The sequence below is a fragment of the Leucopleurus acutus genome, assembly GCF_964270905.1.
Source record: "Leucopleurus acutus genome assembly, chromosome: 9".
NCBI classification, from domain to species: Eukaryota; Metazoa; Chordata; class Mammalia; order Artiodactyla; family Delphinidae; genus Leucopleurus; species Leucopleurus acutus.
The window spans coordinates 26,301,864-26,536,976 of record NC_139144.1 but is presented as its reverse complement, the minus strand read 5'-3'; the positions used below and the strand labels follow the sequence as shown (position 1 = coordinate 26,536,976).

General features: G+C 36.8%; 2 protein-coding genes across 5 annotated transcripts; one reads left to right on the top strand and one right to left on the bottom strand.

Annotated features, from left to right (window-relative positions):
• Positions 1-15,032: 15,032 nt before the first annotated feature.
• On the bottom strand, positions 15,033-163,732 carry LOC309966451 (platelet glycoprotein 4). 4 transcript variants are annotated; one of them, XM_082846511.1, is made up of 15 exons: positions 163,676-163,732; positions 46,943-47,031; positions 46,250-46,458; positions 35,383-35,543; positions 31,123-31,270; positions 30,178-30,357; positions 28,645-28,736; positions 26,507-26,553; positions 23,291-23,360; positions 22,235-22,422; positions 21,090-21,208; positions 20,097-20,170; positions 19,469-19,523; positions 18,489-18,653; positions 15,033-15,952 (listed from the first exon to the last, which is right to left on the bottom strand). In XM_082846511.1, the coding sequence occupies exons 3-14, from the start codon at positions 46,367-46,369 to the stop codon at positions 18,489-18,491; spliced, it is 1,419 nt and encodes a 472-aa protein (XP_082702637.1). In that variant the 5' UTR covers positions 46,370-46,458; positions 46,943-47,031; positions 163,676-163,732; the 3' UTR covers positions 15,033-15,952. The 4 variants fall into 4 exon arrangements, with proteins under 4 accessions (XP_082702637.1, XP_082702636.1, XP_082702635.1 ...); XM_082846510.1 differs by lacking the exon at positions 163,676-163,732 and adding an exon at positions 68,510-68,751; XM_082846509.1 differs by lacking the exon at positions 163,676-163,732 and having other exon boundaries at positions 46,943-47,040.
• A 23,468-nt stretch (positions 163,733-187,200) lies between these two features.
• Positions 187,201-234,296, top strand: GNAT3 (G protein subunit alpha transducin 3; the record flags this gene model as incomplete). The annotated part of the gene is given in 12 exon segments (XM_082846254.1): positions 187,201-187,318; positions 200,706-200,738; positions 201,410-201,441; positions 217,521-217,678; positions 221,858-221,966; positions 221,968-221,987; positions 231,860-231,906; positions 231,909-231,925; positions 231,929-231,985; positions 232,180-232,333; positions 234,113-234,259; positions 234,262-234,296. Coding segments are annotated over 12 exon segments (927 nt in total).
• Positions 234,297-235,113: the final 817 nt, after the last annotated feature.

Here is a 235,113-nt window from a genome sequence, read left to right as displayed (position 1 = left end):
ATCCCACATGTAAGAGCAAGAGAAGAATTTCAGAAAGTTACAGCAGGGAATTAAAGGAATGTTTAGCATTCACTTAAAAATGGTAGCTGTGTAGTCCAGGAATGTGTTATATGGTACAAAAAGTTAATAAAACAATGCAGTTACTACCATGATCAGATGATTAAGGTTAGCATGCCAGTGAAAGCCACAGGAGAGGGAGGGCAACTATTTCAAATACTGAGCACTTTATATGTACCTCTTTCTGCCCTAGGTGCTTTATATTCCTGCACAGATTAAGGGTATTATAGTGATTTTTCTTAAACGACCAGGAAGTAAATTGTGTGAAGCAAGCAACATAGCAACGTCCAGCAGTACTTTTGAAAATGCACTTTGTAGTTGTAAGTAATTATTCTTAAGTGAAAGGAATCCATGGTCATAAAAGTTTGGGAAACAGTGTACAGTAAATTTTACCTCCTGGAATCTGAAAAATAATATATGTGTATAACTGAATCACTTTGCTATACACATGAAACTAACACAACACTATAAGTCAACCATAAGTCAATTAAAAAGAACTTAAAAAATTTTTTTTCCTCTTGGAGATTTACAGCACATTAATCACTCTGAAAAGCCTCCCCAGAAGAAGTTAGTTTAATGTTATTAAACCCAAGTTTACCAAATTTTTTTATCATAGAGCTAAAAAGAGTAAAGAAAAATTAACCTATCACACACTGCTGGGCCTGGTGTAGAACTGAAAGAAGTAGTAGCCACGGGGCTTCTTGTTTTCCTACGTGTCTTGCTGGGTGTGCCAAGAAGGAAAGGCGCTAACTGCTCGTTACATGAGCCTTTACTTGGGCTTATGTTTGCAGTGGTGAACCTGGAGGAATGATGTAATGTCTCACTCCTGCCCCCAAACCATAAGAGGCCTTGCTTACTGCTTGCTCTCAAAGTGGTGGATCCCTGAAACTCAGTCTTCCTGAGCTGCAGTACAATCTCACGATGTGCACAGCATCCCTTTGACCTTGTTGCATCTCCCCCGGGAGACTTGAGGTCCAGGGGAACTGACGCGTGCTTTTTACTGAACTGTAATAAAGTCTTTTGCCAACATCCATGAACAATTTAGGCTAATTTATTAGCTTGTAAGTAGGGTAACTTCAAATCCAGGATGTAACAGTACAAAGTGGTAATAATAAACTTTCAGCTCTTTCCATAAATTGATTAATTTGAATAATCTTTCCAGGGCTACTAATTTTGACAGAGGAGAAGTATGAGTTACGAGATAATCAACTCACAGATGCTATGATCTACCACAGTTACAAGGTCTTAATTAACATTTGAGTGCTTACTCTTTTATTCACTGTGGAAAGAACTTTATATGCATTAACTTGTTTAATCCTCTAAGCCACTGTATGATGGAGGTATCAGTACCTTCATTTTACAGATGAGGAAACTAAGACACAGAGGGCTTAATTATTTCATAAGGTCACACAGTAAGTTGTGGGCCTGGAATTCAAACCCCAGGCACCAGAACCAAATTTCTATCCATCACATTTAGAGAGAGGAGATATAGGAATTTTAAATTTATTCACAATAGAAACAAAGAACAATTGTCACAAAAAATAATAAAAACCCAATTAAAGAAGGATTTTTTTAAATATTAAAAACCTGAGTTTGCAAATGTCTACCCATAAAAAAAGCAAATCAAGATTTTATTGTCCAACAAGTGTGAAGAACACATGCGAAGAGAGCAAGTGAGTTTTGAGCTAGAAGGGAGGGCCTCACAAGTCAAGATACGGTTAATACTCCTTATTTAATCATTCAGATCGTATCAAGCAGAACAGCCCCATTCAGATGGTAACATGGGCCTCTAATCTCCAAAGTCCAGAGTTCATTGTTGGTGTGGCAAAGCAGTTCAGTCAGTTGAAGAATATCTATTTTGTGTAGCTCCAATTTTGCATAACATATACTTTACATGGCTGTGATAGGTTAGTATAATTGTAGTGTTATAGGAAACTCTCAGGTTAACCAAGCCACTCAAAATGATTACTCATGATACCAAGATTAAGCACCTTCAGCTACAGGGATCAACAAACTGTGGCACGTGGGCCAACTGTAGTCCACCCTCTGTTTTGTAAATTGATGTTCCTTGGAACACAGTCATACCCATTTGTTGGGTACCGTCTACGACTGCTTTGTGCTGCAACGACAGAGCTGAGTAGGGGCAACTGCTACAGAGGCCCTGTGAGCTGCAAAGCCTGCAGTATTTCCTATCTGGTCCTTTACAGAAAAAGTTTGCTGATTTCTGTTTTAGTACCTTAAGCACATTTTCATCAGTGGTAAATATCTTTGTTTTGTTTTTAATTTTTATTGGAGTATAGTTGATTTACCATGTTGTGTTAGTTTCAGGTGTACAGCATAGTGAATCAGTTATACACATACCACATATATCCACTCTTTTTTAGATTCTTTTCCCAAATAGGCCAGTACAGAGAATTGAGTAGAGTTCCCTGTGCTATACAGTAGGTCGTTATTAGTTATCTATTTTATATATAGCAGTGTTTATATGTTAATCCCAACCTCCTAATTTATCTCTCCCCACCCCTCTTAACTCCTGGTAACCGTAAGTTTGTTTTCTTCATCTGTAACTCTATTTCTGTTTTGTAGATAAGTTCATTTGTACCCTTCTTTTTAGATTCCACATATTAGCAATATCATATGATATTTAAATACCTTATTCAGCATGTATATCAAAGTGAGTGAAACATGGAGCTTTAATGTTTCGAAATGAACCCTACTATCAATATACTCTGAACTTTGAGTGTTTTTGTTTGTATTTCTACAATGTGACAGTGAATTAAACTAGTTGACCATAAATGTTTATTCCATTTAACAATGTCAGTGGTTAAAGCCAGACATCAAGTTGCCCATTTCATAGTTACCTTTAGGGATATTTTCCTTCCCCTAGGGATCCATGAATTTTCTCACTTAACTTTTCTCATAATAGACCTTACTAACTGTTCATGGCCTTTGGTCTACACAGATCTGGGCTGTTTAACTTTCTCAACCAGTTTCAGTCTTTCTCCACCAAATGATTTCAGGTAACTACTATCAAATAGATGTTGAAAGAAACTTATTTGCCATCTGTGCCTTATACTGCATACACTATTTGTAACTTTTTGTTTATTTAGCAAGCCTGTTGAACATTTTCTTCACATTTTGCATGCTAAATTATTCCAAATAAACAGACACTTGTTTTTGATCCCCACGTAAGAACTATAGAGTTGTGTAGAAAATTACCTTGAGGCAATAGTGTCCTCCAAGTACAAAAGAGTCCCGGCACTCTCCCAGAGGTCTTAGAACAAAAAATCTCAGAGAACTTTAGATGCTCGAATACTATAATTTTAAAATCAATTTAAAATACACAGTGAGAAGTTAGGAGAGAGAGGTGGGGTAGGTTTACAAATGTAGGACAGGTTGCAAGCAGGGTGAAAGCCTCACTGTACCTGAATCCTGAGGTACATGATTCAGGAGCAAGGGAGTCCAAAATACAGAAGATGCTTGGTGTCAAATGCTACCCTTGTTGTATTGGAGAGACACAAGGACAAGTATAGCCACAGCTCTAGACAATTAGTGACCTGATGGACAGCATAGTTTTTGTTTCTGTTTTTTACTTGCTACTGACAGGGGACAAATGGGATATCTTTATGCCTCCTATAAATGTAATGTCTTACACATTGACTGACTCATGTATATTTGGTGTTTCCACGCTTCTGTTTTCAGCAAATGCTCTACTTTATATCTAATGAGTCACACTAGCTTTTACACTTAGTTTCATCTGTCCTTGTTATTTGCTCTCTGAGTAGCAGAGCTGAGTACACTTTTTAAAAAATTGTATAATTGACACACAGTCATCTCTCCATATCCAGGGGTTCCCCATCCACAGATTCAACCAAACTTGGAGTTTAGTCTGTGGTTGGTTGAATCTGGGAATGTGGATGGTTGACATGGAGGACCGATGGCCCTATGCCACTTTATATAAGGGACTTGAGCATCCCTGGATGTTGGTATCTGAGGAGGTCCTGGACCAATCCCCTGCAGATACCTAGGGATGACTGTATAACATTACCTTAGTTTCAGGTGTACAACATAATGATTCGATGTTTTTAAACACTGTGAACTGATCACCACAATAAGTCTAGTGAACAACTATCACTGTAAATAGTTACAATTTATTTCTTGTTATAAAGACTCTTGAGATGCTTTCAAATGTGCAATAGAGTGTTACTAACTAGAGTCATCATGCTGTACAATACATGCCCAAGACTTACTTATTTTATAACTGGAGGTTTGTACTTTTTGATTCCCCTACTGACTTCACCTACCTCCACCCCTTGCCGCTGGCAACACCAATCTATTTTCTGTATTTATGACCTTGATTTTTCTTTTTTCTTTTGGATTCTATATATAAATGAGATCATACTGTGTTTGTATTTCTCTGTTTGACTTATTTCACTTAGCATAATGCCCTCAAGATTCGTTCATGTTGTCACAAATGGCAAGATTTCACTTTTCATGGTTGAATAATATTCCATTGTATGTCTGCTTGTCTATCTATCACAATTTCTCTATCCATCCATTTCTTAATCAACACTTAGGTTGTTTCGAGATCTTGGCTATTGTCAGTAATGCTGCAGCAATATGGGGAATGTATATATCTTTCAAAATTAGTGTTTTTGTTTTCTTCAAAAAATGCCCAGAAGTGTAATTGCTGGATCTTATGGCATTTTTATTTTTAATTTTTTGAGGAACCTCCAGCTGTTTTTCCATGGTGGATGTTCCAATTTACATTTCCAACAACAGTGCACAATGGTTTCCTTTTCTCCATATCCTAGCCAAAACTTGTTATTTCTTGTCATTTTGATAACAGCCATTCTAACAGGTGTGGTAAGATCTCAATGTGGTTTTGATTTGCATTTTCCTGATGATTAGTGATGTTGAGCATCTCTGAATGTACCTATTAGGCCATTTGTATCTCTTCTTTTGAAAAATATCTATTCAGATCTTCTGCCACTTTTGTAACAAGATTGGTTTTTTTTTCTTTTTTTTTTTTTTGCTATTCAATGTTATGAGTTTTTTATTCTTTACGTATTTCACATATTAACCCATTAGCACATATATGATTTGCAAATATTTTCTCTTATTCCATAATTTGCCTTTTTATTTTATTGGTTTCCTTTGCTGTGCAGAAACTTTTGAGTTTGATGTAGTTCTATTTGCTCATTTTTACTTTTGTTGTAAAATTTGAAAAATTATCACCAAGATTGATGTCAAAGAGTTTACTGCATATCTTTTCTTCCAAGAGTTTTATGGTTTCAGGCCTAACATTCAAGTCTTTAATGCATGTTGAGTTAATTTTTGTGTATGGTGTAAGATAGTGGTCTAGTTTCATTCATTTGCATGTGGCTGTCCAGTTTTTGCAGCAACATTTGTTGTAGAGACTGTTCTTTCCCAATTGTATATTCTGAGCTACTTTCTTGTAAATTAATTGATCATATATGCATAGGTTTATTGCTGCACTCTCTTATTCTGTTCCATTAATATGTGTCTGTTTTATGCTAATAACATCCTGTTTTGCTTTATATTACTTTGTAATATAGTTTGAAATCAGGGTGCATGATGCCTCCAGCTTGGCTCTTATTTCTCAAAATTGCTTTCGGTATTCAGGGTCTTTTATGGTTCAATAGAAATTTTAGGACGATTTGCTCTATTTCTGTGAAAAATACCATTGGAAGAATCTGTAATTTGCTTGGGGTAGTTTGGACATTTTTACAATATTAATTCTTCCAACTCATGAGCATGGAAGTTCTTTTTTTGTGACGTCTTCAATTTATTTCATCAGTGTCTCATATTTTTCAGTGTACAGGTCTTTCACCTCCTTGGTTAAATTATTCCTAGGTATTTGGTTCATCTTGATGGAATTGCATATAGGATTGTTTTCTTAATTTCTCTTTCTGAGAGTTCATTATTAGCATGCAGAAACACAACATTTTTGTATTTTGATTTTGTATCATGCCACTTTACTGAATTTATTTATTAGTTCCAACAGCTTTTTTAATAAAAGTCTTTAGGGTTTTTATACATAATATCATGTCATCTACAAGCTTGTCACTACAAGCAGTGACAGTTTTACTGCTTCATTTCCAACTTAGATATCTTTCATTTCTTTTTCTTTTATGACTGCTATGGCCAGTGCTTCCAATACTATGTTGAATAAAAGTGGAGAGAGTAGACACTCTTTATCTTGGAGGAAATGCATTCAGCTTTTCACCATTGAGTATGATGATAGCTGTGGGTTTGTCATAAATGGCCTTTATTATATTGAGATACATTCCCTCTAACTTTGTTGAGAGTTTTTATCATAAATGGATGTTGAATTTTAAAATACTTTTTCTGTATCTATTGAGATGATCACATGATTTTTTAATCTTTCATTTTGTTAATTTGCTGTCTAACATGGATTGATTTGCACATGTTGAACCATCCTTGTGTCCTTGGAATAAATTCCACTTGATCCTGGTGTATGATCCTTTTAAAGTGTTGTTGAATTTCGTTTGCTAATATTTTGTTGAGATTTTTGTGTCTATGTTCACCAGGGATATTGACCTGTAATTTTTTTTCCTGTGACTTCCTTGTCTACTGTTGGTATCATGGTTTTACAGGCCTCATAAAGTGAGTTTGAAGTGTTTCCTCCTCTTCTGTTTTTTGAAAGAGTTCGAGAAGCATTGGTTTCAATCTCTTTGAATGTTTAGTGGAAAACAACAATGAAGTTGTCAGGTCCTGAACTTTTCTTTGGTGAGAGGTTTTAGATTACTGATTCAATCTCTTTACAAGTAATTGATTTATTCAGTTTTTCTGTTTCTTCATGATTCAGTCTTGGTAGGTTGTATGTTTCCAGGAATTTATCCTTTTCTTCTAGGTTGTCAAATTTGTTGATGTGTATTTGTCAATAGTAGTCTCTTATGAACCTTAAACCTTTGTACTTCTGTGGTATCAGTTCTAATGTTTTCTCTTTCTCTTGTGATTTTATTTATTTGAGTCCTCTTTTTTCTTGGTGCATGTAGCTAGAAGTTTGTCAATTTTATTTCTCTTTTCAAAGAATCAGCGCTTAGTTTCGCTGATCTTTTCTACTGTCTTCTAGCCTCCATTTATTTCTGCTCTGTTTTTATTTCCTTCCTTCTGCTAACTTTAGACCTCATTTTTTTTTTCTAGTTCCTTGAAGTGTGAAGGTAGGTTGTTTGCGATTTTTCTTGTTTCTTGAGGTGAAATTTATCATTATGAACTCCCTCTTAAAACTGCTTTTGCTGCATCCAATAAGTTTTGGTATTTTGTATTTCCATTCTCATTTGTCTCAAGATGTCTTTTGATTTCTCTTTTGTTTTACTTTCTGACCCATTGGCTGTTCAGTAGCACAGTAGCATGTTGTGGAATTGGCACATATTTGTGAATTTTCCAGTTTTCTTCTTGAAATTGACCTCTAGATTCAGAGCATTGTGGTTGTAAAAGTTGCTTGATATGATTTTAGTCTTTGTAAAGCTATTAAAACTTGTTATTTGGTTTAACATATAATCTATTCTGGAGATCCATGTGCACTTCAAAAGAATGTGAATTCTGTTGCTTTGGGATGGAATGGTGTATATATATCTGTTAAGTCCATCTGGCCTAATTTATCATTTAAGGCCAAAGTTTCCCTATTGATTTTCTGTCTGGATGATATATCCATTGATATAACTGGGGCATTAAAGTCTTCTTGTAGTATTGTATTCCTATTTCTCCCTTTAGGTCTGTTAATATTTGCTTTATATATTTTGTGCTCCTGTGTTGGGTACATAAATATGTACAAATGTTACATCCTTTTATTAGATTGACTCTTACCATTTTGCAATGCTCTCCTCTTTCTCTTATTACAGTCTTTGTTTAAAGTCTTTTTGTCTGATGTAAGTATAGCTACCCCAGCTTTCTTTTGGTTTCCATTTCCATGAAATATAATTTTCTATCCCTTAACTTTCAGTGTGTATGCGTTCTTACATCTGAAATGAGTCTTTTGTTGGCAGCAGATAGATGCATCTTTAAAAAAAAGTCCATTCAGCCAATCTTAGTCTTTTGATTGGAGAATTTAATCCATTTACATTTAATGTAGTTATTGACATATATGTTCTTATTACCATTTTGTTAATTGTTATTTGTCTGTTTTATAGTTTCTCTCTGTTCCTTTCTTGTTCTCTTCCTTTTTGGTTTCATAACATTTTTTGTGGTGTGCTTAGATTCCTTTCTCTCTATCTTTTGTGCATCTATTACAGGTTTCTGCTTTGTGGTTCTCATGAATCTTATATATAATAACATTATAACATGCACATAAAGGCTTACATATAAAAACGCATTTATAACAGTCTATTAGTTCATAACTACTTAAGTTTGAATACATTTTAAAGCTCTACATTTTTACTCTCTCACATGTTTTATGTTTTTGATGTCAAATTTACATGTTTTTATGTTGTAAATCCCTTAAGTAATTATTGTAGTTAGTTGTTTTTACTACATTTTTTTTTTTTTTTTTTTTTGCAGTACGCAGGCTTCTCACTGTTGTGGCCTCTCCCATTGTGGAGCACAGGCTCCGGACACGCAGGCTCAGCGGCCATGGCTCACGGGCCTAGCTGCTCCATGGCATGCGGGATCCTTCTGGACCGGGGCACGAACCCATGTCCCCTGCATTGGCAGGCGGACTCTCAACCACTGCACCACCAGGGAAGCCCCTGTTTTTACTACTTTTGACTTTTAACCTTCATACTACCTTTAGTATATTTCGTTTTACCAGTGAGATTTATATTTTCATATGTTTTTTTGTTACTAATTAGAACCCTTTTTTCATTTTATAAAAAAACCCTTTAACATTTCTTGTAAGGCTGGTTTAGTGGTAATTTATTCTTTTAGCTTTTTTAGCATCTATTTTCTTTTTTTCTGATTTTTACTTATTTTTTTTATTGAAGTATAGTTGTTTTACAATGTTTCAGGTGTACAGCAAAGTGATTTAATTATACACACACACATATATTATTTTTCAGATGCTTTGCCATTATAGGTTATTACAAGATATTGAACATAGTTCCCTGTGCTATAAACTAGGACCTTGTTGTTTATGTTATATATAGTAGTGTGTATCTGTTAATCCCAAATTCCCAGTTATTCCTCCGCCCTTTCCCCTTTGGTAATCATAACTTTGTTTTCTATGTCTGTGAGTCTATTTCTCTTTTGTAAATAAGTTCATTTGTATCTTTTTTTTAGATTCCCCATATAAGTAATATTGTATGACATTTGTTTTTGTCTGACTTACTTCTCTTAGTATGATAATCTCTAGGTCCATCCATTTTCCTTCAAATAGAATTATTTCATTCTTTTTGTATGGCTGAGTAATAGTCCATTATAAATATATATATATATATATATATATATATATTTCTGTAACATCTTACAGAAAAGTCAAAATGAACTTTTTGGCCAACACAATACATATATATATATATACACACACACCACATCTTCTTTATCCATTCATCTGGCAATGGACATTTAGGTTGCTTCCATGCCTTGGCTATAGTAAATAGTACTGCTATGAACACTGGGGTGCATATATCTTTTCTTATTAGAGTTTTCATCTTTTCTTGATATATGTCCAAGAGTGGGAATGGTAACTCTAGTTTTAGTTTTAAAAGCAACCTCCAGACAGCTTTTCCATAGTGGCTGCACCAATTTACATTCCTACCAACAGTGTAGGATGGTTCCCTTTTCTCCACACCCTCTCCAATATTTCTTATTTGTAGACTTTTTGATGATGGCCATTCTACCTGGTGTGAGGTGGTGCCTCATTGTAGTTTTGATTTGCATTTCTCCAATAATTAATGATGTTGAACATCTTTTCATGTGGCTGTTGGTCACCTGTATGTCTTCTTTGGAGGAATGTCTATTTAGATCTCCCGCCCATTTTTAATTGGGTTATTTGTCTTTTAGATGTTAAACTGTATAAGTTATTTGTATAATTTGGAAATTAAGAGCTTGTCGGTTGCATCATTTGCATATTTTCTCCCAGTTCCTAGGTTTTTTCTTTTTATTTATGGTTTCTTTTGCTGTGCAAAAGCTTTTAAGTTTAATTAGGTCCCATTTGTTTATTTTTGCTTTTGTTTCTACTACTCTAGGAGACAGATCCAAAAACATATTGCTGCAATTTATGTGAAAGCATGTTGTGCCTATGTTTTCCTCTAGGCGCTTTATATTTTCCAGTCTTACATTTAGGTCTTTAATCCATTTTGAGTTTATTTTTGTATATGGTGTTAGAGAATGATGTAATTTCATTCTTTTACATGTAGCTGTTCAGTTTTCCTAGCACCACTTATTGAAGAGACTGTCTTTTCTCCATTGCATATTCTTTCCTCTGTTGTTGTAGATTATTTGACCATTTGGGGGTGGGTTTATTTCTGGGCTTCCTATCCTGTTCCATTGAGCTATGTGTCTGTTTTTGTGCCAGCACTATACTCTTTTGATTACTGTAGCTTCATATTACAGTGTAAAGTCAGGGCATGTGATTCCCCAGCTCCATTCTTCTTAAGATTGTTTTGACTATTTGGGGTCTTTGGTTTTTCCATACAAATTTCAAAATTTTTGTTCCACTTCTGTGAAAAAGGCCACTGGTAATTTGATAGGGATTGCAATGAACCTGTAGATTGCCTTGGGCAGTATGATCATTTTAACAATACTGATTCTTCGAATCAAAAAACATGATATATCTTTGCATCTGTTTGTGTGGTATTCAGTTTCTTTCATCAGTGTTTATATTTTCCGAGTGCAGCTCTTTTGCCTCATTACGAAGTTTTATTCGTAGGTAGGTCACTCTTTTTGATGTGATGGTAAATGGGATTGTTTCTTTAATTTTTCTTTCTGATATTTCATTGTTAGTGTACAGAAATGCAACAGATTCCTATATATTAATTTTTATCCTGAAACTTTACTGAATTCATTGATGAGCTCTAGTAGTTTTCTGGTTGCATCGTTAGGATTTTCAATGATGACTTTTCCAGGTAGAATATTGGTTGAAAGTATTTTGTTTTCATTTCTGTTTTTGTTTTTTTCCAGCATTTTGAATGTATCATGCCTCCCCCTTCAGGCCTGCAAAATTTCTGCTGCAAATTCTGCTGATAGTCATATGGAGTTTCTTTGTATAGACCAAGTTATTTCTCTCTTGCTGCTTTTAAGATTCTGTCCTCTTTTACTTTTGATTTTTTAATTATAATATTTCTTGATGTGGAAATCTTTGGGTTCATCTTATTTTGCACTCTCTGTACTCCTGGAGCTGGATGTCTGTGTGCTTCCCCAAGTTAGGGAAGTTTTCAGCCATTATTCCTTTGAATAAGTTCTCTTTTCCTTCCTTTCTCTCTTCTCCTTCTAGGACCACTGTAATGAGAATGTTACTCCACTTGATGTTGTCTCATAATTCCGTTAAATTATCTTCACTTTTTCTCATTCTTTTTGATGTTCTGATTGGGTGAGTTCTACTGCCCTGTCTTTGAGTTCATTGACTTTTTCTTTTGCTTCATCTGCTCTGATGTTAAACCCCTCTTAGTGTATTTTTCAGTTCAATTATTGTATTCTTCAGCTCTGTGACTTTTTTTCTACAAAGTATTTAATTTATTTTTTGGGAAGGGGCCTTCATTTTATTTTATTTCTAACACCTTTATTGGGGTATAATTGCTTTACAATGGTGTGTTAGTTTCTGCTTTATAACAAAGTTAATCAGCTAAACATATATCCCCATATCTCCACCCTCTTGCGTCTCCCTCCCAACCTCCCTATCCCACCCCTCTAGGTGGTCACAAAGCACCGAGCTGATCTCCCTGTGCTATGCAGCTGCTTCCCACTAGCTATCTATTTTACATTTGGTAGTATATATAAGTCCATGCCAATCTCTCACTTTGTCCCAGCTTACCCTTCCCAGTCCCCGTGTCCTCAAGTGCATTCTCTGCATCTGCATCTTTATTCCTGTCCTGCCCCTAGGTTCTTCATAACCAACTTTTTTCTTCAGATTCCGTAAATATATATGTGTGTTAGCATATGGTATTTGTTTTCTTCTTTCTGACTTACTTCACTCTTTATGACAGACTCTGGGTCCATCCACCTCACTACAAATAACTCAATTTTGCTTCTATGTATGGCTGAGTAATATTCCATTATATATATGTGCCACATCTTCTTTATCCATTCATCTGTAGATGGACACTTAGGTTGCTTCCATGTCCCGGCTATTGTTAATAGTGCTGAAATGAACATTATGGTACATGACTCTTTTTAAATTACGGTTTTCTCAGGGTATATGCCCAGTAGTGGGATTGCTGGGTCGTGTGGTAGTTCTATTTTTAGTTTTTTAAGGAACCTCCATACTGTTCTCCATAGTGGCTGTATCAATTTACATTCCCACGAACAGTGCAAGAGGGTTCCCTTTTCTCCACACCCTCTCCAGCATTTATTGTTTCTAGATTTTTTGATGATGGCCATTCTGACTGGTGTGAGGTGATACATCACTGTAGTTTTGATTTGCATTTCTCTAATGATTGGTGATGTTGAGCGTCCTTTCATGTGTTTGTTGGCAATCTGTATATCTTCTTTGAAGAAATGTCTATTTAGGTCTTCTGCCCATTTTTGGATTGGGTTGTTTGTTTCTTTAATATTGAGCTGCATGAGCTGCTTGTAAATTTTGGAGATTAATCCTTTGTCAGTTGCTTCATTTGCAAATATTTTCTCCCATTCTGAGGGTTGTCTTTTGGTCTTGTTTATGGTTTCCTTTGTTGTGCAAAGAGTTTCATTAGGTTCCATTTGTTTATTTTTGTTTTTATTTCCATTTTTCTAGGTGGTGGGTCCAAAAGGATCTTGCTGTGATTGATGACATAGCGTGTTCGGCCTATGTTTTCCTCTAACAGTTTTACAGTGTCTGGCCTTACATTTAGGTCTTTAATCCATTTTGAGGTTTTTTTGTGTATGGTGTTAGGGAGTGTTCTAATTTCATTCTTTTACATGTAGCTGTCCAGTTTTCCCAGCATCAATTATTGAAGAGGCTGTCTTTTCTCCATTGTATATTCTTGCCTCCTTTATCAAAAATAAGGTGACCATATATACCCGGGTTTATCTCTGAGCTTTCTGTCCTGTTCCATTGATCTATATTTCTGTTTTTGTGCCAGTACCATACTGTCTTGATTACTGTAGCTTTGTAGTATAGTCTGAAGTCCAGTGATTCTTTAAGTGGAGTTGTAGATGGGCCAGAAAAGGCAGATGAAGAGAGAGCAGCCACCGTGACTCTAATACATAGAACTTCAACCAGAAACACTGAAGTAAGAGGTGGAACACACCTGCAACAAATTCCAGCTCCAAAGATAATTATTGTGTAGCTCAGACATTGATAATGGGTTAAGATTGACAGATTATTGCATATGTAAAAATCTAATGTAGCTAGGTTTTTTTTTTCCTGAAATGATACCCCCTTTACCTCTTTCTGAGAACTAAAAGCTTTATAGATTGTTCTCTTTCTTCATGTACTTGTCAGCAACAATAAGCCTCAACCCATTTTAAGATGCTGTAGACGCTCTAATTTATGTTAACCCGTTTGTAGATGCTATACATTTTCAAACTTAAGTTTTGAACACCAATAGTTTTGTGGTGATTAAACAATTTTGAATGAAAATATGCCTGTCTAAAATATGGGGTAGTTTTTCTACAAAACAAATTCATCCTTGTGTACAATTACACTTTCTCTGGGGCAATCAGCAGGTCAACGTTTAATGCATTCCCAAAAAGTGCTCCACTCCCACCTCAGCATGTGCACATGGGCACGCACACACATATCCAAACCCATTTTTCACATAAATAAATCTATCTCCCATTTTTTTAAAGCAACTATTATACTTTCTACTGGGCATTTTTAATGTGTTTCACTTATCTCTGTGTATGGATTTTTTTCCTCTGCATAATTTATAGAATTCAGGGAAAATACGGTGAGGAATGATAATGATTAGAATATACATGTATTTAGTTGAACGGTACTAAAGACATATAAGTCAAAACTTTTTTACTGATACCCAAATACTATGGAGGTGCATTCCTTTATGAAGAGTTAAAATCTGAGTCACTGATTGGTTATGCAATTCTACCATGAGGTGGATATGTAATTTCTCAACCAATTCTTTTGAACAGTTTCTACTTTACATCGTTCAGCCCTACTTAGTTTAAGATTTAAAGAAGTATCCTTTATATTCCTCCTTGATCAACATGTCCACAAATATCCTAATGCAGCAAAAGTAGTCTCAAGTATCAGAAGAGGATGTTTAGGATCTCATCTGTCTATATCTTAGGGGGATACTTTTTTCTGTTGCCAATAAATGAGAGGACATTATTACATCAGTATGTTTTGAGTAGCTTCAGATTTTCAAAAGATCCTTCTGAACTGGTGGTATCTTGGTTTGGGGTTTTCAGTATTTACCCTGGCAGCTAACATGAGGAGATTAATTATTCTTGATTTTAGTATCTCAACAAACCAGTTACTAATAATTTATCCTAGAAACCTCTGTGTATAAAACACAAACAGAATGTGGTCCACCTTTCCTTTCTATGGGGAGCCTTTTTAGGGGGCCTAGTGCTCTCTGCCATAAGTGAACCCCTGCTAACGAAAGGGGTTACGTAACAATATATCTTCTAATAAAAAGGAAAGATCCTTCATAGTCTAGACTTTAAGTACTACAACTCTAAAGCATGACCAAGTATCTTTTTATTTCCTTTTCCCCCAACTAGCTCAAAAAATTACCTAAGGAAAAAGTAGTCAAGGTTGAATTTAGAAATGTTTCAGAAGGAAATGTAGATGCATAAAGAATTAAAAATTCAGATAGAATGCATCAGTCAGAAAACTAGAGTAAATATTTTGTGACACAACAGGAACTAGGCAAAGCACAGGAATTTAAGGAAGAACATCTTTTAATGTTTGAAACCAGTCTTTCTGTGGTGACTATAAAAGCAAGAAATACTACAACAAATAACTATGAATGGACATTCTACTCTTTGTAATCTCCCACACAATAATTTCTGTATTATCATTTACATCTCTTAATACTAGCACAGCATTCTGAAGTTGCCAAGCATAAGTTGTATACAACTGAGTGAAAAGATCAAAATCTACTCAAATTTCCAAAAGAACTGCAGAACATGGAAAATGACAGTCCCAAAAATGTCCATTTGTATGATCATTGATAAAAATATACGCCCATATTGTTATAAACAGCACGGTTATAGTGCCTACTGCTGCTGTACAAAGGATTCCATAGAGAAAGAAACTTAAGTAATGTATAATAAATGGTTCATAGGCCAGTCATTTAGTTTCCATTTTTAAACGTCTTTCAAAATGGCTCATGGTCATGAAATGCAGTGTCCTGACAGTCCTGGGGTCTGTGTATTGCAGGGACACTGATGAGGGTAGTGATGTTTTTCCCTTTGATGAGGACGACAAGAGTTCAGGGTCCAGGATTTGTTTAGAACATCCACCCCTTTTCTGAATTTAGCAAAAGGGAACCAATCAGTGAATCAGTACCAAATAAAAATAACTGGATCATGCTGAAGCCACATCTGTAGAAACTGAAATCCATTCCATTGTGAACATGTTGAATTTTAAAAGGTGCTGTGTTTTTGTTCAAAGTGTGGATTTTAATGACATCTTAATAATCCTTTAGAAACGTGCTGCTGCTCAGTGCAGAGAACCAAAGTGCCGCCAGTTCTTCAACTGTAAGATAAGGTGTGTTTTGCAAACATAAAGCATATTAAATCTTCATTTTGTAGGTCGATATTAAGAAAGGTCCTCATGTAGCTGGTGCATAAATGTCGGCTCATTTGCTTCCTGGAAAGCAGAAGAAAGGTAAGTACTTATCAGAAAGTCGTGGAAAAATAAAACAGGTAATATTCAAATTCTAAATACTGAGGATGTCATGTTTTCTAGTAATTAGCCCAATTTCTCAAGCTGCAGAGAAAAATTCTCTGATGAACTTCATGGATAAGGCAATTATTTTCCCATTCCAGGATACATGGAAGGCTGCTTCCCAGCTCTCAAGAGCTGCGCGTGGCCAGATAAGGAGGGGTAGCTCGTTAAATCTGCTCTGGATGAGCATTTCCACTCTTTGCTGTCCCTTCAGACCATCCTCCATTTAGCGGTTGTATATACTGCTACTTTCGAAAGGACTATTGGCTTACTCTCTTTGTGATCCATTGAGCAACATCACACCTTAGCTCCACCATCTTTGCTTTACTCCCTCTTGTACATCCATCTCCTTATTTTTCAATTGTTTATAAATCTTCCCAGAGGCATAATTATTATAATATTCGAAACTGAAGCTTGTTTAAGGAAATCTATATCTGTGATTCTTCTAAACCTAGTAAATCAGGTAATCTACAGAGAACAGTGTTCTTCTCTATTTGTATAGAAAAGAAAACAGACATATCATTGTGGAAAGAGCAGTAACTTTTCCTTGCAACAGTCAAATGTTTAAGCCAAGTCAATATACTTGTTGATAAAGACACTCTAGAAAGTTTTCAATCTTTCACCTTAATTTAGCCACATAGAGACCCAAGATATTGGACATTCAGGCCTCATTAAGCACTGATGAAATAGATCATATAATTTTAATAATAGAGAATAGTATCAGAAAATTTTTACAACTACTATATACTTCATTTTGAAAAGCATATTCTCCCACTACAACAAGGTTTTGTTGTAAATTGGCTTTTCAGTGAATGATCTCTTCTATCTATTATATAAATGGTCATACGAAGTACTTTGTTTAATCATAACTCATTTGTTACTGGACTGATGACAGGTCTTAATGGTGATGCCGTATTTCCTTTATTTATTATAATGTGAATGTATTAAGTCAGCATTTTGAATACATTCTGTCCAAAATGATTGTAGGCAGAATTGTTCAGTCTTCTTTTCAGGGAATAAATATAGGCTGAAAACATCAGAACAAAAGATAGAGTTGCCTTCCTAGGCCCAAGCTTTCAACCTCACACACAAAAAATATTGGTCCCAAAATACCACTTCATTTTTTTTAATGTTCAATTTGACTGATTCACATTTTGAAAATGGATACTTTTGCAGTTAAAATTTACAATTTTCTGGAACGTCTCCAAAAGACAGAAGGATGAAGATGGATCCAGGGCTATTGGAAACTCATAAAATTTTATTAGGGATTAGTTGTGATAATTCATGTAAAATATTTAGCATGATTTTGGCACAGTAAGAAGGTCAATAATTATCAGTGGCAGCTCCAGAATTTCTACATAAGACAGCTTACGGTCAACAACCTGATTGAAAGTAGAGTAAGAAGACTTGTTTTGAAATTGTAATTTTTCGTAGCAAGTATATTGCTTTTATTTAGATTCCACATTTTTTTTGATGTTCCCGGAAAGGAAGGGTGGATAGAAGCTATGGGTAAGTGGAAAATCACACCCCCCCCCCCACCCCGCTCAGGCCATACCAACGCCACGTATGATCATTAAAGAAAGGCTTCCATTTAGGAAAGATAGGGTCAGACATTCATTCCTCTATGTACAAGGGGACACAGGCACTAATGTCTAAAACACAGAGGCCTGAACCGTCTCTTCAGTTTTGCTAAAACTCCTATCTGTCCACATTTACCTGATTTTTCCTGTAAACTCTGAGTAATTTGGTTTTACTATGTTGAACATTTTTTGTCTCTATTTTCTTGTACTGTTGTATTCAGTTCTAGCTCCCGAATTGTAAGCTCCCAAATTGTAATCATTCATCAGGGCTTCCACATCATGGTTTTGGACAGCATATCTATATGCAGCAACTCTGTTTTAATAAGCTATCTTCATTTTAAAACAGCATATTTTTATCTTATCTATATCATTTATTGAGTTTTTAATTCTCATTAATTTTTAGCTTAGCTAATCTAAATTTTCCTTTTTATTTTCTTTTCCTTTGTAAATTTCAGTCTCCCCTAATGAATTCAGTTTCACATACCCTTTCCTTGTCAGAGCTATATTTAATTATTTGTGATTTTTTAAAATAACTAGCTAGAAATAGTCAAGAAATAAAATTTAGTACATGTATAGCTTTTGTGCAACATTCTAACTTTTCAAAGGTGACAATTTCATAATTTAGCCCAGTCCTCCCAGAATAAAGATGAAATGTAGTGATCTGCTTAATATTAATAGGCCTTATTACTCATTCAGGCTTTGTTTATAATTTACATTAAGCATCTCAAAACTTCAAGGATGTGCTAAAAATGCTAGATGACTAGACATATCCAGAAATATTTGAAGCCTAGTTTATAACCTCTTTTTGATAAAATGAAAACAAGTAATATATAAACTAATGTTATTAAAGCCGTATATAATTTTTGTTATATACTTACTTAATTTACTCTCTTTGATCTGCATGCACAGTATGAAATCATAAAAAAAATAAACATCACCACACCAACACTGAGTAAGGTAATTTCTACCAGGCCAAGGAGGTTTATTTTTCCAGTCACTTGATTTCTGAACATTTCTGCCTTCTCATCACCAATGGTACCAGTCTGTAATCAAGTTAATAAATAACGTTATTTGGTTAGATTTGGGAACAAAATACTCAACTCTCCACTTAAGGGTATCACTTTTTTTTTGAAACACCGCATAGATGTTAGTCATCTTTATCTGTAAGACAAGCCAATGGAATTCCCTTTGCATGCATGTCAAAGAAGGCAATAAATGCCAAGGTAGAATATTTAGAGAGAGAAATATAATCTTCCTCCCTTGAAACATGTCAGCTAGCATTCTTCAATATACTGATTTCATTGATAAATACAATGGTTTTACTGGAGTATTCTCCAGTTTTCTGAAGGTTGTTTCCTAGTGGCAGAGGAAAATGCCAAGGGTCAACAGTTTTCTTCCTCTAAAGGCTTATACAGTTCATTTCCTAATCCTGTGGCTAATCAGTTCCCTGATTTGTACTAAAATATCTTGCCAGGCACTGGATAGACTGCCTACATCTACTCTAACCTGGTTTTTATAAGTTTGGTTGGCTTTTATTAGCACTACAACATTCACATGGAGTTATCTGGAGTTACACGTTTACATGACTCTTTCCTAACATATGCATTATGACAGGAAAAATTGTTTAATAAACATTATGAAAATAACACTGAAATCTAACATAAGCGTGATACTTCTGTGTGATTTGGTACTCTCAAAATAATTATTATATAATTAATAATATATAAATCTCCCATATATGCAATGGAAACACAAGTTCAAATACTATATATGTGTATTCAGTTTTCAAACAGCAAAAGCTTTTTCTATCTACCAAGAAGTTTACTGTTTTTAGTGACTAAGAAATAAAAATACTAACCTCATTAAGCCAAAGAATAGGCACAAAATAGTTCTGCTTCAGACCCTTTAATGCTCTGTAATAAACATTGAAAATAATTATGAATATATATAATAATATACTACCCATATATGACAGAAATGTTAATAATTATTAGTGGAAATAAATTTTCAGAAATTAGCTGCTCTTGAAACTTGGTTAAGTACCTTGATGTTTGTTCCCTGTAGTGAATCATTTAAATTTTAATATGGCTGTTTCTCAGGCATCTTTCACTCTTATAAATCTCTCTAATACACATTTCTAATTAGACTGACTTTTTCTAAGCACATGTTTTGTCTTTTCAAAAAATTATATGCAGGAAACTAAAATATGAATGCTAGAAACTATTCTCTTGAAAATATTTGGACAGCTAGCAAAATGAGCAGTGCCACAAATACTCATTCCAAAATATGTGTAAATACCATTACAATACACACTAGATATAATTCTAAATTACAAATGAAAGTTATAAGCATTTAGTAATCACTTAATGACATAAAGCCAAATAGAAGGTGAAAGTTTTATTATTTCCACTTCCTGTCATAGATACACCCACATTCTTACAAGGAGGTAGTAAAAATCATAATGAAACTTTTTCCAAGGGACTCACTCAATTTTTCTTGCTGGCTTGACCAATATGTTGATCTGCAGCCGTTTTGCAAATCGTAAGGTAAATCCAGTTATCTAAAAAGAGAACAAACTAAAAAATTACCAACTTATTTTAAAAACATTCTTTTATAATATCCAAAACGTATTTTTACTGTTATATAGAACCTAAGGTGAAACTGTTGTACTTAAAACTTGTGAAATTTATTAAATAATTAATTGGACTTATTAAATATTACATACAAAACTGTCCATAATTACATTTTATGTGTATATGCCTGTATGTATACAGATGTATACACACATGCATATATATGTGCACGCGCGCACAATTTTTTGCCCAAACTACTGTCAAGGTTTTAGTTAGATTTTTGATTTTTATCTGAACTGGTTTTGGCGAATCAACAACAACAGTAGTGAAACGTAGAACTCATGTAGTCAGTTTAAATCCTGAACTATATATTGTCAAATATATATTCAGTCAGAATCCATGTATCATCCGTACAATTATAATGCTACTTCTGTCATTATTTAAACTGAAACATGACTACTAAAATCCTGGCATTTCATTTAACTGTTGACAAGGGAATATTAAAATAAAAGTTAAAACTGTTACACTATAGGAAATTTAGTAGATTTTTTTTACACTAAGTATATCATAGATCTTGCCTCAAATGCACATATACCCATAAAACTTTTTAAATCCCTCATAGTCTACAGTGTCCCTTCATGTAAGCAATACTTGCAGATAAGTATAAAAGAAGCATACTGATTAGAATCATTTCCATCATTGCTATTCCTGACCTTTGCTGAAAAACTAAAATTGAATTACCTTGACATTTCATAAGCAACAATAGGAAGAAATCAACATAATTTCCATTGAAATAAAAGTAATTTATCAAGATTGTGATACAATAAATGTGACTGACAAAAGGAGAGAATTTAATTTTTCCTTCATTTTAAAAAAACAAATGAGATAAATAATGCATTTGCTTACAGGTTCAACATCTAAGTACGTGCTGTGTTCTTCTTCATTTGGACTTAAGCCTTCAATAGGTTGTGAAATATCAGGACTTGCATATAGAAAATGAGGAAGTGAAATATACACAGGTTTTCCTGAAAACAAGGTTTGAGAGACAATTGGGATAAATTGTTTTCCTCATTTCATATACCACTTAGGAAAGACTTCCTTGAAAATAAAGCTTTTTAAGTTAGTTAGAAAGAGAAATGCATAAAGTTGGCTTTGAATACTAACTGGGGGATGAGGGTGAGGGAAAATTATTATATCTGATTGCTTTTTGATCAAAAATAAAATATAAATTTCTGCATCATCCTACTAACCATTCAGTTGATGTCTGTCGTTTATCCCTTAGGTGTTTATTTTCAATATGTAATGCTTAGCTGCTGAACGCAAAGTTACAACCATATACCTTCATGTTTCAGGCAGTAGTATGTCTATGGACTGAGAATTTATTTAAGAGGCTTTTGTTTCTTTATTCTCACCCATTCCAATATGAAGAAGGTGAGCAAAATAAGATAGACTCCAAATTTCATGTTTGAATCAATTCTTGTCTCAGACACCCTGAAATATACTTATTTTAATTTACCATTTTCTAGGATAGAAAAGGTTAGAAAAACGTCAGATGGGTAAGTTAGGATGCTCAGAATATTCTGGGAACTATTTTCATTTTACCCTAAATCTATAAGGAGCAACAGGGATTCTGCACAGCAAAGAAAACCATCAAAAAATGAAAAGGGTATCTATGGGATGGGAAAAAAATATTTGAAAAATGCATATCCCGTAAGTGATTAACATCCAAAATATATAAAAAATTCACACCACTCAAAAAAATAAATAACCCAATTGAAAAATGAGCAAAGGACCTGAAGAGACATTTTCCAAAGTAGCACTCGGAAATATCAGTAGGGCTTTACCTAATAATAACTAAGTTTTGCAACACTGAAACGATTGGGACCTTGACAGCGGTACAAAAATCAAAACAAAAATATCCTACCACCACCTTTACTTTCTGCCCTTCTTGCTTTCACACTTTAAATTTTTGGTGGAAAGGATTCCTGGGTGAAGTTTAAAGAAAACTACAAATTATGGCATGGATTGTGCCGTTGAGAACTTTTACTCACCGTCTTTGCATTTGCCAATATCTAGCACACCATATGAAGTACAATTTTTGGAGATAATTTTTTCTGTGCAGAAACAGTGATTGTCTGGATTTAGAACTGGAGATGCGAAAGCCAAGGATGGAAGACTAAATCTATACACAGGTATTCCTTTCAGATTAATTTCGGCTCCAAACACAGCATAGATTGACCTAAACACAGATAAAGATCTTCATTTATACTGAGGACATTTCTCAGAGTTTCCTTTATAGATTAAATATTTATATGACTCCCTCAAGTCCTCTATTTGTGCCCAATTTAAATTAAAGAAAAATAAAATTTCAATCTTCTACAACTTAATCCTGGAGAGAAAGGCTGCTCACATGCTGGGGTGTGTGCATATGGGTTTTGATATATGTCTCCTACACTCCTGCATTTACCAAGTGTCCACCATAACCCCGGCAACATACCGGGACTCAATACATGTTTTCTAATCCCCTGTTAATTCTAGTTGAAGAAATGCTGCTCTTTTCAGTTTTACAGATAAGGAAAAATTCAGAGATATTAAATGCTTACCCACACCACAAGCGTTTAGAAACAGGGCTAGGATTCAAGGATATCCGTGTGCGTGTGCCAATGCTTTTGTAATAGGCCTGCTAGGCCCCATCAATTTGAAAAGATGCTATACTGTCTGTAGAGCACATTAACATAGCCCTGTGACTGTGGTATCATCCTCTTTGGACATCTTTACAAAGACTGAACATGCCTTTCTAGAGTTGACTGTTACTACACATACTTAGTAAAAGAATGAAAATATAGTTCTCGCTTAGAAATAACAAAGAAGAAAATGATTTGCATTATGCAAAATATCCTCCTACATCTTTCAATTTTTTAAAGACTTATGAACACATTATGAATTCCATATTATATTTCTTCTTAATACATCAAGAAAAGACTTCCCTAAATGTACTTTATTTTTCTCAAATAACATGATTATTAAGTATGAGCTTCTTGGTCTGTGTTTTATCTCTTAGGTAAAGAACTGTGACTTCGAGAAATACATCAATGTCTTTGTCTTACCTGCAAATGTCAGAGGAGAAGAACTGCAATACCTGGGTCTTCTCAATGAAAGGTGGAAATGATGCTGCGTCTGTTTAAAAACCAAGCCAGTGGCAAGGGATTAGGTGTAATGTGTGTCCTAGACAAATCTAGAAATCTCGATTCCAGCAGGGTTAAGAGAAATAAAATGCAAACTGTATATATAATATTAAAATTCTCCGGTAGCCACATTTTAAAAATGACAAAAGTATCTGGTATATTTTATTTAACCCAATATATCCAAAATACCATTTTAAATACAATCAATATAAAAATTAACAAAAATCTCAAAATCCAGTGTGTGCTGTACACTTACAGCACATTTCAGTTTGTACTAGCTGCATTTCAAGTGCTGAATTGTGGCATGTGCTAGCAGCTACCACATTGAACCAGTCTGTACACCGTACACAATCACTGGTATTCAATTTCATACTAAATTTTCCCACTCCTTAAAAATTAATGAAGGTTAAAAAACAATGGCAAAATTGCACGTTGTTAAAAATGTGATTGTGTGTTTTGAAATCCTCCATCTATCAGTAGAGTAGCACTTTTCTTACCTTGAGGTTCCTTTAGAACTCATTTTGGTAAATGTTGTTCTTACTTTTAGTAACGATTCATTCACCTACCCTAACGTCTGATTAATATTTTTTAAGTCACTTATTGAAGTTCTCTCACTAAACAGAATTTCATGCAAATGGTTGGAAAATGTACACATCAAAATAAAAAGGGCATTTGTTGAGTTTATTGAACCTCTCCTATGGTTATGACCCATGGCACACCCTGGATATAAGCAGAAAAAATGAGATTATTCCTCCATTTGCTCCACAAATGAATATCACCAAAATGAGCCACCACTGAATGTGTCTGTTCAAAACAGTAAGACCTATCCTTCAACTATGAATACCACGCTCTTCTTCTGGTAACTGCACTAACCTTGTGATCTTATTACATTTCATTTATATTTTTGTGATAAGTGAAATGTAACAGAAGATCTCAATGAACTTGATACTGCCATTGAGAGAATGTTGGGACAACTGCTGTCCCAATATCGTAGCCATAAAAGGAAAAGAATACCTTGAAAAGCTTTAAAACTGATCTGAAATAACATCGAAAATTGTGTCATAATGACACCAGCAATTACCATGGGCCATGATCATAAGATAGCTGATATTAGCAGGGCTCTTTTTTGTAATACATTCAACTGTAAATCAATATTTTCATTTTCCGTCTCTTTACACTTACTGAAGAAGGTAGAAGAGGTACATCTAAATCATGATTAAAAACACCTTGGAACACTTTCCATTTCATTAGTCTCTTTTCCCTAGTGCCATAACTAAGAATCTCTCTCACAGGGATTCCATCAGAGTCCTCTGGCCTGTTCAGTCTACCTTTGCTCCTAGTTTGTTTCACTGCTTTTTTATTCTTAGATGATACTTCTAGCTTCATGCCCGATACACATGTATTTATATTATAGTCATTAACGAACCCTCTAATTCCTCTTTTTTTTTTTTTTTTTTTTTTTTTGGCGGTACACGGGCCTCTCACTCTTGTGGCCTCTCCCGTTGCGGAGCACAAGCTCCGGACGCACAGGCTCAGCAGCCATGGCTCACGGGCCCAGCCGCTCTGCGGCATGTGGGATCTTCCCGGACCAGGGCACGAACCCGTGTCCCCTGCCTCGGTAGGCGGACTCTCAACCACTGCGCCACCAGGGAAGCCCTCTAATTCCTCTTTTAAAACTTCTCTACTTCTCTGTTTTGGGCAAAATTTTTAAATATATTTTTAAGCCCATAAACAGTAGTTTACTAGAAGACGCACAGTATATTTTTCTCTGTGTCTAAGGACTGAAGTTTATGCTTACAAAATTACTAGAGTTAGTGGTATTGGGACACTTGACTATTTGCAGAAATGAACTGCTGAGAAAGGACCTCCTTACCGATCCCCATGACTCAAAGCACTACAAAGCAAACTCAACGTTTGGTTTTGCTCTTTTCTTCTAGAAGAGTGTTAACAAAATTCAATAAACATGCAAAACGCAGCAATACGTTTGTGAAAATGAATATTCTGTTTCCTTTTTATTCCCTGCCTTTTACATAACTTTGTATTTAACATTTTTCATCTTCACTATATTACCGTCCTATAAAGCACTGTCTCACTGGCTTTGTAAACATTATACTCTGCTTCTGCTTCTTAGCAGCTGAAAGTTCACCTCTGATTTTAATTACCTCATGGGATTCGATTCCCATTGCTTTTTACAATCAATTCTTTTTTTATGCTATTTTTACTTTATTATTTTTTATTTATTTTTTTTGCGGTACGCAGGCCTCTCACTGTTGTGGCCTCTCCCGTTGCGGAGCACAGGCTCCGGACGCGCAGGCTCAGTGGCCATGGCTCACGGGCCCAGCCACTCCATGGCATGTGGGATCTTCCCCCACCAGGGCACGAACCTGCGTCCCCTACATTGGCAGGCGGATTCCCAACCACTGCGCCACCAGGGAAGCCCTACAATCTTAATTCTTAAAATAATAGGCATATGTGTACTTTGCTTTTTTTTAAGGAGAATAATAAGCTGGATCTACCACACACTAAATCTAAATTCGTAGTACCTTCTTTCTTCACAACTCTAATTCAGAATGTGCATTTCTGCATACATTTTTCATGGTTAGTACACTTATAACCTTGTTTTGTTGCTGTTTTCTCTCTCACTTCTGATCACCTCATTCAAAAATCCGTGGCTCTGTCTTAACAGCTTCACTGATTCTACCTCATATTGAAACCTCAATTTGGATGCATGTTTTACTTTTGTACTTATCTTGATTTTTTAATTCTTTCAGTTTTAAACCATTATGTACACAGTACTTAGGAAAGATGCAGACAGTGACGACTACTCTAAAACTTTCTAACCCCTGACTTCTGTGGCCAGGGAGGGAGTTCAATTAAGTAAAGCTTTTATGAAGCAAACATTTCCCCAGGAATGCAGTAAAGGCTCATCTTCAATGGTTGATCTTCAGAAATCCCATCCCATTAGACAGACATTTACTAAGCCTACATAAGAACAGAGACTCTGAATTACGTTGCAGGGATACAAAGATAGGCAAACGCATACCCTCAAACTCCAGAACACTGTAGGTACCCTGGTGGATTTGTGGGAGAAAGGAGTTGGTTTCACTGTGATTATTACCACAAAACAAATGCCCTTACCTGTACCATTAATCATGTCACAATAACTTGGCCAATAGGAGAGATTCCTTAGGAATAAAAAAAAAAAAAAAGAAAGAAAATGATCAGTCTCATTTCAAAAGCACGTTTTCACATTACATTGTCTATTATGAGTCAGTACTCCTGCAAAAATAATGTTGATTAGACTAGATGTGTCAAATGCTAGGTTTAAGAAATGTTCTAAGTCATTTGGTCTATGTTTTGTTTGAAGTTTGCATCTTGTTGAGATAAGTGAAGTGCCTGATGCCATTAAGTGGCCAGATTATACAATAAAAGCTGCCAGAAGTTGGTAGTTAGAAACAACTTGGAACAGAGTTCTGCAAAAAGGAAATTGAGAAGCACTTATCAGAAATTTAGCTCTCTACTTAGGGGAAAGTTTTTTTTGTTTAGTGTGTTCAGCTGAATAGGAGGAAAATATTAACCAGATAACTGGTATAAACTCAGTATGAGGGAAGAGGGAAGTGTGGAGGAGGACAGAAAGAAGCAGATGTTTGATCAGTAGAGATTAGAAACATGTAGATAATCAATTTAAACTTTTCCTCTCTTTTACCTCTTACCTGAGTGGGCATTAAAGTAGGATGGAGTTTATTAATTTGTACTCTGGTATCTACATAAGATATATGTATCAACATATATATCTGGAAACAATAAAAACAACAGTAGTGATAGTTTCTCTGCACACTCAGCCACTTTTTGGTGATGGAAAGTGGGTTTTTCACACTCCCAACATACCATCCAATAAGATGTCAAGGCAAGCTGTTGAGTCTTTGTTGTTGTTGTTGTTTTTAATTTAATTAATTTTTATACAGCAGGTTCTTATTAGTTATCTGTTTTATACATATTAGTGTATATATGTCAATCCCAATCTCCCAATTCATCCAACCACCATCACCTCCACTGCTCCTGCTTTTTTAAACAGAGTAAACTTAATCATGCTCAGTCTTGCCATGGTCAGTTAAATTAACCTTGTCATAATCTTAAACTCATGGGAAATTCTTACTCCAATTTGGAGCATTTAGTAACACTCCTCAAAAACTCTCTGTAATATTGAAATAGAGGAGATGCTCACTTGCCTCAATATATAGTGATTTCCCCTAAAATGAGCATTTAGATGTGTTCATTTTCCTCCATTAGAATTTTCAACAAAAATACGTGACTATGAACTCTGTAGAAGAAAAAGGACTACACGAGTGTTTAACTGTTTTAAGCAACTTTTAGATAGGAACGCAGTGTGAGGTAATGTTTACTTAATAAAAATATTTCACCTCTTTTGATTTTGACTATTCTTTGTCAGAAAATCACTGACTTAAAAGTCATTTTAACTTCGAGGAGAAAAGGCTTTTCCCTTGATATTTATTGGGGTTCGTCCTATTTTAGACATATGATGAATAAATTAGGTGTACTCCAGATAAACAGGCACAAGCTAGGGGAAAGTAGGAAATCATGGCTATATGAACATATCTCATTCTACTACTGCTTCCCAGGAGGCATGCTCCTTATTTTCAAGTTTAATATGTCAGTTTTAGCACTTGAAATACTACTTCCCTTATTGCATTGATAAAGTTTTTAAAAGCTAAGTTACCAATATAGAAAATATTTCAAGAAAATTTTGAAGGGGAAAGTCATGAAAGTGTTGGCATGGATTCATTAAGCTTCCACCTTTACAGGCACATTTAGTCATGTCCTTGGAATGAACAATTTTTATTTGACATGCTCGGTTAAAATAAAAAAAGCAGAAAGATATATTTTCCTACTTACTAGATGAGTTAATGTATTGATTTTCTTCCTTTTCATTTGTGGTTATGTAATTGTATGAGTGCACGATAACGCTGGTTATGCAGCAGAGATGGAAGTAGTTTCTTTAGATTTCTTTATGTAAGAGAACCTATGTATAAAGGTCAACCCTCAGTGGGTCTGACACTCAGCACCTATGCACTAGTGTGACCAGTCGTCACAACTAAAGGGTTAACGCCTGGCAGAACAGGAATTTCTAGGGCTGAGATACAGGCAGGTCTGTTCCACAGGTTGGTGTCTATGCATTACCAGTTGTTAAATAAGTTTCTTGCCTGCCTTAGAGTATCCTAGTGACACACACACACACACTTTGTGTGAATACTTACTTTTTGCCTTTATATGTGTCGATTATGGCAACTTTGCTTATGTCGTCCTTTCCGCTGAAAACTTTATAAACTCCATCTGCAGTATTGTTGTACTGAAAAGATACGTACAAGAAAAAATTACTTCTACCACAAGCCACATTTTCTAAGTTATAAAATATGTAGTTAACTTACACAGTTCTCAGTGGTTGTTCATAATTTTTTAATATGATTTGAAATATACATATGCAATAAAGTTTTTAAATTTTTGGTCTTTAACATTTTAAAAAGATATAATATAAAAGGTGCCTAGAAATAAGTGCTAGATCCTCAGACAGAAGGAAACAAATAGCAAAGCTGACATCCAACTCTAGCACACTTTTCATAATTAAGCCAGAAAGGCCATCTTAATCACTACTCCTATTTTATTGAGGTGACGGGATAATGAACAAAACCTATGAGAACTGTGACAGATTTCTAGAAGTATTCTCAATGTTATGATCTTTAATAAGATAATAAGTGCTTACAAAATTTAAAGCAGAATTAGCCAAGGAAAGAATTAAGAATATTTGTGTTAAATAATAGTAACTGAATTTATTATCCCTTAAGGCTTTCTATATTCATATTTGATTGATCTATGAACTTGCAATCCTAAAAACCATCTAAAGTAAAATAACAACCACGAACTGGAGAATATAACTAATACGTCATATAGTGCCAAATGAAATCACCGTCATATTTTCAATGCAATAGTCACCTTGTCCTATTTATAATTCAAAACATTATGCTATAACTAAGTACATAACCAAGTTCACATTTTTCTTTATCTCCAAACTGCCATTTCATGACATTTGTAGATTCCTAGAAGTTCTTATCAACTAATTCTGTGAAAATATGACATTGCTGACTTATCAATCTGCTGTGCAATTTCTGGTGACTTTTAAATTTACATTGAAATAAATCTGTAACAGGTCTAGAGAAGGAAGAATGATATGATGAATACAATTAACAAAAATAAAAATATGGTATTAAACTTGATTTTTTTTTTTTCGGTACGCGGGCCTCACTGTTGTGGCCTCTCCCGTTGCGGAGCACAGGCTCCGGACACGCAGGCTCAGTGGCCATGGCTCACGGGCCTAGCCGCTCTGCGGCATGTGGGATCTTCCCGGACCGGGGCATGAACCTGTGTCCCCTGCATCAGCAGGCGGACTCTCAACCTACTGCACCACCAGGGAAGCCCCTAAACTTGATTTATCAGACAGGAAATCAAAACCAAAAACAATGCTCAAAGTCTTACCAGCTTATAACCTTATTTTTGACAATTGTATATTTATCTAAGAGTGGAAACTTGATTAAATGTGCTAAATTCAGATAAGTAAATTCTCCCAACTAGGAAAACTAAATCCATGTAGGTAGAGACTTTTTAAAAACTTAGAACATTTATTCCCATATCAGAAATAGGGTTAACACACTAAATGATAAAATTATGAATTGTCAGTGCCAGTATATTTATCCAATTAAAGTCTAACAGTATCAACATTCATACTTCGTACTCACAGGATAAAACACACCAACTGTAGTGGGAATAGGGTATGGAACCAAACTCAAGAATGGATCCTTATAGCCCCACAATAGTTCTTTCAAAGTTCTCTTTTGAAACATAGAAGATTTTGACTTTTTGATAAGTGAATTGAGTACTCCTTGAATAAATACGTTTGGGTAGAGGTGGGGTGCAGCCTGCAAAAAAAAAATCACCGTTTAAGACACCAATTGTAGTATCAGATTTTAAACAAATAAATGGAAAATACTAGAATTAAGCTTGATAAAAGTTTTCAACTGTATCTTTAAAATGACTGCCAAATCTCGCCAAGACTAAAAGTGTATTTTTTCTTCATCTCTGAATGATTACATTTCTCTGCCTCAGTGTGAGCCACAGGAAGAAGAGTGTCAAAGTTAAATCCTACTTTTTAAGAAATAAAATTTTATTTATTTATTTATTTTTGGCTGTGTTGGGTCTTTTTTGCCGCACGTGGGCTTTCTCTAGTTGCAGAGAGCGGGGGCTAGTCTTCTTTGCTGTGTGCGGGCTTCTCATTGTGGTGGCTTCTCTTGTTGTGGAGTACGGGCTCTAGGCGCATGGGCTTCAGTAGTTGTGGCTCACGGGCTCAGTAGTTGTGGCATACAGGCTTAGTTGCTCCGTAGCATGTGGGATCTTCTCTGACCAGGACTCGAACCCGTGTCCCCTGCATTAGCAGGTGGATTATTAACTACTGCGCCACCAGGGAAGTCCTAAATAATACACTTTAAATAGTTTTCTAATTCAGTTGATTATTCTATAATCTTGTTATCTTTCCAAATGAGTGTAATTCAAAATAATGCCGTAAGAACACATTTTCATAAAAATAACAAAATAAATGATATCTAATAGTAGTTCTAATCATGAGATTAATTACAGAGGATTCTAGAGTATGTCAAAACCAGTAATTTCGCTGTTTGTCTACTCACTGCTACAGCCAGATTGAGAACAGTGAAAGTGTCATTCTCGGTTCCAACTGATAGTGAGGGTTCAAAGATGGCACCGTTGGGCTGTAGGAAAGAGACCGTGTGGGTCTCAGAGTCATGGGTTATATTTTCCTTGGCTAGATAACGAACTCTGAAAAAATAAAAGTAAATAAAATTCAAAATAATTGTTGCAAGTGAACATTAAGTCTCAAATGCCGTTCATTCATGCAACAAATAATTTTTGAGTGCACACACTATGTCAGAAATTAGGCTAAACAGGTGGGTTAAAATGATATATAAGCAAATGCTGAGTTTCTAGCAAATCAGAGAAGGTGGGGAGGGGTGGGTGGGGAGGTGTCTTAGAGGTGCAGAGCAGGGGAGAAGGAGTACGCGTTATTATAGGAGTTTACACAGAGTCTGTGGGAAAACACAGAACAGGTACAAACCCAGGCTTGGGATGGTTATGGGGGGATAATGGACAAGATACAATTCCACACAAGTGGTCTGAATGGCAAGGAGAAGTTTAGTTAGGTAAAATAGGGTAGAAAATAGCATGTAGAACATTAAGGAGTAAGAACATGGTGTAATTTTAGATACGCAAACTTTTCACTATGGTTGGTTTACAGAGTTAGAGTAAGGAGAGTGGTGGAAATAAAGCCACTAAAATAAACAAGATCTCAAACATAAAAGGGTTGTGTCCTGTACTCAGATATTTAGCTTTTTATCCTGAGGGTCGGGAGGAGACAGCAGAGAGGCTGAAGGAAAGGAACAGTAAAAGCACATTTCCGTACATTAGAAAGAATGTTCAAAGTACACAGCCTTTCCAGTACTGGCGTTTTCATAATTTCTGGTATTTTAATCAGAATTAAAATAACTAATGGAATATAATTTCCACTTTAGAGACCATTCCCCTCCATCTCTGCCCCATATATTGTATACTTACGAGTTCTAAGCTCCTGGCTCTAAAATCTCTAGGCAAAGTACCAACTACTTTTTAGGAATGTGGTGAAGGGTTATATATGGAAAAAAATCTTTTGCAAGTATAAGATATTTACTGAGATGCAATAAGGTAGACATTATTCATTGCTCTATCATATATCTGAATGTCTATTATGTGAGGTTCTAATAGTTATCTGTTGTTATCTAACTAAAGACTGAAAAAGCATGGGACTGAAATGGAAAAAATAAAATAAACCAAAAACACCTGACCTGATTTCAATCAGGTATAATAAAAATGTAAATTGCTATAACATAGGTAGTATGTGTGTTTTGTATCCCCAAGCAGTGTCTGGTACATGGTAAGTTCTTTGTAAATATTTTTGAATGAATAAATTTATTGTTCACATTCTTTAAAAAGAGAATTCACAAAAAATTGAAATAGATTTTATTTCTAATGTAATTTCATCAAGCTTTATTATTTATTCTTCTTGGAGCACTGTAGACATGCAAAGAATATAAAAATCTGGAACATCTCCCTGGAGAGTCTATTACTAGTCAATTACTCTTTTCTATTAGGTAACTGTATATTAAAATTAGATTACATATTAACTTTTAAAATTAAAATACTTTAATTTTCAGGATTATATATATATATACGTATATATATATATATAAAATAATTGAAATAGAAAAATAATTGTGACCCAAATTCTAGTTTACTTAGTTGTACTTATATTGTACCAGTAGATGGCACTGACTAACAGAAAAATCCTTTAAACTGAGGCCTGTGTTTAGAACGTACTTTTAAAAAGAGAACATGAATCACTGAAGTTTTTGTTTAAAAATTAGAATGTATACAGGTTTCAGAAACTGTTGGTTAATAAGGCCAAAGGGAGGAATTTGCCTCAGATTTTGCTATGTACTCCTGCCAAAACAAAGTAATTAAAAAAAAAAAAAAAGATTGGATCTGAGAATATTCTGAAGGAGTTACCAGGTCTTCATAGAGACGGTGTAGGTTGGAACATATATAATTCAGATCTCTATCCAGGCAATTTTATGCTTTGACCCATGTCACATCTTGTCAAAGTTTCATCAAGCTCACTTTAGCAGCCGAAAGCCAAATAAGCCTGTGGTTTGAGGAGAGACATCCTCCTCCACTTAGAATTTCAACTGAGTTCAGGGTGTAATTGATGGGGAGGCAGGATCACCTCAACACATGGAAGACTCTCAAACTATTAACTTTTTCGGAAAGGTAAACGTCATTTTCCCATCATTTAAGGCATCCAAGCAGACACTAAGGACCGTTTTTTGACATCATGAGACAAGATGACTTGTAGTTAATCACAAATTCGTTTAACATTGTTATATAAATAGGAGTTTATTGTTTATGTACTTTAGCTGCAAATCCAACTTCTCTTCTCCAGGTAAATCAATTATATCTAACCCACCCCCTTTCATCCCTTCAAGAGCAAGATTTAAGCCTCTAAGAATAAAATATGTAGTAACTGTCAACTATCAGAGCAGGACTAAGGCAGGATTCAATATTATGTTTATGTTTTCCACACCCCAATTAATATCTTTAAAAGTAAAAACATAACCCCTCCAAACAAACAAAAAATTTAAAACTGTGATGAGTTCCCAAATTCTAAGTATTCTCTTTTATCACATGTATTCGGTTCTCTCAGGGTATGATTTTTAATCAGTTATGCATAGATTCTTACTAGGTCATATGTGAATTCTACATTTTATAGGTACACATCACAGCTAACAACAGTTTTTGGGCAAAGGTATTCATACAGGCTTTTCATAACAACATAAGAACTATAAGACCATGAAAAAATAAAAATAAATTCCAAGGTGAGGTGTTGTTTTGTTTTGTTTTGTTTTCTGGGTTTTTTTTTTTTTTGTAACAATGAAAACCATGTCTTCTTTGACAGAGCTGTGAATAGTCACAGACCTGTGCCGGGAGACAGGAGACGTGGGGATAATTATTAGGACAGAATAGGTACCAAGGCTCTTGGCAGCTTACGTATCATGTGCTGCGGCAGCAGGCATCACCCTCCCAACTACTGTTATTTCATTATATTTGCGTGTGAGCTGTCAATCTAGAAATATATTAATGCACGGAAAGGAAAGAAATTATATAATCATAGACTATCTGAAACAGATAAGAAAGTAAAACTATGAATTAGAAGAAATCATTACAAATACGAAATTTTGTAATAATACTTGATCATGGCATATGAGTAGTTGTATTATTCTTGAGGAAAAACCGCTCATGTGTATAACAAATGATACAGCAGGATTAGTTATGTTCACATATGGGCACCATAAATATATTCCTAATACCTGGATAGGGTTAGTGTTTTTAGCACCTCAATCTCCCCTTTTCCTACTTTGATAGTTAGAAAATACACATAGTCTATAACTTACATAGGAGAAAATGTACACAAATATCTAAGAGTTACCTGTTCCTAGGTTTGTGTGAACATGGACAAATCACTTCACTTACCCTGGTATCAGTTTGTTTTTAAATTTACAAAATGAAAAGTTCTGGCTAATTATTTCCCCCTACTTCCAATAGGCTATGATTCTATTCCAAAGTATGTTAAGGCATGTAGATAAAGGTATAGCTTATTCAGTCTCAGTACTGAAGAAAACATAAGAATGAAGCTACTGAATAAATACAAACACCCACATGACCTGGAAATTAGTTTGAATAGAAGTCCTTAGCAGGTATTGTAGTTAGGTAGAAACAGTTTAATGCTGCGGTTCTCAGAATTGAGTGTGTATTGCAATCCCCCAGAGTACTTGTAAAACTCATTACTGGGGTCTAAACCAAGAGTCTCTGATTCATTTGGTCTAAGGTGGGGCCTGAGAATTCACATTTCTACTTAGTTCCCAGGAGATGCTGATGTGGCTGGTTCAGGAGCCACCCTTGGAGAACCACTCATATAACCTACACTTTCAATTTTAGGATTTCAAAGTGCTCTGGTTTTAAAATTGTGATAGATGGTTTTTTTATTTAGCATGCATATTTTAGACTTGTTGAAAATATATGCCACAAGTGTAAAACTCCTGTAACTTCCTAAATGTAGGGCAGTTAATTGGTGCTGGTAAATTCATAATAAAATATATATTTCTTATCATCATTAAATCCTTAGATTAGGGTTTTATATAGGCAGAAACAGAATATTTCAATGTATGTCAATGGCAAGAAAATAATAAGTACATTTCAATACAATGGCAGTTGTCAAGTGGAAGCTTTTTCAGAAACACATATGGTCAAGGAAAGAGTGCCACTTTTTATGGGGACTCGCTCACCTGTACGTGTAAGGACCTCTTTGCTTAACTTTAATTTTGCTGCTGTTAACTGCCACCTCCTCTGGATTCTGCACATCAAAGATCCAAAACTGTCTGTAAACTGTTGTGCCTGTTTTAACCCAATTTTTAAAAGCAATTGTACCTTCTTCAAGGACAGTTTCCTACGAAAAAGAAAACAAGTTTGGGTTATTTCTTTGTAGTAAATATGGGCACTTGTGGGAGTTTAAAACCATTAATGAGTTAGTGAAAGAACCAAGCTCAAGTATCTTTTTTGTGAGAACCTCTGCAACCTGCCACAGGTTGCGGCAGAAATGTTTTCAACACAGTTGATAGCAATCTCTTTTCGTCAACCTTTTACAAAGAGAATCAGTGTCTAATATTGCAGACCATGTCTGTTGATTGTAAGGCCAACCATTAGCAAGCTTTAGAGTGACCTTATGGCAACATTGCAACAGTTTATAACACAATTTATTAAGCTAATTTAAAGCTTTTCCAAAAATTTATTATCAGGTTGAATATTAACTTCTCTTCTGCCCTCAGTGAGATGGATTGAAGAGGCAAAACAGAAAAACTGAGAGAAAATTCTAGTGGTATTGGAAGCTTTTTCACTTTCTTCAAAAGTTGGATACTTCAGGGGAACATCACTTAATATCTTTTAAATTAAGAAAAACACAAATTTGACTTCTCCCCTTCAAAACCCTGCTAAATGAGGCTTTCCCAACTCTCAGTACATTTGCAGAAACCTACTAGTACATGTTTCCAAAAATTACAAGTTTAATTCATTATTATTAGGTTAATACTTTTTTTAAAAAAAGGATGAAATAAGTAAGTTTTCATGTTATCCTTTTGTGAAATCCATTGAAAATCTTTGATGATCCTTGTAATAAAGATAGACAGATAGGAAAAATACCAATGACAGAATCAGAAAACCCTACATTAGAAATCTCTCTTGTGCTTCAGGAGTTGGGACTGAGTAGAAAGTCACCAAACCCCTTGGGTCAATTTCAGTATCTGTAAAACGAGGGAATTATCATAGATGCTCTCCTGGATTCCTCCCAAGGCTTTCACTCTCTGGGCAGGAAGCCTATGAAGCTCTAGTAGCTAATGCAGACAAAGGTGACTTTGTAGCAGGCAGTGTTTCCAAGTAAGCACCTTGGGAGGAATGCCCAGGTGTCAGGTTCCAACTTACCTTGCTGCCAGAGGAAGAGGAAGGAAAGTATTTCACACAAAATGAGCCTAACAAGACCCATGATTACAGGGACAGTCTGACCTGTTTGTTTCCTTCACCTGCTTTCATAGAATGATGGATCAGGAAAGGACATTGGACATTAGCACATTTTCTAGGAGAGCATGCTGAGGCTCTGAGAAACCAGGTGTCTGGCTCAAGGGTAACTGAGGCAAATACCTAGAAGTAGAATCATGACGAGGAGCCTAGTCTCTGACCCTTAGGCTGGTCCTCTTTTACACCGTGATTTACTATTTTTTGTTCCTGTCACCTCTGCACTTAGTTGGTAGAAGTCAAGTTAAGTTTCATATCTTCAGGAAACTTTACTTATTACTTAGTGAAGAGAATAAGGGAATTCCTTAGAGAAGAACAGGACATCAGCTAAAATGCCTTTACAAAACCCTGTGCTGTTGCAATCATTGCTGTTGCAATGCAATTGGAGCTGCTAAAGCGATGTTAGATCTTCTTACTTTTTACAAGCAATTGTCCTTGAAAATCTTTTTATTTGCTCCTAAAAAGTCTATTTCCATAGCAAGCTCAAAATTAAGACAAAATTGTGTACAGATAAAGTATTAATGCTATTCTTTTAAATGTAAAGGTGTTTACCCTAAATGATGGGGCTTTTGAAGCTGAAATCTATACGGAAGCTGAAAGCTATGTTAATTTACCCATTTCAAGAGACTTTAGGAGGGGAAAACACACACGAACATACACACATACACATAATTACTTTCACCCTATAGAATGTTAAGGACTAATATATATAGTATCAGTTGTTTATCATGTACCTCTCAAGGCACATATTTTATTTCAGTTCTTAATGAAAGGAACTCAGTAATGTACTTGGCAGGACAGAAAACTCCCTAACTCTGATGCTTGTGCATTTCATATCAAAAGACACTGTAACTGTATCATGCCTTTCTTCTAACGCCATGAATTACTGTGTCTTATTTGTTGACCTAGAGATTTTTTTTAATGGGAAAATTGAAACACAAAGAGTTGAAATGAATGCATTGAATTACTAGCTTTAGAATTAGGGTCATCTAACCCCATCCAGTTTTTAGAAATAGAAGTGGGTCCTAGAGAAGCAGATGTCTGATTCAATGTTGTATGACAATTTAGTAGTAGATAGTGGAGAATCTGGCGTTTCACTCCAATCTTGTGTGGTTTCCGTAACACCATGGTTTGTTCAGAGACACAGAGAAAAATATTGAAGCAGTCACAATAGGAATGAACTTCTTCTGATCCTAACATTATCAAATGTACTAAAAAATTGTAGAGGCCTCTTTGACTACCAAGGCTAAATATATCATAAGTTCCTGTAAAAGGAGCAAAAGTTTTTATGTTCTTTGTGAATTTAGGAGGCCTTGATTTTAAGTTGACTTTGGACTCTCTACCCCATTTTGCAGATCTTTTACTAAATTTGAAGTACAAAGGTGATAATTATGTGTACAGAAAAAGTAATATAATTTAACATCCTCTCACTTGGCTAATATGTACATCAGTATCTGTCCCTGACTTTAAGTGTTCAGACTATCCAGTCCTAGTAATGAGTGGATACCAGCCTGATGACTGCCACATGACAGGGTCTCCAGCTGGGTTTAAAGCCACTTACCTTGAAACTTCTATTTTGCTACATTAATTTAAAGGTAGATATATGGGACTGTAATGCCCTCTATGTAGTCACCTGGTCACTTGATTATTGCTGTTACGGGAAAATAGTACTCATCAACTTTAGTGTAACTATTAAAATGTCCTTGATATCTTCCTATGCCTGAAGTATATAGAATACATATGTAGAAAATATATTGTCCCATTTCTCAGGGCTCTTACAGAGTACCAAGAGACGGAATCGTATATAGCAGATCTTTTTTTTTTTTTTTTGGCCACGTCACGTAGATTCCCAGTTCCCTGACCCGGAATCAAACCTGCGCCCCCTGCAGTGGAAGCGCGCGGAGTCCTAACCACTGGACCACTGGGGAAGTCCAAGAGATTTTAATCTATGAGTAGATTTCCTTAGCCTACTCCCAGCCTGACCAAGTATATTGGCTTCTTCACTCAAAGCCTAGAGTGAAGTGGTTAACAATGAAATAGATGCTATGAGTTTGATTCCTAGTTTGGTCACATGCTAACCAGTTAAACCTGGGCAGGTTATTTAATTTCTTTGTACCTCAGTTTCCTTATCTGTAAAATAGGGATACTAATAATAACATTAGATTGAACTATATGAAATTAGTATTTTTGAAAGTCAAAATAAGTGGAAGATGGTGTAATTAAATATTTATCCTCATAGGTTATTGTAAGAATGAATAAATGTGAGCACTCAGAACAGTGTTAGCACATTCAGTAAACATTGACTATTATTATTATACAAATATTCTCCACCCCTTAGAGGGAGAACTCTCATCTCACTTACTTTCCAGATTGCTTTAACTACTTCATTCATAGGATTCCTGTCTAAACCAGTCATCTGGCAAGAACTCATGTAAAATCCTGTGACACTACTTCTTCTATTTAATCACTCTTCTATTTATTCTCCATCCAGTGAAATCAAAACTTCCCTAGAAAGCAGAAACATACTGAAAAGAGTCTTTATCCTCTCCACTCACTATTACAATTCGTTCTGATTAGGACCAGTTACAAGCAGTCTTCCCGTTTCAAAAAATATTCTCCTATGTGTGTACATGATGCATATGTGTGTGTGTGCGTGCTGAGAGAGAGAATGAATTAGAATATTAGTACCAGTTGTGTTGAGAGTCAAAAAGTGGTTTTAGTCTCAGGTTATCAAGTCAACAGTTAAACCACAGAATAATATTTGGTGAAATGGATCAGACTTAATGTGTTTCTGAAACTCAGAAATCAGCTGTCAAGAGTTTATGGAAGAACCTAAAATGGGAGATTTTGTATTTGGCATGAAAAGTAAACTATGTTGATATTAAGTTGGGCTAGAGGAAGAAAATTACACATGCTGATCTGCTTTTTCTTAAAACATTTTAAAGTGATTTTATTATTGGAGCTAATATGCAAATATATGTGTTTAAACCATGTTATTCTGCTCTTTAAATTTATAATTTGTTTTAGATTATTTCATGTTCTCATATATTATCATTAAATTTAAAACAAATGCTACCATTTTTAACAACCTATACTTCTGGCACTTTTTTTTAGCTTTTTAGATACTATAATAACGTAAAAACTATTTTATCATATCTGGAAATGCTCTAAGCATATATTATGAAATTAATATAAATATAAATTAATTTTACTATTAAATATGTACTGTTGATTTGAAATTCTAGTCGTTTTAATGAACATAAATAATTGTTATTTCAATTTATTTTATCTGGAAGCATTTTTTGGCTACTGAAGGATCATTCTTTTCAAGAATGAGGGAAGGAAATGATGGTATAATTGAATGATGGTATAATTGAACATTAGTTTTTAATTGGAAATAAAGGTATCTTTAATTTCCTTCTTGGTGTTCTACAGTTAATATCATAGGGAAATTAAATTAAAATTATTTTAAATTGCCTGTTATATAATATTCACCAAACATATATCAAGTAACATTAACAGTGTCAAGTGATAAGTTAATCTTTGTAAATGGTGGCAGAACTTTGACCTTTTTCTGAAGTCCTCTGGTAATTTCTACTTTCCACATTCATGGCAGCTCATGCCATTGACTTTTAGTGTGTCTAGCAAGAGTGCATAAACCTGCTGGGCCCACACAAATCTATTAGGAATCAAAGTCTAAAATACTGGTAAAAAAAGTTTCCAGTTATAATGCATAAAAAGCACAAAGTCCCTAAAAAATATCCCTTGGTAATAACGAGTAAAGAAATACATATATATATACATATACACACACACACATATACACATGAAGTAAAATGTATGGACTAGTTTAGGCCATTTCAAAGGCTGGTGTCCGGTGCCATCTTTTAGAACTGGAAGGCATCATAGAGTCCCAATTCTATATTTAAAACTTAGGTAACAACAGGATATGATTTTCTGATCTTTTTAAATTAAGCACTTCTTTTTCTTTATGGTGCTTGTATACAGGTAATAACTTTGCCAAGTTGCTACTAGTCCGTTAAATACAGCAAGTAATCTGCAATGAGTTTCAATTGCAGACAAAACTGACCAGTAGTAAAACTTGTATATATTTGTAAAATAACAGAATTAACCTAAGTGCTCTGAGTCAGTGGTAAGATACTTGGCTCTCTGGGATTACACATAATTCAAAGATTTGACTTATATTGCATGCCGAACAAATACATATGCCAATCTCATTTAAAAAATAATTTTTTAGGGCTTCCCTGGTGGCGCAGTGGTTGAGAGTCCGCCTGCCAATGCGGGGGACACGGGTTCGTGCCCCGGTCTGGGAAGATCCCACATGCCGCGGAGCGGCTGGGCCCGTGAGCCATGGCCGCTGAGCCTGCGGGTCCAGAGCCTGTGCTCCGCAATGGGAGAGGCCACAGCGGTGAGAGGCCCGTGTACCGCAAAAAAAAAAAAAAAAATTAATAATAATAATAATTTTTTAAACTAAATAAAAAAGAAACAGTTTTATTTAAATAAAGAAAAAGTCCCAGCATCTTTACGTGATTCAAATGGGCAAGATCATCATGGATATATGAACATCTGAGAGCAAACTCAGGCTTAGTCTTAAATGTACCCACAGCCCCTAACCATTGAAGGTATTCTGATGATGTCTTAGTCTGTGGATATTGAGCTGGGTTACAATGTAAATCAAAGATTGCAGATAACCCTCATTTCAAAAACAAGAAGGGAAAACACTCTATTTATTTATTTTATCCCTGCTTTGTTACCCTGCCCTAGTGAAATTATACTTTCAAAGTCATTACTGACGATGTTCTAACCATTATTTCCTTAATTTTCATCTACCTGAGATCATTTTATTCTTTCCCTGAAAACTGGCTTCCTATTAACTTCCCAAAAAATGCACTCTATTGTTTTCATTGCTCCATATAAAATAATTTTACCCTTTTCTGTTTTTGTCTTCCTACCTACCTCAGAATGCACATATCCTATAGTAATTTCTCTGCCCTTTTGTCTCTATATTCAAATTCTCCTTAAGCAAATCTACTGTTTAGTTTTATCTGTATTCTCTATAATAATGATCAAATCTCTTGCGCTCTGACCTCTGAAATATACACTGATGTTCATATCAAATCGCTTATAAAATGTCTGTTTTTATTCTCCTAAGGTATACAGTTCTATCAATAACAACTGGACATCTTGCAGTTTGTTCTTTTTACTCCTCTCTCTCCCTGTTTAGTCCCTCTATCCCATTGCATCCCATCACCCATCAGTTCTAGGTACTCCACCACACTAAACCAGAGTGCCTTTTGTTATGTGCAGACTGTGCAAAGATCTTTCTAAAGGGAGTCTTAAATTCTCCTTGAAAGTGGTCATGTCCTACATAGCGCTTCCTGTTTTTGGTCTCCTCACTTTCCAGTACATTCTATTGTAGAATTATAGAGTACAAAACTGTGTAAATCATCTAGTCTCTCCCTTTAGATTGCCTAGGTATGGAAACTAACTCGTCCTCCTTTTGGCTAGGTGAGTTGGCAAGTTGATTTAGGGTCTTGTGACTGTAAAATGGGTAAAATAGTAGTACCTCCTCATAGATATTTCTGAAGATTAAATGAATTAGTATATATGCAGCTCTTAGTAGGACTAAATAAATGCTTTATTAGTATATAGTATGGTATATTAGTATGTATGGTATATAGCATATTAGTATATAGTATATTTGATATCAATCTCTGAATGCAGATTTTGTTATATCTAACACCTACCAGAAAACATAAACCTTTTATCTACTATTGCCTATCATTTCATTAATTAGTCTTCTAACTGATGTTCAAAGCTTCCTAAATCTTACCCCATGTTATTATTTTTCTAATTGTCTCTCCTGTTAATCCTATATTTTTGGCACATTTTTTAATATTCCTCCTTCCCTCGTCACAACATTTACTTGCATTTCCACAACTTTTCCCATAGTATTAAACAGTCCTTTGACACTTTTATTGGAGCCTTCTTTGGACTTTCAAAATTTTGTACTTCAAAATCCAATTCAAATCTCACCTTCTTCCTGAAGTTATTGAATACTCTGAGAAAGTTCTCTTTCTAAATAATATTTATTTTCTACAGTATATGCTTTAGAATTCAATTATAGAGTTTCACAGGTCTCTGTAGTTTTTACAATATGCTTTCCCCAGTTAAAACTTATATTTCTTGAGATAAATATTTATTTTATTCTCTCTTAGCATCTATATAAAAGCCAATTTTTGATGACTCAAAACACTTATTTCCTCAGGATTAGCCATTGTGAACTTAGAGATAAACAGTAAACAATTAAAATAGATGCTGGCACCCCTCATGCCATCTAACAGGGTCTAAATGAATAATATTGTTGAATAATAAGAAAGAACAGATGACCACTATTCAGTTACAGATGATCAATTATGTATCAAAAAAGTCTTAGTCTAAAATGCTGTGCACTGGAAGATTATTGTCACTTTTCTATTCTGAAGATTTTTCCACAAAATAAGTTATAGTCTCTGTGTTAGAACTGATCCTGTTCTCTCGCCCCAGAATATACAGAAGAGAAGCAAGTTTATAGAGCAGAAAGGGTGTTGAACAATGGCAGTTCCCTCTCGCACTATTAGATTCTCCCCACCTCACCATCACCTGTCTGTCTCTATTGAACTGTATTAAAAATAGGGCTTCCCTGGTGGCACAGTGGTTAAGAATCCACCTGCCCATGTAGGGGACATGGGTTCGAGCTCTGGTCTGGGAAGATCCCACGTGCCGCAGAGCAACTAAACCCGTGCGCCACAACTACTGAGCCTGCGCTCTAGAGCCCGCGGGCCACAACTACCAAAGCCCGCGCGCCTAGAGCCTGTGCTCCACAACAAGAGAAGCCACCGCAATGAGAAGCCCGTGCACCGCAACGAAGCGTAGCCGCTGCTCACCACAGCTAGAGAAAGCCCACGTGCAGCAACAAAGACCCAATACAGCCAAAAATAAATAAATATATAAAATATAATAATAATAATATCAAGAAAACTGGAAATTCCAAGGAAGGAGATGGAATTTAATGTATATTTTCAGTTAAATGCATGAGGTTGAAATTTTTGCAGTCTGTTAGCAAGAGAAAGGATAGAAATGACTATACTGTTATTAAGCAAATATAGCATGCAAGTATAGAAACTGTACCTAAAAATGTCCTATTTTTTAAAAATCTGTTATACTAAGACAAGAGCTATAATGGTACAGTGAGAAAAGTTTTTAAATTTAAAGACTAAGCATTTTAGCTAAACCAAAAAAACACTGGAAAATAGTAACTTCTTGTCCTGGGTAACTAGATTTGAAATTAAATCTTCATATTTATTTGTCAATTAGGTCAGTGCTTTAGTGAAATATAATTGTATATGTTTATACTCCTAGTAAGAGTAAGATGTTAAACATGGATGAATGGATGAGACAGATCAAGGTCTTAGCAGGAACAGAAACTTCAGTATGAGTTGGTAGTCTAGCCCATTTTCAGATTCAGTCCTTGTTGTTCTCCATGTGCACTGTGCTTACTAACGTCTAGACCGCTGACATCTGAATCAGGCTGAGAGCTGAGGCCAGCATTCAGATATGTTTTATTTGGCTAGCACTGTATTTATTTATTTATTTATTTTTAGTGAATGAAAGAATACTTTATAATTTTGATTAAGAGGTAAAGGAATAGAGAACAATTGAATTTGAGATATTCGAGAGAATAATTTGGAAATTAATCTTTCAGTGTTTACTTTCCATGTTCATACAATGAACTAGGCTTCTATTCAGCCTCACTATACATGATATGATGCATCACATAACTTTGTGTAAGTTGCCACAAATACAGGATACCTAATATACAATGAATGAAAGAAATTTTGTCAGCAAGACTGCCCTCATAGCTCCATTTCACTTTATATTTGTTTTTCAGTTTTCTTAGATTTTCAGTGTATTTATACACAAACTCATTTTGTCTATAGCATTGAAATAATAAAAAAAACAAAAAAAACAAACCAAAAGAATCAAACTTTTTTTTTTTTTTTTTTTTTTTGCAGTACACGGGCCTCTCACTGTTGTGGCCTCTCCCGTTGTGGAGCACGGGCTCCGGACGCGCAGGCTCAGCGGCCATGGCTCACGGGCCCAGCCGCTCCGCGGCATGTGGGATCTTCCCGGACTGGGGCACGAACCCGTGTCCCCTGCATTGGCAGGCGGACTCTCAACCACTGCGCCACCAGGGAAGCCCCAAACCTTTTAATAAGAATATCAAAATTTCATCTTTTTTTTTTCTTTCACATATGTACTTCATTTTTCATCAATGGTAAAAAAAAAAGCCTAACCTGCTTCACCTTGTAAGATTTTACAAAAAGGGTATATACTTCCAAACATATGTACAACAGATTTTTTTTTACACAATCAGAGGAACCAACAAAATATCCACATATGTTGCATGCTAACTGCTCATCAACTAGCTCCACACACTTTTTCATGGTTTTGCTTCACTGTCTCCATCTTCTCTTTGTGTAAAAGCAGTGTAGCATTGTATTTTAAAAATGAACATACATGCCTTTGGGCAGAGCACACACTTTTAAATTCACAATAGTCCTTGTCTTGTTTTTACCTTGTTCTTGGTAGTTCCCCATTTTTTTTTTTGTTTGTTTTTTTTTAAACCTTGTCTCCAAACCCCTGAAGCCATTTGAATTTGCCATCCCTGATTTAGGACTTCGGCAGATCTACTTTCCTTTATTCTAGTCTTCCTTCTCTTTATCAATTAAAGTTGGTGAGTATGAAACTGAATTAGAAGGAACTAGGGTGGGAGATAAATTCTAGTTTGTTGTACAAAGCCTACATATTAAGTCACTTTATTTTTAGTGACTTAACACATAGGTGACTAAATATATTTTAGTCACTTTTATTTTTAGTTTTGTTAAAACTATAGTCAACTTGTTACATATATACTAGGATATGTTCTAAATTACATTTCTGGAAGTATCTTCTAAAAGTCAATTATCAAACTTCATCAATAAGAAATGTTCATAAGACAATCATATATTATTACACATATCATATAGAGCAGTTCACCAAACAGAAATAATTTTTACCAGTTTTACCAAATATTCCTACATCAATATTAAACACAATTTTGTTTAAGTTATATATATATTAAATATGATTTTACTTTTCTCAACATTAATCAAACTGCACCTATTTTATAAATGTACCCTCACAAAATAACACTCATTTCTCATTCAAAAGCTTATCAGCATACTCTATTGACATAATTAAATGTAAGTATTTCTACTTACCTGCATACCTATAATAGTTTTTTATCAGAAATTAAATATTTAGACCTAAGATGACAGTGCATTCATACAGAATATGAATGGTAGAATATACATCATACTGTGACCACTTCTCTATCATGTAGTTTCAGTAGTTCACAATCATGTTTGTGTTGGAGACACATTATTGCCAGTTACAATGAAATATCAAACAGCCACCCTAAGCCAAAAAGGGATGGAAGATAGAACGAATCAGGACAGCAAGAAATATTCTTGAAATTACTTGTACCTTTTTAATTGTCTTCTCAATAAGCATGTCTCCAACTGGCATTAGAATACCTCCAAACACAGCCAGGGCTGCACCAATGACAGCACCAGCGATGAGCCCACAGTTTCGATCGCAGCCCATTTTTCTTGTTCTGGGAAAAAACTAAGGTTCAGCACCTGCTTCCTTCAAACTCCCAGGTCTGATGTACGTGGTTTCCAAGAGGTCTGGTTCTATCATTAGAAGGAGATCATAAAACAGAAGCATTAAGTATCATACAAAAAGATCAAAGTACAAGGAAAACACGCAACTGAAATTGATCATTCTGCCAGTTATAAACAGATGCTTTTTTTAAAAAAAAATAAAACTTTCTAGGTCTTGTCCTTTCTTGATTTGACCTACCTACCAGTGGTAGAAGTAATAAATAATGTCACATAGAGCAGTTCTTCAAACTTCTCCTCTTTAAAATTTTCTTTCTATGGATGATTAACATTCTGAAATCTTATCTAAGGAGAAAATGCTTACTGTACTCTCGCCCTCTGCTTACCTTGCATCAGCCTGGGACACTTACGGGCATCTTCACCGTCTATCTGGCTTCTCCACCCCAACACAACCATCTGCACCCTAACTGGAGTTCTCCTGCAAACTGAATGTGGGTGGACTGATGTCTATCACATCTAAATGCTAAGCAAGTTTGGTGACAGATGTTTTCTTTACCTTTTTCACAAATAGAGAGATACGGATTTTACAGGAAATGATCTGATGAGTCTCAGAGGAATCAATTCTTGTAATCAATTGTCAGCTATCTGTTAAAACAAAAAAGCATGAGTAAATTGGGAAAATACATTGCCAGAAAATTAGCACTAGACTACTCCCTAATAACATCAAAATTATAGTCATTATTAAAAGAAAATTCCACTTTCATCAATATTGAGTTCATGCCTGCATTCTTTCTTATACACGGTGTTGAAAACATTGAAATATTTTAAAGAAGAGTACTTCTTTTTTTTTTAACATCTTTATTGGAACATAATTGCTTTACAGTGGTGTGTTAGTTTCTGCTTTATAACAAAGTGAATCAGTTATACATATACACGTTCCCATATCTCTTCCCTCCTGCATCTTCCTCCCTCCCACCCTCCCTATCCCACCCCTCTAGGTGGTCACAAAGCACCGAGCTGATCTCCCTGTGCTATGCGGCTGCTTCCCACTAGCTATCCACTTTACGCTTGGTAGTGTATATATGTCCATGCCACTCTCTCACCTCGTCACAACCTCCCCCTCCCCCTCCCCATATCCTCAAGGAAGTCCATGCTCTAGTAGGTCTGTGTCTTTATTCCCGTCTTGCCCCTAGGTTCTTCATGACCTTTTTTTTTTTTCTTAGATTCCATATGTATGTCCATCGACAGATGAATGGATAAAGAAGATGTGGCACATATATACAATGGAATATTACTCAGCCATAAAAAGAAACAAAATTTAGTCAATTTCTTTTTTTAATAACTGATTTTTAGGTAGTCTAAAGGTGAAAAGACTTTAAAGAAAATATGTAGAGGATGTCTAGTTTCTGTGATAGTCATTGCTTTCTTGCTGGTCTCACATATATATTTTTTAACATATTCAAGGGCAATATTGTTCATTTTGTCATGGGCAACTGACTCATGCCAGTTCTGTTAAAAGCAACTAGATTGTGTCAATATGTATTTCACTTAGTCAGTCTTATCTTTGGAAGAAAACTCTTAGTGGAATAAGTAGATCCTATTGTAACAAAGTTAATAAGACTTTATTATTCAAATATTGAAAACATACTCATTTGAGCTATTTTGGTTGCAATCGCATTTTTTATAATGGGGTTGACCTGACATCAATAAACAGAATGTGCTTTGTAGCTTATAAACAAATATTCCCTACTTCAAAATGCCCCTGGCCAAGGAAAACAAAAATGCCAACAGAATGGAGGCTACAGACAAAAAAGAGGCACACGCAATATTTTTCTCAACCTTGTAAGAAGAATAATAATTATATTTTGTTATGGTCTCAGATTTTCCCTCCATAGCTTTGTTGTGGTTGAAGTACCACTCTGATGATTTTATTAGTAGTTCTTTCCACTTGAGGAAACATTTAGTTTTTTTAAAATATTAATTGCATAGCTAAGAAAATAGTGTTAAGACTAATGTTAAGAAAATAAGACTTTTCCCCAAAATGGAAAAAGATGTTATAAAATTTTTTCATGGCAATTTATTTATTTTTCACCCTTTAGGATTTCCCTTTACCAATGCCTTATAGCTAGGATACTTCCACTGTAAATCAGGATGAGCAAACTGATTCACACTGAGGTCCTCATGGCTAAGAAGCTTGAATAGTCATGAGTGTCACATGTTTTTTTCCAATGTAAACAAAACACACAAGCCTAAACAAGTGATTTATTTTTCCTGCGGAATTTTATGTGTCCCTGAGCAAGTAGAGTCGGCTTTTTATTAATTGCTTGGGGGTGGAGGGGGAAGAATATACGCTACCTCCTATGGCTTTGGCCAGGATTGTCATAATGCAATGGAACAAATTATTTAAACCTGATAATAATGACTAGATATTCACAAGTAGAATCTCCTTTGCAAAGCATAATTGTATAGCACCTTAAAATTTTTGTGAAGCATCATCCTTTTTGTTTTTGTTTTTTTCTGTTTTTTTATTTTTGCAGTACGCGGGCCTCTCACTGTTGTGGCCTCTCCCGCCGCGGAGCACAGGCTCCAGATGCGCAGGCTCAGCGGCCATGGCTCACAGACCCAGCCGCTCCGCGGCATGTGGGATCTTCCCGGGCCGGGGCACGAACCCGTGTTCCCTGCATCGGCAGGCAGACTCTCAACCACTGCGCCACCAGGGAAGCCCTGAAACATCATCTTTTAAACGATCATTGTAATTGCTGAGTAGAGAATGTCACCCAGGTGTTCTGTACTGTATACAAGTGATCATATTCAGGGGAGCTTATCAAGTAATATTTTACTGAATGCCTATTTCATAGACCATTCCCCAGTTCAAAATCTGCAAGTTATACTTAAGGTAGTCATCAAAATACAGGGATCGAGCCTGCTGTAACTGAGAGACTGGAGAATAAACTGAAGCGTGATGGGCTACTCTCTTGCCAGCTGACCTTGGGCAAGTCACTTAATAGCTCTATTCCTCAGTTTCCTCATGTGTAAAATAAGATGCTAAGATGAGATCCCCAGTTTTTAATTTAGGCAGCTGGACTGGTTCTTCACTCAAATTCTTACATGGAAGACCAGGCAGAGTGACTTTGATTACAGCAGTGGCAGCAGTGGTGGGAACCCCAAGACCCTGATTCCTAACTTGGTCTCCCCACTCCCAACTAACATTATCCTATCCCATGTTTAGGAAACTTGAGGAGAATCTCTGTAGAAACAAATGGACTGCAATTCGTTAAAAAATTGGGACACGAAATCCCGAGGGTCAAATTCTAGTTCTGTTTCTATAACATCATGAATCTATTAAAAAATATAACTCAAAGATAAAATCATCTCTTTCCGAAAGATATTGTATTTTCTATATAAACACCGCTAAAAATTATTCAATATTAATGTTATTTGCAATTCTGACAGATGGAATATAAAATGAGTTAAACATTACAATTCTATGGTTTCTGAGATGGATAGAGGTGTGTATTATTTGCCCCTTTCCAGATCTATGCCATCACCTAGTTAAGAATCTACCTGACCTTTCCCAGAATCATTCTCCTTTATTCCAGCAGCCCCACGGACTACAGGAAAGAGTTTCTGCAAGGGGCAAAGAGTCCCAAGAAAGTCCACTGGATGACCCAGGGGGCAACAGGTTATTCAATGCCTCTCTAAACCTGAAAACTCATTATTATGACTTCCAAGGACCCTGAGCCCAGAGATGTGAAGTCATGGGCAGACCTGGGTACTGCCTAGGCTCTGTCTGCTTTGAATTTAAAACTGAAGTGAGATAGTATACACAGCCCACTGCTGTTGAGTCAAGTTCATCAGAAAACAAAAGTGTCAATAATTTTTTGGGTTGAATTGCATGGTTAAGACAGTTCCTAGTCTGACACTGTCTGGATGATGCATAAGCAAAGATACAAGAGTTACTCTAACATTCCTGCATATGTGTACTGATATTTTCAACAGAAAAAGACTGAGTTTATCTAATTTTTCACATTTTCTATTGGCCGACATACTTTTGTTACCTTGATGTAAGTTTCCTTTTTTTTTTCCCTAAGAATAGGCAAGATATTTCACATGTGTAGTGTAGTCCTCCTTTATCAATGGCTTTGCTTTCCACAGTTTCACTTACCCATGGTCAGAAGTGGTCAGGTGAAGGTAACTGAACCTGTAGAAAGCAAAATCTTGGCTACAGGGGGACTACTTAGGGTTTGGTGCTATCTCTGGGTTCAGGCACCCAATGAGGGTCTTAGAAGGTATCCTCCACACCCGTGAATATGGGGGAACTACTTACTTGCTTTCATTTATTATGCTTCAGTGCCCTGTCACCATAAGTTAAGTATTGCTATTATAATTATACTTTAACCTTATGCTTCATACTACAAAATTACAAATACAAGTTGACCCTTGAACAACACAGAGGAGTTATGGACCCTGCGGGCAGTGGAAAATCCACATATAACTATACAGTCAGCCCTCATCTGTAGTTCTGCATCTGCGGATCCAACCAACTACACATTGTGGATCAGGTAGTACTGTAGTATCTACTGAAAAAATTCTGTGTCATAGTGGACCCACAAAGTTCAAACCTGTTCTGTTCAAGGGTCAACTGTAGTTTTATTCACCTGAAGCAAAGGAGGGACTAACAAATTAAGTAGGACATGAATTGAATACATAAAAGTTCAGGTTATTCAGGACATTCTATTCAAGAGCTTCATAAAAAAAGTGTAGTTATTCCCCACTCTCCTCTCACATGTAGCCATTTAGAGCACATAAAATTTGTGTTTTGCACACATGGTTTTCTCAGTAGTACAGCTTCTTACATAATAAACTTTATTTTACTTGCTAATATTAGATTAAGTTTTATTCTTTACTGTTATTTCTTCTTCATAATAAGACATTGAGGAGAGGACTGGCGGTGTGAACACAGCCTGCAGGGGGTTAGTGCACCACGGCTAGCCGGGAGGGAGTCCGGGAAAAGGTCTGGAGCTGCCGAAGAGAAGAGGCAAGAGACTTTTCCTTCCCTCTTTGTTTCCTGGTGCGCGAGGAGAGGGGATTAAGAGCGCTGCTTAAAGGAGCTCCAGAGACGGGCGCGAGCCGCGGCTAAAAACCCGGACGCCAGAGACGGGCATGAGACGCTAAGGCTGCTGCTGCCGCCACCAAGAAGCCTGTGTGCGAGCACAGGTCACTATCCACACCCCCCTTCCGGGGAGCCTGTGCAGCCCGCCACTGCCAGGGTCCCGGGATCCAGGGACAACTTCCCCGGGAGAACGCACGGCGCGCCTCAGGCTGGTGCAACGTCACACCGGCCTCTGCCACCACAGGCCCGCCCCGCACTCCGTGCACCTCCCTCCCCCCTGGCCTGAGTGAGCCAGAGCCCCCGAATCAGCGGCTCCTTTAACCCCGTCCTGTCTGAGCGAAGAACACACGCCCTCCGGCAACCTACATGCAGAGGCGGGTCCAGATCCAAAGCTGAGCCCCGGGAGCTGTGAGAACAAAGAAGAGAAAGGGAAATCTCTCCCAGCAGCCTCAGGAGCAGCGGATTAAATCTCCACAATCAACTTGACGTACCCTGCATCTGTGGAATACATGAATAGACAACCAATCATCCCAAATTGAGGAGGTGGACTTTGAGAGCAAGATTTATGATTTTTTCCCCTTTTCCTCTTTTTGTGAGTGTGTATGTGTGTGTATGCTTCTGTGTGAGATTTTGTCTGTACAGCATTGCTTTCACCTTTTGTCCTAGCGTTCTGTCCGTCCCTCTTTTTTAACTTAAAAAAATTTTTTTTTCTTAATAATTATTTTTTATTTTTATAACTTTATTTTATTTTATCTTACATTATTTTATTTTCTCTTCTTTCTTTCTTTTTCTTTCTTTCTATTTTTTCTCCCTTTTATTCTGAGCCATGTGGATGAAAGGTTCTTGGTGCTGCAGCCAGGAGTCAGTGCTGTGCCTCTGAGGTGGGAGAGCCAACTTCAGGACACTGGTCCACAAGAGACCCCCCAGCTCCACATAATATCAAACGGCGAAAATTTCCCAGAGATCTCCATCTCAACACCAACACCCAGCTACACTTAATGACCAGCAAGCTACAGTGCTGGAAACCCTATTCCAAACAACTAGCAAAACAGGAATACAACCCCACCCATTAGCAGAGAGGCTGCCTAAAATCATAATAAGGCCACAGACACCCCCAAAACACACCACCAGACGTGGACCTGCCCACCAGAAAGACAAGATCCAGCCTCATCCACCAGAACACAGGCACTAGTCCCCTCCACCAGGAAGCCTACACAACCCACTGAACCAACTTTAGCCACTGGGGACAGACACCAAAAACAATGGGAACTACGAACCTGCAGCCTGCGAAAAGGAGACCCCAAACACAGTAAGAGAAGCAAAATGAGAAGACAGAAAAACACACAGCAGATGAAGGAGCAAGACAAAAACCCACCAGACCTAACAAATGAAGAGGAAATAGGCAGTCTACCTGGAAAATAATTCAGAATAATGATAGTAAAGATGATCCAAAATCTTGGAAATAGAATAGAGAAAATGCAAGAAACATTTAGCAAGGAACTAGAAGAACTAAAGAGGAAACAAGCAACGATGAACAACACAAAAAATGAAATTAAAAATACTCTAGATGAGATCAATAGCAGAATAACTGAGGCAGAAGAACGGATAGGTGACCTGGAAGAATGAACAGTGGAAATAACTACTGCAGATCAGAATAAAGAAAAAAGAATGAAAAGAACTGAGGACAGTCTCAGAGACCTCTGGGACAACATTAAATGCACCAACATTCGAAGTATAGGGGTCCCAGAAGAAGAAGAGAAAAAGAAAGGGACTGAGAAAATATTTGAAGAGATTATAGTTGAAAACGTACCTAATATGGGAAAGGAAATAGTTAATCAAGTCCAGGAAGCACAGAGAGTCCCATACAGGATAAATCCAAGGAGAAACATGGCAAGACACGTATTAATCAAACTGTCAAAAATTAAACATAAAGAAAAGATATTAAAAGCAGCAAGGGAAAAACAACAAATAACACACAAGGGAATCCCCATAAGGTTAACATCTGATCTTTCAGCAGAAACTCTGCAAGCCAGAAGGGACTGGCAGGACATATTTAAAGTGATGAAGGAGAAAAAGCTGCAACCAAGATTACTCTACCCAGCAAGGATCTCATTCAGATTTGATGGAGAAATTAAAACCTTTACAGACAAGCTAAAGCTGAGAGAGTTCAGCACCACCAAACCAGCTTTACAACAAATGCTAAAGGAACTTCTCTAGGCAAAAAACACAAGAGAAGGAAAAGACCTACAATAACGAACCCAAAACAATTAAGAAAATGGGAATAGGAACATACATATCGATAATTACCTTAAATGTAAATGGACTAAATGCTCCCACCAAATGACACAGATTGGCTGAATGGATACAAAAACAAGACACATATATAGGCTGTCTACAAGAGACCCACTTCAGACCTAGGGACACATACAGACTGAAAGTGAGGGGATGGAAAAAGATATTCCATGCAAATGGAAACCAAAAGAAAGCTAGAGTAGCAATTCTCGTATCAGACACAATAGACTTTAAAATATAGACTATTACAAGAGACAAAGAAGGACACTACATATGATCAAGGGATCGATCCAAGAAGAAAATATAACAATAGTAAATATTTATTCACCCAACATAGGAGCACCTCAATACATAAAGCAAATACTAACAACCATAAAAGGGGAAATCGACAGTAACACATTCCTAGTAGGGGACTTTAACACCCCACTTTCACCAATGGACAGATCATCCAAAATGAAAATAAATAAGGAAACACAAGCTTTAAATGATACATTAAAGAAGATGGACTTAATTGATATTTATAGGACATTCCATCCAAAAACAACAGAATACACATTTTTCTCAGGTGCTCATGGAACATTCTCCAGGATAGATCATATCGTGGGTCACAAATCAAGCCCTGGTAAATTTAAGAAAATTGAAATTGTATCAAGTATCTTTTCCGACCACAACGCTATGAGACTAGATATCAATTACAGGAAAAGATCTGTAAAAAATACAAACACATGGAGGCTAAACTATAGACTACTTAATAACCAAGAGATCACTGAAGAAATCAAAGAGGAAATCAAAAAGTACCTAGAAACAAATGACAATGGAGACACGACCACCCAAAACCTATGGGATGCAGCAAAAGCAGTTCTAAGAGGGAAGTTTATAGCAATAAAATCCTACCTTAAGAAACAGGAAACATCTCGAATAAACAACCTAACCTTCCACCTGGAGGCAATTAGAGAAAGAAGAACAAAAAAACCCCAAAGTTAGCAGAAGGAAAGAAATCATAACGATCAGATCAGAAGTAAATGAATAAGAAATGAAGAAATGACAGCAAAGAACTATAAAAGTAAAAGCTGGTTCCTGGAGAAGATAAACAAAATTGATAAACCATTAGCCAGACTCATCAAGAAAAAAAGGGAGAAGACTCAAATCAATAGAATTAGAAATGAAAAAGAAGTAACAACTGACGCTGCAGAAATACAAAAGATCATGAGAGATTACTACAGGCAACTCTATGCCAATAAAATGGACAACCTGGAAGAAATGAACAAATTCTTAGAAATGCACAATCTGCCAAGACTGAATCAGGAAGAAATAGAAAATATGAACAGACCAATCACAAGCACTGAAATTGAGACTGTGATTGAAAATTTTACAACAAACAAAAGCCCAGGACCAGATGGCTTCACAGGTGAATTCTATCAAACATTTAGAGAAGAGCTAACACCTATCCTTCTCAAACTCTTCCAAAATATAACAGAGGGAGGAACATTCCCAAACTCATTCTACGAGGCCACAGTCACCCTGATACCAAAACCAGACAAGGATGTCACAAAGAAAGAAAACTACAGGCCACTATCACTGATGAACATAGATGCAAAAATCCTCAACAAAATACTAGCAAACAGAATCCAACAGCACATTAAAAGGATCATACACTATGATCAAGTTGGGTTTATTCCAGGAATGCAAGGATTCTTCAATATATGCAAACTGAACAACGTGATACACCATATTAACAAACTGAAGGAGAAAAACCATATGATCATCTCAACAGATGCAGAGAAAGCTTTCGACAAAATTCAACACCCATTTATGATAAAAACCCTGCAGAAAGTAGGCATAGAGGGAACTTTCCTTAACATAATAAAGGCCATATATGACAAACCTACAGCCAACATCGTCCTCAATGGTGAAAAACTGAAAGAATTTCCACTAACATCAGGAACAAAACAAGGTTGCCCAGTCTCACCACTCTTATTCAACATAGTTTTGGAAGTTTTAGCCACAGCAATCAGAGAAGAAAAGGAAAAAAAAAAGGAATCCAAATCAGAAAAGAAGAAGTAAAGCTGTCACTCTTTGCAGATGACATGATACTATACATAGAGAATCCTAAAGATGCTACCAGAAAACTACTAGAGCTAATCAATGAATTTGGTAAAGTAGCAGGATACAAAATTAATGCACAGAAATCTCTGGCATTCCTATACACTAATGATGAAAAATCTAAAAGTGAAACCAAGAAAACACTCCCATTTACCACTGCAACAAAAAGAATAAAATATCTAGGAATAAACCTACCTAAGGAGACCAAAGACCTATATGCAGAAAATTATAAGACACTGATGAAAGAAATTAAAGATGATACAAATAGATGGAGAGATATACCATGTTCTTGGATAGGAAGAATTAACATTGTGAAAATGACTCTACTACCCAAAGCAATCTACAGATTCAATGCAATCCCTATCAAACTACCACTGGCATTTTTCACAGAAGTAGAACAAAAAATTTCACAATCTGTATGGAAACACAAAAGACCCCGAATAGCCAAAGCAATCTTGAGAACGAAAAACGGAGCTGGAGGTATCAGGCTCCCTGACTTCAGACTGTACTGCAAAGCTACTGCAATCAAGATAGTATGGTACGGGCACAAAAACAGAAATATAGATCAATGGAGAAGGATAGAAAGCCCAATGATAAACCCACACACATATGGTCACCTTATCTTTGATAAAGGAGGCAGGAATGTACAGTGGAGAAAGGACAGCCTCTCCAATAAGTGGTGCTGGGAAAACTGGACGGGTACATGTAAAATTATGAGATTAGAACACTCCCTAACACCATACACAAAAATAAGCTCAAAATGGATTAAAGACCTAAATGTAAGGCCAGAAACTATCAAACTCTTAGAGGAAAACATAGGCAGAACACTCTGTGACATAAATCACAGCAAGATCCTTTTTGACCCATCTCCTAGAGAAATGGAAATAAAAACAAAAATAAATGGGACCTAATGAAACTTAAAAGCTTTTGCACAGCAAAGGAAACCATAAACAAGACCAAAAGACAACCCTCAGAATGGGAGAAAATATTTGCAAATGAAGCAACTGACAAAGGATTAATCTCCAAATTTACAAGCAGCTCATGCAGCTCAATAACAAAACAACAAACAACCCAATCCAAAAATGGGCAGAAGACCTACATAGACATTTCTCCAAAGAAGATATACAGATTGCCAACAAACACATGAAAGAATGCTCAACATCATTAATCATTAGAGAAATGCAAATCAAAACTACAATGAGATATCATCTCACACTGGTCAGAATGGCCATCATCAAAAAACCTAGAAACAATAAATGATGGAGAGGGTGTGGAGAAAAGGGAACACTCTTGCACTGCTGGTGGGAATGTGAATTGGTACAGCCACTACGGAGAACAGTACGGAGGTTCCTTAAAAACCTGCAAATAGAACTACCATACGACCCAGCAAACCCACTCCTGGGCATATACCCTGAGAAAACCATAATTCAAAAAGAGTCATGTACCAAAATGTTCATTGCAGCTCTATTTACAATAGCCTGGAGATGGAAGCAACCTACATGTCCATCATTCGATGAATGGATACAGAAGATGTGGCACATATATACAATGGAATATTACTCAACCATAAAAAGAAACGAAATTGAATTATTTGTAGTGAGGTGGATGGACCTAGAGTCTGTCATACAGAGTGAAGTAAGTCAGAAAGAGAAAGACAAATACCATATGCTAACACATATATATGGAATCTAAGAAAAAATAACAATGTCATGAAGAACCTATGGGTAAGACAGGAATAAAGATACAGACCTAATAGAGAATGGACTTGAGGATATGGGGAAGGGGAAGGGGAAGCTGTGACAAAGTGAGAGAGTGGCATGCACATATACACACTACCAAACGTAGAATAGATAGCTGGTGGGAAGCAGCTGCATAGCACAGGGAGATCAGCTCGGTGCTTTGTGACCACCTCGAGGGGTGGGATACGGAGGGTGGGAGGGAGGGAGACACAAGAGGGAAGAGATATGGGAACACATGTACATGTATAACTGATTCACCTTGTTGTAAAGTGGAAACTAACACAGCATTGTAAAGCAATTATACTCCAATAAAGATGTAGAAAAAGAAAAAAAGAAAGCACATTTTACTCAAACATAAACAAAAACTAAGACATTGATATCTGTAATAACTTATTGCTTGCTTAAAGTACTTAAATTTAGAAAACAAAAAATAATCAAAGGTACAGGGAAGAAAACATATTTTTGAGACCAATAAGAAGAAGGAAGAGAAAATAAAAAGAAATGTTTTAAGATATCACTAATCCCATAACTTTCTTCAGTCTATATGGAGATCAGCTGTATCCTACCAGTTCACAGACATTAAGTCCTATTCCTTTTGTAGAATTCATGAGTATATGTACACGTGGCTGTTTCTTTTTTTGCTGTCATATCTACGAAATGTTTCTAGATGAACTTATGAGATTTATGCCATTCTACTATGTTGGAAACCTGGTGATAGGAACTGAGACTGAGCTATAAGAAGCGTCTCCATTAGTAGGTCAGAAAAATAAAGTTCCCAGAGAATCTGTAATTATTCCCATGTGCAGATAGAGCTGTGTTTCCTGGGAAACTCCACTCAGAAAAGGCATGGCCCAGAGGTACAGTTTCCTGGGATGTGAACTACGAAACTTTAACATTTTCAGATTATAGGAGTATGTACTTGTACCATAAATGAGTGCCAGGACCTGGATGACATTTTCTAACTCATGAGTGAGTTAGAAATTTCCTATTCTATCCATAAACCTTCCTTCCACTTTTCCTTGGAATAGGAAGCCAGATCACACACCTCTGTTTTCCACTAGACACACACTGTGATTCTTTTGATACACAGTCTTCCTCACCTGATGAATACAGTATCTGCCCACAAAATGCAGTTTCAGAGTTCTGGGGGTGATTAATTCAACAACAGGTTGAATATGAATGATGAAAATTAGCTTTCCAAATTAAGTTCCTGTTCACACTCTTACTTTATATGATACCTAGGGGTGTTTAAAAAGCCATGATTCCCTAGCCATGAGGAAGATGCAGATTCACATCAAACTAGTTAAGTCAATCATTTAAATCTGGTTGTGTTTCATTATGTGGAAACAGAAGGGAATTAGACTAGTACTTATTTTACACACAATCCCAACATATAAAGATAGTTAAAAGAATAGCTATTGTGGTCAAAGTTGGCAAGAACTGTGGCCCTTTCCCCTTTCCGGTCACATCTCATTTGGGCTCTGAGTCATCCCCACAGAACCCAACGGCTATGTGGAAAATATTTAAATAACTAGATTAGGAGATCTCTGACACCTTCTCTTATTCAAGTTACCATAATCCTTTTAATTTATATGGGCATTTCCATCCTATCAGAATATATGGAGCTAAACATATATAACAGAAAAAAGTTTATAGACATCTATAATACAAAACAATAATATATTTTACTAAATTATGCCTTTCAAATATAACAAGTTAAAACTTGTTTTGGTGGTAGTCTTAGAAAATTAAAACAATAATTACACTGACTTCATTATTACACTAAATGTTCTTCTAGAAGCAAACCAACCTTTTTGGGGTAGTTTTTGGAGTACTTGAGTATAGAGATTACTATAGGTTTGAAATGATTCTCTTAGAGTCATGTCCGTTTAAATAGGATTATCTAGAGCCGTTCTTTTGTTTGTTTGTTTGTTTTTGCGGTATGCGGGCCTCTCACTGTTGTGGCCTCTCCCGTTGGGGAGCACAGGCTCCGGACGCGCAGGCTCAGCGGCCATGGCTCACGGGCCCAGCAGCTCCGCGGCATGTGGGATCTTCCCGAACCGGGGCACGAACCCGCGTCCCCTGCATCGGCAACCACTGCGCCACCAGGGAAGCCCTAGAGCCATTCTTGATTGTTGAGTCCTAGATAGAAATGCTATTATCTCTTTTTTCCCAGCCCAACTCTTACTGTAAACAGTAGAATACTATAAGATTTGCAATTATTCTGAGCTTTGAATTCAAATAATTAGGTTCAATTCACAGTCTAACATTATAGTTTTCTGTGGCTCAGTTTTCTCTAAAATGTGTATAAATACATCATATATGGTTTAAAATGTCAAATAAAATTCAATGAGGTAATGAATAAAAATTCCTATCATAGCACATGTTATGTTATTTGAAATATTATGGAATATTATCTTGAACAATAACCTAATAGTAAAATGTTATTGCAAATTGGCCAAGTATTATTTTTTAAAAATCTAATAAATGTGTATAAGTTACACAAAGAAGAATGATTATTTCCAAAACTCTTAGGTTACAGTAAAATCTGATGAAATCGTTTATTCTTATGTATACCAGGATTTAGAATATTATGCAAATGAAAAGGCAGCTTCTAGGTTAGACTAATGCTCCTTGAAACTTTCAGCCATGACTTGGGCCAGTGAATTAAAACACGTTTGGATTAAATCACAAAATAGTTACAGAATCCATTCCTTCAGGAAGAAAAAAAAAAAAATCCACAAGTATTTTTTGCTAACATTTTCTTAAAAATTAAGTGTAGCAACTATAACTCCCAAAATAAATTCCAAAATTTTTAGTACACTCTGTCCAATACCTCTCCAGTTGTAATTATGTTATTCCTCCCAGCTTAACTTCTGATGAGTTTGTATTGGATTTATTGTTCCAGTCTCATAATGATTTTGGTAAATGAAAAAATTTCTATGTATTTTTCCTCTCATAAAATCCAGTCCACCACTGGACTCTCTACATAACAAAATTTTTAAAAATTATTATTTTGGTTATTTTTTGAACGAATACTAAAAGCACTGTTTCTTTTCCTAATTTAAAACTACACAGTCAAGGACTGAAAAGTACATGAAAAGATTTCAAAAACATCTTTCAATATGTTACAATTCTAGAAACTGTTAGAAATTTACTCTAGAGAATTTATGCCATTTACAGTTATGTATGAATTCACTTACTATAAATTACTATAAATTAAAACTTTTAATTTCTCTAGAATGATTTGTCCTTTAAACTTTGTATCATCATTCAAGAAAATAATTTGCTGATATTTGTAATAAGCTTCCTAAATATCCAAAAACTTTAATTTTGTTTTTTTATTCTGTTACCAAATTTTATATAATTTATAAACATTTATGTAAATCAGAATCATTATTTGGAATTAATACAATTAATCATCCCCAGTAGCAATTACAATATCTTTGTTCATTTAAAAAAATGCTTAATAAGAATATATCCAAAACATGCACTGCATTTAACCATGTAGACAAAGTCAGGTTCACCAAAAGGTGTGAAATTAAGATAGAAGATTAAACAAAATAATGACTCTCTAAAATAATAGGTAGTTAACAATTGCATATTAGAAAGCATGTTGGCATAGAGTGGCAAGTCATTTATAAGAACTAATCCTACTATACTGGTTTTTATTTATGTTGATTTTCATTCATAATTTAAATTAAAAATCATGTATAAATAGCCTAAGTAGATAATGAAAGTTCTGCAATAATCAAATTGGATAGTACATCATTTTAAATATTAACAAATAAATATTTACAAATAAACATAAGATTTTAAACATCAAGAAACAAAATGTCATAGGCTGGTGGACAAGGTTTCAATATTTTTTTAAACATAAAAGGTAAGAAGATTGATAACTTGGAAAACAACACAAACCTATGTTTTAAAAAAAGCCTAATGACTTCAAGAAAACAGTTCCTGCTTGCTGTTGCTGTTCTATAACTTCTAATGGGTGTTTATATAGTAGTGTCATCTCCTATCATTTGGGAGATAGAAATCTTTTTATTTAAAAAAAAAATCATTATGACTTACCTTTAAAAAGGCTAAGAAGGATTTTTCAATCAAATGCTCCAACATGTGAACAGTCAATTCTTAGTAGGACCAAATGGTATTCTGCAGAAAACCCTACACTGAAATCCCCATTATAAAAAGTGAGTTTAAATATGCTTTAAGAAAAAAAAAAAAGAGAGAGAGACAGACAGACAGACGTCAGATCCCAGTGAGTGTTCTGTTGCAAGAGTAATTAAAACAACAAACAAACAAACAAAAACCCCACACACATCCCACCACTGATATGGCTCCTACAGGTCTATTTTTATGTTCTGGTAAGGACCCATTACCTATATCTGAGATCCTCTGCAGTACTTTTTTTTTTTCTTTTGGCCATTTTCCCATCCAAGTAAGTTAGAGGCCAGAGAGACAAAAGGAACTAACTTGTTGAGTGGCCTCTAATATACTCTTTTACTACAGAATCATTATTCCAGATGATAAACTGGGCCCAGGGGTGGAAAGTGTAGATTGGGCAGAATTATCAGAGTCTAACTTTCCTGCTTGAAAACCTCATTTCATAAAGCTTAAACAAAATGCACTTTTCATAAATCTAAAGTATGTTGAGCCTAATAATTGCAAAATTACTGGAGACTCTGTCAATCAACAAGGATAACAAACAGACGTTTAAAAAAGGAAATAGCCTATTGTTCTAACTGGAAGTTCTTCACTATTTATTATTTTCTCTTAGTTTTATAGAAGTTTCATGAGCACAGCAAAATCCTTCTATGAAAACGCCCAAAATTAAATTTCTCTTAGATCTCTTCAGATAAAAAGACAACTGTTACATAACATTTAAATAATTCTACTATTTAGGATGACCTTTTAATATAAAAAAGCATATACTAAAGTTACTTTAAAAGAAAGTAATTATTTTAAAATCTAACCAAATCTTGTACTTTGGGAGGATAAAAAAGACCCTCAATATTAAAAATACATTTTTACAAAGAAATTCTCAGAAACATACAGGCAAAAATCAAAATCTTCAGAAGGTTAAACTGTCATCTATCAGACAGATCAGCTAAATAAATGCCTCTAAGTCAGCCTTGAAAGACAACAACCTAACAGTAATAGGCAGAAATACATTTAGTTCATCAGATTGTATTTAAACCAGTCCTCATTGGATTGCTTGTGCTGTCACTTCTGGGCATGTGTTGGATCCTCTCATTTGCTAGCTGTGCAATACAACTGGAAAGGAATCCAAAGCACTTTTTTTCCTCTAGCATTGCTTTCTTTCTCCAGGATATTTTTACAGACACATTTATTTAAAAATTAATAATAAGTTATAAAAGTCTTCAGGTATATTAGAATTTTTAAAAAATATCTGATCATTTAATTACAATAAAGTAGAAATGGCCTTGTGTAATCTCATTATGATTGATGCTTTTCATTTAAAAAGAATAACTTACAGAGATTTCAGATAATTTAAAAAGATGATTCCCTTATAATTGTGACCTTTTAACTTTGTGGTATTAATAAAAAGGTAGTATAAAAGCTAATTTAATAATTATTTTGATTAAGAGTATCTATTTTATTGTATTTAAGCTACTTTGATACCTTTCCTTCTCAGCCTTCTCACAGATACACACACACACACACACACACCCTCCAGTGTGACAATTCAGAAAGAGTCCACCAACACAGGAGTTCAGATGCCATTTTAAACAGCATATCTTAAATATATTGAAAGGCTAGTTAAATTATTATTTTTTTAAATTTTGGTTGTGTCAGGTCTTGGTTACAGCATGCGGGATCTTTCATTGCAGTGTGTGGGCTCTTCGTTGTGGCGCATGGGCTCAGTAGTTGTGGCACGCGGGCTTAGTTGCCCCGCAGCATGTGGGATCTTAGTTCCCCGACCAGGGACTGAACCCACGTCACCTGCATTGGAAGGCGGATTCTTAACCACTGGACCACCAGGGAAGTCAAGGATAGTTAAATTATAATGAAAATTTGAACACTGTTAGAGAAAGATGATTCAGAAAAAATACGTGTAAAATAGATGCCTAAGCTGACACTGAACTTACTTGGATCACTATTTACTCAGTAGCCTAATGCCATCCAAATCCTCTGTCTCTGGAGAGGAAAATGTCACACCCTCCCATGAGCAGCCCAAAGAATCAAATTTACATTCCCAGAGGCAGCTGCTAAGTGTTCAATCCCACAGGCAACCGTTCTGAGTAGTTTAGCACACAACACCCAGGAAATCTAGAGCTAAGTAAAATTTGCAACCATATATCTATATTTTGAGCAAAATATTCACCTTGAACAAGGCAGAAAACTGCCGCACCCATTTCTGAGTAATGCGTGTTGGGGTTTTCATTTTAAAAATATAATGTATGTGCAATATTTTGAAGTGATATTTTTATATGAGGCTATGTACCTTGCCTTCTGTAAATCCACTACAGCACTAGAAAAAATTTAGTAGAATGAAAGATAAAACTGTCAATATGCTTAAGTCAGCTTAGGCACAGTGCTTTGGGAAGTCTTTTTTTTTCTGGAAGACCACTTAGAATTTGGAATCAGACAGACATCCATGACTTCTGATGTTACCATTGCTAGCTACATTGACTGGGGATTAGGAGTTAAATAACTACTTACTCTTATTTTCTTAATCAGAAAATGGAGAATGAAGTCTTTATTGAATTTGTTACAATATTGCTTCTGTTTTATGTTGTGGTTTTCTGGCCGCGAGGCACGTGGGATCTTATCTCCCTGACCAGGGATCAAACCCACACCCCCTGCATTGGAAGGCGAAGTCTTAACCACTGGACCACCAGGGAAGTTCCCATATAGTTTCGTTTACTGTGCTAGGACACTAGTAAATAGCAGAAAGTGAAATTTAAAAGTATGTACTTTTTTTGGCAGGGGGAGTTTTACCAAATTTCTGTTCATACATGTACACAGCAATGTGTGAAAATGCCTGTCTCACACTGGTTTACACTAAACTTTGTTTTTAACAAGTACTTATTTTATCGGTAAATATTTAATTGAGTGAAGGTTCACCTATTTTCTTAAGCGTATTGGCATTTATATTTTTAAATATTTGTGGTAATACCTTTGTTCATCTTTTTTATTCCCCTGTGGGTTTGTTTGTCCTTCCTTATTAGCTAGTAAGGCAATAGCCAGTCTTCTGACATTTGACAGTTTTTAAAACTTTTTTTGACTATTTTAAACTTTATTTTTATTGCATTTTTAAATTACTGACAATTTCAATTTTTATGTCATTAACTTTCACAGCAATTCCTTTTAGGTATTGTGTCATGCTTTGAAAGTCTTCCTCCAAGAATATAAAAAATAATAAACTTTCTTCTAGCATTTGTATGGTTTCAAAAAATCCTTTAGAACAGTATTTCTAGATGAGCTGATTCATGGAATTTAACACTTGTGAAATAAAAGAGGAAGAGTAAAGTATGTTGAGTAATTATAAACATTGCAACATATGTGAGAAGCAGACAATGTAGGCATAGTAAGAGTTCTAGAAGAGGAATCACACAGCCCAAGTCCTGACTACAGCTCTTTTAATAATAATAGGTTTTGTGAACTGGGCAGCACACAGTCCTCATATTCCTGATTTCCTTTCTTGTCAAAGAGAATAACTACAGAGCCTACCTACAGCCTCAAGCTGAAGATCAAATCACATGTTAGATTTAAATTTAAAACGTAAAGATGTATGCAGATTCTATATAGTAGATAAAAATTTTTAAGTGATTCATTTTTTTTTACAGTCTAGCAAATGAAAAGAATTTTGGTATCATATGCTTTGCAATTCTAGATTGCATGGGCAATCAAAGACCTATAAATTATGATGATGATAAGGTAACAGAGTTAACATGTATTGGGGGCTTACCGTCTGCCAGTTGTTGAAATAAGTGTTTCACATAAGTTATCTCATTGACCCACCACACCACCTTACTATGTTCTTTAGACAACTAGTTGAGGTCACACAGCTAGCATGTGCCAAAACAAGGATTAAAACCCTGAAAGACTGACTGAAGAGCCTATACTCTTTTCTGAAATAAAAAAATATATATATAAATAAGTTTTTGATCAATACCTCATTTACGTATTCTTTTCAACACATTTGTTCAAATTGAATAACAATTATAAATAACCTCCTCTTAGAAAATGATATCTAAGTACAATAACCAAGGAATGAACAGTGAACATATTCTGTAAGTGGCAGTTAACAATTATTTTGAGATTAGCTAAAACAAAATTCATTCTGAAGACCTATAACACATAACACTGTAAAGTATCTCAAAACATTAGTCACCAGTGTAAAACCATAAGGCAAAATTCGTCTTATCACTTTAATCCTTGGGCTAACTCATCATGAAGATCTATACACACACACATATTTATGCCCATGCATACGGCACCTGACTGTGTGTGTTATATAAACAAATACCTAGTTTTTCAATTGCTGCCTTACATTTATGGAAGTATTAAACCAATGGCAGGTTCTACCTGCTTCATGTGGTGAGGAGGGCCTTCACATGCAGGAATAAAAATAAATATATACGTACATAACTTTAAAAGAGAATATTAAATTCACAAGACATAGCAGTACACGGTAATGCCAGCGAAAGCTTGAGAGATTAAAATGGAAGTTTTTAATATCACGTTTAAAGGAAAAATTGAAAGGACATCATTAAAGGTAAAATGCAGAATATCAGGGTCATTAAAGTTTAGACTTAAGCTATGTCGTCTAATGAATAGAGCACACAATGAAAGTAAACTTACTGCATTAGTGATATAAAGTAAACTTCCCCATATGTCTCATAGAAGTCATGGTAGGAGCTGTGTGTAAAAGACAGATTAAAGAGAGAGCACCTCTGTATATGCGGATAGTCTCATGTGGGCTGGGCCAGATCAATATGTAAATTTCACAGGCCTTCTAAATAAATATGTTGGCGCACCTATCTTTACTTGAACTGTTTGCAAAACAGACTTAACTCTCTAAGGAGAGTGGGGAAAAGTCAACATTTAAGCAATACTATGAACCTTAAGGAAGTGTTAAGATCAGCACAGTTGTCAGGACAATTTGTCTTCATACGTTAGAAAGGAAATTATTAGGGGGAAAAAACAGAAATCTTCAGGTAAAAGAATAACTAGACCTCAAAGCATGTTGTTATGAAATAATAAGAAAAAATCAATAATCAATTACAAAAATAAGCATTTAGCTAACCAAATACCAGAAAAAGGTTGAAAAAAATTATGTGAGCAATTAATTTATAATTTCACATGGCAGAAATATAAAATTCATTGAATTGAGGGTACAACAGAGTTTTGTGTTGAGAAATGTCATCTACACTATAAATAGTCCCTGAAGTGGGGTCTTAAAAAGGAAATCAATAAAATAATTTTAAGGGTTACAGAAATCAATTTACACATTCACATTAGCTGATGGCTTGATCAAGGTGATATGCTATGAAAGGCTAAGAAGCTTTCATTGTGATGAATGTATAAAACCAGAAAAGAAATCAGAGGGATAATGAGACTTAAAGTGATTTTGTTCCATGTAGGAAATAAACAGACGTACTAACCATACTCTCTAGTCTGTCTTTTAAACAATTATATTGACATCTATGCCATCTGACAATCTGTTAAGTTCGGAGATACACAGCACTTGGGTGTCAAATTCCTGAAAAAGTTAAACTCACATACATGCATGCACAGGCACACACACGCACGCACGCACACACACACACACACTTTTCCAGGGACATGGAAGCATACCTAATTAAATTCTTTTTTAAAGCTTAGAAATAAAATACTTTCTAAGAAGTATGTCACGTAACAGTAATTTATCTTAGAAATCACCACACAGGAAATAAGATATTTCTGATGCCTTTCTTTTTCTGTTTGTTTGCTTGAAAATGGAAGAGTTTGATCCTTCTGCCCTGACACTTTGAAGAAACATTTGGCACAAACCTTGCATCTGAGTGGCACAGCAGCTTCTGCTAGAAGCTTTAAAGAAATATTAAACAGCCTATCAAACCCTATAGTGAAATCAAATCATCATTTTCCAGGTTGGTTCTCAGTGGGCTTAAGGGAAGGATTTGCTTGTGGATAAGCCAGAGTTTTCTGTCTTCCAAGAGACCAAAGGGTTTGGTTTAGAGTGCTGCTTCTGAAATGAACTCCTTGGAAGAACTTGAAATAAATTCTTAAGATTTCCAAGAATCCGTAAGGATTCAAAGTGGGAACATCCTGCTCTAAATGTATTTTTCAGTTTGAACAAAGTCTCGTGTAATAGTCTGTAAAAACAAAACAAAAACCTGTGTAACACACATACATACCCACATATAGAGTGTATGGGTGTGTGTGGCTATATATCTATCTAATATATCAAATAAAACTTCCAGAAGCAAATATTTTCCTGGAAATGTTATACATCATTTAAATTTCTTTCTATATATCTTATTTTCATGACTATATTCTATAAATCATAAACATTAAAATCCAAACAGAATAAAAGTGACAGACTACTATACTATCATGCATAAGGTAGATATCATAAAAATTCAGAATTCTAAAATATCAGAACCCTGCAACTGTTCTGCATGTTTCTCTGTGACAGTTGGTTATCTGCTTGAATGAAAGAAATGACAACTAGTCAGGGGTACAGTAAAACCTTCCCTTTAGTATCTGCACACTTAAACTTTGAATAATAGAGAAGTTCAATTTACCTATTAAACTTCACTTTAGCCCTAACGTTTTTAGTAGCATCATTAAAGTTTGTTTCACATTAGGGGGCACTGACAATGGACTTGATAAAGGAATTTACCTTATGGTTAAGTAGAAAGAAATCTTCTATTCTGAAGTAGGTTTAAATAACATCAGCCGTGTCTTTATGCAAGTGTCTGTCATCCTCATCGTTCTCCAACAAGCGACCAAGGACTCAAATCATGTTCATTCTCACCATCCCCTTTCAGATTCCGGAAAGCTGCTCTTCTCTTTTCTCCGGAGGTTGTGACTTAAGTAAACAGTAGCAGGTTATGGAATCTGAATTGCTAGGGAATGTCACCCTAAATGACTCTACTGGTCCTCCTAGTTTTGCACTGGCTGATTAGTACATTTATCCTCAGAGATTGCTAACACAACTGTTTTCCTGGCTTTCAGGGCCCAGGGCCCTCAGTTGTGGTATTTAGCAAGCAAACTGTCTTACTCCACATTGCTTCCTGTTCATGGGTAAAGATACAAATGTGAATCGAGATGTTTATGTTATCCAAGTGCGTTTCAGTGTACTCTGTAGTACACCTTTTGTTAAGGACACAGGGCTTTCCTGTTGAGAGTGAATACGCTGAGATCCTCATTGTTTTCCCAATCTGTGTGTACAAGGCTTGGGGCACCATCCTCCATGTAGTCCAAGGACTAAAAACATTTTCTGGACATGATCCAAGACTGCTCCAGGCCTGTTTTTCCTTTCATTTTCTACAACTCCTCAGGGAAAACTGGATAATCACAGTAGGTTGAAGAAATGAGGACTACAGTGATTAATAACTGGAGGTGAAATAAGCCCATAAAAACATGGAAACCATACCATTTCATGCAACTCAAAATTAAAAACCACTAAATATTTCCCATGTTATAAATAAGTCTGTCCCCAAATATTATTTTTATAATAAGTTTCAGTATAGACTTCTCTCCTCCACAAGATTCCAGTTTTCATTTTCCCTTCTTTTCTTCCTTCGTTTACCTTGCATTTATCCGTCCTAGTTGATTTTTATTTGACATCTCATTTTAATCTTTCTAATAGTTTTTCAAAATTAAATGTGGTTTTAGGTATGTAAGTTTGAAATTGCATCCAAATTAACTTACTGCAATTATACTTACAAAATCACAGCTATTCCTAAATTAGCAGAAACCATGAATTCATTTGTTCCTTCACTCTTTTTTTTTTTTAAAACATCTTTATTGGAGTACAATTGTTTTACAATTGTGTGTTACTTTCTGCTTTATAACAAAGTGAATCAGTTATACATATACATAAGTTCCCATATCTCTTCCCTCTTGCGTCTCCCTCCCACCCTCCCTATCCCTCCCCTCCAGGCGATCACAAAGCACCGAGCTGATCTCCCTGTGCTATGCGGCTGCTTCCCACTAGCTATCTACCTTACATTTGGTAGTGTATATATGTCCATGCCATTCTCTCGCTTTGTCACAGCTTACCCTTCCCCCTCTCCATACCCTCAAGTCCATTCTCTAGTAGGTCTGTGTCTTTATTCCTATCTTACCCCAAGGTTCTTCATGACCTTTTTAATTTTCTTTCTTAGATTCCATATATATGTGCTAGCATACGGTATTTGTCTTTCTCTTTCTGACTTACTTCACTCTGTATGACAGACTCTAGGTCCATCCACCTCACCACAAATAACTCAATTTCGTTTCTTTATATGGCTGAGTAATATTCCATTGTATATATGTGCCACATATTCTTTATCCATTCATCTGTCGATGGACACTTAGGTTGCTTCCATCTCCTGGCTATTGTAAATAGAGCTGCAATGAACATTTTGGGACATGACTCTCTTTGAACTATGGTTTTCTCTGGGTATATGCCCAGTAGTGGGATTGCTGGGTCATATGGTAGTTCTATCTGTAGTTTTTTAAGGAACCTCCATACTGTTCTCCATAGTGGCTGTATCAATTTACATTCCCACCAACAGTGCAAGAGTGTTCCCTTTTCTCCACACCCTCTCCAGCATTTATTGTTTCTAGATTTTTTGATGATGGCCATTCTGACCGGTGTGAGATGATTCCTTCACTCCTTTTATTGATACACTCACATTATCCACTTAATGGGTATTTCTGTTTTGAGAGACACCTACCTCCTGATGGCAGTTCAATACATAACCACGGGTTTCCAAATATTACCAAAAAATATTTTAGTTATAACTGAACCTTATTCTGCCACTTATCCTTTTAAGCTCATATTTATTTACCATCCTGTGTAGTAGAAAATATTTAAATTCTTCAAGCTATGAAACTAAAAAAATTAAGATTAAACTAAATTTGTACTGTTTACTAAACTTTCTCTGGCTTATTTGCCATGTCATTTAGGTTAGGGAAAAAATGCTGTGGTGATTTGCCTTTTTAAGTCTTTTGGTGCCAATTAATTACAGGGAAAACCTTTTCTTTCTATAAAACTTTCTACCATTGAAGATGTCACCCTTTCAGGCAATCTTCCTCCAATCTTAGGTGAATAAAATTAAAATTGAAAATAGACAATATCGGTTTTTTTGAAAAATTCCAACATGCATGTGTTAAGACATGTTTTAGGAGATTGGCTTCAATTTTTTAAAGATGAAACATAATGAATAAATATAACTAAATTCATCCATTTTGATTGACTAAGTCATAATCTCGATGGGACATTTCTACATGCTTAAGAATTTCCCAGAGGAAAGGAAGATAGTAATGTTTCTTCAAGAACTTATCCTCAGATCCTTAGTACATCCTGTGTAGTGAGAAGCAACTAGTGTTCCGGAAGGCACAAGCAGCTGACTTTGCTTTCAGAGATGCGCCTCAATACTGAGTACAGAAGGAAAGATTCAAAAGCTACCTCCAGGGCTTCCCTGGTGGCGCAGTGGTTCAGAGTCCGCCTGCCGATGCAGGGGACACGGGTTCGTGCCCCCGTTTGGGAAGATCCCACATGCCGCGGAGCGGCTGGGCCCGTGAGCCATGGCCGCTGGGCCTGCGCGTCCGGAGCCTGTGCTCCGCAACGGGAGAGGCCACAACAGTGAGAGGCCCGCGTACCGCAAAAAAAAAAAAAAAAAAAAAAAAAAAAAAATTCAGTAGCCCAAGTCAGGTATACAAGATGATGACTAAGTTTCCCTAACCTGAGGGTAAAATAAAATTGCAAAGTCACCTCTCTAGCAAGTCACAGTGACCACTTGCTGACTAGATCCATTCCAGGAATGCCCCAGTAGAAACTGCCTGTGACCTCTACTGGTTACTGTTGACTATAAGAGATGGGGGAGGATAGATTCTTCTTTCTCCACGACTGGGAAGACAACCACTCTGCCTTACAATCTTAATATAAGAGACTCCAAAACATATATAATAATATTCATTCTAAGTGCCTCTTCGGGTAAAAGTGGCCATCTATAATTTAACAGTCTTCCTGGGCATATATCTTCTTAAGAATAAAAGGTAGCCGCACATGAATTTGCCCTTTTAATATGGTGCTCTATTAAGATATTCCATCGTTGCACATATACAAGCATAGGCAAGTTGGAGGGTTTGGACAATTTCAAATATTTTTGAATGTCACCTTATCACTTAGTATTGTAGTTATTACTGACAAGATCATAGTAAAATTACAACACCTGACCAACTCCTTCCATTTTCTTTTAGACACAATTTCTTATCTAAAAGCTTGGGACAGGGTGCCTGAATGTCTATACCATCTCATATATTCTATTCCTTAAGAGAAGAGAAAAATGCACGTATAGCTTAAACTGGACAAGAACAAAGCAAAACTCAGAGCAAAGTAAGAGATTTTAGTATTGCAGGCACTGGTCTTAAGTCCTACACTGTTAGGCTAGATAACTTCACAGTGATTATATAGGTGTAATTACCAGTTAGAAGTCCGATGAAAAAGTGCAAGGCCACCAATGTCAACGCACTTTCAAAATGCTGGTTGGAGGATACAGAATGAACACTGATGACTCAGGTTGTGTTTGCCTTAAGTGCTGGGTCAGGTCACCGCTGTACATCAATCAGCCCCACCTCCAAGTATCCAAGAATGGCTGTGGAACTTTGATTGACCCTCCAGTGAGGCAGTGGGATTCCTAAACCAAAGTAAACCCTGCAGCCTATATTTGCCAAGCTCTCCAGCTTGAAAATAAGCTGCTCTTCCCCCTGGTTCTTTCCTTAAAAAAAGAAACAATTACTCTGCGACATTTAAAAGAACACAGAAGCAACTCCTTCTCCAGGGATATCCCTATTATTTTCTCATAGCAATTCCCTTGACTCTTTTCATCCTTCGTCTTTGTTTAGGACATTACAGTCTTCCTAGGAACCACATAACAACATGCACACTGGTCTTTAGGATAAGAAACAAAGCATCAGGGAATATTCTAGTTTGTGGAAAGCTAGAGATGCTAGGAACGTTGGGCAGGGTCTTGCAAAATGAGCAAGTTCAAGTTTATGATAGTTATGACATTCTTTTGCCATGTAAGACTAGCAATATTTGGTGAGTATGCTATTATATTTGCAACTCATAAGAATAAAGAAACTAAGACAAAAATAAAGATATTCTAAAAGCAAATCAAGCCATTACAGTATATGCTACATTAGACAAAAAATGTATGATTTTCTCCATATCTCTTAAGGTAATAATTCTGTAAAGGTTAAAGTTGATGACATGCATCCTCATACACACACACACACATACTCAATGAATATTCATGATGTGGCCGCTGTGTGCCTAGAATCCTGTCACAAAGAAGAAGAAAGCATGATCCCTACAGGAAGGTTTTCTGTAATGAACTTCAAATACTCGCATATAAAATACAATGAGGGAGTACTGAATACTTTTAATCTACCATCTCGAAATGGGCAGCTACCCTAGTTGTGAATATTCATTCTAGAACTGTTTACTTAGTGTGTAATCAAAATCTGTAATTTAGTTATCTTTATCTCCTAAAAGCTGGAAATTTTCATAATAAATGTAACAATGAGGTTTTTACTGCTGGAATTAATGGTCTCAAAGATTTACGAATTGGCTAGAAATATTACTGGCCTAAGTCTCTACCCTTACATTATAGGCTATAAAAACCCACTAAGCCCAGTTCAGAAATGGCCCATTGTCCAGCTCTTGATTTCAGGGCATTCCTGGTTGCCTGACTGGGACTGGATGGTTAGCTGAATTCTGTAGTTAGTATGTTAAGTCTGTGCCTCTGAGGGATCTTCCATGCAAGAACTACTGGGATACTTAAAAGGACTGGGTGGGGACTTCACAGAGCACATGGAGCAGGTTGGGTTCCTGCTGGCTACTTAACTCCTTCCATCAGAAGCCAATTCTGAGAAGGTTTCTCTGTAGCTGTCTTTCGAAGAGATCTGTAGCTCACCCTACTGTTGTTTATTGGAAGCTACCAATATTTACCAAGATAACCCAATAATAGTGTGTGCCCAAATTGGCTTGGATAGTTTAGCAACGCTTACCTTCAAGGAGGTCATAGTTTAGAGGTGTAGCTCAGACACAGAGGACAATTCTACATAAAGATTCCAGTGTACACAGCCACAAGTCTCCAGGCTCACAGGACATTCACATTTACTCAGATATAAATAGCTGTGACTGTTAGTTCAAAGACCTTTTACCCACTTCCATGTATGACACATTTTTTCTCTCTCTCGTTTGTGACCTTTATGCTACAAAATGTGAAGGAATTTTAAGAATCATCTAGTCTTAATCACTTAGCAGATGAAGCTTCAGAGGTCTGGGGAAATGCTCTTTTTACACTGCCCTAGTGGCAGTTAAAAAAAAAAACTCCTCAGCTAGAATATTGCTCTCTTTTTCTCCTTTTCACATATCTTGTCCCAGGATCTGGCCTGATATTTGCTAATGTATTACTTTAGTTTTTTTGTGTATGTCATTGTACTCTGTTCTTCTTCAGCAGTGCTAGTCAGTTTAATATTAATTTCCTGGATAACTGGAATAATTTACAACTCTTCGATTCCCATACACTGTACCCTGTTACTAGAGTGAAGTTAGTTTTTTTAAATTATTCTGGTTCCAGTGCTCTTTTGGCTTTTTAAATTTTACTTTGTTTTAAATACGTTTTTTAAATTATTTAAATTAAATTATTAAATATAAAAGTAGAATACTATTTCTTCTCCCTTATAAGGACAACTTGAAAAGTTCTAAGAAAGGATAAGGGGGAGGACAAATATTTGTTAACATATTACCATGCTAAATGCTTCCATGTCATTATTTAAGTCTACAAAAAATTCTATAGGGCTTCCCTGGTGGTGCAGTGGTTGAGAGTCCGCCTGCCAATGCAGGGGACACGGGTTCATGCCCCGGTCCGGGAAGATCCCACATGCCGTGGAGCAGCTGGGCCCGTGAGCCATGGCCGCTGGGCCTGCACATCCGGAGCCTGTGCTCCGCAACGGGAGAGGCCACAACAGTGAGAGGACCGCGTACAGCCAAAAAAAAAAAAAAAAAAATTCTATAATTAGGTATTGTTAACCACATTTTTACAGAGGGCATAACTGACAGAGAAAATTAGAAAAATTAGATAAATGCTAAGATTTCCAGGAATTGTATGAAATAGGTCACCTTGGGTTTATGTATCCAGGTGACAAGTAATATCAAAGATTAGTCAGAAGACATAAGGATGCATGATCATGTAAGGCATTTTCTTGCCCATATCTAAATCCTTACCTTGTGTCAATATAAATCTCCCAGCAAATGCATTGTGCTATGCTACTGTGATGTTTCAGAATTATTTTCATTTTTTTCATATGCAGATTATAGTTAAAATGACTCATTTGTTCACAAAATTACTCAATTTAATAAACTATTCCTCCTTGTACTAGATATTTCTGGGTCCAGAAATTATGAAAATAAAATAAATAAAACTCTAGCTTCACGGAATGACAGACAGACATATAGAAAAATTATTATAAAATCAAACAATAGATGGTCTAATGGAAGGTTTATGGTACAGTGGAAAACCTACAGAGCGGGGAGGTTTTAGAAGGAGAGATGACAAACTTCTCAGAGGACCTGATATTCCAGCTTCTTCCTCAAGCATGAGTCAGAGAACAATTACCATGTATTTGGCTAACACAGAGAACACACTGGCTAACATAAAGGCAGAGAATATTTCTCCATCTTTTGAAGGATACAGGAGTTTCTACCAGAAGCCAGTGACTTCAAGGAAGAAAATGTGAAAAGTTGCTGTGGCAACATCAAAATATATAAGATTAGAGGAAATTCAATGCAAATGAATTGAGTGTCTGCTATGTCCAGGCACTGTTAGGGAAAAAAATGTAGTTTCACCTTAAAATTTAAAAGAAATTTGTATTAAACTACCAAAAGTTATAATCTTTTATTGCGTAAAAACAGTACAAGTAAGAACTAAAAATTCTGCTTCAAAGCACAAAAATTTTACCGCATACGGAAAAAAGAAGAAAACCATACTGGATGCATTTTACAAGCATCTTTGTTATGTTACTATCTGGTGCCTATATAGATAAAGAAAGGCTCATTTAAATTTAGAAAATGAAAACAAATATGTTGACTGTTATAAAAAAAACCTACCAGTTTAATTTGAAAATGATGGAGATTAAAAAGTGTATACATAACTTTGGAAGCACTTCAATGATTTTTAAATTGAAAACTAGTCAGACTAAATGTATCAACGGTAAGTGTTTAAGGTAGTTACAGATTTCTTTGCTGTATTAAGTAATGTAAATTTTAAAAAAGATCTTAGTATGTCTCTATGTCTCTTATTATAGATAAAACTTATCACCTTACTATGAATGTTAGGGATTAGAGAAAGCAAACATTCATACTCAGGGCTAAGGAAATAAGAAACCTGAGGTTGTATAAATACTAATTCACAATAAGATAGAAAATTAATAATGCATTCTTATTAAAAAAATAATAAACCTGGGGGAAATTTATTTCCATTTGAAAGCACAGAGGAAAAATATTTTAAAATAAAAATTTCTTGCTTCTTCTATTTTTCACCATAAAACTTTCTGAAAATATGTAGAGCCTAGATTGTAGCACTATGTCATGGAAGTTGGCTATTTAGAAGTACTGCTTTTCCTCTAATCTCCTTTATTCCCCTCACTTTAAAAGTTTTTTCACAATCTCAGATCACTCATTTTAAAATGGGCTCTACAGGTACCACCCAATTATAATGCTTTCTGATTCTATTCACTTCCAAACTCTACTAACCTTACCAGACTCAGAGGCAACATGAGGACAGCACACTCTCTCCATGTGTAACCCTCTCTCTGGCGTCTGTTAGGCAGTTTGTCCTGGAGTCTCTCCCTCTTCTCTCTTGCTCAACTGGATTAAGTAAGAAGAAGCAGAGGTTTGCTCTTGCCTATCTAATAGGTAACTCCCAGAGTCCCTGGGGGCAGGGAGTGGACTCTTCTTGCCTTGAAATTCACTGAGCTTCAATGTCTAAACTCACAAATCAATGTTCAGGTACATGAGCAACCTCCTAGATTGAGACAACAGGTCAAATAATTATTTAAGTCTAACTGTAAATACAACCTAAATGGTATCTTGTGCCCTTTCCTCCTTTAGGCTAAGTGTAACCAAAGCTATTTCTGGCGAGTACTTCTAAAAGTCATTGAACTTATCTCCAGAATCTGTCTGGAGGGCAGTTGACACACTTGTTGTGTGTTGACTGACTTTTAAAATAACCACATCACCGTTTTTATTCCTTGGAATATCACTTGGCATTTAATGTGTGAAATGATAATCTTATTAGAAGCTCATTTTTTGAAAAACCCAAATTATGTCATTTTATACATACGGCTGACACTGAGGGTGCTTACTATAGGCCAGACGCCATTCTAAGGACTCTATATGGATTATCTAAATTAATCTTCATAAAAATGACTTGAAATAAGAATTACTGTTTTGCTAATATGACAACTGGCAAAAATACTAAAGCACTGAGAGGCAAAAGGACTGAGAGGTTAAGTAAACTGCTCAAGGTCAAAGAGTGCTGAGCTACTACGGTTGTATCAATTAGGATGCTTTTGTCTGCAAGTAACATAATAGTCCAATAAAGTAGATCAGAATATAGTGGGAACTACTCTACTTGTCAAATAATAAATATTAGGAAATACTTATCAGCTTCCAAAATGCTAGCTTTTCTCCAAAGCAGCCATTTTACAATATTGGGCTGTCATACCATCTTGATAATACAGTTATTCGCTCAAATTGCACATACATGTGTATGTATATGCAGTCAATGCTAAACAAAGACCGTAGAAATGCCACCACCTCTCCTGTCACCTAGAGGGGTATATTTCTTTAAAGGGAGAAAAAATTACATGTTAAGTTTTCAAAATCAAATCAAAGTTCAAAATAAAAATCAAGTCGAAGTTTCCATCACTCCCAGAAAACAGAATTGTCTATCCTGACAAAGGGAATGTGAAATATAAAAATTAACTAATCTAAAACAAAGAAAAGCTATCATGGTTACCTGGAAGGGTTTTCCATTTGTTTTGGCAAGAAAGAAACTTTGGGGATGGCTGTATATTACTGAAATGGAAACGAGTGTTATAGTCATAGACTCAGGTCTGCAAAAATGAAATTTCATTTTACCTCAAGCCTCCATTCTGCCTGATCCAGCATAATTTAGTCACTTTTAAGAAACTTTTCATTTTTGATATTTCTCAGTCACTTCAAGTTTAAAACTGTGTTATATTTTTCTCAATAGGTGCTATTTTCAGAGGAGGAGATGAGAACACAGAGCATGCCCTCTCTAAATCTGTGGCTATAACTTTCCCTCATCCTGGCCTTGAGCACTTTGCAGGTGATGGCTCTCTTTTTCTCAGCTGACTTGCACAAACGTCAAGGGTCTTAAGCTCAGTGTTGGGGTCCCAGGGGCTCCATAACACATAACTGCCTACACACCACACACAGCCCAGGATACTCCGCTGCTCTGGTGCCATGACTGATGCAGAGTTTTCTGAGGCTTCTCTCTGAGCGACACTTCCACTCTGAGATCCTCACACTTGTGGGGTGAAAGGGGAGAAAGAACTTGCCTTCAGGAGTGAGTCTGCAGCGGGGCAGATCACAGCAGCTCTCTGGGATTTATTCACATCTAGGCTCCCACGTTCTCACTTCTATCCAAGCTTATGGCCATTTTATCTTTTTTAGGACAGTGTTGGAAAACAGCGGTTTCAAGTTGACCATAACTATTTTCCAAGTCTTTATTAAAACCGAATAGTAACATAATGTCAGTTCCTTGTCTCCACTAAAAGTCCTCCCTCAATTTGCTGCTTCATATCTTGCAGTTAAAAAAGAGAATGAAGTGGGAGGAACAAAACTATATGGATTAATACCTCACAATATCATTTTATCGTAGTATAAAAACTATAAATTCTGGGAAACAAACACATGATAAAAGTTTAGCTAAGAAAGAGATCAATGGGGACTAAATTCCTAAGAATACGGTCACAGAACTCTTAGATCCCTAATCTTCCCTAGAAGATTAGTTAAATGTGAAAAAGTAGAAGGAAGTGGGATTCTCAGCCAATAAAATTAGATAATCACATAAAGCATTTAGAAATGTAACTGGGATGTTTGAAAAAAGGCATGTGCACAAGCTAAGCCTGGTGTGCCATGAAGGTTCATATCTACAAGTAGAGAGAAGTATATTAGACCAGGTTATAGGAGATTTAAGTATCTGAACATAATCTGACAGAAAAGATTGAAGAAGGGAATGGCAAGATGATTTTAAGGTTTAAACGTGGCAGATTGAATACATTTTCACTTGTACCTGAAATCTCTTTAAAATGCAATTAATAGAGTTTACAAAAATATGAGCACACATGTTCAGCTCAAAGATTTAGATGAGAGAAGACAGGAAACCAGTCAACATAGAGAAAGCCATAATGGACTAACAGTAATTGCTCAGCCTAACATGTCATATTCTAAACATCTAGACATAGAGCAGAAGCCAAAAGAATCTACTATACAATCCCAGATAGGACCATGGGTGCATGGGAAGCAGAGTCTAACTTGGTTGGCTATCTTTAGAAGTCCTAAACCCTAGATCTTCTCCCCATATACTCTGCACAGGCTGCTCCCTCTCCTTCCTCACCTGTCAGAAGGTGGGGTGTTTCTTTGGAGACTTGGAGTAAGAGATCTCTGGACCTAAGACCAGGAGGCCCAGCTAAGGGTATGAGAGAGATCAATGTTGAAATAAGTTTAAGTGAAAGTCCACATGCTGATTCCTCTTCCACTTTCACTTCCAGAACTCTACCAAGCAAAAGATTCCATGATTCAAAAGTAGTGTTGATACTACTTTTTGTTTTTGTTTTTTTTACATCTTTATTGGAATATAATTGCTTTACAATGGTGTGTTGGTTTCTGCTTTGTAACAAAGTGAATCAGTTATACATATACATGTGTTCCCATCTCTCTTCCCTCTTGCGTCTCCCTCCCTCCCACCCTCCCTATCCCACCCCTCCAGGTGGTCACAAAGCACCGAGCCGATCTCCCTGTGCTATGAAGCTGCTTCCCACTAGCTATCTATTTTACTTTGGTAGTGTATATATGTCCATGCCTCTCTCTCACTTTGTCACAGCTTACCCTTCCCCCTCCCCATATCCTCAAGTCCATTCTCTAGTAGGTCTGTGTCTTTATTCCTGTCTTACCCCAAGGTTCTTCATGACATTTTTTTCCCTTAAATTCCATATATATGTGTTAGCATACGGTATTTGTCTCTCTCTTTCTGACTTACCTCAACTGTATGACAGACTCTAGGTCTATCCACCTCATTACAAATAGCTCAACTTCATTTCTTTTTATGGCTGAGTAATATTCCATTGTATATATGTGCCACATCGTCTTTATCCATTCATCTGTTGATGGACACTTAGGTTGCTTCCATGACCTGGCTAATGTAAATAGAGATGCAATGAACATTTTGGTACATGACTCTTTTTGAATTATGGTTTTCTCAGGGTATATGCCCAGTAGTGGGATTGCTGGGTCATATGGTAGTTCTATTGGTAGTTTTTTAAGGAACCTCCATACTGTTCTCCATAGTGGCTGTACCAATTCACATTCCCACCAGCAGTGCAAGAGTGTTCCCTTTTCTCCACACCCTCTCCAGCATTTATTCTTTCTAGATTTTTTGATGATGGCCATTCTGACTGGTGTGAGATGATATCTCAAGGTTGCCCACTCTCACCACTCTTATTCAACATAGGTTTGGAAGTTTTAGCCATAGCAATCAGAGAAGAGAAGGAAATAAAAGGAATCCAACTCGGAAAAGAAGAAGAAAAGCTGTCACTGTTTGCAGATGACATGGTACTATACGTAGAGAATCCTAAAGATGCTACCAGAAAACTACTAGAGCTAATCAACGAATTTGGTAAAGTAGCAGGATACAAAATTAATGCACAGAAATCTCTGGCATTCCTATACACTAATGATGAAAAATCTGAAAGTGAAATCAAGAAAACACTCCCATTTACCATTGCAACAAAAAGAAAAAAATATCTAGGAATAAACCTACCTAAGGAGACCAAAGACCTCTACGCAGAAAATTATAAGACAACGATGAAAGAAATTAAAGATGATACAAATAGATGGAGAGATATACCATGTTCTTGGATAGGAAGAATTAACATTGTGAAAATGACTCTACTACCCAAAGCAATCTACAGATTCAATGCAATCCCTGTCAAACTACCACTGGCATTTTTCACAGAACTAGAACAAAAAATTTCACAATTTGTATGGAAACACAAAAGACCCCGAATAGCCAAAGCAATCTTGAGGTACTACTTCTTAGTGGAAGTGGGGAGTTCAGAGAGCATAGTGAAATGGTCAGACCCTTATCTGATCACTCCAGAGCGGTACTGCCCCATGGAAGTGTGATACGAGCCTCATGCTAAATATCCTTTTGAAATGTCCAGTAGCCACAATGAAAGTATAAGTAAATAGGTAATATTAATTTTAATATTATGTATTACTTAGTCCAGTATCATAACTACTATCATTTCAATCAATATAAATTATTAATGAGATTTTTTTTCAGCACAAAGTCTTGAAGTTTGTTCTTTACTTCACTCTTGGAGGACACCGCCATTGGGATTAAGTACATTTCAAGTTCTCAATAGCCACCAGTGGCTAGTGGCTACCGTATTGGACAATGCAGCTCTAGATGAAATCTGTATTCATTTGGCCACAATCTTCAATATAAAGGGGCAATTAGCAGACTTTTGAGGAATACTTCCGACTTGCGTGAAAAAAGTTAAAAACAAATAAGCAAACAATAAGGATGAATACAAGAAAAGGGAAGAAAAAAACACTAAATATTTTTGTGATTAATATCTTCAGACAACAAAGAGATGATATTACATCATGAAATCACGAAATCCTGAAACCCAGAGAAATAAAAGGCAGCAACCTGGAAATTTAAAACCATGATGGTAGAAATAACACAGTCAAAAGAGCGAGCAGTTGGAATATCTGAGTACAGAGGAGCCTCTGGAGCAGCGTTAGAGTAGCCGTAGAATAGATCCAACCTCCACATAACAGGGTTTCTGAGAAAACAAGATAAAACCAGACAGACAGTGGGGAAATAGGACACCGTGCATGAGTATTTTCTAGAATCAAAGGACATAAGTCTCCAGAGTGCAGGAAGCCACCCAACTACAGCACAGTGGATAAAAAGGGCCACAGGACGTGGTACCTGCCTGTCTTCACGTCACAAGTACCAAGAATAAACAGAAGATCTTAAAAGCTTCTGGTGGGTTTGGGAGTAATGTCACATATAAATCAGAAAGACAACAGACAGTAGCACTGGGAGTTTAGAAGTCAAATGAGCAGTGTCTCCAAAAATCTGCAAAACTGATTTCCAACTGTTATTCTATGCGCAAACACATTTTCAAGAATGAGGATATAGACAGTTTAATATATGCAAGGTCCTAAATTTTACTTTTCTTTTACTCTTCCTTAAGGAGCCCAAGAAATCCCAGAATATAAACTTTACCGAAACAAGGAAGTAAACGAAGAAATCGGAAGACGGGGGATTAAGGAAATAGCTAATCTGACAAAGGAGGGGCAGAGGGAATTTCCAGGAAGAGCTGAAAGGAAGTTTCAGGGTAAGAAATACGTTACAGGTCGAGGGGAAAAAGAAAACCAAACAGTTAGTAATGGACCAGGAGGACAGAGGATTTAAAGATGCAATTATCACCAGGAAAACATAAATTGTACCAGAAAGAAAGCACTCTTTGTTTACTTCTTGGCTCTGCTGCTCAGAAAATTCATAATAATGATTTAAACAGTCAATAATATTAAAAAATAACTACACTGATTGGGTGGAAGATGGGAAGCACGTATATGGATGTGGTGGGTGGTGTGGTATTGTGTGTGATAACTATAGAAGTTAGATCCTTCTCTTCCACAGGAGGAAATTGTGTAAAGCAAAGCAATTTGTTTTTTTAAATCAAGGAGTAACACTTTAAGTATGTTATCTAGAAATAGTTCAGTGTCCTCCTTGGAAAAAAACATGGGGAATGGGAGACGGTGGGAAAAATAGGGCAATTGTCTTTTTATTTTTCTTCAAGCTTTGAAATACTATTTGACCGTTTGTTTTTTAATAACAAACATTCATTTGACAACCACATACATTTCTGAACAAATTATATTTGAACTGAGCCATGCTTCCCAATCCTTTACTTTTTTTTCCTATCTTGTGACTCTTACCTTCACTCTCTTGGCTTTGCTGTGGCTTCTTCATTTTCCTAAGAATTTCCCTGGAAACCTACGTTCTCAGGATACAGCTTTATTTTCTACTTTACTGAAAAGTTTGAGGCCATCTACTGTGTATCTCTTAACATCTCTCTAAAACACAGTACCTCCTTCACCCAGAAACTATAATCCCTCACCTGGAATCCTGAGCTCTTGTGAAGGTATTTTTGTGCATGGATAGTTCTTTAAATTCACGTTTCTGGTAGGGGATGGGTGTCGAAATTCCTGTTAACAGCCATTTTGCTTACCTCATTTCTGTTTAATCTAAAAACGTTATTGAAGTCTTCACAAACAGTTGCTATATAATTCTATAATCAGAAAGTCAACACCAAAAATGCAATTCTTTCTTTGGAATTTGGCCAAGATATTATTGCCAGTTGCTTACTAGCTCCCAGTCACCTGCCCTGTAAATCTAGAACACTTTCTCCTATTGAAATTATGTTCATTTGTCAATAATTAAAAAAAAAAAAAGTACTTGGGAAACTTTAGTGTAATAGTATATACACAAAAGGAAGGAAATGGAAACACAGATTCGCATAATAAATAATCAAATAAACCTAGCATTGGAAGATTCTTTATTGATCATCTGGTACAACTGCTTCATTTTAGCTAAGAGGCAGAGATAAGATGTTAGAAATTACTTTTTCAGTGTCACAGATAGTAAGAGAACAGAGACCAAGTTAACGTCTCCCAATTCTGAACGCTGAAAGGGGTATTAAAAATAATTAAATGATTTACTTTTCTGATGAGGAAACAAGAGTGTTCCCAATTGTTCATATATAGTTTGATTTAAAATCTTAACCATAAGATAATTTTGTAGCCATTTTACAGATGGGAAATCTGAGACACTGAGAGGTTACATAATTGATTCAAGGTCACAAAACTAATATGTGGTAGCTAACACTTGAACTCAAGTCTATCCAATGCCATGTAACCTCTAGTTTTTACATTTGGGAACTACTATCAGGAAAAACCACTGAAGCTTCCTCACTAAGCCTTCATGGGAGAAATTATAAAAAGTAGAAGTAAACAGAATTCCAAGCTTTGGGTTAAAACAAAGGAAAGGTGTTCAGGAACTAATTTATTCATCTGAACACTTACTGACCATCAACTATATATAGACTTTGAACTTGGCACTGGGACACTAAGATGAATAACATAGGGTCTTTAATAGATTGTGGTTTTGTTGAGAGAAGTTAGACTATAAAATAATGGAAGGGCTTCAGTGACAAAAGACATTTTCTAATCACACAGGAGGGAGAAAGGTCAGTACAAGCAGAAAGAACAGCATGCCTAAATTCAGAGGCGGGAGGGAATGACATATTTGGAAAATCATAAACCTTGATTTTTAGGGCAATAGCAAAGAGTGAGACAAATGGCTGAAGACCAGATGTTGAAGCTCCTTGTATAATATTCCAAGGAGCTTGAACTTTATTCTGGGCGCAGAACAGAATCGTTAAGTAATTGTAATTAGGGAAAGGGACAGGATAAGTGTTTTCACTTTTAAAGGGTCCAATTAAAAGCAGTAAATTGGGATGAGAATCTACATAGAAGACTAATAAAATAATACTGGAAAGACATATAGCTCTGAACTAAGACTTGTGTTCAGTCTAATGAAGAGAAGGTGTCCACCTTCAGAGTTTGGATTAGTGGGAAAATGGGTGCAGTTTGTGGCGGCAGCCGTTGGAAAGAGGGCTGTAAAAATAAAACGCAAGCCCTTACAGCCATCATCATGAGTGGGAGAAATACGCTTGCTAAGGGTTTTTGCTTTTTTTTCGATGGCACTCTGGAGCATAACAGCAGGGGGTACAAAGAGGCGAAGTAATGAAAACTGGCTAAAAACTGAAGTAACAGTCCTGGTACAAGCAGAGACAATACACTAAAGATCAAAGGAACTGAGGGACTTAGCATTTCTTTTATACTGGCTCTGGCTGAAGCGACAAACGTAGTATCTGCTCTACAAACAGCAGACCAGATAACAAGAGCAAGCAGACTTCAGTTGACATTAAGAAGTATTTAATCTCCTAATTTCTCAATTTCCCCACTTCACATTCCAGGCTGAGGTTTGTGGAATTAGGGCCGTGTTCGACATCTTTTCCCCGAGTTGGGGGAAATATGGAGGGGGTGAGGAACAAAGGTCAGGAGATGGAGAGCTCTGATGCAAACGGCCACGGAACAGTAAGCAGGAGACATCGATCATTTGATTTACTTAGTCTAGGGTCAATAACTGGCCCTTGTCAGGAAGAAGAAAAAATGATTATATGAAACTCCTTTTTGCTGAACATATTTATAATTTATCTTGTTTGGCCAGTAGGTGTGTAAAATGTAAATGCATCATGGCAGTTCAAAAAGGATAGGATGAGAGAGAAAGAGAATCTAAGCCTAAAGACAGTCAGAAAGAAAGGAGACTCTCCAAGAAATCATCTGGGTGGTTTTCGCAGATGAAAACAATTGCCACTGTTTGCCTCCAAGCCTGATATGCTCCGAGCAGCAAGGATTATATGTAAGCAAAAAAGAGAAAGCTGCCATTTTATTCTGGCTTAAGTCATACGGTAACTATTTTGAGAATATCTGTGATGTGTAAAGAATTTGCAGAAGCACACCATGTGCAGGAATATTTCAGGTAAGAAAACTGACTGACTCTAATCCTTTTGTTTTCATTTCAAATAGGTGCCTACTGCTGAAATGGGTACACAAAATACTCCTTTTGACAAAAAGCAGTAATAAATGTTCATCTGCAGCAAACTTCCAGACAGTAATATTAAAGAATATACATATCCAAAAGCACATTATACAAATCTGACCGCACATAAAATCCACTCCAAGAATAATAAGTTCCCAAGTAACCAATGAATATTTATTGGCATTATTCCCCTTTTATTACTGTTAACAAAGAATTAAATCAATTATCAGGATTCGGATGTAATTTAATTATTGAACCATTTAGATTTAAGGATCCAAAGTGCTGCCATTGGTTGTACGAGGCTTGAATAAACCCACCTCTAGGCCCATGACAGGCATCTGTAATCTTTAACATGATTTAAACCTTGTTGTTTAATTAAAAGTTAAAATGTTTAACTGGAACTTTAACTTCTCAATTTCAGTTTCCCGTTCAGTAAATTATTATTTCTGGCTCACGTAAAATGTAGCTACATGTTTTACTCGAAAACAGGAAAGATGAAATAGAATCATACAAAAGAGTAAACCGTAAGGAGAAAGTGAAAAATGAGCATCTTTCTTTGTTTAGATCATATCTTCAAGGGTAACTAAAGGGCAAAGTCCATGAAGTTCAATCAAGACATCTTCTCCTTATTAACAAGATAATATGATAAATAACGCAGAGCTGGAAAATAAATAGCTATTTCTTCTGTACTGCCTTAATTCTATTTTAAAACCAATCAAAAAAACTCAAAGATGAAGAAACTTAATTTTACTTATGGGACTGTAACCTCAAATTGATTATATAGCTCATGTTTAAAGAGCATATATGTGTAAGTCAAAGAAAGTGTTATATTTAACAATATTCTAAATACCTTAAATATTACATTATGGAAAGATGTTTTCTCATGCATGACTAAGCCTAGTTTATACAGACTCATCTCACCTCCTCCCCTCCTCAGAGCCCCACAGCACTGCCTCTACAGACCTATGACAAGTTACAAAGCAAATTATCAGCACAGGACATTTGTCAATGGTTCTACCTATTTTAAATCCACACATTACTTAAATATTGAATATTGCTCAGTCATGAACTTGAATCACTCACAAGATGTTCTTTTCTTTAAGCAAAACTTATGGTAATGATAGTCTATTATGTAAGAGAAAAAGTAAGATTATCCCATTTATTTTAGGAGGCATCTAGAATGTTTAAGTAGAAAGTTTTTAAACCACATTTACATTAGTTTAACTTAGATGTATATTTCCGGAGATATGTTGATTTATGATCATTCCCAGCTCCAAGATTCTACAGTCTCTGATTATTAAGCTCTTTCTCTCTGTAGTAAGTGGAAAGACCCTCTAATTTCTTCACGAGTAACTTTCACTAAATAAAATTAAGATTTTATTCCATCTATTTCCTATCTGCCAATGGTATATATTTTCAGTTATATAACAAATCAGTGTTTATGGTATAAGTATGAAAAAATTAATCAATTCCCTAAGCAATTTGTATACTTTTATTATACCCAGATTAATCTTCTCTTGTGGTTCTTATTGGTCACCATCGTACTGCTAGCATAAGGGAATAAAATTTTGTATTAAAATACCCAATGTGTTGAGGATACCGTAGCACTTAGGGAGGAAATTACAAAGAAACTGTTTGAAAATCTTATTGCCAAAGTATTGGAAAGTGGATTTCATGGAAGTAGGTTTAATTACTGAAGTAGCAAAAAATTTTATCATGAGATAGAGAAAACAGCCCCTGACATCCAGGACCTGGCCTGGTGCTATCTGTTACGTCTTGTTGTTTCTGGATACTGGCTTGGCACTCACAGCCTGGCCTTGGTATCCTCTTGTTGAACGTAAACAATTTCACAGAACATCGACGCTAGATGAGGGCACTCTATGATCATGAAGAATCAAGACAAAAACAAGACACTCTGTAATTGTGTCTGAATACAGACCAATCATGAACACTGTCTAAGCCACAGACACCACATGTCCCCCTTTCCTAGCTAATATGGCTCACCGCTGCTTCATCACCCAGCCAGTCTCCTCTTTCCTCTTCCTAGATAAGACTTATCAAGGCACCCAATTGTAAAAATCACCCTGCTTCCTAACGACATTCAATTCAGAGCAATGCTCTACTTCCTTAAACCCTCTCCCCAAATCACTCAACCGAAGTTCAAATTCTATAAGACATCCTTTCTAAACACCTCAGACCAAGTCACCATTGGTTCCATACGGTATACACTTCTCCCTCTTTGCAATAAGTAATGAATTCAACTTTTTCAACTCTAGGCATCTTTCTGGCAGTCCCTGGCTGAAAGGCATGTACAGTAATAAGGCAGCTAAAAAGCTTGACTCCTCATGCCAGCGTTATCAGGAGGCTCTGACATATTTGGTAGCATAATTGCCTAGAATTTTGGAACAGAGTAAATAGAACTTCAAAGAAGTAAATTAGAAGATGAGATGGTGATGAGGAACGGGAGAGATTATTATGGGGTTTGCAAAATGACACTGGACAAAGATTTTGAGGTAAAAGTAGCAGTTTCAAGTACGGAGTAGAAGATCCTGCTGAGATGAGGACCACGGGCCAGGGCACAGGGAAGGGCAGGTCATCAGCCGAAGGACCATGAAACATCAAAGAGCTTTATAACCCTGTTTCAAAAGTATCAATAGGGCTTCCCTGGCGGCGCAGTGGTTGAGAGTCCGCCTGCCGATGCAGGGGACACGGGTTTGTGCCCCGGTCCGGGAGAATCCCACATGCCGCGGAGCGGCTGGGCCCATGAGCCATGGCCGCTGAACCTGCACATCCGGAGCCTGTGCTCCGCAACGGGAGAGGCCACAACAGTGAGAGGCCCGAGTACCGGAAAAAAAAAAAAAGTATCAATAGCTAGAAGAGTATTTTAAGTCTGAACCACCAAGTCCCAGCCACTATGTTGAAGATATTATACTATACTTATATCTGCAAAAGAGCACAAAAGAATAGCATAGTATCACTAGGGGACTAGGGACCCTCCCGGGAAAGGGCTATCAAGATAATAGTAGGTGAATTTTAAATGACTTAGAAGGGATTAAGACAAAGTCAGTATGTAGAAGGGATTAAAATTTTAGGTAATCGTGGGCTTCCCTGGTGGCGCAGTGGTTGAGAATCTGCCTGCCAATGTAGGGGACACGGGTTCGATCCCTGGTCTGGGAAGATCCCACATGCCGTGGAGCAACTGGGCCCGTGAGCCACAATTACTGAGCCTGCGCATCTGGAGCCTGTGCTCTGCAACAAGAGGGGCTGCGATAGTGAGAGGCCCGTGCACGGTGATGAAGAGTGGCCCCCGCTTGCCGCAACTAGAGAAAGCCCTCGCACAGAAACGAAGACCCAACACAGCCATAAATAAATAAATAAACAAAACAAAAAAAACACTCGATATTTAAAAAAAATTTTTTTTAGGTAATCAGTGAGGTGGGGAGAACAGGGTACAAATGTAGATTAGGAAAACAATAAGAGTAATGATGACAATGATGATGAAGATAATTATAACAACAATGAGTTTCTTAAAAGCAGGCACTATGAGTACTGAGTTAAGCACTGTTGGGCTTCACCCCGCAGGCCTGCAAGCCCTGTGCTTGTCCAGCCTCAAGACTAGAGAAACAGCCTGGAGTCAGTGACAGAGACATCAGTGGTTCAGCGGATGAGGGATCTTACATGTGTGAAGCAAGATCCTGGAGTGACAGTGCGACAGACAATGAGCAGGACACACAGCAGTCTTTGCTGGGTGCAGGGGGTGGCAAGGGAGGAAGGTTACCAGTTGACATCAGGTTGGGTCACTGGTTACCACGGAAACCAGCAGAGGAGCACATCCTTCACTTCCCCCTTTGATAAGCTATCTTGGTGGAGATGTTCTGATCCACAGATTAGAACAATCACTAGCTGGGGCCTGGGACAAGTCTATAGGCGTTTATTGATTAGTCTCAATGATTAACAGGGAAGGTCAGTCATGTGAGTAGGATGTAGGTGGGCAGGGACTGGTTGAGCAGTGGATGTACAGAGAGCAAGAGAACAGCCATCTTGCGTGGCCTGATCATACAAGCATTCTTGGTTATTCTCATGCACACCAATTTTTTGAGATCTACTGTGCCAAAATCTAATCTGATTTAAACAACTGTTAAAACTGAGCTGAGTGCCATGAGATACTACTTCTGACTCTCTAGTTTCCAGCACTCACTTGCTAGTCCTTATTTTCCCAGAGAAGGAAGAATTTAGACTCGGAACTCGCCTTACCCACCATAGTACATGTCCTTCCCTAATCTTATCTCGCCCTCAACCTCTTGCCTACATGGCAAGCACCTGCCAGGCAGTCACGCCTGCAACCTGAACCAACTTCTGATCTGGCTCCCTTCACAGCCAGATCACAACCCAGAAGAGAAGCAAACTCTGTCTGCAGTCTTTCTGCAATGATCTTTACTGGTTCTCATACTGGATCGTTTCCCTTATCAAACTCTTTTGCATTTTTGAAAATTTCAGATTACTTTTGAAGCTACTTTCCTAGAACAGTTTGAATCATTAACTTTGCTTTTCATTTATTTATGCTTTTATTCCTCCAATGACACTCGCACATGTGTCATTAACCTGTTGCCCTTCCAAGAGTAAAATAAAATAAATTCCTTAAGCATTCTTAGCCTGGACTTTTAATTGGGATAAAATGAGAGAATCAAAACAACAAAAAACCTGATATATTTTCCTGCAAGTAGCTCACAGCATGCCTAAGAAGACAGATTTGTAAACAGACAATTATAATGCATTGTGACACCTACACGCAGGTGGGGAGAAGAATGGTGGATCATGGAAGGATGTGAAAGGACAGCAAAGGGATCAAAGGCATACCCCCAAAATACAGATGCATAAGAAAACATAAAACTACGGAAATATAAATAGTTTGGTATGGCTTTGGTTCAATGTGCGAGTTTTAGAAAAGACAAGAAAGGACATTGGAGAGGTGGGCAGAAGTGACATCATGAAACCCTAACACGCATAATATACCACTGAGGGTTGTGCTTGAACACCTAGGAATTCATTCTCTCAGGAATTTCTCTTGAAAGCAATACAGAATCACTCAGGCATTTTAGGGAAGGAGTATATGATAAAATTTGGATTTAGAAAGATGGCTGTGGTGTAACATGGAGAAGAGATTGGAGCTAAGGCATGAGAAAGTCTTTTGAAATAATCTAGGTAGGAAATGATATGGTCTGAATTCATGCAGTGGTTGAGGAAGAAGACATTGGGAAAGATTTCAGAGATATTTAGTAGAGACGAGGAGATATTTAGAAGGTAGCATGAACAGCTAAGCTTTGGTGATTTACACTGCCTGTAGCAAAGAATAAATACTATACATACTGTGGTTTCCCAACAAGTAAGAAGTAGAGAAATCAAAATCTATTCATTGCCTGTTAGCAAATCTTAATGAGCTAGGTAGAGAGGTAAAAAATCAAAAATGGATTCTACGTTTCAGGCTCGGAGTAACAAGATAAAAGGAAAGAATGGAGAGGAAATAAGAGATTTGGATGGTGGGAGAGGATAGTTCTATCTAGCATTTTCACAAACTAGCTGCAGGACCCTGGGCCAGTATCTTAATCTCTGTGAGTCTGTTTACTCAGTCTTATGTGAGGGTAACACTGCCTATTTAAAATTATTGTGAGAATTAAATAATAATAGTTAACCCTTCTATAGCACTTGTGCAAGGCACTTGTGTAAGTATTTTACGTATAGTCACTTGTTTATTTTGAACTACTGAGCCATGAAGACGGTACTTTTATTATTCTTATTTAACAGACAAGGAAGCAGAGACACAAAGAGGTTTACTATTTCGCCCAAGGTCACACAGCTGGTAAGTGGCAGATCCCAAGTTTCAAACCTTTTCAATCTAGCTGCGAGTGCATCTCAACCAATAATTTACACTGCCTCTCATTAAATACTAGGCATTTTGCATAATTATTATCAGAGTGCCCTGAGCCCACCAGTAGGTTATAATTAGCTCATATAATTTAATCCATCCTGTTTGTTTAAAAGTATTTGCACAGTACATGCACGTGCACATATTTTACTGAACATTGTAAGAGATTCAAGCAGAAGAAGAAACACACCACTCTTGGGTTTGTTTACAATTTAATTTTGAGCATAAAATGCACATCATGAATCAGAACAGAGTAACAAGGTTATGTGTTGAAAGAGGTTACATACTTTCAGCTCAAGAGTAGGGCATTCATGTCTAGAACTTGACCAGCAGGCACATAAATGGATGAGTCTTAAAGCCCAGGGAAGAGAATGGGGTCATGAAATGCAGATTTGGGTCTCTTCAACATCTAGGTTATAGGTTGAAACCATAAAAACTAGATATTGGTGTTGATGGGAAGGGGGGACCTAGAAAAACTGCAGAAAGGGAAATGAGAATGACAATCCAATGGCTAGGCCAGGACACAAAAGCTCACTTCACTTCTACAGGCCTCAGCGTCCTGACTTATAAAAATGAGTGGATCTTGGTTTAAGACTGTGCGAAGAACTATTCCCACTTCCAATGTTTGCAGCTTTTGCCATGAACAAATGTGAACATCGGGAGACCTGCTAGAAGTTGACTTCTAGCCTTAAGCCGCAGAAAAAAGCCAAGCTTCATAGCTGCTGCTCTGCCATGGTAAATAATTATTAACCAAGTTTTCTCCTCACAAAAGCCCATTCAGATGGTTTCAATTGCTTTTCTTTATTCTCCAGGATTGCAGCTTCAGAAATGCTCTTGCTGTTACTATGTACAGAGTTCCGCATGGGAGATGTGAGAGAGAAAACAAAATGGCATCTTTCAAACTCAGGAGGAATATTAATGGGGTAGAGAAGACAGTGGGAGTCATAGTAAGCTTCCTTTCTGCTTGCCTCTCAACATTAGAATTCACTTTTTTCCTTGCCTAATCCTGTTTTTCCTGACTTCGTCTGGTAAAACAGAACTTTGCTGAAATACTGTAATAGGACTGCAGTATAAGAATGCAAAACACAGAAGTTTGGCTAACTGGAGGCAAAGAAACTCTCAACGAGGTCTGGAAGGAACTCTGACCGGTGAATTGAGGAAGAGAACAGATAATGATGTCTGCATCTCTACTACCCACTGGCTTCTACATCCACCCCAAGGGAGGGTTTTGGAGGTATGTGTGATCAGGCTAGCAAAGAACAACTACTATACATACTGTGGTTTCCCAACAAGTAAGAAGTAGAGAAATCAAAATCTATTCGTTGCCTGTTATCAAATCTTAAAGATGACCATTGGACCCAGAGTGCAACAACTGAGCAAAGAGCTCTTCTCTGACTCTATCCAGAAACTTGGTACATGTAGTGAAGACACCTAAGAGACTGAACACACAAGCAAGCGCACCTAAGCTTTCCATGTAGACTGGGGAAAAGGACTAAAGCTGCAGTGGCATTAGCTGAGATGAATGAGCTTCATAGACTTGACTCACTGAGAAATTATCCCTGTCTGTGAGTTTACATACTTAGTGTAATATGAAATATAGAATGTTTCTGTGTTAAATTTTGTAATTAATTTTTTTTTTTTTTTGTGGTACGTGGGCCTCTCACTGTTGTGGCCTCTCCCGTTGCGGAGCACAGGCTCCGGACGCGCAGGCTCAGCGGCCATGGCTCACGGGCCCAGCCGCTCCGTGGCATGTGGGATCTTCCCAGACCAGGGCACGAACCCGCGTCCCCTGCAAAGGCAGGTGGACTCTCAACCACTGCGCCACCGGGGAAGCCCTGTAATTAATTTTAATAGATGATTGCCCTATACACCCCCCTCCACCAATTTAAAAAAAAAAAAAACATTCTGGGAAAGGCGGGGTTGGTGCCAGTGATGGTGACTGTCCATGAAACTACCTACCTGAGAATTTCTCACTCAAAAAACTGCACACATCTATATATTACTTTAGAGTAGAGATTTATGTCAATTTGGATATTTTAAAAAGTGCTAAGCATAAGAGATGGGTAAAAAAACAAAGATTTTAAATTATTTTAAATGACTAAAAATTCTTAAAATTCTATTCATAGACCTCATTGGAAGGTGAACATTTTGGGTTAGAAAAGATTTAGACCTAGTTGACATATATACACTACTATGTATAAAATAGATAACTAATGAGAACCTACTGTTTAACACAGGGAACCATACTCAATGATCTCTGGGGACCTAAATAGGAAGGAAATCTAAAAAAGAATGACTATATGTATACGTACAACTGATTCACTTTGCTGTACAGCAGAAACTAACACAACATTGTTAAAGCAACTATACGCCAGTAAAAATTAATTGAAAAAATGATTTAGGGCTTCCCTGGTGGTGCAGTGGTTGGGAGTCTGCCTGCCAATGCAGGGGACACGGGTTCGGGCACCAGTCCGGGAGGATCCCACATGCCGCGGAGCGGCGGGGCCCGTGAGCCATGGCCGCTGAGCCTGCGCGTCAGGAGCCTGTGCTCCGCAACGGGAGAGGCCACAGTAGTGAGAGGCCCAAGTACCGCAAAAAAAAAAAAAGATTTAGACCTATTTTTGAATAAATGGATACAATCTGTCTATTGAGTGCTTACTATGTGTCTGGCATTGGATATTTCTGATACTAAGTTACAAATGACTCCTGCCTTCATGGAGCTTACATCACAGCAGGAAGTATAGACTCTACCTAATAGCAAAGTTCTGTAAACAGAGCCCTTATCACTGAGCATTGCCCTTATCACAGCTCATGTTCTCTTGCACTGTAATTGCCTGTCTAACCTGACTGCTTGGATGTGACTTTTGACCAAGCAGCTCTTAAAAGGATGGGGCTCATATCAACTAGAGGTTTCCATGCAAACTAGAGGTCTTCCCCCCTAACCAAGAGACTCAGCTACAATTTAGATTATATATGTTCCCCATTTCAGACAAAAATAGTTCAACCAGAAATAAATTTAGGAAGCTATGAAACCTAAGCCTTCATAGTCTACAGTTAGTTTTTTCTGGAGGTATTTCCATGTGCTGTATGTTAGTTAATTAGAATTTTAAGAGTTAATTATGCATTTGGAAAGGCAATGGCGAGAAGCTAACTCTGCCCGGTATCTTCCTTCTACTCCTCCTCTACATATAGCATTATTTTTAAGTCACTTGTTTAGCCTATTTTCTTCAGGAGACTGACCGCTGCTTAAGGGGTCTGTTTGTGGGCAGTGGTGGGAAAGTATCCACAGAATTCAACTTACGTCTTCATCGTTTACTAACTTAACTTTTTCTTTTTTAATTTTCATCAAAAGGTTTCATTCCATATAAACAAAATGTAGAACCACCACCTGAAAAAAAAATCCTGGATCCTTATAAATGTCCAGCACAATAAGGTTTCTAATAATGTTCTCTGTAGCCTACAACATTGTCTGACACACAGTAAGTGCTCATAAATATTTTTCAACAAATGCATCAGTGAATAAGTGTATCTGAAAGATAGTGACTCCATTATCTATCCAACCAAAATAGCTTTTTGCTGTTTTAGGGTTCTGCCTTAAAGTAAGAATACTTGTAGAAAAGATCCCACTTATTAAAATGTATGCCTGCTCTGAGAAGACGTGTTTCGGGTCCATGCTTTGGGCTCACTGTACTGAATAACCTTTTATTACTTTATTTCTAAAGCTTCCTAGAGTGAGACACAAGAAAGACCCCTTACAATAGCATCTGTTACATTTCAAATAGAGTAATGATGAAGTTCCACATAGAACAAAGTGAGCCCCCAAATGAATTTCAGAAAGACTGCGTTCTCATGACTACTACTATCCCTTTTGATTTCCTAAAAATTAAAGTGGGAGAAATGTAAGACATAAGTTTGGAAGATTTAATAAGAAAAAAACCAACATTAAGAGAACAAACTAATCATTTTTAAAACTGTTCTCATTCCACTTTTAAACTTCACAAACACTGAAGGGTGAACAATGCTTTTCTATTATGAGCACACTCTGGAGACCTTGGTGACTGTAGCCAAGCTGTCTGCTATGTCCCCTCCAGAATGTTTGCCAGTTTTCTGTCATTTCCTCCTTCAGATGCTAGTGTTTGTGTGACAAAGGTCTCTGGGTATATTTCAAAACATCTTAAACTATTAACAGTGTACTATCAAGCACCGATTTAAAAGTGTTATTTATTCTCCACACGACTAAATTTGTCAGAAGACACAAAGCAGAATTCACCTTACCCTTCTCCATAAAGAAATGGCTGGAAAGTTCATTGTGGAATCACTGGCATACCTACTAACTGCCCTTTGTAATGGAAAAAAGTTTCCAGTGGCTTAGCCAATACCTACACTTCAACATAAAACACACGAAACAGTAAAACTATTTACTGAACTATATTTCTCTTTTTATTCCCTGGGCACTTAAGCTAGCTTTAGACTATTTCCTTTTCCTGACAATTCATTGTTTGTGATTGAGAGAATCATTTTGGATTAGGCATTATTTCTGATTCCAGGAACCTGATATGGAAATAGCATCCCTCCTCCACCAGCACCGCCCTGCTTCTTACTCCAGATCTTTTAGGTTGTAGTAAAGTGGCGACACACTTTTCAATTTTCATCCAAAAGCATCAAAACATATAAACAACTGACCAATACAAAACACTTTTCATTTTAAAGCATTTCTTTTTCATTTCAAAATTTTATGAATTTTTTTCAAAGAATTCAACTGTGAAGCTTCGATTGTAAACACTATTAAATTCCTTAATTAGTAATCTCAATCAGCAATCTGTGCTAAAAGCAAAACTAGCCTTAGTCACATCAACAGCAATGTATTACTCTGTATTTTTTCGCTCTAAGAAAAATATATTCTTCCATTTGATTGGTCCACTCTGCAGTGTCACTAATTTGTTAGCACTTTAAAGCCTTTTGCTTTTTCCTTTTCTTTTTTTTTTTCCTAACAATGATTCTTCTGAGTTCAGGAGCTAACCTTCTTTTCCCAGGTGAAAATCATTTTATTATCGTCAGGTGTTGGTTTTCTTTCTGAAACTCTGGGAACAGTTCATTGCAAAGTCCTGATTGTCCTTTACAAAATGATCCTATTCCAAATAATTACAGTTTGTGTTGTACGTCATCTGAAAATATCTCTCCTTTCCCCTTGTCAGGATTGCAGGAGTCTCATATATTGCCCCACAAATCGCACTTCTATTACTTAGTCAGGTATACCTGAGAACAAGACGGGTTGCCTATTTCTCTTCATCTGATCCTGATCCTACCTGAGTTCTGAATTCTCTCACAGGAAGTGAACAAAAGTTAATACTTTTATAAGTATCAGTCTAGAATGCTTTCCCCTGAATTCAGCACAGCTCCAAGAAACCATTCTCCAAAGAATAAAAGGAAATGACCTTCTTTAAAGGTAAAGAAACCTGTCCAATTCATTTCTCAGACTTCGTAGCATAGCACAGAGAGTCAGAGGGGACTGCTTTTTTTTGTATCAGCACTTAATTTTGTCTCTAAATAAGTATATCCTTAAGTTTCCTGTCTGAGTAAGTCATTACTCTAGCATTCTTTGAAGGGTTTCCTGGTCTTATATAGCCATTGTATGAAACATACCATGTAACAAAAATTCTTCTATGTAACAAAATCCCCTCCCCTCAAATATCTGGTGCCCACAGTCAATACAATGTCTGTGATCACTAGTGATCAATAAGCTTATGTATGGAATGATTTTTTTTCCCTTCTAGGAGTCAGTTTGTAAAGATGATTGAGTCTTTTAAATTATCAGTCTTGACAACACACCAAGAAACATTTTTAGCTCCCATGAACACAGGTCTTTCAACTTCTAGTCTCATTTAAAAGAAGATGCACAGAAATTGAAATAAAATAAGAAATCACTTTAGTTAGGACATGCCAGATCAACTAAGAGAATCTGAAGGAAGAAAAATTTCCACTAAAATTGTACTTTTTAAAATAATTAGTTCAAGTTTCTGATATTTTCTAAATAAAAGGTATGAAAATATGCAAATGGAATTTCATAGGATGAATTGAGAGACTAGTGGAAATGAAACATTTGTGTTAAGTCTGTCCATTTAGTTGAAAGTTTATAACTCTGTTAAAAGAAGCATCATAAACTAAATTATTATACCAGTTAATGTTTATCTTCTTAAGGAGTTAGAAATAACAATTACTAATACTTACTAGATGATAGTCCATCAACTACAAAGACATTTATAGCCACACCCCTAAACAAATAATTGTGCTCACCAACTTCTAGAGGCGCTCGCTTGCCCAGAGGTAGGATCTTAAAACTGGCTTCAGAGTGACTGTTGTAGGAGGAGATGCAGAAAATAAACACATGATTTCCACAGCACAGCAGCTGAGAACTCAGAAATGAGGCTCAGGGTCCTGACGACTCCTCTGTATTTAAGGTTATCCTGACATGTGAAAGCCATTGACATCCTGAGACTTCCAGTGCTTCAGACGCATGCCTAAACTGAGATAAATATAGATCCCTGACACCTGAGCCAGATGAAATGAAAATTAACTTGAAAAAAAAAAACTCACTCATTTTGTGCCTCAGGTGAGGAAAATAAAACCCTTAATCCTTTTCCTTTTAAAACCTGTTATGCCCCTTAACAGCTAGCTGCTTTGCTTATGAAATATGGGAATTCAGATCATCAGTCTTAAACAATCAATCTGCTTCCCTCTATGATTAGCATTTGCTGTGATAGGTTTGAATTTTCCTTGATGAAGTATGAAAAAACATAATAGTGAATATTACATATTTATTCAACAAACTTTTGGGGGGAAATTTTGCAGATGAGTCCTTGAAACGTGAATATCTATTTGGTAAACTTTCTAGTATTTTTTTTCCTACATGGGTTAAGTAGTAAATTGGTCCATTTTGGTTTGCCTCAGTTAACAAGGCAGAAAGTGTCACGCATTGCCATCGTGCTTCGTTTTAAGTTAATCTTTTGGTATAGGTGTATAATGTAGTAGATTTAAATTGAATTTTGCTTAGTCCTGTTGGTAAGCATATGAATAAGGCTCTACCCTCAGCCTGAGCAGACTCTACGATTAAAGTTATTACCCTGAAGCTATAATGGCAAGATTTCTAACAATAAGTCACTTCCTGGGATTCATACATTAAGGATCTATAATAATACATTAGAACAAAGTGACTAGAGAAACTAGAAAAGTCATGCTGCTTTCCTGAGATTTTGAGGTATTAATTATTTTCAGTTAATACTGTCTTTACAGAATGGCATTAGAGAAAAATGATGGATTTGGGAGTTACCACTTTCTAAATGAACTGATCTTACCTACTGTATTATCTATCATCCCAGGAAAGAGAATGACTTTTTTCAAATTACCAAACCTTGTATTTTCATATCTTGATACTAGATCCCATGCACTGAGCACTGTCTACATGCTTGGTACTTTGCTAAATTAAATATTGTACAATCTCATTCTCTTTTCCTAATCCCCAAAAAGCCTTTCAAATCAAGTTAATATTTTTAGGTCCAAATGTTTACAGAAAAGAAAACAAACTCAAAAGGATAAATACTGACAATGGACACATGGCTAATAAGTAGTTCATATGAGAGTCTAACTCGTACAGTTTTGACTGAAAGCATGTTTCTTTCCCACCCTAAAATATAGTTATAGGTGAAAAATGAATTTCATCCACACATTATCTGTGTCAGATTAACCATCCTATGAGTAATGAATGCCAAGGCTGCTTTAATTTTTTTCAAACAAAGTTAGGAAAAGTACAGAAATGGTCCCTATGGAGTATTGCTATGACACCAGGAAATCCCCAGAAGCATTATGTCCCTAACACAAGGAAAAGATCAAAGATCTGTAAGGCACAACCTTACTACCAGAGATATTTCTCATCTCTTGCATTTACTTTTCTCAACTTGTCCTTGTCAGTTTGCATAAACAGAGTTTGACCTACCAGAGCCTTGAGGGTCAGTCTCATGGCCCCTTCTCAGCCATTAATATCATGTTTGGCAGTCGGTGGTTGGATAACTGGCATAGGGGAGTGACATCCAGGTGGCAAGGAGTCAGCTGGTGAGGTCAGGAGATCAGAGAGATTTTGGCATGAGAGGGAAGGCCAGGTTCTCATCTATCATAGAACGTGACCCCTTTCTTTATAGGAAAAAAAATATGTTCTATATGTATAAAAAGTTTTTCCATTACTTGAGCTAGGAACTTGTTAAACAAAATGTTTTATCAAAGAGGTCAAAGGACAAACCACAAATTCTGCAAACTCAGGATCACACACACTTTCTATGAATCACAATAAATATCACAGCATGCCCACACCCGACTCGCCATTATCTTTGAATGTGGATTATGTCCTATAAATAAGAATAGGAAATGTGGAATATCCTTTCTATGAGTTATGTATTCATTATCATTAAATTTTTCACTCCCTGCTGGCATTGCCTTCTGAAGCGTGGGTGGTGAGGGAGAGGGAAGAATAGTGGTGGATTGAGATAAAAAATAACTGGGCTCGGGCTTCCCTGGTGGCGCCGTGGTTCAGAGTCCACCTGCCGATGCAGGGGACGCGGGTTCGTGCCCCGGTCCGGGAAGATCCCACGTGCCGCGGAGCGGCTGGGCCCGTGAGCCATGGCCGCTGAGCCTGCGCGTCCGGAGCCTGTGCTCCGCACAGGGAGAGGCCACAGCAGTCAGAGGCCCGTGTACCGCAAAAAATAAAAATAAAAAAAATAAAATAAAATAACTGGGCTCTAGGGTAACTAACTCCGACAAGACCTCTGACCCTCTTCAACCAAAGAATCGGCATTCTTCAGCAACTATCTTCAAAATTCAACATTTCATCACAGGATGTTAATTAAACCTAGGACTTTTTCACCCCAAATTCGTTGCCTTTCAAGTGTTTATGAACCTAAAGTATTAAACTAGGCAAACTCAAAGCCTCTCCCGGTTTTTATTGCACGATGAGTGCCATAAACTGCAAGGCATGAAAGTTGAACCAACAGTCCTGCTGCCAACAGCAGCTTTTGCCAGCTGTCGATAGTATGTTCTTCACAGGACATTATTGCGAAATGTCCCCTTTCTATGTGAAATTTTTTTCTCAGAACAGCAATCAAATGAATCCATCCCTACACTTAGCATCACGGTTACAGTGGCAGTAGTCACAATCATATTTTCTGTCCTTCCTTGCCCCAACCCCCAGATCCTCTTTCCCTGACGCCCTCAGGGGCCATCTCTCTTTCAGGTATCTCTTCTCCATCTGACCAGCACCACCTAGGGCACTTCATCAAATACTATTACCAGCAATGACTTCACCCCTAAGTACTATGTCCTGCGGAACATGTTTAGGCCTTTTCAATGAATAATATGATGCTTTTAAAAAATTCCCTTCAGGACTTCCCTGGTGGCTCAGTGGTTAAGAATCTGCCTGCCGATGCAGGGGACATGGGTTCAAGCCCTGGTCCGGGAAGATCCCACATGCCGCAGAGCAACTAAGCCCGTGCGCCACAGCTACTGAGCCTGCGCTCTAGAGCCCGCGATCCACAACTACTGAGCCTGCGTGCCACAACTACTGAAGCCCACGCGCCTAGAGCCCATGCACTGCAACAAAGAGAAGCCACCACAATGAGCAGCCCCCGCTCGCCGCAACTAGAGAAAGCCCATGCACAGCAACGAAGACCCAAAGCAGCCAAAAAAAAAAAAAAATTCCCTTCAGAAAAATTCAAGTTTTAAATCAGAGATTCACCCCTTTGTTTATATTCCTGTCCACTGTATAAGTGTTAACAGCAATCTGTTCTTGAGTCCCTGGTTCTGTAACATAACAGGGAAGGAATGGTTGTGGCCTTAGGAGATTTTGGCATAAACCCCTGTACACACTTGAAAACAATGAGAATATTCACCAATATACTTTAACATGTGAACCTTGCTAACTTGTTTTTAGGAAAAACACATTTGAAAAACGCCCTTGGATTATCATCAGCTTGCGTAAAGTATATATTTAGGATCTGAAAGACATTTTGAGGACTAATTTTTCACTGATTCTAGTAACACACCCTTCTTTCTAGGCTTTTCTGTTTGTTTGTCTGTTAGCTTTCCCATGTTAGCATGGAATAAATAATTTCACTCAGACATTCTTTGTAAGGACCATTTTCTTGCAGAAAAGCTAGGGAAAAGACTTTTTTTTTTTTAAATTGTGGCATAGTTGCTTTACAATATTGTGTTTAGTTTCTGCTGTACAACAAAGTGAATAAGCTATATGTACACATATATCCACTCCCTCTTGGACCTCCCACCTCCCCCGATCCCACCCATCTAGGTCACCACAGAGCACAGAGCTGAGCTCCCTGTGCTATATACCGCAGGTTCCCACTAGCTATCTGTTTTTCACATGGTAGTGTATGTATGTCAATTCCAATCTCCCAATTCATCCCACCACCCTTACCCCCCTCCGTGTCCACACGTCCATTCTCTACGTCTGCGTCTCTATTCCTGCAAATAAGTTCATCTGTACCATTTTTCTAGATTCCACATATATGTGTTAATATACGATATTTGTTTTCCTCTTTCGGATTTACCTAATCTGTGACAAAGGAGAAAAGAATATACAATGGAGAAAAAGTCTTAATATTAATCTTCTCTGCTTACCTTGCTCTCCTCAAATCTATACATGTGTGAAATGTCTTTATTCCAAACATCAGCTTGAGGTAAATGTTTTACCACCATTTCCTCTCAAAGCTGACTTTAGAGGCGAGTGCTGGCTTTATGTTTGTCATCCAAAGTAATGAGGATTGGGACTTCCCTGGTGGTGCAGTGGTTAAGAATCTGCCTGCCAATGCAGGGGACATGAGTTCAAGCCCTGGTCTGGGAAGATCCCACATGCCGCGGAGCAATTAAGCCCGTGTGCCACAACTACTGAGCCTGTGCTCTGGATCCCGCGTGCCACAACTACTGAAGCCTGTGCACCTAGAGCCTGTGCTCCGCAACAAGAGAAGCCACCACAATGAGAAGCCTGCGCACCGCAACGACGAGTAGCCCCCACTCGAGGCAACTAGAGAAAGCCCACGTGCAACAACGAAGACCCAGCACAGCCAAAAATAAATAAATAAATTTTTTTTAAAAAACAAAAGTAATGAGGATTGATGGAAATCTATACTAATAAAAATGATCTAATGGAGTGGTGCTCTTGTCTTTGACATCTAAAATTACTGCTCAGTTGTGTACCTTTATTTTTTTCTCCCTTCCAGTGTCATCTTCATTAGTTGTAAAAGCCTTACCAATAATTTGCAGTGTGAAGGATACTCTAATAAAAATTAATTAAAAATAGAATTTGCAATGAAATATTATAGCTCCAAAGCAACATTCTTCCCTTCTAGGGTGGATGGTTGATCATTTAATCATTCATCCATCAAACAGCAAAACACTTTGAGATTCTGTTTATGTGTATGGCATTGTGCTACTCCTTTGAGAAAAAATGGTGAATAAAGGGCCAAAGTTTGTGCTCTCAGTATCTTATTGTTTAGTGAAGGGAGACAAGCAGTATTTCACAAATCATAATGTATTATCATAAAGTGGGATAAATAATGAAGGAAAGTTTTATTGTGCTAAGCTAAGCTAAAAGATCAGAGAGTTTTCCCTAATATACATATACATTTGAATGTATATATATGTGTGCATATATGTATATGTATATATACATTGTATTTGTTTATATATGTATATACACGTGCATATATGTATACATCTATCTATTGCATGCATTTGTTTATATGTGTGTATATATCTATATGGATATATGCAGATATTGTTTATATATATGTATATAAATATACATATTATACAGGGAAGCCTATATATAGATATATTAGGGAATTCTCTCTGACCTCTCAGCTTATCACAGTGTAAATTCCTTCAAAAAATATCCTTGTTTATCTCAGTTTATTATAATATATTAAGATGTCTTAAATACTGCTTGTCTAAACAATACGATACTTGAGAGCATTAACTCTGGCTCTTTATTTACCATTTAGTTCAACCATATATAAATACTTACATATAATATATTTATATGTATATCATATATATCATACACACACACACACACACACACACACACACACACACACACACACACAAATATCTAAAAATGAGTTGCTTTTAAGTGGCAAAGAATTAGGAAAGCATTCAAAGGTAGGGGTCCAGCAACTCTAAGGAGGCTGCCATGGTCAGGAAGGAGCATGGTAGAAGACCAATGTGACTGGATGAAAGAGGGCAGGGAAGAGTAATATGAGATGAGGCAGAAGAGCTGGGGAAGAACCAGATGTCATAGGGATTTGTAGGGATTTATCTTAAGAACAATGGGAAGCCTTTGAAAAATTTTAATCAAGAGAGATACATGATTGGATCTGAATAACATTTAAAAACAAGCTCTCTGATAGCTTCATGGTTAATGGACTAAAGAGAGGTAAGGATGGATGTGGGGAAACCATCAAGGCAACTATTACTGACTTTAATAGTAACGTCCTAAAATGACTGAAAAAAATGGGAGAAAAAAACATGGATTTGTGAAATATTTAGAAGGTAAAATCAACGGAGTTTGCTGTTGTGGTATGTGAGGAAAGGGGAAGAAGAGCAATTGATAAACGTTTAAATTGAAGCTATTCTAGAAATTATTCTACACCCTAACATGAACACTTATTCTTCAGTTAACATATGAGAACACATCTAGCTCAATGACTGGCATATTTCAGCTGGTGCTGAAACAACATTTCTTGAACGACAGATTATATAAATGAATGAATGAGCGGAACTGAGTACAATGTGAACAGGAGTGAACGCTTAATGCAATGTCAATTTATCTTTTTTGTTTGGGTTATCCTACCAAGCTTACACAAGGAGAGTCACAGGGAGAGTCACAACACAAGTGACACCTTAGAGACTGGAAGTCCAGGGAGATGATTAATTCTCATGGAGGAAGGACTAAAGGAAACTGAATGAACCTAATACTAAAAGCAAAAAAATTTTAAGTGACTTAGAAATTGTGCAAGAGTCTTGCACACATCTGGCTCTGTGTATAAAGCTTGTAATCTAATGGAAACTTGAGTCCCCCTGGACCAGGAGAAAGTAACATCCACAGGACATAAAGTCCTTCTAGTACAACAAAACAACAGGCTGGTGGCCAATTATGGTAGCAACCAAGCAGAGGTCCCACTGGTTTTTAAATCAGACACAGAGCTTTGGTTTTTTATAATTATTACTTACATGTTGTAGCACTTTCTGTTTATGAAATTTTGTTTTGATGTTATCACATGATAATCAGCTAATAATCAGGCAGTTCTTATGTACTTTTTTGGTAAGCAATTGTACAAAACACTATCTAGTGTGCTGTAGCTCTGTTTTCTTCGGGGGAGACAGGGGAAGATTAAGTAGAAGGATACTGAGACCAATCAAAACGTACTAACAAAGCTCTAGAACCAAGATTTCCAGCCCTTAGATCATACTTCAAATAGGATTCCTCTGTTTCTGCATAAATTCTTCATACCATGTTCTTGAGTGTCCTGTCCCTGTCCATTTTTGTGTTCCCCTTGCTCTATCTGCATTCTCAAAATAGGTATCTTCTGTGTTCTAGTCCTATCCATTCTCTTCTTGCTGTACCTTCTCTTCCTGGGCAATGTATGCTACTCTATGGGCTCAATTTAGCACCTCTGCACAGTCAATCCCCAAATCTATTTTTTACCCCTAAATTCTACCCTAATAGTAAATTTACTTAGCATTTTTGAGAAGTCTCTATACACTAGTAAAGTGTCTCTATTAACTCACTTTTTTAAAATTCTGGATATAAAACTAATATTTACCATTTTACACATTCAAATGAAAGTTTAGTAAAGTTAAATAACTTACTTCACTGTTACAGTGCTCCGAGTAGCCAGATTTGGGCCCAGATCTCCATGGCTCCAGGTCTTAAGCTCTTAAACACCGTGTTTTGATTGACTCACTGTGATATAACTGCACGTCAACCTTCCGTGCACATCTCTACCCTGCTGCCGTAAACACATCTCCCCTTTCCTACCTCTACATCTGTGTTCTTCATCTCTGTAAAATTACATCACCATACCTCCTGTTACCCAGCCTAAAACTGTTCCCCATACACCCAATCATCTTCCAATTCCTAACAACTCTAACCTCACCATATATTTTCCATTTGTCTCCTGTGTTTTGTTTTCACTGCCTCTACCTAAGTCAGGTTTCAATCACCACCTACCTTTAACCATTACCATGGTCTCCTGATCGATTTTTATGCATGCAGAAATACTCCCCTCTCATTTATCCTTCTCACTGCTTTCAGGGTAATCTTTCTAAAACCCAAATTTGATTTTATGATTTATTTATTTAAAATAAAACATTAATAGTACCCATTTCCTAGAGAATGAACTTTAAACTCCTTAGACCAGCACAGAAGTTTCTCAACTATTATTCCTATTCCTGCATGAAGTCTATTCTTCAATGAAATATTCTCTGCATTTTTTCTTGCATTTTCCACTGCTTTAAATATTTCCTCTATCTAGGATTTTCAATTCCCTACCTAAATGTTACTCTCCAAATTCAATGATCCTTAACACGGTGTGGACACTGAAAGCTTTAAAAAACATAACATGTTCATTCTTCATCCCAGACAAATTGAACTGGAATTAATGGACACTTCCATGTTTAAAAATTACTGTTTGTGCTACTATTGGCCTATGTGGTTACTTTGTGCAAATGAAAGGAACCACTTCTTCAAAATACTTTGAAGTACCCTACAAGAAAATTGCCATTATATATGTACATATATTATATCATATATAATACATCACATATATATATATCACGTATACAATGTGGATGACACCATTTAGTACTGTTCAGTGTATAATGAGTCTTACCATATTCAGCAGGAGTCTTCCTTTAAGCTCCTCCTCTCTGTGATGTCTTCAATTCCCCTTAGCCAACAAAAGCTCTTCATGAACTGACCGCCCAGAGTGTTATATATGAGACTTTAATTCCCTGTAAGTTTAAATCTTATTTTATTATACTTAGCATACAAATTTATCTCTTTGATGGAATCGAGGGCTTATTCATTTAATTTAATCCATAGTCTCTAAATACTAACCAATTGTTTAATAAATGGATGTCATATGAATCATAGTTTTAGATAGAAAGATCTCTGATTGGCAGATTTGGTCTTTTTTGTATTATACCTATTTCCAAAAGGTATTTAAAGCAACAATAAATGACAGAAAGTTAATGAAGATGTGAGACAAATAAAAAAAATTGTGAAGGAGCGGAGATGAGTTTATCCAAAACCTTAGCTGAGGAACATTCATTCACTCAAGCCCAAGCTTGGTGTCTCCTGGCAGCCATGACCACAAGGGTACTGTTATGTGTTTTAAAACTCTCATCATAAAAGAAAACTTAGCAGTCCTTCAGAAGGCATCAAATTTCTTCATGAACCAAATTTTAAGATAACTTGATTACTAGATCTTTAAAAGAGATACACATTAAAATGGACAGTGTCATCAAAGAGTTCTAACAAAAGGCTCAGAAGTAGAAAATATCTTCAAAGGTTCAGAATCTAAAAGACCTCATATGGTTGGCCATTGACTTCTCCTCCACCTTTATCTCTTACTATCTTCTACTTCATTCACTCTGCTCACACCACTCTGGCCTTTCTGGAACACGTCAAAACACATCCTACCTCTGGACTTTCCACCGGCTGTTCCCTTGACCTGAAACCCTCTTCTCCCAGATATTTGTGTGTTGGTTCTGTTCCCCCTCTTTATTCAGCTTCTCTGCTCAAATGTTATCTCTCTAGTGTCCAATGTATTTAAAACAGCAATCTCTCATCATACTCTATCTTCTAACTCCACTTTGTTGCATTTATTATGCTACTTGATTTTATCATATATTTCTTTGGTATTTTTAAAATCTTTAATATATATTATATGAAGATGTAAAGCCCTTGGGGCCAGGGAATTTTCACTCTCTTGTTCACTGCCATATTCCACATTGCTTAAAAGAGTACCCAACATGTAGAAGGCATACCAGAAATATTTGACTAGTTGAATAAACTATTTTTATATATTTATTTATGGCATTAACCTGCAACTAAAGTGTTTAAGATTTAACATGGAACCCTTAATTGCATGAAAGAATTTCTGTGGGGAATGGAAAGTCTTTAGTCCCAGAAATAGCTTTCAGGTTATTTGTTTTGACATAAGAAACAATGGGAATTAATGCAACAACAACAACAAAAAAAAAACAAAAAACCCTATCATATTAATTTTCTATTGCTTCATAACAAACTTAGTGGCTTAAAGCAACACCCATTTATCATCTCACAGTTCTGTACGTAGTTCGAGCATAGAGTGGCTGAATTCTCTTCTCAGTTTCACACAGTTTCTGCTGGGCTACTTTCTCATTTGAGGCTTGAGGTCATCTTCTACACTCGTATGTTTGCTGGAGAAAGTGAGTTCCTTGTGGTTGTAGGACTGAGATTCCTGCTTCCTTGCTTACTGTTGACTAGGTGTTGTCCACAGCTACTAGAGGCTGCCTTCAGGTCCTAGCTATATGTGATCCTCTCAAAACATGGCAGATGACTACATGAAAGCCAGCAGTAGAATCTCTCATACTGCATAATTTTAAGACATACGTTCTTATTTTAATGAAGCTTTTGATCCTAAAATTCCAGTCATTATAGATATATTTTGTTATTTGATAGTCAACATTTAAATGTAACTTCAATCCATTTCCTCTTTTTAGAACAGCATTCTCAGATATGTTTGTGGGAAATAATGGAGAAGAACAGAGAGAACTGAGACTTCTACTGTCTCTTGGCCAATCCATAGATCTATCCAGCCAAATATAACAGAAGAAACTAGAATGGTGCTGCTGACTTTGAGGTTTAGGCATGAGAAAATTAAGAAGATTATCTGAGCTTATGAAAAATATCTAGGTGATAATATCTAATTCCCTCCCTTAATTAGATGAATGATTATTGTTTATTAGATTGAATTTTATAAATTTTTTATTTGTTACAATGTATTATAAAAGGTAGATGAGATGGAGGACTAAAAGATTAGTCTTAGTCTTTTAGTCCTCCATCTCATCTAGGAAAGTAATGGATGATATCAAAGAACAGTGGGAAGAAATGCAATTGAATTTGGATAAATGAGGATTACACAAAAGAAAGCTGGGAAGAAATACTAACTTCTAGGATTTGTGTCTTTCTCCTGAACATTTCAACACAGGTTGAAGCCATGTGTATACCACATGCAGGCTGAAACTACACTCAAACTAGAGCAAGAAAAGAATGGGATAAAAACTTTGCATAAGGACTACTGCATAGGTAGGTATGTTACTGGAACTGCCGTATCTATTATTTTTATAATTAACTTGTGCTCAAAGACTTTTGGTGGGATATCTTTCCTAAGGACCTATAGCTCATAAGAGGCAGTTTAAAAAATTCAAACCAGGTCTCTCTGGCTTTACAATCAATTTCTTCTCTAACAAATCTTGCTCTTCCCTCCTCCTTCTAATTCATGTATTTATTCATCTATTGATTTATTTATATATCACATTTCTAAGTGAATATAAAGTATTAATTTGTTATATTCAATTTTTAATTATTTTTATTTATCAACTAACATTTCCAAACCTTTTCAGACCTGTGACCCATTTTCATAGTTATATCTATAGCCTGTCATGTTAAAAAATTTTATTCATTTTTAATGATATGAAAAGTCAGATTTCTAATTATATTAGGAAATTATTAAGGATTGTGTATTCTTTAATATAGCCATAATAGAAAACTAAATTTGATTTTTCCTACTAAAAAAGGAAATTTTACCTCCAAATAATTAAGTAATAAGAAGCTTAATTTGTTAATGCATAAAGTTTTAATGTATTGTGTTTCAGTACCAAATATATAGTGAAAGATGACCTGAAATTTAACAATTTTTTGTCATCAAATATGGACAAAAACAACGTTTCCTTAATTGATATTTGACTTTTTGTATTTCATACTTTTTAACTATATCATACTATTTTTTATATTTCTATTAATTATCTAATTTCTTAATTATGAGATAAGAAAGGAGGTTAGAGGCTGCTTTATGAAAACACTTCTACATCAATTACGCTATTTGGACGTGTCTTGCTTTTGTACCTAACAAGTAAAAGATTAAATATATGTGACACATATATTTTCTTTGGTTACTGATCTTGAATTTCCAGACACAACTCTTTCTTCTTTATCGAAATGTGAATTGCCTGAATGCACTTTTCAAACCTGATAAAGATGGTGTTGGTGCAAATTTGCAGATATACAAACTTCCTTACTTCTACTTTCACCTCTGGTTTTCAATACCCTTAGGTCTCTCAATATCTTTAATCAATGATTTATAAAATAGTTTTAAAAATAAGAATAATGGTAGTTTAAAACTGAATAGAGTTTAAAGCTCTTCCTTTCAGCTGGCATTGTTCAGTTTTGACATTTGACAGTGTTTGAGACCTCAAACTTTTTCTTCCTCTTTTAAGCAGTTATATTTCAATTTGATTTTAAAATTGAAATAGAAATGGACACATTTACCATCTTTATCATTGTTAATCCATGAATATTTTAAATCAGTGGTTGGAAAAACTGCTTTACAGTAATAGATAGGTAGCTAGTTTTACAATCATAGGATATGCATAACTAATTTGCTTTGAGACCTCAGAGAGAGATAAGGAAATGCAGAGATAGCACGTTATTATGTTAAGCTTTGGAAAATGAGTAGGATTTGAACAACTGGAAAAGGCGGAAAAAATGGCTTCTAGGTAGGGCACACAATGTTAAGAAAAATTCTGAGGTCCTTAAAGATGTGGGCTGTGTACAGAAAATAGACGGGCAATCAATTTGCCTGACGTTCTGCAAACTCAAGAAGTAGGAGATAATTTTTAAATGGCGAAGAAAAGGAAAAGAAAGTCTGTATGTTTGCTGATCACAGAAGCAGTTCAATGCTTGGCCAAAGTATCCATTCAGGGACTGTGGAGATATCAAAGATTTATGAAAGAAGTTGGTAGAATTTAATCTCTGTATTATCTTGGCTCATACATTCCCTTTGCTTTCCTTTTTTTTTTTTTTGCTTTGCTATTTTTAACTCCCATTATTCTCCTTGAAAATTATAAGTAGCTCAGGACAGTAATAAAGAACATTAGAATGATATTCAAGATGCCTGTACTACCTTTTGCCCTGATATTGCTGTTATTATTATCATCCTAAATTTTGCGATCCATTACTCTCCATGATATTCTATTTCCTTAATCACATATTGGCATTCAAGTACCAAATTTCTGTTTTTAACCTTAGAACTCTAAGCATATAAATTGAATATTCTTTGCCACACCATTTCCTGAGTATCACCTACATACATGTAAAGAGTATTTTTATTTTAGTAAATAGTTTATAACAACTTACTACTAGAGGGAGATAAGGGATAGCCAGGTCAAGTTTATGTACCTTATTACTGAGTTCAGGTCATATCACTGGTCCTGTCCATGATTCAGCTGGAGACTCAACAAGTAGCCAGACATCAGTCATAACTATAAGGGTATAAGAAACAGTTTTGCCATAAAACCTAAAGACCTAATAATAATATTATATAAGAGGATGTTTTTATATTTTTGTATGAGGTAAAGTTCAAGTAACTGTTTCAAAATTACATAACATATCACAATAGTCTCTTTTATTAGATGATAATGAAAGCCTGTATGTTTGCTGATCATACTTGTTTATTATCGAATTTCGGCACTCCAGTAATACATTCCTGAAAGACGTGAGCTAAATTCAGTTTTAACTTTTGCCTGTTCATTTGTAGATAAGATACCTTTAAGGGTATATGACACCAATAACAGCTTTCTGTTCTTTATTTCATGTATCTCTGATGAGGTTTTTATTTTGCTTTTTTTCTAGAAGTTATTTGCGTTGTTTTATTTTTGCCTTTTCAAGTACAAATAGATAGACTGACTAACTTATACACAGTACTCAAAGGACACTGTTGTCTACAATTGCTGATCGTGGTTAAAATGGCATAATGCAGCAGTGATCATTCTGCCGGAACGGAGGCCACATCAAATTATATTTGAAAGTGCACAGATATAAATGGGAAACTTTATGGAATGACTGTAGATTTACTACATGGCTGTTAGTCCAAAGAGACAAAATATAAAGGCCAAAGCATAGAAGACTAACTAGGTCATCGTTTGAGCAAAGGTCAAAGGTCTGAAAACTAAATGGATCCCCTGTAGCCATGGAACTGTGGAACCATTTTTTTGCGATCTTATCAGTTTTCTTAATGTATCCTTCCCATGATGGCTCATTCTGCTGTGCATTGGATGTGAATCACTAGTATGTTTTTTAACCCTGGATCCCTGCAACTTTTCCTTGGGTGACTTTTTGTCACCCAACATGACTCTGAAACCTGAGAATACTTTTTCTTTAATGTTCCCCTAAATAATATTTCAACAGCTAGCACAGAGAGTGGCAATACACTCAGTGGGGACCTACCATGCACTTTTCAGTGACTGAAGACACTAGAATTTATTGAATATAAACTTTATGGGATATGCCTGATATAACTGCCACAAACCTTCCAGCAGGCAGCTGCTAAGAAATTGTTGAACACGCAATAATGTAATTTCTTTCCTTTTACTTCCAGTTTAAATAGTCTGATTTGTGTGTGGGGTGGAGGTGGGGGGGCAGTTAGGAGGTCTGAGGCCTTCATTGAGAACATAGGTTATTATTTCTGATGGAAAAAGAGCCCAGCAGAAAGCAAAGAGAATTTGTGTGTGTGTGTGTGTGTGTGTGTGTGGTACGCGGGCCTCTCACTGCTGTGGCCTCTCGCACTGCGGAGCACAGGCTCCGGATGCGCAGGCCCAGCGGCCATGGCCCACGGGCCCAGCCTCTCCGTGGCATGTGGGATCTTCCCGGACCGGGCCACGAACCCGTGTATCCTGCATCGCCAGGCGGACTCTCAACCACTGCGCCACCAGGGAAGCCCAGCAAAGAGAATTTTGCTAAATCACTGCATCTAATCACTAGCATAGATTTCCATTCAGAATATGGGAGAAATTAGTCTGCATCACTGGCACCTGAACTCTGCTGCTCAGCTCAGACAGCCTGTGAAACTCAGACCTGTTGGCTCCTTTCCAGTCTGTGTTCATGACATTGCTCATTTCCAGTCTGTTTCCTCATTTCTAGTCTGTGTTCATGACATTGCGCATTTCCAGTCTGTTTGCTCATTTCCAGTCTGTGTTCATGAGGTTCTCTCATCCAGCTCTGAATACTTCTCTGATTTTAACTTCAAGCTTCATCACTGGATGTAGTGTTCATAGGTGCTTTGCCTGGAATATTGATCTCAGCTTTATCTTATGCTTTGCTTAGGCTCATGCCATTGGCAAATAGGGTTTCCCAGATTTCTGAGTGGGATATTTTCAATGAGGTCTTGGACCTTGGAAAAATCATTCTTCTTTCTCGACACTCAGATGGTGCTTCAAATGATCAGCTTGTGTACAGTTTGGGGGTTAAAAATGAAGTCTAGATAGGTCTCCTGAATTCATTTATCACCTATTAAAATGCATTTCAAAAGAGATATTTGAGTATTTAAAGTCGTTTTAAGAATCTGTTTATATACTGTGTGTATGTCTATAAAGTTACTTGATAGCAAAATAAATCCAGTTTCCTCTGAGTTGTGAATTGGCATGTATGCAAAACAAACAAAATTTAATGACACTTTTTCCCTAGTGACATGGTTCCTCATCACAGTTTCAATGAGACCTATTTTAAAAAAGAAAAAAAAAAGATACTGTCTTGTCATTTTTTTCTTTTGGAAATATCCTGTTTCTAAATCTAATAGGTTCTTAAGAAATAATGTAGTTTTTTAGGCAAAAACATTATGTAACCACCACTGAATTTTATCTAATGAGCTTAGATAAAAGTCAGCACTCAACCATTCAACACATTTGAAAATCAAATGACAACCTGGTTGAGATTCATTTCCATCTTCTGTGGAAGACTTTTGAAAAGCTGGGGGAAAAAACCTGGAATGTATATTTTTAAATGCTATGTTTCTTTTATTGTCAAAGGAAACAAAAGTGCTTTTCACTAATGGGATCCCTTGAAAATTAAACAGTTCTGAATCAGGAGATCTGGGAGTGCTTATAATGGGAGCACAATTCTCCCACTTCGAGATGTGTGAGCATAGGCTACTTACCCTCTCTAAATGTTAATTTTCTCAACTGTAAAATGCAACAGAAAGATAATAACTTACAGGACCTGAGGAACTTGGTTTTTGTAGCAGCCAGTATAATCCTGAATGCCTTTTGATGGTGCATATATTCTATTTGATCACATGGAACAAAAGTTACATCAAAAGAAGCATAGTGAATGACATTGTCAGTATTTTGTTTTTCCCACTAAATGATATATAATATAAAATTTAATGATACAATGAGAACATTAAGCCATGGAAATAGTCATATTCTAAAAGAAAATTATGAAAAGTTTATCTGAATATTAAAGGAACCTAAGAAAGCAGATTGGAATGTTTCCTCGTAAGGTTTTTTTTTCCTTCTACATTAAGATCACAGTTCAACAAGTTGTGAGAATTTTTTTTTTTTTTTTTTAGCTTCATCTGGTATATCCATACACTGTGCTTGCTTCCTTTTTTTTCCTTCCTTTTCCACCATATTTTTCTCTTAGAGCTTCCTTCCTTGTCCCTGAGACACTATTCCAAGCTTCCAGCTCAAGGACTCTACGCTGTAATGTCTCTAAAACAACCTCGTGGAAGATGTATATTATAAGAAAAACAAGGGAAGCAACTAAGAAGCCCTACCCTGATCTAGAGGAAACATCTGGTCCCTAACATTAGTGATATGTTAAAAAAGAAATACAGACCTGTAGAATTTTAAATGTAAGTTAACAACAATGATCACAACATAGAAACTGGTGAATTTAGCAGTTAAGATTCCAAGGCCTGTTGACCAAGATTTATATGACACCACTCCATCAAGGAAACTTAGAAACGATTAGAGACTGACAGTCTTTCGTATAAAGACCTGATTGCACACAACTTCTTAAAGCAGAAAATCCTTGCGGTTTTTGATAGACAGAGGTAGCACAGTTAGGCCTGTGAGTCTTTCTCTAAACTTCTCTCTTCCTGTAAAGTTAAACATCAATTTCATACTGATCTGGTTCTCGTACACAATATCTGAAAGTCACTTCTATTATGGTTTTCTTTGTCTTTTGACTTTCTCTTGAACTTTTCAAAAGTAGAAATAAGGGTATAATGACCTTGTATGACCATCCCCCAGCTTCAATGTTTATCACCATTTTGCCATTTGGACAGCAAATAATTTTGGATCTTCAGTCCTAAAGGCCTTGATGAAAACAAAGGGAAACATGGAGGACTCATACAAAATAAATGGTTATGTAAATACTGGGAGTTGGACCCCAAGTCAGAGATTAGATTAAAGTCACAAAGACCAAGGTCTGGGGTCACCAGGCAAAAACAGTTATGAACTGTATGTTGGTTTTGTACGCATGCCAATCCACAAGCCAGAAGACACTGTAGCTCTATTTCACAATAGTATGCTATAGTGTTAAGAAATCTGTAGGATCAGAGAGATGATATAAATCACTGAACCTAAAAATGTCAACTCTACTCTTCTTGATGATACCTCAAATGAGAATTCTATTCCATTGCCTTAATGTCACCTAGGGGTTTGTCACATTGTAATACAAATTCCCTTGGAGGTTTGGTTCAGTTTTTTTTGCCAGCGTTAGTGAGTTTACCCTTGTTTAGCACAGAGCCTGTCACACTGAAAGCCTTCCATGAAAATTTACTGCACAAATTAGTTCAATGAGCCATGTAAGAATACGTGTTCCTGGGGACCAGAATAGGCAACTGAGAGATTAGTGTGCTACCAAGGTAACAAGAGCCATTAAAGGGAAGGCTTGCCATACTCTGAGGACAAAAGTCACCCACTTTACATCTTTGAGCCATGTCAGCACTGGCTCTATGAGTGAACTAGCTGAGCTCACCCGATGACATTAGCAAACCTTCCCACGCTCCAATGAGCATTATAGAAGCCCTAAGAACAAAAGGTGTATGTGACCAGTGACACTCCATCTTCCTTTTCTCCTACCTAAACCCAGCCTCCCTTCCCCATCTTTGAAAATCTTTCCAGACCATACAACTAAATCAGATTTCTAGATCCCCTTCCTCCTTTCCCATGATCAGGATTTCATTCCCAACTTCACAGGAAGAAACTGGAGAAAATCAGTAACTTGCACAGCAATCTAATCTGTAAGGAGCTTGCAAATATCCTGAAGAGAGTATCAACACTCGTGTCACTTGTCTTGAATCACTGATCAACACTTAGATATCCTCTAGAAACTATAAGAAGCATTTAGATATGGTACATAAAAATTAGAAAAGATATATCCCTACATTATGTGAGGTATCACAGTGTAGGCCTTTGAATGATTTTATGGAGTCAATGAACATTACTGCCATCATCTAACTTTCCATTCATCATTCTATGAATTCACAGTTCTCTTGCAGTTCTTTGAATAACTACCTTACAAACAGCATGACACATATGCTTTTCTATCATGGTTTCCCTCAGGAAGGACAGTTCTCTTGCAGTTCTTTGAATAACTACCTTACAAACAGCATGACACATATGCTTTTCTATCATGGTTTCCCTCAGGAAGGACAGTTAGGTTATCTGTTCTGGTGGCTTAAAAAATTTTTTTAATGTATTTATATAACTGCAATGTAAGAGAATAATCAAGACGTATTATCAAAGCAACTTCGTTTTTCTTTCACCAAGAACCTAGGTCCTAGATAAACCTTCACATTATTTAGTTTATCAGTAGGCTTGATGTTTTTCTGTATTTATTATGAGATGTAAGAGTTTCCTTTTCAAGAAAATTTTTCACATTTAGTCAGGTAATAGAAACTTCTAGTAATTTTGCATCATGGCCTAAAAAATATGTTTTTAAAAGACACAAATGAAATATGTTCAGGGAATATTACTAATGTCTTCATTTGTTTGTTGCTGCTCCCAGCCATGTTATAAAACACAAATAAAGAAGAAGCTGCTTATGGCAATAATAAAGCCAAAAGGAATTCTATATAAACACCAGCTGGTTTTCCTTGGGGAAGAATTACATTTAGCTGAACATTTCGCTTCCCATGAGGCTGGACAAAATACTGTCAAGAAGCAGAGAAACTTTATGAGCCCCTCTATTCAAAGAGATTGTTTCTTCTGATGAACTCCTGGAGAATTTACTGTCAGTGACACTCATTTCAAAATTAATGAATGCTGTTTTGTGTTATTAATTATCATTATCCACTAAATTAGAAGCCTCTGGAAGGAAGTGATTGTGGCTTCATAGTCGTCACTGTGTCTAGAACATAGTGGATGCTCAATAATATTTTTGAATATATGGATTCATCAATACTTTAAGGGAATAATCAATCAATACTTTGATTGAATCCTGATCATCTGTTCTATCAGAATCCTGCGCAGTGAGTCTCCCTCATGTATAAAGATTTCCTATTGCACAATCAAGCAAATTTAAAGTTTAGTTTTAAGATCAAGCTAAACGATCCCTCCTCTTGGATCTCAGAATTCTCTCCAATGTCAAGCCATTCTTAGTGACTTCTTATGTTTGCACTTTGCAGAGTAAGGCTGAATTTTAAGAAAAACTCTTCTGATGACTTGTGACCATAAAATCCAGACTGGCGGACACATATACGTGAAGCAATTTATTCATGGTGAATGCATATTAATAGTGCAAACTCAAGTCACATATGGCAGAGGAGGAAACTTAAATGCCTTCCTCAAGGTTCCACAGCTATGAGTGAACAACTCCATCACTAACTCCTGGTCTCTATGCTACACTGAGTTTGGGTCTCAAGGTATAACTTATGACTGATGTTCCTTCAATGTGCAGTTTATAACCACTCTTTCACGACTCCTGCCCCTGCTGCTACACCCCACCTTAAAGCTACTTAGCAGTCACAGAACTAACTCACTAACCATCTCACTTAAGCCTCATGACGTCTCCTTTGAAAAGAACACTATAGTGCAGGTAATCTATGAGATGAGGAAACTATCCTATATATTAGCCAGACATTGCTCATTACCACTGCTATTAGAAGAGCCACTCGTCAGGTGTCAAAATCTACTTTGATAATAACATCCTTATGCTAGTAGTCAGTTCTTATTGTCTTTACCCTTACAACTACAGTTCTGGAACAGGAAATGATTTTTAATGGATCACCCATGAATCTATGTTTTCCAAACACTGTCACTTGGGTGATTTCCCAATACTCAGCTGCCCCAACCCACCTTCTTTTAAAACCAAGGACCACTTCTCCTCAGCTCTGAGCAAGAGCTATGAATCCTAGGCCCTTGAAGTTAGATTGTGGGTTACATGGATTCTAAATTTGGCCTTGGACTTATCACTATATAAATTTGAAATTGAGATGTGTGAAGGGCCTGAAATCAGAATCAAGGGTGTTTTTTGTTTTTTTTTTTTTGTCTTGTTTTACTATGCTCTATAGATATTTGCTATGATAATATCTAGGAATAGTGGTCAAAATGAACCATAATAACAGATATTTAGAACATCAGAAAATACTACAATCAGAAGAAAAAAATGAATGCAATACATTCAAAGCCTAAATGAATGAGAACTAAGTTGTCATGATAAATTTAGTTAAGTATGACTATTTTATTTCTATCATTTCTTTCAAATCCTAATTAATAACACTGGATTTCTTAATTTTTTGATACTTTACAATAATTGATCATCATTAAGTGCTACTCTTAAGCAATAAGAAATAGGCTTTTCATTGGAAGAAAATATAAAAAACCTTTAGAGTGGTCACCTTTAGTTAATGGAACAAATAATAGATATATATGTTTTTCATTTTTAAGTATTTCCCTAATTACATTTAAGGAACATGCTCATCTTTAACACAAAAAAACCCCCAAAATATTAGTTTTAAAAAATAAAAAGTATGAAAAAACAGTATGAAGGCTATGGTTTAAATATTTTTCCAAGGAAATGTCACTTTATGCTACCTGCCAGAATTACACTTATATTCTTAGTTTATGTAAGAGTCTAAGAAATAAAAATATAAATGTTTATTTACTTATAGTAGAATAAGAAATAGAACCAACAGTGCCTCATAAACAATATTCTATGGTTTTTTATAACTACTTTATGAGTATTAATTCAGTGTAAAATTAGTATTCATTCCGTTTGGGGAAGTTGATCATGCAAGTGAAGATTCCTTAAGGACTTTTACAAGAAATAGCATGTCAAATCACTTCATAGCCTGTGTACCCTTTTTTCTATCTTGTACCTTCTTCTCCAAAATCATCTACCTCCTCCAAGATATATACAGCTTTGGGAAAAAAAAAATCAGTTTTAAGTCCAAGAACTTTGATTGAAAGAGCTGGGAGAATGACCTAAGAACAATTGTCTTTCACCTGGGAGATCCTGTAAATAAAAAGGGAATACATTTCCTCCCTAGAGGTATCAAGCTGTAAATAAACAGAATGAGCTCAGATCCTAAATTATCTGACATCCAGGCATCTCTTACATACCTGCTCCCAGAACATTTCTTTCTGTAATATTAAAACTATTTAGAAAATCTTGGGTACAGTTAAGTGGTGACATTAAGGTTCCTGAGAGCAAAGTTTGAACAAGATGATTTGAAAAAATATCATCTCAAGGCTCTTTTACGGGAACATGTAGAGATGTTAGTGTCTTCACCAGGCACCCCATACCACAATCATTTTCTAATCTTTACTGTATATAAAATTACAGTGTATTGGTTATCCATTTTTTGCCAAATATGCAAGAGTATTAGAAAACAATCACTTGAGGGTGAAAACGATAGTGCCTAAAATGGGGAAAATGCGCTATGAAGTGAAATCCCTTTCCTTTCAGATTTTTAAAACAAATGACATTTCATAGATTGCATTCAAATACATTCTAAAACTTTTATTTCTCCTATAATCCCTTGGAACAAAATCTGTAATAAATTTCAGAGAAAAATGAAGTACAAACAGTATTAGTGAGTGATCCCGGCCTCTACCATAGCTTTGTGTGTCCCAGCTACACTAGGGCGATCACAAGCTCTGTGCCACAAAAGGAAATGTCTATTTCTCGTCTTTGATCTTCGATCAAGTGGTCTAATAACTCTTCTCACAGTTAGATTCTGGATTTTATTTCAACCTTTATCAGTAAACTCTCTGACAGCATGGCTGCGGAAGAATCCGACAGCCTCCCCTGCTTCTAGTGCATTGTGGTAGCAGTTCTCTGGTTTTCTCCTTTCCCCTTTCACTCTGTCTTACTTCTTTGGCTTCCCCTGCTCACTTTGTTCCATGTCACAGTATCTGATTACATGATCCAGACACTTATGCAATGTGCTGGCACGCCTCCTGACGCCCTGGCACCTTGGCCAACATGCTTGTGGCAGAGATTATCATGGGAACCTCTGACTAGGTCTATTTAAAATACGATGAAACATATTCAATATCTAGGCCAAGGGGCAAAAGGTGCTTGGGAAATAGGGGGAAATGGAGAAAAATGGAGAACATTACTGCAATAAGCGAAGTGAAAAAGAAATCGTACATTTATTCTAGAAACACTTATTTAGTACATTCTACATTCCAGGCATGGGAGATGCAATATATATATTCCAGGCCCTTAAGAAGTTCAAAGCCTGGTAAGGAAGACAGGAATAGTATATACTGTGGCTCCCTGGTTCTTGAATAATTGACTCCATAATTTTGTCTTCATAAATCCTTTTAGGGATTAGATTTTTTAACCACAAAAATCGCTTTGAATGAACTAAAGTCCCCAAACTTGTTTTCTCCTAATTGGGCCTTGGGCAGCTGCTACGGATATCCCCTGATACATTATTGTACTTAATATAAGAATATTGATTATCTGTCTGCACCAGACACGAAGGTGCTTACATAGGCCACTTCATTTAGAAAACTTGATATTATCCACTGAATGCCATTCAAAGCCTAAATGAGTGTTTCTTGTGGCCTCTTGTGGTGGGGGTCAGTGTTAGACGCACACATGAGACAGCAAGCCTCAAGTCTGATATTTACCAGTCTGATCTCCCTTCCTCTTTGACATGTCCCATCGAGGAACTTATAGCTTCATGGGTATCCAAATGTTTTTTTTTTTTAATTTTTATTTATTTATTTTTGGCTGTATTGGGTCTTCGTTGCTGCATGCGGGCTTTCTCTAAGTTGCCGCGAGTGGGGGCTACTCTTCGTTGCGGTGCGTGGGCTTCTCATTGCAGGGGCTTCTCTTGTTGCGAAGCACGGGCTCTAGGCGCGCAGGCTTCAGCTGTCGTGGCACAAGGGCTTAGTAGTTGTGGCTCGCGGACTCTAGAGCACAGGATCAGTTCCTGTGGCGCAGGGGCTTAATTGCTCCGTGGCATGTGGGATCTTCCCGGACCAGGGCTTGACGGATTCCGCCGACCCTTGGCAGGCGGATTCTTAACCACTGCACCACTAGGGAAGCCCTCCAAATGGTTTATACTCTCTATTTTAACTCCGAATTATGTCATCAGCACTGAGTGTATCTAGAGTATTCTTATTCTTGGGCTTTTTTTTCTTTTTTATGATAAAAATTTTTTAAATGGGGATTGGTGCCTTCATCAGCATTACTGTGGAAATTGGGAAATATCTAAGTATCTAGACTTGACCATTAACCAATATCTCTAGAATTGTTCTGATCCACCCAATCACACTATTCTGTCCATATTCTAACCTCGTTTGACTTGGTTCCTCAACTCCAAATTCTTTTCTTAAGAGCACTAGCCTTAATCTTTAGAGTCAGACACACGCAGATACCTTGTCCTTGTAAATCACCTTGGCTGATTTTTTGATATTTGCCCTCTGGCACCAAGCACAGTGGTGTGAAAGACACTCTTAAAACTCTCTGCACTCTCCCTTCAGACCTGAGAAGCTGGGTCCTTGCGTGATCAGCCTTCCCACTTGGTCAGGAAACAAGATATTCTCTCTTTTCCTGCCGTTCTCAAAGAGGAAACACCCCCAAGAGCAACCGCAAGGAGTTTTTGCAAGCATACACAACTCTTTGTGGAAAAGAAGAACGTCAGGGTGAACCACACCCACCCAAGAAAACAACACTCAGCGGATACTGATGGAATAAAGCCATAATACTGTTTTGAGCAACTGACATTTTCAGGTAAGCTAGAGCGAGACCACTCTGCTTCTAAGCAATTATGCACCATAACTTTTCATTCTTCTCTCACCCTTTAAAGTCTGATCCTCAAATGGGTGAGATAAAGAGGCCAAACTAACTTAATCTAGGAAAACATCAGCAGGAGATCTTGATACAGGTATGGTGGAAGAAAAGGGATGATTAGGAAGATGACATTGTATTGGTGGAGATAAGATTCAATGCTATAATCGCCAGTAATAAATATAAGCTTTATATAACTGCATTTAGGTCAGATGTGCTTATGTTTAGGACAAACACCAGTGAGAATAAGTGGGGCCCTAGAACCCTTCTAAGACTGAAACCCTGGGTGGGATGGAACTGGTGGTGGGAGAAGGAAGATTAAGAAAAGTGAGCTCCTGAAAGGGGTCGTCAAACATCCTGGCACCCAAGCTCACCTTCCTAGTACTTGAGATGTCGACAGGCACTGTTTTGTGTACATGTCACACTCTGGGGTAACATCTCCATACAGGATGACGTGTACATGTTTCAGCTTTCTGGTGGTGGTAGAGATGGTGACTGTGATAATGGTATGTGGTCACACAGGAATGGGAAACAAGTGTTCTTTGAGAGGACACAAAGGTTTTCTAGTGGTACAAAGTGACTAGATAAATTATTGAGTTATGTATATGTGACTGACCTCCATTTTTTCCTTCCCTTATTTCTAAGCATATTGTTGTGCCATTTGAATGTTCTTACCATAAAGATTTTTGTAGAGCAGAAAATAGAACTCACTTGAAGTTAACTCCACGTTACAGCTTTTTAAGTGTTCAAACACATTTGAAGAGATTATGCTTGATATCATGGAGAAGAATTGACTTTGGTAGAGGGTGGATAGGCAGGACTCTAAAAGGCAAAAAAAAAAAAGAGAATTTTTCTCCATTTTCATTACCATACCCCAGGGGGAGTGGTAGGATTTCAATGGCTGTAAGCAGAGCCTGAGGAAGCATCTCCTAGCATCTCCAGATCTCCCACTTTCCATAAAGGTTTTTTGTACCCAAAACATAACACAGAAACAACAGAGTCCCAGAAACCCAGGGTACCATGAAGACTTGGTCATTGGACATTTTAGTAATAATCAGTGAGAACAAAGTACATGAACAGCCTCTGAGGCTTTCATGCAGATTAACCTTCTAGAATTTATCCATGACCTTGACAGGAAGAAAGAGAATCTCCAAAGTCAACAAAGACTCAATTCTCCCAGTTGATTGGGTTCTCAGAGTTTATAAGAAGAAGGCATAGGTATATGACATATTTCTCACTCTTCAGCTTGTGGCTATTAAAGCCATATCCACTACAAACCATGCCTACAAATATTGAAGGTGATTTCCCCGAGCCCTATTTCTGATAACTCCTACCGTGTGGTTTGGTGATAAGAATTCACTAAGTGAACTTGCCAGGGAGTGATAGAACATTCACCAGTCACTCATAACTTAAATACTTCTGCTTTCTTACCCCTTTGAACTCAGTTCCTTTCCTTAGAGAAATACAGGCTCCCGCTCACATTAGTCATTGGCTCTGCCTCTTGATGATGGGGTCCCAGCTCCTCAACTTCATGTTTCTAAGAAAAACTCCTCTTCTTTACCCTTCCCTGAATTTTACTATTTTCTTCCGTCTCCACCTTGTTCTGTTCTTTATACAATTTTTGAGAGCCTAATCTACTCTGCTGCCAGGATTTTCATTTACATATCTTGATTTATACCTACAGAGAACACTGTCAGTCTAATCTACGATTTCTCCAGTCTTTTCTAGTGTTTTGCTCTTGACTCGGTCTGATCTCCTTGATACTGACCTACAGCATATACTGTCTTCTTTTCTAAACTTGGAAACTACAACTAAACACCAACTCTTCCTAACATCCTCGTACTGCCTATTACTCAGTGTGACATGAGGATGTTTTCAACTTAATAGGTGACTCTATAAAACCAAAACACTTTAAAGATATAAAAATAATGGTGGTATTTGTTTTTATTGATTTTCCCCCTTTTTTCCTGTTTTGTTTGTTTTATTTGTTTTAAAGCAAAGTGCATGCCCCTAATCATGTGTAGCCAATCACATCTATTTCTGCCTACTAATAAGCTCCTGACAGAGATCAAATTGATTTAAATCACCAATGTTTTGTTGTTTCTAAAAAAAAATTTAAATGACATTAAAATGTTAGTGAACAGAAAATTAATGAATTGTAAAGGAATTCCTTTATGGCCCCTATTAACCATATTCATTGTCCCACCTTTGCAGTTTGGCTTCTACATTAAGTGAAATTTGAAGAACATAAAGTAGTTCAAGAGAAAGACCTAAAAATGACTAGAAGACTAGTGGTATAAAGAGAAGCAAAAAAAAAAAAAAAGTTGGAATAAAGAACTAATATGAATATAGTACATAAGGCCACATAGTTGAGTGGAAACTATCAATGAACATATGATTTGTTAATCTAAAAAAACAAATAGATTTGTTTTACCTTAAACATTGGTAAGCAACACTATGAAGCACTGAACATGGTTTAAAAAATTTTTTTAGTTTTTTTTTCATTTCAAAGAAAATCATCTACCTTAATAAATCATCACAATCCAATAGGCAAGTAAACTCAAAGGTCAGCAAGAAAGGACGTTCTACTAGTTAACTATTGCCTGCACACTAAAACAATGTTCTTGAAACAGTTATTCAGAACTAAACCCATCTTCCAGTAATACTAAAATGTGACTGTATGTTTAGTGATGACTCATCTACTCTTTTATGGAAAGCCAGTATTATTGATATGGCATAAAATATATGGTATGACAAGAACAACAGCATTTTGGAGATCACGTACACCATTCTTTTCAGCTTACAAACAAAGCAAATGGAATACCCTAGGATTCAGTGACTTGCATAAATACATATTGTTATTTAATAGAGTTGGAGGTGTCCTCATTTCTAATATAGTGTCCAGTTGCTATGTAGGACACTGATAGATTCAAGGAGCCTATGTGGAATAGATAGAAAACCACAAACACTAGCAAGGTGACCATCATAAATAAAATTTGAATGCATTTAAAGGTTTTTAAATTTACTGTCATTTTTAAAATTATTCGAAGAGCTCATCAGCCTAGAAATGTCTTGAAGCCAATAATTTATTATAATTTTTAGACTGTTTCATAAAAATGTCATAGGGTGTAGCTTCCAAATAAGATTTGCCATTGAGTTCAGAAAATATTATTCTTTCTTTTTCTTTTTTTTTTTAAACACCGTTATTTTTGCAAGCACTCTAGTCAGCACTGGGGATAAAATGGCAAGGCAGACATGTTTCCTGCTCTATAATTGCTTGAAGACTAGTGGGGATTTGAAGCAATTAAACAAGCAATTAGAATCAAAGTAAAAACCTTTTTGTTTTATTTGAAATATAGTTAACTTACAGTATAATATTAGTTTCAGGTGTATAACATAGAGATTCAATAGTTTTATAGGTTATATTCCATATAAATTAGTATAAAATGTTGGCTATACTCTCTGGGTTGTACATTACATGTTTATATTTTATTTATCTTAATCCTCTTCACCTATGTTACCCCTCCCCTGCCTCCCCACTGGTAACCACTAGTTTGTTCTCTGTATCTGAGAGTCTGTTTGGTTTTATTATATTCATTTTTTGTTTTATATTTTAGATTCCACATATATGTTAAAGTATTCAGTATTTGTCTTTTTCTGTCTGACTTATTTCACTGAACATAATATCCCCCAGGTCCATCCATGTTGTTGCAAATGGCAAAATTTCATTCTTTTTATGGCTGAGTAATATTCCATTGTGTATATATACCGCATCTTCTTTATCCACTCATCTGTTAATGGACACTTAGGTAGCTTCTATATCTTGGCTATTATATATAATTCCACTATGAACACTCCAGTGCATATATCTTTTTCAATTAGTGTTTTCATTTTCTTCAAATATAACCCAGGAGTGGAATTGCTGGATCATATGGTAGTTCTATTTTTAATTTTTTGAGGAACCTCCAAACTGATTTTGATAGTGGCTGTACCAATTTACATTCCCATCAGCAAAGTACTAGAGTTCCCTTTTCTCCACATCCTTGCCAACACTTGCTATTTCTTGTCTTTTTGACAATAGCTATTCTGACAGGCATGAGGTAATATCTCATTGTGGTTTCGATTTGCATTACCCTGATGATAAGTGATACTGAGCATCTTTTCATGTATCTGTTGACCATCTGTATGTCTTCTTTGGAAAAACGCCTATTCGTGTCCTCTATCCAATTTTTAATCAAGTTTTTTTTTTCCTTTTTTTGATATTGAATTGTATGAGCTCCTTATATATTTTGGGTATTAACCCCTTATTAGACATATCACTTGCAAATATCTCCTCCCATTCAGTAGGTTGCCTTTTGGTTTGGTTGATGGTTTCCTTCTCTGTGCAAAGCTTTTACATTTAATTAGGTCCCATTTGTTTATTTTTGTGTTTTGATCCAAAGAAATATTGCTAAGACTTTTGTCAAGGAGAATACTGCCTGTTTTCTTCTAGGAGTTTTATGGTTTCTGGTCTTACATTTACGTCTTTTATCCATTTTAAGTTGATTTTTTATATGGTATGAGAAACTGTTCTAACTTTGATTTTTCATGTGTAGCTGTCCAGTTTTCCCATCACCACTTATTGAAGAGACTGTCTTTTCCCCATTGTAAATTCTTGCCTTGTTTGTTGTAGATTAAGTGACCATAAGTGCATGGGTTTATTTTTGGGCTCTCTATTCTGTTCATTGATCTACATGTCTGTTTTTGTGCCAGTCTCATGCTGTTTTGATTACTATGACTTTGTAGTATAGTCTGAAGTAAGGGAGTGTGATACCTCCAGCTTTGTTCATTTTTCTCAGGATTGTTTTGGCTATTCAAGGTCTATTTGTGGTTCCATACAAATTTTAGGATTATCTGTTCTAGTTCTGTGAAAAATGTCATAGGTATTTTGACAGGGATTGCGTTAAATCTGTTTTGGGTAGTACGGATTTTATCAATATTAATTCTTCCAATCCATGAACATGGACATCTTTCCACTTGTTTGTTCAATTTCCTTCAACAATCTTCAGTTTTCTTTATCAATATCTTATAGTTTTCAGAGTATAGGTCCTTCATCTCCTCTTTTCATCTCCTAAATTTATTCTTAGACATTTTATTTTTTTTATGTGGTTGTAAATAGGGTTGTTTTATCTTTATGATAGTTTGTTTTTAGTGTGTAGAAATGCAACAGATTTCTGTATATTAATCTTGTATTCTGCAACTTTACTGAATTCATTTATTCTAATAGATTTTTCAGGGGGAGTCTTCAGGGTTTTCTATGCAGTATCATGTCAGCTGCAAATAGTGGCAATTTTATTTCTTCCTTTCCAATTTGGATGTGTTTTATTTCTCTATCTTGTCATATTGCTGTGGCTAGGACTTCCAATTCTATGTTAAATAGAAATTATGATAGTGGGCATCCTTGTCTTGTTCCTCATCTCACAATGTGAGATCCTTTTCGTGTTTGTTGAACTTGGTTTGCTAATATTTTGTTGACGATTTTTGTATCTATGTTCATCAGTGATATTAGCCTGTAACTTTCTTTTTTTGTAACATCTTTGTCAGGTTTTGGTATCATTTAATGCTGACCTGGTAAAGTGACTTTTTTTTTTTTTAATGCGGTATGCGTGCCTCTCACTGCCGCGGCCTCTCCCATTGTGGAGCACAGGCTCCGGACGCACAGGCTCAGCGGCCATGGCCCACGGGCCCAGCCGCTCCATGGCATGTGGGATCCTCCCGGACCGGGGCACGAACCCACGTCCCCTGCATCGGCAGGCGGACCCTCAACCACTGCGCCACCAGGGAAGCCCTAAAGTGACTTTTTAAGTGTTCCTTCCTCTTCAATTTCTTGCAGTAGTTTTAGAAGGATAATTATTAGTTCTTCTTTATATGTTTGGTAGAATCCCCCTGTGAAAGCATCTAGCCCTGGACTCCCAACAAAAAGTTTGGAGAATTTTGATTACTGATTCCATTTCAATACTAATCATTAGTCTTCAGATGATCTATTTCTTCTTGACTCAGTCTTGGAAGACTGTATGTTTCTAGGAATTTATCCATTTCTTTCAGGTTGTCTAATTTGTTGGCATATAAGTGTTAGTGGTATAGTCTTATGATTGTTTATATTTCTGTGATATTGTTTGTAACTTCTTTTTTTAAATGAGTTTTGCTAGAGGTTTAACAATTTTGTTTATCTTTTCAGGAAACCAGCTCTTAGTTTCATTAATTTTTTTTTGGTCTCTTTTATTTATTTCTGCTCTGATCTTCCTTTTACTGACTTTGGGGTTGGTTTGTTCTTATTTTTGTAATTCCTTTACAAGGAAAAGTAGGTTGAGATTTTTCTTATTTTTTGAGGTAGGCTGGTATCTCTCTTAGAACTGCTTTTTCTGCATCCTATAGATTTTGGAAGTTTACGTTATTATTTTCATTTGTCTCAAGGTATTTTCTCATTTGCTCGTTGATTTCTACATCGACCCATCTGTATTTTAGTAGCAAATATTTAGTCTCCACATGTTTGTATTTTTCCCAATTTTCTTCCTGTAATTGATTTCTACTTTCATACTGTTGTGGTCAAAAAAAGATGCCTGATATAATTTCAGTCTTCTTAAAGTTACTGAAACTTGTTTTGTGGCCTAGCATGAGATCTATCTGGGAGAATATTCAATATGCACTTGAAGAGAATGTACATTCTGATTCTGGATGGAATGTCCTGTAGAAATATTTTAAGTTCATCTGGTTTAACATATAAGTTCACATTTTCCTTACTGATTTTCCATCCGAATGATCTATCTATTTACGGAAGTGGGTTTTAAAGTCACCTATTACTATTGTATTACTGTCAACTTCTCACTTTATGTCTGTTAATATTTACTTTATATATTTAGGTGCTCTTATATCAGGTGCATATATGTTTATGAATGTTATATCCTCTACATGGAGTGACCCCCCTTTCTTATTAAATAATGCCTTTCTTTGTCTTTTATTATAGACTTTGGTTTAAATTCTACTTTTTTTTTTTAATAAATTTATTTTTGGCTGTGTTGGGTCTTCATTTCCGTGCGAGGGCTTTCTCCAGTTGCGGTGAGCAGAGGCCACTCTTCATCACGGTGCGCGGGCCTCTCACTGTCATGGCCTCTACCGTTGTGGAGCACAGGCTCCAGACGCGCAGGCTCAGTAGTTGTGGCTCACGGGCTTAGTTGCTCCGCAGCATGTGGGATCTTCCCAGACCAGGGCTCGAACCCGTGCCTCCTGCATTGGCAGGCAGATTCTTAACCACTGCACCACCAGGGAAGCCCCTAAATTCTACTTTTTTGATATGAGTATTGCTACAGCCAATTTCTTTTAGTTTTCACTTCCATGGAATATCTTTTTCCATTCTCTCTCTTTCAGTCTTTGTCTTTAGCTCCTAAGTGAGTCTCTTGTGAGCAGCATATAGACCGGTCTTCTTTTCTTATCCAGTCAGCCACACTATGTTTCTTGATTGGGGCATTTAGTCCATTGACATTTAAAGTGATTATTGATAGTCAGGTACTTACTGTCATTTTGTTACTTGTTTTGTAGGTGTTTTTGTAGTTCTTCTCTGTTCTTTTCTTTCCTTCTTCTTTTAGGCTCATTTAGTCTCTCATTACGGTTTGATGATTTTCTTTAGTGTTATGTTTGGGTTCCTTTCTTTTTAATTTTTGTGTATCTCTTGTAGGTTTTGGATTTGTAGTACCATGAAGTTCATATATGCTTACCTATAATTGTACCTATGTGTTTTAAACTGATAGTCATGTAAGTTCAAACACATTCTAAAAGATCTACATTTTTTACTCACCTCTCCCCCACGTTTTGTGTGTTTGATGCCATATTGTTACATTTTCATGTCTGTCCCTGAACCATTTATTGTAGTTATAGTTGACTTTATAATTTTTGTCTTTTATCCCCCATACTAGCTTATTTAAGTGATTGATCCACTGCCTTTACTATATATTTGCTATATATTGTACATTACTAAATATCTTCTCACCTCCTACTAGTCTCCATTTGATTCATTCTTTACAGTCTTGTTTACAGAAGAGTGATTCTGCTAGTTCAGGTTATTCTCAGTGAGAGTTGCTTAGTATTTAGTTGTAGTTTTGATACATTCACAGGAGGATGTGAGCTCAGAGTCTTCCTAGTCTACCATCTTGACTCTGCCCCCTCTCAAAATAAAAATATTGTAAGTCCCTATTATTTGTCAGGCACTATCCTGAAAAAGCTGCTAGAAAAAGCTGTACATCAGCAAAGGAGGCAGGCAAAACCTCTCCTCTACCCTTCTATGGAAGGAAAGAAGAGGAAGAGAAAGAAAAAGAGAGACAGAGAGATGGAGAGACAGAGGGGTGGAGATAAAGAGAAGTAAAATATAAATAAATAAATATATATTCATAGATAATTCATGTGATACCACAAAATGATAAGCGATGAAGAAAATAAGTTAGGGCAAAGGGAACAGAGTGCCTGGGTCTGAACAACAAGCATGGCTCTTTTCAAAGTCCTCTCTGAGGTGATGCATTGGAGCAAGGAAGTAAATGGGAAGTAGATCAGCCATAGAAAGATTTGGGAGACCATTCTAAGCAGAGGATACCACAAGTGCAATGGCCAAAAGATGGAAAGCGTTTGACAGTTAGAGAAGCACCAGAGCCAGGATTGTGGAAACGGAGTAAAGAGGTGAGAGAGATTAAAAGAAGATGAGATGGGAGGAAGTCACGTCAGATTAGGAAAGGTTTATACGTCATGGTAGGAGTTTTGATTTGATTCTATGTGTGTTGGGAAACCCTTTCAAAATAGTGGAATGTAGGGGAAAGAGTGGAAGCAAGGGAACCAGTTAGGAGACTGGGACAGGAGGCTAGAATTATAGGGGTGACCCAAGAGACGGTGGTATTGGTGTAGTTGATAAGAAAAGACTAGATAAATATGTATTAGAAGTAAAGCATACTTGCTAATGAATTGATTAGATGTTGAATATGGAGGAACAGGAAAAATCATGATGAATCCTGGATGTTTCCCTTTGAAGGGCTAACAAACTCAGCATTGGAGAACAAGTAAGCATTCCTGAAGACCATAATAGTCTGCCAGATTTATTTGGTCAAATTATGCATATGTTCCCCAAATACACAAATAAGTATTACCCAACTACATTAACTAAAATGGGCATTACTGAGTGTAAATTTCAATAAGAATTAAGATAAAAGGTTTATAAGTTCTTTCCTTTTAATTGCTAACCTTGAAAGAAGGTGATCATTAATGAAGGGTGGCAGAATGTTCTATGATATCTATCAAATTTCACTGCTCATGTCCAATCATGAACATATTGGGGATACAAACAGAAAGGCAGTATGTGCAGATTATGTTTTATTGAAACAGATTAAGCCAGCATAAGAGAAAATCAATATAAGGATAAAATGTTCAAGTTGGAAGGAACTTAGAAATCATCTTATTCATCCACTTTATTTTCCAGATGGGAAATCAAGTATCAGAAATATTAGGTAACTCAAAGTAATTTTGCACAAGTTTCTGTCTTTCCTACTTACATGAAAGTACCTATCATTTAGCCTTCTTCTATATCCCTCTTGATTTCTTAATACATATGATTTTTAAACTCAAGAAGCTGTCTAATCTTACAATATGACAAACTAAGCTCATGCTGTTTACCTCCTTTCCTCCAAAACTCCACTCAAATAATAGTAAACACATAATAAATGTATAAACTAATAAAATGAATGCAAGGAGAACTTTGAGTACAGGAGATTCCAAAACATATCTGAAAAAGGCTAAAGAGATAAAAAAAAAAATCACTGAAAGGTGAAATAAAAACAAGGAAGTCATGCCCTAAAATACAAACAGAAATGGTTGCAGAGGAGCAGCCAGACAAACTGGTTTTTGTGAGTTAGATCTTTGTCTCATCAACAGAAAATATTTAAGATATTTATAACTAAATATATAGTTATATATATATATAACTATATATATAAAACTATAACTATATATATAACTATATATTTAGTTATAAATATCTTATATATATATAACTATATATAGATATAACTATATATATTTATATATATACTTTAGTTATATAACTAAAGTATTTAGAAATTTGGAGGTATTAAGAATAGATGGGATGGCAAGGAATGTGGGCAGCCTCTAAGAGCTAAGAGTGGTTCTGGCTGATAGCAATCAAGGAAATAGGGCTTTGGCCTACCATAGCAAGAAGGTGAATTTTGTCTGCTCCAAGAATGAATTGGCTTTTCCCAGATCTCACACGCAAGAACTCAGCTTGGCTTATACCTTGATTTTAGCCTTGTGATACTCTGAGGAAAGAACCTAGCCAGGCGGTGCTGGACTTCTGACCTACAGAACTGAATTGGTTCAAAATGGCGGAGTAGAAGGACATGCTGTCACTCTCCCTCTTGCGAGAGCACTGGAATCACAATTAACTGTTGAACAATCATCGACATGAAGACTCTGGAACTCACCAAAAAAGATATCCCATATCCAAAGACAAAGGAGAAGTCACAATGAGATGGTAGGAGGGGTGAAATCACAAAAAAATCAAATCCCATAACTGCTAGATGGGTGACTCACAAACTGGAGAACACTTATACCACAGAAGCCCACACACTGGAGTGAAGGTTCTGAATCCCACTCAGGCTTCGCAACCTGGGAGTCTGGCAACAGGAGGAGGAATTCCTAGAGAATCAGACTTTGAAGGCTACTGGGATTTGATTGCAGGACTTCAACATGACTGGGGGAAACAAAGACTCCACTCTTGGAGGGCACACACAAAGTAGTGTGCGCATTGGGACTCAGGAGAAGGAGCAGTGACCGCATAAGAGACAGAACCAGACCTACCTACTAGTGCTGGAGGGTCTCCTGCGGAGGTGGGGGTGGCTATAGCTCACCATGGGGACAGGGACACTGGCAGCGGAGGTTCTGGGAGGTACTCCTTGGTGTGAGCCCTCCCGGAGACTGTCATTAGCCTCACCAAAGAGCCCAGGTAGGCTACAGTGTTGCGTTGCCTCAGGCCAAACAACCAACAGGGAGGGAACCCAGTCCCACCCATGAGCAGAGAAACAGATTAAATTTACTGAGCTCTGCCCACCAGAGCAAGAGTCAGCTCTACCCACCACCAGTCCCTCCCAGCAGGCAACAGACACAAGCCTCTTAGATAGCCTCATCCACCAGAGGGCAGAGAGCAGAAGCAAGAAGAACTACAATCCTGCAGTTTGTGGGGAAAAAACCACATTCACAGAAAGACAGACAATATGAAAAGGCAGAGGGCTATGTACCAGAGGAAAGAACAAAATAAAACCCACGAAAAACAACTAAATGAAGTGGAGATAGGCAACCTTCCAGAAAAAGAATTCAGAATAAAGATAGTGAAGATGATCCAGGACCTCAGAAAAAGAATGGAGGAAAGATCAAGAAGATGCAAAAAATGTTTAACAAAGACCTAGAAGAATTAAAGAACAAACAAACAGAGATGAGCAATACAATAACTGAAATGAAAAATACACTAGAAGGAATCAATGGCAGAATAACTGAGGCAGAAGAATGGCTAAGTGACCTGGAAGACAGAATGGTGGAATTCACTGCTGTGGAACAGAATAAAGAAAAAAGAATGAAAATAAATGAAGACAGCCTAGGAGATCACTTGGACAACATTAAACTCTACAACATGTGCATTATAGGGGTCCCAGAAGGAGGAGAGAGAAAGGCCCAAGAAAATATTTGAAGAGATTATAGTCGAAAATTTCCCTAACATGGGAAACAAAATAGTCACCCAAGTCCAGGAAGCACAGAGAGTCCCATACAGGATAAACCCAAGGAGAAACACGCCGAGACACATAGTAATCAAATTGGCAAAAATTAAAGACAAAAATTATTGAAAGCAGCAAGGGAAAAATGACAAATAACATACAAGGGAACTCCCATAAGGATAACAACTGATTTCTCAGCAGAAACTCTACAAGCCAGAAGGGAGTGGCACGATATAGTTAAAGTAATGAAAGGGAAGAACCTACAACCAAGATTACTCTACCCAGCAAGGATCTCATTCATATTCGTTGGAGAAACCAAAAGCTTTACAGACAAGCAAAAGCTAAGAGAATTCAGTACCGCCAAACCAGCTCTACAACAAATGCTAAAGGAACTTCTTTAAGTGGGAAATACAAGAGAAGAAAAGGACCACAAAAATAAACCCAGAACAATTAGGAAAATGGTGATAGGAATATACATATCGATAATTACCTTAAACTAGAATGGATTAAATGCTCTAATGAAAAGACAGAGGCTTGCTGAATGGATACAAAAACAAGACCTATATATATGCTGTCTACAAGAGACCCACTTCATACCTAGGGACACATACAGACTGAAAGTAAGGGAATGGAAAAAAGATATTCCATGCAAATGGAAATCAAAAGAAAGCTGGAGTAGCAATACTCATATGAGATGAAATAGACTTTAAAACAAAAAATGTTATAAGAGACAAGGAAGGACACTACATAATGATCAAGGCATCAATCCAAGAAGAAGACATAACAATTATAAATATATATGCATCCAACATAGAAGCACCTCAATACATAAAGAAACTGCTAACGGCTATAAATGAGGAAATTGACAGTAACACAAAAATAGTGGGGGACTTTAACACCTCACTTACACCAATGGATAGATCATCCAAAGAGAAAATTAATAAGGAAACATAAGCTTTAAATGACACAACAGTCCACACAGGTTTAATTGATATTTATAGGACATTCCATCCAAAAACAGCAGATTACACTTTCTTCTCAAGTGTGCACGGAACATTCTCCAGGATAGATCACATCTTGGGTCACAAATCAAGGCTCGGTGAATTTAAGAAAACTGAAATCATATCAAGCATCTTTTCTGACCACAACGCTATGAGATTAGAAATCAATTACAGGGAAAAAAACGTAAAACACACAAACACATGGAGGCTAAACAATACGTTACTAAATAACCAAGAGATAACTGAAGAAATCAGAGAGGAAATCTAAAAATACCTAGAGACAAATGACAATGAAAACATGACGATCCCAAACCTATGGGATGCAGCAAAAGCAGTTCTAAGAGGGAATTTTATAGCAATATGATCCTACCCCAAGAAAGAAGAAAAATCTCAAATAAACAATCTCACCTTACACCTAAAGGAACTAGAGAAAGAAGAAAAAACAAAACCCAAAGTTAGCAGAGGGAAAGAAATCATAAAGGTCAGAGCAGAAATAAATGAAATAGAAACAAAGCAAACAAGAGCAAAGCTCAATAAAACTAAAAGTTGGTTCTTTCAGAAGATAAACAAAATTGACAAACCATTAGCCAGACTCAAGAAAAAGAGGGAGAGGACTCAAATCAATAAAATTAGAAATGAAAAAGGAGAAGTTACAACAGACACCACAGAAATACAAAGTATCCCGAGAGACTAAAACAAGTGACTCTATGACAATAAAATGGACAACCTGGAAGAAATGGACAAATTCTTAGAAAAGTATACCCTTCCAAGACTGAACCATGAAGAAATAGAAAATCTGAACAGACCAATCACAAGTAATGAAATTGATACTGTGATTTAAAAACTTCCAACAAACAGAAGTCCAGGACCAGCTCACTTCACAGGTGAATTCTCTCCAACATTAGAGAAGAGCTAACACCCATCCTTCTCAAGCTCTTCCCAAAAAATGCAGGGGAAGGAACACTCCCAACCTCATTCTATGAGGCCACCATCACCCTGATTCCAAAACCAGACAAAGATACTACAAAAAAAGAAAATTACAGACCAATATCCCTGATGAATATAGGTACAAATATCCTCAACAAAATACTAGCAAACAGAATCCAACAACACATTAAAAGGATCATACACCATGATCAAGTGGGGTTTATCCCAAGGATGCAAGGATTCTTCAATATATGCAAATCAATCAACGTGATACACCATATTAACAAATTGAAGAATAAAAACCATATGATCATCTCAATAGATGCAGAAAAAGCTTTTGACAAAATTCAACACCCATTTATTACAAAAACTCTCCAGAAAGTAGGCACAGAGGGAACCTACCTCAACATAATAAAGACCATATATGACAAAACCCACAGCAAACATCACTCTCAATGGTGAAAAACTGAACGCATTTCCTCTAAGATCAGGAAGAAGACAAGGATGGCCACTCTCACCACTATTATTCAACACAGTTTTGGAAGTCCTAGCCATGGCAATCAGAGAAGAAAAAGAAATAAAAGGAATCCAAATTGGAAAAGAATAAGTAAAACTGTCACTGTTTGCAGATGACATGATACTATATATAGATAATGCTAAAGAGGCCTCCAGAAAACTACTAGAGCTAATCAATGAATTTGGTAAAGTTGCAGGATCCAATATTAATGCACAGAAATCTCTTGCATTCCTATACACTAATGATGAAAAATCTTAAAGAGAAATTAAGCAAACACTCCCATTTACCACTGCAACAAACAGAATAAAATACCTAGGAATAAACCTATCTAGGGACACAAAAGACCTGAATGCAGAAAACCATAAGACACTGATGAAAGAAATTTAGAATGATACAAACAGATTGAGAAATATACCATGTCCTTGGATTGGAAGAATCAGCATTGTGAAAATGAGTCTACTACCCAAAGCAATCTACAGATTCAATGCAATCCCTATCAAACTACCACTGGCATTTTTCACTGAACTAGAACAAAAAAATTCACAATTTGTATGGAAACACAAAAGACCCCAAATGGCCAAAGCAGTCTTGGGGGAAGAATATGGAGTTGGAGGAAGCAGGCTCTGTGACTTCAGACTATACTACAAAGCTACAGTAATCAAGACAATATGGTACTGGCACAAAAAGAGAAATATAGATCAATGGACTAGGATAGAAAGCCCAGAGATAAACCCACGCACCTATGGTCAACTAATCTATGACAAAGGGAGGGGGCAAGGATATACAATGCAGAAAAGAGAGTCTCTTCAATAAGTGGTGCTGGGAAAACTGGACAGCTACATGTAAAAGAATGAGATTAGAACACTCCCTAACATGGTACACAAAAATAAACTCAAAATGGAATCGAGACCTAAATGTAAGACTGGACACTATAAAACTGTTAGAGGAAAACATAGGAAGAAACTCTTTAACATAAATCACAGCAAGATCTTTTTTGATCCACCTCCTAGAGTAATGAAAATAAAAACAAAAATAAACATATGGGACCTAATGAAACTTCAAAGCTTTTGCACAGCAAATGAAACTGAAACAAGACGAAAAGACAACGCTCAGAATGGGAGAAAATAGTTGCAAATGAAACAACTGACAAAGGATTAATCTCCAAAATTTACAAGCAGCTCATGCAGCTCAATATTAAAAAAACAAACAACCCCATCCAAAAATGAGCACAAGACCTAAATAGACATTTCTCCAAAGAAGACATACAGATGGCCAAGAGGCACATGGAAACCTGCTCAACATCACTAATTATTAGAGAAATGGAAATCAAAACTACAATGAGGTATTACCTCACACCAGTTAGAATTGGCATCATTAGAAAATCTAGAAACAACAAATGCTGGAGAGGGTGCGGAGAAAAGGGAACCCTCTTGCACTGTTGGTGGGAATGTAAATTGATACAGCCACTATGGAGAACAGTATGGAGGTTCCTTAAAAAAACTAAAAATAGAATTATCATATGATTTAGCAATTCCACTACTGGACATATACCCAGAGAAAACCATAATTCAAAAAAACACATGCACCCCAATGTTCATTGAAGCCCTATTTACAATAGCCAGGTCATGGAAGCAACCTAAATGCCCATCGACACATGAATGGATAAAGAAGATGTGGTATGTATATACAATGAAATATTACTCAGCCATGAGAAGGAACGAAATTGGATCATTTGTAGAGAAATGGATGAATCTAGAGACTGTCATACAGAGTGAAGTAAGTCAGAAAGAGAAAAACAAATATTGTGTATTAACACATATATATGGAACCTAGAAAAATAGTACAGATGAACTGGTTTGCAGGGCAGAAATTGAGACGCAGATGTAGAGAACAAACATATGGACCCCAAGGGGGGAAAGCGGCAGGGGGGTGGTGTGATGAACTGGGAGATTGGGATTGACATATACACACTAATATGTATGAAATGGGTAACTATTAAAAACCTGCTGTATAAAAAAATAAATAAAATTAAAAAAAAGAATAGATGATATTACATGCCATACACTAATTCTAAAATACTTCAATGTATTACAACTTATAAAGTTGATACTTCCATCTCTATTTTACAGAGGCACTGAAGGTTAATAAGCCAAAGCTCATCCAGCTAATAAGTGGTGAAGCAAGGATTTGAACCCAGACTCTACACTTTTAGCCACAACATTATGCTCACTGCACGTACAATTGTGGAGGAACTGCAATGAAAACTAAAACTAGAAATAGCTTAAAGAGGTTATTTCAGAAAAATGGGACTGGGGCCAGGCAGAAATGGGACATAGATTGCACTCTTTCTTTTTAGAGGTTCTATATCTTTAAACATTTGCAAATATTACTTAAAAGTAAAGAAATAAAATTTTTAAAAAAGAACTAAAACCAAGGGTTCTAAAAGCATTAAGTCGTACTGAGTAATGTGAATATATTCAAATTGCCCTAACATAGAGCACATGAAGAGTTTTCTCTGTTTTTCAGTTTCCATGCTAGGATCCTAAGGATCAACAACAACAACAACTTCATATATCAAGAGACTCATATTTTCAAACTTCAAATAGTTCTATGGCCACCCCTGTAATATTTAAAAGTGTACAAGGACCTACTGTATATAGCACAGGGAAGTCTACTCAATACCGTATAAGAGCCTATATGGGAGAAGAATCTAAAAAAGAGTGGATATATGTATATGTATAACAGATTCACTTTGCTGTACACCTGAAACTAACACAACATTTTAAATCAACTATAATACCAATAAAATTTTTTTAAATAAATGAATAAAAGTGTACAAGGAAGAAAAAGCCTAAGCCTAAAGAGCCATAACTTACTAATACAGAGTTGATATAATCCAAACCCTCCATAAGAGTTATTTATTTTTCCCATATGAACTTAGATTCTAAGAATGAAATTTGGAAAAAAGTCCATTACATATGATAACCAACAGCAGGAACTGAAGGCCACAGCGTCCTAGAAAGAGAGACCATAATTATTTATGATTTTTTTTTTCCTTTTTTTTTTTTTTTTTTGTGGTACGAGGGCCTCTCACTACTTGCCTCTCTCATTGCAGAGCACAGGCTCCGGACACGCAGGCTCAGCGGCCATGGCTCACGGGCCCAGCCGCTCAGCGGCAATGTGGGATCTTCCCGGACCAGGGCACGAACCTGTGTCCCCTGCATCGGCAGGCGGACTCTCAACCACAGCGCCACCAGAGAAGCCCCATAATTATTTAAAAATAAGAATAATTAGTTAATTGAGATGTATAGTATTTTCTTAGGTCCTAGGCCATCATCTCAATATATATCTCGTGAGCATGAGTAAAGCAGAAAAATATAATCAAAATAGAGCTTTGAAAGAGATGGTTTAAGACAAAGAGAAACTTAATTGACTTTAACAAGTTTTCAACCCAATAGTGCAAAAATCAGCTGTGGAGTTTACTAAAAGTTCAGATGGCTGGACCAATGCTTGCAAATTCTGTTTACTTGGGTAAGTGTGCAGCAGAGATACTGGAAAAAACAAACAAAAAAACACAACATGTCCACAGCCAGATGCTAAAAGCTCTGAGCTAGTTAATAGAATATCTATGTTTAGGATAGATTACTTCCATTTGAAATAATCTTGTGACTCAGCTGGAAACAATCTATCCTAAACATAGAAAAAATGGATTATCCAGCCAAAAATAGTTAAGGATAATTGGGGCCAGGAATTCTCTTTATTTTTGTTATTCCCATCAATTCCAAGGGAAATAAAGCACCAAAGAGGACAAACGGAATATGCATTAACGAGTGTCTTCAGAATATTTCCTCAAACAAAACAAAAATATGTGGTTATTAACCTGGTCCTTCTCTACTGTCATACATTACAGCCGTATTTTGCAAAAAACACATGGATGACAATGGAATACCTTGGACTTACTAAAGTGGCTCCGTTTACAGCTGCAATGTGGATGTGTTATTTTTACTGGAACACATCAACGCTACCTACAGCACTTAGTATGTATCCATTGATCTCACAAATATATTTTTTCCATCCCCATCAATAAAGAGAATTTTAAAAATCAGTCTGCCTTTACATGGGAATGGCATCAATAAGCATTTACAGTCATGGTCCTAGGCTTTGTTAAAGTGCTTGCTCTCTGTTGTAATACAGCACACAGGATGCTTCATATTCTGCACAATGTCACTCTGGTTCTATATATATATAGAAAATGACATACAAATTGGAACTGGTGAATATAAAGCCCAAGTACTCTGGATGGCCTTGTTACACACTTTTGAACTAGAGGGTGGAAGATAAACCTACCAAGATTCATGGGCCAGATCATCAGAAAGGGTCTTAGGAGCCTGGTGATTTTTAGGATATCCCCTCAAAGGAAAAGAGCAGGTTATTATACCTTGTATATGCTACCTCTAAGAAAGGAGTACATAGTTTGGTTAGTCTCTTTGGATTTCGGAAGCAGCATATATGACATTTGAGAATACTGCTCCAACGAATTTATCAGGTGACTCAGAAGGCTGCCAACGTTGAGTAGAGTCCAGGACATGAGAGAGCTCTGGAGAATGTCCAGGCTAAGAGCTGAGGAACCTGCAAAGAGGTTCACAGACTAAAGGCTTAGCCAGAGGTCAAACCTATGATTCCAAACCAATAAAAAGAGTAGAGATAAAAATAATTCTGATTTCATAATTTATATAATACAATTATGTTCTATATATCAATAGTATTCTGTTTTGTGCTTATATAGATGTAGGTAATGAATACCACTATGAATCAGATTCCTGCTTTATTCAAAAAGAGCAAGTAATAATATAGTTTACTGTGAATACATTCACAATTAACTAGCTTCACTGGTTCACTTTACCACTTTAGACTATCATCTTCAAAATAAGAGAATGATATAACTGGAATAGCATTTTCTTTATTCTGTGCATGTATATGAGACTGCATATAGAAGTGAAAACATTTTTAAACATTTTGTTAGAAGTGAATTATACTTAATTCAGTAAAAAAGTCAGTAAAAGCATACTTGTTGTCCATCTGATCTTTTAGACATCTTTATAAATGTACACACACCGCTTAAGAGCATTGTCTCTGAAGTCAAATATATGTGGGTTTATATTTTGCACTACCACTAACCATTCGATATTTTATTCATATTCATTTTCCTAATAGTACAATGTTTATAGAAATTTTATAGTTAATGGAATTACGTTATTCTTAAACAGAACACTTCAGTTATTAGCACTGTCTAGAACATAATAAAAGTTTAACACATGTTAACTATAATTATCATTACTATTATTATCTTGCATATATATACACATATACACATTTTATGACTTATATTTGTATATATATGACATATATACATATATATGGACTCTCACTTGTAGTCTATAATATATGCATACAAACACACACACTCAAAAGGAGAGACTGTTTTAGCATAATGTGGGATGGTCATTTAAATTCTCCACTTGTATTCATTTAATAAATAACTGCTGTCCTAAGGCTAGGAATAAACCAGACCTGGTCTCCATCTAAATGAGCCTACCTTCTATTTCAGAACAAGGAAGAAGCATAACTATACCTATAAGCATCCTCATGATTTCATCTTTTATTGTACTTTTACTTTTCCTCTTCCAAAGGATATTCGGAATGCATACAAAACATACATGCCCCAGTTTGAGATTAGTTACTAAGAATCAATCACTACTTTATGCTTAGCTCCAGAGTTCCTGCATCTAATACACCAACATTGTGTCACCCGGAATGACTGCTCCACACAGTTTCGGATGCATATCTGAGCCAAAGAGTCGAATCGTCTCAATATCTCCATTATCTCTTTATATCCAGTTAGAACGACACTTATTAGGAAATAAAAATTGAAAACCTTTTCATATTACAACCACCAGGTGACATAAATAACAGGCCAAGCACTATCTCCAAGTCCACCAAGTGCCACATTCAACGGAACGCACTCCAAAAACTCAAGTCATTTAAAGATATGCGCATCTATAACTGCATCTCCCAAAACATCAAAGGTAGATCCAATCCATAATTCCCAGCACTGAGGTGCCATTCCTCAGTAAGTCATTCCCCTTCCTGTTTTTGTGCTTAAACCCTTCTTTCCCACACCAAAATTCTCCTTGAATTCCAGACTACATAGACCCTTCTTCAATTATTTATCTTATATTATACATTTATCAGTTATTTAGGGAAGTAACTTGGAACAAGCCAAAGCCCCATAAGGACTAGATAGATGCTTAACAGTTCATTCTAAAGAGACACATATTTTCTTAAGGTTCCCACAATTTTCTTGGAAATCAAACATTCATTTGATAACCAAAGAAGATGCTCCATATAAAACTCCTGACTGATTCTAGAAACACTTCTTTTTCACTGAAGGTTTTCCAACTATTACCATATTTACGCATTTATTAGTAGTAGTATTTATTTGATGATGATGATAATTATATAAACAATTCTAATATTAGCATCTACTGCCTTTTAAATGTGATAAATGCATATGAATAGTTCGTAAATTTATATGACTAGGTCACCAGAGTTCAACTAAGAATCAGAATTAAGGGATACTATATGCTATGAAAATCAAATGTTCGCATTACTTTTTTTTTTTTTTTTTTTTTTTTTTTTTGTGGTACACGGGCCTCTCACTGTTGTGGCCTCTCCCGTTGCGGAGCACAGGCTCCGGACGCGCAGGCTCAGCGGCCATGGCTCACAGGCCTAGCCGCTCCGCGGCATGTGGGATCTTCCCGGACCAGGGCACGAACCCGTGTCCCCTACCTCGGCAGGCAGACTCTCAACCACTGCGCCACCAGGGAAGCCCCGCATTACTTTTGTATTACCTAAGTACTCTGTAAATTTTGAGAAATTGACATGCAAATTTAAGCCCTTTTTCATCCAGGAACTTACTTCTCTGTGAACTCTTTTCTTTCATAAAAATTTAAATCAAAAGTTACATAAGACCACTGTAAAGCAATTATACTCCAATAAAGATGTTAAAAAAAAAAGTTACATAAGGCATTCTGTTAATAGTCAACTCTAAGAGAAGGAAAAAAAATGGTAATAGCTCCTCAGCCTTTCTTGACCAGAGTTTTCACAATATGGTTTTCAGTTCAATACTTGGACTACATTTATTTGGGGGTTTCCATCTGTAAAACTAGAATTCACTCAACAAATATCACTCATTGTGTGCCAGGCACTGTTCATGAACTAGAGGACAACTAAGTTTTTACTTAACATTTTCTATATATTAGTTTATTTAATCTATACAGCAAATTTTGTGGCCGATATTCTGATCTTTGTTTTTACAGCTGAGAAAAATAATTTTCGGCAAGATTGAGGAATTTTTCACGAATATATAGCTAATATATGGCATAGGTGAGATTTAGCCCTAAATCATATCTGACTTCTAAGTTCTTTCCAGCTACACAAAATGTTTTCACAGAAGAAAGGAATATTAACCAAAACCACATTGCTAAAAATAACAATTCAGTGTGTCTAAGATGGTAAATGAGAACAACATGTAAATAAAAATACAGGCATTTAGACATTGAAGGTCCTTATTACTTTTATACAATAGGAAAAAAGAATGAGGAAGCAACATAAATCAAAATCAGTATGTTTGTATCTGGTAGGACAAGATTATGCTTTTCACATGGGAAAAATACTAGAGTGATCATAATTTAAACAAGTTTATTCTCCCTCTAATATCACAGTAGCAGGGATCCAGGAGACTTGTATCTTATTAATGTTTGGTTGTGGCTTCCGGTCTCATGACCCGAACAATAAATCTTTCAGAATTCCTGCTGAAGCTTAAGCCATGGCCCCTGCCTTCCATCTATCAGGGTGAAGGGGTGGAAGAGAAGCATAAATTTGTTCCTTAATGACATTTCTTGGAAACTAAACGTAGCATTTCATTTACTTCCTACTGGCCTGAATTTTGTCACATTTCAACACCTGTTTGCAAGAGAAGCTGGAAAATGTATTCTTTACTCTAGACAACCAGGTAATAGTTAAAAATTGGAAGGAAACTGATTGTGGAAGGAGAGGAAAATGGACATGACAGCCCGAGTTTCTGCTTCAGTATCCAAACCAAACTCATTATCATTCTCCGTGGCTAGTTGTTCCTATTGTCATTATTAATAGCATCATCCCTTTTTCCTTCATTAAGGCTCAAAATCTCCTTGTAACTGCATTTTAGGGAGGTAAAGTAGAAAAGTGAGAGCTTGTAGAATCAAACTATAGGACTGGACTTGCAAGATAGTCCTCTACTTGCAAGTTCTTTTTATCCATAGAAGTGTTCTAACTTCTTTCTGCCTCAATTTCTTCTTTTCAAAACTAGGAAAACCAATGGCATGTGACTTTGAGAATCACAAACATATAATTTAAGATATTTAGCATTGTGCTTGACACAGAGTAAGTTTTCATTAAATATCAGCTTATTATTATGCCCTTCTTAATTTTGCCTCTTCTTTCCCTTCATGATCCACACCAAGTCAGTTGCCACATCCTTGAAAGTTAACTAAAATTGTATTAGCAAATGTGCTCCTTGTCCTTCGCCATGTCCTGTACTCAGTTTTCTTTCATTAGTACTCACATACCTAGCCCTCTAAACTGACCTCCATGCTTCCATTCTTTCTTCCCTGGAAGCCATTCAACTCAGCATGTTAGAAATTCTTTCCAAATAGTACCTCTGAAGAAAAAAAAATCTCCGTCATCTACAGAAAAAGTTCAGAACATCTTATATAAAATAATACAGATGAGAACATGCAGCATAGGGCTTTACACAAAAGAAGTTAGATCCCTTCTCTCCCCAGCATCCCATTACACATGTTCTTGAGCTTGATGTTCATATGATCCAAATGCAAGTTATATGATAAGCTTGGTTTCTCTTTTGTCCCTTATCCTCTTATGTCTTCTTCTTAAGCAATCCCTGAATGACTTTACTCCAGTGCCTTTCTTTATAAAGTTTCTTTTAACTAAAATGTCTACCCTGGCTTTTCCACCACCAAAATCTAATTTTTTGAAGCAAATATGGCAAAATGTTAATAACAGTTGAATCGAAGGGATTGGGTATATAGGTTTCACTATACTGTCCTTTCTCATTTCCATAATTTTGAAATTTTGATAATAAATGTTAAAAAAAAATGTTTAATCTAATTTTTTCCTCAAGGGTAAAACAACTCCTCAAGCTGGAAATATTCTTTCTCTTTTCTTTTCTTTTCTTCTTTATATGGCAGATGGCATGTGGCTCTCATACTATCACTTAATTTTCAGTTTGTATTGTAGCAGCTGGTATATGTATTCTGATTTCTGCTCTAGGTTGTAAGTTCCATGTGGGCTTAGTGCACACCTCACTCATCTATGCATACAATATAAACAACTCAAAAAAAGAACACTCAGGAGATAAACCCTAATATCTTAGTCAGTTCATAATGCTATAAAAATATCACAGACTGGGTGGTTTAAACAACAGTTATTTCTCACAGTTTTGGATGCTGGAAGTCAAGATCAGCATGGTCAGGTTCTTGGTGAGGCCTCTCTTCCTGGTTTATAGACAGCTCCCTTCTTGCAAGGAAAACAAGCTCTGGTCCCTCCATCTTCTTTTAAGGGTATTAATCCCATCACAGGGGCTCTGCCCTCATGATCTCATCTAAACCTAATTACCTCCCCAAGGTCCCATCACTAAATACCAACACACTGGGAATTAATGCTTCTACATATTGAATTTTGGTAGGACACATTCAGTCCATAGCACCTAATGTCTCGCATACTTTAACTGAATTAAAAAGAGAGATATGTATCTAGTACATGTATTTGGTGAGTAGAACTGGCTTCATAAAAAATTAGTGAAGAAAAATAAAACAAATAAACAGCAAAAGCAACAATAAAACACTATAAATAAATATTTTCAACATTATAAACTAGTGAAAAATTTGGAAAAGAAAATTAAAATTCCCCATAAATTACTGACAATTTTTTAGATGATCAAAAAAATTCTGATGATTAGGATCATTCCCTACCAGATCATTTTTTACATCCAAAAAGTATCTATTAAGACTTGAACCTGAGTTTCAGTCAAGTGAAATCAACATTTATTTATCCCCACCCTCCACAGACACACATATTACATGTTCAAACTTGTGCATGTCATAGGATTCTGAGTCATAAGAGGAAAATTAAAGGTCATAACATTTGGTAAATTAAGCAAAACAGAAAATGTTTTTTAGAGATGTGGAAATTGGCTAAACAGAAGAGATACTGATTCATCAAAAAAGGAATGAATTACTAAGTATATAAGAATATATTTAGTCTCATAAATAAATGTTATCATTGAGAGATGAGCACCTGGAAGCTGTTAGAACTTTCCAGTTTCTCAGTATGCATGATAAGTATTCCTAAGTTAGTTCTCAAATATCTTACTTCACACTAAGTGTTTAGTCATTCTCAACAGATAATTTTGACTCCTTCAGTTATTCTCAAGTTAGACATGCCGTGACAGCTACCTTCATTCAAGAATTTGCGGCCCAGAGATAGTAAAAGAAAAACAGAAACCTTACTATATTTTCTGGATGTCTCATAAATTATAAATGTAAGTTCTATGTCCTGATAAATTACTTAGCCAGATTTAAAGCATGCAACTATTCAAAGTAACCATTTTAGAGTAGTATCTTGAGAAATATCATTGTAAGTAGTCCCAATTTCCACAGCAACTCTGCAGGAGAAATTCTAATTGATTTATTCTTGCTGGAAAATCTTATAATCAGGAAAGGTTACCTCTGGGTCATTAGGATGAAGGCTAACACTGAGAGACAGGAACAGTGACAGAAGCTCTGCCTATACTACTGACTGAAAGGCAGGAAGTTGCAGGGTGACTTTTCTTCTTGACTTTTACCCCAGTAATTACATGTTTATAATTCATTAATTAAAGAGGCACAGGGGTCTCTTGACCTAGATAAGCACGTATATGTATACTAGCAAAGATGAAAATGAAATCTCAAAGTAGTTCCCCCTCTCAATTTCTTCCTGACTTATGGATTCTTGCCTAAAACATCTTTATTTCCATCTGGTTTTGCTTTTACAAAGATCATGTGATACATCAAAAAGGGAAATGAAATTATTTTCTGTCAGACTTTTGTTTTATGGAGAGATAAGCTTTCCTTCCTCACAGCAATCACATTGTTTGGTTCTAGCATCATATTCACAAAAAAATGCATTTCTTCAATACAAATTCACACAGTCAGTTAAGAGAGCCTACCTTAATCCTTTCAGAGTCATTTGAGATATTCCTAGCCACCATTAAAAACTGCAAACTAAAATTAAGAAAGTCTTTGGGACTAATTGAGACAAATGTGCCATGCCTACTGATTACTGAGAAGCTGCAGGGGAAAAACTTTCTGGTTTTCACTAGGAAAGATTGGATGGTTTTACTTTAAACTAGAGTAACCTTCCTCCTCTTAGCATGGAGATGAAAGATGGAATCAGAGGGAGAGCCAGAAGGTGACAAACCTAAGACAAAAGTAGGACTTGAAAAAAGGAGTAGCATCCAGTAAACACACAATGGAATGAAAGACCCCATGTGTAGAGCAGAATTCAGGCAAGTGCTTCTCCCATAAACATGGTAGGCACCTCTATAACTTGGCACGTGTGCTAAGGCTCAGTTCTCCCTCACATTTATATTCCATACACTGGGAACTCCATGTGGTGTGGGAAATACTGAAGCAACTTCAGGAGAGGGAGCTTACAAACTTGGGCTTTGGAGTTCGAAATTTTGTCTTCTATACTTCGTAAAATTGGGCCAGTTACTTAAACTCCTAAGCTTCAATTTTCTCAACATTTAAATATTAACCTTATGGGACAATTCTATTAGGTAACATGTAAATATAAACATTATATTTTATAGGTATTATATTAAATAATACTTAACACATACAGATATTACCATGTGGCCAGCATTATTCTAAGTGCTTTCATTTACCAGCTCTTCACAACAGCACAAAGAGGTAAACACCATTACTACCCGCTGTTATACATGAGAAAATGCTAATAAATTAGAGATAACATGTGCACATTTCTTGCCCCAATGTTTCATACACAAATGGAGCTCAATAAACAAAAATCATTGCTACTTAAAATATCACCAACGTATTTTATATTGTGGGGGAAAAAAAACAGTTTCTTAACTGACGAAGTTTTGTAATTGCTGAAACTATCTAGAAAGAGAATGTAACCCGTAACAAAAATATTTGATAGAAAGGAAATATCTCAACAAATAATTAAGGAAAACTATAATGATATCTGAGGAGTTAATGAATTAGAAGTTGATATAAATTTGTCAAGTCTTCCTTAAAAGAGAGAGAGAGAGAGACTCAGTTATTCAATAAAATAGTATAACCATTGTGGAAAGGTAAAACTTCAGCTTTAGAATATTTTTCCCCTCTAAGGTTTAAGACTGAGAATTTTGGTTTTTAATTCTGAAGTCAATAAAATCTCAAATCATTAAGTGTGAACACTACAGGGAATAAATATCTATCTACGCAATTCCATTTCACATATGACCAGGCTGAAGCAGTTGACATTTAATGCTTTTTGGTTTCCCTTTTATAAAAACAAAAATGGGTAAAATTCTTAGATCTATGGATTTTCACAAGCACTTGTTTCTTTCTTTTCTTTTCCCATGAAGCAGGAGAAATAGCTCAGAAAAAGCAGTGGTTTTTAATCATTCTTTCTACTTCCCCTTTAACTTGTACATCTTGGTAATCGTTCATAGAATATTTTGCAAAACAAGTCCCAGTTTTTTTGACAGCTACATAGTGCTGCATCAATTCTAAGTTGTCTTCTCGTAATTGTTTTTCGTTTCTCAGGTGAAATGTCAAATAGTTCTTTAACACAAGATATCTTGCTCCAAATTTGAGTTGTAAGTCTGTGAGCAGTTTTGGATTACTATTTGGCCCTTTGGCTCCAATCGTAGAAACAGTTGGCCTCCACCTGGTAAAAATACTTGCTAAACTGCTCTTTGGAGTCAACCTGATTGAAAATTCGCATGTTAAGGCAGCCATCTGGAACCTGATTATAATTGGGGAAATGGAGGAGGATATCACTCCCATTGTACAATGGAGACAAAAAGTGTTTATTTCCTCTCATGCTGACTTAATTTTAAAGGGAAAGGTTAAAGTGGAGAATATGAAAAACAGAACTTTGTTCCCATATGTTCTCATTGCCTTCTCATGTAAATTTGAAGGCACTGTGTGAACTGGCAGCTCCTAAGACTGCCAATAGCAGGAACTGAAACAATCTAAAATTATATGTTAATGGGGAAAGTCTCTGGGGATGTTCAAAAATGTTCTTTTGTTTGTTTTCTTTTGTCTCATTAAGTAAATGTTGTAAATCATAGGTCAAAGTTTCTGGAATGCTTCCAAAAGCCAACTCCCTTTTACACTGAGCACAAATACCAACAGAATTATATAAAAATAATAGGAATTCACTATGAAAGAGAAAAACACTCATAGTATAACAATAAACCAGTTAAACAAAAGACAAAGCCACTAATTAAGATACTCAAACTATGATAAGGAGCAGATAGTAAAAAACAACAGATGAGAAATTGATGAAAAAATACTTACGACATGTGCCATTTTGAGGGAGAGCAAGAAAAAGAGCGAGAGCTAGAGAAAGAGAGAGAGACAGAGAGAACTAAGACCCCCAGTCGGTCCTTGCCTATGGAGAAAATCCCTAGCCTTCAATCATAAATGCAACTCTGACTTGCCATCAATTTGATGAAGCCATTCCAAAAACTACTCCCCAATCCCAGGAGAACTAATAAACCCACCCACGGCAGTCCTACTGCATGGCTGGTATAGTTGTATTTCATATTTATGTCATTATGCCTTGTACTATAGGAAAGTGTACACATGCCACTCAACTACAGATATCACAAATATTCATTGATCACATTCTAGTTACAAGAGAAATTTCCCAAGGTCTTGGTAAATGCTGGTGAATGGTCCTGCCACTGGGGATTTTACTGGCTACTGAGGGAGACAGACAATAAACAAACAGTTAAGTAAATCTGTGAAGAAATGGTCAGGAAATGTATTAATTTGACAAACTAGTGCAGCATTCTACGTAGAGAGAGCAGACGGCAAAGACGTGTGACTGAGAGTGAAGAGGGTAGCAGAGAGCTGCTGAAGAGTTGGTGATGGTCATCACACCAGAGCTACGACCTGATTCAGAGGGCCTTGAATGCCAGGCTGAGGAGTTTAGGCTTGATTTTTCTAGTCCAGAATCTCAATTGGTAGGGACTCAGAAATGTACATTTTAACAAGCTTCCAGGACGATTCTTCCTAAATCATCCAGCCTAATCAGATAAATAACCTTTCTGCCATTACCAGAGATCATTAACATAGCTGATATATTATTTTTCCAACACTATATACAATTATTTTTTCATAGTCTTAGAATGATACCTTATTGAATTTATGTCAGTGATTTTTCAATTGAAACACGAAATTGCTATCTCTATAGGTAAAAAATGTTCAAATATCAGTAGTTACATATAATTCCACCTATTTACTAAAATTTCAAGAGTATTTAAGAAAATAATATCAAATATTTCAGGGCTTATATATCTTGGACCTTATTAACATAGAAGCTATCTCACAAACCCTTCAAAAATTGTCTTAATGAATCAATGTATTCAGTACACATTCATGTGTCCCACAAATACTAGTTGAGTGCCTAATATCGACAGGCATTGTTTTTGACCGTAGAGACACCACAATGAAGCAGATAAAAATCTCTGTTCTCAAAGAGTTTATATTAATAACATGAATAACTTTTTTAATGGCTTCAAGCAGAAAAAACTGTACTGCAACTTTGTCTTGGCCCTGAACTGGCGGAATTACTTTGAGAAAAATATCCAGGGCTCTATTTCATGACATAAAAACTTTTGATTATATAATCTCTACATATCACCCACCATGAAATTCCCAGATTCTGTTTTCACCCAGATTTCATAAACTCCCATACTTTTCTCAGATTTTTATGTCAATAATTTATTAATATCCTACTTTACAATACTCTGTATTTGCATTTTGCTTACTCTCTGAGTTCCATTTTGCTAACTACTTCCTTTTCACTTTCTTTTTTATTTTTTGTACCTCTGACAGGTATATTTTTACTCCTTTAATTTCTTCTTATTATCACAGAGTCATAGAACTGGTATGAGACAGCAGGCAAAATAAAGCATTTGCCCAACTGTCGTTAAGGATAACAGGTTCTTGACGTTACCTTTTTGAAAGCCTTATAGGAAAAGATAAAGAACCACAAGAAAGCGGACTATATTCCCTCTGAAGAAAACCTCCTTGACCTGAACAAATTGTGCTTTCTTTGGGCTTAGTGTTTCCAAAACACAAACGAAAGGAGAGAAAACAAGAAAAAAACAAATATATTGGTTTCAAATATTTACAAAGGCACACTAGTTTTACATGTTGTTTTGTTTTCATCTTAAATTTGAGGCCTTTAAAATAACAAGTATAGCAGGCTATAAACCAAAACAGTGTTAAGAAGTATTTTTAAAAAGGCAAAATATAATGAAGAATAAGCTAATTACAATGACCGTCCTCTTAAAATAACTTGAAAGAATAGAGGAAGGGCAAGGAAGGTAGTAAAGTATCTGTAGTGATAAATATGATTATTCACTGCTTTTCTTTCATTTACACAGACATTTAGTCAGTACAGCAGTCAGAAAATCAATACGTAAGTTTTAAGGGTCTTCTATGCCTCAGGTACTCTAGGGGAGACAAAAATAAAAGGATAAATAAAACATGTCCCCTGCTCAGAAAGATCTTCCAGGTAAGTTCCCGATTTCCATAGTTTGTCCTCCAGGAAACTGAGGAGGAAGCAGTAAATTTTCGGGGTCTATGGGGAGACAGGAGGAGGTGGGGCAGGGGAGGTTCAAATAAGGATTAGAGAGCCTCAGGACAACATAATAAGTTTTCAAAAAATTTTAAATCCCCGAATTTTCTACTCCATACACTTTTCTAGGTGGGACTTTAACACGAATAACTTTGTGCATGGAAATGGTTTCTCCCGAGTGCAGAAAAGGCTGAATGAGCCGCCACACATCCCGTGTGTGCCTTGAAATTCCTTTTGGCTGGTTGTCAAGATGAGTCAGTAGGTAGAAAGCCTCAAAATCAGGCTCTAGGCAAAGTGCAGATGTAATCAAGGAAGTAAATTCTCTTAGAGATTCTTATCAATCCATTGATGCCCCGTATCCTCCTCTATACTTACACTGCCTCCAAGAGAGTAAACCTTTCCTAAGCAAGACTGTGGGAATAATTATAATGGAATTGGGTGGCTTCCACTACCACTTACCCTTCAACTTAATTAGAGAAAAAAAAATCTCTGGAGGATTTTGAAATAAGTGAATAAAATGAGGATTAAGAAATATATGCATCTGGGGCTTCCCTGGTGGCACAGTGGTTGAGAATCTGTCTGCTAACGCAGGGGACATGGGTTCGAGCCCTGGTCTGGGAGGATCCCACATGCCGCGGAGCAACTAGGCCCGTGAGCCACAACTACTGAGCCTGCGCGTCTGGAGCCTGTGCTCTGCAACAAGAGAGGCCGCAATAGTGAGAGGCCCGTGCACCGCGATGAAGATTGGCCCCCACTTCCCACAACTAGAGAAAGCCCTTGCACAGAAATGAAGACCCAACACAGCAAAAATAAATAAACTAATTAATAAACTCCTACCCCCAACATCTTCTTAAAAAAAAAAAGAAATATATGCATCCTCTTTAACAGAAGAAAAGATGTATTCGTAAGTCACAGAAGGATAGTTTTCCTTGACCCTTTCTGATGTTGCCTTGATTAATAATTCTTATGGAAGATGGTGGAGTACGAGGACATGTGCTCACTCCCTCTTGCGAGAGGAGCATAATCACAATGAACTCCTGAACAATCATTGACAGGAAGACACTGGAACTCACCAAAAGAGATACCCCATATACAAAGACAAAGCAGAAGCCACAATGAGATGGTAGGAGGGGCACAATCACAATAAAATCAAATGCCATAACTGCTGGGTGGGTGACTCACAAACTGGAGAACACTTACACCACAGAAGTCCACCCACTGGAGGGAAGGTTCTGAGCCCCACGTCAGGCTTCCCAACCTGGGGTCCTGGCAACGGGAGGAGGAATTCCTAGAGAATCAGACTTTGAAGGCTACTGGGATTTGATTGCAGGACTTGGTGAAACAGAAACTCCACGCTTGGAGGGCACACACAAAGCAGTGTGCACATCGGGACCCAGGGGAAGGAGCAGTGACTGCATAGGAGACTGAACCAGACCTACATGCTAGTGTTGGAGGGTCTCCTGCAGAGACAGAGGGTGGCTGTGGGACAAGGACACTGGCAGCAGAAGTTCTGAGAAATATTCCTTGGTGTGAGCCCTCCCAGAGTCCACCATTAGTCCCACCAAAGAACCTGTAGCTACCAGTGCTGGGTGACCTCAGGCCAACCAACCAACAGGGAGGGAACTCAGCCCCACCCATCAAGAGACAAGCAGATTAAAGTTTTACTGAGCTCTGTCCAACAGAGCAACAGCCAGCTCTACGCACCACCAGTCCCTCCCATCAGGAAACTTGCACAAGCCTCTTAGATAGCCTCATCCACCAGAGGGCAGAATGCAGAAGCAAGAACTACAATCCTGCAGCCTGTGGAATGAAAACCACATTCACAGAATGACAGACAAGACGAAAAGGCAGAGGACTTTGTATCAGATGAAGAAACAAGATAAAACCCCAGAAAAACAATGAAATGAAGTGGAGATAGAAAACCTTACAAAAAAAGATTTCAGAATACTGATAGTGAAGATGATCCAGAACCTCAGAAAAAGAATGGAGGCAAAGGTTGAGAAGATGCAAGAAATGTTTAACAAAGACCTAGAAGAGTTAAAGAACAAACAAACAGATGAACAATGTAATAACTGAAATGAAAAACGGACTAGAAAGAATCAATAGCAGAATAACTGAGGCAGAAGAATGGATAACTGACCTGGAAGACAGAATGATGGAATTCACTGCCATGGAACAGAATAAAGGAAAAGGAATGACAAGAAATGAAGACAGCCTAAGAGACCTCTGGGACAACATTAAACACAACAACATTCACATTATAAGGGTTCCAGAATGAGAAGAGAGACAGAAAGGACCCGAGAAAATATTTGAAGTGATAATAGTCAAAAACTTCCCTAACATGGGAAAGGAAATAGCCACCGAAGTCCAGGAAGCGCAGAGAGTTCCATACAGGATAAACCCAAGGAGAAACATGCTGAGACACATAGTAATCAAATTGGCAAAAATTAAGCACAAAGAAAAGTTACTGAAAGCAGCAAGGGAGAAATGACAAATAATATACAAGGGAACTCCCATAAGGTTAACAGCTGATTTCTCAGCAGAAACTCTACAAGCCAGAAGGGAGTGGCACGGTATATCTGAAGTGATGAAAGGGAAGAACCTGGCAAGGATCTCATTCAGATTCGATGAAGAAATCAAAAGCTTTACAGACAAGCAAAAGTGAAGAGAATTCAGCACCACCAAACCAGCTCTACAACAAATGCTAAAGGAACTTCTTTAAGTGGGAAATACAAGAGAAGAAAACGACCAACAGAAACAAACCCAAAACAAATAAGAAACTGGTAAAAGGAACATACATATCAATAATTACCTTAAACGTGAATGGATTAAATGCTCCAAACCAAAAGACACAGGCTCGATGAATTGTTACAAAAACAAGACCGGTACATATGCTGTCTACAAGAGATCCACTTCAGACCTAGGGACACATACAGACTGAAAGTGAGGGGATGGAAAAAGATATTCCATGCAAATGGAAATCAAAAGAAACCTGGAGTAACAATATTCATATCTGATAAAATAGACTTTAAAATAAAGAATGTTACAAGAGACACGGAAGGACACTACATAATGATCAAGGGATCAAACCAAGAAGAAGATATAACAATTATAAATATATATGCATCCAACATAGAAGCACCTCAATACATAAGGCAACTGCTAACACCTATAAAAGAGGAAATCGACAGTAACACAATAATAGTGGGGGACTTTAACACCTCAATTACACCAATGGACAGATCATCCAGACAGAAAATTAATAGGGAAACACAAGCTTTAAATGACACAATAGACCAGATAGATTTAATTGTTATTTAGAGGACATTCCATCTGAACACAGCAGATTACACTTTCTTCTCAAGTGCACATGGAACATTGTCCAGGATAGATCACATCTTGGATTACAAATCAAGCCTCAGTGAATTTAAGAAAGTTGAAATCATATCAAGCATCTTTTCTGACCACAACGTTATGAGATTGGAAATCAATTACGGGGAAAAAACGTAAAAAACACAAACACACGGAGGTTAAACAATACATTACTAAATAACCAACAGATCACTGAAGAAATCAAAGAGGAAACAAAATAATACTAGAGACAAATGACAATGAAAACACGACAATCCAAAACGTATGGGATGCAACAAAAGCAGTTCTAAGAGGGAAGTTTATACCAATACAATCCTACCCCAAGAAACAAGAAAAATCTAGAATAAACAATCTCACCTTAAACCTAAAGGAACTAGAGAAAGATGAACAAACAAAACCCAAAGTTAGTAGAAGGAAAGAAATCATAAAGATAAGACCAGAAATAAATGATACAGAAATAAAGAAAACAAAGATGAATTAAACTAAAAGCTGGTTCTCTGAGAAGATAAACAAAATTGATGAACCTTTAGCCAGACTCATCAAGAAAAAGAAGGAGAGGACTCAAATCATTAAAGTTAGAAATGTAAAAGGAGAAGTGACAATGGACACCATAGAAATACAAATCATCCTCAGAGACTAGTATAAACAACTCTTTGCCAATAAAATGGACAACATGGAAGAAATGGACAAATCCTTAGAAAGATATAACCTTGCAAGACTAAACGAGGAAGAAATAGAAAATCTGAACAGACCAATCACAAGTAATGAAATTGAAACTGTGATTAAAAATCTTCCAACAAACAAAAGTCCAGGACCAGATGGCTTCACAGGTGAATTCCATCAAACATTTAGAGAAGAGCTAACACCCATCCTTCTCAAACTCTTCCCAAAAATTGCAGAGGAAGGAACACTCCCAACCTCATTCTATGAGGCCACCATCACCCTGATACCAAAACCAGAAAAAGATATTACAAAAAAAGAAAATTACAGGCCAATACCACTGATGAATATAGATGCAAAAATCCTCAACAAAATACTAGCAAACAGAAGACAACAGCACATTAAAAGGATCATACACCATGATCAAGTGGGATTCATCCCAGGGATTCAAGGATTCTTCAATATGCACAAATCAATCAACGTGATACACCATATTAACAAATTGAAGTATAAAAACCATATGATCATCTCAATAGATGCAGAAAAAGCTTTCGACAAAATTCAACACCCATTTATGAAAAAAACTCTCCAGATTGTGGATGTAGAGGGAACCTACCTCAACATAATAAAGGCCATATATGACAAACCCACAGCAAACATCATTCTCAGTGGTGAAAAACTGAAAGCATTTCCTCTAAGGTCAGGAACAAGACAGGGATGTCCACTCTCACCGCTATTGTTCAACATAGTTTTGGAAGTCCCAGCCATGGCAATCAGAGAGGAAAAAGAAATATAAGGAATCCAAATTGGAAAAGAAGAAGTAAAACTGTCACTGTTTGCAGATTACATGATACCACACGTAGATAATCCTAAAGATGCCACCAGAAAACTACTAGACCTAATCAATGAATTTGGTAAAGTTTCAGGATACAAAATTAATAAACAGAAATCTCTTGCATTCCTATACACTATCAAGGAAAGATCAGAAAGAGAAATTAATGAATTAACACTCCCATTCACCGCTGCAACAAAAAGAATAAAATACCTAGGAATAAACCAATCTTGGGAGGTAAAAGACCTGTATGCAGAAAACTGTAAGACACTGATGAAAGAAATCAAAAATGACACAAACAGGTGGAGAGATATACCATGTGCTTGGATTGGAAGAATCAATGTTGTGGAAATGACTATACTACCCAAAGCAATCTACAGATTCAGTGCAATCCCTGTCAAATTACCAATAGCATTTTTCACAGAACTAGAACAAAAAATCTTAAAATTTCTATGGAGACACCAAAGACTCAGAATACCCAAAGCAATCTCGAGGGAAAAAAAATGGAGCTGGAGGAATCAGACTCGCTGACTTCTGACTATACTACAAACTTACAGTAATCAAGACAATACTGTACTGGCACAAAAACAGAAATATAGATCAATGGAACGGGATAGAAAGCCCAGAGATAAACCCACGCACCTACGGTCAACTAATCTATGACAAAGGGGGCAAGGATATACAATGCAGAAAAGAGAGTCTCTTCAATAAGTGGTGCTGGGAAAACTGGACAGCTACATGTAAAAGAATGAGATTAGAACACTCTCTAACACGGTGCACAAAAATAAACTCAAAATGGATTAAAGATGTAAATGTAAGGCCAAACACTATAAAACTCTTAGAGGAAAATGAAGGAAGAACAACCTTTGACATAAATCACAGCAAGGTCTTTTTTGATCCACCTCCTAGAATAATGGAAATAAAATCAAAAATAAACAAATAGGACCTAATGAAACTTCAAAGCTTTTGCACAGCAAAGGAAACTATAAACAAGATGAAAAGACAACCCTCAGAATGGGAGAAAATATTTGCAAATGAATCAACGGACAAAGGATTAATCTCCAAAATATATAAACAGCTCATGCAGCTCAATATCAATAAAACAAACAACCCCATCCAAAAATGGGCAGAGACCTAAACAGACATTTCTCCAAAGAAGACATACAGATGGCCAACAAACACATGAAAGGATGCTCAACATCACTAATCATTAGAGAAATGCAAATCAAAACTACAGTGAGGTATCACCTCACACCACTTAGAATGGGCATCATCAGAAAATCTACAAACAACAAATGCTGGAGAGGGTGTGGAGAAAACGGAAGCCTCTTGCACTGTTGGTGGGAATGTAAATTGATACAGCCACTATAGAGTACAGTATGGAGGTTCCTTAAAAAACTAAAAATAGAATTACCATGTGACCCAGCAATCCCACTACTGGGCATATACCCAGAGAAAACCATAATTCAAAAAGACACATGCACCCCAATGTTCATTGCAGCCCCTTTTGCCTGGTCATGGAAGCAACCTAAATGCTCATCGACAGAGGAATGGATAAAGAAGATGCGGTACATATATACAATGGAATATTACTCAGCCGTAAAATGGAAAGAAATTGGGTCATTTGTAGAGACGTGGATGGACCTAGAGATTGTCATACAGAGTGAAGTAAGTCAGAAAGAGAAAAACAAATATTGTATATTAACACATATATGTGGAATGTAGAGAAATGGTACAGATGAATCCGTTTGCAAGGCAGAAATAGAAACACAGATGTAGAGAACAAACATATGGACACCAAAGGCAAAAGGGGGGTGGTGGTGGTGGGATGAACTGGGAGGTTGGGATTGACGTATATGCACTAATATGTATAAAATAGATAACTAATAAGAACGTACTGTATAAATAAAATGGAATTCAAAAAAAATCAGTGGACTTTGAGTAAAGTGGATTATCCTCCATAATGTGGGTGGGCCTCACTCAATCAGTTGAAGCCCTTAAGAGAACAAAGACTGACTCCTCCCAAATAAGAAGGAATTCTGACAGCAAACAGCCTTTCGAACTGAACTGCAAAATTGATTCTTCCTATACATCCACCCTGCAGATTTTGGACGTGTCTGCTCCATAACTGCATGAGCCAATTCCTTAAAATCAATTAATATCTCCTCTCTCTCCACACCCCTCTCTCTCTGTTCTGTTTCCCTGGGTAACCCTGACTAATACAGTTACTATCAAGAAAATGAATCAGTGTAGATTGGGACCTCTCGCCATTTCACCTTAAAGGCAAAACTTAACACCCAGGTATGATTCTCAAAGTGCTGCACATAGAGAGGATTTCCTTCTTCACTGTCTTTCAGGGACATGCTGATGGGGCTGTGATGTTACAACTCTTCCCTTCCTGCTGGTGCCATACTAGACAGAACTATATTTGAGTAAGTTCTTTGTTAAATATGTTGCACATATTTTCTCCTTTTCATTCTCTTAGTGATATCTATAAATGAACAAAAATTCTTAAATTTAAAGTAGTCCAATTTATTATTTTTTCATTTATAATTAGTTCTTTTTTCTATTTAATAAATCTTTACCTATATTGGATTCATGAATATTTTTGTCTACATTTTATTAAAAATGTTTTGAAGTCCTGGTAATGGACGTGTGGGAAAGTCAAGCAAATCCCTCAAAGCAAGTATACAACTGGAAAAAATTATTTTTAAAAATTTCACTGCACTAGAAATTTACCAAAGGGGACAATAAGTTGAGAAGTGCATTTACATGAAAACTGCTAGTGGAAAGTTTGTGGCTTTCTTGCCTGGATGCTGTCCTGTTTTGCTACTTCAACCCTCACTCTCAGCTCAGGCTACAGACACCTGCCCTCTTTCTGGCTGGACAGGATAGACTCACTTCAGTGTGGCTGATAGAGCAGATAAAAGTCTATTTGGGGAGTGATAGGGCCATAGATACACTGAGTTTATAAACCCTCTATGCATCCCTGCTGACTACTAACCAGTGCATGTTGGATGCCCCAGATAACCTAGAGAAAATTTGAAGCCTGAAGAAATCTGTAAACTTACTGAACCATTCAGTGTTGTATATTGTGGGGTAAGATATTTCACATTTGAAATTAAGGCAAGGTTATTGCTTACTAAAACCAATAGCATTTAGAAGAACAAAACAAATTTAGAGCTGCTACAGAACAAAGGTATACATGTGGACCATTTCGATTCAATGATTTACTAGAACTCTTAGGTAATGCAGTAAGGCAAAAAGGGAAAAGGACTTGATTTTAGCAAGGTAGTATATTTCTAAAAGATACAATTTGATATACAAAGAGTCAATTGTATTTCTATTATATACTAAAAATCCCAAAAGAATATTTTAATTGTTCATTTACAATAGTGTATAAATATTTAGAAATAAATCTGACAAAAAAAAATTCTCATGGGACAAGAAAGGAAATAATTGATTTGAGCTGTGCTAATCGCATCTGGCCTGTGGATGAAGCCTCTCTCGCTTCCTTTCCTTTTTATTTACATTTCTAAAATAGCTCACTAATTTACAATTGCTCTTTAAAACTCTGAGAAATAAAAATGTGAAAACAGGGAATGACATAGAGAAAAGAGTTAACATTTTAGTTTGAGTTAACATTATAAATGTGCCAAAATAGCGACTCTTAAGAAGGCTGGCCAATGTGGGAATGTGAGACACTGGAACTGATTGGTGGGAGAATTTGAAACCACTCAAATTATATCATACATTTATCAATCTACCTATTCCATGCATGGGCAGAGTTGGTCCTTTCTTGAAAATATTGCCTACAGAGGGAAGCAATAAGCTAGAAGAAGCTGGGCAATAGTAGGAGGTGATATCTATTACCATCTAACAAAGTGTCATAATCTGTACTCTCAGTAGTAAAAGGCATAAAATATGAAATTCTTAAAGTCAGACATTCTCTCCACTTGTGGGAAATAAGCTAGAGAATGCCAGCACATCAACTGGAAAACAACAATTTCCCAAAGAACTGGAATCACTGCTAATAATCAAATACTTCAAACAAATCATAAAAATAATAAGGTTTTGGAATTTGGTTAGAACTAATATAAGTCATAAAACCCGAAAAAATATAGTAACACGCCAACAATTCACAAATTGTCATTAAAGTCTTCTGTGAGAAAGTTTTTCATTCTTGCTAATTCATGTATGTAAAAAGGAAATGTCTTTTCATGTGTGTTTCTTCTGGAATATTGGAAAATTTTTAAGAAATTAATACTCTTTTAGAGAAAAATAGTCATAATTCAAAATACAAACGCCTCACTTAGATAAGACAATGTAATGAATAGGCTAGCTTGGATATTTAAATATTCTTAAACACACAACTATAAACTTTATTTTTGCTCACATAGGTACACATAAATGCATTTCCGTGCAGTAGAAACTGATAGAAGTAATTATCTCCATGTAATTATACTTAAATACAGAAAAATTTCCTCTTTATTTTACTTGTTAAATAAATATTCCCGAGTACTCTGTCCTTAGAATTCTGGTCTCCTCATTCCATAAATACCATCTCCATGCAATTTTATCCACATGTAGTATAAACACTATATGAAATCACTGTTGTTTCAAGTCCCTGAGATCTTGGCATTGTCTGTTCATGCAATATGTCTTGCTCCATTCTGACTGATGCAGAGCCCTAAAATTATATCAACACTTTAAGCGAAAAAAATTTCCCCCAAAATGTCCACAGCTTAGAACTATGCCTAACCACATTCAAAACAAGTTTGATTCTATCAAGTTAGCAAAAAGAATACTCATTCTACACAGAAATCACTCATTCTGTCAACAAATTTTGAGTGCCTACCATACATCAGGCACTATGTCAAGATTTAAGACTACAACAGTAAATAATACTTAGCATCTTTCCTAGTTATTTTGGAACCACACTTGATGAATCAAAAATGAAATGATTCTGTTTCATGTATTGGTGAATACTATTAGCTAGATAAGCCAAGAGTGGTAGGAAGAATACCCGGCCTCATGTAGGGTAATAGAAAGTGTTTGGTTTTGTTTTCAATTTTAAGAGGATAAGACATTAAATTTGATACTTGAAAGGTTAGAGGAGCTATCCAAATTGGAGGAGTTTAAAGTAGTTAGGAAATTCGAGACAGAGGAAGCAATTTGTGCATAATCTTTGGAGTCCAGAGAAGAATGTCACGTCTGTGGGGGCTGCATCATGAAGAGCCCTGTACACTGTAGAAGACTGACTGCTTCTTGTTGAACTGAGTAGCCAAGGCAAGCAAGCTCTCTATCCAGCAGACTGAGCGAGTGAGTGAGTGTATGTCTGTGTGCATGTGTGTGTGTTCTTCTTCCCTGTAGTAATATATGAGGAACATGTTATAGGTAATTTATTTCGCACCTATGATTTTCTTGGAATAGCTGTTACCCTAGGCAAAACCATGTATTTATTGCTCTCAAAGAACACTCAGAGTGTTACAGGTGAAGGAAGGTGATGAGAAGAGTGATGATATTAATAAAGTCAGTTATGTTCAGGAACAGATAAACTACAGAAAGTCCACTCCTCAGTCAACTGGAAAGTTACTGTTGTCATTTGAGCTTCCAGTTTATTTATTCTGTCCAATTTGTCCTATTTGCTGTCATCCTTTCCACACCCTTCCCACACTTCTAAGTCCTCATGACCTCACCCTAATTCCTAGCAAGATCTGATTTAAAGAACAATCTTCAGCTCATTCACTGCAAAGCAGAAAGAATAATAACTTAAATAACTTTGGTTTATGGTACTACAATCTTCCTTCAAAAAAATCTATCTAAAGTTATTTAAAAGTTTTGTATTTCTGGATAACTTTATTTTTTGTGGAGGAAGGAGTGACCATTTGAACAAACAATCTAAGATACTTCTGTCTTCAAAATTATTATAAACCACAAGTGTGTCCTAGGGGGACCTAGGGAAATCACTGAATATTAAAACTCTGTACATGAATCTGTACTAATACATTTTAAAGGTATTGAAGAGGCCCCATGAGAAAAACACGGGACCCACTAGTACGCTATTACAAAAAATCAGAGAAGAAACAGGTGAACAAAAACAGTGGAAATAAGAATAAAAAAGAGTCATAAGCTTGAGAGATTTCAGAGTTAAGAACACAGACTAAACTTCAAATTTCTGGTTCGAATGTAGGAGCTTGGAAGTCACCACTGTATCCGAACAAGTAAAATGCTGAACGAACTGTAATATCAACAACTGTCTTTAGATCCCTAAGAGAAGTGAGGTCACAGGAAAAATTGCTACCTCACCCCCAAATTGTAGAGATATAAAGGCAAATACAACTTACCAGAATCACAACTTACCAGAACAGAAACCTCTTGGAAACCAGTGCCAGGGTAGGAAAACCTGAACTGTAACTGACAAATCACCAGGGTGTCATTAGTTCATTTACTGTGACAAGAGATTTTAATGTCTTCATTTTTAGATAAGAAGATTTAAGCTCCCTGAGTTGCTTGACTTTCTGTTTCCCTACACTACTTACTAAGACACCTTTGACAACTTGATCTTCGGAGGGTAGAAGAGGCCTGAATTATGACATTCTGTTTAGTGGGTGGCTCTGAAGGAAATGTGACATTTGGAAAATGGGAAGTCTTGGGAGGCCTCTGAGCTTTTAAGGAAGAATGTACCAAAAGACAGAAGAGGTAACTCTCAGAGGGGAGGTAGGATGGTGCAAATAATACTTCATTCACTTCAAACTAGGGCAATTCTCTTTAACAGGACTGGCCTCAGGTCAAATAAGAATAAGTCAATGATTATTCAGTTATGTCAGCTGCCCATTTGGCAAACACTATGGTGAGTAATAAAGCCCCTTCTATATTCTGTCAATGGTCCATGACTGCCCTTAATGAGAAATCTTACGGTTTGCAGTATTTTTAAAGCTAAGAAAGAGGAAGGACAACTGATTCTCATTTATTTTGCATGTGACCCAAGTTATTTGAGTCAACACCTAACAATATAAATCCAATACCCTGACTGCTAGATCTAAGCTTACCTAAAAGAAATTTTCTAATTTACATAGAACATATTTTCAATTTTAAAATGAGTGCAACCCTGATATCCTGGATGTGTATGGGATTCATGGTAACATTTCACATAGAAATAACTTCAGCACACAGAGAGATAAAGCAAAGACTTTGTTGTGAGGAACGTTGAAAAGTCCTGGGAGACTTTACCTAGAGACTTTACCTAGAGACTTTACAACAATGAACTTATGGCAATGTGGTGAGTTATGAGACTAAACTGGTTCACTGGATCCATACAGCAGAAACATGAGAATGTCAAGCCCCCCAAATCAGTGGAGATTTTCAAACTGGGCTTAGGAGAATATATTTAGCCATGTTGTGGAAACTGAATGGGAGGGGTAAGAGCAGCAGGCTAGGAAACCTATTACCAAGGTCTAAGTAAGATTTCTTCATGGTCTGAACTCAGGGAAGGAGGAGTGTACATTCAAAAACCTCACAAGGGGGAAACCTTCAAGATGGCAGAGGAGTAAGATGTGGAGATCACTTTCCTCCCCACAAATACATCTACATGTGGAACAACTCCTACAGAATACCTACTGAATGCTGGCAGAAAACCTCAGACTTCCCAAAAGGCAAGAAACTCTCCCATGTACCAGGGTAGGGCAAAAGAAAAAAGAAAAAACAGAGACAAAAGAATAGGGACGGGACCTGTATCACTGGGAGGGAGCTGTGAAGGAGGAAAAGTTTCCACACACGAGGAAGCCCCTTCACTGATGGAGATGGGCGGGGGGGGGGGGAGCTTTGGAGCCACAGAGGAGAGCGCAGCAACAGGGGTGCAGAGGGTGAAGCAGAGAGATTCCTGCACAGAGGATCGGTGCTGACCAGCACTCACCAGCCCGAGAGGCTTGTCTACTTACCCGCCGGGCGGGGCGGGGGCTGGGAGCTGAGGCTCGGGCTTCGGAGGTGAGACCCCAGGGAGAGGACTGGGGTTGGCTGCGTGAATACAGCCTGAAGAGGGCTAGTGTGCCACAGCTAGCTGGGAGGGAGTCTGGGAAAGAGTCTGAAACTGCCTAAGGGGCAAGAGACCATTGTTTTGGGGTGCACGAGGAGAGGGAATTCAGAATACCGCCTAAACGAGTGCCAGAGATGGGCACGAGCTGTGGCTATCCGCGCGGACACCAGAGATGGGCGTGAAATGCTAAGGCTGCTGCTGCGACCACCAAGAAGCCTGTGTGTGAGCACAGGTCACTATCCACACCTCCCCTCCCAGGGGCCTGTGCAGCCCGCCACTGCCAGGGTCCCATGATCCTCAGGCTGTTGCAATGTCATGCTGGCCTCTACCGCCACAGGCTTTCCCCCCATTCCATACCCCTCCCTCCCCTCCAGCCTGATGAGTCAGAGCCCCCTAATAAGGTGCTATTTTAACCCCAGCCTGTCTGAGCGAAGAACACACGCCCTCAGGCGACCTACACGCAGAGGCGGGACCAAATCCAAAGCTGAACCCCCAGAGGTGTGCGAACAAAGAAAAGAAAGGGAAATTTCTCCCAGCAGCCTCAGGAGCAGCGGATTCAAACCCCATAGTGAACATGATGTACCCTGCATCTGTGGAATACAAAAATAGACAACAAATCATCCCAAAATTGAGGTGGTGGACTTTGGGAGCAACGGTAGACTTGGGGTTTGCTTTCTGCATCTAATTTGTTTCTGGTTTTATGTTTATCGTAGTTTAGTATTCAGAGTTTATCATCATTGGTAGATTTGTTTATTGATTTGGTTGCTCTCTCGCTTTTTTGTTTTCTTTTTTTATATATAGGTATATATGACTTTCTCGCTTTTTGTGAATGTGTAAGTGTATGGTGCTTTGTGTGATTTTGTCTGTAGAGCTTTGCTTTTACCATTTGTCCTAGAGTTCTGTCTGTCCTTTTTTTTTATTATTACTTTTTAATCTTTTATTTTTAATCATTTTTTAAATTTTAATAACTTTATTTTATTATTTTTTTCTTTCTTTCTTTCTTTTTTTCTCCCTTTTCTTCTGAGCTGTATGGCTGAGAGTGTCTTAGTGCTCCGGCCACATGTCAGGCCTGTGCCTCTGAAAGGGGAGAGCTGAGATCAGGACATTGGTCCACCAGAGACCTCCCGGCTCCACATAATATCAAACAGCGAAAGCTCTCCTTGAGATCTCCATCTCAATGCTAAGGCCCGGTTCCACTCAATGACCAGCAAGCTATAGTGCTGGACACCCTAAGGCAAACAACTAGCAACAAAGGAACACAACCCCACCCATTAGCAGAGTGGCTGCCTAAAATCATAATGTCACAGACACCCCACAACACACCACCCGACGTGGTCCTGTCCACCAGAAAGACAAGATCCAGCCTCATCCACCAAAACACAGGCACCAATCCCCTCCACCAGGAAGCCTACACAACCCACTGAACCAACCTCACCCACTGGGGGCAGACACCAAAAACAATGGGAACTACGAACCTGTAGACTGCAAAAAGGAGACCCCAAACACAGTAAGTTAAGCAAAATGAGAAGACAGAGAAACACACAGCAGATGAAGGAGCAAGGTAAAAACCCACCAGACCAAACAAATGAAAAGGAAATAGGCAGTCTACCTGAAAAAGAATTCAGAGAAATGATAATAAAGATGATCCAAAATCTTGGAAACAGAGTGGAGAAAATACAAGAAATGTTTAACAAGGACGTAGAACAACTAAAGAGTGAACAAAAAATGATGAACACTACAATAAATGAAATTTAAAATTCTCTAGGAGTCAATAGCAGAATAATTGAGGCAGAAGAACGGATAAGTCAACTGGAAGATAAAATAGTGGAAATAACTATCACAGAGCAAAATAAAGAAAAAAGAATGAAACGAATTGAGGACAGTCTCAAAGACCTCTGGGACAACATTAAATGCATCAATATTCGAATTATAGGCAAATGCTAACAGCCATAAAAGGGGAAATCGACAGTAATGCAATCATAGTAGGGGACTTTAACAGACTTTCACCAATGGACAGATCACCCAAAATGAAAATAAATAAGGAAACAAAGCTTTAAATGATACATTAAACAAGATGGACTTAACTTATATTTATAGGACATTCCATCCAGAAACAACAGAATACACTTTCTTCTCAAGTGCTCATGGAACATTCTCCAGGGTAGATCACATCTTGGGTCACAAATCAAGCCATAGTAAATTTAAGAAAATTGAAATCATATCAAGTATCTTTTCTGGCCACAATGCTATGAGACTAGATATCAATTACAGGAAAAAAATCTGTAAAAAATACAAACACATGGAGGCTAAACAATAACTACTAAATAACCAAGAGATCACTGAAGAAATCAAATAGGAAATCAAAAAACACCTAGAAACAAATGACAATGAAAACAAGAGGACCCAAAACCTATGGGATGCGGCAAAAGCAGTTCTAAGAGGGAAGTTTATAGCAATACAATCCTACCTCAAGAAACAACAAACATCAGAAATAAACAACCTAACCTTAAACTAATTAGAGAAGGAAGAAAAAAAAAACCCCAAAGTTAGCAGAAGGAAAGAAATCATAACGATCAGATCAGAAATAAATGAAAAAGAAATGAAGGAAATGATAGCAAAGATCAATAAAACTAAAAGCTGGTTCTCTGAGAAGATAAACAAAATTGATAAACCATTAGCCAGACTCATCAAGAAAAAAAGGGAGAAGACTCAAATCAATAGAATTAGAAATGAAAAAGGTGAAGTAACAACTGACACTGCAGAAATACAAAGGATCATGAGAGATTACTACAAGCAACTCTATGCCAACAAAATGGACAACCTGGAAGAAATGGACAAATTCTTAGAAAAGCACAACCTTCCGAGACTGAACCGGGAAGAAATAGAAAATATAAATAGACCAATCACAAGTACCAATCACAAGAAATTGAGACTGTGATTAGAAAACTTCCAACAAACAAAAGCCCAGGACCAGATGGCTTCACAGGCGAATTCTATCAAACATTTAGAGAAGAGCTTACACCTATCCTTCTCAAACTCTTCCAAAATATAGCAGAGGGAGGAACACACCCAAACTCATTCTATGAGGCCACCATCACCCTGATACCAAAAGCAGACAAATATACTACAAAAAAAGAAAATTACACACCAATATCTCTGATGAATACAGATGCAAAAATTCTCAACAAAATGCTAGCAAACAGAATCCAACAGCACATTAAAAGGATCATACACCATGATCAAGTGGGGTTTATCCCAGGAATGCAAGGATTCTTCAATACATGCAAATCAATCAATGTGATAAACCATATTAACAAACTGAAGGAGAAAAACCATATGATAATCCCAATAGATGCAGAAAAAGCTTCTGACAAAATTTAACACCCATTTATGGTAAAAACTCTCCAGAAAATAGGCATAGAGGGAACCTACCTCAACTAAATAAAGGCCATATATGACAAACCCACAGCCAACATCGTTCTCAATGGTGAAAAACTGGAACCATTTCCTCTAAGATCAGGAACAAGAAAAGGTTGTCTACTCTTGCCACTATTATTCAACATAATTTTGAAAGATTTAGCCACAGAAGTCAGAGAAGTAGAAGAAATAAAAGGAATCCAAATGGGAAAAGAAGAAGTAAAGCTGCCACTGTTTGCAGATGACCTGATACTATACATAGAGAATCCTAAAGATGCTACCAGAAAATTACCAGAGCTAATCAATGAATTTGGTAAAGTAGCAGGATACAAAATTAATGCACAGAAGTCTCTTGCATTCCTATACACTAATGACGAAATATCTGAAAGAGAAATTAAGGAAACACTCCCATTGCAACAAAAAGAATAAAATACCTAGGAATAAAACTACCTCAGGAGACAAAAGACCTGTATGCAGAAAAGTATAAGACACTGATGAAATTAAAGACGATACAAACAGATGGGGAGATATACCGTGTTCTGGGATTGGAAGAATCAACATTGTGAAAATGACTGCAATACCCAAAGCAATCTACAGATTCAGTCCAACACCTATCAAACCACCTATGGCATTTTTCACAGAACTAGAACAAAAAAATTCACAATTTGTATGGAAACACAAATGACCCCAAATAGCAAAAGCAATCTTGAGAAAGAAAAACAGAGCTGGAGGAATCAGGCTCCTGGACTTCAGACTATACTACAAAGCTACAGTAATCAAGACAGTACGGTACTGACACAAAAACAGAAATATAGATCAATGGAAAAGGATAGAAAGTCCAGAGATAAACCCACACACATATGGTCACCTTATCTTTGATAAAGAAGTCAAGAACATACAATGGAGAAAAGACAACCTCTTCATAAGTGGTGCTGGGAAAACTGGACAGCTACATGTAGAAGAATGAAATTAGAACACTCCCTAACACCATACACAAAAATAAACTCAAAATGTATTAAAGACATAAATGTAAGGCCAGACACTACACTATCATCTTAGAGGATAACATAGACAGAACACTCTATGACATAAATCACAGCAAGATCCTTTTTGACCCACCTCCTAGAGAAATGGAAATAAAAACAAAAATAAACAAATGGGACCTAATGAAACTTCAAAGCTTTTGCACAGCAAAGGAAACCATAAACAAGATAAAAAGACAACCCTCAGAATGGGAGAAAATATTTGCAGACAAAGCAAATTACAAAGGATTAATCTCCAAAATTTACAAGCAGCTCATGCAGCTCAATATTAGAAGAACAAACAACTCAATCCAAAAATGGGCAGAAGACCTCAATAGACATTTCTCCAAAGAAGATATAGACTGCCAACAAAGACATGAAAGGATGCTCAACATCACTAATCATTAGAGAAATGATTATTATTTATTATTATATAATGATAATATTATCATTATTTTTGTGGTATGCGGGCCTCTCACTGTTGCGGCCTCTCCTGTTGCGGAGCACAGCCTCTGGACACGCAGGCTCAGCAGCCACGGCTCACGGGCCCAGACACTCTGCGGAAGGCAGGTTTTTGAGCCCAACTCTCTGACTCCAAGAAAAGGTATTCCTTTCACTGCATCGAGTTTTCATTTTATGCTCTTCTTTTCATCAAGCATCTATTAGCTTTTTCTAGATAGTAGTTCTTATGTTTGCATATTATTTTAAAATTACTTTTCCACATTTAATACCCTAATTCTCATCCTTATTTTCTAATGTTTTAATTACTGTAATAGACTCCTGACTTGATAATCTATTTCTATTCTCTTTCTTCCAAGCCAGCTGACATGGTACTGGTGGGTTTACATTCTTAAGACATCACTTCTACTTGGCTACTCCCTTACTCAAAAATATTTATTGGCTCCTTCCAAGCTTTATAGTAAACTTTCTACCTTGGAATACAATTCCCTTCACCATCTTGTTTCAATCTATTTTTCTAAGTATATCTCCCATTTTTCCCAAATACACACAGTCCTTGAGCCAAACTGACCTGTTCATGGCAACTCACCACGCTGTCTCTTAAACTTACCTGTGTCTGTAGGGATTCCTGCCTCTGGTTCTCAGGACATGTAATTTGCTTCACCTGGAAAAGCCATAAATGCTACTCTGTACTGAATTCCTATGATCCTCCAGGAACCATGCTTGAAGTTTTACAGACATTATTTCTAATCTTCAAAAGAACATTGTAAACAAAAAACAACCCAAATGAAAAATGGGCAGAAGATCTAAACAGACATTTCTCCGAAGAAGAAATACAGATGGCCATTAGGCACATGAAAAAGATGTTCAACATCATTAATTATTAGAGAAATGCAAATCAAAACTACAACGAGGTACCACCTCACACTGGTCAGAATGGCCATCATGAAAAATTCTACAAATAACAAATGCTGGAGAGGGTGTGGAGAAAAGGCAAATCTCCTACACTGTTGGTGGGAATGCAGCCACTGTGGAAAACAGTGTGGAGGTTCCTCAAAAAAGTAAAAATAGAATTATCACATTATCCAGCAATCCTACTCTTGGACATACATCCAGACAAAACTATAATTTAAAAAGATGCACGCACTCCTACATTCATAGCAGCACTATTCACAATAGCCCAAACATGGAAACAACCTAAATGTCCACTGACAGATGAATGGGTAAAGAAGATGTGGTATATATGTATACAATGGAATACTACTCAGCCATAAAAAGAATGAAAGAATGCCATTTGCAGCAACAAGGATGCAAACAGAGATGATCATACTAAGTGAAGTAAGTCAGAAGGAGAAAGACAAATACCATATGGTATATCACTTACATGTGGAATCTAAAATTGACACAAATGAACCTACCCATGAAACAGAAACAGACTCACGGACCTAGAGAACAGACTGGCGGTTGCCAAGGGGGAGGGGGTTGGGAGAGGAATGGAGTGGGAATTTGGGGTTAGCACATGTAAGCTTTTACATATAGAATGGATAAACAACAAGATCCTACTGTATAGCACAGAGAACTATATTCAGTATCCTATGATAAACCATAATGGAAAGAATATTTTTAAAAAGAATGTATATATATATGTATAACTGAATCACTTCACCTCACAGCAGAAATTAACACAACACTGTAAATCAACTATACTTCAATAAAAAAATTAAAACTGAAGAAAAACAACTCTAAGCCTCTCAGTCCTTAAATACTAAGGAATTTATACAAGATGACACAATTACTAAGAAAATGGCATGTCTGCCTACAAATTACATGTCCTTTCAGTATTCTACACTGTGTTCTGAATGCCTTTTCTTTTCAGTTTTATCTATAATTAAAAGTATAGCTAAAATCATAACTTCTTCATATCACATTTCTTATATATAAAAGCATGTAAAAACCATAGGTCTCTCCTCTGAACTCCTTAAATCGTGTGTGTGTGTGTGTGTGTGTACAATTCTTTTGACATTAACTATAAACCTCATGTACCATAGTTCTCTTTTCATGTATAGCTGTAGTGTTGCCCTAACTATATTTTATATTCTTAAAGAGTATCATTTTTCATTGTGACTACAGTTCAGAACTTCGGTAGAAATCTAAGTAGGGTTGAATAGGCAGAGAAATCACTTGACGATTTGCCAGGGAAAGGATAATTCAATGAAGACGTGAAATTATTCTTTAGCTAGCACAATGAAGGGCGAGATAAATGCACAGTCATTGGAACAGGTGCATTTCTCTTCCTGCTCGCATCAAGCAGCCAGTAATGTCTCTCTAACCCATATGTGGGTAGAATATAGAAATGACAACAAGAGTGAAAATACAGGAACGGGGTTAGCGTTTTTGTGACTGCTTTCAGGCTTTCACGTGCTTCACGTGGTACGGGAAAAGGAGGAAATAACCAGATTAGGGTTCACGTAGCATGAGTCATAGAAAGGGGGCCAAAGTTGGTACATACAGTGAAGTTCTGCAATGGCTGGGTGACGTCTGAATCTTAAAGCAGCGTTCACAGCAAGAGTTTGCACGGGGTGAGATGAATGGATTTTGCAGAGGGAGGCACCCCAGGAAATCTTAGAGTCCATATGCAGGCAAAACACGTAATATCGAAAAGCCACTTGCAGTTATTTAAATAAAAATGATTAAAATTAAATAAAATATAAAACTTAGTTCCTTAGTTGTACTAGCCACACTTCAAGTGTTCACTAGCCACACACAGCTAGCGGACGCTGAACTGGGCTGTGCAGATACGGAACATTTCCTATCACTGCAGAGGAGTTCTGACTAAAGTACCAATAACATATAGTATTTCAGATTTCTGTTTCCAAAGCCTACAGCGCGTCAATTAGTATGAGTAAGAAGTTGGCTAATTTAAATAAATTGCAGTAAGTTCAATTAGTACTATAAAAGTGGTGCCAGTAAACTTTTGTATTTTTCACAGAATATTACTTTCAAGTTAGGATGGAGTTGAAAGTACTCGATGCAGTTGTGTTTGAATTCGGCATTAACACATTTTTTAAGTTGAGAAAGGGCTATGTGGCAACAAGAACAGCCCAAGGTTAATGATGAAAGGCAAGAAGTTTCACAAAATGTGTGGGAAATAGGACGTGATTCCTTTTGATTCGGATTTAGAATAAACATAGGAAAGAAACGTAAAATTTAGGAGAACGGTGGATTGAGATCAACTAGTGTAGGCTTAAAAGTTTGTCTTAAATTTAAACAATGGATGTGTCATAAGAGACGTTGCCATTTGCTCCTTGGGAATATAAATCTTCCAGCCCCATGATGCCAGATTGAATAAGCGTGTCATTAAAACAAAAGAGGAAGTAAGATTCTTTAAGGGACTGCTCCAATAATCAGGGAGAGAGAGGGAACTATGTGTCTGCATAAGGGAGTTGGCAAAGGAAGTGGAAAGGGAGAAAAGGATTTGAAAGCACTTTTGAGTGCCATCGAACTATATTAAACATAGGAAGAAAGGAAGAATCAGAAATGGCTCAGATTTCAAGTGTGAGGGATGAAGAGAATTATGCTGTTGCCCAGGGGAATGGGGGAGGGCTCATCAGGAACTACGGTGAGTTCACTTTCAAACACTTTCACTTTGAAATGCTGTAGGACTAGCCACAAACTGAAGTGGGGGTGGTCTATGTGGAGGTAAACATTTTGGGTAAACAGCTTCATCTCGTGATCGTGGAACCCTAAAGAGGAAACGAGATTGCCTGGAGAGGGAACAGGGGATTTAAAAGACAGAAACATGAAAAAAAACTGGCTTTAGAAATGAGTACGAGAGGAAGAATTTAGCGAAGACGATGGTAGAAAAGGAGAATAGCCCTAGCATGAAAGCCCTAGTGAGAGAGGCTTCAGAGGAATGAGTGGTTAGCAATCTCCAAATCTGCAAAGAATTCAAGGACAACTCCCAAGAGAAAAAGGATTGGATGATTTTGGCGAACGTGAATGGCTGTTGAGACATCGTTGGTAGAGGCGGATGGGTGGGGTTGCATGACTGATACAAGGAGTTATTTAAATAAGAGCTGATAAGGAAGTAGGTCACTATTTTATTCTTTTTCTTTTTTTCTTATATCTCCAACACATGTTCCCACTCTTGCTATTTCACTGAGAAAATAGAAGCAACCAGAGGAGACATTTAAACCGTTCCACCGTCACACCTAACCTCTATCTGCTTTTGTATTTCTTTACTTCTCCTTCTCTCTTGTTACTGTGAATGAACTGTCTGGTGTTCTAATAGAAAACAACGATCCACGGTGCACTACATCCCACCCCTCATCACCTACTCAAGGATATCACTTTAACAATACCATCCCTTCTCTATTATGTACTATCAAATTTTAACATTTTTCCTCTCCACTGTGTCTTTCTCATCAGCATATAAAAAACCATCCTTTTTTTTAAAAATTGGGGTATAGTTGCTTTATAATGTTGTGTTATTTTCTACTGTACAACAAAGTGAATCAGCTATATGTATACCTATATCCCCTCCCTCTTGGACCTCCCTCCCACCCCCTCTGCCCCAATCCTCCCACCTAGGTCACCAAAGAGCACCGAGCTGAGCTCCCTGCACTATACAGCAGGTTCCCACCAGCTAAGCTATCCGTTTTACACATGGTAGTGTATATACGTCAATCCCAATGTCCCAATTCATCCCTCCCTTCCCCCTGCCCTGTGTCCGCACATCATTTCTCTACATCTGCATCTCTATTCCTGCCCTGCGAATAGGTTCATCTGTACCATTTTTCTAAATTCAACATATATACGTTAATATACGATATTTGTTTGTCTCTTTCGGACCTACTTCACTCTGTACGACACAGATGGACCAAAAGCAGCCTCTTTTTTTTTTTTTTTTTTTTTTGCAGTACGCGGGCCTCTCACTGCTGTCACCTCTCCCGTTGCGGAGCACAGGCTTCAGACGCGCAGGCTCAGCGGCCATGGCTCACGGGCCCAGTCGCTCCGCAGCACGTGGGATCTTCCCGGACCGGGGCACAAACCCGTGTCCCCTGCATCAGCAGGCGGACTCTCAACCACTGCGCCACCAGGGAAGCCCCAGCCTCTTTTTTTTAAACATCTTTATTGGCGTATGATTGCTTTACAATGGTGTATTAGTTTCTGCTGTATGACAAAGTGAATCAGCTATACATATACATATATCCCCATATCCCCTTCCTCTTGTGTCTCCCTCCCACCCTCCCTATCCTACCCCTCTAGGTGGTCACAAACCACTGAGCCGATCTCCCTGTGCTATGCGGCTGCTTCCCACTAGCTATCTAGTTTACATTTGGTAGTGTATATATGTCAATGCTACTCTCTCACTTCATCCCAGCTTATCCTTCCCCCTCCCCACGTCCTGAAGTCCATTCTCTACGTCTGCGTCTTTATCCCTGTCCTGCCCCTAGGTTCTTCAGAACCTTTTTTTTTTTTCTTAGATTCCATATATATGTGTTAGCATACGGTATGTTTTTCTCTTTCTGACTCACTTCACTCTGTATGACAGACTCTAGGTTCATCCACCTCATTACAAATAACTCAATTTCGTTTCTTTTTATGGCTAATATTCCAATTGTATATATGTGCCACATCTTCTTTACCCATTCATCTCCTGATGGACACTTAGGTTGCTTCCATGTTCTGGCTATTGTAAATAGAGCTGCAATGAACATTGTGGTACATGACTCTTTTTGAGTTATGGTTTTCTCACGGTATATGCCCAGTAGTGGGATTGCTGGGTCATATGGTAATTCTATTTTTAGTTTTTAATGAACCTCCATACTGTTCTCCATAGTGGCTGTAACAATTTACATTCCCACCAACAGTACAGGAGGCTTCCCTTTTCTCCACACCCTCTCCAGCATTTATTGTTTGTAGATTTTTTGATGATGGCCATTCTGACTGGTGTGAGGTGATACCTCATTGTACTTTCGATTTGCATTTCTCTAATGATTAGTGATTAGTGATGTTGAGCACCCTTTCACGTGTTTGTTGGCAATCTGTATATCTTCTTTGGAGAAATGTCTATTTAGGTCTTCTGCCCATTTTTTGATTGGGTTTTTTTTGTTTTTTTGATATTGAGCTGCATGAGTCCCTTGTATATTTGAGGGATTAACCCTTTGTCAGTTGCTTCATTGGCAAATATTTTCTCCCATTCTGAGGGTTGTCTTTTCATCGTGTTTATGGTTTCCTTTGCTGTGCAAAAGCTTTGAAGTTTCATTAGGTCCCACTGTAGTTTTGTTTTTATTCCCATTTCTCTAGGAGGTGGGTCAAAAAGGATCTTGCTGTGATTTATGTCAAAGAGTGTTCTTCCTATGTTTTCCTCTAAAAGTTTTATAGTATCTGGCCTTACATTTAGGTATTTAATCCATTTCGAGTTTTTTTTGTGTATGGTGTTAGGAAGTGTTCTAATTTCATTCTTTTACATGTGGCTGTCCCGTTTTCCCAGCACCACTTATTGAAGAGGCTGTCTTTTCTCCACTGTATATTCTTGCCTCCTTTATCAAAGATAAGGTGACCATATGTGCGTGGGTTTATCTCTGGGCTTTCTATCCTGTTCCATTGATCTATATTTCTTTTTTTGTGTCAGTACCGTACTGTCTTGATTACTGTAGCTTTGTAGTATAGTCTGAAGTCAGGGCGCCTGATTCCACCAGCTCCATTTTTCTCTCTCAAGATTAAAGCAGCCTTTTTTGATCAACTTCCCCTACCAGTTACCATGCTAGTCCTCTCATTTCCTGTACAGGAAAGCACCTTGAAAGCAATGTCCATTGCAGTCTCTAATCTTTCTCCCCTCCCCCCCTTTTTTTGTTCTTTTGGGTTATTTTTCCACTCTTGACAATGCCTTGAAACCACTATTATCCAGGACAATGTTTCTAAATTCTGTATCACCTCTAGAATCAGTCAACAGGGGACACTTCCCTGGGCCCTGCAACTTGGAAATTCCCACTCTGGCCCTTCACAGGCTGAGCTTCTCCCCAGTGGAGCAAGGAGTTCAGGGGCCAAGGGGAAATGCCCACCTGGAGCCTACACTCCTCTTGTAGCCCACACTCCAGGCAACCAGAACCCCATAATTTCTTGCTAAGATCACTTAAACCCACTTCAGGTTCTGCATGGGCCTCTTCTGTGAGTCTGACCACTCGGGAGTAGATCACACCACTGACATACTTATCCCTACGCCAGAGGGCTTGCCAAAAGGGATTGCCAAAAGGCAGCCTGTCTGTCGGCTGTTAACAGAGCTTGGCCAGGGCTTGCCTGTGCAAGAATTCTCGTGGCAGAGCACTGAGTGGATAGTGGGTAGAGAAGGGGGGTAGGATCCTTACACTTTCATATTTCACTAATGAAAAGGAGGCAAACTGTGTTAAATTTGAACATGTCTTTTCACAGCATTATCAAGTTACTTTTTTAAGTAAAAGGAAAGAATTTTTAAGTTTGTATGCTTGATTTATAACATAAATATTTAGATGTCTAGTACACATGCTTTGAATGATACTCTGGCCCTAGAAATGTTAGATGTAGGCCTTATCAGACCCAATGATTAATTCTCAATGATTAATTTTTTACTTGACCAGTGAGTAGCTTTTGACAGAGTTAGTCACTCCATTTTCTTAAGACCCTTTCTTCCCTTGGCTTCTAGGAGGACAATCTATTCTCCAGACTATTCTCCTTCCACATTAGCAGCAACTTCTCAGACTTCTTTAAATGACCTTGGACACAGTCCCTGAACCTCTTTTCTCTCTTTACATGTTCCCTTGATTATTTCATCTACTTTTGTAGCTTTAAATGTCATTATCTGCTGATGACTTTCAAATTACATTCTAGCCCTCACAGGATATTACTTATATGTGGAATCTGAAAAAAATGATACAAACGAACTTATTTTCAGAACAGAAACAGATTCCCAGACAAAGAAAACAAACTTATGGTTATCAATGGGGAAAGCTATAGGGGGATAGGGGAAGGGATAAATTAGGAGTATGGGATTAACATATACACACTACTATATATAAAATAGGTAAACAGCAAAGACCTACTGTATAGCACAGGGAACTACACTCAATATCTTCCAATAACTTATCATGGAAAATTATCTGAAAAAGAATACATGCATATATGTATGTATGTATAACTGAATCACTTTGCTGTACACTTGAAACAAACACAACACTGTAAATTAACTATACCTCAATTTAAAAAGTTATATTCTAGCCAAAATTCTGACATTGAAATGCATGTATGGGTAGCCTGCTTGAACACTTAATGCGGCTAATAATTTTTCAAATATGATATTCAAAATTGAGCTCCTGATCTTTCTCCTCCGAATCTGCTTGTTCCATAGTATTCCTCATCTCAATATGTAGAAACTCCATTCTTAAAATTACTCAAGCCCCTTTCTTTCTCTTAAACACTGCATCTCAAACCCTGCCAGTTCTACCTGTAACATGTGTCTGAAATCTGTCCATTTGTTACCATGGCAACAATCCAGCCTAAATCACATTGCCTTTTACCCGGACTACTGCAAAATTTTCCTAATTTTCAACATGTCATCCATAATTCTCCCGTGAACATGTTGGTTCTATCAATTTATTCCCCTGCTCAAATCCCTGCAGTGTTTTCCAGACTCTCACAGGGTTAAGTCCTGAGCTAATTTAGGAGTCCCTCAATAATCTGAAGGACCGACCCTATGCTCACTCACTCTTTTCTTCTTCTACTACTGTCCCTGCACTCACTCTACGCCAGCCACCCTGGTTCCCTGTGATTCTTCAATCACACTAGGCCAATGCCTGCCTCAAAGCCTTCACAATTACTATTCCCTTCGCTCAGATTTGTCTTTCTCTAGATGTCTCTGTTTTTCATTCCTCATCTCTTTGATGTCTTTACTGAAGTGAACATTCTGCTGCACCACTAAGAGCTCCTTTCACGACTGAGACACTTGTTCTTCCAGCTACCGGCAGTGTTGGCAGCTGAGTACCTCTCCAGGGAGGGGTCCTTGACCAAAAGGAGCTGCCTTGCCCAAGGCTATAACTCTCACCTGAAAGCAACCCTCATCCAATGACTGGCAACTTGGGAGTATAAACGTTAATCTCCCTTCTCAAGTACAACTTTGAAGAATCATTCCAGTTACAGACTCCCCAAAGGATCAGTTGAAGCCCTTGTTACAACTGCATATAGTTCACCCTTTCCTACTGCCAAGCTCTGCCTCCCTTCCTCCATACAGGTGTATCTGCCAAAGGTGTTCTCCACCCCTCTTCTTCATGCAAATCTGCCTCAGATTCTGTTTCCAGGAAACGTAATCTGAGAGAGTTGGTACCAGGAGTGGTCCCTTAGAAGCAGACTGTAAATGGATATTGGAACTAGATTACCCACCACCCACTCTCAACCTTCAGCCAGCTGGGCAATTAGGGCCCCATTACTGGTGGTAGGTTTATGACTGATAGTCCCCGGCTTGCAATAGCAGTTAAGTTTTTAAAAAATTTCACTGGTAGTAATCTGAGATTGGAGATCAGTGAGAGACGATATATAAGTAAGAAAAATCTCAGTGTTTGAAAGAGTTAGGGCAAGTAGAAATTATAAGGATGGTAGCATCATGGCTGTTGCTGGGAGCTATTAATTCACTGAAAAATGACAATGGAAGGCCAAGGGTGATTAATCAGAAACCTAATGCAAAGTCCAAAAGACAGAGGATCTCCTGTAGAGATGAAGGTGGAAAAAGTAATGATCAGGCATAGGACTTAATTATAAAGACAGGAGAGTCCAACAGAAGATTGAATTTTCAACCTTGGCGAGACTGTAACACCAAAGTCAAGGTCTTCATAGAAAGGAATGGGACCTAGGATAATTAGAATAGCGATGCCTGAGTTGATGCATCAAAAAGTCTTGAGTCCTTAGATTCTACTTGGACCTTCTGAGCTGGCAAAAGTGTCACACAATTCCCTTTTACAAATAACACCCCCTCTTGCATGAAGACAATGCAGAGTCCTTTGTCTTATAAGGTAATATTCAATCCAATGAGGATCTATACCCACTGCTTCAGGAGACCGGGTTAATAACTATAATCTACTTATGACATAATCTGACCAGGGAAGTTCTGGACCTGCTACCAGAAGAAAGAGCCCACAAGCCAAAAGAGCTCCAGAAACTATCCAACATGTACTTGCAGGAGCTAGATGAGTATTTATTTATATACATACCTATATATATTTGGATGTTAAGGGTGCTAGATCAAAGGAAGGTGGAACATAAAGTTGGATAAAGGAGAAGTATCATACAGAAGCACTTTCCTATGATACAGGATGCCGACCCCCTAGGAAACAGTACCAACATATTTTCTAAGATGGCTCTTAGAAGCCTAGATATAGTGTGGTCCCAGGGAAAATGGTAGAGGAAGGCAACAAAAGGCTCAGAGAAGTTGGCTTCCTAGATTGGAAAAATAATCAGACTTTAGGAAATGATCAAACAGATTTCCATGTATTAAAATAGTAAGGAATGCACTAGTGGGGGGAGGAATTTCAGCATTATTGAGATGGTTCTCTATAGGCAGGGGTTGATGAAAGAAAATGCAATTACAGACCTAGGTTTCCTCAAAGCAATGGGCATTATAAGACCCCAAAATAATAGAAGCCAGGTACCAGCATTTAATTATGAGCACCAAAGCAGGTGTAATATTATAAAGAGAGTAAAGGTCAGAGTGGCAGCCAGCAGAGCCTGATATGCAGAGACCTACAGAAATAGTTAATAGAACAGAGTGTTCTTAAGACCAAAATAAGTGAACAGGCCATATGAGTACTGCTGAATTCAAACAACCCCAAGAGTCAAGGATAATTATTAGACTTTTGACAAAGTCTTGATCCCTTATTCTGTTTCCAGAACTGAGCTATTTCTCAGAGCTAGATCCCAGATACTGAAAGATCCTCATGAAGGAGAAATCTTCAACACCATGACAAATGTATAGAATGAAGATTCACTAAACAAATCCTAGGAGGTCTGATTGGACTTTGATACGTGGGGACCAGCAGTAGCATTGCGGCCCTCATGTTAGAGTGGAGACATATGGGAACCAGGTAATAAGTGTATCTTGGACCACATAAATGTCACAGTGGGCCCAGTGGATTCACAGACCCAGCCAGTAATTATTTCTCAATTCCCTGAATGTATAATTGTAATGAGTATATATCACAGTTGGAATGAATATACATGGCAGACGCCCCATTTTGCTTTTTCTGGCTTGTACAGTAAGAGTTAGCATAGTGAGGAACGTCAGATGGGAGCCTCTTTTACAGCCCCACCCAGTCCCCAGCTGTCATGGTCCTTAAATGGAGTGGAGAGCCCCAGTCTTTGTGCTCCATTTCAGTATAAATATGAAGGACCATCTCAGCTTTGAAGTTCCCCAGAGGGTTGGCTAAGTTCCCTATTGCAACTCCACTGCACTCCAATTTCTCCTTTTGCCAATATTGCTTCCTTCACTCACTTACATGGAGTACTGCAAAGAACACTTTCCAGTCAACTTTCTGCATGCCTTTTTCATATAAAAGTCAGTTTTTATGGAACTTGACCTAAAACAATTACCTTTTCAGTTTGGTCTTTCTTGGAGTATTACATAAAATTCGAATTGCTCATCCTTACCACCACCCCCATACTCCTTATGTCCATTCTCTGTTTTCTTTTTTAAACAGTTGTCACCATCTATAATTCTATATCCTTGAAATATTTAGTGTGTTTATTGTCTGTGTGAACCCCCCTATGCACTCACACACTAGAATTTGAGCTCTGTGAGAGGAGGCATCTAATTTGTTTACTGCTGAATCTCCCATGCCTGGTACTTAACAATGTTAAATATATCAATTGTTGAATAAATGAATCCCTGCCATTCTAGAGGTAATATTTCACATTTGCAATCATTTGGGAAGGAGAATCGTGCATTTCCAAGATGGAGCAAAGAGCTGTCAAACAGCATATATCTACTGATCACTCACTATTTACTAATTATTTCAATAAACAAGATTTTCTTCTAGGTACTCTCAGTTTGGAGCTTACAAACAGAAGAGAGGTACCAGAGGGCATGGTCACTGCAAAATACTCTGCCTAGTTAATGAGGATGGACAAACTGATCGGCAACAGATTCCTCTTAGGGATTTGAAAAGTAAAGAATCACCTAATGGGGGACAGTACATGTGAAGCATATTGGAGAATATACAGATTAGGTTCTCTCTTAAAGGATGATTATATGAGAAAAAGCCAGCCATGGAAGATCAAGATATTCCTAGTGAGAAAAAAGAGCATGAGTGAAAGCTAAGTTGGGACACCTAATTAGGAAGCAGGTAAAAGCCCAGCTCTAATAGAGTATGTGTTATGAGAAGTCATGGGAAGTACATTTGGAGAGTTGGGTGGTGCTGACTATATCACTGAGTGCATGGTGGTAGGATTAATACAGGAGACAGTGACAAATAAGAAGTTCTTTTTCAACACGAAAAGTAGTATGATGAAACTTGAGTTTGAGGTCATTTAACATGGCACAAGCAGACAGGTTAGACTGGGATAGGGTAGAGACTAGAATCAGGAAAGCTAAATAAGAGGTGGTTGCAAATCATCAGGACTGAAGTTACTGAGGAGTAAGATTAAGCGAGTATGTAGTGGAAATGTTGCATTAAAGAAATATAAAAGGTTTTTTTTTTTAAGAGACAGAATTTGGGACAGGAAGAGGTCCCACAGGAAATAATTATCTACTTTGTCAGTTAGGCTTGTAACATTTTTTATTTCCAATAATCATTGTATATAATTACATCCTAATCCATAAAGAGGAGTATGTAACAAAATAAAGGTAGAAATCAACTGCAATGAATAAAAATATGTATTTGCACTACCTCTTAAGATATAAGAGCTGCTTAAGGCTGGCACTGTAAACTTATTGCACCATCTGAATGTGCTAACTTGAAACACCAAGTTTTGCCCGATTCCCTCAAGATGGAAAGACTGCTCTCAGGAAGTCCCCAAAGACATGAGCTCTCTGGAGGAAATACCATGCACAGAGCTCCCGGAAGTGCACATCTGAGTACAATTAGCAAAGAAGGGATGGTTTGCCTCAAATGTCATGGGAATACACAAGGATAAAGGTCATCGCTAAGGGAGCCAGGACTCAAACCACCCAGGGACCCAATGCCTGAAGTCAACACCTCCTATTAGATATGGAAAAAAAATAAATAATACAGATGGCAACCTGATTTGACAATTTTCAGAAGGAGCTGAGCCACTGAAGCCACTTATTGATGTCAGCCACATGTCACAATCTCAGGGGAAATCCAGCTTGATGACTATTTTAGATCCGGTAGTACCGGCAAAAGAGACATCTCTAAAAACGTAGGTTGACATCTCAATACTAAAGGCAAATGGTAAATAATCACACGTTATCTCAAGCTAGATGTTGAAACATAAATGTAAAATGGTGATTATTCAAACTGTTTAAAGGCTAATGTCCCAGTCTGAAGATTCAGAGAACCTGATCCAAAACAGAGGAAAAATTATGACACCATATAAACTTGCAGTCTTTCAGTGACCTTGAGCATTGAGGACCCACTCTTTGCGTTTTACCTCCTCAATTTTCTTTCTTGCACAGCCTGTTGCCCAAAGAAGATGTTGACAAGCAGGTTTGTGATTTCTTTTTTAAAGGCAACAATGTTCTTAGAAGTCATTTTCGAATGATTATTTTAAAAGACCATGATGCTCCAACAGTGTGTTTTGCTTTGTGTGTGTGTTTGGGTTGGGCATGCACATACGTGTGTATCTGTGTGTGTGTGTGTATGTGTGTACACAAAGTAATGTGCCTTTTTTAGCTGGTCAATATATAAAACTCTAACATGATATGGTCTTGAATAGCTTTATGTTTCTGTTTTAAAGAACAAAATTTATGGCCACGTTTTTCCTTGAACAAAAACATCGAATTTAGTTACCTTTTCCTATTGACATTGTCTACCAATTTTCCCTCACTATGGAGCAAGGTTGAACAATAGAAAGGGAGTGTGCTGGTGTTATTTTTAAGGCTGAGAAAAAAAAAGGGGGGGTAAATATTGGGCTAACAGTTGTCATTGTATCAATAGGTATTGACATAACTTCTGACTAAAACTGGGCTTTTTTGTTGATTTTTTGAGTCACTCTAAAATTTCTAGGCTGTTGAGATAGACCCACTATGACACTGAACCTTGGAAAGAAATGCTAACCATACTGTCACCTCAGCAGAGCACATACCAAAAAGGCCCCAGGTCTCTATCAACTTTTTAAAAAGAAATAATTTTTGAACATTTCCTCTGGTTAGCACTGTGCCAAATACTGTGGAGGACATCCAAGCTAATAAGATGTTGTGCTCACTCTAGCAGAATTTACTGTTTTATTGTCATCATTTTCTTGGGTCCAGAAAGCCATAATCCCAAGTGAAGCATCATGGATTAATAGCTGTATTAACCTCAAGTCATTAGTGAAGTTGTATCCCAGGCACCCAGGGGAGAGGGATGGGAAAGAAGCCTTTCTCTTTTCTCTGGCTTTCTCCAGCCTCCCTCCCTTAAACATAGACACATCTTGAATTTTATGTCAAGATTATTTTAGTCACTGATGAAAAAAATCATATAATAATCTCATAAAGTTGATGACTAAACATTCTGGGTTACACAGAAAAGTGGAGATTCATAATTTTATACAGTGCAGAAAATGCACAACTCTACTCCTGAAAGAGCTGGTCCGTTTTCGTCAGTAACCCACTTAGGAAGTCCTACTAAAACACATACCCTTTCAAAGCCAGGGTATGTCCCCACCAAAAAGCTATGGGGTATATTTACCTGAATGCAATTATACGAAGTACCTTATCCGTTCATAATTGCTATGGAACATATAAGAGTCTTTTATATTCAAGGTACTTTACATTCAATTTTTACGTAAAAACAAAAGGCAAAAGGATTTTAACGGGGGCTTCCCTGGTGGCGCAGTGGTTGAGAATCCGCCTGCCAATGCAAGGGACACGGGTTCAAGCCCTGGTCCAAGAAGACCCCACATGCCGCAGAGCAACTAAGCTCGTGCGCCACAACTACTGAGCCTGCACTCTAGAGCCCACGAGCCACAACTACTGAGCCCGTGTGCTCCAACTACTGAAGCCCGTGTACCTAGAATCCGTGCTCCGCAACAAGAGAAGACACTGCTGTGAGAAGCCTGCGCACTGCAACTAGGAGTAGCCCCCGCCTGCCGCAACTAGAGAAAGCCTGCGCGCAGCAAGGAAGACCCAATGCAGCCAAAAATAAATAAATAAAATAAATTTATAAGAAAAATAAATAAAAGATTTTAACGTTTGTGATCTTGTGTTGCAGTTAGCATAGACTCCGTGTTCGTGGATGAGTATAAATAAAGCAGTCATTGCAAATCTTGTTCCCTTGGGGCAGGCCCTTTGCATTCTAAAAGCAACACCATATGATTTGCATGGACCCTCACAAACCTACCTTTCCACATCCTTACACTATCATAAAATGGCTTTGGATGGATGAAACCCAGCAAGTTTTGACTACACTTATGTATTGGCAGCCTAACATTGTATGTGAAAAAGTAAACAAAGCAGGACTATGTATTGAATTTGACAGCCTAGTTCCTTGTTCTATGAATATGCAAAAATCCACCTGTTCAGACTTTGCCCATGGTACCACAAGAACAGCACCAACATGCTGATGGACTGACTATATTCTAACATTTCCCAGTTAGGCATGTTCACAAGTCCCAAAATGTGCACTGAGAGATTTGCCTGCTGCCACAGGTAGCCAACTCTGTTTATAAGGAAAACATCACTTGACTACCTAAGCACTTTATGCTTCATAGGAACAAAAAATTATACAACAGAATCTCTGTCCCCAAGCTTGCAGCTCATCAAGAAGGACATGGCATCTATTGGGGTAGTCAAAAGGCATGGAACATATTTAGGTGTATTTACTGTTCTTACTTTTCAGGAGAAACCAAATGACCTACGGTTACAAAGAATATTGCTTTTTATTCCCTCAGTACCAAATCAATCAAAGTCCTTCCAGCACAGCAGCTGTTGCTTAATGGCCCCAAAGAGTTAATGTATTGCTTGAATCAAACACATTTCAGTGTCTACACCAAGCGGATCCTCAATTAATGTTGATGGATTGACTTTCTCACAAGCAGTAAAAGCTCAATTTATAGGAATCGATCCTAAGAGACGAAAATAAGTAATTTAAGGGCACTGTGTGTTGAATTCTATGTTTGGCAACACAGCAATGTGTATAGATGTAAGAACTGCATGTATTTATTTCCGTTTTTTAAATAAAAAGCTGTTTTCTAGTTGGCTGACAGATACTAAGTCTCAGTCATTTTGAGTCATAATCTAAGCGTAGCAAGGCTATAAATTTGGGTGATTCAATATAAATATTCTGATAGTGATATTAGAGTGATTATGAAGAATTTCAAGACTCATATATCTAAAAACAAGACACAAGCTTGTTCATTAGTAATTATAACTTTAAATCATGTAATAAAGATTGCTTATTATTGAGAAACATTCTATTTGAATTGTTCATTTCAGATTATCTTTAGTGTACAGATTTTCACAACTTTCTACATTATTGTATGCTATTCTGTAAGGAAGAAGAGTCGGTTTGAAGATGTGTCAGAAGTAATCATTTAATCTGAAAGCATAAAGAATTTTCTCTTTAGCTGCCATAGCGTTGTATGGTTTTTACCCTTTGATCAGGTGACAGCTCGAAAACATCTCCCTAGTCAAAGCAGAGTCTTAGAAAATGAGGGAATGGGCTATTGGGTATTTCAGCAGAGCATTGCTTTTACATCCTATGTCCAAACCAGAGCTGTGCTCTACATTTCAAAAAGTTTGAGCAAATAAACTGACAAGTATCAAACACTACAAGATGGGAAGTGGAATTAGTTCAGAGAGCAAGGAGTCAAGCAAAAGGTCAAAAGAACTGGAGAAAAAGCTTCAGGAAGATGCTGAGCGAGATGCAAGAACTGTAAAGTTGCTGTTATTAGGTAATAGCTTCTTTTTTCTTTTGCCTTTAAAACACTGATTTTTTTTCAATTGTGATTTATTTACTTTTCTCAAACTTTAATTTCAAGGGTATTACCATACGGGAGATTTATTATCAAAATGTGTTTGGAACTTGACTCTGTGTGCTCTATAAATATTTACTTGTTTGTTTAGCATTTTATTACATGTCTTTTGTTAAGCACAGAGACAAATATTTACTAGATGTTTCAATTTCTCTATGTCAATAATCTTTTATTATTTTTTTAAAAATCTCATGCACATTTATTATTTTATTGTACCCTAGCCATTTCATGAATACCAACTTTTTATATGGAAAACAACCCTTTAATTACAAGTTATAAAGATTTATGTCATTTTGTTTGAAAATATGTTGAGTTGTTTGATATCAACACTAATATGTTATTTAATTACTTGTACTGTTAAAACCAATTAGTCTCAAGTTATTTGGAGAGTAATGATAAAGTACTTTCAATTATACTTATAATATTATGTAGGCTTCTGAATACTGCCTGTAATATTGTCTGTATGATTGAAAAATACTCCATTTAAATCCTTTTGGGATATTTAAATATTCATTCAGGTCAGGAGTTACATCTCTTCTATCTTTTATTCCCTCAAAATTCAGCACAATATCTTACCACAACTATAAACTTAATAAATGTTTAATGAATTGAAAGAATGAAAATAATCTACATGCCACACATTTTTCTAAAAATTTTTAACATGTTATAGTCACTAGAAGATAAATATATTTTTGAAATAACATAAAGACCTATGAAAAGAATACAAAACAGCTTTAATTTAATCATAGCTGTATGTTTCTCCTACTCTTAGTTATACACAAAAGGACTTCATTTTATTTCAGAATTGTGAATCTTTCACACAACAAAATGCTCTCATTTGTGTGTATGTGTGTGTGTCTGTGTGTCCCTTTACTGTGTCTAATTTGCTCCCAGTAGCAAGAGTATCTCAGGAACGAACTATAGCATTCCCAGCACTTGCTCCTCCAAGCAAAGGAAACGTTTTCTCCCTTTATGCCCAAGTCCTGAGGCCTCACACTTGCCCACAGCACTTGCAAGTAACCACCAAGAAAGGTTGATAATTTGGAAAGATGTAGGGGTCAGCCCTTACGAAACCAGAAAACAGACCTTCCCTAACACTCCAGAGTATTCTCCGAGGCTTTGATCAAGAGTCAAAGTAATAAGTGGGCATAGAGAAAACAAAAGATGAGAGGGAAAACCAAGCATTCCTGCAAATGCATTCTGTGTCCTTCTTGTACTAAGAACAATGGCACAGGAATAATGATACACTACATTAAGAATCCCTATGTTTGAAGAAAATTTCAAAAGAATAGACATTTTCAATCTACCAATTATTTTTAGATTAAAGTGGTGGGCTAGATAAAGAGGAAAGAATGCCCCTGGCTCACCGCAACTAGAGAGAGCCCGCGCGCAGCAATGAAGACCCAACACAGCCAAAAATAAATTAAATAAAAAATAAAAAAGATATCAAAGAATCTTAATGGTATTATTACATCTTTAACTTTCCTAAAACAATGACAATTGCACAAATTCGTTTCCAATGTTACCATACAATAAGCTTGGATTCACCTGGTTCCAACAATATGTCCCTGAACTTTTCTGTCACATCTTATTTACAGAAAATGAATCAAATTCTCTTTAGCTTTTCACATTTCAATGTCCAAACACTTGACTAAATTTTCCCTTCTGGACTCTATATGAGTTCTATATCTAATGATTAAGTTGTCAAAGTTCAAAACAATAAAGCTTTGTAACAACTCTGCTTCAATTCTCATGTTTTGAATTGAAAGCAAATTCTCTAACCTATAATCTTTATATTCAATTTGGCGTCATTAAGATATCATAAAAGCATTCAGTGGAACTAAACAAAACCTTCCTACCCTCAAATCCCCTCACTAATGAAATCTATCTAATTTCTCCCATCATTGAGACAATGATTCTCACTCATCAGTCTGGTCTGAACAACTGTTTTTAAGTTTATCAGTGAGCGGACGTCATGTGGGACTAACCAGGTAAGCGTTGGTAGTGATCAGTCCCTGAGTCTAGCTCTATTTTTATAAAAATTAAAAATCTGAAAAACAGTTTCAACAGAATTCATTCTTTATGTTGATCCTCTTGTTAACCAACAGATTTCTAGGTGCTTTAACACAACTTTCCAAATTTAACATGTGCTGTAAAGTAGATGTACCATTTGGTATTACTGAATACAAGGTTTCACTTAATCTGAAGAGCTATCTATATCAAAGTGCACTTTACAACTAAAGGATCACTTTGCAGACAGATTCCCTTTTATTGTACCTTTCAGACATTCAGTAAAATTATAGAAGAGATGCAAAATCTGTTCCTAGAAGCAGGCTTCTAGGAGACACTGGAGATGACATACATTCCTGGCTCATTTGATAACTGCTATCAAGACAATAATGTCACATACTTAAAAAAATTAGCCTGTAAAGGTGCCCCAGGAAGAGTGCATTTTAATAAGAAAAACAAATGTTAATGAATAAGCTGTTCTCTTTTGTAAGCTTCCTATGTTACTTTTTTTAAAATCTTAATTTACAAATGTTTGATTAAACTTGTATTGTATTCAAAAGAAATACATGTCATTTCATTGTGAAATCAATGTGGATCATGTTTCTGTTTTTCCTGTCCCCTTTCCTTATATTTATTATTTCAAATTTCAGTTCAAATTTATTTATTTACATTACTTTTTTTTTTTTACTTTTACAAATTTCTATCACATGAGCTAGTTAGATTCAAAGCTGTGAAGTATAGAGAAAAAATTAGTTTCGTTCTTTCTTCATATCCGAAACCTTGCCTCATTCACTCTACAATTTTTAGTTATGATATTGTAATGAGCTTTTAGCCAGTGGTTCCCAACATTGTCATGGACTGTTCATCACTGCTGTTCTATTCCTTTAGTTCTAAAACCATTTATTTTTTATTTTTTTATGTGCTATCTTGTAAGCATCACACTATCATTTTTTTAATGGTGCCAGCTGAGTTTTATCATTTAAAAATATTATTCTAGTCATCTGGCTCTTAGAAACATGAACCTGGACGGAGTCTAAAATTTCTCAATCTACTTTAAATATGTTTATATTTACTTACTAATCAACATCAAATTTTCCAAATTGGCCCACTTATTCAACAAGTGGATGTTTTAGAAGATGTTCCATTGTTTTAGTATGACAGTAGGAGAATTATAATAATTCTGACACTATGTAAAAGCCTGTTAGAAAATAACTGATAAAATAAAACTTGCAAAGCAGAATTAGCTAAATAGGTTTATCCACCTGGCAGAGTGGAGAGAATACAATTTACAATCCTGGTAGAGTAGAATGTGTTTTTAAGCCATTTGAGGTAAAATTGATTTGTTAATATTTTCATCAAGTGTTATGCTTTTTTCACTTCTCTGAATGACCTCAGCTAGACGCATAACCTCAGAGAAATGATGGGTGTCAAAGCATTTGGTGAATTGTAAAAATCTAGACAAACGTGGTTTACTCTTACTGTATAACAGATTCCTAGATCTGAAATAAATTGAATGTCAGTAAATGTATACAGGTTTTCTTCCTCTTATGTACATCAGGAGGAAAGAGGACATAAGATTCATATCAAAGTTGTTATTTATATTGTATTTGTTTAAATAGGTCTTTATTTTTAAGAAGTATTTCTATATATGAGTGGGAGTGGATGCAGAAAATTGGAGGTGTTCCTGAGTCACTGGCTAGAGTATAAATTCAACAAGTGTAAGAAGCTCTGTTTTGAATTTCTATTACACCAGTAGAGTCAATGCCTGTCTGTGGATGTGATCATATACACAGATCCCCTGGAATAATTACGTTACACTTAAAACTTGCAAAGAAGAATTAGCAGAATTAGAAAGAAAAAAAAAATTCTTTCTCATCACTAGTGATAAGAACCTTGTGAACAACATGTAGAACTTATTTCTGAATAAGGTTTCCATTTTTTCAAATTAAAGTCATTCTTTCCTTTCTGTAATATCAATACATTTTTGTTTTAAAATATTTTACAATATTTTATTTTGTTTCTAAAGATATCAATCTTGTGGGTGCACAAATATTTTTAATACAAATGTTTAAAATTGCTTTAGAGTAAATGGAGAGAAAACAGGAAGAAAAGGTCTACTTGGAGAATTTCAAATCGTCTCAAAGCAATGAACTATTTGCACCATAACAATTTGAAAGTTCCAGAGGAAAAGCCAAATAGTTGCAGTTGTATTTATTTATAAAGAATGCAGCTGGCAGCATCAAATAGCTTTTTACAACGTCTCTTTTTTCTAATAGGAAAAAAGCACCTAGACGAATGTTTTGCATATATTTGGTTGTTTGTTTTAGATTAATTTATCTCAAATAATCAGGACACATTAACCATAGGCTCATAAGTCTCTCACATAAAAGATGCAAACCATTCATTAAGGCACTTCATATTTAGCCAAATGATGGTATTTGTTAATGAGATTAAACATCCTGTCTTGCTGAGAATAGCTCTCATTAACTATAATTTAACAGAACCTCTCTAGTTATATCACAGAACATTTTCATATTCGTTTGTTTTATTCAAACCTGAAGTATTGACTCAAGAGCAATACTGTACCTATAAAAACATTCATATAAGCAACATGAGCAGTTAACGAAAATCGTTTACCCCTCCATTGTGTTAGAAAGGAAAGAGGGTAGTGAAACATTTGATAGTGTAAAGGCTCCATGATATATTTTACATAAAATAAAATATACTTACAGTTAAGATTTAGATTCAAATTCAGAATCCATCTCCTTATTTAAGTTTCCTCCAAATACATCAATGTAGAATTTGCACCTAAGGAAGCAGAATTCAAGGAGAAACTGAGTGTGAAATTAATCAAAATATGAAAATCTCCATTCTCTTTACTAGATTCTGATGCTAATAAAGTAGAACTCGAGGGTTTAATTCCTGCCTCAATATTTTATATTCAAATAGAACAAATTTGCTATTTAGAATTGTTCCTCTTTTAAGGTATCTGGAAATTTCACTCTCTGACCAGCATGTGATTCTTTACTATCTCATACGTGTTCACAGTTACTGAATTTGTTCTTTAATTTCATATATTTTCCTTCAAAGTCAGCCATTATACCTGTGTGCCTCCTAAAACTCTGAAATATTCTGTCCCCTTAATCTTCTACCTTAACTGGCATTCACAACCCCAAACCTGGATAATTCCTCAATGTTCTCCATTTATTATTGTTTTAATACACTGTTCCCAACCGATTTCCTCCAAAGTGATGTTATTTAACATCTTTTCAGCCCTCAGTGCTCATCCTGGTCCCAATGTAAACTCCTAATTTCCTTCATTCCCAGATGTTTTAGAATAAAACGATTTATCATTGTCAGTTTCCCGGCTGACAACCTCCTGTTTTTAGCTTTAGCTGGGCTAATAATTGTTTTCCTTACTCCTACTTTTCTACTAAAATATTCCAAAAGGCAGCTCTTTCTACATTTCCAACATCACTTTCTTCTAGAACTTCCTCTCTTCCCACCTCACCCTAGATGACCACCCCTGTGTAAGAATTTTCATCACTCATCTCTCCAAACTCATCATCTTCAAACTCATTAACTTTCATTTATTCTCTTCTGCTTCAACTAATTTTAAGGAATTGGTGGTATTCCATTTTTAATTTGAGGCTAACTTCAGCCTTTGTGCTAAAAATTCTATCCCCTTCTGTATTAAGAATTTTGCTTTATGAATTATTTTCTCTCTGCCATTTTCAAAATTCTTCTCTGCTAGCTCCTTCCCCTTGGCATATAATATTTCTCTCCATTTGCCTAAAAAGCTTTTACTCTTTTCTTTGACTCCCTTTGAATTCACCTTATAGAGTTATCTTTTAAAATGTTATTATATTGAAATGCTTATAGAAATAGTCTATGGTCACTGCTTCTATTTCTATACTCTCTACATTCCCTTCAGTTAATTGCAAAGCAACTTGTATATCCTTTTCTCTACTAAAAAATGATCTCTCACAGATTCCTGATAACCTGCAAATTCACAAAACTGAGACCTCAATACCTGAATCTCTCTTCTTTTTTAACTCCTGTAACACTGAAATACCTTCTCATTTTTTATATCCCTTTACTCCCCACTTCACTGAAGTTTGCTTCTTTTCTCTCCATTTGTGAGTGGTTTCACTCACCAAAATTTGTCCTTGGGCCTTTGTGTTTTTCAATCTGTACTCTCTCAGGGACCTCATATCAGGACTTAACTATCACTTCTACAAGAATGACTACAATTTGTCCAATTTCTTGATCCATATTTGCAAATTTCCGTTATTTATCAATAACCTGATTGTACTTTGGGAGACCTCAAAATTATTTTCCAAGTTTATCTTGTTTCCAATCATCTTCAAACTTTTATTTTTTTAATGAGATCCCTCATTATATTCTTTCCCATTAGATCAACATGATATTTCAATCTTCTTTAGCTCCTTTCTTTGTAATCATTCTCTATCCATTGTCCAAAGCCTGTTACAAAGTTTAGTTTTAGCTCTTCTCTGATAGAATGGGTCTCACATTTCTCTTTTCTCCACTACTTCTGTTATTGTTTTCAATCTACGAGGAACCCCTATGAAATAGTATTTTCATTATATAGAGAAGAAAATGAGAACTAATTAAGGTAATTCAATTTATAAGATGACAAATGAGTTTACAGGAGAACAGAACAGAAATGCAAGAGATTTCTGTGCATTTCCTTTCTTTTTATAAACATCTTTATTGGAGTATAATTGCTTTACAATCGTGTGTTAGTTTCCGCTTTATAACAAAGTAAATCAGCTACACATATACATTTATCCCCATTTCTCCTCCCTCTTGCATCTCCCTCCCACCCGCCCTATCCCACCCCTCTAGGTGAACACAAAGCACTGAGCTGATCTCCCTGTGCAATGCGGCTGCTTTCCATTAGCTACCTGTTTTACATTTGGTAGTGTATATATGTCCATGCCACTCTCTCACTTCGTCCCAGCTTACCCTTCCCCCTACCCGTGTCCTCAAGTCCATTCTCTACGTCTGTGTCTTTATTCCTGTCCTTCCCATAGGTTAAGAACTTTTTTTTTTTAGATTCCATATACATATGCATTAGCATACAGTATTTGTTTTTCTCTTTCTGACTTACTTCACTCTGTATGACAGACTCTAGGTCCATTCACTTCACTACAAATAACTCAATTTTGTTTCTTTTTATGGCTGAGTAATATCCCATTGTATATATGTGCCACACCTTCTTTCTCCATTCATCTGTTGATGGACACTTAGGTTGCTTCCATGTCCTGGCTACTGTAAATAGAGCTGCAGTGAACATTGTGGTACATGACTCTTTTTGAATTATGGTTTTCTTAGGGTATATGCCCAGTATTGGGATTGCTGGGTCATAAGGTAGTACTATTTTGAGCTTTTTGAGGAACCTCCATACTGTTCTCCAGAGTGGCTGTATCAATTTACATTCCCAGCAACAGTGCAAGAGGGTTCCCTTTTCTCCACACTCTTTCCACCCTTTTCTTTTTATCTTTGTCAGTTTTAAATTACTCTCTGCATTCTAAGTTCTATGAAAACAGAGAGCATGTATGCTTTTGCTCTTCTTGAATTCCAACAGCTTAGCACGGGAAAGCATGCATGCATAATGCATGGAAGAATGACAGAGTCAGAACCTAAAATATCTCTGTATGTTGGTCATGGTGACTAAACCATAGACATACATTTGGTATTTGAATATAGAGCTGAAAAAGAGCCATCTCATAAGGAGTTTGGGTTTTTTTTGAGTTGTCTTTTTTTTTAATTCATATATATGTTCACATATAACCAGAGCTAAGGATAATATTAGATCATTGAACGTGGAAATCTACACTTTTCTTTCTTCTTGTATTCAATTTCCTTTTTTTTTTTTTTTTTGCGGTACGCGGGCCTCTCACTGTTGTGGCCTCTCCCATTGCAGAGCACAGGCTCCGGACAAACAGGCTCAGCAGCCATGGCTCACGGGCCCAGCCACTCCGCGGCATGTGGGATCTTCCCAGACCGGGGCACGAACCCATGTCCCCTGCATCGGCAGGCTGACTCTCAACCACTGCGCCACCACGGAAGCCCTCTTTTTAATATTTATTTTTAATTAATTTATTTTTTCTTATTAGTCATCCATTTTATACACATCAGTGTATACATGTCAATACCAAACTCCCAGTTCATCATACCACCACCTCTAACCCCGCCTCTTTCCTCCCTTGGTGTCCATACGTTTGTTTTCTACATCTGTGTCTCAATTCCTGCTCCGCAAACCAGTTCATATGTACCATTTTCTAGGTTCCACATATATGCATTAATATACGATATTTGCTTTTTGACTTACTCCACTCTGTATGACAGTCTCTAGGTACATCCACGTCTCCACAAATGACTCAAGTTAGTTACTTTTTATGGCTGAGCAATATTCCATTGTATATATATATACCACATCTTCTTTATCCATTCGTCGATGGGCATTTAGGTTGCTTCCATGACCTGCTACTGTAAATAGTGCTGCAATGAACATTGGGGTGCATGCGTATTTTTGAATTATGGTTTTCTCTGGGTATATGCCCAGGAGTGGGATTGCTGGATCATATGGTAATTCTATTTTTAGTTTTTTAAGGAACCTCCATACTGTTCTCCATAGTGGCTGTATCAGTTTACATTCCCAAGAACAGGGCAAGAGGGTTCCCTTTTCTCCACACCCTCTTCAGCATTTGTTGTTTGTAGATTTTCTGATGAAGCCCATTCTAACTGGTGTGAGGTGATACCTCATTGTAGTTTTGATTTGCATTTCTCTAATAATTAGTGATGTTGAGCAGCTTTTCATGTGCTTCTTGGCCATTTGTATGTCTTCTTTGGAGAAATATATATTTAGGTCCTCTGCCCATTTTTGGATTGGGTTGTTTTTTTAATATTGAGCTGCCTGAGCTGTTTATATATTTTGGAGATTAATCCTTTGTTCGATGATTGATTTGCAAATATTTTCCCCCATTCTGAAGGTTGCCTTTTTCATCTTGTTTATGGTTTCCTTTGCTGTGCAAAAGCTTTTAAGTTTCATTAGCTCCCATTTGTTTTTTTTTATTTTTATTTCCATTACTCTAGGAGGTGGATCAAAAAATACCTTGCTATCAAAGAGTGTTCTTCCTATGTTTTCCTCTAAGAGTTTTACAGTTCCTGGTCTTATATTTAGGTCTCTAATCCATTTTGAATTTACTTCTGTGTATGGTGTTAGGGGGTGTTTTAATTTAATTCTTTTACATATAGCTGTCCGGTTTTCCCAGCAACACTTATTGAAGAGGCTATCTTTCTCCACTGTATATCCTTGCCTCCTTTGTCATAGGTTAGTTGACCATAGGTGTGTGGGTTTATCTCTGGGATTTCTATCCTGTTCCATTGCTCTATATATCTGTTTTTGTGCCAGTACCATATTATCTTGATTACTGTTGCTTTATAGTATAGTCTGTAGTCAGACTATGTATTGAGGTGCTCCTATGTTGGGTGCATATATATCTATAATTGTTATATCTTCTTCTTGGATTGATCCCTTGATCATTATGTAGTGTCCTTCCTTGTCTCTTGTAACATTTTTTATTTTAAAGTCTATTTTATCTGAGTATTGCTACTCCAGCTTTCTTTTGAATTCCATTTGCATGGAATATCTTTTTCTATCCCCTCACTTTCAGTCTGTATGTGTCCCTAGGTCTGAAGTGGGTCTCTTGTGGACAGCATATATATGGGTCTTGTTTTTGTATACATTTAGCAAGCCTCTGTCTTTTCATTGGAGCATTTAATCCATTCACATTTAAGGTAATTATTGATATGTATGTTCCTATGACCATTTTCTTAATTGTTTTCAGCTTGTTTTTGTAGGTCCTTTTCTTCTCTTGTGTTTCCCACTTAGAGAAGTTCCTTTAGTTTTTGTTGTAGAGGTGGTTTGGTGGTAGTGCTGAACTCTCTTAGCTTTTGCTTGTCTGTAATGCTTTTGATTTCTCCATCAAATCTGAATTAGATCCTTGCTGGGTAGAGTAATCTTGGCTGTAGGTTCTTCCCTTTCATCATTTTAAGTTTATCATGCCACTCCTGGTTTGTAGAGTTACTGCTGAGAAATCAGCTGTTAACCTTATGGGAGTTCCCTTGATTCTTATTTGTCGTTTTTCCCTTGCTGCTTTCAATAATTTTTCTTTGTCTTTAATTTTTGCCGATTTGATTACTATGTGTCTTGGCATGTTTCTCCTTGGGTTTATCCTGTAGGGGACTCGCTGTGCTTCCTGGACTTGGGTGGCTATTTCCTTTCCCATGTTAGGGAAGTTTTCGACTACAGTCTCTTCAAATATTTTCTCAGGTCCTTTCTCTCTCTCTTCTCATTCTGGGACCCCTATATTGCAAATGTTGTTGCATTTAATGTTGTCCCAGAGGTCTCTTAGGCTGTTTTCATTTCTTTTCATTCTTTTTTCTTTATTCTGTTCCACAGCAGTGAATTCCACCATTGTTTCTTCCAGGTCACTTATCTGTTCTTCTGCTTCAGTTATACCACTATTGATTCCTTCTAGTGTATTTTTCATTTCAGTTATTGTATTGTTCATCTATTTTTGTTCTTTAATTCTTCTAGGTCTTTGTTAAACATTTCTTGCATCTTCTCAATCTTTGCCTCCATTCTTTTTCCAAGGTCCTGGATCACCTTCACTATCATTATTCTGAATTCTTTTTCTGGAACGTTGCCTATCTCCACTTCATTTAGTTGTTTTTCTGGGGTTTTATCTTGTTCCTTCATCTGGTATATAGCCCTCTGCCTTTTCATCTTGTCTATCTTTCTGTGAATGTGGTTTTTGTTACACAGGCCGCAGGACTGTAGTTCTTCTTGTTTCTGCTGTCTGCCCTCTGGTGGATGACAGGAGTTTTTTTAAGTCAATCAAGATTTTGATAGGTTTTAATAATGTCAATGAGAATAATAATACTTGGATTTTTTGTCAAAGACTATCCTGGCTCTATTATAAAACAAAGATTTCATGAGGGTGGTTAAGGTAGGTAGACCATTTAGGAAATTGTCACTTCCTTGCAAACACTTGATGAGATTGTAAATTAAGGCAGAAATTATAAGTTTGAAAGTGAGATTTGAAGGACATTAAGAGACAAAAATCAATAGAACTTGGTGACTTGACTGCCTGTGATTGTTAAATAAGAGGAATGATTAAGAGCAGAATTGGGAATAGTGATTATTTTATTCATCGGTATGTGAAAGAGAGGACAAAGTTTAGGTTAGGGAAGAAATGAAAGGAGTACTAATTTGAGACATTCAAATTTGTGATGTTTCTAGAACAATCAAGTTGAGGTATCTATTAAATAGATGAATATATGGGTCTGGAAAGCAGGAGGGATAAACTCAAGTGAGAGCTGTCAACTTGATATATTCAATCCTCTGTTCTCCCTTTCCCAGATATACAGTGTGTAAAGGCCAACCTTTACACACTGTATAATAAACCAAGGCCTTTTTTTTGAAGCATTAACTTATACAAAATGTGTGTGCATAAGCGCTCCCACAATTAAGGAACACTTAGATAAATTCTATCAATCCATCTTTCTATCTATCTATCATCTATGTTTCTATTTAAAGCAGGCCTGTGTGGGAAAAAAATCACAGAATTCTATATTTCAGGGTTTTCTCCCCCTTTTTTAGCCTAAAAAGTATATTAAAAAGACAAGAAGGATCACATATCTGTTAAAATACTTTAAAATCTAAGAAGGCTTATGTAAATAATGTTTTAAATATAATATTATCAGATATTTTTAGAGCAAGTATAAAATTGAAAGTATTTAAATAAAATTTCATTAGAAAGAAAAGATTACATAGCCACAACATTCTTTCTCACAAATGAAATATGCTTGTTTGGGTGATGACATATTTTATAGTTTCATAATGCTTATCATTACTGTATCACAGAAATAGGTACTTGGACATACTAATAGTAATAGAAATATATCTGACACCATATGCCCACTGATGTGATTCACTGAAAAAAGACAACATTGTTTATATCATATTTATGCTAAAATATTTACACTAGATCTAACCATCAAATATAGAATATTGAACATTTTATAATAAATTGTCCTAGGCTTTAGAAAAATGCCAATGTCATGAAAACAAAATAACAACAACAATATAACAAGGGAAATATTCTAAATTAAGAGTTTAGATATTACAGCATAATATCCAAAGGAAATGTGTAAGCCTTGATTGGATCTTGGGCCCAAGACATATGAAATGCGTGGAAAACATATTTTGGAACAATCAGATAAATTTGAATATGGAGTATATATTAGATAACATTTTGGATTTATACATCTCAGTCGTGAAAATAGTATTCTGGTTTTCTGGGAAAATGGCCTATTCTTATGAGACGCATTCTGAAGTATTATGGGTGAAGTGTCTGACTGCTTTCAAGAGGTTCAGTAAATCAAAGCATAAATATGTGTATATATATATAGCTATATACACACATACACACACATGTGTTGTGTAAATTTATATATATATATGAAACAAGACAAATGACAAAGTGTTTGGTAAGGTGAAGGGTATAAAAGGTATAAAATATGTTTCTAATATTTTCTCAAACTTCCATAGGTTTATAAGATTATTAAAATTAAAATTTGGGAAAAATAAGTGCATTTTTTTGGCAAAAGAAATATACAAATGTATCTGTAAATTCATGTACATATCCTTACAAATGAATTCTATGAGATATCTCATGAGCATATCACTTTAAAATCACATAAACTTTTTAGGAAATTCTTCTCAATTGAGGCAGTCCTATGTTGCACCCCTATCTTTCTACATCAGAATATCAGTGCTCTCAATAAAATCACCTGATATCTATGGCACCATTTTCAGTAGGACAGTGTTTCAAAAGGACATAGGCTCTTGCATGGAGTGTGGTTCAGAGGGTAAGGAATCTAAAACTCTTGTTCCACCAGGAAGGGTTAAAGGAGTGGAACATATTATACTTGAAAAGTCTCTTGGAAAAAAGGTGCGGCATGCTTCAAATAATAGAGAATGTTGAGAGCTCACTGTAAGTTAGAGTACGCACCAGGTACTTTATATGATAATCTACCCAAACCCTAAGAGGTAGATATTCAAAAGCCAATTTTATGAAAGAGGATACTCTCAGAAATTAATTTTGATCAAGACATGCAAAGTCAGCAATGAGTACATCCTCACTTTTATTTAATTCCAAAGCATGAGTTTGCTTATTACATTCTTCTACTCTCTGTCTAGCCTATTTGAAGGGTTGTAATGTGGAAGAGACAGGTAAGTTTGCTGTTGCTCAATGAGAAAGAGGAATAGTGAATGTAATAAAATCAAGTTGCTTCAAAAAAGGTTACCCTAAAAATCTTTTATGCCAACAGTCCACCAACAGATGACAAGCAGACACTGCAAACCCATAGGTCTATGAAAGTTCACTTCTTCCATATTAATTTAAAGTAAGTGATCTTAAACTAACTTATGTCTTGATATCATTTTGATATTGACATTACCAGTGCATACCTAAAAAGAAAGCAACAGGGCTTTCCTGGTGGCGCAGTGGTTAAGAATCCACCTGCCAATGCAGGGGACAAGGGTTCGAGCCCTGGTCCAGGAAGATCCCACATGCTGTGGAGCAACTAAGCACATGCACCACAACTACTGAGCCTGCATTCTAGAGCCCACGAGCCACAACTACTGAGCTCGTGTGTCACAATTACTAAAGCCCATATGCCTAGAGCCCATGGTCTGCAACAAGAGAAGCCACTGTAATGAGAAGCCCGCGCACCACAACGAAGACTAGTCCCCGCTTGCCGCAACAAGAGAAAGCCCACGTGCAGCAGTGAAGACCCAACACAGCCAAAAATAAATAAATAAAGTAATTTAAAAGAAAAAGAGAGCAACATTATAGCATTAATATGCGAGTCAGGAGACTTAATCTCTTTGTTTTAAAGTAGGTCTGGGGATCACCGGGGAAGATGGCGGAAGAGTAAGACACGGAGATCACCTTTCTCCCCACAGATACACCAGAAATACATCTACATGTGGAACAACTCCTACAGAACACCTACTGAAAGCTGGCAGAAGACCTCAGACCTCCCAAAAGGCAAGAAAGTCCCCACGTACCTACCTGGGTAGGGCAAAAGAAAAAAGAATAAACAGAAACAAAAGAATAGGGACGGAACCTGCACCTCTAGGACGGAGCTGTGAAGGAGGAAAAGTTTCCACACACTAGGAAGCCCCTTCGCGGGCGGAGACTGCGGGTGGCAGAGGGGGAAGCTTCGGAGCCGCGGCGGAGAGCACAGCAACAGGGGTGCGGAAGGCAAAGCAGAGAGATTCCCGCACAGAGGATCGGTGCAGACCTGCACTCACCAGGCCGAGAGGCTTGTCTACTCACCCGCCAGGACGGGCGGGGCTGCGAGCTGAGGCTCGGGCTTCGGTCGGAGCGACAGGAGAGGACTGGGGTTGGCGGTGAACACAGCCTGAAGAGGTTAGTGCACCGCGGCTAGCCGGGAGGGAGTCCGGGGAAAAGTCTGGACCTGCCGAAGAGGCAAGAGACTTTTTCTTACCTCTTTGTTTCCTGGTGCGCGAGGAGAGGGGATTAAGAGCGCTGCTTAAAGGAGCTCCAGAGACGGGCGCGAGCCGCGGCTAACAGCGTGGGCCCCAGAGACGGGCATGAGACGCTAAGGCTGCTGCTGCCGCCACAAAGAAGCCTGTGTGCCAGCACAGGTCACTATCCACACCCCGCTTCCGGGGAGCCTGTGCAGCCCACCACCGCCAGGGTCCCAGGATCCAGGGACAACTTCCCCAGGAGAATGCACGGTGCGCCTCAGCCTGGTGCAACATCACGCCGGTCTCCGCCGCCGCAGGCCTGCCCCGCACGCACTCAGTGCCCCTCCCTCCCCACGGCCTGAGTGAGCCAGAGGCCCCGAAGCAGCTGCTCCTTTAACCCCGTCCTGTCTGAGCGAACAGACACCCTCCAGCGACCTACACGCAGAGGCAGGGCCAAATCCAAAGCTGAGCCCCTGGAGCTGTGCAAACAAAGAAGAGAAAGGGAAATCTCTCCCAGCAGCCTCAGGAACAGCGGATTAAATCTCCACAATCAACTTGATGTACCCTGCATCTGTGGAATATATGAATAGACAACGAATCACCCCAAATTGAGGAGGTGGACTTTGAGAGCAAGATTTATGATTTTTTCCCCTTTTCCTCTTTTTGTGAGTGTGTATGTGTATGCTTGGGAGATTTTGTCTGTATAGCTTTGCTTCCACCATTTGTCCTAGGGTTGTATCCATCCACTTTTTGGGTTTTTTTCTTTAAAAAAATTTTTTTTTCTTAACAATTATTTTTTATTTTAATAACTTTATTTTATTTTATCTTATTTTATCTTCTTTCTTTCTTTCCTTCCTGCGTCCCTCCCTCCTTCCTTCCTTTTCTTTCTTTCTTTCTTTCTCTTGCTTTCTTTCCTTTCTACTTTTTCTCTCCTTTATCTGAGCCGTGTGGATGAAAGGCTCTGGTGCTGCAGCCAGGAGTCAGTGCTGTGCCTCTGAGGTGGGAGAACCAACTTTAGGTCACTGCTCCACAAGAGACCTCCCAGCTCCACATAATATCAAACAGCGAAAATCTCCCAGACATCTCCATCTTAACACCAGCACCCAGCTTCACTCAACGACCAGCAAGCTACAGTGCTGGACACCCTATGCCAAACAACTAGCAACACAGGAACACAACCCCACCCATTAGCAGAGAGGCTGCCTAAAATCATAATAAGGCCACAGGCACCCCAAAACACACCACCAGACGTGAACCTGCCCACTAGAGAGACAAGATCCAGCCTCATCCACCACAACACAGGCACTAGTCCCCTCCACCAGGAAGCCTACACAACCCACTGAACCAACTTTAGCCACTGGGGACAGACACCAAAAACAACGGGAACTAGGAACCTGCAGCCTGCAAAAAGGAGACCCCAAACACAGTCAGAGAAGCAAAATGAGAAGACAGAAAAACACACAGCAGTTGAAGGAGCAAGATAAAAACCCACCAGACCTAACAAATGAAGAGGAAATAGGCAGTCTACCTGAAAAAGAATTCAGAATAATGCTAGTAAAGATGATCCAAAATCTTGGAAATAGAGAAAATGCAAGAAACATTTAACAAGGATCTAGAAGAATGAAAGATGAAACAAGCAACGATGAACAACACAAAAAATGAAATTAAAAATACTCTAGATGGGATCAATAGCAGAATAACTGAGGCAGAAAAACGGATAAGTGACCTGGAAGATAAAATAGTTGAAATAACTACTGCAGAGCACAATAAAGAAAAAAGAATGAAAAGAACTGAGGACAGTCTCAGAGACCTCTGGGACAATATTAAACGCACCAACATTCGAATTATAGGGGTTCCAGAAGAAGAGAAAAAGAAAGGGACTGAGAAAATATTTGAAGAGATTATAGTTGAAAACTTCCCTAATATGGGGAAGGAAATAGTTAATCAAGTCCAGGAAGCACAGAGAGTGCCATACAGGATAAATACAAGGAGAAATACACCAAGACACATATTAATCAAACTGTCAAAAATTAAATACAAAGAAAACATATTAAAAGCAGCAAGGGAAAAACAACAAATAACACACAAGGGAATCCCCACAAGGTTAACATCTGATCTTTCAGCAGAAACTCTGCAAGCCAGAAGGGACTGGCAGGACATATTTAAAGTGATGAAGGAGAAAAAGCTGCAACCAAGATTACTCTACCCAGCAAGGATCTCATTCAGATTTGATGGAGAAATTAAAACCTTTACAGACAAGCAAAAGCTGAGAGAGTTCAGCACCACCAAACCAGCTTTACAACAAATGCTAAAGGAAATTCTCTAGGGAAGAAACACAAGAGAAGGAAAACACCTACAATAACAAACCCAAAACAATTAAGAAAATGGGAATAGGAACATACCTATCGATAATTACCTTAAATGTAAATGGACTAAATGCTTCCACCAAAAGACACAGATTGGCTGACTGGATACAAAAACAAGACCTATATATATGTTGTCTACAAGAGACCCACTTCAGACCTAGAGACACATACAGACTGAAAGTGAGGGGATGGAAAAAGTTATTCCATGCAAATGGAAATCAAAAGAAAGCTGGAGTAGCAATTATCATATCACACAAAAGAGACTTTAAAATAAAGACTATTAGAAGAGACAAAGAAGGACACTACATAATGATCAAGGGATCGATCCCAAAAGAAGATATAACAATTGTAAATATTTATGCACCCAACATAGGAGAACCTCAATACATAAGGCAAATACTAACAGCCATAAAAGGGGAAATTGACAGTAACGCATTCATAGTAGGGGACTTTAACACCCCACTTTCACCAATGGTCAGATCATCCAAAATGAAAATAAATAAGGAAACACAAGCTTTAAATGATACATTAAACAAGATGGACTTAATTGATATTTATAGGACATTCCATCCAAAAAGAACAGAATACACATTTTTCTCAAGTGTTCAGGGAATATTCTGCAGGATAGATCATATCTTGGGTCACAAATCAAGCCTTGGTAAATTTAAGAAAATTTAAATTCTATCAAGTATCTTTTCTGACCACAGTACTAGATATCAATTACAGGAAAAGATCTGTACATAATACAAAAACATGGAGGCTAAACAATAGACTACTTAATAACCAAGAGATCACTGAAGAAATCAAAGAGGAAATCAAAAAATACCTAGAAACAAATGACAATGGAGACACGACCACCCAAAACCTATGGGATGCAGAAAAAGCAGTTCTAAGAGGGAAGTTTATAGCAATACAATCCTACCTTAAGAAACAGGAAACATCTCGAATAAACAACCTAACCTTGCACCTAAAGCATTTAGAGAAAGAAGAACAAAAAAACCCCAAAGTTAGAAGGAAAGAAATCATAAAAATCAGATCAGAAATAAATGAAAAAGAAAAGAAGGAAACGATAGCAAAGATCAATAAAACTAAAAGCTGGTTCTTTGAGAAGATAAACAAATTGATTAACCATTAGCCAGACTCATCAAGAAAAAAAGGGAGAAGACTCAAATCAATAGAATCAGAAATGAAAAAGAAGTAACAACTGACACTGCAGAAATACAAAAGATCATGAGAGATTACTACAAGCAAATCTATGCCAATAAAATGGACAACCTGGAAGAAATGGACAAATTCTTAGAAATGCACAATCTGCCAAGACTGAATCAGGAAGAAATAGAAAATATGAACAGACCAATCACAAGCACTGAAATTGAAACTGTGATTAAAAACCTTCCAACAAACAAAAGCCCAGGACCAGATGGCTTCACAGGCGAATTCTATCAAACATTTAGAGAAGAGCTAACACCTATCCTTCTCAAACTCTTCCAAAATGTAGCAGAGGGAGGAACACTCCGAAACTCATTCTACGAGGCCAGCATCACCCTGATACCAAAAGCAGACAAAGATGTCACAAGAAAGTAAACTACAGGCCAATATCACTGATGAACATAGATGAAAAATCCTCAACAAAATACTAGCAAACAGAGTCCAACATCACGTTAAAAGGATCATGCACCATCATCAAGTGGGGTTTAACCCAGCAATGCAAGGATTCTTCAATATGCACAAATCAGTCAACGTGATACACCATATTAACAAATTGAAGGAGAAAAACCATATGATCATCTCAATAGATGCAGAGAAAGCATTTGACAAAATTCAACACCCATTTATGATAAAAACCCTGCAGAAAGTAGGCATAGAGGGAACTTTCCTCAACATAATAAAGGCCATATATGACAAACCCACGGCCAACATCGTCCTCAATGGTGAAAAACTGAAAGCATTTCCACTAAGATCAGGAACAAGATAAGGTTGCCCAGTCTCACCACTCTTATTCAACATAGTTTTGGAAGTTTTAGCCACAGCAATCAGAGAAGAAAACGAAATAAGAGGAATCCAAATCGGAAAAGAAGAAGTAAAGCTATCACTGTATGCAGATGACATGACACTATACAGAGAGAATCCTAAAGATGCTACCAGAAAACTACTAGAGCTAATCAATGAATCTGGTAAAGTAGCAGGATACAAAATTAATGCACAGAAATCTCTTGCATTCTTATACACTAATGATGAAAAATCTGAAAGTGAAATCAAGAAAACACTCCCATTTACCATTGCAACAAAAAGAATAAAATATCTAGGAATAAACCTACCTAAGGAGACGAAAGACCTGTATGCAGAAAATTACAAGACACTGATGAAAGAAATTAAACATGATACAAATGGATGAAGAGATATACCATGTTCTTGGATTGGAAGAATCAACATTGTGAAAATGACTCTACTACCCAAAGCAATCTACAGATTCAATGCAATTCCTATCAAACTACCACTGGCATTTTTCACAGAACTAGAACAAAAAATTTCACAATTTGTATGGAAACACAAAAGACCCCGAATAGCCAAAGCAATCTTGAGAATGAAAAACGGAGCTGGAGGAATCAGGCTCCCTGACTTCAGACTATACTACAAAGCTACAGTAATCAACACAGTATGGTACTGGCACAAAAACAGAAAGATAGATCAATGAAACAGGAGAGAAAGCCCAGAGATAAACCCACGCACCTATCGTCACCTTATCTTTGATAAAGGAGGCAGGAATGTATAGTGCAGAAAGGACAGCCTCTTCAATAAGTGGTGCTAGGAAAACTGGACAGCTACATGTAAAAGTATGAGATTAGATCACTCCCTAACACCATACACAAAAATAAGCTCAAAATGGATTAAAGACCTAAGTGTAAGGCCAGAAAGTATCAAACTCTTAGAGGAAAACATAGGCAGAACACTCTGTGACATAAATCACAGCAAGATCCTTTTTGACCCACCTCCTAGAGAAATGGAAATAAAAACAAAAATAAACAAATGGGACCTAATGAAACTCCAAAGCTTTTGCACAGCAAAGGAAACCATAAAGAAGACCAAAAGACAACCCTTAGAATGGGAGAAAATATTTGCAAATGAAGCAACTGACAAAGGATTAATCTCCAAAATTTATAAGCAGCTCAGTAACAAAAAAACAAACAACCCAATCCAAAAACGGGCAGAAGACCTAAATAGACATTTCTCCAAAGAAGATATACAGACTGCCAACAAACACATGAAAGAATGCTCAACATCATTAATCAGTAGAGAAATGCAAATCAAAACTACAATGACATAATATCTCACACCAGTCAGAATGGCCAACATCAAAAAATCTAGAAACAATAAATGCTGGAGAGGGTGTGGAGAAAAGGGAACACTCTTGCACTGCTGGTGGGAATGTGAATTGGTACAGCCACTATGGAGAACAGTATGGAGGCTCCTTAAAAAACTACAAATAGAACTACCATATGACCCAGCAATCCTACTGGGCATATACCCTGAGAAAACCATAATTCAAAAAGAGTCATGTACCAAAATGTTCATTGCAGCTCTATTTACAATAGCCCGGAGATGGAAACAACCTAAGTGTCCATCATCGGATGAATGGATAAAGAAGATGTGGCACATATATACAATGGAATATTACTCAGCCATAAAAAGAAATGAAATTGAGCTATTTGTAATGAGGTGGATGGACCTAGAGTCTGTCATACAGAGTGAAGTAAGTCAGAAAGAGAAAGACAAATACCGTATGCTAACACATATATATGGAATTTAAGAAAAAAAAATGTCATGAAGAACCTAGGGGTAAGACACAGACCTAGTAGAGAATGGACTTGAGGTATGGGGAGGGGGAATGGTAAGCTGTGACAAAGTGAGAGAGTGGCATGGATATATACACACTACCCAACGTAAAATAGATAGCTAGTGGGAAGCAGCAGCATAGCACAGGGAAATCAGCTCGGTGCTTTGTGACCACCTAGAGGGGTGGGATAGGGAGGGTCGGAAGGAGGGAGATGCAAGAGGGAAGAGATATGGGAACATATGTGTATGTATAACTGATTCACTTTGTTATAAAGCAGAAACTAACACACCATTTTAAAGCAATTATACTCCAATAAAGATGTTAAAAAAAAAAGCACAGTGAACACTAGCTCTCTTCTTCCACTTTCCATCTGTCCTTCAACCATTTCCATTGCTCTGGCCTCTGGCACGTCACAGAAATTGCCGTTATAAATGTCAGTTATGATTTCCTAATTGCCATTTTTTAGGAAGTGATGAGTCCTTATTTTAATTCCACTTGACTTCATTGAGTTTTTCCCTCCTAAAACTTTACCCTGGCTTCTAGGTTCACTCCCTTTCCCAGTTCACCTCCAAACTCTACTATCCTCCGCGATTCTTTGACTACATCTTCATTGTTGGTGTCTCTACTGTATCAGGCCCTCTTGTCTGCTTACTCTACGGCTTCATCACATGAAAATCGCTGAAGTCCACTGATTTTCACAATCATCTTCAAGGGGACTGTACCAGAATATTTCTTCCAAACTCAGACACTTTGTCTGAACTAGGGAAGCAGATAATATCTACCTCTATATTCTGTGGATAGGTCTAAATCAGAATAAACAACATTAAACTTATCTGCCCATCTGGCCTGTAGTCCCCTACAATGAATCACAGCAACAGCAGCCTCTAAAGAAATAAATCTAGGTGCAGTTATACTGACCCCTCACTCTCTTACCAAGTTATGCTACATCTGCGTAAGGTATGTTTCCCAACATGTCACTTAACTCTACTGTCACTGCCTTAGTTCAAAACCTCAGCATTTCTGACCTGGATTAATAACGGCATCTTGCTGTGCTGTTTCTACTTCCCCCTCTCTTCCTTCCACTGCATTATCCACACTGCCACCAACCGATCCCTGAAAAACTGATTGTATCTCCTTCATAAATTCAATGCTTCACCTATACTATCAAGATGAAGTTCCTAGACGTGGTAAATCAACAGTTCAGAATCCAGCTCTTGCCTATCTCTTCATCCCAACATCCCACAATTTCCCCCTTCCTACTTCCTGCTTCAGAAATGCTGGACTAAAACAGTCCTGTCCACTAGCATGCTATGGGTGGCAATACAGCTTAGTGGCTAAGATCACAGGCTCTAAAAGCAGACTGTGTTTGTTGAACAGCTGTCCTACACACTAACATTTTAAGTCAGGGATAGTGTCTTAATGTATCTATGCCTATGTTTCTTACCTGTAAAATGTAGGTGATAATTTTACCTACTTTAAATGAAGGCTTACTGTAAGAAATAAGACATAGAAAGCACTTAAAACAATGTTTGGCACATACTGAAAGCTTGACGATTGTCAGCATCTATTTGGTCACACAGATCCTTCTGCCTAAAATGTTCGTTTTCCTTTTGACTCTCTGGAAATAACTATTTATCCTTGAAAAATCAGCTGATCATCACTGCTGCCAGGCAGTCTCCCTGATCGCTTACAACCACTCCCAATAGAGTTGATCACTTTCTCTAGTTCATCATACCACCTGCCAGTATTTTTGCTAAACATTATCACACTGTACAAAAATAGAATTTCATGCCCTATCTTCCTGTAATCTACTACTCTCCAGTAGAACTTTCTGTGGTGACAGGAATGTTACACCTGTGCTCTCCATATGTGGCTAGTGTGATTGAGGAACTAAACTTTTAATTGTACTTAATTTTCATTGACGTGTCTGGTGGCTACTGTATGGGGCAATGGTGCACTAGTCTGTTTTCAGGGAGGAGGGACTTTTATAATTCATTCATTCTCTTCAGTGCATGAAATATGTTACTGAAAATGCCCAGTAAATACTTATTAATTTGAACAGATCTAGGAATGAACTTCCAGGTAGAGAGCTCTGTCTCACATCAATTGCAGCCCTTAAAAAGCAATATTGCTTAAGTCCCACTACAACTGGATTTTGTTAACTGTGCTTTTGTCAGTTTGCTTGGTGAAAGGTATTTCCTCATCCTATGAGAAAAGTATAGCGATCAGAATCTGTTCCAGGAAGAAAACCTAGATGCCAGGTTTATTTATAATTGCCATTTAAATTTACTAATTAAAGTAATATTCTAATTTCAATTTTTGACAGAGAACTGGGATTTCTTTAATGAACTTATTCCTGATCTATCCATAAAGACATTTTACTGTTTTTTTCCTACAGCCTTTAATTGACTATTTTATTCACTTATTTAAGTTATTTAATTGCTTGCTACAGCAGGACAAACATGGCCATTTTTGAAGTAGAAATACAGCCATTACTGGCAATCAAATATTAAAAACAATAAATAATAGGTATAGGTACTGCCTTTACTCCTTTCACTAAGAGTTCTTGTTATTTGAAGGTTCTAATATCTTGGGAGGCATTTGTGTTGTTTTTTCCCCCTATGCTAAAGCCTCTATGTGTATGGATGCAACGCAAATCCTTAGTAATATGTCATTCAAATGATGCCTAATGAACACACAAGCACTTTTAAAAGCAATAAGAAAAAAAAACCAGAAAGCAACAAGAACATATTATGCAAAAAAGTGATTAGCATACACAAAGACCTTAACTTTCAATAGGTGTGTATTCCAAAACTAGTGGTAAAACTTTGAGCTCTGTTTGAATGAGTGGAAGGGAAAGAAGAGTTCAGCCAAATTAAATGTCTAGGCATTTCAACTTTGAGAACTCAGCGGCAGGTACACACCATGGAACAGCGACAATGGATTTAACAGAGGGTAATTACCGCCATTAAAGAGGATGCCTTCGTTACTGTTATAAATAGAAAGTAGGCACTCCTATTTTCCAGTGTGTCTTAAGTGATAGGACAAGATGTGAATGTTCTGTTAAATTACTTCATTTCCTCTAGACATCATGTTATAAACACCATAAAAAGTTTCAGAACTCTGTGTGTATCTTTGTCCTCGGAATGTTGAAATCTTTCTCTTGAAAAGAAATAACCTTGCTAAGTAAAAAGCTAATGACTGATCCTTAAGAGACAACCAAGTATAATCCCCTTATTTAAAGATGTAAACAAAAAAGAAGGGCCAGAGAGGATTAGCAAGTTGACCTGCATTAAATAGGCAGAGTTTAGGGCAAAACCCGCTTCTCCTGGCTTCCACTATAGTGCTTTTCCCTATACAAGGATTTTTAACAATTAGGATTATTTCTTTTATTTTCTCCCTTCTAAGCAATCATAGTTCCTCAAACAGGTCTTCCTTCTGCAATCCTTTGAGGATGATTTAGCAATGTTTCAATTTGCATGTGTAATATTGCATTTATTTGCATCACTACCTTGCCCACTGCTACTTAAATATATTTTTTGTTTCATGCAGCCCAATGTTTGCAAATCAGTGATGCCAGTCATCACTAAATACCTGAAATGTGTTGGTTAAGAGTTTTAATGATCTGGCATGCAGGTGGAGTGAAAATAGACTCTGTACATGGCTGCCATTATGCTAACTACAAAATAGAAATAAATGTCATTTATTCAAACCCTACATTAAATGGTGTCAACAGTAACTTAAGCAGCACTAAGCAATTGACATAACTCCTTAGGAGTACTTATGTCCTCAAGCATCACAGTTGGCAGGTACTATAGAGCTCATATTTTGATTTCAATTAATGTAGATGACAGCAGTTTCAATCACATTCTTCAGTATTTGATTTTAAGATTAATACACTCTCTACCTGGCTTAAACTGTTTATTCAACAGATCATTGCTAAGCACTTTGCTTATGTGTGGCTTTCAGAGATCTGGTGTCCTATGGCTTTCAATTTAGCTTTCAATTTACTTATACAGTTTATATATTTCAATTTATTTTATACAGTTTGTACATCATCACACAGGTTGCCATTCAAAGACAGAAAGTATCCTAACCGAAAATATACATGAGCTTTATTAGTCACTGGTTCTGTAAGTCTGGACAAGTTACTTAGGTTTCAGATTTTTCATCCACACAGTGTTTGTGCTTTCATCATTAAATTACAATGACTATTACAGGAGGAAGCAAAACCATAAGAAACCCACATAAACACAAAGTATTGAAGAACATTAAGCTCCCAGTAAATATTAGGTATTTTTACTTTCCAATAATCGCATTGAATGGAGGCTCGTTAACACTTACGTATTGAAGTCTACACATCCAATACCATTTGAAAAAGTTTTTTTTCATTAAACTATTATTGATATGGCAGACATCTGACTGGACACTAGGAATATACTGAGGAATCGGCAGTAAATGAGATGGAAATAGTATTTGCCCTCTAGAGAAGAGAGTTTGGTGTTGAACAAGTAATTACAAAGCATGAGCTATTTCAAAAGAGCAGCAAGGCTGGCTATGGAGCTAAATCCTTGCATGTGCAGAGAGAATTACTGAGAAAGGGAAGACTGTACTAATGAGGATGGGGCGGAACTAATAAACTTCCCTTTGGAAATGTTGAGTTTGTAATTCTGCGAGCTATCCACATGTATGAACAGTTGAAAATGTGCATCTGAAGTTCAAAGGGGATATTTGGTTAGAGACTTAAGTCTCAGTGTTACTGCCATACGCTTACACTAAGGCATATAATTTACATTAAGGAAGGGGATGGGATGGAAGAGATCAAGTGCTCAGATTGAGAAGAGAAGGGCACTAAGGAGAATGGAGACTTAGGTAACAATGTTGAAAAACTCCAACAGTTTCCGGTCATTTGAGAGGACTAGGAAACTTTGGAGAAAATGATGGAACACTAAGAAGAAAACCAGGAGAATATGGAATCATGGAATCTGAGTGAAGTGCTCCAAAGGAAGGTGATCTAAATTGAAAGGTCTGAAGAGGTCAAGAAGGTAGTCTATTTTAAAGAATCTAATGGATTTGATAATGTAGAGATTATGGGAGAGGTTTCAGAAAAGTTGTGAATGCAGAATCCAATGAAGTGTGTTCAGAAATGAGTAGATATGAGAACAGAGTTTAAAGAACTATCGCTGAAGAGTATGAGAGAGAGAGAATCTGTAGTTGAAGGGGAATACAGCTAAAGGGGGGGTCATTCTTGTTTCTTTTGGATAATGTTTGATAAACTAATTTCATGAGTATATAACTTTAAAGAGGGTAAAGTTGAAGAAACAAGAGGGGGAAATAATAAAGGCATTTACTCTCTCTGAATATTCCTATATTCTATTTTAGAGCATCTAAAGCAATCACTAGACCAACATAAAAAGATGCTGAAAATTAACAACACTTTAATTACACATTTAGGGTGTTGTGACCATCTTTGACATAGCACGCTATGAAGTGAATCCTATAATTTCAACTAAAGAACACTGATTCCTCAAGATGTTCTATGATAAAAGTTCTGTAATCAAATAAGTTTGGGATACATATGTACTATAACAACTTACTGGAAATTTACCAACAGTATTTGTAAGCAAAGGCTCTGAAAATCCTATAGTTAAAACTTGGTATTCTGAACCTGACAGTTCTGCAAATTATTAGGCTATGATATCCTTTCCTTCCATTGATATATCAATATTTTTTTCTGCAACATTTTGAAATATGATTCTAGGGTTCAGAATGAGTTCCACAAGGTTCTAGGATCATCTGAGGTCACTAATGTTGATGAAGAAAGTCTGAGTAACTTGTTGAGGAAACATGTATTTCACTTTCTATGCAACATAATTCTAGAACTATCCAACATTAAGAGAATGAGCTATTCTAGAACCACCATAATTCCCAAGCTTTTCCAAATACATGATAGGGAAAAAAAATTTCTTTAGGATGCCACTCATACCCACTGTGAATTATTTGAAACTTCTGGAAAATTATTAGACATTCCTTAAAATTTCTCTAGAACATAAGGTCTGAGCTAATTAGTATATTCATTTTACTGATTCATCCATTCAACAATATTTCAGGGACATGTACTATGTGTTAGGTTCTGTTCTTGGTTTTAAGGATATAGAAATGAACAAAACAATAAAATCTCTGCCTTCATATGCTTACAGTGTAATATAAAAGATATAAAGAACTGTGTACTATATAGGCAGCAATAAGTGCTATGAAGAAAAATCAAGGAGGTTAAGGGGCTAGAAAGTGATAAAAGAATGAAAGAAAGGGTGGTAGGGAAGGCATTCTTGAGGAGGTGGTATTTGGGAAGATTTCAATGAAGTAGGAAGTGAGCCACAGCAAACACACGAAGAGATCAGCCATTCTCAAAAGCCCTGAAATGGGGGCTTAGAGAGTTCAAGGAATAGTAAGGAGTCCAGTGTGTCTTGAGGAAAGAGGGACAAAAGTGCAGGGGTAAGGGGGAGGCAGGAAATAAAATTAGAAAGGAAGACGTGGCTAAAAATGTAGAGCCTTGTGAGCCACAGTAAGGAATTTGGAATTTTATTCTGAGTTTGATGGGAAATTACTGGAGTTTTTTTTTTTTTTTTTTAAATCTGGAAGATAATAGGTAGGAGTTTGATGTTCAATCAATTTGGCTGTTATATAGAAGACTGTTCATAATAGCTGTTAATTTTGGTGTGATGTATTTCAAAAATTCAAATTTCATTGGTGGGCCCAATCCCTTAAACAATATCAATTTGGACTCTTTAATTATCATCAACCCTTTGATAACTGTAGAAGAACTTCAAGAATTGAATTGCAGTATGTCTAATACGATATTATTTATGGTTAAAAAAAAATACGTTGCCAGGTATTCTCAACTCAGCCTGCACATTTGAGACACCTGCGAGATTTTTAAAGCTACCTTTGCAGACCGTGACACCTGGAGATTCAGACTCATTTTGTCTGGGTTGGGGTCCTGGTATTGACATTTTTTTAAAAGTACCCCACATGTTTACAATGTGCAACCTGGTTTGAAAATCACTGCCATCAACTTTACCTGTGCACGCAGTACACTAAAATATAAAAGGTCTTGAAAGACAAAACCAAACTGACAGGATGGCTTGCCCTTGGGGAAGCTAATAATAAATGATGATCAAAGAGGACTTCAGGACATTTAAATGCTCATGGTGAGACTATATTCTTGATACCTCGACGAATAAAGTATATGTAAATTAAAAATGGTGACTATTTAAAAGAATGAAAGAGTATATAATAGCTTGTTTTGTAAAGCTTACAAGGCATGTGATTTTTTTCCCTTTAGGGACAATACTGTTTGAGCAGCTGTTGCGCTGCATCGTTTGTCCTAAATCGCACTTTAGCGTGGAAGGAAGCAAATAGGATGATGCCAGCAAAGTGATCGGATCATATTTCACTAATTTGCACTTTCCTATCACATCAAACTAATCGGGAAGAAGGATTTTAAAGTTCACCTTTTGTTGATGCAATAAAATAGGATCAAAGCCCTTGATTTGGGCCAGTTAAAGTTTGGGGCCTAGTGGTCATCTGATCAGTTTGGTTTGGCAATAAAATCCGATTGAAGAAAGATGAAGTAAGGTTTTTAGTCTCAACAGAGCCTCTCTTTAACAATGAGAGCTATACCCTTAGTTCTTCATGCAAAGAGCAGATTTTTAGTAAAATGGTGACAGAAGCCTGTCATAGATTTCAAATAATAATAAATTGAATTATATCAGAAAGTCATCAGGTTCTTATTGGACATACTTCACTGGTATCCACCTGATTTTGCAGAAAATACGTTTGGGTTTGACTCTTCAATGCTTATTGTCTTCATTGATTTGGCAAATTTACCTCCAAGTTTTAGATTCATCATTTGTAAGACGGAGAAAATATTGTGTCTATGTGACTACTGTTGTCAGGATTATTTAAAATATTACAAGTGCTAAATGTCATGTGAGTCGTTATAATAATACGCACTCAAAAGAGTTTGAGCAAGAAAGAGCATGAGCTTTGGAGTCTGACAACCAAGATTTGAGCCCAGATTTCTTCATTTGCTTGGTCTAGCATCATGGTCAATAACTGAATTAGTCTGAAATCCAGATTCTTAATCAAAAATTTTTGTCATAAACCAGTTTTTCATTATTAGTTTAAGTAAACTGTGGACTACATTATTTACTCAAACTTTTATTTCCTTCTGCCCTTGTCACTTCCAAATATCCCATCAGGAGTAACACAATGCTTGCTTTTTCTTTTCTCCTTTTCCTCTTTTTACTTTACTTCCATCCCATCTCTTTTCCTAATGAAGTCTCAACTCTGCCCTATCGATTTGCCCCAAAGGCAAGAAGTGACAACACCTACAAGGATGTTCAAAAACTGGGTGGATCAAAATGTTTACCATTGCTGGGCTTCCCTGGTGACACAGTGGTTGAGAATCCGCCTGCTAATGCAGGTGCAGGGGACACAGCTTTGAGCCCTGGTCCGGGAAGATCCCACATGTCACAGAGGAACTAAGCCCATGCACCACAACTTCTGAGCCCGTGCGCTGCAACTACTGAAGCCTGCTCGCCTAGAGGCTGCGCTCTGCAACAGAAGAAGCCACCGCAATGGGAAGCCCGCGCATCGCAACGAAGAGTAGCCCCCGCTCGCTGAAACTAGAGAAAGCCCTCTTGCAGCAACGAAGACTCAACGCAGCCAAAAATAAAATTTTTTTAAGAAGTTTACCATTGCTAATTTTTATGATTACAAAGAGGTACGTGATCGCAAATAATACTATATAGCAATACATTTTTTAAAACTATAATTTTAGAGTACTGAGTTTTAATTTCCTTTTTTACTCTAATTCTTACTTGGTATTTTTGTTTCCTGGAAAATATATGGCCATAATCAAAGGAAGACAATGTGTCTGACGAGATCAGGTTCATTACCCTTTGACACTAGCATTTTGGTTGTCTAGAAGCTCAGTGGACTCACACTAAAATATTGCTATCCCTCTTTACATCACATTTAGAAGTCAGTGATATATACCTAAATATCCTAATTTCTCCATGTAATAGTTCACAGTTTTTGCACTGAAAAACTTTTCTGGACATGAGCCAATCCTTATACGGAACTTGAGTTCTAATGTATTAACCTGAAAATATAGTGACTAGATGCTCAATAAAATTATTACTGAATGAAATAAGAATCAACAAATTGAAATGCTCTATTGGAAAAAAATGAATATGTGATCCCAAATAACAACGTATTTTTATCCTTCTCACAAAAACAATGCTATAGAAAGACCAAAGACAACTTTATGCGATAACAAATACCCTGGAAGATGGCAGCATGATGCCTGAATTGGTTGAGGTAATAAAACGACTGTGGAGAGATCCAGGAATTCAGGCCTGCTTTGAAAGGGCATCTGAATATCAGGTCAATGACTCAGCAGCTTAGCAAGTGAATGCGATTTAACAGGAACTGTAGCTGAAACATTTACATTTAAGAATTGTAACTCTGTATGCTCTACATTTGTAATCACAAATGATGAAAGTAAATGGCTTTACATTTTATCAGACTAAAAAGCAAGTGAAGAGAAAGAAAAAAAGATCAAGATGATGTAAAGAAGATGTAAAAAACATAACCACAGGAGCATTTTAAATAACTAATTTTGAACCTATATGTCTGAGAAGATATATATGTTGTAAATATTTTCTCCCAAATAAAAAGATTTAATCCTTACACACTAAGTTCAGCATGAACACAGACTGGTAACATGCACACTGAGGTCTTGGGCTATTCACTTCATCTCTATTCAAGTTACTAAAATCATCTTCTAAAATAACCTTATTAATGATACATGCTTTGGCTCCATTGGTTCGATGGGCATGATATAGCATTTTAGAAGAAAGTTATGTATTGATTTGAAAAACATTTGTATATTGTGGGATTCTTTTTGAGTCTCAAGCAAGATTATATAATTTTCACAACTTTTAGCCATAAGGAAATTAGGATGTTGTAACAATGTTTATAATTTCATTATCAAAACGATTTTAAATTTCCATTTTAGTAAATGGTCCTTGACCTGTCCCCTGGTTACATGCTTATAAGCACGTGTGCACATGCATGTAAATATAATGTAAATACTTATTCTATATTTCTGTCCATGCATATGAATGTGTAAAAGGGTAAAAATAGCAGTTCTTCTGAGGCTCCCAACAGAACATGCTAGCAGTACTTTAAAAAGCAGTTAAGTAAAAGTTAAACAAATGAAAGATTATTTGAGGACAGAACAGTAAGACGTGCATGATGCTTCAGATTTTTAAGCATAACGAGTACGAGGATTATGGAGAGAAAACAAACCATATAAATTCTAGGAAAACATAACAACAGTCTTCTGTGATTGGTCATTCGTTTTCATTTTAAATTCCAAAATCCAATGGACATATTGCCCTTGGAGGAAAGTCCTGCTCTTATCTCTCTGATGACCTAGAGAATGGATATCATCCTGTGATTACATCAACAATGTTTTAATACTAAGCTATAGTATAAAACATTGCTTTTTGATATGAATCATTGATAAAGGCAGTCACAATCAGAAACTGAATTATGGAATATTCTCATAAAATGCTGCTTAGCAATGTTCTGGGGAGAGAAGAAGAGAAGGATAGTTCAACACTTGTAATACGTTTAGTTTCAGATACACATTACTGGTTAAACATTTTCCCTTAAAATAATGTAACTTGTATTTGCAATTATATTATGTTTACCAAATTCTTTGCTCTTTGATAACAAAAAATTTTACACATTGTATACCCAAAATGGGCAAATAGAACGACATTTTATTGTTTTTCCTAGACTTTCTAATCTTTAATTTTAGCTTTTTTCTCTGTTTTGACACATAAAATATATTTTACACTGGGACTATCACATTTCAGATTCATATTAAAAGCATCTGTCTGTTCTTCAAGTTTAACAAATCTACACAATATCTATTTGCATCCATTTTTGTGAACCTCGCCAGTAATGTAATGATTTTTAACCACCCACATCGATTTGCAAAGAGCCGTAGAATAACGACAGGAAAAAGAAAGTTTTCATTTAAAATTTAAAAATTTAAATGTTAACTTTCTTTTCCCTTAGGGATTCTTAAAGGGAAGATTAAGTAAAAGCCTGCTAAGAAAAATAGTTAAATGGCCATTGCTTTCTTCCAAAAATTAACAGCCGATTTTTTTCTTTCAAATACTTAATTACATTCACGTTTTAAAACTAAATACACTATCAGATTGATAACACATCCATTTTATTTCATATGCATTATATAAGGCAGGGGTCTTTCTTTTCCTTCTCCTCTCTTCCTTTCTACCTCCCCTCCTTCTTTTCCTTTCTTTCCTTCCTTCTGTCTATTTATTCATCCACCCGTCCATCCATCCATCCATTTTTTGGTGTGAAAGTGAGATATCTGTTATTCTCTCAAACCTAGCAACCCTTTAAGTTGAGGCCAGCAAAGAGGTGAGTCCTAATCAGAGAATGTTGTTTGTTGGCTACGTAACACCTCTCCCCTAATCAGTACTAGCAAACTGAAAGAAAAGGGTCATGAGAGTGGGGAAAATTTTAATTAATACTTCATGGTTTGCTGATTGGGCTGTCCAGTGTGTGACTTAAACTCCACGTTTTAAGATTCAACATGGACTTTACTAGGAGAATACTATTTTTATATGATTAGAAAAAGAATCAGATATTTTTTAAGTGATTTGAACCGGATGTATTCAGGGCCTCTGGTTTGTTTTAGACCACAGGCTTGAGCACCCAAATTCTATATTTGTTTATTAAAATGACCATCTTAAATGCAAATTTGTCACTCTGCTACTGCTTCTGCTTTGCTTGAGATCATTTATGCATGCAAATAAAAGTACATTAAAATGTGTCTTTACCAAAGCATTCATTCCGCTATCATTAAAATGAATTTAATCTCTATCATGGCAGGTATGTTTTTGTTTGGTTAGGTTTTTGCTCCTGCATGAGCTGACCAGTAGTATACTACCACATATGCAGCCCTGAGTTAACAGGAAATTCACCAAGGACCTGGCTTCAAAAATCGAAAAGAGATAAACTAGAACATTTTTCCAATACTTTCTTCTGATATTTCTATCTTTGTCTTTTTTAATAAAATTAAACTTTATTAGAATAAAACATGGTGATAAATTTTCACATTATACATATATGTGTTTCTGAAGTGTGACTGTCTATTGGTCCTTGGCCAAAATCCCTTTGAGGCACTTGGCAATTCTTAGTTTATTTCAGCTTAAAATCAGAAAGTTCCTCCAAGAATAAATTATCTATATTGCTGTTGAATTTATTAAAAAAATAAAATAAAGTAGCATTGGCTTTCAAGGCATTGTGCTAGGCGCTCACGCATAACAGCCCTTCAGCTTATTCCCTGAAAACGTCAACTGTTGAGTAATAACTAATATTCGGTTAGATTATACCTCTCAAATTCTGTCTAGATGGATACATGCCCATTATGATCTTCCTATTTAGGTTATATGTATAAACTTGGTTCAATATAATGGGCAATTTTGTCATAAAAACCTTACCAGGCTACTGCTATCTCTATTTAACAATTTTATAGAAATAGCCATATTGCTAAGCTCCTAAAGCCTTAGTATCAAAAGTGTATAATAAGTGATTTTCAACTGTTTTTAAAGCAGTGATACAGTTTGTTTTAGTCCAAAGACATGATCTGGTTTGAAGGATGACGCTGAGAACAGTTTGTTTCCTCTAATCTAACAGACTCTTCTAGACCACACAGCTTAATCAGATTCACTCCTGCCTCTCACCACCTGTGAGAGATCCTGTGGGCAGGAGGAGGACAGTATTTCTCCTGGTAACAGTAGGGTTTTTAAATATGGCCTCCGGTGAAGAGTGAAGGACACACTGAGGCACTGATGGAAGCGAAGAAGAGGTTGGAGAGGATACAGTGTGGAAATTCAGCTTTCTATCCCCAGGAGCGTGATTTGGGAGTGGGTCAGCAATTTCATGAACTAGTTCCAGCATGAACCAGCAAGAAAGTCAAAAGTTTCATTCTGTTCCTGAGCTAACCAGATATAGTCATGGTTCTTAATGAAAACCATTCCGATTCTTAAACTAAACAATCCAGGAGAAACAACACAACCACCATCAAATTATGATATTAAAACCAATCTCTCTCTTAAAATTTGAAGTGTCTACATACAAAGAACAGCCTTTTGAGACTAGTCTAGTGACCATCATTACAAGGTAGCATTTTGGGGGGTGATCTAAGTCCTATAAGGAGAGCTTTCTTCTCAAATGTCTATTCAGACGCCAGTGAATCCATCACATCGTCCTTATAAAATACAAGCTAAGGCAGCATTCATCCAGTTGCCTTTAAAAAAAAAAAGGTCCCACAGGTCAGCTGTGTGTCACACCCAGTGCTCTGCAACACCCCAGCCACCATGTTCTTGTAATTCTGAGGAGCAGCGTTGGAAAAGCACCAGTCTGGAGTTTCGTAATTTTAATGGGCTCTAAACTAAAAATTCATTTGTACTCAACACTGATATCTTCTAGTACAAAGTTAAAATTATATATGCTATTTTGTTTGTTTCTCTTATTAGCTACCTGAACGATTTGGACAGAAGAGCAGCTCCTGGCTACGTCCCAAATGAGCAAGATGTCCCACATTCTCGAGTGAAAACAACTAGAATCACTGAAACTCAATTCTCCTCTTAAAGACTTGCATTTCAGGTATGATCCAATGTCTCTTTGAACTCTCAACAGAAATATGCATCAGACACATTATTTCTTCATGGAGAAGAGCTCTAACCCATGGTCAAGTGCAGTGAGTCCTTGGGCATGCTCACTAGACCTCAGGTACTTTCAGTACCACTGTCCTTCATTGCCCTCCTGTAGCTCTACATGCCAACCCTCACCCTGAGCCTCATCCTTTCCCTCCAGTAAAAATGCCTGTCAGGCTTCCCTGGTGGCGCAGCGGTTGGGAGTCCGCCTGCCGACGCAGGGGACAGGGGTTCGCGCCCCGGTCCGGGAAGATCCCACATGCCGCGGAGCGGCTGGGCCCGTGAGCCATGGCCGCTGGGCCTGCGCGTCCGGAGCCTGTGCTCCGCAACGGGAGAGGCCACAGCAGTGAGAGGCCCGCGTACCGCAAAAAAAAAAAAAAAAAAAGACTCTGTCTTGAGTAGGTGGGAGCTAGATTTTATTTTCCTCATAGTTGAAACTGATATCCTACTTTGAAGAAAAAAAAAAAAGAAATATATTTAAAATAACATTTAACCAAGAGGTGCCAGGGATCGTATTTCCTGTGCCTTCCTACTCTCCCATTTGCTTGAAATATTCTTAATTTGTTTTCTTAGTTTAAAAAAAATGAAATTGAGAATTATTTGAATGTGACGCTATTTATTGGAATAACAAAGTCTATTTTATAAGCATGGTTTATTTTATAAGCATGTCTATTTTATAAGCATGTCTATTTTATAGACATGCTATTTTATAAGCAGTCTATTTTATAAGCATGGTTTATAAAGATGAGTCCATTATTTTCATTCTGTTGCATTATCAAGACACTCCTAGAAATTCTATTGTAACTCATTTACTATACCGAGAAATCAAAATCCATACCATAGTGTTAGAAAATGTCCCTTGACACTTAAGTACTTCTCCCTATGATTGCGGATGAGATGGAATATTCAACATTAAAACCACGTTTTAGATGTACCCCTTGGTAATGAAAAAAGTCAGTAAAAACATAGTTCACTCATTCATGTATGAGATAATGGGAATATTTTTTTTAAAGTATAAAAAATGAAAAAAATGTGACATGAATTATTTGTATCCATTTATGAGGGAAATTTGTTTCACTGGGATCAAAGTTTAATATTTTTTAAGTATTAAAACTACTGACACATACTATCTCATTAGAATAGGTATTACATGGATGGCCAGGATATTTTCAGGTTAATATGGAAGAAAGCCCTTCAAAATTTACCCCTCATTTTCAGGCCCACAAATAGTTAATTTTCTGAAAGATGAACCAAAGATCAAACCAGGATAGAGGAACTGCAAAGACTGGGATGGACATCTCTCTTGGCAAAGCTAAGCTGTCTGTCTTCGGGCTTGCCATCACTGTGGTACAGTTCCTCTTTAGCAACTCCTTTCTCCAGACTCGTGATCTTTGGTCCAGTTTTCAGAGTTTTCCTTTGAGAACCCAAGTCCAATTCCTCCTCTCTGCCCCTCCTAAGGCTGTCCATGCATTTGTGGCACACTCACTTTTCTCTCTTACTCTCCTTTCTCCTCTCCAAATTTCTCACTGAAACACAGACTAGAAGCTGAGTGTAGGCCTTGGGGCCAATCCTACCAAGGTCCCAATCCCAGGTTCTCCATTAATTAGCAGCAGTTTTTGAGGAATAAAGCTACTTTTTCTTTACTTGCCTCATGAGGTTGCTGTGAAGATTATTTGAAATGAAGTACCAGCACAGAGTTATAACTTGGTGTTCGCTTACCTTACGTAAGTTAACGGAATTTTCTGGATCCTAGACTGTCTGGATCATAATAAGCCAATTTTAACACTTAATGCCGTACATTGAACACCTAGAATGACCCAATCCTGGTCATTCTCTACAACATCAACCAATTTAGTATCTTGTCAGAAATAGTCACCAGCATGAATTATCTTTTTAATACATCTATTCCTTGAACATTCCAAGGCTTAGAGTCTTCACACCTGCGGCTCTCCTTGCCTAAAATGCTCTGACCCTGGATCTCTGCAAAGACTGGCCTCTTCTTACCATTAAGCTTCCAAATCAAAGGCTGTCTCCTCATGGAGCCTTGACCATCCTATCTACTAACCATCCCTTAATATCCCTGTCACTACTATACCCTGTGAAGTGTGGGTAAGCACATAAGAACAAGCTCTCAGGAGTGGGGGGAGGGAGGGCAGCCTGATTTTTGGCCCTTGATGAGTCCCCAGGTGCAAACACCCTGACAATAGCCAATTTCAACCTACCAACATTATGTCACTAAATGTAGAGTTGGGAAGAAATACGAACAAGCAGTTCTTTCTAGCCTCGCCAATGTGAGCCAGTACCATTACACAATTGATAATATCACACTATTTTTCTCTTTTTAAACATACCAATATATGAAATTGCCTTGTTTCTTTATCAGTTTGTTCTTTTTGATTCTATTTCTGCGTCATGTGCTCTGAGCTCCAGAAGGCCAGGGGCCGTATTTGCTTACAACTCCTGTGATTATCACACTGACCAACCCAGAGCAGGCACACAGTCAATCCTGGCTGGAGGAATAAATGTACTATGCCAGGCACCTATGAACACTACCTTCACACCCTTACTGTAACACGATGAATGGGCATTGCTATCCTTACGTAGGATAAACGGTCAAGAAATGGAGGCTAAAACAAAGTAAAAGGTTTCCCCAAGATCATACACAGAAGTGCTAGAAATGTGATTAAAATGCATATCTTCCTAACTTCAAACATCACACTTCTTACACTGCTTATCACTGATGGGCTGTAAGGTAAATTGGGCTGGAAACCATTCCTTTTCTGTACAGTAAGTGCTTCCTCCAGTGTTGTTGGTCATTCACAATTCCTTTCGAAGAGAAGAGGGAAGGGGGAATAAAAGGACAGTCTATTGGGAAGGTATCTCTCAGTTGTCAGGGCTCTGTGGTACTTCACCACTCTGGGCTTCTAAAACGAGGCTAGGTGCGACGATTGCCAATGAACACACAAAACCTCAGAAAATCATGTTCATTTCCTGAAACGTCAAGTTCACTCAGTACCAATATCATATTCATACATTTTTTAAAACAATTTTTTGAATATTATACAGCATTTGCATTAGGATGCTAGACTTTCATTGGTGTATCATCATCTTCCTGTCCTTTTATAAGTCTTTGGTTAATTTTGTAAAGCATTTTAAGTTGTGTAAGTCATCTATTCTACTTTCATGTATCACCGGCCCTTATGAAGGAATGAGAAAGGTCTTGCTAATTCTCTATTACAGTATTGATGCTAAAATGTAAGATGCTTGTGAATTGGATTGTGAAGCTCCGTTAAGACTTATTTTGACATCAACTATTAACATAACGTAACTATTACCTCTCTCGCACCCACTAAAACAGGTTTTGAGCTCTTTTGTTTTCTTAATAGGTTTTGCTTTCTCTCTGGCTTAAGAGGGTGTGTTATTAAAGGCACTGTCTATGAGGAGGAGAATGTGGAGAATTTCTCTAAAAACAAATATTTAAACAATAAAATTTTGAAAATACTTAAATTTTACTATAAAACAAAAAACACAGCTATTCGTACTTTTAAGGAACTATTTTAATCATTTAAATACATTTTTAAGTTTAGTCACAGCAATTGAGATATATTAATCCCTTAATAAATTCTCACAGCTAAATCACTTTTTTTCAAGTGTTAAATAGGTTTATCCTAAAGCACACAGGCTTTTGCAGTGTAACATTTCATAGTATTTCAAAATAGGAATTGTAAAAAGTAAGGTACCTTCCAACTTCGTTTCAGTAAGTGCCCAGGTACTCACATTAGCACTGATTTGTATTCACATAGCATAAATCATCCTAAGACTATTTAAAACTAAAGACTTAATTTACATATTAAATTCAAGAACTATAGAATTTTAAACAGGAACATCGAAATGAAAAAATGCTCTCTGTCCAAGTACTGTATCATCCTCATGTATCACCTAATTTAATGCAAATTTCCTTAGAGCTCTTATCAAACCAGAACTCCAACTGTCAAACTGGTAAAATTAATTCTCCTTACAGAAGTTACTAAGTAAACAGAAAATGCAAAGCAAACGTGAGCCCTTTTATTGCTATAAAATAATTCTGCAGGGCAAAGAACTTACATATTTACAAGGATTTATCAGTTATAGAGAAGTCCTTTCTTCCTAATTGCTTTATGATTAAAAAATAGAACTGAAAGGACATAAAACTATACGGAAGCTAGGGAAAAGAGGTCAGCAACCATTACAACATAGAGCTTTAGGTTTTGTACCTGTTATATAACTACTTGCAACAGTGTTTAGTGGATCCATGATATGAAATGAATCATAATTGTTTTGAATTTCAAGTTGAATCATGTGCACTATGTTCATTTCTGTGGGAGTATGAGACAGCTTAGCAGTGAGTCTGGTTGTCTACCCAGCAGCTATATCCCAACTTAGCTTTGTTGTTCTCTATTAGATCTCACAGAGCAGTAACTCATGTATAACTATACCTTTGTTTCAGGTATGTTCATGGTTAATGTTACCAAAATTATAAGCTGTATAAGATGATGTCTAATTTATTCTCATGATAGAATTTACTTTGATGACTTTAAAAATTATATTATTCAATAATCAGAGAATTATCTAGTGGGTATTTTAAGTTACACACACACATTTAGTAGGAAATATATGATGGTATTAACAATTACCGGAGTCTAGAGACCCAGCTTCCCTTGTGGTTGTAAATCCTTTTGATTCTGTTTTTAATAAAAAGCAATTAAGGGATTTAGAATGACCTCTGTGCATATACTTTTTATCTGCAAGCATCTGCCCTAATCTATTTTCAGAACTGGGTAGCAGGGAAGGACTTGGTTAAGCCATTTTGCTGTGGCTGTGTAGTGGTGACACAGATCTACCTGTTGGCCCTGACATACGTAGCCACCTTAGGATTTTATACCTAGACTTATTGTGCTGATCAATTTATAATGCATATAAAAGTTGAATCACTGTGCTGTACACCTGAAATAATATAATTTTATATGTCAACTATACTTCAATAAAAAAATTAAAAAGTTATACCATTGCTGATACAGTCAAATATGTTGAATAAATCCCATTCAACAGAATAGTTTAAAATAAATTTCTACTCAGATTAGATCCTATTTTTCTGTGCTCAAATATATAAATGATGTCAGAAATTGTTATTTTTCCAAGAGATTCACATGCTTATAGGATGAGCAAAGACATCTCACAAATAAATTAGCTGCAGTAACATTATTAATTTTTAGGTATCCTAGACTATTCAATGAGTTTGCAAACACTATAAAGGGCATATTATTCCATAATAGTCTCTTCTGATATGAAATGTAAATAATCTTGTGTGGCCAAATATTTAGCCAACTGTTTAACATAAACTAATAAAACTCAGTAACTTTCCCAACTGTTTAAAATGGACTATAAAACTCAACTGTTTAATATAAATCCATAAAACTGATGGCTTGCAATATATAAATATCATGGGCAGTTTAACAAATAATTGATGTTCACTTGTCGCTTAAAAGCCTAGCCTGTGAATTTTTAGTTACATCATACATTTCAGGCATTTAAACCCGTTTTCTTTACTATTTAAGAATCCTTACTTAAATATCAGACTTAAGGAAACATGTATTACATACATACATACATACATAAGTAAATAAATAAATAAAACCTTTCCAAAATGAGAATTCCAAGTTCCATTTAAAGTCTCTAAAGCTCTAGTTATCTTAACTACTCAGGGAATTAAGGTTATTCAAGCTATATCACATATCCATTCACCTCATTAATTATCCCAGTAGATTTGACCAATCCAGATATTCAGTCAGCAAGTATACAGGCTTTCCTCTGATTTCTATTACTGTTTTTCTCAGAATAGTTATGGTGGAGTGTATATTTGCATTTCTTCCATGCTCCACTTTGGGAATCTCCAAATTTTTTCAGTCGTTATAATGCCTTACACCTCTAAAATAAGCCCCAACTTAAAATTAAGATGAAGAGCTAAACATGAAAAGAGAAGTATAAAAAACAAATTACTACAACAGCAGCAAGACAAAATGTAACCTTTCTTAGACCTAATGTAATATCCAGGAGAATCAATATAAAAGCAAAACTCCAGCCACTGGTCTGATTTGCTAATGAGCATTTCAGTTCAATAATAGCAGATGGCATTAGAGAAACCCGGTCAATGCTCCCTGGACCTATGTCCTAACGTCAATCTGCACAGAAAATTAAAAAAAAAAAAACTATTTATCAAATGAGTCATAAAATGAGAGGATTATTAGCATGCAATCTAAGGTAGACTTTCAGAAGCCGTTTTACCAACATGAATAAAACCCGAAGACTGAGTAAACTTTGTCCTCCCTTCCTTGGGAGAGAGCTAAGCATATTTAAACATGTTTATTAGAGGCTGTAAGATGTGTTGAGAGAACAGTAGGCTAAAGGTCATATTACATAACTTATACCCCTTACCAACTGTGTATATTTGACTGAAGAGGAGAATAGCTATCTCTTACACATAGGTGTTAATATCAACAGCAGGCTACAGAGAAGCTGAATTATCAAACTCAGGAGATAGCTAGATGGTCCACTTAAGGAATGCAACAATGATTCACTTTGTTATAAAGCAGAAACTAACGCACCATTGTAAAGCAATTATATCCCAATAAAGATGTTTAAAAAAATTTTTAAAATAAAAATAAAATAAAATAAATAAACAGTTTAAAAACTCCAAAAAAATAAAGAAAGAATGCAACAAAACCATTGGGAAGGGGAAAGTTCTCAAGTTTTGCCCAGTCACCTGTTCGATAACACAAAGAGTTACTATCTGACCTGGGGAAAGAAGACTCCCCAACAAAGATAATTCCAATCTACTTGGTGAGGGTTTGAGAGCTAACAGTAGACACCATGTAGTACTAGTTAGACACCTCTAATCTAATTAAGTAGACTTAACGAGCTTCACAACAAAGCTTAACCACGTTCACAGAGTCACTATCATACACAAAGGACCTATCACGGCACCTGGTACACAGCAGCCTCAAATACCAGTTGAATTAATAAACCTCGGGCAAGTTGCTTAAAGGGCTCATGAAAAAACAGGAATAATAATTGTACCTATCTTATAAGTTTAGGGTGAAGTTTAAATAATTGTTGGCTAAAAGTTTAAAAGTCTGAATGCATATTTATTATCCTTGCTTCCATAAGAATGCTTACTGAATTTTAAAACTTAAATTTGTTGGCTAATTTTTACATAATATAACCTAAAGTCAGTACCGTCCTCTTCCTCCACTTTTATCACAAGTCTGAAACTGCAGAGGATTTGGTAATTAGCAGCACTTAAAATAGGCTTTATTGTCACTGAATTTAAATTTCCAAACCACACAACGATTGAATTCCTAAAGGTTGTTTTCAATATTGTGAGCAACTGCTCTTTCAATCTACTATTAAATGGAGTGATTTTGCATTGGTATACATATATATTTGAGGAATTTTAGTTCTATGTATCTGTTCTCCATTTGGTTATGTGAAAGGTAAAGTACTAACACTACAATGTGTTGTACTTTTCATTATCTTCAGTAAATCAGCTGGTTGGCATTTAATATCCCAATATAGTTATTACCTTTGAAATCTCTGTACAGCTAGGATGTTCCCTGGTACTTAATATCTTAGGATTAAGCTATTATGAAAGCCCCATATTTTTTCCTTTGCCTCTGGTCTCTTCCTCATCAAATCTATCTTCTGAACTCAGATCAAAGTGACTTACCATAACAATAAGCAAACAAAAACAAACAAATGTTAATTCCCTACCCCCAAATCTCCTAGAGATCCCCATTGACTACAACATAAAAACTAATCTTCTCATGTAATGTAAAAGACATAGTAAATCTATTTCTGGCCTAACACCTCAGGCTTACTCCTGCCTGCTCAAAACTTTTGCCCTTGCTGCCTCTATTCTCTTTACACAACTATCATCTTCTGCAGCTTCTGATCACTCCATTTCAAATTACAACCCACCCTCTACACTTCCTATCAGATACTGATATCTTAAGTGTATTCACACACCCACACGCAAACACACACACACATAAACACCACCATCATCCACTTACAAGGTTCTCAAGACTGAATCATCTCTGGTACCTGAAATATAATAAATGCTCAATAAACAAATATTTGCTGAATAAATGAATAAGTATCAGGCCGTATACCTCAATGTTTTTACCTTAATCTTCACATTTCCAAAAATATAATTGTTTGCCCCAAGCATGCCATGTTCTCTCGTTCCTTGATGACCTGTACATGCACTTTATGTAAAACTCCTCCCTCCATTCCATTAACATGGATTCTATTCATTTATTTGCAAGTATTTATTGAATGTCTATTATGTGTCAGGCACAGTGCCTGGTACTGGGAATATAGGCATCACTAATATAGATAAGGTCCCTGCCCTCATGAGGCTACTATTCTATTAGGGCGATGATAGCTATTAAACATGTGAAAAAATAAACCACTTATTTATTGATTGTTGCAGTTACTATAAAAGAAATAAAGAGAGTGATACAATAGAAAGGAAATGGGCAATAAAAAGAGTTAAGAATTTACATGGACATTCAAGGTGGTTACTTGTGAAGGAGATATTGACATTAAGACCTGAAAGTTGGGAAAGAAGCAACCTTATGGAAGGAAGAAAGGAACTGTGTCACGTGGAAAGGAGATGGATTACGCGAAAGTCCTGAGATAGCAAAAAGTTAGATTTATATTAAAGGAACTGTTACATGGTCCCTCAGGCTGATGTAAATCTTCCTCTGGGCTCACATTTTACCTTATATATTAGAATATTACATAATATTATAATAATGTATTTTTCTCTTTACAAGACAGCAAGCTCTTTGAAGATACTGACCAGTCCTTTTTTTTTTTAAGAGGGAAAGGCAATTTTAGTAACAATTCAAAATTCAGAAGCCATAAAGGAGAAAAGAACATTTATAAATAAAATTATAGAAAAATAAAAGTATATGGAAAAAAACCACCATACACAATAGCAAGTGACAACACACAGGGAATACATAGATAAATTGTGAAAACATGGACAAAAAGTTAATTCCCTTACTTTATGTTAGGAAAAGTCCAAGAACCTTACAGAAAGGAGTTCAAATGATGTTGTAAGCTTTTAACACTTGAGACAAATGCTGTATTTACTCAATCGTTAAAGCAACCTCACAATATAGGTACTGCAATTATCATTTATTCATCAGGCACCTAAGGTACAGAGAGCTTAAGTAACTTGCCCAAGGTTACCCAGCTTATAGGGGACAGACCATGTCCTTTTATCCTTGTGTTGGTAGGCCTAACACAGTGTCTAGTACATAGAACACAAATGATAATTGAATGAATGAATGGAGGTAAGAGGAGCTAAGAGAAGAGGGAAGAATCATAGTATCAGAACTATGGTAGCTTCCAATCTTCTTGTGGGCTCTGGATATTTAAGAATATGCATAGACTTTGATCAAAATCCCTAAGACCAATAGATGTCTTACTAAAACTCTAAACTGCTGTAAATTTTCCAGTTGCTCAAAGTCAGTATGTGAATTATTTTGCTCCAGGCTGCATGAATTCCAAAAACAGTAAATAAATGTTCTCTTTTTCTCTAGTCCTTGAGCTGCAAATTGGTCAAACAAGTCTTACTTTATGAACAGTCAAAACTGAAAGACTACCTTTTAAACAGATGGGAGCATTCAGTTATAAGTCCAAATGTTCATCTTAATGTAAATTTTGGAAGATATTTGTATGATTCTTTATTCTGTTATTTTTGTTTTTTTAAAGAATGCTTGATGTAGGTGGACAGAGATCTGAGAGAAAGAAATGGATTCACTCCTTGAAGGAGTTACATGAATTATAGTTTGTGCTGCACTCAGTGCCTATGATATGCTCTTGGTGGAAGATGAAGAAGTGTTAAGTCTAAAAGGAAAACACGGTCAAGGTAAAAAATAAGCAGTTGTGCTTTCCAATATGAATACCCCATTTCCCAACTCAGTTAAGACCTTCCAAAGACAGATGTTACTTCTACATCCTTGTTCATAATGCCCACCATTAATATCTTGCAAATAACAATCCTACACATTTTCATCTTTTATACCTAACAGAACAGAATGCATGAAAGCCTTCACCTGTTCAACAGTATCTGTAATCACAAGTACTTTGCAACCACCTCCATTGTCCTGTTTCTCAATAAAAAAGATCTCTTTCAAGAAAAAGTAACCAAAGGGCATCTTGGTATCTGCTTTCCAGAGTACACTGGTAAGATACTTTCCTTTTAATTCCATAGTAGTAAAATTGTGTATAGAGATACATTTTTTTCTATCTGGATTTTGATGTGTAATATTTAGGAGGTTGAGGCTTATGATACTTTTCTGAGTCATGTATATGATCCAACCTGGGAAGAATCTTACAAATAAAGAGGAAACCCTCTCTACACTGCCTGCATTAAAGCAAAGCTCTAATGAATAAAGGAGAGGTCGTTAGATAGACCAGGGTTGTTACTCTGTGTAATGTATAATGACATTGCAAACTATATTATCTTAAACATTATAATAGGAGTGTAAATTATATTCCAAATTGGCGTTTTTTAATACATTTCCTAATGAAACCTTGTAATGTTGTACTAGACCTCAGTGGCTCTTCAAAGTCAGAATTAAGTTTCCAGAGGAATAGCTTGAATGAATGAGAAGAGTGACATCTATTTTTCCAATTTTCCTAACTCCTAGAGTTTTAGTACTGGCCCTCTTAGCCAATGAATATAAATGTCAGTTTCTCTAAAAGGGTTGTGTTTCTTTTGGAGACTTTTTTTTTTTTTTGGTAAATAGTTATACGCCCTGTTGTTAATGAAATTGTGTAAGATGGAAATATTTATGATTTAAACACAAATATAAACCCAATTTCACCACTTAGATATGTGGCTAGCCCAGATGTGCCAGGGGTGTTGAATTGTGTCAAAGTAGCTGTTTGTGCTCATCTATAATGAGTACTTATATTTTTCTTATTTGTAAACATTATGTTTACATATTTATTATATGATTGAATATAATCATGCTTCTGTACTGAAAGTTACCGATTAAATATAGAATCATAATTCAGGGCTGTATGTTTTCTTTTAAGTAATCATCTTTATTTCTCAGAGCAATTTTTAGTTTATGAAAATAATAAACAGAAAAAAGTTTCTACATACTCCTTCTCTGGCCAGCTCCCACAATTTCCCCCATTATAAACATCTGGAAGGGGTGTGGTACATTTGCTACAACTGATGAACAGATATTGATACATTATTAACTGAAGTCTGTATTTCAGGTTAGGGTTAACTCTTTGTGTTCCACAAGTCAATGGGTTATGCCAAAGTCATGTCAATGTACCCACCATTACAGCATTATACAAAATAGTTTCACTGCCCTAAAAAATGCCTGTGGTCCACGTCTTCGCTGCCCTCAACCCTTGAAACCATTATCTTTTTACTGTTTCTGTAGTTTTGCCCTTCCGAGAATGTCAAAGAGCTGAAATCATACAATAAGTGCCTCTCACTTTTTGGCTTTCATTCACACAGTTTTTCGTCTCTCCTAGCTATCCCTCAAGGTCCAGCTCAAATACCACCTCATTATGTAGTCCACGCATCTATAATTTCCATTCTTTTCTTCTTTTAGTTCATATTAATACCCATGCACCCAACCCATGCACACATTTACATTCATAATCTTTGACATACATACGGGCTTTTTTACTCACTCACTTTGTTATATAAATATATTAGTGTTTCTACTCTACTGTGAGCTTTCTGACGCACAGGTTGCATTTTAGCCACCTGAAGCCCCCAGGGAGGTAAGCATAGTTCCCAGCACATAGTTCCCAGCACATAGTTCCCAGGAACTTGTTGTGTAAACCTCTGATAATTAACCACTGCCATTTTGATTTTTCAATCCTGAGAACATCAAATAGCAAAGGAAAATCCTAAAACTTATTGATATTACTTATAATTTGATGCTTTTTAAATGCAGTTAAAGTTTACTTCTTTAATTTTTTTTTAACAAGGTCCAAATACATTTGAAGAGGCAAGGAACTACATCAAGAACCAGTTTCTAGACCTGGATTTAAAAAAAGATAAGGAAATTTATTCCCACATGACCTGTGCTACAGATACTCAAAATGTCAAGTTCGTGTTTGACGCTGTTACAGATATAATAAAGAGAATCTGAAAGACTGTGTGCTCTTCTAATCAATCCTTTTTTCTTCCACTCTTGCTGATGTATACTCTTCAACATATAAAAGGTGCTGTGTGTTTAGTTTTAATAGATATTAACTTGTATAACTAGTGTTGTAAGGCAAAATTTTTCACACAAAAATTTTAATGTATTGTCACCTGCGTGTGGATGAGTTTTGACTTCTCTGAAATATTGAGGATTGGGGTGTCTTTGATGTCCTCAGTTCTGAAAACTGATACATTGTGGTAACACTATAACTGTACATATCAGTGACACTGAATTTGCTTGGAAGTAAATTCTGCACTGTGGCCTATTTTTAATGACAGAGCAATGGAAAAAAAAAGCAAGGTGCTCCATATTACTTCCACTGGCCAGACATTGAGAGGCCTTCATTTTTGCTGATAATGTAACCATGCCTGTAACTGTAGAAACTATTCAAAGATGATACATGTGGTGTTTTACTGGTGTTTATTTTCTTGACTACTCCTATTCAGCCACCTGCAAATGCAATGTTCACTATACATGTATCTGTTGATGGAAATTTCATATGCATCCAATTTTTATTTGCTACTTTTCCTTAGAAAAAACTCATTAATGCTGAATTTACCTTTAGAATTGAGGATTCCAATGATATATTTTTGTACCAATCTGACTGAAAACAGGGGACCACGTGTGGTCAAGAACACAGTGTAAGGCTGCTCAAGCTGAACAACGTCCTCAATGGAGTACTTGTTTCCTACATTTTATTCCAGAGCAGCATGGAACATTATTGTAATTGATGGTTTGGGGACAATAAATCGAGACCTCAAGAGAAAAAATAATTCAATGTCT

What these genes read in the sequence shown, in the direction of transcription:
- LOC309966451 (XM_082846511.1), bottom strand. Translation starts at nt 46,369, where the DNA reads ATGGGCTGCGATCGAAACTGTGGGCTCATCGCTGGTGCTGTCATTGGT. An exon ending in TATTGGCAAATGCAAAGACG is followed by an intron (nt 21,209 to 22,234) that starts GTGAGTAAAAGT and finishes CCTTGTTTTCAG; the next exon opens with GAAAACCTGTGTATATTTCA. An exon ending in AAGCCAGCAAGAAAAATTGA is followed by an intron (nt 19,524 to 20,096) that starts GTGAGTCCCTTG and finishes TGTTTATTACAG; the next exon opens with AGCATTAAAGGGTCTGAAGC.